The sequence below is a fragment of the Rhineura floridana genome, chromosome 4 (genome assembly GCF_030035675.1).
Source record: "Rhineura floridana isolate rRhiFlo1 chromosome 4, rRhiFlo1.hap2, whole genome shotgun sequence".
Classification (NCBI taxonomy): Eukaryota; Metazoa; Chordata; class Lepidosauria; order Squamata; family Rhineuridae; genus Rhineura; species Rhineura floridana.
Window position 1 is genome coordinate 166,059,740 of NC_084483.1, and position 267,550 is coordinate 166,327,289.

General features: G+C 41.6%; 1 protein-coding gene across 18 annotated transcripts; it reads left to right on the forward strand.

Annotated features, from left to right (window-relative positions):
• The first annotated feature begins 14,395 nt into the window (after positions 1 to 14,395).
• Positions 14,396 to 205,672, forward strand: SUSD4 (sushi domain containing 4). 18 transcript variants are annotated; one of them, XM_061625092.1, is made up of 11 exons: positions 14,396 to 14,576; positions 16,221 to 16,387; positions 19,392 to 19,527; positions 40,229 to 40,306; positions 139,082 to 139,294; positions 164,373 to 164,552; positions 170,505 to 170,693; positions 200,737 to 200,928; positions 201,387 to 201,531; positions 203,500 to 203,882; positions 205,119 to 205,672. In XM_061625092.1, exons 3-11 carry the CDS (start codon positions 19,446 to 19,448, stop codon positions 205,145 to 205,147), a joined length of 1,491 nt encoding a protein of 496 aa, XP_061481076.1. In that variant the 5' UTR covers positions 14,396 to 14,576; positions 16,221 to 16,387; positions 19,392 to 19,445; the 3' UTR covers positions 205,148 to 205,672. The 18 variants fall into 18 exon arrangements, with proteins under 18 accessions (XP_061481076.1, XP_061481078.1, XP_061481077.1 ...); XM_061625094.1 differs by having other exon boundaries at positions 16,245 to 16,387; XM_061625093.1 differs by lacking the exon at positions 14,396 to 14,576 and adding an exon at positions 14,596 to 15,342.
• The last annotated feature ends 61,878 nt before the right edge of the window (positions 205,673 to 267,550 follow it).

Sequence of the window (267,550 nt, forward strand, 5' to 3'; positions counted from 1 at the left end):
CCCTGGTGTATTCACTATAGCTGCCCAATTTCCCTGCTTTTTAAAGTTTGATAGAAATAGCTGTCAGCTATAGGTACATTATTAAACCGCAAGGGTTTTTGCCTATTAGTGAATAAATGTAATAAGTGGATGCTCTTAGATTCACCTTTGACACTTGAAGATCAAGTACTGTCAGTTGCTCATAGTGCCTATTGGCTGGTCTGCCTGCTATGGCTGTTCTTGGACAGAGAGAGCCTGGCCACAGTGATCCGCTTTCTGATAACATTCAGATTAGATAATGTTCAGTGGTAATACACTCTATGTGAAGCTGTCCTTGAAAACAGTTCAGAAGTTACAGCTGGTGCAGAATGCTATGGCAAGAGTATTGATTGGCTTGTTTATATGCTACCAAAGCTGCTTCAAGGTTCTGACTTATAAGGCCCTAAATCACTGTTCTTCAACTTTAGGTCCCCAGATGTTCTTGGAATACAACTCCCATCATCCCTAGCCAGCTTAGCCAATGGTCAAGAGATCATGGGAGGTGTGGTCCAACCAAAAGTTGAAGAACACTGGCCTAAATGAGTTGGGACCCAGTTACTTGAAAGAAAGCCTTTCCCTGAATAATCTTACCTGGGCATTAAGATCTGCTGGGGATGTCCTACTTATTAGTCTACCTTTGAGGTTCATATCTCTACAAATTGTGAAGGGCCTTCTCAGTGCCAGCTCTGGAATGCATTCCCTCTTGAAATCCAGCTGGTACCAACAAAAAGCCTGCTTGTAGACACTTTGATACTAAATAGGAGTCATCGTTATACTGATTATATATGTGTGTGTGTGTGTGTGTGTGTGTGTATACATGTATATATATGTGTGTGTATACATGTGTGTATATATATGTTTGTGTGTGTGTATACATGTATATACAGTATACATGTATATATAACTGGAATTGTTGTATTGTTAGTTTGATTGTACCCTGCCCTGAATTACTTGTTTGATGAAGGTCAGGTTAAATTTAAAACAAAATCCCATTAGCCCCAGCCAGCACAGCTGAGTGTTGTTGCCAAGAATATCTGGAGGGCACCAGGTTGGGAACCAGGCTACATGAGGCAACGTTTTCTCCTTTGTGATGCTGCCCATCCGTTCAGATCTTTGGAGGAGGCCTGCTCTGTGCTGGTCCCACCACAACAGTGATATGGTGGGTGGGTGAGTTGTTCATCAGGGATTAAAGATATGGCAACAAGCTGTGCACATTCCCTTTTGCTGATTCCTCAACTTCTTCCTCTGAAAGGCCTGGATGGTTCATTCTTTGTTTTGTAGTTGGTTAAAAAGTATTATTTCATTATATTTTAGTTTGGGCAATTCTTTGGTCCCTATTATGTTTATCATAGGTTTTTACTATGCTGTCTGACAATAGAGTTTTTAGCTGGACGTTTTATAACATTGAAAACCAAGTGTCTTTAGCAATCTGTTGTTAGCTGTCTTGAAGGTTCCAGGGATGGGAGTTTCAAGGCATAAATTATTATTTTTTTCTTTAAGAAACTCTGGCTAACTTGTTGACTTGTCATTTGACTGTCAGCTGAATGTGTGAATTGTTTCCATTGTCTGAGATGAGGTGACAGATGTCACATTCCATGGTATACATTTAAAGCACTTTTATACCACTTTAACAGCTATGTCTTCCCTCAAAGAATCTTGGAACTTGTAGTTTGCCCCTCACAGTGGGCTGCATTTCCCAACATCCTTAAACTACATTTCCCAAGATTCTTTGGAGGGAAAAGTGGTATAACAGTGTTTGAAACGTACAGTGTGCATGTGACCACAAGGTCTGCACGTGGTGCTTGAACTGGGGTGGCTGTTTCACACATCCAAGTCATCACTTGACAGAAGTCAAGTCTTCACTATGAAAAGCCCTTTGTAGTTTAGAGCAGTGTTTCCCAAACTATTTTTATTTTTTTGTTGCTGGACTACAGTTCCCATAATTCCTGACCATTGGCCATGCTGGCTGGGGCTGATGGGAGTTGTAGTCCAGCAACAAAAAAAATAAAAAGGTTTGGGAAACATTGGTGTAGAGCAAGGATGGTAAATCTGTGACCCGCCCCTTTAAGAAATTGTTGGGCTACAACTTCCATAGTCCCTGACTATTGGCCACACTATGGGGGGGCTGATGAAAACTGTAGTAAACAACATCTGGAGGGTCACAAGATCCCAATCCCTGATGTAGAGGAAGTTGCAGTCATGTCTCACTACAGTGTGTTTATGCAGTGCACATATGGGAGGTAAATGTATCTACTTCCCACACTCTGGGGTACAAGTGCGGACCTGCTCAGTGTTTGTTGTCCACCTGTTAAAACTGTAAGTGTATGAAGCATCTCTGCACCTTAGATTTAGTCATCTTAATTTTTTTTTAAGTTGCAGTTACGACACATCAGCCAGAGGGCAGATCAACCACAAGAACCATCTGTCTCTTCACTCTGATTGCTTTATGTATTCTGTTTTCAAGAATTTATAACTTACCTGTGACATTTGGAGACCATAGGGTGGTACATTGGCAACGGACCTGTTCATCAGGGATTAAAGATATGGCAACAAGCTGTGCACAGTGCTGCTTGCAGCACATTCCCTTTTGGTTATTATTTAATTACACATAATTCTTGCATTCTACTTCTTTACAGCTCTTAATTTTCAGGGAAGCATAGCAAAAGTGATTAGAGTTAAAGCTTGAGGATTATTCATGCGAAAGCATTATGCTGTGTTTTTATTTAAATTTTCATAATTGTGCAGCAGGCCTGAACCCACTCATTGAATTTTTATTCATGCCCTCACTAGAGGGCAGTGGTAACAATTCAGTTCAACCAAAAGATCAGCTGTTAGGCTGTATGTCTTGGAGGGTGAATGCATGCAAGAGACCCATCAGGTATTGTGCTGTTCATTGGATGGCACATTTTATCTGCTCAGAGAGAAGTGAAGTGTCAACACAAATGGAGGAGACTGATGGGGATATATCTGTTTTAGAAGGAACTGGACTAGAGTAGATTAAGTCAAGAAAAAGAGATTAAAAGGAGAGAACTTGAGGAAATGATAAAGTACCAGCCTTTGCTTTAATTTATAAACACCATCCGTCAGAGAATCTTTGAGCGGGTGTCCCAGGGAGATGTACCCAAGGAACAGAACACCATTACAATTAATAGCATAAATACAGGAAGTCTGAATACTTAATTAAACAGTTACTTTTCCTAAAGAGTGAGTGTTGCACAATGGACCAAATGTTGGGTTGGAGTGTAGGAGGGCTTCATAAATATTTCTACTTGTTTACAAAGCATTGGGCAAAGTGCTCTCATTAACTCTTGCCTTCCTTACTAGATTTTTGGGAGAATATGGCTGCAATGTCTAGCAATATCTACTCAGAAGTTGTTTTATTGAATTAAGTTCCGCTTACTCCCAGGTAAGTAGGGTTAGGATTATAGCCTAAAATAAGATATGGATTCATGATATTCATCGTTAGGATAAAGCATTTTACTTTGCATTACCTCCCATTTTACATCAGTTAAACTAGTTTTATTCATATCTGCAGCTTGCTCCCAAGTATATCAGAAGTCCAGACATTGAGGATTTGCCTTTGTAGCTTGCATTTCATTAAGGTGCCGATTAACCCTCATATACCTGTTTTTGAATTCTGCTGATTTTGTTTGTATATTGTTGATGATTATTTTACTCTGTTATGCACACCACTTAGAAATGTTTTGATTAACTGATGTATAGAATGTCTTAAAATATCTCACTCCGAATCCAGATACACCTGCTGTCTTAGTTTTTATCCAGCCTCTTTCTGTCCTAGACTCTATTTTGCACTGGAGTAAAACTCATGGCCACTGAGCAGTGCATTTCTATGCATGTTAACTCAGAAGTAAACCTTGCCCCACTAAATTCAATGGGTGATATCCAAGTAAGTCATACTCAGAGAAGATTCATTGAAATTGATAGAATGAAATAATCTGTCCATTGATTTCAATGGGTTTTCTCTGACTTACTTGGGTATCACCTAATGGGTTTAGGGTTGCAGCCTTAGATTGCATCACTGTGCACACTTGTTTGAGAAAACGCTCCACTGATTACAGTGGTAATTACCTCTGAGTAAACACTGGCATATGTACTGTTGATTTGTGTTTGATATTTTTATGCTCATATCTTTCATAAATTGAAATGAGTTCACTGGTCTCCTGTTGATGTGTTTAAAATAAATCTGTCCAAACAGATTTTAGCCTCTTGAGCCTTGTCTGGTTACCACCCTCTCACCTGTTGGGGCAATTTAAGAACCTAATTTTCATTCCTGTGTGCCCTAACCAAGATTCTGGGTTGCCCTTGATAATCTAGTCTGGTTTAAGAAACAGATTGAGCCCTGCTGAATCAGATCAATGACCCATCTAGTCCAGCATCCTGTTCTCACAGTGGCTAGCCAGATGCCTATGGGAAACACACAAGCAGGACATGAGTGCAGCAACACACTTCCCACTCAGGATTCCTAGCAACTGCTATTCAGAGGAAGACTGTCTTTGATACTTAAGGTAATATAGTCATCATGGCTAGCAGGAACAGCTGGCAGGGTGGGGTGCTGGAGCAGACCCGGTCTCTTGGCAATCTGGTACTCCTTTCAGTGTGCCCACACTGTGCCAACCTCACCCCTGCACCATCCCAGTCAGCAGCAGGGACACTGGTGTTGAAAGAGCAAGTCCGCTGCAGCACCGCCTTTCCACTGGCTGCTCCTGGTGGTTGATAAAGGTATCTTCCAGGAATTTGTCTAAATCCTCTTTTAACATCATTCAAGTTGGTGGCCATCAGTGCATCTTATGGACTAAGGCTGCAGTCCTCTACACACATTCCTAGAAGAGCCTAAAGACATTGTACATATTTTTTCTTCTGAGTATACATTGGGTTTCTTGGGTATATACCTTGGCTATATACCTTTTCAGGACTTCACAGTTGTGGTCCAAACTCAGATGCATTCCTGCTACTTCATGTCCAACTAATGCTGCTATGAATAAATTGTGAGTTGGAAAATAATTCTCAACTGAGGCAAAGTGCATGTCTTGTATTCTTGAGTATCTGCTGCATCCAAGTGCAAAATGAGAAGAGGTAGTGGGGGTGGTGATGAAGGAGATGACATTGGGAGGACAGGGCTATCAATGGCTACTAGCCATGATGGCTGTGCTTTGCCACCCTAGTCAGAGGCAGCATGCTTCTGAAAACCAGTTGCCGGAAGCCTCAGGAGGGGAGAGTGTTCTTCCACTCGGGTCCTGCTTGCGGGCTTCCCCCAGGCACCTGGTTGGCCACTGTGAGAACAGGATGCTGGACTAGATGGGCCACTGGCCTGATCCAGCAGGCTCTTCTTATGTTCTTATATTCTTATGTTCTTGTTTATTTAAGAATTGATAAACCATTTCCTGATAAATATTTCCAAAGCAGTGTAGAATAAAAAATTCAGAAAACAAAGCGTATGGTAGAAATATAAATATATCCAGCCAGCCAGCCAGCCAGCAATTAAAAAGCATACATATCTTAAATTAAACACAAATTACACAATTCAGTATACATTATGAAATAGCTGAGGCCCTCTTAAATTTTCATTAACATCCTAAAATCATCCTAGGCATGTGTCTAATTTCAATCAGAAACTGATTTCAGAGAGTTGATTCTTCTTCCTATACAGGAATAGGGCTAGGATGTAACAGTGCAATCCTATATATGTTTACTCAGAAGAAGTTAATATAGGATTGTACCCTGAGTCACATATCCTGTTAATGAAGAATGTTTTATTGTCCTGGAACCTTGGCTATATACCTTTTCAGGACTTCACAGTTGTGGTCCAAACTCAGATGCATTCCTGCTACTTCATGTCCAACTAATGCTGCTATGAATAAATTGTGAGTTGGAAAATAATTCTCAACTGAGGCAAAGTGCATGTCTTGTATTCTTGAGTATCTGCTGCATCCAAGTGCAAAATGAGAAGAGGTAGTGGGGGTGGGGATGAAGGAGATGACAGACAAGATTGTGTTGTAGTATGATGTCAACATGCACTTCCTAAAATGTTGTTAATTGATTTCCTTAATTATACCATAATGCCCTTGCTAATTACAAGGAAAATTACTTTAGTCTATTATTTATTTATTACATTTATTAATCGCCTATCTGGCTGGCCATCAGCCACTCTAGGCGATGTACAAAGCAAAATGATACAGAAATTACACAGAAATGATACAGAATATAAAAAACTAAACAATAAAATAATATCTAACCAGCATTAAGAATAACATAATACAACCAAACAAAACAATAAGAACAAAAAATCTTCCATGATCTTCTTCTGATCTTCTTCTCCAGGTGACCTCAAGGCGACCCCAAGTGCGACGCTAAGGTCTTTATCTGCAATATGTATTACTATCAGGGCCAGTGCCAGAAGGCTTGGTCGAGGCCCCCTGCAGTCCAGAGGGGTCCCTAGGGGCCCCTCCTTAGGGTGGGAGGGTGGAGCTCCCATTCTGTGATCCGCGGCAGCACTGGGTTTTGCAACCAAACCCTGCTGCGGATCACAGAGAGGGAGCTCCCACACACACTCCAATACAGACTGTGCAGGCTTCAATAAGCCTGCCCACATGCCCCACCTACCTCTCCCATCAGTGTGAATGCCGTGCACGCTGTGTGTGCATGCCTGCCATAATCCAAGACAGTGCTAGGGGCTTCCCTAAGAGGCTGATGTTTCACAGCCATCTTGGTTGATGGCAGGCATCATTCACAGAACACAAGAGGTAGATGAGGCACACGGGTGGGTTTATTAGCCCTGTGCCACCGTGGGCCCAGGGCAGGCTGGTGCCCAAGTGTCCAGTCATGCCTGGTACAGGCCCTGATTATTATAGACCTTTTAGTAACAGATATTGCTGGCTCAAATATCATCCTGTCTGTAAAGATGCAAGGACAGAAAAGTTGATGCAAGCAGTGTTACTCTCAATAGTAGCAATGATCAGACTATTTTTCCTCATATGTCTGGAACTGGCCAAAGCCAGCCCAGGCTGATGTCTAGTCCAAGACATAGTCCATATTATATCTACTTCCATGAGCTTTCATAGGAAAGAGCCTAGTGAGCTGATAGTTAACACCAGAGTGATTTCTCACAGCAAATTCACTTGTAGGATACACAAAGCATTACCCTAAAGCTGTCCTGTTGGGTTGCCTTGGAAAAATGTTTGCTGTGTGAAGGTATCCTCTGTCAGACTGCTAGTTTTTCATAAACACATTGTTTAAATCAAGCTCTCTTTCAAAATGATTCTGCCTTGGCATCCATAGTAGGGTAGCCACTGCCTATTTAGAGATGCCCAGCTAGTCTCATCTGAGTTTCTGCTTTCCTGATTTCATTTTGAGCTTATCTGTGTATTGCATGGCCAATTAATCAGCAATTTAAAATTGTGACTATTTAAATGAATGAACATATACATGCTAGGAAGATCCAGGGGCAACTGGAGAGGACACATGTCTATACTTTGACAACGTAAAAAGTAAAATAATGGAATCAGCATGCAGAATTTGATGCTACAATCAGAACTAATTTTCTTAAATCCAAATATTCAAAATTAACTGAGCTGTAACTGGGCTGCATTAAGTATTTTGGATTCTGCTGTCTAGAGAAAACAGCCTAATTTCTGGTGAGAAGAATGTTAGAACCCAAACCACAGTCTGAGCATCAAAATGTACAAATTATGGTTTAGTGGTTCTATTCTGCTTTCATTTTCATCTGCTCAACATTCTGGTCTCTAAGTGCCAGGGTCTCTGGAGGCAGAGCAATAATCCTAACTACGTTTAGTCAGTTTGGGTATATCATGTCAAATCATTCAGCACAAAATGCGGTTTGCAAGCCCAGTTCAAAAGAGTTGCTTGTGATGTTAGGTTTTTGATCAATCATAAAATATGGCCTATCAATATAGACATCACACTAAACCATATTTTGTTAACCATATTTGTTTTGAACTGGAGCCTCTAGTTTGGTCATAATGACAAACCATAGTTCATCATGACGTCATGAACTATAGCGAACCTTAAGCTCCTGAGTTCTTTCCTTTCTATGCTAAGTCCAAACCCCAAACTGTGGTTAATCTTAAATATAGTTTATTGAAACAAGGTTGGCATATTTCAGTAAACCATAGTTAGGATTAATCACTATTTTAGTTTCATATTTAAACCCAGATGACTTAACTATAGTAAAGACCAAACTATGGATTATGAAGCTGGCTCATTTCAACAAACCATAGTAAAGATAAATTACAATTTGTTTGATTTTGAATAGAACACTAAACTTCAGTTAGTTAAAAACAGAAGCAAAAGCTTCCAATCTCCTCCTTGTGCCCATGCCAGAAGAGTGAGGAGAGCACACAAACCCAAAGCTTATTCACACAATGATAAAGCATAGTTTATCAATATGTAGTTCATAATTGGAATTACTGCATCATTGTGTTTATCATTACCCCAGAACATAGTCTTTGACTTGCCTTGAATTTCCTTCTGCTGAGGAAAGAGAGCATAGAACAATATTCCCAGTTTCCCACTGAATTTACCATGTCCCTTATATAGTATCGTATCAGTATGTCTACATTAACAAGGCTTTTATTTATTTCAATTCTGTTTATCCAGATACTTTGGCTATTATAAACTATTTTGATAAAGGATATGGGACTACAATATTGTCACAGATTAAGCATCTGTTGCTGTTCAGACTGCTCTGTAAAGTCTTCACCTCTGATACCACTTTTCTATCCAATAGAGTTTAATTGTTGGGGAAATGGCCTAAATCTGAACAGCTGATGCCAAGTCCTGATTCTGTTAGAATGTAGCTGGGATTACTAAAATATATTTTCTCATATTGTCAAGGGATCAGTTGGAGCCAATAAAGCAGCCTTCCTCATCCTGGTGCTCTCCAGATACTGTTAGACTACTCTCATTATCCTCAGCCAACATGGCCAGTGGCCAAGGATGATGAGCGTTGCGGTCCAACAACATCCAACCACACTGGATATTCCTGTCATAGAGGATGTCTAGTGAAAGAACAACACCTCAGTCACATAGCTAAGTAACAAGGAGCTCAGTGCTGCCTTTGACTTGTTAACATTTTATTTTAGTTACATTTATATTCCATCCTTCCTCAAAGGAAGACAGGATGTAGCCCTGTAGCCAGAATGGGGCAAATGGGTGTGTGTATCCGTCCTAGAGGTGTGCTTCCCCTGCAGGATTTTTTTGGGGGGAGGGAATGTCTTTGTAATTTGTCACATGACAGACAGTCTCCATTGAAAGAATGACAGCTTGTTTTCAGAACAGGAGCAATTTAAGAATAGGACTCTCTGAAAAAATCCAGTGAATAAGGCAGGGGAAGTACACAACAAAACCTCATTTGGAACAGCCCCCAAAGTCTGCTCACTCAAGACTTTCCCTGACTGGGGATAAGTTTTACATGATCACAATTACCCTATAAGTACTTAAGTGATCTTGAAGAAAGAAGCCTACATAGTAGCATGACCCTTGAAGAGTTAAATATTAGAATTTTGTATTATGGGCTAGAGGTAGATTCCACCCCTTGGACTTTCCTTTGCGCTGCTTCTCAGTTTCAGCTGTGTTCAGTTTCAGTTCAGTTTGTTTGTCTGCAGTAAAAAGTAAGAGTTTGTGTATTCTATAGTTATTAGATGAGTAGAGCAGTACTGGGTGCTTACTGCTAAAGGGTGAAATAAAGAGATAACTTAGAGTGATCTGAAAAAATTGCTACCCTAAGTTACCCTTTATTCTTTTAAAGCACTCACTGTACTTACATCATAGTGGCTATTTTAATTTCTTTTTCTTGAATACTTGATGGCAAAGAATGAAAACAGCCCTAGAAGAATAGAAACACTACTGTGTACTCTACAGTTGGCTGGCTGTCCTCCTATGCTGTAACTCAGGGAAATCTCTGATTTTCCCAATGTGTGCAACTCAGCATGAGGCCTTTCAGGGTTCAGTGATTCATAAGTGTTTAGCAAATTTTGTTTTTCTTGCATTTGGACAGCTAACTTTAATTCTAGAAAAACCAAACGCTACGACTATTCTAAAGTATTGTTTTTAGGTGCTATGCATTTTTTCTCTCTGAAAAGGTATACTGTCAATCTGCCATTCAGAAAGCTTTCATGCATGTTTATCAAACATTTTTATAAGTTTACAAAAGTAAGTCTATTATGCAATAAATATTTTACAAAGTTAAGGACTCCGTCTCATTGACTTCAACAAGAAAGTTATGCATATTGTTCTCAACACCACTCTTCCTAAATGCTTTACTATGGTTGCATTACTATGTTTTCTTACTCTGTTTCAAAGCCTGTTTCTTTGTATTAGTGTTGTACTGATACAAGATTAAAACAGAATTTTTGAGAAAACAAGCTCTGTGCTAGTTTTTACCTCTTAGTTACAGCATAAACTATTTTGTTTGTTTTTACAGCTTTTGGTAGCCCTTTGTTCACTGTAATCTTAACATCAATTTTTCTTATGAAACAAAAAAAAAACCCCAGTCATTTAATTCCGGGTGTTCATACTACATTTTCTAATTTGATCTTCACATAGCCCATTATGTAAGCTAACATGTTCTTTGCAAGGAGGAGTAGTGAGGGTGAACGTCATTGCCTTTGCCTTCCCCTGGCCTGGCCCTCACATCCTCTCCACCAGTTGGGGGGGGGATTGGCTGTCACTATGCCTCCCCACCAAAATGTCACCTAGAAATATAGCTGGCCCACCTTACAAGGAAGGCTGGCTACAGGGCCGACAGGATGGACGCAGAGTTCTCTTCTCTTTCTTTTCTAGCCCAGAGTTATCCAATTAACTTCATAACTGAATGCGGACTTGAACTCTAGTCTCCCTGGTCCTAGTCTGGCACGCTAACCATTATACCTCACTGGTTTTAATGTTAGATAGTTTCTTGGGTCTCTGTTAATAAACACATTTAGCAGTCCTCTTGTCTCCTCCCCTACTGCCTGGCCTAAATGAAATATTGTAACCAAAAAAAGAAAAGTTGAAATACATTAGTCTTCCAAACAAAAATGGATTTTTAGTGCAAGGTTTGGGAGCAGGAAAAGACACTAGCAATGTATTAAAATGTCTCACATAGTTTCTGCCTCTTCAAATGGTAAAGAGTCTTTTTCTAATCCTTTTCTTCAGATATGCCCTCAGAGAGTTGAGCTCAGCAAGGATCCCTTTTTGTAAGTGCAAAACCTCCTCCTGATGATAATGATGCCTAAAGCCTTCAGCTTGTTCAAACACTACCAAGTAATTTCTCTTTTACCTAGAGAGAAATTCCTTAAAATCTCTAAATAAAGAGAGAAAGAGAGAGAGAGAGTGCGTGCACTGTCTTTAACAAAAAAGGCCTCTGGAATTTGATCTTATACTACTTCTGAGTTATTCAGCGTGGAGGTAGAGATGGCTGCTGTCACAGAGCTTGGAAGATTACTTTTAAAAAGTAATTAATTACAGTTACCATTACATGGCCCAAAAAGTAGTAATTACCGTTACAATTGATCTGAAAGTAACCGATTACTTTTTCTCAAAAGTAATCACTACAATTACATTTCAGTTACTTTAAAAAAAGCCTACAGGGTGCTGGCCTTGGCTGCTGCACATTTAAGTAGCCGAAAACAACATTAAAAATAAATGCACATGTACAGAGGTAGTAGAATAATTCTTTTTATCCATAAGATAGCATTGGTGGTCTCTCTGCTGCTAAGGGAGGTGGGGAGAGAGACAGAAGCCACTACTCAGATGTTTGCATGTCAAACAAAGTGCAACCCCCCCCCCACTCAGCCAGCAAGCATAATCTGTCTCACTTAACCACCTCCCGGACCCTGCCCTGACACCAACTAAGGGACACTCACCCAAGCAAACATTTCCGCCTGAGATGCAAAAAAGTTAAAACACTGCAAATGCAGCACAGAGGCCAAAGAGGGTGGTGGAGGCCACTGTGTGTGCCAAGTGCAAATACAGTATTCGCACACACACACGTTGTGATCTTTCACCTCCACAGTTCTTTATCTCCATTCTGCTGCTGCCTCCATCTCCTTTATCCATGTTCTTGACCCCTGGTTCCTTTTTCTCTCCACCCCATTCTTCACCACCACCATCCATTTTTTTAAACAATTGTTTTCTCCACTCCACCCCTTCTTCTCGCTCTCTACCTCCTCCCTCATCACCTCCTACCCACCCATAGAGCATGAGGGAAGAGCGAAGCTGCACAGAAGCGCAGTTTGAGGCACATGATTTTCATCCACAAATCAGAGGAGCAGAAGACTGCTTCCCCCCCCCCCCAGTAATGCCCAAAAGTAATGCTGGAAACGTTACAATTATTCCACAAAAGTAATAAAATTACTCCTAGTTCGATTGCAATCAAAATGTAAAGGAATTACCCACTCGTTCCTCCAAAAAGTAGTGAATTACAAGTAATTTGTTACTTGTAGAGAATTACTTCCTAACTCTGTGCTGTGATCAACATGGCAGCTGTCATTTCCACCACCACCGCCCCACCAATACTCCAGAAACTGAGTAATCTTCTGTAGCATTGTTTAGAACAACAATGATGGCCAATTGGAGCCAACACAATTTTTTAAAGGGACTACTTGGAAGTTCACAGTGTTAAACACATCAGCAAGTTAGAAATCTGGGGTATGATTATCCCAATATAAATGGTGGTGTGTATTTTTTCTTGTTTGAAAAAGCAAATAATCCTTTCCTCTTTCCAGTGTGGCCCTTTCCATTGGACCAAATAGCTTTCTAAATATGACAGGGAAAATGTAGACCCTGTTTTAAAAGTTATACTGTTATGATGGCATTGTGTGGTTTTCTGTTTGTCCTAATAACTACTCTGTGACACCTGTATAATTTAACATGGTACTTTAAATAACTTGTTGTCAGATGACAGAAGAAACACTTGTAAAAAAAGAAAAAGAAAAAACTACTTGTTTTAAAAAATGCAAGAAAGAAGGCAGCTCGTCTTTTTTAGGGTGGGCTGCTTCTGTACATCTTTTTTTAAAAAAAATACAAGGCACAGGAATGTTGAGCAGATAACATCAAATAGCTGACTAAGGCTGCAATCCTAATCTGAGCCCCCCCAAAGTGGGTCTCTACTCATGATGGCAATGGTGGAAGGTGGGGGGAGCAGGATTATGGGCCAATCCCTGTGCCAGCTCCAAACTGGCACAGCAATCAAGTCCAAATTGGGCCTGATGCCATTGCCTGAGAGCAGCAGATCCTGGGGTGGCTCAGCCCCAACCCTTCCATGTTCCTGGAACAGCCTGTTTGGGGGCTTTCTGCTTGCGGATTCCACCAGCTGGCCTCCTGCTCGCCCACACATTTGATGGCCAGAAGGAGGTCAGCACCGACAAAGTGACACAAGCTTAAGCGGGGGAGCGTATTGCTCTTAATAAAAGCAACTAATAACTTTTTTAAAATTAGTTTTGTCTCATTATTATTATGCATCACTGCATAATAATATGACACCTGAGAAACATATTTTAGGACCCACCCTATTTTGTGGTTCTGGTTGTTTTTAAATTGCTTTTAACACTATATTTTAAGGTTGTTGTAGCCCCCCTTGGGATCCCTGGATGAAGGGCAGGCAATAAATGCTAATACACTACTACTACTACTAATATGTATTTTACAGAATCACATAAGTAGGAAGGATTCTACCACAGGCTAAAAGAAACATTTATGCCTGGGATCCCCTACATGGTGACTGTGGCATCTGACACTTAATTGGTGCCCATCAAGGCCCCTGTTCTGCTCATTTTTTAAAACAAACTACCGTATATTCCGGCGTATAAGACGACTGGACGTATAAGACGACCCCCAACTTTTGAGAAGATTTTCCTGGGTTAAAAAGTCATCTTATACGCCGGAATATATGGTACGTGCCTGGCAGGTGCCTGTATAGGGAGACAATGGATTGAATGTTCCTTCGTTCTAGGAAGGGGAGTGAAATGAGTAAAATAATGCCCTTTATTTGCAATCCATTGAGATGCCAGTTTGCATTTTAGTGAATGCATTTTAAATTGCATTTTGAAGACTGGGGTGGCTCAACACTAAAAACACACACACACCAAAGAAACCCACACTTTTTTGAAGACAGCCACTGCTCTATTTCTTTTTAAATAAAATAAAAAGAGAAAAAACTCAACAATGAATTTGCCTGGTTGGGAGAACAGCATTTGTTAAAAGCGTGTGCCTGTGTTATAAAAAGAGCAACTAACAGCACCACCCTAACCATATTTACTCAGAAGCAAGCCCTGTTGAATTGGGCTTACTCTCAGGTAAGGAGTTAGAATCCCAGTTTAAAAATAGCCAGAGAATAGAGAATGGTCATTCAGATGGCTGCCTAAGGTGATAAAACAATGGACGACCAAGTTGTGAGAAGAGAGTTGTGAGGAAAGAACAGCTCAGTGGGCCAGAGACAAAGTACAGGAGGTACTCAGAGGCAGAGAACCAGGAATTGATGAAAGTGGAATTCATGCTGGAGGATTCAGCCAAGTCAAAATGAGTCCCAGCCGCTATAGGAGGTAACGGGGGACATAGATAGGAGGCAGCTCCGAGTGATAAATTGTGGGGTGTAGGCATACAGTTGGCTGTAAGAGTGACATAGCAGAATTTAGTGGAATTAAAGAGTAGCGATTTATTGGTCGGCGAGATGAATTGACCACTAACGGGACGTCTGTGAGGCGAAAGTTGATGCAGGCAGCTCTCAAAAGGGGAGGGTGAAGGCAGCGTGCAGGGGCTCGGAGTGGGGAGGGGAAGACAGAAGAACTAGGCATGTAGAAAGGAGGCGGCCCTGAAGGACTGAAGGAGAACTTCCTAAAGAGTCGCCAGGGCGCGGTGGATGCGCCTTGGGCTGGTCGTCTTGAAGAGAGACAACTTTCGAATTTTTTGGGAAGCCACGGCAGGTGCACGGCGCGGGAGGCAATGAGCGCGTGACAGGAGTCGGGGGAGGGGAGAAACGTCACTGGACGCAGAGACTCACCTCTATCTTCCAGCTCTTCACTGAACTGCACCTCCTCCCCCAAGCGCAGCGGCTCCCCTTGCTGAGGGCCCCGGGAAGGGTAGGCTGGCGGAGGAGAAGTGGACCCGGAAGGCTGCACGATGGTAGGTTCGGGGGTGCTGCTCAGCTCATCTCCGGACGTCTCCATAGTTCGGCAAGGTGGCAGAAAGCGAAGCAGCAAAGGGGGAGGAGGAGGGCGAGACAGCAACAGAGAACGCTGTATATTACCAGCAGCTGGTAAACTGGACTGATTTATATCATGATTTAAATCAGCAAGAAAAAAAAAAACGGTGAGCCATTTTTTGGTGGTGCCCATGACAGTTTATCAGATTTCAAAATATGTCCACAGGTCCAAAAACGTTGGGGGCCCCTGAACATGTCATAGCAAGAGATAGGGTCTTGTGGTTGCACACTAGCAGTTTAATCTGGAAAGACCATCCTTTATTTACTCGCTTTTTATATTGGGTTGTATCTGCTGTCTCCTCATGCAATGGGATTTCTCCCCCTCCTCCTGCCACATGGCTCCAAAATCTGCTCTTATAGGGCAAAAACAATTGAAGAAACAAATAATAAATTCAATGGTACAAAATAAATTATCTAAAATGAAATGCACAACAAGAAAGCTAACAAGCAATAGAGCTGCACTGCAAGAAATATTAGCAGCCTGGCTTAACTACAATTCAAAAGTAGGAAGGGGTCCCCTCATCAGGGTAGATGACTTACTGCTGGCTGTCTCTTCACTTCAGGCAGCGGTCCTTGCACTGACAGAACTACTTAGTGCTACATTGAATACAACCCAATGTTTGATGTTTCCTTGTAGAACTTTCTTGAGAGTATAACATTTGCCTCAGTGAGGCAAGCCATGATAATCTCCAAGTTTTCCTTGGAATGTTCCCTTACAACTCACGTTATGAAGATGGTAGGGCAGTCTACTATCCAGTGAAAATAACACAAAAATGCATTACACTGGCGAGATTCCTTGCAATAAGGCAAACATTAGGCAAAATTGTATACAAAAATGGGAATATTAAGAGAAACGTGTGTAAAAATGTGTACAATTTTTATATGGACTTTTTTAAAAAAAGCGAATTGTTGTGGAAATGCAGTGAACTGAAGGTTGGGAAAGCAAGAAACCAAAATTGAGTTATTTATCCATTCCTACCCTCAGATACCCTTCTTACCCTTGTTGCAGGGTATGGTCTGAAGGCACATGAGGCTATCACATTACAGAAGCTAAGGAGGTCTGGGTCTGGTCAGTTCCTAGATGGGAGATCATCTGGGAATCATGCGTATGCTGCTTTGGTCTCTTTGATAAAAGAAAGGCAGAATATAAATGTAAGTAAGTAGGTAAATAAATAAATAAATAAATAAAATAGCATTGGAAAGGGACTTTGGGAGTACTATCCAGGCATCGTTCTAGTTTTTGAGAAACGGAATTAATTTATGACAGCCTTTTCTTCACCTTTTCGTGCTTGTCTTCTGCAAACTTAAAAGCAGCAAGAAGCAGGTTTCAGCTAGGCACAGCAAATTTCCAATGAAACCCCCTAAAGAAAAATGTTTCCTTCTCTTAAAGGAAAGTGAAACATGGAAGCTGAGCCCTTAAGGTGTTTTCCAGTGCAGTTTTAAAATGCTACAGGAAAACCATCAAGCAGCGACTTCAATAAAGCAGCGCTACTCTCCAGCTTTACATATTACATAGCTCTGAGGGCAAACAACCCCCAAAACACCCAATTCTGTTCAGCCTCTAAAGCGGCCTTCCCCAACCTGGCCCCCCAGGGCTGTTGGAATGCAGTTCCTATCAGACCCCAGCCAGCATGGCCAACAATCGGACGATGGAAGTTGTAGTCCAACTACAACTTCGCAAAATTGTTCACAGCAGAAAACAGTTGCAATGCTGTATATTGTCATGATGCTGGGAGGGAAGAGGCACAAGGACAGAAAAGATATAGGATTAAAATGGCAGCTTAACTAAGGTGAGTGTGGAGGGGAAAAAAACTATTTTCCTACTGACCTGCCTGAAAAACCTTGCATGGATTCTCCAGCCAGAGGAAGAAGGAAGAGTGTTGCTAGCTAATGCCATCACATTGCTTTCCAGACACATTTCAAGGTGCTGACCTTGACTTGTAAAGCCATAACAGCTCGGTCTCTAGTACCACAGAGACCACCTTTATTCCATCACAACAACATCTCAACAAAGAGTGCTGTCATGGTGATGCACAAAAGAAACATGAAAAGCCAACTTCAGTACTTGCCACACAAAAATGCCCTTCCTTGGCAAACATCTACAGAGGTGTGTGTGTGTTTTCCACCTCACAGTACAAAGGGAATAGATACAAACAAAGCCCTCTAATGCTTACCCATCAAGGCAGACACAACAAATTCTTTTCACCCCACCCTTGCACACACACAGACTCATATAAAATGTTATAAAATATATAATTATATTTGATTAATTCATTTAAAAAAATTATTCAGGCAAGCATATGTTTATGTTATCTGAAGACTTTTAGCTATTGTTTTAATCATTGGTAATTGTTAATAGAAGTGTTATCAGAGTGATCTTATTGTTATGTCACCTAGACTGTACAGAAATAGATAGGACAAAAATTTAGAAAACTGAATCTCCTGATGAAATATGGCTCACCCTGACATGATAATCCAAGTTAAAGAAAATCAACCAGAGCTAATCTTACTAGAAGGCTGTGTAATTAAATTTCCAAAATGGCTTATTTAGTGGAATTGTAAATGATCAGTGTTGTGTTATCTCGCAAGATGACAGGTCCATTAATTTTACGCTGCCTGAGGGTGTGATACAGAAAAGGGCTGTAGTTAAATTGCAAGCCTGTGTATGCCACACATAATATATTAATAGTCTCCACACAGGCTTCCACCCAGCTCTTTGGCTTACTTGATTTCAAGCCCGATGGGTGAAAAAATCCAAACCCTTCTAGTGATCAAAGGTTAGTGCAGAGTCACTCATTCCTAGCTGTGTACACTATTAGTCAAGGTTTAATTTCAGCAGCCACTGTTTAATACAGTTTAGTACACTGCATAAACAGTGTCTATACCATCCCCCAATCCAGCCACCTAAGCCTCATAACATTAATATTTGCCAAGACTCAAAGTGTCTTGGGAGAAACTCTTTAGTTTGTCATTAATTGATGATCTCTCGGTGGTGTTTTATACCATTGCCCATAGAATCTTGCTAGAATGGTTCTGTGGGATGGGCATTGGGGGCACTGTATTACAGTGGTTCTATTCCTACTTACAGGTAGTTCACAAGCTTCATTCAGGTGGTTCACGGTGTGTCTGTGAAGAATACTTATAATTTGAATTCTGTAGAATTCTATGGAATTCAAATTGTAAGACAGTAAATACAATAAGAAGCAATACAAATATAATTAAAAACCATACAGCATCTAGCACAGTACATTACAATTGCACAACAGGCAAACAAAATCATTAAGTGGTTCACCGAGACCCTCAGCAATTCAAGTGGTGCATGGGGGAAATATTTGGGAGGAACCACTGTGCTATGGTGTACCACAGGAACAATCTTGCTCCCAGTGCTGTTAAACATCTATATAATGCCATTGGGTATGATCGTTGTGAGCTTTGAGGGAAAGTACACACTTCTCAATACCAGAACCAGAGAGGTAGTGCATGATCCAGACCAACGTTTCCCAACCTTTGGGTCCCCAGATGATGTTGGACTGTAACTCCCATCAGCCAGCATGGCCAATGGTTAGGAATGATGGGAATTGTAGTCTAGAAACATCTGGGGACCCAAAGGTTGGGAAAGGCTTATAGACTATTGTTTGGGCACAGTGGTGGATTGGATGAGGGCCAATAAACTAACGTTGTACACCAGGAATACAGAGGCACTGTGGGTTGGTGGTTCCTTGGTCTGGGATATTGGCCAATGGCAAGTAGCCTGTTCTGGATGGGATTGCACTCTCTCTGAAAAAACAGTTTCAGAGTTTGGTGGTACTCCTGGATCCATCTTTATTACTTATATTGTATTTTATTGTATTGCAAGTTGAATTCCTTAGAATTCTATAGCATTCAAATTGTAAGTGTTCCTCACAGACATACTGCAGACCACCTGCATGAAGCTAGCAGGCACAGTTTGGGAACCCCAGTTCTAGTGACATTATGTATTCAGCAGTGCCCAAACCTGGCCATGAATAATACTTTTATAAAGTTTACTTCATGTCTGAAATGTCACAAATGCATTGCACCATGAGTAACAATTTTATAAGGCAAGGTCACAACTGTCTAGAGAATTTGGGTTTTTTCATGTCCATAAGAATGTTAAAATATAAATATTGTCTTGCAGGATGAGGCCAAGGTTGATCTAATCCAGCACTCTGTCCCAACAGGAGCCAGCTAGATGCCTCTCAGTGCTCCCAAGGGGGGCATGAAAGTTTCCTTCTCCTGTTTCTTGTCTTCACTGCAGCACCTGTTATTTAGAGGTATACTGCTTAAGACTATGGAGGCTTCATTTAGCTATCAGATACCAAGATGGCCTAGGGTCCAACTAGTCTGGTATTCTGTCTTGAATAATGGCCAAGCAAATGTCCTGGAAAGTTCTCAAGCAGATGGCCACTTCCTCCTCTGTGTCCCCCAGCATCTTGCAAATATGAAGAGAATATGTTTTTATATTGTGAACCCTATTCATGTTGAATCAGCTTACTGGGGATTATATCTGTAATGTTACGGTATTAACATAAGGAAAATATAAAGCCAAATAATTTGTCCTACTATTGACAATGATCTTTGCTGCTGGATAGTGTATAATCTTGGCATCACTGGACAGCAAGTTCTAGTCAGACAGGCCCTTTGCAACCTAAGGGCTTTGAGCTTAAAATAAAGGGCTGCAATGACAGAATGAAGACAGTTGTGCCTGGAAGGAAGGGACATCGTTGGAGTCTGGGAGTTACATAATGATCTCAGGAAATGTAGGGCATGTCAAAATGGTTCAGTGGATGGATTTAGCTTCACTTTCAGGGTCTAATCGACCTGGTCTACAAATGAATTTCTCCCCAGGGTTTTCTGCCCATATATTTTCTTTGTAGTGAGATTTGTAGGAAAATGTACTTATATTTGAACTCATATTCGTCATGGCAATATAGTACCTAACCAGGTTTTCAGATATTCCCAGCAGAGACAGAAGCCAAAGAAGTACAGATCAGCAATAAAGTCCTTGTCTCCTTTGGCTGCGCTTTGATTTTAGGTGTGTAGATATTAACTGACTAAGGCTGTAATCCTATATTAATACTCACACTAGAGTTATTTCTGAGTAGATACTACTACTACTGCTACTACTACTACTACTAATAATAATTTCATGTATCAGTCCCTTTATACAATAAAAGAACAACTTGACAAAATAAAACTTGACATGTATAGGATTGAACTGTAAAGATCCCAGATTGGAACTTCCATGGCAGGAAAAATATTCTCTCCTACTCTCCCTTGCATTGAAAATACATTCCCATGCATTCCTTCCTTCTGTTCTTTCAACCCCTCCTCAAAACTATGAGAAGGAATCAAACTATGGAATTTGCTCCCTTAAGATGTAGTGATGGCCACCAACTTGGATGGGTTTAAATAGGGATTAGACAAATTAATGGATAAGACTATCAATGGCTACTAGCTATTGAAAATGGATGAATAGCTAGTAATGGTTGTATACTATCTCCAAGACAGTATGTCTCTGTCTGAATATTAGTTGCTAAGAATCACAAGTGGGGACAGCGCAGTTGCACTGTGGTCATGTTTGTGGACTTCCTGTAAGCATCTGGTTGGCCGTTATGAGAACAGGTGGCTGAACTTGATGGGCCTTTGGTCTGATCCAACAGGGCTCTTTTTACGTTCTTAACTTCCTTCATATGCAAAGTCTCTGCGTGATCCACTACTTTTAACTAACTGAAGTTCTGACTGATGTACTCTAACAGCACATGCAAATCAATGAGACTTAAGATTGCTTAACTTTGGTTGGATTGTATTCTCATTCATGCTTTTTTGATCTCTCTCTCTTTGTTTGCTGAAGATCTGGGTGTTTGTATTTGCCTGTCATGTATGTTACAAGTGTCTCTTTCTCCCTTTAGCTCTACCATTAACAGATGGTACTGCATATACATGAATTAATTTACATGAATGAACCAAATTATTAGTAACACTGAAACATAGGGTTTGGTGTGTCCCCTGCCACTGCAAAACATATAGCCCCCAAGGATTCTGAACTATTTGTATGTTTCTAAGTACTTGGATAATTATGCTTTTCTGGCCCACTCATGAATAACCTTTATAATTGCATACTGCTGATTTATCAGCAATTGTTTTTCTGCTTCTATTCCAGTTCGTTTGGATCTTTCTGGTTGGAAATGTTGGGGTTGGAAATGTTGGAGTGTCTGTCCCCATCCCTTTTTCAATACCATAACAGTTGTGCTCTAGAAACAACTGGCTATCTTCAGACTGAGCAATCAGACCCCTGCTAGCTTTACTCTGAGCTAATTAACTATCATCTCCTGGAAGAATTCACAGCCCAGCTGATCACCTCCAGAGCATATTTAAATACTGTGCTTGTTGCTGTTGAGATGATGTGTGAAATCTCCATCTTGAGGCTTTCCGCTAAACAAATCTTGGAAAAAAAGCACATGCTAGTAAGACACTAGGTAAAATGATATGGGACATGATCCCTTATCCTCTCTCCTACACTCTGTATTTAAATTCTGACTCATTTCATTTGGAGGCAGATGCCTCCAGGTACATGCGGTAAAGAACTGAAAAAGTAGATCCCATTGAAATCAATTATTTTGCAGTAAACAATAGTAGGACTGGGCTGTAGAAGCTGTGAAGATGCAGGGCAATTATGTTTAAGTTACAATCCATAAGGAATTTCAGGCAAGAAGCACACAGTCTCTGGGCCCAATCCATTTATTTGTTTATTTTTAATAAAACAAAACAAAATAACTGAATATGTTTAGTCATTGCTCAAAATATTAGATTGCAAACTAAAACATAAAATACATCAAAACCAAATCAAGCAGGCAGCTAAAATCCAGCATAAAATAAACAATCAAGAGGTCTAAAAGTGTAAAATGTCTGAGCAAATAAAACTGTTTTCCTCTGGCACCTCAAAGAAAACAAAGATGCCAGATGGCGATATGTGAACCTCTCTGGGAAAGGTAGTTCCAAAGAGAGGGCACCACACCTGAAATGTCCTGTCTCCAGTCACCACCTGTCTTTCTTCAGGGGTGGGAGAAAGAGACTTGGAGCAGGGCCCCTGAGGTTGCTTTTAATATCCAGGCAGGTTCATTCCTCCCACTCCATCATTTTGGGGATGAGGGAGGATTCTCCATTCTCCTTGGCCCCAAAGTGACCATTGGCAGGAGGGAACTGAGCTCAGAGAAATATGTCAAAGGCTGTACTGTCTCAGTCTGACCTCAATACCCCTCTACCTCTGTTGTCACTTTTTGTAGGCAAAGAAAGAGGCTTGGCCTCTCACTCTCTTTACCTCAAAAGTAGCTGTTTTTGTGCAGCTCATTGTACAGGCTGAGTAACGGAAGCTGTGCTCATTACCACTCAGCTTAGACAACTGTCATCTAGAGATGGAAGGATCTGTCAATTTTGGTTCTCTCAGATTCTCTTTTTTCCAACCTTAAAATTGGTTCTCCAGACTTCTGCAACAATTTGCAATTTAAAAAAAATTCTCATGAAAATTCATCAGCATTTTAGTGTGAATTTATTCTACTAAACACATTTTTGTATGCTGTTTTGATTAACATAAATAGTGCAAGCAATCTCCCTTAACATAATGGGTTGTATTCAACTAAGTCCCATACAGAGTAGACCCAGTAAAATTAATGAACGTGAATTAACCATATCTACTCTGAGTAGGATTAACACTGAATATCACCCAATGCATTTTTGTCTGTTATTTTCACTAATATATACATATATGAGACATGTTGGGCTCTTAACACAGTTGCCTCTGAGCACCCTGTTTGGCACTGTGGAGCCTGGTTTGAACCTTGGTACACCACTGAACTATGGGCAATGAAACAGGCTGGATAATGGCTAGAGCACAAGTAGCAAAAGACGTGCCATACGGCTGATCAGGCACAAGTAAAAAACATCATAATCATGCCTACTGTGTGGCGGTAAGAGAGACGAAGAAGGCCTGCATCTCTGCCTCCATCGCATCCTCAAGTAACTGTCCCGTGGAGCTTTTCCGTATTGTCAGGGGTCTGTTGACATCACCTCCAGGAACTGGAGTTTTGGACCCTTTGGAGACCCACTGTGAATTGTTTGCAAGGCACTTTGAGGGTAAAGTTGATTGCCTCCATAGCAATCTTGATGCCAAATCCACATCTACTGTAATCCCCAGTGAGGTGTCCAGTGCAACATCTGCTGCAACTTATTTATTTTATTACATTTATATACCACCCAATAGCTGAAGAGAGGTTTACAGCAATAAAAACAATAAAAACAAATATACAAATTTTAAAACACAAAAAACAATTTAAAAACACAATTAATTTTTTTTTAATTAAAAATTGGGATCAGTTGATGCAGATTGATGATGTGGACAAGGTGCTTGTGACAATGCAACCAGCAATGTGTCCTCTTGACCCTTGCCCTTCTTGGCTTATTAAGTTTGCTGAGGATGTATGACAGAGTGGATCTGAGTAGACGTGGTCAATGTGTCTTTGTGGGAGGGAGTGGTCCCTATTGCCCTGAAAGAGGTGGTGATCTGACCGCTCCTGAAAAAGCCCACCCTGGACCCATTAGTTTGTGGCAACTACCACCCGGTCGCAAATACCCCCTTTTTAGGGAAGATTATTGAGAGGGTTGTGATGCAGCAATTGCAAGTACTGCTGGACGAAACAGATTATCTTGACCCATTCCAGTCTGGGTTCAGGCCTGGTTATGGGACTGAATCAGCCTTGGTTGCCCTAATGGATGACCTTTATTTGGAGAAGGACAAGGGGAGTGTTACCCTGTTATTCTTACTTATCTCTCAGCAGCTTTAATACTATTGACCATGGTGTCCTTCTGAGCTGACTTAGTGAGATGGGTATTGTTTTACAGTGGTTCCAATCCTATCTCCAGGGACAATTTCAGATGATAGCATTAGGTGGTTGTCTTTCGGCCCCCTGGCAGTTGTGCTGTGGAGTACCACAGGGTACCATCTTGTCCCCCATGCTGTTTAACATCTATATGAAGCCCTTGGGAGAGGTCATCAGGAGATGTGGTGAGATGTCAGCAGTATGCTGTATTTCTCTGTAACATCTGAATCGGGAAAGGCCATGCAAACCCTGGACCAGTGCCTGGACTTGGTGGTGGACTGGATGACAGCCAATAAACAGAGTCTGATTCCTAGCACGATGGAGGCGCTGTGGGATGGTGGTTCCTGAGTTTGGATAATTGGTCAGTTGCCTGCTTTGGATGGAGTTGTACTCCCTCTGAAAGAGTAGATCCATAGTCTGGGAGTGCTCCTGGATCCATCTTTGTTGCTAGAGGCTCAGGCAGAGCTTGGAAAAGTTACTTTTTTAAACTACAACTCCCATCAGCCCCAGCCAGCATAGCCACTGGATTGGGCTGGTAGGAGTTGTAGTTCAAAAAAGTAACTTTTCCAAGCTCTGGGCTCAGGTGACTTCAGGTGGCTAGGAGTGCCTTTTACCATCTTCGGCTGGTAAGACAGCTGAAGCCATTTCTGGGCCAGGATAGCCTAACCACTGTTGTCCATGCACTGGTAAACTCCAGGCTGGATTACTGTAATGCACTCTATGTTGGGCTGCCCTTGTGGTTTGTCCGGAGGCTGCAGCTGGTGCAAAATGTGGCAGCACGACTGCTCACTAGGGCAGGATAGCCAACATGTCACCCCACTGCTGAAAGAATTGCACTGGCTGTCCATTAGCTACCAGGCCAAGTTCAAGGTTTTAGTTTTGGCATGCAAAGCCCTATGTGTAATATTTGCAGGATTTGAAATGAACCACAAATGCTGGTTAGAAGGAACAAACTTTACTTCACAGTGTGTTGCTGCATAACCAAAAACTACTTTCGTTTTCCTACGGGTCCCACCCCCAGCTGATTCCCCCATACAATTACTTCTAATTCACTTGAGTTCCTACTCACATTACACTATGCAGCTTGCGACCAGGATACCTGAAAGATAGTATTACCCCTTATATACCCAGTCAATCACCACTCTGCAGGTGAGGGCCTCCTGCAGATACCATCTTATCAGGAGGTTTGTTTCACACAACATATGAAGCTGACCGTTAGTGTTGTGGCACCTATCCTTTGCAATTCCCTCCTCTTATATATTAGACAGGCACCATCTGTGTTATCTTTTCGGCACCTTCTGAAGACCTTCTTCTTTCAACAAGCCTTTTAAGTAGGGACCTTATCCCAGTCTGCGTCTTTGTTTGAATTGCTTTTTAATATGTTTTTAAAGCTTTTTAAAAAGATATTTAAAGATGTTTTGTTTGAATATGTTTTTAAAGATGTTTTGTTTTAATAGGTTTTAAAGTATGTTTTTAAAGATGTTTTGTTTTAATAGGTTTTAATGTCTTTCATTTTAGACTGTTTTTAGTGTTTCATTTGCTACCCTGGGTTCCTTCTGGGAGGAAGGGCAGGATATAAATTTAATAAATAAATAATAATAAATAATGTTATGCAGTTTCCCCTAATACTGTATATGCATTTTTGTAAACATTGTTTGGTTGTAGAACTGTATAGCAACATTTCGATAAGTGCAAATTCCAAAGAATAGCTGTATTTTGTTTTGTGTATTGTTTCAGTAAGTGTGAATTTGATAGATTCCTCTTTAAATATGAAGTTAATCAATTTTTTCCCCATATCCCTACTCCCATCCATCCTCTCCCAAGTTCTGGCCCAATGCCTGTACCATGGGTGTGCAACCTGTAACCCTCCAGGTATTGTTATCCAAGTCCCATCATTCCTGGCCACTGGCATACTGGCTGGAGCTGACGGGAGATGGAGTCCAACATCAGCTGAAGGGCCAGACTTTCCCCGTCCATGGCCCACATACTATTCCCTACTGTTGGAGATATTCCTCAAGAGGAAATTCCACAAGCACCATCCCACCATAGCACAATCATAGAGCACATGGGAAAGGACCATAGCTCAGTGGTAGAACAAATTATTTGCATGCAAAAGGTCCCAGGTTCAATCCCTGGCATCTTCCCTGTTGGGTTGGGAAAGAAACCCTGGCGAGCCACTGCCAGTCAGCAACAATACTGAGCCAGATAGACCAATGGTCTAATTTGTATAAGGCAGTTTCCTCTGCTCCTCCCAATACTGGTTTTGCGGGGGTTGGGCAGGAGCCAGGGCTTTAATACCTCCTATCTTTCCGCAAGAATATTTATTCTCTTTACTATTCATTTTGTTTCATGTGCGAATTACTACCCATGAAATATTCCAAAGCAATTAACAATAAACACATCCATAACACAATAAAAACATATATAAAAACAATTTCAAATCCAATTACAGTTACAGACTATTGCCTACAGAGTAGGCAGTCTTTACTGGCAGGAGAAACCCTTTTTTTCTATCCTGATCCAGCAAACACCCTGGGACATCTACATGTTGACACCCAATTTTACAAATACAGGAATCAATAATCCAGAAGCTACCTTTGGAAGCAAGTGACAGGAGAAGGCCCTATCTGCACTGTACATTTAAAGCAGTATTCTACCACTTTAAATAGTCATGGCTTCCCCCTCCAAAAAAATCCTGGGAACTAGTTTGTTAAAGGCACAGGGAATTGTTAGGAGACCTCTATTCTCCTCACAGACCTACAATTCTCTGGGAAAAGGGACTGATTGTTCATAACTAATACAATAAAAATAAAAAAATAATAAAAAAAATTGACCTCCGGTTTGTCATAGTTCAGCTATAAGTCTATAATATATAACAAGCCTGTATCTTATAGATTATAAAATCACCTTCCTCCAGCGGTTATCTTAATTGGTTACAAATCTCATTAACAGCATATCATTTTATTCTTCCACAAAAAGTCAAAGAGAAGTTTCCAATTCTTGAGATATATGTCCATCAATTTTTTTTCTAGATAAACATGTCAATTAATCCAACTCATCAAGTCTACTAAATCCAGTAATTTCAAATCGCTCTTCTTCCATTATCCGTATTGGTTCCATCTTCCATCTTTACGCGCCCAATAATCTTGCTGTCATAGTCATATAATAAGAGTCTGATAGGAATTTCCTTTTTCACAGATATTTTCTTGCCATCAGTTCCGAACATATCACTGAAGTATTGTTGCAAAGCCGCATCTCTGTTCCTCTTTTTTATATGATACACTAGCACATCTCTTGAAGATTTTTCCATTGACACAAAACAGGGATTAATTCTGTTAGCTTTCTCCATTTCAAGTTCCATCAAATCCTTCCAGTCCAGGAATTTTTTTGAACCGATAATATCTTTATCTCCAATCTCTTCAATTCCTTCAGTGACAGCGCTGAGTTCCAAACCGTAATATTTGTCTCCAGAATCCATCACAGCCAGGAAATCCAAATCTTTTTCCATATCCATATTTAATCCAATCTCCATAGTTTGAACCTTGCCTTTAATTTCTCTTTCATCCTTTTTTGGTTTTCCAGATCCATCTTTATTCTCCTTTCTCATAGAATCCTGAATTTCTTTCAGCTCCTGTCTCATTTCGTCAAATTCAATTCTCCACGCTTGACTATTATTTCTCAGTTCTTGTTTTATTGACTTAATCCCATTCATTATTTTCTGAAACATGTCTAAAGATAAAGTCCCTTCTTGTACATCCATGATCTTCTTAATTGTCATTCTTAAAGCCAAAGGAACAAAACTCCTTCAATTTTCAATGTCCCAAGCAAAGAGCAGTTTATTTCTTTATCCAGTTACAAAGGAGTTAATCTTTCCAACCAACTGGCGTCACACTCTAGACAGCCCTTATCTCTTATATGCCCAGAAATGCAAAAACAGCTTTAGTTCACAGCGTCCAAAAAACTAGTAGCAGAAAAAATGAGCAGATTCGTCAAAAAAAAAAAAGTAGATCAGAAAAAATAGTCCCAGACATATATTACACCAAAGTCTTATAAGTCAAAAAGAAAACCCTCATCCGTTGTAATCTTTATAATGATATTTTCCATGTCAGCTTTTTGCAATAAAAAAAGATCGGCTATTTTTATTTTCTTCCCCCTTAGTTCCATGAGTAAAAAAGAAGGAAAGGTTTGGCTCACCCAGGTTTTCTTAATTGCTGATTCTCTGACAAATCTCTTTAGCTGTGTAGATAAGAAAATGATAAGCGTAGACAGGAGGATGCTTGCCTGTTAAACAGTTTTCCTTTAAAAAAAAAAACGGGTCACTTTTTCAGCTGAGCTAGCTAGAAATCCTCGCTCCATCCGAGCTGCTGGAAGACCTTCTTTCACAGACAATTCTGACGAATTCCAGTCTCCAACAATCACAACAAAGCTGTGTGGGAAATCTCACGTTTCTTCCTTATCCGGAAGAAATTATCCCCAGTCAAAAAAGACCCTTCTGACTGGATTTAAAACTGAAAAAGTTTCATCCAAGACGGGAGCCGTCTCAGAGGCTGCGCAGGCGGAGGGATCCTCCTGGGAAGTCGGAAAAGGGACTGATTGTTAAACCATTCTTGTACATGTAGCTTTGTGCGGGGAGCAGAGGTTTCCTAACAACTCTCAGCACCCTTCACAAATTACACTTCCCAGGATTCTTTAAGGTGATATAATGCTGCTTTAAATGAATTCTACAGATAGGGCCTAAGTGAGCACTGCTGCATTACCATATTCTGCATCTAAAAGTAAATTCACAGCATACATCTTATTGATGACCTGCCCTGATAGATCAGAATTAGATGTGCTGTACTAACCCCTGCAAGCTATGTGTATCCTGAGCTGACCCATCATGCTAACCCACTTGTCTGCACACCCAAAGGAGATAAAAACAAGCATAGCACTGAATAGTCTATCTGCATGACTGTAAGTACAGTGTTAGCACAAGGCCCTTTAGCCCATCACATTTTCCTTTTTGGAAAATCATTCTTGAACTTCCAATCTGGGCTAAACCAGAGAAATTTCCATACAGATTTATTCTCAGTACATACTGCATTTTAAACCTCTTTCATGATCTCCCCATAGTTACCTTTTCCCAAAAAAACTTTAACACCGCAAATATTATAGTCTTTCTTGATAAGGAAAATGATTGAAGAAGCCAGACACATTGTACAGGAGGAGAAAGACTCTGCAGATGCCAGTTTTGAGGTGTGGCTGGCTCTGCGCCTTCTACTCTGCAAGTGAACAAATATTATTTAGTTAGTTTCTAACACCTGCTGCATGGTGCTAAGACCTGACAGGATCAGGCTGACAGTGAAGAGTAGAAGCTTAAAATTAGCCATCCTATTAGTTAAAAGTTTCCTGCAGAACTTAGGCTTGAGCTGCTCAGCTAATGCAATGTCCACCAAATTAGTTTTGCTTCTGTTTGTTGTGTAATTAGTAAAATGTCCACTCTGGTCCATTTATCTCCTCTCCTGGTGCCCATGATGTGTTAATGCTACTTGGATGCAAAAGATTTCTACATTCATTTTGTAATGCATGTCAGCGTTAGCCAGGGAGACCTGATCTATGGTGAAGGTCTGGGATAATGAAGTTCCTGCCTCTTGGAGTTTAGAATCGTTATGATTCAGCACCATCGGCTCAGTTTTATGGAGACTGAAAGCTACTTCATTACACAAGTGGGAAGTAAAAATGTGTGTCCGACTGATGTGGCTTCGTCCCATAATGGAAACAAATTAAAACATAATTGCATACTCCTCTGTTATACTCAGCTAGCTGCCAAGCTGGGAGATTTGGGGCTTTTGTAATAGGGGGTAGGAACAAATTCCTATTTCCTTCAATCAAGGAATGGCTCATTCGGTCAGTCCACCATGCTGTAGTGTTGGCACTAGGCCTCAGCAAGGGATAGGGATGGATCAGTCTGTGCTCAGTCTGTGTCAATTCTACATGTGTTCATTCATAAATCTGTGCTGTTTCATTTCCACATGAATCTGTGTTTTTTTTAAAAAAAATCTGTACCTTATATTACAAAATAATTATTTTGATCTTATTTTATTTCAATATATGCATTTCTAAATGTATTTTATTTTAAGATGTGAATTTTTACACATGATACATTTTTGAGCCAAATACTTTATTCAAAATTTGGAGATGTGAAATCTGAAGGATTTCGATCTATTAGTCCTGGAGGTACAAATTACGTTGTGGCACTTAAAAATGTGGATCAAATGACATGCTTCTCCATTGTTACCAAAACATTGCATTGGCAAAGGTCAACTAGACATTTGGATTTCCCCTCACATTGATTTGTTCCTCTGCAAGAAGACCAGGCCAGCATCGCATGTTTAGAACCACTGCATCATGTCACACAACAACCTGTATTTACATGAAGACTTGAGCAAAGATGAGAAACAGCACAGGGCAGTGGACTGCATAAGAACATAAGGAAAGCTTACTAGATCAAGCCAATGGCCCATCTAGTCCAGCATCTTGTTCTCACAGTGGCCACCCAGATGTCTGCAGGAAGCCCACAATCAAGACCTGAATGCAACTGGTATTCAGAAGCAACTGGTATTCAGAAGCAACTGGTATAGAAGCATGCTACCTCCGATAGTGGAGGCAGAGAGCAGAAAGCCTGAGTAACAGTCTAGTAGGGGAATATTAGAAGCTGTCTTCTATTGTGTCAGACCATTGGTCCTTCTAGTGCAGTATTGTCTATGCTGACTGGAACTGGCTATCCAGGATTTCAGACAGGATGTTCCTACTTGGAGATGGCAGGGAATTAACCTGGGACCTTCTGCATGCAAAGCAGATGCTGTACCCCTGAGCTACAGCCTTTTCCTGTATTTTGTGTGCCTGTGGAATTGGAAAACGTGGGTCAGTGTGGGTTAGGAAATAGAGTACCAAATTTTGATTGGAGAGATCTTAGTTCAAATTCCTGCTCATTCATTAAATCCACTTGATCAGACTATGCAATCTTACAGTGTTGTTGAGGATAAAACAGAACAGTATCTTGCCCTGAACTCTGAATTAGGTGTGGGACCTGTGCTGGAAAGCAAAGCCAACAGGATGAGTCTGGTGATGTATTTTCAAATACCATGTCTAGTTAATAATCTGGTTGCTGCAGTTTGAACAAGCTGAAGCTTCCAGGCACTTTTCAAAGGCAATCCCACATAGAGTGCATTGTAGCAGTCAAGCTGTGATGTAACTAAGGCATGTTTCACCATAACCAGATCCTCACAGCACAACTCTCCTATGGAGGGAATTAATATTGCGTTATCCCAGTCAGTGAATTAAGGGAGGGCTAGAAAATTGTGTTAGGCCAGCCCATAACTTCATGACTGAGCATGAGTTTGATCGCAGGACTCTTGGGTCCATGGCTACCATGCTAGGTCTGGGCCCATGCTAATGGGTGCATGCTGATTTTATGCTCCACCATGTAGAACAATCTCTGTTCCATCACTAGACAAAAAACAAGCTAATCAACAAGTCTACTCGAGCAGTTTGGACTGCATATTTCCTGTGTTTAAAACTGTTTTTTGTACATGGGACTATTGTAGAATTTGAATTTTTAAAAGCCTCTTTGACAATAGTTAAGAACCAAAAAAATAAAATGATTAATGGCCTAATTGCAGATGAAATTTAGAGCTGCCATTAATCAGATTCAGCCATCTGGCTTCTCACTGCCAGCACCAGGAAGTGGCAGATTCTTTAGCAACGTGAAGAGCTTCATATATTCTTCCCTGTCAAGAGACAGGTCTGCCAAAAGATAACAGTGTGGTTGAATCTGATTGGTTTTCTAGTACAAGTGAAGATGCCAGGAAAGGAGAATTTATGGGAAGAAATAAATATCCGTGATTGTCCTCCATGCTGTGGAGGCTGGTCCTTTAAGGCAAATGGTGCACTGCCCCATTAGCCTCAGTCTGTCCTCAGCCAGCCCCCCACCTGCCTGCCTTCTTACTAACAACCAGTCCAAGGGGTGGTATTGCCTGTCAGTTTCCTCCTCCTCAGTCTCAGTGTTGCCCTTGTAGAACTCTGCAGGGAGAAGGATGGCCAGAGGGAACAAAACTTGAATTAGCTGACTCTGTCTGTCATTGGTTCTGACTCCACATAGTGTTCGTTTCCCTGACTTCTGCCCCACCAGTCCCAATGGGCACCTGTCACCCAGAACAGCATGTTCTCTGGGGCAACATCAGGTCTCTGGAGGTGGCAATAACTCTCTCAAAAGGAATAATGGAGACTTCCAAAGAGGTAAGATGAGATGACATTGAGGCTCAGAAAAGAAGCAAGGCCCCTGGTGCATGAGGTTCTGCAGAAGCAACCTGCTGTGGTTCAAATGCCATTATTTGGAATGCATGAAGTGATAGGAATCAAAGCCTAATACAGTCAGCTGAAGTTTCTGGTTGATTCATCCCCGCCTAGTCCATAGTGTTCTCATTTGTAAGGAGATGGGTCTGATTTTTATTCATTGTTCTACCCCTTTTGGAGTCATTTGCAGAAAATAATAGCAGCAGTCACAACATGTCATTTTAGAACTGCAACTCTGGGGGCTGCAAACTACATCCTTGGGGCCAAACTACATGTAACATTGGAGATCCATGATTGGGCTGATTTTATTTTTACTTTAAACTAGTCCTGTATGAGAGAGATGAAAAGAGAAAGTGAGAGAGATTTTGAACAGAACAGTGCTGCTGGAGAAGGGGGATTGTACTTTGAGGTGTAATTTAGATTGGGAAAGTGACACAGGAGGAAAACATTAACCTTCTTTTCCCCACTGCCCTGCTAACAATTAAATTCTCACCATCACCACCCCTGCTGATGCTCTATAGTGAAAATACCAGTGTTGGTATTTTGTATGGCTCTCTAGCGTTGGCACAAGTAGCTTGGTACTTAAGCCTAACAAGTAATGCATTAATGGAGTCAGCAGTTTACTCCTTTCTTGTGAACCTAAAGGCAGCAACACCTATGGTGGCTTTCAAGATAGACCTTTTCTCTGGAATTGTCATATTTTGTTCAGTCACTTTGGAGAATCTAGGGGACATCATTGACTTCTGGTATTTTTTGTGTCGTACCTGTGTTTTGTCCAGAACTTGTTTGTGGAGATATTTTCCAGTAAAATACAAATGTAGCACCAGACTGTCTAAAGTGGATTGGCAAAGTGCTCTAGAAGCTTTTAAAAGGGCTACATTGCCTTTACTTAAAAGCTTTCTCCTTGCAGGTGTTGCCCTTTTCATTACTTTGTGAACAACACAGGTGAAGGATTAATTTATCCCTTCATTAGTCAGTTCTGTTCCTCATGGGGCACTTAAGGGGGAATTCATCATAATCATCCAGCTGTGCTGATCAGGAAACAATAAAAGAGACAGAACCTATAAGGAGGCAGCTACCCATTAATGTTGCTCGGGTCCTTTGCTGAATTGAACCTACTAGTTAGGAAGCATTATAAAAGGATTTTCATCATGCAGAAAGGTATTTTTGATAATATCCTAGCACCATATTAAGTTCTGCATGGAACAATCATTTACATTTTCTTCTGGCTGAGTATGGCAAGCAATACCATCACAATGCTAAAGGGGCCCAGTTTGGAAGCAACTACCCTGTGGCTTTTGACTTGGAGCTTCTATTCTTGCAGTCAGTCATTCCTGTATGTGAGGAGCAATAATAAGTACTGACAGAAATGTCCTGTATACACGCTCAAGGGCAGTTTAACTAATCAACATTTACACAGTTTTGAGATGAATTCTGACACTGAAATTGAGCACTGGTAATACCTATCAAACCCTCATGTAGTTGTCTAGACCTCTCCACACTAGGACCTACATCCTGACTCAGGTTTCTCATCTAGACTACAGCCTCTGCCCCTGCCAGTCTCCTCTACTTCCAGCCAACTGCAGCCTTACCAACCACTGTGACCTAATCAGTCAGTAATGATCACAACAGTAATTTCTTATTTCTGTCCCACTCTTCTACGTTTGTACCCAGAATGTGTTCCAACAAATGCTTGAAACCAAAACAGTTGTTTTTATTTATTTATTTATTTATTATCTGATTTCTATCCCGCCCTTCCTCCCAGCAGGAGCAATTATAAAATGCAATATAAAAAATCAGAATAAATAACAGCATTGAAAACATCAAATACAGTTGATATTAAAATAGGCATCCGTTGAAAAAAATACACATCAAAAGCCTGCAAAAATGGACAAGTGTTGTCCATTTCTAGCAGATGACACTCAAAGAGGTGCCTGACACATCTCAATTAGAAGGGTGTTCCAGAGTAGTTGCAACACTACAGAGAAGACTTTGTTTCTTGTGCTCACCCATCAGACATCTCAAGCTGGCACCAAGAACAGAGTCTCTGAAGCCAGTCTTAATGTCTAGACAGGGCTACATGAGGGTAAACAGTCCCTGAGTTAATAATATCCTAGATCACTGAGAACTGTAAATGCAAAAACCAACTAACTGAACTGAGCCCAAAAGGAAATGAGTAACACATGTAACTGACATTAAAATCAGTCTTACATGTTCTGATCTACTGTACAGTCTCCAGAAAATGTCAGCTCCCAACAGGTTCCTGGTCTGACTCTGCAACCTATGGGCAGTATGTATCACAGGGAGCCTGTAACCCTTGGCAACGTTCAAACTCCTTGAATGTAGTATCATGCTGGCCCAGCCTATTTCCTTCATGCCTAACCAGCCTCTAGTTGGAACCAATGCTTGGAGAAGAGCTTACACACATGCACATGCACACCACAGGAGCCAAATGCATGCAAACCCAGTTGGTGCAATGCTGTACAGAAAGCATGAATTGGGCATATTTGCTATGGGATCTAGCATATAGGACACAATGCAGATGTAAATGTCAATGAGTGAAGCATAGGTGAGGGCCCCAAGGGCGCAATTCTGATCCCTCACAGCATGGTGCATTTCAGTGTCTGCATATAGGGCTTGTAGCAGCGGCAGGGGAAAATATTATTAAACACATGGTGAAAATTCTTACTCCTGGCCACTATTGCAATGTATCTAAGAGCATCCTTTCAGTGGGAATAGAATTGGGCTTTGTGCCTGCTTACCATATGCAAAATTGAGAGCGGTACTGACTTAGCTAATGGCTGAATGATGTTTGTAAGATGCTTAGGAGCAAGCGGTTATGTAAATGCTAATGTCATGCTGCAGCAAAAATTGAAAGCTTCCCTGCTACAGGAAAGGGCACACAACGCATCCCTTTATGACCTTCACAGTTTCTGTCCCTCATAGAACAGATTCTTCAATGGGGGGAGCAAAGCCTTTGCTGATCCTCAGGGAGTCACATGCCTTCCCCTAAACATTTACAATGAGGCTTCTGCTAATCTCAAATGTGAAAATTAATCCATATGTCTCTTTAATAACATTTCTCAATGGGAAGAGAGGAGTTGGAGGACAGCTGCTGGTTCACATAATTCATAGTTATGTGTATTTTTTTTAATCTATGCTCTTCTATCTCACATTCATCTGAAGTACATTACTGCTGTAGTACATTTATGCTCTATCTGCATAGCAAGATCAGCCACTAGATTTATTGATAAAAAGAGCCTCCAATGACAAGCCTTAACTGGTTCATACTTGCCAGTGAGTTCTTCAGGTGTGTGGGACACCACACCAGCAAGCTCACAGCCACGAGGTGCAAAAGCAAAGCAAAAACACTGCATGCACAAACCTAGGAGCAGCATATGTGTCATGATGACCCTAGAGTCCAGCTCTCCATCTTTGGGTGATGACACTGGAAACATCAGAATGACAGGTGGATTTGTCCTCAGAACCAGCCTCAGACAGGCCTGGAAGCGCCAGTGCAGGGGGAGTCCTAAGGTACCTCTCTGGCCTAAGGAGCACCTCAGGGCGGTTCTTCTCTGAATTAGGATAACTGGTGTTACAGTGCTCAGACTCTAGTCCCAAAGCCCCAATAGAATTATGATGTCCTCTGTGCCATTGAAATCAATAACTATTGAAACAGGCTAGGCCCCTTTAACTGAAGAGGCTTTACTCATTGGGAGTGGAGCTAGTCACCTAGACAGCACTGCAGATCTCTTTAAGGCTCAGTTTGCTTGTTGCTGAGACAACATTTGAGCCACCTTGTATGATTTGCCACCCTGAGGTTCACGAGTGGCATTATCTGCTTTGCTTGACATTGCCTTATTGGAGCCTGACCTGACCTTTGCTTTACATTGTCTGATCCAAACTTGCCTGAACTTGCTTGACTCTGTCTTGTTATCCTTACCAGGTGCCTAGCAACCCCTTCCTCAGAGTAAACCTCTATCCATCTGAAACTATCTCTTGGATCAGAGCAATATAAAGCATCAGCCATTTCTACAGAACTTTAAGGCTTTAAGGCTCAGTTTGCTTGTTGTTGAGACAGCATTTGAGCCACCTTGTATGATTTGCCACCCTGAGGTTCACGAGTGGCATTTCTACAGAACGATAAGGAGATTGCAGAGAAGCTAAATGAATTCTTTGCATCTGTCTTCACAGTGGAAGATATAGGGCAGATCCCTGAACCTGAACTAACATTTGCAGGAAGGGATCCTGAGGAACTAAGACAAATAGTGGTAATGAGAGAGGAAGTTCTAAGCTTAATGGACAATATAAAAACTGACAAATCACCTGGCCCGGATGGCATCCACCCGAGAGTTCTCAAAGAACTCAAAGGTGAAATTGCTGATCTGCTAACTAAAATATGTAACTTGTCCCTCGGGTCCTCCTCCGTGCCTGAGGACTGGAAAGTGGCAAATGTAACGCCAATCTTCAAAAAGGGATCCAGAGGGGATCCCGGAAATTACAGGCCAGTTAGCTTAACTTCTGTCCCTGGAAAACTGGTAGAAAGTATTATTAAAGCTTGATTAACTAAGCACATAGAAGAACAAGCCTTGCTGAAGCAGAGCCAGCATGGCTTCTGCAAGGGAAAGTCCTGTCTCAGTAACCTATTAGAATTCTTTGAGAGTGTCAACAAGCATATAGATAGAGGTGATCCAGTGGACATAGTGTACTTAGACTTTCAAAAAGCGTTTGACAAGGTACCTCACCAAAGGCTTCTGAGGAAGCTTAGCAGTCATGGAATAAGAGGAGAGGTCCTCTTGTGGATAAGGAATTGGTTAAGAAGCAGAAAGCAGAGAGTAGGAATAAACGGACAGTTCTCCCAATGGAGGGCTGTAGAAAGTGGAGTCCCTCAAGGATCGGTATTGGGACCTGTACTTTTCAACTTGTTCATTAATGACCTAGAATTAGGAGTGAGCAGTGAAGTGGCCAAGTTTGCTGACGACACTAAATTGTTCAGGGTTGTTAAAACAAAAAGGGATTGCGAAGAGCTCCAAAAAGACCTCTCCAAACTGAGTGAATGGGCAGAAAAATGGCAAATGCAGTTCAATATAAACAAGTGTAAAATTATGCATATTGGAGCAAACAATCTGAATTTCACATATACGCTCATGGGGTCTGAACTGGCGGTGTTGTAGTGGACAGCACGATGAAAATGTCGACCCAGTGTGCGGCAGCTGTGAAAAAGGCAAATTCCATGCTAGCAATAATTAGGAAAGGTATTGAAAATAAAACAGCCGATATCATAATGCCGTTGTATAAATCTATGGTGCGGCCGCATTTGGAATACTGTGTACAGTTCTGGTCGCCTCATCTCAAAAAGGATATTCTAGAGTTGGAAAAGGTTCAGAAGAGGGCAACCAGAATGATCAAGGGGATGGAGCGACTCCCTTACGAGGAAAGGTTGCAGCATTTGGGGCTTTTTAGTTTAGAGAAAAGGCGGGTCAGAGGAGACATGATAGAAGTGTATAAAATTATGCATGGCATTGAGAAAGTGGATAGAGAAAAGTTCTTCTCCCTCTCTCATAATACTAGAACTCGTGGACATTCAAAGAAGCTGAATGTTGGAAGATTCAGGACAGACAAAAGGAAGTACTTCTTTACTCAGCGCATAGTTAAACTATGGAATTTGCTCCCACAAGATGCAGTAATGGCCACCAGCTTGGATGGCTTTAAAAGAAGATTAGACAAATTCATGGAGGACAGGGCTATCAATGGCTACTAGCCATGATGGCTGTGCTCTGCCACCCTAGTCAGAGGCAGCATGCTTCTGAAAACCAGTTGCCGGAAGCCTCAGGAGGGGAGAGTGCCCTTGCACTCGGGTCCTGCTTGCGGGCTTCCCCCAGGCACCTGGTTGACCACTGTGAGAACAGGATGCTGGACTAGATGGGCCACTGGCCTGATCCAGCAGGCTCTTCTTATGTTCTTACAATTCTTGATGTAGCAATATGGGGGATAGACCCATTCTTTCCCTCCATGGAAATTATAGGAACTTGGAACCTTAAAAGCCTGGAGCTTACAAAACTTGCTAACTCCTCTACTCTGAGATAGCAGGAAAATGTTGGCAGATTGCCTCCCTCAAATTTCTATTTCTGGTACCAAAATTTCCACTGGGCTCAGGACCTACAACTACCTGCGGCTGTACTTCTGTCTCCAGTTCATGTTTTCCCCATACATTTCCCTTGTAAAGGAATTCTCTTACGTTACGTGATACTGTGTTCAGGGTTTCCCTGTTTGCAGAGTTCTCTTAAGGTCATTAGAACGCATTTTATATTGTTGCATGCCTCCCCAATCTCCAAGTGGTGAGATCTCAGGGGTCCCTGCACTCATCCAGGGTTTGGTTTCCTTTGGGAAGAAGGTCAGCAGAGACTGTGATGTCTTTATGAAATATGGTTTATTTATTTACACACATTCTAACCTGAGCTTAGGATGGAGGGGTTCAAGGCATCCACAGTCCAATATCCAGCTTTCCCATTAGTGTTACAGGAGGCACCCCAAATGCCATGGTGTAGAGATCCAGTCTCTCTGCCTGCCTCCAGTTCCCAGAAATTCTTCCTCACAACTCAAAAACATGACTCAAAAAGCCTCTCCTAGCAGCCAGGAGGGGGAGGGGAAGGCTCTCCTGAAGAGTTTCAATGACAAAAAGGTCTTCCAGGCCCATCCACCAGTTGCTGGGCAACTGATAGACCCATTATCCTACCTGGCCACTTAGCTTAACAAAAGAGACGCATCTGACCAGCAGAGCGAGTTCCTCATTCCAAGGCACAGAATTCCAAATCAGAGGCTGGAAAGGGAACCCACAGGAATCATCAATTCCACCCCCCCAACTCACAACACTACCCCCTTCTCTGAAAAAGGTCTGTCCCAGACCTGCAAACAAATAACAGAATAACAGCTTTCCCTACAAAGAAATAACAGGTACAGGTTAGTAAGACATTGCCAGGCCCGGCCTCCAAGAGGTCTTCTGTATCTTTAAAAGTTGTGAAGGGGAAGGGACAATTCCACCTTGTGGTTTTTCCCATTACAGTGTTGGAAGAACACCTGCACTTGGCTAACTTTCTCTTCTCCTAAAGATACAGGATCAGTTTCAGGCCCTGAACCTGGCAACCCTAATATACAGCCATGTTGAACCCGGCAAAACCAAACTATTATTGGCAAGAAGCAGCTTTTGTGTTTGTTGCTTCCTAAAAAATCACTTTCTCTTTAAAGCAGATTATTTATTTCCTTCTGACAAAATTTGACTACATATGAGCGTATTCATTCAATCTATGAACACTTTGATGTGTTTCAAAACTGATCTTCATCTCTGCAGCTCTAAGAACTGCTTCCTTTGCTTTCTTCTAACAGGACTGACAATTAAGGTAAACTTTCCCATCACTGAACATGCTAAATCAAAGCAAAATTATGTTGGAAGTCAGCTCAGCCCCTGTACATGTTTGGCAGTGCAGTTTACATTTCTTGCATAGTTTGCAGATATCTAATCTGCAGATTACTGAAGGTGATTTAGCTAAAAACAAACAAACATGAATTGTTCAGCTTTGCAGCCTTAAAATGTGGCACTATTTAAGTCATTCATTTTATTTCATGTATTTGCATACCACTTAATACCAAAATAGTCTCTGGTTTTGAAGCATCATAGAGTCCCTTTGTTTGCATACAGTTACAAATGTGATCTGGATGAATTTAGACACCAAAATATTTATTTTTCTTTTCTTGGTATCACTTGCAGCCTCCTGTATGGACCTTCGCATATACTTACTTCATTTGAGGAAATCCTTCTCTGGGTGGTACAGCTTCCTGAGATTAGGTGCGTTTCCAGATTGTTGCTATTTTCAGGTGAATTCAATCACATACTGGCAAATTCAGATTGTGCAGTTAAAGTTGACTTGGCACTCTAGTGCAACAAATCCACTCCCCTCCCCCTGACTTTTTGTGATAAGGATATGATAGCAAAATGCATTGGAATGTATGGGATAACAACTGCTTGATTCAATATCATATAACCCACTGTTCTTCAACCTTGATTCCCCAGATGTTGTTGGACTAAAACTCCCATCATCCCTTGGCCATTGGCTAAGCTGGCTGGGGTGGATGGGAGTTGTAGTCCATCAACATCTGGGGAACCAAGGTTAAAGAATAGTGATATAACCTCTGCAAACAAATCAGAATGAATGCTCAATACAGAGCTGACATTGCCTAATTTCCTCACAAACTTTGTTCAAACAAACCTGGATTTATGCTCAATAAACAGGTCATCTGGAAACAAACTAAATTGATGGCTGCAAGGAGCAGGGCCTTTGTCATGGTGGCATCCTTTCTGTGGAATTCATTTTCGAGGGAAATCAGTCTAGCCTATTGTCTTTTTAGTTTTCAGAAATCAGTTAAGAACTTCCCACAACCCTAGAGACCAATAACCTCTCAAGATTTGGTGCTCAACTTAATACAGCCAGTACTAGAGGGATCTGGAGGAAAACTCTTCCTATCCTTCTCAATCTGGAAGGAATTTTAATCCAAAAGTTTTAGAAGCACACTTAAAATACAGGTTTTCAGGTGAAACCAGTTTTTTAAATTTTATTTTGCAAATAAATGGGTTTAAATTGTGTTAGCATGGATTACAATATTGTGTGTGCTGCATTGCACATAAAACCTTTAAGAATTGTCCTGGTAAAAAGATTATCAGATATTTTCATATGAATTGCGGGGGGGGTAGAGATAATACATGTGAATACATTTACATCACTCACCATTGTGTGCTATTTTTTCTGAAATCTTTTCAAATGCTAATCTGCGACTTTGTAAACCACACCTTTTGTTATAAAGGTAGTTCTTTGGTGTGTCTTACTGCTGCCAAGCTGATGTGGAAAGGATTTAATTATGGAGGTTCAGTGGTTGTTAAAAAAGAAAAAAATGATTTAATGAAGTTATTCCTTTGATTTGCATTCATGGGTACTCTGTGTGCAGACAGTATAAGATACAGTAAATTAAAATGAAGTGTGGTACAATAATTACCAATGTTGCCATTCTGCCTGAGAAGTTTGTACTGAAGTACTTTAGTTTCTCAGATAAATCAGACTGCAGAAGATAGATTCATCTACATGAGAATTTATATAGCTTTTGAAGACTGATAATTCTTCTTTTACTGAAGGACTCCACCATGATCTAAACTCTGTAGACTACTTCAGCCTTCCCCAACCTGAAGTCCTCCAGTGTTTGACTACAGTCTTAAAACAGCTGATAGGAGTTGTATTTGAAAATATCTGAACAGTAACCAGGTTGGAGAAGGTTGATCTAGATCATGGCGAAGACCTTCAATACAGTCTAGATTCTAGGCCTATATTTTCTACAGTCTAGATTCTGGGCCTATCTTTTCATTTTAAAAATTTGTAGTATAGATCAGGGGTAGCTAATGAGGTTTCCTTCAGATGTTGGACTACTTTTCCCATAATCCTCGGTCTTTGGCTATGCTGAGCTGAGGTTCTGGGTGTTGGATGATGGTCTAGATCTTGCCACCTATCATCCAAATATCTCAATCATGGTATTTTGTTTGAGATTTAAGTTTCTAGAAATATAGCATTTGGGACATTAAAGCTTTGGTGATAGCAAACCAATTGTTGGAAAAAGCAGCTTTGAGAAATGAAAATTTTTAGATATTAAAATCAAATATGTGGCAGCTTTATGGAAGGAAGAGTAAAAATCTACAGCATTGACCAAAAATACATCCCAAAGTTTGTTGTTTCATATTCCACAATTTGCCAATTATACGGTTTGAACAAGTTGTCACAGCCCTAGTCTTAGGCCCATCTCCTCCAAGAAAACAATTTGCTTTGTGTTCCAAACACACACAGTCTTATGCAGAGACATATAAAAGGGAAAAGAAAAATTGACTTAATTTTGTTTCCTTCTCCTGGGACTGAATTCTTTCATTTAAAATAATATTCCATTTTCAGTGCAATATAAATATTTCAGTCCTGACCACTAATTGCAAAGGGGAAGAAAGGGCCTTTAATAAAAAGGAATAATTAACAGCATAGCAAGAGACACTTCTTGGCAGTAATATGGAACATTTCAGCTAGGATTGGAATTGACTTTTATACTGGAAAGTCCAGGAAACTTGTGAATTCTTTATTTTTTATGACACTTCTTTTAAAAGGAATACTGTTTGAGAAACATTAGAAAGATTGATTTAATGTAATGGATGATAATTCAAGAGGCTTTGCGGTGGGGCACAGTTTTCAAAGAATCTTGTTACCCCTAGTTGCTGAGCTGCCAGTTTAGCTTTATTTTTATATATCAAATTTGTAGTTCTACTATCCTGGAATGTAACCATTGCTCTAGCCGTGATGTAATCATAAAAGATATATTGCACCTCTATTATTGAACTTTTGCTAATAAGTCCAGGGACTGTTCTCTCCAGTATTTCCCATAAATGATGTTTTCGATCCTTTTGAGTAAGCCAGCCCCTAGGTTTGGGAAAGTTTAGAAATACCAGTTTTCTTTGATTCAAAGTCAGTTCCCAGTGGTGTCTTTTTGAATGCGAAACTGTCGCCTCATTGTCACTTCTGTCTTTCGGTTGGGGCTGGTTAGTCACAATATACGTTGGCTTTTCTGTCATTTGAGGTGTTGACGTCTCTTGGAATATATGTTGCACTGATATGATAGTGTCGTCCTTCTGAGGGGACTCAGATGGTTGTAAGTTCTTATGCTCCTTTTTTTTTTTTGGCTCTCCTTTTCTTTTTCTTTTTCTTTGTTTTTGTTTTTGTGACACAGCACGGGGGATCTAGGATCTTATATAAATTCCCAAAGTTCATATATGACTTCCTGGTAAATTTAGGATTCTTTATATTTATATTACACCGAAAGCAACACATACATCAAAAATCAATAAAGGAGACCAAAAGTCAATTGAAGGAAAACAACAACTCTGCTATAGTCCCAAACGAGCAACAACTAAAGACAAAAAGTACCAATGAAGAATTGACAAATATCCACAATAAAATCGAGATGCAGAATGTATTACCTGAAGAACTCCTGCTCCTGGACCTATACCCTAACTTTAATTCAGAACAACAATTGGAGACTATTGGCAGATTAAAAAATCTACTTCAGACCTTGGAAAGTGCAAGGAAAACACCCAATTTACCGGATTTGCACGAAACATCAAATATGCCTAATTCTTGGGACAACATAGAACTCCCACATGAGTCCTCTACAATTCAATCGCTCTCCACCAGGCCTTTAAATACACTTTTAACAAGCATTGCTTCTACTTCTCCTATTGCTCTCGCAGATGACAATGTGAATCTCAAACGCCATATATCTAGGGAAAGTGAAAGCAGAGAAGCGCCTTATCAACGCTGCACAAATATGTACTACCCAGCACATTGACTGCAAACAAACTCAAATAGGGACAGTCTAAATATATTATCATGGAACATTGCCGGATGGAACAGTAAATCTAACAGTCAGGAGACAAAAGAATTCTTGAATGCCTATGACATAATATCCCTTCAAGAAACTTGGTCCTTAAATGAACCAACTCTTGTTGGCTACTTAGCTTTTCACCTTCAAGCAACACCTAGTGTAAGGAGAGGTTGCCCAAAAGGTGGAGTTTGCATATTCATCTCAACCTCGCTAAAGGCCAAAATCACATCCTTCGAGAAATCACAAGACTTGGCTATTGCCCTTACTCTGAACTTCACCCAATTTACAATAATAATTGTCAACGTATACCTACCCCCGGCACGAAGCAACAAAATAACCATCAAAAATATCTCTTTACTTGAGGCTTTTATTACAAAGCTGATGTATGAAAACCCAGATAAAAAATTGATTTTACTTGGCGATTTCAATGCTAGGATCGGTGTATCAGATACAGCACTATATTGAAAATATCATCAACGACCTCTTCTACCAGTGGAGATTGCAAACATACCTCCTCGATATTCTAAAGATAGCGGCATAAACTACGCGGGTCTATTGTTAATGAAGATGTGCTCTAAGGCAAACCTCATTTTATTAAATGGTCGAACTCCAGGTGATAACAACGGTGAGCTTACATACCACTCAACCAACGGGTCATCTCTCATTGATTTAGTTTTTATTCCAAGTGAACTCTTTTTTTTAACAAATAAATTTTATATTACAAATTGGTCGGAAAGTGACCACCTGCCACTTACTATCGAATTTAATTTTAACCCATCGCTCATTCATCTACCAGGTAGAACGTTTATCAATAACGAAATAGAAATAGGCCCATCCAAAGTCAAATGGATCCCTAAACTTGATGCCGAGATCAATAATTTGCTGAACTCCTCGCCTATTATGAAAATTAAAGAGGAACTATTAGAACCTTCCTCTGACACTGATTTGATTTCTACATTTCAACAACTTATGTTAGGCTTACAAGCGATCATTGCAAAAAACACACGCTCAGGCACCATTCCTCATCACATTAAATCTAAGACATGGTTTGATAATGAATGTGTTGAGACCAAAAAACATATGAAGGATACTTATCATAGAGCCATTACCACGGGGTCATCAGATGATCTACAAAAATACTGTGAAGCAAAGAAAAAATATAAGTTGCTAATAAAAAACAAAAAACAGCATGAAAGAAATCTCACCTGGCAAAAACTACTCAATGCTGCAAAATTAAAAAACTCAAATACCTTTTGGTGCTTGGTAACATACCACTGGCCAAAAACACAATTTCAAAATGCTGCAAACGTCCCAGCCCATGTATGGGAAAAATATTTTGCGAATCTTTTTTTTTATCAAAATGGCCCAACTGTAGATCTATATCCTTTAAAAGAGAGTTTCCAAGACTGGCCTCCAGTTAACAAACAGGAAATTATGTATTTAATTTCCAAATTGAAACCCAACAAAGCTCCGGGACCGGATAATATCCCCCCAGAAGTCTTTAAAGCCAATGCCAACTGGTGGGCTCCTGTTCTCGCCTCACTCTTCACACACATTGACTCATCTCTAGAAATTCCAAAAAATTGGGGAATGGCTACAATTGTCCCTATTTATAAAAAAGGTCCCGCTAACGATCCTATGAATTATAGACCGATCAGCCTAATAAATATAATCAGTAAACTTTACGCAGCCCATCTTCATATAAAATTAACTGATTGGCTTGATCAAAATAACATACTAGCGATCGAGCAAGCGGGCTTCCGACCAAATAGATCGATATTCAATCATATATTAGTCCTCCACCATCTAATTGACAAATATGCGGGCAGAAAAGGAGGAACTTTTTACACGGCTTTTATAGATTTACAAGCTGCGTTTGACTCTATATCTCGCCCCCGTCTCTGGTCGAAGCTTAATAACCTAGGTGTGGATAGGTGTCTTATAGCCTTAATACAAGGTCTATACAATAACACCTTGTTACAAATAAGATGCAACACAAAAGGCCATTTGTCCAACCCAGTCTTAACAACAAGAGGAGTCAAACAAGGATGCATACTCGCCCCTATACTATTTAACATTTATATCAACGACTTAGTGCAAAATTTAGCTCCAGTTTCCGCTCACCCTCCTATTTTAGATAAGAAACCGAGAAACATTTTACTATATGCTGATGATATAGCCTTGTTATCTAGAACTCCTATTGACTTGAAATGCCTTTTAGCTAAACTTGCAACTTTTTGTTCCATGGAATTACTGACAATAAACTATCAGAAAACCAACGTAATAGTTTTCTCCCGTAATAAAACCAAACATCATTGGCAATTACATAGACATAAAATAGAGCAAGTTAAGTCACTAAAATATCTGGGATATGTATTTCAAGCCTCAGGTAGTCACCACCTACACAATAAATTGATGATTCTCAACGCACGGAGAACAACGAAAATGCTATTATCATTCTATTATTCCAAAGGAGGGCAAGCTTTTCTTCCAGTTATTAAAATCTTTAATGCCAAAATAATCCCGCAGCTAACTTTTGGCGCTCAAGCAAATAAGAATTTAAAATTTGCCAAGTTTGAAGCAGTTCAAACCATTTTTCTAAGAGCCATTATGGCAATTCCAACATGCATATCTAATAATATTCTTAGATTGGAAGCAGGAGTCCAATCAATTGAAACTAAGATTTGGCTCTTAAGAATCAATACCTGGCTAAAACTTACTTACAATCCCATTGGCCTGGCCCCGGACATCTTAAACGACAATTTTCATTCAGATTGGGCTGAATTAGTGACAGATAAACTCTCAGAGATAGGCCTTTCTCCTCAATTTATCACTACGATAGGACCTGAAGCAGCTTTAGCGAACATACGCCAACGCCTGAAAGACATAGACCACCAACAGCAGCTATCGACAATCAAAAATCAAAGGCACAACTCTAAATTCTTTATTCCGATGACATATCTATTGAATTTAGGAATTCCGAAACAGCGTAAAGCCTTTGCACAAATTCGATTGGACGTTCTTCCTTCTGCTGTTATGGAAGGCAGATTTACCAAAACACCCTATAAAGATCATGTGTGTCTATGTGGAGGAGAGGAAATCGAGAATAATGCACATGTACTGCTGTATTGTCCTCTCTACAAGTCCCCAAGGCAACAACTAATTATTCCTCTATTGACTCCCTTTCCACATAAACCCGAACATTTTTGGATGGAATATCTTCTAGGTGATACATCTGCGAAAACAACCACACAAGTAGCAAAATTCAGTGTGGCTGCTCAACATAGAAGGAGTAACATTTTAAAAAGTTCTCTTATCTGAAATGTAACTTAAAAATTTAAATTATATAATTGATGCCATCTTAGTCTACGAAATGAATGGTACTATGTACTAAAAATATGTGCCCAAGTTGCAATGATCCTTTCAAAAATTTTAACTTTGAATTTTTATATCTATTTTAAAGTTTAACTTAGTAACCACGTTAAAAATATTATTTTTATTAATCTACCATGTATTAAATGATTTGTTTTATTATGTTTTATCCTGACCTCATGGTCGAATAAATGATGAAAGATAAAGAAATAAAGATTTAATGCCCATGGAAATTCAGGTGAAGGGTGTAGTTGACCTTTGCTCCTTATTTGGTATGACATGATGAAATAGTGCTATTTTCATGTTGTGTCTCGGATCCAAGCACCAAAATCTGCTACCAAAACAAATCCAGAGGTTCACTGCTGCTCCCTCCTGAATTGCCTTCTGTACTTCTTTGCCATCTCTAGAGTCCATTTTATTTTATTTAGAAAATGTCTATTCCACATTTCAGTTCTCAACATGGTTTCCAGATTCTGAGATCAGTGCTGTATATTGCTATCACCTTTGTTAATACTGTGCACTCATTTGCTTCTGCAAGTAAACAAAATGTGGGGAAGCTCTCTGCACCTGCATAGTTCAGTTTCAAACATGGTGGTGGCAGAAGCTCCTGAAAGGCATTGAGAACAAATCAGGGATGGCTGATAAAGGCATCAGTACAAAGGGCTGGATTCCTAATTCCTGAATTTGAACTGGGTCCCTGAATATACAAGAAGTTGTCATTAGAGATCCAAATACAAAAAGTTGCCCTTGTGCACTGCCCTAACAATTAACACTAGCTCACTTATAAGATATAAAAACCAGGCACTCAATTGTATCTAAACTGTTCTAGACTGAAAGACTGGCATTTCTCTGCACCCCAAAATATTTGATATACATACAATTGCTTGATGCCATCTTCTGATATTACCTCTCTGTTGTCTTGCTCCGTGGGGGCTGCACCATACATAAAATATGATTCATTATAACTATGGATCAATTTTCACACTGCTTACCAGTGCCACATGTAGAGGCACTCATGTGCAGATTGAATTTTTTTGTAGCAGTATTTTGCATGCAGATGACCCTCTACCAAGCCCACTGGTTTGGTAGCAGGGTACATGAAGGGCCACTTGTCTCCCAATGTGCCTGCCATACACTGAGATTTTCCACAGAGACACATCTCCAGAGGCTACCACATCCGAGGATCAGTGGGTAGCTACTAGGGAAAGGGCTTTGTCACTGGTGACTACCTGACTGTGAAATGCTCTCCCCAGGGAGGTTCTCCTGGCGCCTATTTTCATGTTATTTTGGTGCTAGGCAAACACCTCTTTATTTTCCAAGGCTATTAAATCTGCCTTATCTCTGTTTTTCTGTTTTGGTTCTGTCAATGGCTTTTGTTCTGCTTTTTAAAAATGATGTCATTTTTATTATTTATTTACTTAAAATATTTCTATCCCGCCCTTCTACCCTATAATAGGGCACTCAGGGCGGCTTACAAAAATAAAATCAAACATGTACATAATAAAATTGTAAATAATAAAATCACAAAAACATTAAAATAAAATATATAAAATACTATTGTTAGGTCCAAACCCAGCACGCAAGCTGTCACTGTCTACTCAGCTCACAAACACCCGGGAAGGTGCGGAGTTGAGAGCAAGAACCTATTGCCAGAGGCCAGGAAATAACACACAATATTACCTTTGCAAAGGGGTCCCAAGACCTGCGAGCGAATTGCCTTTCAGAAGTGGGAACCCCGTTTATTGATACACACAAGATTTATATAGTTTCTCCAATGGTTACAAAATGGGGAGCAGACGTCATAAAGAATAGAAAAACATTGCTAGACATAGTAACATCTTAGATATGGAAAAAGGGGTGCTTAGGATAACAAAAGCCAGGAACATCTTGCCTTCTTTCAGACATAGGCTTGCATAGTTTATACGACCTTGAGATAAGCACTCAGAGTCAGAGGAACAAAGGATAGATAGGAGCAGGGGAGGTTCGGTTACAAGTAGGATCATTAAACTAAGAATACACTCAGGTTACATTTTCTACATTTGTAAGAGTATGCGTGTCAAGGTCTACAACCATGTAAATGAAGCATAGGCATTCTTTTGTGATACAGTTGGCAACATCATATAGGACATTGAGTATAGATATGCACAAGGAAATGGGAGGGAAGAACATTTCCAGTTCAAACAGGCTTTTATTCACGTAGCCACTGGAATGTCTAGGGTCAGGTCATCGGGAAATAAACCGATATCTACTTTATATCAAGTCAGTAATATTTCCATACCCAACACTATCTATCTATATCTATATCTATATATAACATTTTGTATGCTCCCCTGGGAATTCATTGAAAGGTGGGGTATAAATCCATATAATAAAATTAATCAATCATCAAATGCCCGTGCAAACAAAAAAGCTTTGCATTTCTCCCTTAAAATCTTCAGAGAAGAGTGCTAGTGGGCAGTATATTTTCTTATGTTTTGTACATTGTTTTTTCTTTCTTTCTAAGCCACTTTGAGACACATGTGAAAAGTGGGGTATACTTTTGAAAATAAATAAACAAATATATATTCCATGACCTTGGGGCCACTGGGACCAGGCATCATGGTAGCTCTTTGCTACATTGATTCTTCTTTAAAAAAACCAACAATAACAAACCTTAACAGAAGGAACTCTAAGTAGGGCCTCCCCTGTCAAGAGTGGTTTTGTATTACAAGAGTCATTGAAATAGGCTGGGTATACCTTGTGAAGAGATTATAGGTCGGCACCAGAACCTAGAAATCTGGGAAGAAGCTAAGAGGTAGCCAGTGGAATTGCTGCAACACTGTTTATACTTATTCAGGCACATTCCCAGAGTGCAAACCTGATCAGATGAGGCACTAAGATCCTGTCTATCAGAGGAAAATGCATATATTCACAAGCCCCTGCAATGATCAATGTTGTGGCTTAGTCCTCGAGGATTAGGAAACCTCCCCCTTCCCCTGGGTCTTAAGCAGTGGGCAGGGGCAGGGCCAACAGTGGATGGACCCAAGGTTGTGACTCTTATTTTCATTCAGTATGTTTGTATGCTGTGTCAGCTGGGTGCAGCCATCTCCTATCCTTTCATTAGACCTGGCTTTCTTGTGTGATGATTGAGCTTGCTTTTCCTTGATGAAGCTTGTTGTATTTGCTGGCACTGGTGCTGCTGCTGTTACCCTTTCTGTTAGGTGTGGCAAAATCCACTTAATCCAGACTTCCTCAAACTAGTGCCCTCAAGATGTTGTTGGACTCCAACTCCTATAATCCTTGACCATTGGCTATGCCACCTTGGGTTGATGGGAGTTGGAGTCAGGGAAGGTGGTTAATCTCTACTCATGCTCAGTCTTGTCTGGATTTCGTTTCAGTCTATTATCTTAATTCACTTGAATGAATCTGATCATAGCAAGTGCCGTAACACAACTGACCATTAAAAATAACAACCCACGCTACTGTTAAGAATATGCATATTTGAAACCCAGTTCAGGGAGGGGTCAATTTGAAGCAAAAAAAGAAGTGTGTTTGGGAATGGAAATCTGTCCAGTCCCACTCCTCTCTTGCCACTTCTCTGCTTTCAGTTGCCCCCTCTGTAAAGTGGTTTAAAATAAAACAAAGGCTGCCTGGATACCCCCAGGGCTGCTATGAAGCTGAAACACTGCTTTGAGCAACTTGGAGACATGAGAGGGTACAAATGGAACAAATAAAGAAAATTTTTCTTCAAAGACAACCTGCAGCTTGGATCAGGCATGCATGATCCCCCACTCAATACATCTTTGATAGAAGTCTCCAAGTAGAGTCCAGTTTTGAGGTTGTAGCTCCAGAGTGAGCAAAAAGAGGTGAAAGAGTCAGAGGGGTGCAGGAAGAGACTAGGACTGGAGTTTCTCACCCCATACAAAAGTTTCGGAGCCAACCTCCCCTTCCCCCAAGAATATTGAGGATTCCAAATTGATCAACTTGTAGCACTCAGATGAAAGCAACTTGACAAAAGAAAGCTAAAGCTGTCATTGTCCTGGCAGAACGGGAAATTGACCAAGCTAGCCTAATAGATTCCCCAGGAAAAAATCCTCATGTGGAAGAGGCTTAAATATATAAAATTAAAATGCTTGCAAGAAATGCATGTCTATTGTTTATGTTCCAGTGATAATTAGGAGCTAGTGACTGAAGAAAAGATCTAGCCTAGTCCTGTGCAGGGTTAAGTGCATTCGATCCCACTAAAATAGATAGTAATTATATTTATTAGTTGCTTTTTTCACAAAATGTGACCCAAAGCGATTGGGTTTTACTATACTTCTGGCTTACAAGCTCAAGAAACAAGATCTGTAGGAGGATCCTACAGAAACACCTACCCTAGTGTTTTTAGCCACCCACCATTTCAATATCGAAGCATCCCAAGCACCACAAAGCAAGAGCAATTGTATTGGAACTTACCATGCAGCTGTCATCTAGCTAGATTGGATTAAAATGAAAGTGGGCTTTAGGATGAAACCAAGGAAAAATGGCTCCCCTGCTACTTCTGCAATATTTAAAAGAGCAGCTTTCTTTGGTCATCTTAAGGCCACTGTGTTTCTCTGTGCAACTATGAACAGGAAACGCAAGCATGTTCACACATTTAGGTCCAAACCACTTGATTATTCTTGTAATAGTGTAGCACAGGGGTGAGGAATCTCAGTCCCAAGGAGCGAATGGCCACTCTGTCTGGCCAGTGGAGCTCTCCCCAGGCCACACCCCTTAGCAGCCTTGCTTCACACCCTCCTTGAATGTTTTTGCTTGTTTTGAACTCTGATAATTCTTCTTGCTTGCCTAAATAGAGGACAGAGGGATGTGAGAGTGTGTGTATAAACAAGCCTACTGTGCAAAGGTAAAAAATATATTTGTTGCTCTACCCACTTTTTGCTTCTGTCCTTATTCACCACTGTCATGTGGCCCCCAGAAGACTGTCCTGAAGGGAATGTGGCCCTCAAGGTAAAAATCCCACTCCTGGTGTACTGCAGGGGTGTCTAGCCAGTGACCCTTCCAGATGTTGTTGTCCTACAACTTCCATCAACCCCAGCCAGCATAGCAAATGATCAGGGATGATGGGAGTTGTAGCTTCTGGAGGGCCACAGTTTAGCTACCCCTAGCTGCCCTATTCCTTTTTCACAATGGCTGAAGCGTTTGCATCAGGATGTAACTGAATATCAGCTGACATATCAGGAACTTTTGACACCATCAACTTGAGACATACAGCTGGTGCTGGTAGTGGTAATTGTATTATCCTTTTGCAGCTTGGCAGACTTGTTGTGGATGAATGATCTGTTATGGGAGCATATTGATCTAAGTTGGACAATTTAGTTTGGATGCTGCACAAATGAAATGCCCATTCCATGGAAAGAGTCTTTGGCAGTTGTGGTCAATGTTTTCTGCCAAAGTTGTGAGAACATGTGGGATAAACTACACACATTCTTGGACGTGTGGGATAAACTGCATTTTGTGTTGGCTGTGTTCACAAATGGCATTAACATCATCTGTTGATATTGTGAGCAAGCGCTCACAGAAAATATACAAGGTGATATATTATCAGTTCATGTTTTCTGCATTTGATGTGCTTTTTCATGGCCAGATACACTGTCCCTCTAGAGCCACTTGAGTTCTACTGCAACGAACAACCTTGGCTACTACATTGTCATACTTTTTCACCTTCGCACAGTAGAATAATAGAAGTTGTGAAAAGGTGAGTGTTAAATGATATCAAGCGGTATCTTGTACTGTGTGTGTGCGTTGCAAAAATCATACTTATGAGGACTTTGAGAGAATGTGGCATGGAACTTGTTTTATAGTTTGGAAACAAATAAAAGGAGCTTTGATCATGTTGCACGTGTATACTTTCCCGATTCTCTTAAAACATTTTCAAACTCCAAGAGAATATCTCATCCTTGAGATCTGGTCCTGAGACTGGCAATGACTGCAATCTCAAATATTTGGGTGCCAACAATGTTAGGTAATTAAATATAATTTGCTAATGTTGTTGACACCTAGCTATTTGAGACAAGCTCTGTACAATTTATTGAAGGAAGAGGGAACTTAAAAACAGAAGATGTGTCACAGCTTGTAGATCAGCAGGTCCCAGGTTCAGTCCCTGTCATCTCTAGAGAGGGACTGGGAAGACTCCTGCCTGGAACCCTCAGCCACATAATTGCATTTTGATTGTACTGAGCTTTGAAGTTTTGTTGTATTTTTTAACAACTCACCCATTCAGTCCACATAACTGGAATGCTATTGTCTGTATGGCTAATCTGTTACATGATCAACAAGCTTGATTTTCATTTCTACAGATGCCACCTTGATTTGTGAATGACATTTACTTACTCATCAAAGCCACACATTTTAATTACAAACTTCAAATTGTAAAGAAATTAAAAAACTTAACAAACATACACTGGAAACCAAGACCTCCAGAATGAATTGTGTATGCTTGTTATTATGTGCCTTGAAGTCGATTTTTGCTTATGGCGACCCAATGAACCAGTGGCCTCCAATAGCATGTCATGAACCACCCTGTTCAGATCTTGTAAGTTCAGGTCTGTGGCTTTTTTTATGGAGTCAATCCATCCCTTGTTTGGCCTTCCTCTTTTTCTACTCCCTTCTGTTTTTCCTAGAGGAGGTGTGTATGATTAATATGCAATAAATGTCAAAGCTGCTGTCAGTGAGTAGTGGCATAACAATAGTTCTCAGGAGCCAAAACACTACATTTCAGCCAAATTCCCGTAAACTCTTATTTGTCACATATTATCCTCCACCTGCCAGATCACAGAAATGGTGTGTTCAGTCCCTAAATTAGATAGGTGCTCTGGCCCTGCTTAGCTCTACAAAGACCATGATTAGGCTAAAACTTGAGGAAGTCAGGAGGTGGACTTGTGGATTTCATTAACCCCCCCCCCATGCCAATTGAACACTGGAAATCAGTTTTGCTTATGAAGTTGCACTTTTCCCCCACTCAGCCATGCCAGTATTTTATTACGTTTAACCGATTTTCCCCCCCAAAATGTGCGTGCACAAGGACAGCCCGAAAGCTTTGGACTTCCAACAGTATGTGGAAGCCTAGATGTTGGGGAAGGGTTGCAAACAGCGCTCCTAGTGGCCTGTTCCTGTATATTGAAAATGGAGGTTAAATTGCAACCGGTTTACAATTTTAAAGCAAGTTGTTAAATGCCAAACACCTTCTTCGATTTCCCTCTCCATCTCCTGAGTGGCAGTTTTGGAAAATGGCCGCCACTTCCAAAAAGAGACCAAATTCGAATTGGCTCAGTACCGTTATTGTGATCATCATAATCAACAGCAGCAGCAGCGATCACGACAACCGTGACATTTGCCCAAATTACGCTCCTTTTCCAAAGTTCATGTTTTCCTCCCTTCAAGGGGACGGGGGGCGGGGAGTCAAGGCACCTCCTCCTCCTCCTCGCTTGCCGCTCTTGCAGCAGTCCCAGAGAAGGCTTTTGTGACATCCCCTTTTCTACCAGGAGCTACCGTGGCAGGGAGGATGGCTTTTCCAGCTGCTGCCGCCTCTGCTCTCGCTCCTGCCGCCCATCGTTCGTCATAGGGAAAACGCAGCGAGGGCTGCTGGCTCTACACGCAAGCCGGAGGGGCTCCCTCCCGGGAACGACGTGGCGGGAGACTCGTGCACTAAGCAGGTGCACACGCTCAGCCTTCTCATTGGCAACGCCGGCAGCTGCAGCAGCCGGCGCCGGAGCCTCGCGGATGTTCTGCTCTTTCCTCCTTCAATCTCTCTGTTACTCCCCCCCCCTCCTCCTCCCATCCTCCCGCCCAGCAGACAGGTAGGATGAGCGCGAGCAACGGCGCGCACTGTATGTGTCTCTCAGTCCTCCTCCGCTGGTAGCTGAGGGGAGCACGGCGGCGGTGGCAGCAGCGGCAGCAGCGGCAGCGGCGGGTAGCTTGCCCAGCGGAGAGCTCGGCTAGGGAAAAGGAAGGAAAGAGGCTCCCCATGCAGGCTGGCAGCTTTCAGGTAAGGGCACAGTGCGCAGCTCACGGGGAAATGGGAGGAGGCGGGAAAGCCGAACAAACGCGAGGGTTTAGGGAGGGCTGCGGCGCGGGAAGGAGAGACCGGAGGGGAAAGAACTTCATAGTTTTCTCCCCCCCCTTTTGGGCCCCCCAAAGCAAATATCTCTGAAACAGTGTGAAATATTCATACACACACACCTCCCAAGTGACCGAGGGCTCCAGAGGGACGGCGGAGGTGGGGAGTGTCAGTCAGAGAAGACCCTGAGTGGGACTTTATCATGGAGAAAGAAGGAAACTGGGAGCCTTGGTGCCCCAGAACTCGTCGGCTAGAGCGCCAGAGACGGGATCGGAGGGGGAGGGGAAAGAGTTCCCATTAGCGCAGGGCTTCTCTGAGGTGGGAAAGGCTTTGGTTTTTGGGGGGAGGAGGGTCGGTTGTCCATCTGGGGATCAGAAAACAGGCAAGCCTGGGAGGACAGGCCGGTTATGCATATATGTATTTAAAAAAAAACACAGACCCCACTATTCTCATCCTGTCGCTAGGGGACGCAAAACTGAGGAATAGGCAACCGGGGGCAGTGTGGGATAGGTTTTATTTGCATGCAGATGGCCAGAAAGTGCTGCTTGCCCCTATCTAGATCTGATTGTGTGCTATCTCTTAAAGGGAGGGAGGAGCAGGAAGGTGTATGGAGGAAACTGCGTGCTGTTAAAGCAGGCTGCCTGTTCTTTTGCAGACCGTTGCAATCCAGATGCCCTTTGCGGATGAAAGATGTATCATGGAATGAACCCGAACAGCGGGGATCTGTTCCTGGAGAAACGGCGGCAGCAGCAGCAGCAGCAGCAGCCACCACTACTTCAGCGTTCCCAGTCAAGACTCTCCCTGGTGGTGTTGTGGTTCCAGCTGGCTCTGTGCTTTGGCCCGGCTCAGATCACAGGCGGTGAGTGAGTGAGGAACCCATATGACAGGCGATAGCAGAGGTGGGAGGGAAAGGGAGACTGACAGGCTGCTGACGGGCAAGTCAGGTAGGAGGAGACAGCTTCTGGCTATTGATCTCCTTTGCACAAGTGCTAAAGGGGGAAAATATCCTCCCACAGTTTTGCCTGACTGCCTCTCAAATCAGCCGATGCAAAAAAGGAAAACCCAGCCATATCCTTTTGAAGCTGAAGGCAAACAGCCTTTCCCCTCTATTGTAAATGCTAAGAGGAATGACCTCTTAAATTACTGCTTTCTATCCAAGCACATATACTGAAAGGGAGGATTCCTCCGAAAGAGCAGAAAAATCTGATCCTTCCTCTCCCTTACAAATGATGCTTCATGTAGATACATGGAAGATTCTTCTGTCTCTTCTCCCTCCCCCCCCCCGCATATGTTCTTTAGGAAAGCACATAATCATCTATCTATCTAATGAACTCTAAGGGGAGAATGACTATGTTCCTCATTACTTTGCAAGAAAAAGAAAGCCCACACATGGATATTAATAAGAGGGAAGTCCTAGCACCCTTACACTCCCAGATGTGCACATTAAAAGGCTGCATGTAGATGCAGAGTGGGGGAAAAGTCTTCCTCACAGCCACACTGGAGAAGGATTTCTTATCAGCGATATGAGGCATCCACCCAAACTGTTTAGAAATCCCTCTGGGATACAGCAATCATGTGTGTGTGTGTATATATATATAGATCTGAACAGTTCAAGCTTCTCCTCCCCGTTCCAGAGGAATAGGCTGACATGGAGGAATCTATTATTGTGTCTTACTTTAGTAGAGGTAAAATACTAGCTTTTAGGGATCAGCACCTGGAAGGCTCGGGGTCTACGGTCAGCATTCCACCTACCCCCAGTGACCAACCCCAAAGCACGAGAGACAGTGAGTGGTAGGTGTAGCAGTGGGACTTCATATGCATATAAGTAAGTTGTGGCACCAACACTTTGGAATTCCCTCCCCTTTAATATTAGACAGGCACCGTCTCTGTTATCTTTTCAGCACCTGCTGAAGACCTTCCTCTTTCAACAAGCCTTTTAAGTAAAGACCATATCCCAGTCTGTTGGAATTTCTTTTCAAGATGTTTTAAAAGTTCTTTAAAAATATTTTTGAAGATGTTTTGCTTTAATATGTTGTAAAGCCTTTTGTTCTTAAGATGTTTTAAAGTGTTTTAGTTCAAGCAAGTGTTCTTGTTTGCTGCTACGGGCTCCTTCTGGGAGAAAGAATGGGATATAATCTTAATAATAAATAAATAAGTACACACATACGTACGTACCTAGAAAGGGCCTGTACTGAGAGGTGAAGGGTAGACCTTAGTGCACCACCCTCAATTCACTTGTTGAAAGTGGCTGTACCATGAAACTAGTTGCTGTCCACAGCACTAGCAGAACCAAATAGTGAGGCACATTGTGCTCTCCCACTACCAAAACTTCTAAAGAGAAAATCCTTGTCTGTGAGATGTTTTCCAGCTTTTGGAACTGGTATCAGAAGAAAGTCCTTGCTGTGCTTTTGGATGAATTCTATTCCATTTGGGGATAAAGCTGGAAACTTCAGTTCCGTGTTAAATTCCATCAATTTTGAGAACTCCTTATTGTAGGTTTTAGATTTTGGTTATTGTTTGTGAACCATTTTGTTTAAAAAAATTGTGACTGAACAGTATTTTTAAACTACATTTCTCTGAATACACTTGCTGGGAAATAGTAGCAGGAGAGGGCTATTATTCTTTGGGTTTCTGAAGAGACAATTGGTTGACTTCTGTGAAAGTGGGATGCTGGATTAGATGGAAAATTTATCTTATTTTGGGCATAATATGATTCATTTCAAAATGAAATCAAAACTGATTTCTTAATTTGAATAAGGCTGCAGGAAAAATCTTCAAATAGCCATTTTTTCTTTAAAAAGATGCTTGTTAGAGCAATGGTAGCTCTTCCTATACCCTACAGAAAGCCATTTCCTAATTAGATCACATTCTCCACATGTGTTTGCAGTTATAAGTCATAAACCAATATGCTGGGAAAGTGCTGCTGCACTCATGTCCTGTCTATGGGCTTCCCATAGGCATCTTGCTGGCTACAGGAAGAGCAGAATGCTGGACTAGATAGGCTCTTGATTTGATCCCGTGGGCCTTTTCTTATGTTCATAAACTATGGTTAAGCAAAGTAGTCTGTGCCCAAGCTGTATTTGCACGTGTAACTTGAGCTGTTTTGCTCCTTCCTTCTTCTGGTGGGGAAACAAACCACAGAGTCGCTGGCTTAACATTGCATCGAAAATAGCACTTGTGGCTTATTTGTCACAAACAAACTATGAGTGAAAAGCCAAGAGCAAACCTTGACTTTAGATCATGATGCGTTTGGAGCAAAACAAACACAAGCACTGGTTTAAGCAGGGGTGGTAGGCCCTCCAGTTATTGCTGGACTACAACTCCCACCATCCCTGACCATTGCCATGTTGGCTGGGGCTGATGGGAGTTGAAGTCCAGCAACATCTGAAAGGCCACAGGTTCCCCATCCTCAATTTATAGCTTAGTGTTGTGTCCAGATGTGCCCACTGAATCCCTCACATTTACTGAGGCAAACCATATATGCAAAATAATAGTTTGGATTTCTCCTGTGGTGATGGTTAGGTGGTGGAGGTGCCAGATTGGGAATTAAATAGCCTTCGGTGTCTCTTGGTTTTAACTGCAGCCTGAAAATTTTTGATAGTCATAAAAGTTTGTGGTAGTAATGAAGACTAGCCATCAGTAGGCACTCAGCTTAAATTTGTGTCTGTGGTACTGCTTAACAGAGGAGATCCCAAGGAAATTACCAAGCTGCAGTTCAGCATCATAGAGCTAAAATGATGCTGGATTACACAGCCCAAACATTCACAGGAAGCTGTATGGGTATTTTGGCAGGAGAACCAAGGACATGAAGAGGTTGACATAAAAAAAATGCAAGGATGTCTCAAACCTTGAGGAATCCTCCAGTGGATTCCAGTGCTGCGGGAGAGATGACAGTGTAACTCTGTTCTCTGTGGGCCAACCAATGGCAGACAAATGGTGTGTATGCCATAGAGCGATTGTGTGTGTGCTCTTGTTGCACATAAGGCTTTCTGCAAAGACTTGGAAGTACAGGTTTCTGTGCACAATTCCAATATTTCCCCATCTCTCTGGTTTATTACCTGACCTGTGGTGTAATGATAAATGTCTGCTGTGCCAGATGACCAAGATTTAAAAAACTTTGTAACCACTGTTGTCTTTGTATATTGCTGTGGGCATTGCTTAAGTGCAGTAAAGCATTGGTACTGCTGCCATGTTGCATTGTTTCTTTGGATTTTTTTGAGGGTGCAAATCTAGAAGTAAGTTCTACTAAAATTGAGAGGAACTTAAGTCCAAGTAGGCAATAATTTTCCAAAATGGAGTGTCCAAAGATGGCTGCTTCAACAAATGATATATCACTGCAACTTTGAGCACAGTGCTTGAGTGGAGTATTCATTTTTTTATAATAAGTATTTATGGAAGATGTGGGGGAAATCCAGTTTTCTTGGAGGGATCTGGGGCTGGTCTGAGGCAAAGTGGGATCTTTACAAAGCAGCATGAGTCAAAGTGGGGACTCTTGTAGTGCCTTGGCAATACAGGCATACCATATAAAGAAACTACCAGGGGGCACAGGAAGAGAGAGCAGCTTTGTAAAATCGAAACTTATGTCTCTAGGGAAAATGGCAGGATCAGGAGGGCAGAGCAGGACCTCCTTTGTGACTGACAGGTCTAGTTTGTAATTGGTCAGTTTTACTAATGGTCTCCAATCCCAGTGCTTTGGGGGAGAGAACACATTTGCATGTGCAAAACTTATGTCTCTAAGCTTAAGGAATATGCCAGGATGGGGAAAAGACTGGGACCCGTGGAGAGACAGCTCCATCATGGCTCACACCCACACCATACATTTAAAGCACATGGCTTCCTCCAAAGAATCATGGGAACTATGGTTTAAGGGTGTCAGGCATTGTAGGTCTGCCAGGAATAAACTACAGTGCCCAGGATTCTTTGGGGGAAGTCATGTGCTTTAAAGATATGGTAGCAGTATTCAGCTACTGCATCCCATCATTGCAAGGATTTCAGCTTGCGCAATGGAATTTCTCCACTCTCCTCCCAGTGTGTACAATTGCACCTTCCCCAATCTTCTCCAGGGCGTTAGGGGGATGGGGGTGGGGGGAAGAGAATGTTCTGTTGCGCAAGGAGAAATCCTTGTGCTTACAGAACAAGAGGCATAGTGCTGTGTTGAATTCTGACCATGGTGTGGGTGCTTGTAATTGGAGGGAATGATTTTACCCAGAAAACAATCCTTTATAGTTCTTCCTACTCCAATATCACCTTGGAAATTGAAAATCTCCAGAATCTATTTGACTACAAATTGTTAGGTTTCTCATCCAGGGCATCTCTCTCATGTCTACAATTTTCAGAACAATTTCCTACAAAAACAGCAGAAGAGGTTTCTTTTTTAACCCACCCCAAAACTGTAGTGGTTGTCCTTGCAGATAAACCACAAGAGCTATCTTTCTGATATTCAACAGGATTCATGCCCCTCGGATATAATCTAATTTTGCCCCAAAATAAGTTATAGATACTTACTTCCCTATATATGCGAAGATAGCATGCAAATTTCATCAACTTCTCTCAAAAGGAAAAAAAAAGTTAAAGCTATTTAAAAATTTCCTAATAGTGAATACAAAGTAAATAGTGATAAACAAAAGGAACTCAGATGGGTCAGAATAAGGCAGTCCATGAAGGCTGAGGTGGGTTGTTTTCTGAAGTGTCAGTTTGGGATCTGAACTTAATCTTGTGATTAGTACGTATCCCTAACATTTATAATAATTGAAGCATTCTCTGTGTGTAGTAAGTGTAGACAATACAACTAAATGTGAAGAATTGAGCATTTATTGAAATAGGCTTAGTTCAATTCAGTTTTATTGTTGTCAGCCACAGTAAAAATTAGGGGTAAAGTACATAATTAAGTCAATACAATGCAAACATTTGTAGCAGCTCATTTAACAAGACACAAAACTGTTTTTCTGTGCCAAAGAGCAAAATAAAATATCCTTAAAACAAATATGATCTGCAAAAGAGATTATAGCTACAGAGAACAGAAATAGGTTCATTAAAAAAATATCAAGGAATTGTGTTGAAATCTGACCTCTCTACTCTGAAATGTTGAAAAGAAATAACCAAGCAATCCAACTCAGGGCTAGCCAACAGGAGGGGGTCCAGAGCAGAGCCGGAGCCGGTAGGAAGCTCTGTGGCATCCACCTGCTGCTCAGGAGCGGCTGGCCCAACTTAATGCAGATTCTGTTGGGAGCTGTGTGCAGGAGCCGTAAGGGAAGAGCTGGCTCCCACAAGCAGGTCTACTGGGGAGACAGTGCTCCCTGTAGACCACATTGGAATAATTTTACTGTGCTGGCCTTTTTGCTGGCAGAACTTCGGGACGGTGTAAGTCCCCCGTGGCTCCTCCCCTGCCACCCCCCTGTAATGGCCCATTTTTAGTGGTACTGACAGCTTCTGACAGCTCTCAGTCTGCCGGGCTGGCTGTCCCTGGTGGATCTCTAGCAGCACTGGCAGGCTCCTTGCGCCACCACGGCTCACCCAGAATAGGGGGCTTCTGCTGGCAGAGCCTGGTGGCACTGGGAGCCTGCCAACTCAGCCTGGGGTCTGCCACATCCAACTCCCCCCAGCCTGGCATAAACTCAAGTTGGATTGCTCCCTAAGGTAAACTATTCCATGTAGTAATGAAGTGCCTGACTATTTTAATGTTTGGTTCTGCAATGAATTCCATGAATGCTTGCCTGGGGACAGAATTTAGACTTTTAAACTTTTATTTTATATCTTCCTGCTCTGAAGGCTATATAGATGGCAACTTTCTGCTACTTCACCCCAAACCAATGTAACACACAAAACTTTTATTTTTCTTATCACTAACTCTGTAATAAATAATTCTGCTTGTGTTTTATTTTTTACTCTCAAAGACACAATCCTGAAGAGATGCAAAATAAAATCTGTCCAGAAGTGCATTTAAATAAAAAACACATATGAACTCATAGACTCCTTCCAGATCTTTATGTTCAACCAGAAGGGCACCATTAAGTGTAACACGTTTGCCTTCCTTCTACAAGAAATAGGCACAGACACACTAAATGTTGTGGACCTCCTTGCCTTTTAATTTTATTTAATTTTTATTATTTATTTATTAAATTTACATCCCACCCTTCCTCCTAGAAGGAACCCAGGGTGGCAAATGAAAACGCTAAATACTCTCTAAAACATCTTAAAAACAAAACATCTTTAAAAACATATTAAAACAAAGCATTTTTAAAAACATATTAAAACAAAACATCTTTGTAAACATCTAAAAATAATTCCAACACAGACACAAGCATCATCAGTACTTCATTTCAAACACTTTCTTAAGGTGTATACAGACCTTTTCTGATTTATAGCTCAGCCATTTGTTGTGTATCACTGCCTAGATGTTGACTAATAATTTTTATGCTGCTTTATGGTTGTATTATGTTCACCACCTAGATACATTTAGTGTGCAGTATATAAGCCTATATATCTGGCCCCATTTCAAGGTGCTTACACTTGTGTTTAAAGCCCCAAATGCCTGGAGCCCAAATATCGGAGGGAATGCCTGCTGCCATACATACCTGTCTGTACCTTGAGATCTGCAGACAAAGCTTATCTGGTGCAGTACATAGTGCAGGAACTCAGGGAAGGGCCTTTTTGGTGGTTCTGCAACTGTGGAATTCTCTCCCCACTGAGATGCATCTTCATTATGCTATTTTAGAAAATGGGTCAAGACACACCTCTTTAATGTGCTTTCTGGAGTAGAGGTGGGGTGAAGAATTTTTTTACAGTCAATTTTAATAGAATAAATCAATGATGTCTTTTTTCTTTTCTTCTCTGTGCTGGGAGTTATGAAATCATTTTAAATATTTGATTTCTATTTTTTTAATGTAAACTGCTCTGGGGCCTACTGGTAAAGGGCAGTATATAAAACTCTTAAATAAATATGTGGAACAATGAAGATAGTTATAAAACTTGCTGCCTATCTCCGATAGGAAAATAATTAATAGAATGTTTATATGAAGATGTGGTGAAGAATATATTTATTATCTTTGGCTTCATATATTTCAAAAGCACAACATATTTTGTTCTGTTTACGTATCATTGGAGTGACTGCACTTTCCAGCTGATGTGAGAAAGTTCAGTGTTGAAGAAGCTACACAGGCCATTTTTTCTATTAATCTTGCCAAGCTGAAATTATCTGCAATATTACATTTCAATGTGTTTAGAGAGCCCGTTACCTAATTTGTCTGTTAAAGATTCACTGCCACACACCTACACTCATAATGAAAACCACACTCTGGGATTGCCTGTTACTTCACACATGCTCTGCCTGTGCACCCCATTGTAACAGTTCAGGTTGTTTTTGGGTTACCAAAGATGAGATGCAGACAAGAGATTTGCTTACAAAGAGTTAAAATTTATTGAGTAACTTACAAGCATACAGCCAAGTATCCCAATAAAAGTGGAACAGTCCCACAGCTCTGCAGTAGCTGGGTGAGACTGAACACCCCATTGAGCACAAGACACACTTTTATAGCATAAAAGTTGGCATACAACTATTAGGATTACATACAATATTGGCATGATTAATGAGCATATAGACATCAAAATCACATTATCATGGCACCTGTTGCCTATAAGTGGCTATTCTGACCTTATCACAGGACACCTTCAAAAGCAGACTAATTGCTAGAAAACTATATTATCTTTACTGGAAATACCCTGGCACTCTTCCTTGGCAAACTATATGCTTACCATATCTTCTCTATCTTCGCTAACAAGCAGCTGCTGCACTATCGGGCCATTGACCGTCCCTTGACTCGTCCACCTGTGGCTGAGCAGCTACTGCCCTATCATTGACCGTCCCTTGACTCATCCACCTGTTTATGCCAAGCAATACCCTTGACTCTATGCCTATCAGCTTCCTTTAATGTCTTGAGTTAACAAGGTACCTTCCCCTAATGATGCTTCTTTCATGTCTCAAGGTAACGAGGTGCTTTCCCAGCATCATACTGGGCAAGCCATCATATCCTCATTAGAACACCTAGATAAGATGCCAGGTGGTCATGAGGTGATCTGACATACCCAAGGATGCTGGGGCTCTAAAGGGAAAATTCAATCCTTCAGGCTAACTAACAAATACACACTGGATATATGCTTAACATAAGGCTATAATATCTTGCTATAGGCCTCTACTTGCTTGCTGGGATAATAGACTGGTACAGGGTATACACCCATGAAGCAGGGCACTCCTCCCAGTTTTGTTTCTGAACTCAATTCAAGTGCTGATTTTAACCATTAGCCTATGGTGCTTAAGATCCAGATAGCTATTGAACTGCCTGCTTCCATATCAATCTGTCCACCCACAAGGGTGTTACATGGGACCTTTCTCCAAGCGTCCTCTTCATCTGAAGTTCAGTAGGTGACAACTGAAGGGAGCCTTTCAGCTTCTAACTGTTCCTAGGGAGGTTCACACATTGACATCTTTTTGATGCCACAGATTTTCTCAGGCTTTAAAAGAAGGGTTGTTTTTTAAAATTTTGTAGTAGTTTTATTTTCTCTTTCTTGGATTGTTGCTGCTTCTAGTCTCATGGCTTTTATTTTGTATTTAAAGTATAATAATATTATATTTTTATGTTATCTGAATTTTTATTAATCCTGTTTTTTTTAGCTGCCCTCTTAACTTTTTAATTTTGTGTTAAAGGTTCTGGTTTTAGTGTACAAAGTCCTATACAGCTTTGAACCAGGGTACCTGAAAGATTGTCTTACTCCTTATATACCCAGTCAATCATTATACTCTGCAGGTGAGGGCCTCCTGCAGACACCATCTTATCAGGGGGTCCTTTCCACACAACATAGGAAGTGGACCTTTACTGTAGTGGCTCCTATCCTTTAGAATTCTGTCCCCTTAAATATTAGACAGGCGCCATCTCCGTTATCTTTTTGGCGCACACTGAAGAATTTCCTCTTTCAACAAGCCTTTTAAGTAGAGACTATATCCCAGTCTGCGTCTGTGCTGGAATTGCTTTAAAATATATTTTTAAAGCTTTAAAAAATATATATTTTAATTATGTTTTGTTTTAATATGTTTTTAATTTTTTTTGTTTTAATATATTTTAAAGTCTGTTTTTATGATGTTTTAGAGTGTTTTTAGTGTTTCTGTTTGCCACCCTGGACTCCTGCTGAGAGGAAGGAATGGAATATAAGTTTAATAAATAAGTAATAACAATAAAATGGCTGTTGAAGGTGCAAGTTTGAAATCATATACAGTAGAAACTCATTATAATGCAGGGGCTGGGTGGGACAAAGAATGCACCCATGATAGAGGCGTTCTGCATTATAATGAAAACTGCACTGAAAGGCACTTGGAATCTTTTTTTAAAAAATAAAACAGAGGAGAGGATTGGGACAGAAGCAGCAGCCAAACCTAACAAAAACAGTACTCAGGAGCAGAAAAAAGAAACAGGGAAAAGATATAAGGTTGTACAGGAAAAAAGAGAAAAACGCATGAAAAAGGCAAATTGCCACTGCTATACTGAGGGACAGAATGGGAAGGGAAAAGCAGAAAGGGTAATGCTGAGGGAAGAATAAGTTAACAAATTAAACTCCACAGACATTAACAAAAGGGCTTGAAAAGTACCAAAGGTGAGGAGAAGTGATAAATGACCCCTAGAAAAAAGCTGCTAAGAAGGAAAAAGGGCAGGAAATGGGGTGGGGACAATGCTGACAGGGAAAAATGGCTCAAAAATACACCTAGGGAAGCAAACTGAAGTACTCACCATGGAAAGGAACACTGAATATGAACAAGGTAGAACATACAGAAAAAATAAAAGTAGAGAGTGAGGCTGATATAAGGGTGAATGAGAAACCTTCCCCTCTTGCACTTTAGCTCAAACTCACCTTTAAGGGTTAAAGCCAACAAGTACAGTACTGGTTCCTAGAAAGGCACTGAAGTGATGAAAGTTGTTTGGAAGTTTTCAAGCCAGGCATTAAAGTGAGGAAAATTATTTGGAAGGTCAGGAATATCATTGTTTTTTGATCATATGATTTAAAGGTTGTGTGAACTGCTATATGTAGTGGCAAAGTAAGGAGTGCAGGGTTACACCATGCTCCCTCACAGTCATACCCCCTCATTTACTTGTTTGTTCTCCATCATCATCTCCCTACTCAGTCCTTCTTGAGCAAGCTTTCTCCCAAAGCAAGACACATCTCTAGGAGCCAATCAGCATGAAAAGGCAGAGGCTGAGAAGAGTCTTCTCAATGGCTGACTCACCTCTTTTCACTCTGATCGGTTGCAATTAGCAGGAAAAGACAAGGAAGCATGTCAGAAGATTCTTCTCAGTGGCTAACAAACTCTTCTTTCATTCTGATTGGCTTATAGGATGCTGGAGACATAGGGACCCAGCTTTGACCCTGCTCCTAGAAAAGGAGGGGTCTAAGACCTCCCCCCGAGACTCCGGATGACTACACATTTGCTTGGGGGACACGATCATACCCATAGTATATCCAATTCTGTGGCACACTGAGACGCATTATAACAAGCTATTTCAGTATGATACATTTAAGTGCTTAACTTTGGCTGGATTGTGCCCCTTTTCAGTTTACATTTGTAACTAGGTGGTCAACAACAAATTTATTTAAACCCAACTATTCAGATTGGAACATGGCAAGTATTACATGGCACTAGGGGGACTGAAGAAGACCGGCCCTGAGAGTGAATATCTGAGCATCTGGGTGCTTGCTGCTTGCTCCTTTGGGCTGCTGTCTTTTGAGACAGCTGAAGTCCCTGGTAAGTGCTGCAAGGACTGGGACCTCCTGCCTGACCCTGGCTCCAGAGAGAGGCTGCAGTTAATTGTCGCCTCTTGCATCAGCTCCTGGCTGGGTCAGGAGGCATAAAAGCCCAGCTGCCCTTGGGTGGCGGGCCCCTTAGGGAGTCCCAAGGGCAAGGGCGCTGCTCTCTTCTATTTCTTTCTTTTGTTTTTCTAATCAATCTGGAGGAGATTGGGTAGTGGGGAGGGTATGTGGCTCATGTGTAGTTCCTGCACAAGGTGAGAGCCTGTGCAGTGAACTGAATGATAGGAGACAGTCACCAGATGCCTTCATAGTGAGAGTCTGTAACTGGCAGAAGGCTGGCCCTCCCTGGGTGTGAGACAGAGGGGGAGTAGATGTGCCCTGTGTGAAAAATATTGAGTGGGTCTTACTGTTCCTAATTCTTGCAGATAATTGGCTTTGTTGGATAATTGGTTTTGTTGGTGGGTTCTTGTTGGGTCCATATCAGGTGTTTAGGAGGAGTCTTAGTAAGGAGGGACATGGGTGATGCCACCCTAGTTTTGGTGTCATGGGCCTAGTCATGGGCCTGGTGTCGGGCCAAGGAGACAGGAAACTAGGGTTGCAGCTGGTGTACCTTTCATCCTGCTGCCCGGCAGCTTCTCTGACTGAGGTGGCAGAGGCCATCTTGGCTGTGGCATTGGAGGAGGCCAGAACGATAGTCCAGGGTGATTTCAATGTCCATGCTGAGGCTGCCTCTAGTGTTCCAGCTCGGGGCTTCATGACTTCCATAAAAACCATGGGGCTGTCTCAAGTTGTCACCGGCTCGACACATAGGGCAGGGCACACCCTCGACTTGGTTTTTTGCTCCTGATGGAGGAAGGGATGGTCTGGAGATGGGGGGGTGGATGTCACCCCATTATCATGATCAGACCTCATCCTGGTGAAGTTTAGACTTATGGCTCCTATCCTTCCCTGCAGGGGTGGTGGACAGATTAAGATGGTCTGTCCCCAGAGACTAATGGAATCCACAGGATTGCTGAATGCCCTGGGGGAGTTCCCAGTAGATAGAGCAGGTGACCCTGTTGAAGCCCTTGTCACGCTGTGGAACCGCGAGGCGCGTTGGGCTCTTGACATGGTTGCCCCTGAGCGCCCTCTCCGGCACTGTGGAGCCTGGTTTGACTTTGCACCTTGGTACACCAGTGAGTTAAGGTCAATGAAACAGCTGGATGATGGCTAGAGCGCAAGTGGCGAAAGACGTGCTGTGAGGCTGATCGGGCATGAGTAAAACATCATAACCATACTGTGTGGTGGTGAGGGAGGCGAAGAAGGCCCACTTCTCTGCCTCCATCGCATCCTCAAGTAGCCATCCAGTGGAGCTTTTCTGTATTGTCAAGGGTCTGTTGACATCAGGAAATGGAGCTTTAGACCCTTCGGAGACCCACTATGAATTGTTTGCAAGGCACTTTGAGGGTAAGGTTTCTCGCCTCCGTAGCAGTCTTGATGCCCCATGCACATCTGTTGTAGTCCCCAGTGAGGTGTCCAGTGCAGCATCTGCTGCAACGTCTTGAGAACAGTTTCACTTGATGCGGCCTGATGACGTAGAAAAGGTGCTTGCAATGATGCGGGCAGCAACGTGTCCTCTAGGCCCTTGCCCTTCTTGGCTTATTAAAGCTTGTTGAGGGGGGTTGACTGAGTGGATCCAGGGCGTAGTCAACGCATCATCGTGGGAGGGAGTGGTTCCAGCCACCCTGAAAGAGGTGGTGATCCAACCGCTTCTGAAAAAGCCCACCCTGGACCCATTGGTCTGTGATAATTACTGACTGGTTGCACATATCCCCTTCTTAGGGAAGGTGATTGAGAGGGTTGTGGCATAGCAATTGCAAGTACTCTTGGATGAAACAGATTATCTTCACTCATTCCAGTCTGGGTTCAGGCCTGGTTATGGGACTAAATTGGTCTTGGTCGCCCTGATGGATGACCTTTATTGGGAGGACAGGGGGAGTGCAACCCTGTTACTTTTACTTGATCTCTCAGCGGCTTTTGATACCATTAACCATGGTATCCTTCTGAGCCGACTTGTTCAGATGGGTATTGGAGGCACTGTTTTACAGTGGTTCCGATCCTATCTCCAAGGTCGTTTTCAGAGAATAGCATTGGGTGAATGTCTTTCGGCTCCCTGGCAGTTGTGCTGTAGGGTGCTGCAGGGTCCCATCTTGTCCCCCATGCTGTTTAGCATCTATATGAAGCCCTTGGGAGAGGTCATCAGGAGATTTGCGGTGAGGTGCCAGCAGTAAGCTGATGATACCCAGCTCTATTTCTCTTTAACATCTGAATTGTGAGAGGCCGTGCAAGCCCTGGACTGCTGCCTGCACTCAGTAGTGGGCTGGATGAGGGCCAATAAACTGAGTCTGAATCCTAGCAAGATGGAGGCACTGGGGTTGGTGGTTCCCGAGTTCAGATAATTGGTCAGTTGCCTGCTTGAGATGGGGTTGTACTCCCTCTGAAATAGCAGGTCCGTAGTCTGGGGGTGCTCTTAGATCCATCTTTGTTGCTAGATGCCCAGGTGACCTCAGTGGCTAGGAGTGCCTTTTACCAGCTTCGGCTGGTGAGACAGCTGTGGCCGTTTCTGGACTGGGATAGCCTGGCCATTGTTGTCCACGAACTGGTAACTTCTAGGCTCGATTACTGTAATGCGCTCTATGTTGGGCTGCCCTTGAGGTTGGTCTGGAAGCTGCAGCTGTTGCAAAATGTGGTGGTGAGACTGCTCACTGGGACAGGGTATCGCCAACATGTCACTCTGCTGCTGAAAGAATTGCACTGGCTGCACATTTGCTACTGGGCCAAGTTCAAGGAGGCATTCAAGAGGTAGCTGGACAGCCATCTATTGGGAATGCTTTGATTTGGATTCCTGCATTGAGCAGGTGGTTGGACTTGATGGCCTTATAGGCCCCTTCCAACCCTACTATTCTATGATTCTAAGTCTAGTCTTGGTATACAAAGCCCTATAAACTTGGGGCCAGGATACCTGAAAGACCATCTTATCCCTTATATATCCAGACGATTACTGTGCTCTGTAGGTGAGGGCTGTCAGGACCCTTCCTGTGGTCACCGCCTTGTCACGGTCCCACCTCAGGGTCCTGCTCTCAAAACAGTTCTCTCACCGGCTCTAGCAAAGATCTTTCAAGATCCCCCTGCTAGGCAGCACCACCAGACACTCCCCTAAACAATATTGCCTTGAGACTGTGCCTTTGTCTCCTCCTGGCTTATTGCTACTTTGTGTCTGGGTGCACTTACAGACCTCAACCTCCCTGTATCTTTGTGCCTATAAAGATTACAGCCCTGGGTTGCTCTGGATACCTGATGATGTTACACTATCTTTTCACCGCTGCCACCATTGATACTGTTTCCCAACCTTGGTATATGACCTGCCCACCCTTCTGGTCTGTGTAAACCCAGCCAAGGATCAGGCATTTTGGTAAACCAATAAATATTTATTTATATGCACAAGGAATAACAAGATTACTTAAAGGTATAGTCAACAAGCATGTGGTTTCAGAAGATGCATTACTCTTTATGTTTCTTAGTCATCGATAACCTGCCTCACTACCCGCCTAATCCAATCCACCCTATCCAAAACCAACCCACAGAACCAACCAACCCAACTCCAACCACAAAAACTGAACCCCTTCTCAACTGTCATCCTCTCATTTATACCTTCACACTCAAACGCTCAGCCAATCAACATACAACATTCTTCAACATTCCAGCCCATGTACTCCCCCCTCTCACTCAGTCTACTTACCACATATACTCTAATATACCCGCACTTACCATATTTACAGTATTATATATACAGCGACATCACAAGGGCCTCCTGCAGATACCATCTTATCAGGAGGTCCATTTCGCACAACATAGGAAATGGACCTTGCACCTACCCTGTGGAATTCCCTCCCCCTAAATATTAGACAGACACCATCTGTGTTATCTTTTCGGCACCTATTGAAGACCTTCCTCTTTCAACAAGCCTTTTAAGTTGTGAAGTTAGCCCAGTCTGCCTCTGTGTTGGAACTGGTTTTTAATATGTTTTTAAACTTTTTTAAAACACAATATCTTTTTAACCTTTTGTCTTGAAAGCTTTTAAAAAAGGTTTTTAAAGATGCTTTGTTTTAATGTATTTTAAAGTCTGTTCTCATGATGTTTTAAAGTGTTTTTAGTGCATTTGTTTGCTGCCCTGTGCTCCTGCTGGGAGGAGGGGTGAGATATAAATAATAAACAAACAAACAAACAAATAAATAAGTATTAAAATCTAAGCAGATCAATTATTGACATAATCCTGACCAAAGCAGCTCAAATAATGTCATGACAACTTCTGTGATCTTACAGCTTTTTGCCCAGCAGCCAGCAATGAAACAAAGGGTGGGTTGTGCTCTGTCTAGGTCAGGGGTAGTTGTGACGCCCTTCCCTGGCTCTCCCTGTCAGGTTCCTACCTGCTTGTGGTTACTGCCTGTCTCTAGGCACCACCAGGGACTCCACCAGTCCGGACTGTCCTTTTATATGGTTTCACTCCCCGCTCTAGCACAGATCTCAACAGATCCCCCTGCTAGGCAACCACCAGTCACGTCCTAATACTAGTATTCCCAGAGACTCTGAATACTGGTATTGTTATTCTCTTCACCGCTGCCACCATTTGTTACAGTTTCCCTTCAGCCTTGGTCATTACCTTACCCTCTCTTCTGGTCTGTGAAACCCCAGCCAAGGATCAGGCCTTTGGTAAACCAAATTAAGTATTTATTAAAGATAACAAAGCTAACAAGATTAACAAGATTTCTTCTTAAGGCACATAAGCATATGGTTTTGCTCAATACTAATCCGAACTCCACCCCCCTCCTTCTCCACTCTCTCCTGGCAAACCACTCTCTCAAACCCACCAAACAACCCACTCTTTCTCTTCTCCCCCCAGATTCCACTCTCACTCTTCCTTTTATACGTTCAGCCATTTTAAACACTCAGCCAATCATCTAGCATTCTACTGCCCATTCACTCCCCCTCCTCTTTCACTCCACTTACCATATATCTTCTAAACAACAACACTTACCATATATACATTAATATAGGAACATCACATTCCCTCCCCCCCTTAAAACAACGGCAGAGTATTATTCCTGTTCCAGGATTTATATGTCGCGTTAACAAATAAAAGTCTCTATGGGGAAAATGTCTTTCTTTGTTCCTCCGTCTGGTCACGTCACTGCAGTGCCAGCCACTTGCCTGGAAAGTCCATCGGCCAGTACATTGTCCTCGCCTTTTATGAACTGGAAGTCCACTTGATAGTCCTGTAGGGCCCAGAACCACCTCTGCAGCATAGTGTTATGGTTTTTCATAGTCTGCAACCATAACAAGGCCCGATGATCCATAGTCACTGTGAATCTTCATCCCCACACGTATGGGCGCAACTTGTTCAGTCCCCACACGACCGCTAGGCACTCCTTTTGGACCGACGAATAGTTTTTCTCCCTCAGCATCAGCTTGCGACTCAGATACGCCACTGGATGTCTGGTGCCTTCTCTCTCCTGCAGCAAGACGACTCCCAGCGCCAGGTCCGACGCATCTGTAGCCACGATGAATGGTTTCTCATAGTCTGGTGCTATTAATATGGGTCCTTGGCACAAGGCTTGCTTCAGTAGATCAAAAGCCTTCTGACATTCATCTGTCCATACCACACGCTCAGAACACTTCTTCTTTGTTAATTCATGCAAGGGGGTTGCTATTTCCCCAAAATTTCTCACAAACTTCCTATAAAATCCAGCCACACCCAGAAATGCCCTTACTTGTTTTTTGGTTAAGGGGATCGGCCACGCTTGTATTGCCTCCACCTTGCTCCATAAGGGGGTGATTTTCCCACTCCCCACCTTATGTCCTAAATAGATTACTTCCTTTAGTCCAAACTGGCATTTCTTAGCTTTTATTGTGAGGCCTGCTTTTCTTAAGGCCTCCAATACTGTTGTCAGGTGTTGGACATGCTCAGGCACCGACTTGCTAAAAATGGCCACGTCATCGATATAGGCTACTGAAAAATCTGACATGCCTCGCAACACAGTATTGATTAGCCTCTGAAACGAACTTGGTGAGTTCCTTAGTCCCATGGGTAAGGTCACAAACTCATATAACCCATCTGGTGTACTGAAGGCAGTTTTGGCTCTGGATTGCTCGTCTAGTTCCATTTGCCAAAATCCTTTACAGAGATCTAGTGTAGAGATAATGGTTGCTGCCCCCAATAACTCTAACATTGCGTCTACCCTAGGCATAGGATACGCATCTGGGACAGTAATTTTATTGATTAGCCGATAATCAATGCAAAACCTTGTCGTTCCATCTTTTTTCGGAACCAGGACAATACTTGAGGCCCAGGGACTGATGGATTCCCTGATCACTCCTAATTCCAGCATATCTTCCACCTCCTTTTTGATCTCATTCAAAACTTTCCCATTCACACGGTACGGAACAGATCTGATTGGGGCATGATCTCCAGTATCAATGGAATGTATAACTATACTGGTTCGGCCAGGTTTGTTGCTAAAGAGATTCCTATAGGTTTTCAAAACTCTCAGAATCTCTTCTTTTACTTCCTCCTTCACCTCCTCTGACCATTCCACTTGATCTACCCCTCCTTTGTCTTTGCTTTCCTGTACCAAATCTGGAAGTTCAGGCCCACTTCCCTCAGGGAATAAGGTAACTTGCAACACCTTTGCATCCCTGGTATGGTAAGGCTTTAACATATTTACATGAACCACTTTGCTTTTGTTTAATTGGTCTGTGGTGATTACATACGTCACTGTGTCAAGCCTTTCTCTGATGGTATATGGTCCTTCCCAGTTAGCCTGTAATTTGTCATGTTTCCTGGGTATGAACGCCATAACCATATCTCCCACATCATACACACGTTCCCTGGCTGTTCTGTCATACCAGTAACGTTGCTTCTCCTGTGCTTGACTCAAATTCTTTTTCACCACCTCCATCATTGATGTTAATTTATTGTGGAATTCCAATACAAAATCTACTACAGATGTTTTGTACTCTCCCAGGGTTCCTTCCCATGAATTTTTTAATAGTTCCAAAGGTCCCCTCACTTTCCTAGTGAACATGAGTTCAAAGGGTGAGAAGCCTGTTGACTCCTGAGGGACTTCTCTGTATGCAAATAAGAAGCATCCCAACCGTTCATCCCAGTCTTGTGGGTGATCTTGAACATAGCTTCTGATCATGCCCTTCAAAACGCCATTGAATCTCTCTGTTAACCCATTAGTGGTGGGATGGTAAGTAGTGGTCTTTAGATGTTTTAGACCACAACATCTCCACATACATTGCATCACTTCTCCCATGAATACACTGCCTTGATCCGTCAGCACTTCATGAGGGAAACCCAGCCTCATAAAGATTTTTAATAAAGCCTCTGCCACTACAGGGGCTTCTACAGATCTTAGTGCTTCTCCATCTGGGTACCTGGTGGCAAAATCCACCACCACCACTAGATATTTCTTGCCATGCCTTGTGGGTTTGGAAAAAGGGCCCACCAAATCTATTCCCACTCTATAAAAGGGTTGTCCAATTATAGGAAGGGGCTTTAAGGGTGCCTTAGTCTTTACTCCACTTTTTCCCACCTTTTGGCATATTCAACAAGATAGACAATGTTGTTTTACATCTTTGGAGATGTTTGGCCAATAATAGTGTGCCGCCAATCTCCTCTTGGTCTTTTTTATTCCCAGATGTCCTGCACATGGGACATCGTGGGCTACCTCTAGCAATCTGGTTCTGTATTTGCTAGGTACTATCAATTGCTTCACTGGTTCACATTCATCCTTTCTCTCAGCGGGCATCCACAGTCTATATAAAATCCCATTCTCACACACAACTTGATTCCTCAGTTTGTCAGTGAAAGGAATCTGTTGGGTCAGAGCTTGTTCCTTTATCTGCTTCAAACTTATATCTTTATGCAGCTCTTCCCTGAATTGCTCTGCTTCTTTCTTATCAGAGATCACTTGATACAGTTTGTCTCCTTCAGCAGGCCTGCTAGTGGTTGCTATGGTGACCTGAGGCTGGTTAACAGATTCCACCCTGTTTGTTTCAGCCCCCCTTAATATGGCTTCTTTTTCTCTGCCAATTTGCTGTCTGGTCACTACATATATCTTTCCTTGGGTTCCCATTACATCTCTTCCCAGTATTACTGGTTCTTGTTGCTGGGCATTAATGCCTACTTTATATCGGCCCTCTCGGCCTCTCCAAGTCATTTCCACCAGGGCCACAGGCAAACTTTCTGGTTGACCCCTCACTCCTTGGATAGTCACAGTTTCCTGAGGTAATATTACCTCAGATTTTATTAAATCTGGCCTCAGTAATGTCTGAGCGGCACCAGTATCAAGCAATGCCCAATAATTTGCCCCTTGTACACTCACTTCCTCTCTCAGACTTGAATCAAGGTCTGTTACTTCTGTCCAGTTTATCTGGCAGAACTGAACCTTTTTCGCTGTTTCTAAAGCCTTGGGCTCTGTTTTCACTGCCCTTGTCTGAGCAGGATTACTACTGGGGTTGGCAACCTCACATTGAAAACGTAGGTGCCCCGGTCTACCACATTTGTAGCATAATTTCTCCTCACTTTTAGGGTACACAGATCCACTCTGGGGTGTCCTGTGCCCTTCAGGTTTTACTGGAGGACTCACTTGCTGTGGTACCACATCCCTTCTGCCAGCGTTATATGGTCTGGGTTTAAAATCTCTTGATGTTTTCCCCACCCAGCCAGTTCTGTTGGAGGCGAAGTGATCCGCCATCTCTGCGGCCTCCTGCACCGATGTAGGGGAACGGTCTTTGACCAGGAGCCTTATTTGTGGTGGTAACTGATGGTATAATTGATCCAATATCATGAGGTTTTTCACCTCCCCCACAGACTGAGCTTTTGCACTTGTCAGCCATTTCCCAAATATGTCCATCAGTTTTGCCCCCAGCTCCACGAAAGACCTCCCTGTCTGTATCTGGCAATTTCTGAAAAGCTTTCTAAAATAATCAGGCCCCAGTCTGAATCTTTTAAACACTGCTTCTTTGAATTCGGCATAGGTGACGGGCCTGTCTGAGGGGAAATATTGGTATACCTCAGCCAATTCCCCTTTAATCAGGTTTGATAAATACTGCATGTATTTGTCTTCAGGTAGCCCCCACAACTGAGCTGCTTTTTCAAAGGTGCTGAGGTAAATTTGAGGATCTTGACCAGGCTCATAGACAGCAAAGTCCTTTGGAGTAATTTTTATTTTTGCTCCATCTCTGTCTTTCCTTGTCTCATCAGAATGAAACTTCTCTCTTTCAAATTTTAACTTTTCTGCCTGTAATTCCGCATCCACTCTCATTCTTTCAGTTTCCATCCGCAATCTTTCAGTTTCCAACTCTCTCTGCTTGTCTTTCCCATCAGCTTCTATCCTCAATCTCTCAGCTTCCAACTCCCTCTACTTGTCTTTTTCCTCAGCCTCCCATCTTAACTTCTCTCTCAAGTACTCTATATAAGCGGGATTGCTTAAATATCCTTCTGGGGTCTCTTCCCTGACAGGTTGTTTTTGCTGGGCAGTTGCAAATCCTATAAGTGCTACCCTCAATTCATCTACCCCTTTACCCTCGTGAGGTAAATTGAATGTTATGCACTTCTCCACCAGCTCCTCTCTTTTCATTTTTATGTATTCAGCCATGGTGTTTGAGTTCACTCACTCTTTGCCACACACTCTTTGCCAGTCACTCTCACAAGAAATCTTGTTTTGTTATTTCTGTTTGCCACACCACTGTTAAGGATTCTCTAGTATTCGTACCACTGCTACCTGAGAGCTATTTCGCTAAGGGTGGTATATAAATTGAAATAATAAATAAATAAATAAACACCTGTGACGTAGTCTCCTTTGTTCGTATCTGGATTCTCTGTTGTTCGTATCCCACCGCTACTGCCACCACATGTGATGCCCTTCCCTGGCTCTCCCTGTCAGGTTCCTACCTGCTCATGGTTACTGCCTGTCTCTAGGCACCACCAGGGACTCCACCAGTCTGGACTGTCCTTTTATATGGTTTCTCTCCCCGCTCTAGCACAGATCTCAACAGATCCCCCTGCTAGGCAACCACCAGTCACGTCCTAATACTAGTATTCCCAGAGACTCTGAATACTGGTATTGTTATTCTCTTCACCGCTGCCACCATTTGTTACAGTTTCCCTTCAGCCTTGGTCATTACCTTACCCTCTCTTCTGGTCTGTGAAACCCCAGCCAAGGATCAGGCCTTTGGTAAACCAAATTAAGTATTTATTAAAGATAACAAAGCTAACAAGATTAACAAGATTTCTTCTTAAGGTACATAAGCATATGGTTTTACTCAATACTAATCCGAACTCCACCCCCCTCCTTCTCCACTCTCTCCTGGCAAACCACTCTCTCAAACCCACCAAACAACCCACTCTTTCTCTTCTCCCCCCAGATTCCACTCTCACTCTTCCTTTTATACGTTCAGCCATTTTAAACACTCAGCCAATCATCTAGCATTCTACTGCCCATTCACTCCCCCTCCTCTTTCACTCCACTTATCATGTATCTTCTAAACAACAACACTTACCATATATACATTAATATAGGAACATCACAGTAGTCAACATGGTGCCCTCCTTATGACGCTGGACTGCAAATCCCATTAGCTTTAGCCAGCATTGCCAAGGGTATTAGTAATGTAAGAAACCTGCTTTCCTCCTGGATACCATACTGCTAAAAATGTTCGTGCCTCTGCCTGGTAGGTGTGAGGTGGGCGGGATAGGAGCTAGTAAAGAAATTCATTGCTTGCCAGTTCACAAGTTCAGGGGCATGGAAATAGATTGTGAATAGATTGTATACACCTCCATTGGTTTGTGGTAGTGGAGGGCAGAACTATTTTTAGGCATATTTTCTGTTTTAGTGGGCATAGTAAGAGAAACTGTGCCTTCTTTAAAAGCCTTATCTCAGTTGATCTGGAAGTGACTTGGCAATACAGGGATATTTCTCAGAAGTAGGCATATATATAAACCTTTCCCACCTAAACACAGCAATGACATGTGGATTTAAATGTATATATATTAAATATATATCAGTTGAAAAACTGATTTAAGTTTGCACACCAGAAAGAAGATGCAAACATACTAATATGTTAGGTTTCTTCTCCTCTTCCTGTGCCCACCATTATGTCCAATAATTACAATTGCTGAAAAAGCAGCAAGTGAGTTGAGGTTATCTGTTTCTGGCAGCAGAATATTGTGGTTTGGGTGTTGACAACATGTGATTTTCCTGCAACAAAAGTACTAGCTTGAGAAAAGGCACCTGCATCTCCTGCAACAAGTGCACTGGCTTCAGAAGATGTTTGAACATAGCACAGTTAAGGTGTCCCCATGTGTCCCCATGTACATGTGTAGTAATGCATCATATGTCCAAATATATGTATTAGGATATTTAACATAGAGTCACATTATGTTAAGACAGACTGGCAATGAACAATCAGACATACTCAGATATGCAGTTTGCTGCAAAAATAGACAGGGTAAGTACACAGATAGTATTCAGATAGTACCAGCAATTATTTCGTTATATCTACAGAGGAGGTAGAAGATTAGGAATATAAGAACAAACGAATCTGCTTTATAATGAGTCACTGGTCCATCTAGTTCAGTATTGTCTACACTGACTGGCAGTGGCTCGCTAGAATTTCAAGTAGGGAGTTTTTCCCAGGCCTACCTGAAGATGTTGGGGACTCAGTGTGGGACCTTCTAAGAGCAGCATAGGAAGGCTGAGGAGAAGCTTATGCCAAATAAGATGGGAATGTGATAGGCACCACCAGACAGACACACATATAAAGTAAGTTAGAGATAATAACCAAAATGAAAATCTCAGCATGCTTAAATTGTGTGGGATTACTGGTTGAAGAGTTAGAGATGCAAAAAAGGAAACAGAGTTAGGGAGAGGGAGGGGATCAGTGTATGAAAAAATATCTATCCCCAAAAGAATGGGATAGAACGGAAAACTTCCTTAAGCTTCTGCTGAGACTCTGATCATCTTTTTGCACCAGGGACCAGGGTTACATTGGTGGTTGTTTATTATTTATGATCAGGGGTGAAGTGGTCTAGGGTCTCAGGGGGTTTTAGACCCCTTACTTTTTTGAGGGCAGGGTCCCAGTAAGGTCTCTGTCTCCAGCAGCCCATGAGCCAATCACCATGAAAGAGGAATGTGTTAACCACTGAGAAGAGTCTTCTAGCATACTTTCTTGCCCTTTGCTGCTGATTGGAACCAATCAGAGTGAAAGGAGAAGACTCTTCTTAGTAGCTAACAATCTCCCCTTTCGTGCTTCTTGGCTCCTAGGGATTTTTGTTGTGGGAGAAGGCATTAACAAGCAGCTCATTCTCAACCCCTCAGCAAAAAAAGGGGGTGACTGTGACTATCATGAAGGGATCCTTCACTTCTTAATTTGGCACTGCGCTTCTGTTTATGATAGCTATTCAGTGTGTGCTTGCTGGTCTCTTTGTGACTAGATGTGTGGTAGCTCACCTTTTCAGACAAAATGGAGGCTTTCTGAGTAAAGGTGGCAGAAAACTTACAATAGCAGAGGAATGTGCTTCCTTAGCAACAATGTTCGTTTTCTCTTTTTTTGTGCCAAAATGGTGGTCTGGAAAGGCAATCAGTGAGTGACATTTGGCCAATGCAGCCAAGCAGCCTATTGTATATGTGTTCACTTTAAATTTCATTGCACAGCAAATCCCTGCTGGTGCTCTCAGTATTGAACTGTTTGCATGCCGGTATACATCTGCATTCAGAGGTGGCATGCCTTGTCCAGTTTGCTGGACACAAATTGATAGGAACCACTGGATGACACAATTTAGGACAACAGTATGCACCATAGTGTTTGACCTAGATGATGTTGACAGTGTGAGGGCTGGGTTTGTAGTAGACATAAATCACCAGTTACTTAATTGAAGCGTTAACTCAGAATAATAAAAAAGTAAGATCACACTCTTTCTGCCTACATATTGGCATGCAGTGTACAAAGCAATGGGTTAGATGCCAATATAAAACATTCTTGTAACACTAATAATTAGTATTCAAGCAATATAAGTACTTATGAAAGAAACAGACATTTTTCTCTGCATCACATCACACAAACAATAATGCAATATTTTAAGACACTGTATGCACAATGTTCAACTGAATAGAATCAACCCACTCCAAAATACAAATAAATAATGTAGTAATTAGTTATTTGCTAGCATAGCTTGAAATTCTAAGTGTCCTTTACAAACAACATAATTGAGAGTAATTGGTTTATTAACCTTACCACAACATTCTGGGAACAAAATGACAAGCAAGGTAAAAAGAATGGCTATCATTATAGGTGAAACATACATGTATGGTATACATAGTTGCTTTCCCTCTTATTGAGGGCACCCTGTGGGTGGTATTGTACCATCTAAGGAGATTAAGTGGAAAAAAATTGTATACAGACAACTAAAAACAATTATTTGCAGGGTTTGCGGGGGTAGGGAGCGGCATGCCCAGTGGCACTTACTTCTAGGTCTAGGTCTGGCTGAAAAGAAACTCCCAGGGGATGGAAGCTGTTTGTTAAGAGACACCAGGCTCTGTGCTAGGGTTGAAGCAACTTAGAAAAATGGTTGGATCTGAAGCCCATTACAGTCTAGTGCTGGGATCCCCTGTGTAGTGCCTCCTACCCTACCCAAATTTTATTTTTTAAATTGAGGTTTGGACTTTTAAAAATTATTTGGGGAGGCTACTTTGAGGGGGAGTATTTCTCCTCCTTTGTATTTGTTTGGGATATTTGTATGTATTTTGTCTGTCTGTAGGAAGTTCTGAACATCACCGTTTTTTTCTTATGTATAATGGGTATTTTTTGGTGTTCACAACAGTCCTTAGATTTCTGTATGTGCCCCCAGGCCCAAAAAGGTTTGGGTACCCCAGATCAAGTGGAACACAACCTGTGGATGGGGCAAAAAAGTTCACTGAAAGGAGAAGAAAGTGAATACTTGATGGCACAAGGAGACTTGCGGGTAAGGTAGGTAGATCTGAGCTGGAACTGGAAGCACAGAAAGCAATAGGGAACTGATAACACAGGAATAATTACTGATACTCTCCACTGCTCTGTTTTGCCTTGTATTAGGACTCCATTGTGGGATCTCTCCTATCTTGTGGCAGAAAAGAGAGAAGGGACTGATGGGAATTGGAGTCCAACAACATTGGGGGGGACACGTCAGCTTTCCCTGTGTTATTTTATCAGGGGTGGCCCAGTTATGGATTCAGGGATGGGGCTAATTTGTTCTTCCTTGGCTTGTTTCAGCCTCTGATTTGAAGCAGTTAATCTGTGAACATGAGACTGTAATGGAACATGTTTCTCAATGGCTGCTAGTTGCAATGGTTATATAAAATCTCCAGGTTTAGAAGCAGCATGCCCCTGAATAGTGGTTGACGAGGAACAAGAGTAGGGAGGGCTATTGTTTCCCATGCTCTGCTTGTGAGTTTCCCACAGACATCTAGTTAGTAAGAGAAAGAAACAGGAAGCTGGACTAGGTGACCTAGCAGGGCTGTAGTTATGCTGTTAATGAATTAACCACTTCTTAAAGGATAGCTAGTAACGTAAATGGGCTTTAAATTGGTGTTTTGAGTGTAAATGGATTTGAAGAGCAAACTTCTGCTTTTTTTTTTAAAGTGGCACACTTAAGTCTTGTTGAAATTCTACTGTTTGCTTGCAATTCCTATGTAATAGTTCAGGACTTACCTGTGAATAGGTGAAATGCCATGGTTACTGTGCTGACAGAAGTGTGTATCATTTGAAATCATATGCAAGCTAGAGAAGCTCAGACTTTCATTATTGGCAGCCCAGCTGGGTTCTTTCTCCACCCACCCCCCATTGTAGGGGTGCATTTGAATATTCTAATTCATTATCACGTCAAGATTCCACCAACGCTGCCTCCAGAAAATTCTGCAAATTACTTGGGAAGACAGATGGACTAATGTTAGCGTTTTGGAAGAAGCAAAGACTGCCAGTGTTGAAACAGTGATCCTTCGACGTCAACTTTGCTGGACCGGCCATGTTGTTCGAATGCCTAATCACCATCTTCGAAAGCAGCTATTTTACCCCTTTTTTTATTATTATTAATTTTTATTCAAATTTTCAAAGACAAAAAAAAAACACAAAACAAAAATAATTAAACAATAAAATAAAATGTTGACTTCCGATTTGTCGCAGATCAGTTATAAGTCTACAATATATAACAATCCTGTCTCCTAAATTATATTATAAAATCACTTTCCTCCAGTAGTTATCTTAATTAATCATCAAATCTCATAAACATTACTTTATTCTTCCCACAAAAAGTCAAAGAGAGGTTTCAGTTCCTTGAGAGATATATCTTTCAATTTTTCTCCAAATAAACATGTCGATTAATCCATCTCATTCAAATCTGTTAGGTCCAATAATTTCAATAGCCATTCTCATTATCAATGTTAATTCCATCTTCTATCTTCAATAATCCTATTAAGTCCAATAATTTCAGTAACCATTCTTCCATTATCAATAATCCTATTGAATCCAATAATTTCAGTAGCCATTCTTCCATTATCAGTATCCCATAATAATCTTGTTGTCATAGTCATAATCCAAATAAATATATAGATTAATCTGCCTCGCCAAACCTGTTTGAGCCAATAATTTCAATAGCCATTCTTCCATTGTCAATATTAATTCCATCTTCCGTCTTCAATAGTCCTGTTCAGTCCAGTAATCTCAGTATCCATTCTTCCATTATCAGTATCCCATATTAATCTTGCTGTCATAGCCATAGTCATATAGTAAGAGTCTGATGGGAATTTCCTTTATCACAAATATTTTCTTGCCATCAATTCTGAATATGTTGCTAAAATATTGTTGTAAAGTCATATCTCTGTTCTTCTTTTTTACAAAATGCACTGGCTCATCTCTTAAGAATTTTTCCATTGTCACATATCTGTAGTCCATTCCATAGATTTTTTCTATGTCAAGCTCCATCACATCATTCCAGTCCAAAAAATTATTCAAGACATTAATAACTTTATCTCTATTATCTTCATTAATTTCTACAGAGACAACGTTGATTTCCAAACAGTAAACTTTATTTCTAGTATCCATAAACTCCAGATCTTTTTCCAATTTCACATTTGTTCCAATCTCCAGAGCTTGCATCTTCCCTTTAGTTTTTCTTTTTTCATCTCTAATCTCATCAACTATTTCTTTAAACTCCTGCGTCATTTTACTAAATTCATTTTTCATCTCCTGTCTACCCTGTCTCAGAGTTTGTTTCGTTATCTCAATCTCATCCCTTATTTTCTGAAACATAATTTCTTCCATGGTCTCAGCCACTTTCCTGATTGCCATTCTTAAAACCACAAAAACAAAAATTATTTCAGTCACAATTGGGTTAATATTCCAGGCTTGATGAAGTCACAGTGTAGACAGTACAGCCTGACTTATCTCTTATATTCAGGAATACAAAACAAATTTAGTTCCCAGCTTCAAAAGAGTTAGTAGCGTCGTGAACAAGCAGATTCGTCAAAATGAAATAGACAAAAAAAAAATAGTCCCAGATGTATAATGCTCCAAAGTTCATAAATCAAATTTATTTATTTCTTTTCCCTCCTTGAAATAGAAATCCCTCTTCCGTTTATATCTTTAGAATGCACTTCCCGGCCAGCTTTTTGCAATAAAAACTAAGATAGGCTTTTTCAGTTTCTTTCCTCCTTAGTTTCGTGAATAACAGAGAAAATTTTTAACTCACCCAGCAGTTCTTATATAGCCGATTCATTGACAAATCTCTTTTTTGCTGCAACGATTTAAACCAAATGAAAAAAAAAATATAGAAAGAAGGATGCTTGCTTGTTTAAGTTCGTTTTCTTTGAAGAAAAGATAAACGTGTCACTTAGTCAGTTAGAGCTTGATGGACGTCCTCCGGCATTGCTGGCTGAACCTTCTCTCATAAATTAATGAGATCCAGTCCTCCCAAACAAAAACAGGCTTTAATGGTTAATCTCTACGTTTTTCCCTGCCCGGGAAAAAATCATCACCAGTCAAAAAAGAACGTTCTGACTGATTTATACTGAAAAAGTTTCTTCTGAGATGAGAGCTTGTCTCAAAACACAGGCACAAGCGAAGTCATCCTTCCTGGAAGTCCTCCAAAGCAGCGATTTTACTCCTAACTTTTTTTCCATCCTTAAGTTAGGAGTAAAATAGCTGCTTTGAACTTAAGGATGGAAAATGGAACATCGGTGAACAGCAAAAGAGGTTTAAAGATGTTCTTAAAGTGAATCTAAAAAAGTGTAACATGAACATCGAGAACTGGGAAGTCTTGGCCCATGAATGTCCCAAATGGAGGTCGGCTATTATCAAAGGTGCTGTGGACTTTGAAGACGCATGAATACAGGGCGAAAGGGACAAACGACCTAAGCGGAAGGCATGTCAAGCAAATCCTCATTGTGACCATGTTCCATCTGGAAACCTATGTCCTCACTGTGGGAGGCTGTGTGGATCCAGAATTGGCCTCCACAGTCACTTATGGACCCACGGTTAAAGATCTTATCTTGGAAGACAATCTTACTCGGCCACGAGTGGTCACCAATGAAAGAATGATACTAGTATACAGCCTTCTAGGGAAAATATTTTATATAAAGTGGAGGGTTTTTTTTTAATTAAATTTTAGTAATTTTAAAAATATAACTACATACCTTAGATAAGTAGACCCTCCCCTCTTCTTGTTATCCTGTCTGCCTATTCAACAAGCTTTCAATACTCTTCAATCAACACATATGGCAAAAGATAAAAAGGGGGGAAAGTTGAGATGACTCTGACCAAACATTTGTTAAACCTAGCACTAATATGTCATCTATTAAATGCCACCCACTCCTTGGCAGCCAGGTTAATATAAGAATCAATCTTGGCATGAGGAATATTTTCATTCTTTCATAAACTAATCCAAAATGAGGACTATCCCCACAATAGTCATGCAAAGTAAAGAATAAACTCTGTTCTAAAGCTGCAAAAGCAGTACTAAGATCAAGAAGTTTGCCTTTTGGATGTGAATTTAAAGTAGTATGCCAAGAGAGGCTAGGGAAGGTGGTGGTGAGGGGAGAAGTTCTGTTACGAAGAAGTCTGCTTAAAGTATCCACAGTTTTCTTTTCCTTTTGGCAATGAGAGATTTTTCAGTGTCATCATTTTCTAAAGGCTTTATTTGTATTTCAAACAGGACCAAAATTGTAATACTTATGCAGGAAAGATTTTATGTTGTATTGCAACTAAATTTATTATGCTTTTCACAAACCTAGGACAGATTAAATGATGCATTACAGTCATCTGGTACCTGTTCTTTCTCACTGTTTATATTCCACAGAGCAGGGGTGGTGATGTCCCACACTAAAATTCTAATAAAATCTTTAACCAGTGGTTTCAACAACATTAATCTGGGTTTGAAATGCCCTTGGTCATTGCATGACAAGCCACATGCTTAATGAACTTGCAGACTTAATGATAAAAACATGACAGAATAATAGTAAAAGATAGCATTTCTTTTGTATTTTTTTAATCAGTTAGGGATTATACATATGTTCTTCGCCTAAATGTCAAAAACAAAAGAGTTTTGGAACGCCATAAAGGCTAATAAATTTCATAAGCTTTTAAAGGAAGAGCCACATTGTTATAAACAAAACGCCCTAGCCCTTTTTTGAGGTCTAGTGGCTTGGGTTCGCTTCAAAATACTTACTCAATAGAGCTCAAGAACGAACGAAACAAGATGGAGAATGGAGAATATTTATTTCTAACACGTGCACGTGGAGAAGTAGCAAGCTAGTTCTGACTCAGCTAGGCACAACCAAGTCTTTTATCAACTTTGTTTTACTAATTATTCATGCATCAATATAATCATAATTACATCACTTTAATCCCTGCCCATCTTCTTCTGGTAACGTCCCCTCGCTTCCATATCCATATATGGAACTTGTTTTTCACACTATTCCACCTTGAATGTTGCAACAATATTTGATACTTTTCTTCAATGCAGGTGGACATTGCAACTAAAGCCTGAGACCTTATTTTTGCAAACGCAGCTTTAAACAAACAATGAAAATGCAAGTTAGCAAATTAGCATTTCTTCTAACACACACACAAGTAAATTAACTGTCAGCATTTTAGCACACAAGCAAGTCATACTGTGCTACAGTTTCAAACAGGCCCAACACTTTTTACTTTAAGCAAACAAATAAGCAAAATACATTTGTTTAATTCAAACAAATAAAGTCCATTGTCACAATTCCCCCCTCAAGAAGCCCTTGAAAGTTTACTTTCATATGGCTTCTTCCTTTTGTGGAGAGCTTTGCTACAACTAAATGGTTGAACTACCTTTTTGCTTAAATAGCTAACACAGGAAAGTTACTTCTAAATTGTATCACTGTCTTGAATGCTTTTTCCATTAATTCAGGCCAGAAAACTTCATCTTTGTGCTTGGCTGATCCTTAACATTTTATTTTTGAAATTTCAGTTCTTTTCCATTCAGGCCTGTGGAGTATATCTGCATGTATGCTTTTAATTGGTACTAAAAACAACTAAAACTCTTTCTAACGACCACTGGGATTCACTGTATGTAGGGAGTATACACGCCAAGGAATAACATTTATGCAACAACGTTTAACTTTGCCCTTGCTTTTCCTGCGCACAAACCTCTAGAACGCATTACCAGCCATACCAACAGTTGGGGTATGTGAGAATGGGGTGCGAGCTATAGCTCTTGGCCTTACACCTCCTGGGTTCCACTTCAACCAAAATGGGGTTAGCCAAGCCTCTTTGAAATGTAGACGTATAGTCCTTTCACAGTTCTGCCCCTAGGCTCCAATGCTGACTTCCAGGGTATAACTGTGTCATAAGATAGATCCATATTACAAGGGCCAGATACCAAAATCACCACAATGGGGTGCATTATAAGGGTTAGACCTCTTTTGGCGCCTTCTCCCCAACCAAACAGGGAATTCAAAGTCATCCATATGCCTATATCTGTGAATGCTTATCTATAATGTGACTGTATGGCAATCATGTGCTATCTAGAGTGTAACTTGCTCTCCCATTTTTAATTGCTTCCAATTGTTTCTGTACATGGAATGAAAAAGTAACTTCTGAAAATTAGCTAATGAGTTTGAGGTGTTGAAACAGGTCTATTCTCTGGATGGTTCATACAGGGACTTTGAATGAAAAATCACATATTACTCATCAATAACAATATAATCACAAAATGCACGCACCCATATACTTGATTCAATAGTTAGTGTAAAAGAGCAATAAAATACAACAATCATTTTAAGAGAAAAGCAATTTTGATGGGATTCCAAACTATCATCTTCCTAGATTCTTATGGTGTTGACATCCATAGCCAAATTCTGTAGACCCTGTCACAAGGGAGGGATCTAAAAGGCCAAAAACATCCCAAAAGCAAAACATTCTTAACACTTAAGCTATGTAAAGAAAACAGCCAATGGTTAAATCATCACATAAAACACAATGCATAAATAGTTACATTCAACATTATAATTGAAGTAAAACAAATATAGTCTTGAAACACACTGCAGGTTTGTACAAAGTTCATCTTCAAAAGATCAAATAGTTAATCGATCAGTCTGTGGGTTGCTGATGCTAATCAAAAATTCAAATAATATAAAAAAAACCAGTTCATTGCAGTAGCTTTCTTTCTGGAAGGAAAAAGTATGAAGACTGTGTTTCTCAGAACCACCTCCCCCCGTGTGACTTATTAGAAACGCCTTTTCTCCCACTGACATGGGCAGAGGCAATAACAGCCTTTAGTTACTCCTGGAAAAATCCAAATCCATCAGGTCCTTTAAAAACAATCCTTTTGAGGAAAACAAAGCATCAGGGTTCCATAGTTGAGAGGGCATCTGTGTTTCTTTGCTTTAACTGCTTACAATGCTATTCATAAAATTCATGAAATATAATGTAATGCATAATATAAATAATCGTGATATCTTTTCCTCAGGAGCTTTTTCTTTAGCCTCAAAGATTTACATATCCATTTGATCATAATTAAAGACAAACCCTAATTCAAACACTCTTCTATATGGCATCTATAACATTCTCTCACATTATAAGACCCAATATGGAATCACTCATTTGAATGAGGTATGAAAACATGTGTATAATTCATACATGTCCTCACATAGATAACCAAACACTAAATTATAATGTTGTTATTCCACATCATTAATCTTCTACATGCATCTGTACATATCATACAACTTAACCTTCATCATTTAAAAACAAATCTCTACTAAAAGAAAAGGAGGGGTGAAACTCTCATACACCCTTATTTTTGCACCTTTGCAACCTTATACACAGACCATTGGTAATAGTTCCATTAAGCAGGCCTCTATGCTGTTAACACATGCTAAAGAATAGCACATTTGTTGCATAGCTATATAAAGGCCCAATACGTTGGTACCAACTTCATATGAGGCTCCAATCAAAATACCTGCAATAAATCTCCTGTGTCTCACACACACACAAAAAGTTTCTTTGGGGGTTAATGCTTCCTTAGCAAATCATTCAGCACAGGAAGGAAAATATAAAAATAATACCTTCATGGCTACAAATGAGACTTCTCAAAAGTGCACAAAAAACTAAAATACTGTGTTGCAACAGACAGACACACAACATAACTACACATTCTAAAGGCCTTCAAGTTTCTCTAGCCTCTGATCATATACAGAGGTTGCTAAAGAAACACAAAAATACTGAAAGAAACAAAGAAAAGGGGCCCCAGAAAGAAAAATTAAGTTTCTCTTTACAAATACAATTCTATCTGTAACAGATATAAGGAAAGAGAAATAAAAGCCGGCATTGGTTATAAAAAGAAAACATTTTGTATCTTCAAAATAAAATTCTTCCAGCTGTTCATAACTCGGCTGTAAAGAATTAGCATGATTAAAACAAAACATATTACACCCTTTAAACTGGGCTCATTAAAGAATACCATATTACTGTACCTCCTAGGCAATAAAGTCCTGAATTCAGGATGCACGCACACAACTAAGACTGGAGGGAGAAAACATATCAGGTGGTTTGTCCTTCCACTGCTTAACTACAAAACTTATACCTTCAATGAAACTCAAAGAAAATACTTATACTTTAAATCAGACAATAAAAAAACTTCTTACAATTTCTTAACACTATATCAAAATGACTTAAAGAGAGATCCAGGCGATTCTCTGCTATACCTATATAAAATCAAAACAACCATCATAGCATATGCTTCCGCTCCATCCTATAATTAAAAAAAACAAATTAAATAAAAAGAATTAGACTTTTTAATCATATACTAATGCATAAAAAAATAACAAAATTATATCAGGCTGCATGGAGCTTCCTTGCTCACTTGGCTACTTGCCCACCAAATGGAGGAAGAAGGAGGGGTTATAAACATACACATGCAAGAGAACAAGTTTCACTGTGAAAACTAAGCCAATAACCACTGACTCTTGAACCTGTTCACTGTCTTTCTATGTGTTTCAAAACCTACTATTCACATCCTGTATGCCCCAATCTTACAACTGGCCCTATTACACTAAAATTTCAGGTTCGTTTCCTGTTGGATGAGAGCCCCAATCACTACAGCAGATATACACTTTGAGCACAAGAAGTTGGCAGTAAACACAAATTCCAAAGGTGGGGGTTAGTCATGCTCTGTACTTTTACACTGATATAGATAAGCAAACTCTGACTTATTCATTGTATTACTCAGTTTTGCTGACTTCTAGCATATAGTCAATGGCCTCATGTTGCCAACTTACCAAAAATCATTGTCATCATTTGTCAATTTATATACCCTTGTTAAAAAGGACTAGAGAAAGGAGGGGTTAAACTGTCAGATTCATTCGTTTGCTGTCAATAAAACCTTTCAAGCCTTTGCTTCACCTTTTCCCTCAACTCCTTTGCAACATACTTTGCACCTTTTCTTCGTAACTCTATCCACCTTGCATATATTCTTGCCTTCAAACTATCTTACTTAAATCACCTTTGGCAAACCTATGCCCATGCATCAGACAACAAACATCAACACAAAACAATTTTAAACTGCTGTAGAATAAAAAAATTAGTCCACTATATACACAAACTGGAGAATAATTACATAACAGACAACACAATAATTAATGAGGCCCTTCCTCTTTCTCCTTGGGATTGGGCCTGACTGAAATCAATCGACATAATTAAAAAAACACAGTCAATCAATCTTAGTATAAAAAAAATAAAGCATAATCATCAATTAAAACACCTATTATAAAAGCATAAGAGCTGTTTTAACTTTTAATCTGAAGTGTTAACATTCCTTAAACCTCTCAATATCTTTAACTCTACAACTGGGTGGCAACAAGAGTTTCAAAAAGCTTTTACATAAAAATACTTCAGAACTATGCCTCCTTGTCAAAGTGCCAAAAGGAGGAAATTCCCTTAGGAAGTAATAAAAGAGTTAGCAATAGACTTTTAACCTTATACAAAAATACATAATTTCCCCTTGCAGGTACCAGCAAAAACATCTTGGGTCAGACAGGAACTGATTCCTGTAATTTAATCATGATCTATGTGCACAGAAACATTTATCAAGCATTGAAAGATAAATATACCGGGCTGAAAGTACGCCATTCCTCTAGCTGTTTAGAGGCAAGTGGGGGGGAAAGAAGGAGGAGCTGTAATTTTTAAACACGCATTTACACAAAAGGCAAACTGCAACCCAATAAATTAAACAAAGTAAAGGAAACTTAGACATTATAGACCAGAAATTATTCTCTTTTCACTATAACTCAAACCTCCCGTTTATCAAGCACTGAAAGATACTTCCCTCAGCTCTCTTAATCACTTGCTTAAACAAACAGAGCAAGTTCTTTCACACTTGACTTCAAAGACCACTAAAGGAACAGAGGTTCTTTAAACAGCAATATACATTTCAAGCAACCTTCACACATTCACACATGAGTACTCGATTCATACACCTCTTTTTCGCAACATACTATATTTTATCATACTTAATTCTAAACCATTATAGAACAAAAAATCAGTTCACTGTACACACAGACTGGAGATTCCAACTCTAAGAAATTCAATAGAGAAGGAAGCCCCCAAGGAAATAAAACATTAGGTGAAAACGTTCTTCTCACCATGACCCACCATGGATAAATATAATCAAATCTTACACAAAAAAAAATACAAGAAAGAGAGACAATTAAAGTTGCATTCATAAATACCACAACATACTTACTCTAAATTTCTTAACGCTATACCAGAATAATGAAAAGGAGCTCCAAAAGAAAAACCAAAATACTGTTTTTACCACAGACAGACAAAACACACAACAGTACAACAATCCGAACTCCCTTTCTTCTTACTACCTAGCACCCTGCCCCCATGTTGCTACAACCTCTCTGTTTGCCGGAGATGTCTGAAACTAAACCTAGGAACACAGACAAGTGACATACACCTTAACATCTTGATTAACCACTATCATTCTTTCCTCTCCTAACCCATTCATAACTTTAAACTTAAAAAAAATCAAAGGATCCTGTTACCTCTCCTATGCCCAGAGCAGGCAGTTGAATACAGCTGAAGCCATGCGGGCTCTGATCCAAAACCAGGAAGGAATCTGGTCTCAAGGTTTTACACCCAGTGTCCCTGCAGCCTTTCAGGCGTTATGCTATGTGTGGGAGCTCTGATGTTCCTCAAAAACCTCCCTTCCTCTATCTCTCCTGCCAAGGAGGGCATGAAAGTCTGGTGATGTTATGCATATGTGTGTGTTCTGGAAACTAAGGCTGCTCCTGACAAATAGGGCAAATCACAAGTTTGCTAAAGCTACTAAAGAGACAGATTAAATACTTCATGAGAAGGCACAGTCTGTATTTAGATTTTACACAGACAAAGTTCCAAAACATTGGGGGCTGAATTTGAGGTGACGGAGTTTAAACTAGTGGCTTTGCCTGAAAGACTAGGGCTTAATTTCCAATTTCTTCCCCTCATTAATTTTACATTGAACCCGCGCCTTTATCAGCGCATATTCTTGTGGGGGGGTCTGGGCAGATGGCTCTTTCTAACCCTATGCATGCCACCACAAAGTTGTTTCGCCTGGCAGCATCTTAAAGAGGGTAGCTTCCAACTGCCGAGCCTTAGAGAAGTTAAACGTTCCTCCCAGTGGCCAATCAATACCCAGCTCCACCCATGCTTCATTACAAAACATTGACAACTGCTCTTTATTCGGGACCGGCCCTCCAGAAGAGACAACACTTTTCTTAAACTCAGAGAAATTTTGCAAAATACATTCAAGGGGGGTCATTTTCCAATCGCCCTTTTTCTTCTGACTCTTTCCAAACCCTTTCTTCTCTTCCTTCTGCCCTATCTTGTCTGTCTTTCTCTGTTTTGAAGCACTCGGCCCCATCTCTCCTGTGTCCAGTCCTCTCTGCCCCTTGCAGATGACTTTCGACTCCGGGGGTAGCCTCCTGTCTACCAGGGGAAGTGTCTGAGACAAAACAATAGACAGATAACGTTCCGATGCACCCTTCCCCTCTCCCGTGTTCAGACGGCACTTGGGTAGCCTCTCTGTCTAGCCTCTGTCTACCAGGGAGATGCCTGATACGGAACAACGGACAAATGACGTACAACACTCGCTTCCCGGTTTTCGCGGCCCTTCTCCTCGCGGAGGTAGGGAAACGCGCTACTCACGGTCCTCACTCGCTTCAGGGTAAACTGCTGCAGATAAGCCCTGTCTCATGCACACACTTTCACACACCACTCTCTTCACAGTTAGGCCCAATGGGCTCCTTACCCCTGCCAAACAAAGACGTTGGAACGTTCAAACCCCTGCTCCACTCCAATCTTGTTTCAATTTAAAAAGGGAATCATCCCAGCAATACCTCGTCGCCCTGATCCGCTCTCACAGGCTTGGGCAGGCTGAAAATAGCCTGGTGTGCACTTTCCCAACCCCTTGTGGACCACGTCCAAGGCAAAGAGGAACGCTAAAGAAATGATGTCCCATCTGGGGTGCCAATTTGTTATAAACAAAACGCCCTAGCCCCCTTTTGAGGTCTAGTGGCTTGGGTTCGCTTCAAAATACTTACTCAATAGAGCTCAAGAACGAACGAAACAAGATGGAGAATGGAGAATATTTATTTCTAACACGTGCACATGGAGAAGTAGCAAGCTAGTTCTGACTCAGCTAGGCACAACCAAGTCTTTTATCAACTTTGTTTTACTAATTATTCATGCATCAATATAATCATAATTACATCACTTTAATCCCTGCCCATCTTCTTCTGGTAACGTCCCCTCGCTTCCATATCCATATATGGAACTTGTTTTTCACACTATTCCACCTTGAATGTTGCAACAATATTTGATACTTTTCTTCAATGCAGGTGGACATTGCAACTAAAGCCTGAGACCTTATTTTTGCAAACGCAGCTTTAAACAAACAATGAAAATGCAAGTTAGCAAATTAGCATTTCTTCTAACACACACACAAGTAAATTAACTGTCAGCATTTTAGCACACAAGCAAGTCATGCTGTGCTACAGTTTCAAACAGGCCCAACACTTTTTACTTTAAGCAAACAAATAAGCAAAATACATTTGTTTAATTCAAACAAATAAAGTCCATTGTCACAAAATCTTGTTTCTCCGAAGCTTGGCTTGTTTTCCAGCTGACCTTGTCCTTTTGTGTTGGGTGGGGTGGTCAAACAAGTCATCGTTAAGCAAGGCTGCTGGGTACAGATGTAATCCAAACCATAGTTAAGACAAGATTCATAAGCTAACAAACATGGCTTCATATAATGGTTTGTTGTTGGAAACCAAACCATGATTAGTCTTCAGGGCTGGGTTTACCTATTCAAACAAGCCATACTTTGTCTAACAAATAATGGTTTGGTGTTAAGTATGAACCAGGGCAATGTTTTGGAAGATTGAAACACTCCCCTGTTGGTTTATATTAACAATTTTTAATGTTTCCTGTTTGTTCGTTTATCCTCGTGTAGAGACTAGACTGTTATGACATATTGGGAACCACCCCAGGATTCCTATGATGTGATCAAGGGCAGCCCATAGATTTGGTAAATAAATAAATCTGGCTAATGGAAATGGTTTTATGGCATTGTTGACAGACTGTGGCATGTATCACATTAGATGTGCACAAAGCCTCTGATGGTGTTGCTCCACTCAATATGGGGACCAGAAGTGGCTTGCCCAGTGGGGCAGAACTGCAGTGTTAGCTTTCTGGTGGGTGTGTTGCTGTGCTTACTGGGAGGGACAATGTGATGGGAAGGCTGGCACAGTGTGGGCACAGAATCAGTGTGAGCGCCAGCGAGCTGTCATTGCTAGAACCTGGAAGGACTTGTAAGGTCTCAGTTTGGAAGTTTGGTACTCTAAGATCTGGCAGACAGTGCTTTTAGATAAATTGATGGACAGGAGGAAATTAGCAGCAGGGCAAAAAAAGAATGACTAATTTGTTCTCATTTGGTGTGATTTGATTAGATATACGACTGAACATCATAAGCCTCCTCTTTCACAGTATACTCTTCTCTGGCTTGTGTAACTATACCTTTCATTCCTGTGGAAGGGAAGGAATATAGAATATGAAATGTGGCGGGTCTTTAGATTGCTATACTTTTCCTGCTGTTTGGTCCCCTCACTGTACAATACTTTGCTTTAATATATCCATGAACAGGCTGGTTGCTTGAGAATTATGCTGACTTGAGCTTGAATTCTGGGGAGATTTGCTTTGTTTTATTTTGTCTATGATGATTTGTGAGCAAAGTCATTGTATCAGTTTTATTAAGATAAAAGAAAAGTTGAGGGGAAAAAATATTGGCTCAGCTACTTCACCCACACCCTGCCAACCACTCTGAGGTCTCACCTCTCTCTTTCCCAGTAAGCACAGTGACATACCTGCCAGGAAGTTAGCATTGCTTCTCTGCCCAAGTGGGCAAGCCACTTCTGATGGGGACAAATTTGGCAAACTAATTTGTTTGTAGTAGCTTTTTATTGGGTCTGCATTCTGATCAAAGAAAGTCCATATACATTTTTTCAGTAATACTTACAAAAGTCATGGGGGAAAGGCCAATATTGTTATCCCAGAATCACAGGTGCAGGCTGAGGCTAAAGAGATGATTTGTGTAAGACCGTGCACAGGATGAACTGAAAATTTAAATGAAACCTTTAGCTTAGAGGTCCTGCTTTTAACCATTACACCATATCAGCCATGCATATATTGGTTTTTAATTGTTTTAATCTATAGACTGGTTCTGTTTTTATTAGTATGTGTGTGCGGCTAACAGTTCTATTCTTACTGTTGCTCCCTATCCATTCTGTGTGATCCTGCACACAGATAAGGGAATATAGAAACTTTTTAAATGGAAAGGAAATAATTTTTTCATTAGGTATTGTAAGATTCCATTCATTTGAATTAAACTGGTCCTGTAAAAGGCTGTCATGAACTTCTTAGTACAAAGGTCACCATCCTTTTTGGGACAAGCTGTGGGCACATTTGGAATTTTGAGAAAGTGACAAGAGTGCCAGCTACAAAATGGCTCCTGTGGGGACATGTAGCATAACATAAATGGCTGCCATGAGGCATGTGGCATATCATAAAATGGCTGTCACATATAAAAGAGCAGAAAAATAAACAAGAGCACAAAATGGTATGAGCTTGTCCCCTCCATGAGGGAAAAAGGCACCTACATCAGTCACCACTGCACTCGCTCACAGAGAGAAGCTCTTTTTTGCACCTCTGTTTTCTTCAGAATGGAAGATGGGATGAGTGCCCAGTCCTGGCATCCAATGAAATGTGTGCATATTTAAGGTGACCTGTTCCATGTAGGAGAGACTGATCCCTTATAAACAGGAACTAGGCAGGAAGAGCAGTCTCTTGTGGATTTGGGGGGGGGATATTAATGATACTTTTCACGAGTGCCATAGAAGGTTCTGGTGGGCACATTGGCATTTGAGGGTGTCAGGTTAGTAACCCCTTTCTTAGGAAGTAGTGGGCAAAACAATAAATAAGAGAACTTGCAGAGAAGAATGACTGGGGAAACTGCTAAGTGTGAACAGGAAACATGTTTAAGAGAGCAGATGCTAGCTAAGAAATCATGTGTGTACATTGAAAGCTTTCTTCCTGTCTGTTTCAGTCTAATTCACCCTTGAAATGGCTAATAACTCAAATCGCTGCTGACCTTGGCAGTTGAAGAAGAGGACAACAACCTATTTGTGAACAGTTTCTCCTGCAGAAACTGTTTGGCATTCTTTCACCATTGACTTTTGCAGTCTCTTTTGTTTCCAAGCAAACACAGTGATTACAAACAATGGATGGGTAATTTAGAGTTTGTGCTTGAGTTTTGTTGCTTAGAACCCCAGTGCACTTTGCATTAGGCCACCTCATCTTTCTTTCTGTTTTAAAAAAGAGATATTAGTATAACATTTTGCTTTGTATATAAATGATAGTCTGTCTTTTGGACCGTACATAAATGTGCTCCTTGTCCTGAAGCATAAATCAATGTGGATACACAGCTGCCTCATCTTTTACATGAGCAGTTTTCAAGAATTGGAAGTGGCAGCTTCAAGTGCATCAGTACTAGGAAGCAAAGCCTCCTCTGCATGGAATAACCCTTTCTATTAGTGAGTTACAGTGAATCAGCAGCTAAATATGCTAGGGTCTGTGGGTGTACCTTATTGCCTCCTTGCTGTCTCAATGTAGTAGGTCTTGTTATTGTTGTTTATAATTAACTGAAGTAACATTGAGGGAGCAGAACTTGCATGAATTCTCTGCAGAAGTATCACAATATAATCTAATTGCACAAAAGCTCAGGTGTGGCATTTCAGACCATAATTCACATTGATTCACTACATCCCACAGTAATGTAAACTATAGATTACTTACAGGATAGAATAATAATATTAAAATTTGTGGAGAGATGGTAGATTCCTTTAGGTGTATTGATGTTACTTAAATTTAGTTCTTCCGCTATATATCTAATGTATAGGACACATAGGATGCTGGGTTAGATATGGTCTTGGCATGCATGCATGCCGGTTTGTCCATCTGTTTCATTCCCACAGTGCAAAACTAACATGGCATTTGCTCTTAATCTCTTCTGTTTTAGTTCCTTATTTTCTGACCTGCCATTGTACAAAATACCTACATAGTAGTAGCTGGGGGAAGAGGTGTGGGAAACCATTCCCATCTTCCAGCTCTGTTTGAAATCCATTTGAAGAGTTGCAATTGTAAGATTCTTGAGTATTTTCTCTTATAAATAAACTGTAATGTTGGCAGGAGGAGGAAGAGTGTGTTATCTGTCTTGGAGAAGCCCATCCCTCTCTCCAGCCAGATGGCTAGGGACATAGGGAGCTACCTAATACCAGGTCAGACTGTTTGTCCATCTACCCCAGTTTTTCTACTCAGTCTGGCAGCAGTTCTCCAGTGTCTCAAGCAGAGGTCTTGCACATAACCTGCTGCCTGATCCTTTTAATTGGAGATTGAACCTTGGACCTTGTAAATGTGAAGTATGTGCGCTGCCACTTAACTGCAGCTCTTCTACTGTTATTACTCTGACTCTGAGCAACAGCCAGGACTGTTATATAGAGGTGGAAGAACCAGCTGGATTAGGAATATCATTGGTGCAAACCATGAAGGTGCTCAACCCAGGCCCCAACATTGAGCTAGAGCTTGTCAGCGAAAGCGTCTTGAGTCACAGCCACAGCTAGACTCAAGCCACAGCTAGAACCCCCATAGAAAGCACCCTGAGCTATATTCCTCTGAGGAAATGGTCCCCTTCATGCTCAATCCTGTCTACTCACCAATTTAACAAGGCAGTAGTTGACTTAAGTGATAGAGTGCTAACCTCCAAGCCAGAAGACCGCTCCTTTAAGACTTTGTGCAAGAAGTGGAGAGTCTATGTTCTGTGGAGCTCAAGAGCTTGTCCCAGCAAGTTCTCTGCTTGGAGCTATTCAAGGTCCTGCAACTGTAGCCTGTCCTTATCTGCCTGTCTAATTCACCCTTTGGCATCTGTTGTCCCTCAGAGGCTCTTCCTGCTCATGGGAAGGACAGGTTATCCCTAGCTGTTAATAGCCTTTAAAAATGATTTCTGAATTCTTTTTACTGAATTTGCCTGCTCTTCTCACATGCCTACTGATCATAATACAGTTGAAACATTTTGTACAGTCACATTTTATAGTGATACTATAGAACTGCAAACAGTAGCAGTGTTTCAGGATTTAAGGCAAAAATTAAATATTGATGTCTATAATAGGTTAGTGGCATTTAGGCAGTTGAACTGAATTAAAATCTTGTGAAACAGAATTTCTTTTCTGTAATTATCTATTTGGTGGATGATCAAAGAGTTAATGTAAAGAAATGGAAGAAGTGGATAGGCGATTATGCTGTACCACTCAATATACTGCTTATTTATTGTGTTGATTGTTAATTTACTCTATAATAAGAAAACCAGGGGGATATCACTGTGATGGCCATATGTTCTGATGAATACATTGGATAAGGTGTTTACACTGACTGAGCATAGATAAGCTACTCTGTACTCTTCATAATTCTCCAGAGCTGCATTTACACTGACAAAAGATGCATTATTGAACTATTATATCATCATTAATAATTTATAAAGCACTTTCAGGGTTGCAATGTGCATTACAATATTTCATCCTTGCAACAACCCTGTGAGGCAACAGAGTTCCTCTTCTACAGATGGGAATCTGAAGTTGATGCTAGGTTGTTCAAGGCCATCTAGTATGATCAGGACTTGCCTAGGGTTGCCTGGTCTTGGTGGTTGGATCTTAAGTCCCAGGCTGCTAGCTTTCTTATGGTGCCCTGGAGAACAGTGAAGAATCCAGCTGTGTGTGGGGTGGCAGTATCACACAGGCAGACTATTTTCTGATTATGTTGAGAGCTTTCGCTGTTTTCTCATGTCCATCAGACAACCCCCCCACCGAGGAGCAGTGCATTGCCATGATCTTACCTAACTTGCCATGTACAGTTCTTGTCCCCCAACAGTTGCTACTAAGCTCCACTTCCTGATGAACAAGCTCATTACCCTTTAGCTCCCAGGTTTTGCTCCCTCTCATGGCTGGAATGCTGGAACCCCATAGCTTAGCAGAATTTGGAGCCCAGGTTTCTCAAATCCACCTACAACACTTTTAAAATTAGGTCATGTTTTATCATGTTTAGACCAGGGAGTTTCATGTTTTGTCATGACTGCAATGATTAGACGTTTTTGTCATTAAGATTACATTGGGAGTGGGGGCAGATGAATCCTTAATTCCCAAGGGTTTTACATCTCAAGGACTACTCAAACTTGAAATCATAGAGTTAAAGAAGTCAAAACATTGCCAAGTTCTGTCATGAAGCAAGGCCATCTGTATAGCAGGCCGCACAGGTAAACAGCAGTTATATTAAAGAAAGTGCCTGCAGAGGAAATAGTTTAAGAAGCTAGGCTAGGTATGCTTGCTCTGCCTGCAAAGGATAGAGAGCTCAACTGCTCTTTGTATTTGCAGCAAAGGTCTGTGGTGACTGCCAGTTTCTTCTCTCCACCAGAAATGAGTGTGTGTCTCTGTGAGAGTGAGAGAGAGTGCACATGCACAGGGCTGGTTCTAAAGGGCGGCCAGGTGGGACACTGGCTTGAGGGCCCCTGGGCTACAGGGGCCCCTGAGGGGCCCCTCCGCTCCCCTTCCACGATCCGCAGCAGCAGCCGCGGATCGCAGGTGGAACTTCCGAGCCGCCCGCCATCCCCTCACTTCACCTACTTTTCTCTGCTGTTTTTTGCAGCTGCACACACTGTGCGCGCAGGGTTGCCATCAATCAAGATGGCAGCCAAGGTTTCCCTAAAGGACTGAAGCCTCTGCTGCCATCTTGGCTGATGGCAGCAATGCATGATAGAGCCTTAAGAAAAATAGTCCCCATTGGTGCCAGTGGAGACTCTTTTTTCCCTATGGCTTCCAGCCTTACATTGGGGAGGGGGGCAATCTCCTTTAGAATCTTGATGGGGGACAAAGCAGCTTTTGTTGGGACTTTAAGGTCTTTCCACAATTAGGACAATAGAAAAGGAGTAAAATATTTGGCAAAACGAAAATAAGGCAAACTAAGAAAAATTGTTAAATGTATAATTTTTTTATGCATAATACAGCCAAAATCATCCTACAACTCAGTTTGAAAACGGGGACTTGACAGCAATATTCATGATCCCAATTATACTTTGTTCACACTGAAAAACTCACAAGAATCTCTTCCGCATCACTGTAGCTGTACCAATGGCTAGATCATGTAACCTATGACTTTCACATAACTCAGAGAGAAGACCATAGCTTAGTGGTAGAGCATCTGCTTTGCATGAAGAAAGTCCCAGGTTCAATTCCTGGCCATGTCCACGTAGGGCTGGCAATGTTCCCTGTCTGAAACCCTGGAGAGCTGCACTATTGTCAGTGTAGACAATACTGAGCTAGATGAACCAATGGTCTGACTCTGTATGATACAGCTTCCCATGTTTCTCCGCATAAATGGGTCTCCAGTTATTATGTATCTGGGAACTTGCCCCACAGAAAAACCCATCATGTCCGTTCAGTAATTAATATGTTGTCTAATATTTTTAGATAATAAGGATTCTGTTTGTTTATTAAAGTATTTATAAGCCACACAATAAAATTTTAAAACCAATAAAAAAGCATCAATAAATACTGCATTGGTTGGGGGGGGGAATCATTTTAAAAGGCTTGTCTAAAAAGATCAGTTTTCAAAAGATGCCTGAAAGAAAGGAGGGATGGTTCCTGCCAACCTCTGTTGGTAGGGAGTTCCACAGGGAAGGCCTGTCACACTAAAGGTTTGGTCCCTGGTGGAGGCCAACTGAACCTCAGGGCCATGGAGAACCACCAAAAGTGCCCCATCAGAAGATTTCAGTGATCAAGATGGAACTTCATTGATAAGATGGAAAAAAACAAAACAAAACAAAAACATAGGGAATCAGGCAGTGCTTAAGGTCCTTTGGGTCCAAGCTATTTAGAACTTTGTGATTAACACAAGTACCTTGAACCTGGCTCAGTAGCAAATTGGCAACCAGTGCAGCTCTTTCAGCAGTGGGGTAACATTGCCAGTAATCTGCTCCTGTAAGCTATCTGACCGCTGCATTCTGCACTAGTTACAGCTTTTGGACCCACATAAAGTGTGTTACAGGAATCAAGCCTTGTTTGTCCTGTAATGTTTTTGTAAGTGACATCAAGAGCCTCTTGAGTATATAAAGCAGGATATAAATCCCTTAAATAAATACATGTTATATATAAGTCCAAGGTCATTTGGCAACAGATAAGATGCTGACATGTTTCAGTGCAAGAGATGGGGCCCATTCTCCCTGAATAAATATAGGACTCATGACCATAGAGTTTCTAATTCTCTTGTCTTTGCACTTGGGATGTGACCTTGAATGGCAAGTTTCAGCTCCTAGCACATGTCCAACAGTAGAGTTAAAACATCCTGAAAATAAGAATGGACCCTCTTCTCCCTTGAGAGTGGTTCAAGCAGCCATTTGATCACACAAGCTAGCAACTGAAATACAACCATAAGGAGACTTAAAGGCTTATCTCCTTATGTTTTGATGTTACAGTGCCGGATGTTGTAAGTTTGCATGCAGTGATTTCAGATGGCAAAGATTTTGGCTTATTACTACACAACGAACATTCAGTCGAAAAGCATACTTTTGTAAATGTCTGTCTACAATAAATTAAAAGCAGACCAAGATATCAAGTTAAATGTTTCCTAATGTCATGTCTCTCAAAGTAATTACATCCAATTCTGATGTAATTACTCTGGAGGAATTCTGATGTAATTACTTTGACATCTTATCTGTGGCAACGTCAGTGTTTACTACTTTATGTTCATTTTGTACATGCCTGTCTTGGGCCAAGAGTGATGCAATGAACAAGGTAGCAGCAAGAAAGGGAGAAAGTGCATGCTTTACCATTCAACTGTTTGTCTCTAGGGACATATGAAGAGAGTTGCTTTATGCAGCAGAGTTCATTGGAGATATAAAGGAATATCGTAGAGAGTAATGTTTATCTTAAACAAAATAAACTCATTTTATTAAGAAAGTACACATGGATAGGAGAGCCTAATTATCTACACTAGCCGAATTCAAAAGGGAGAGAGAGAGAGAAGGAACTGGAAGTGATGATAGCCCTGAGAATATCAGTCTAACCAATCAGAAGCATGCTTAAACTTGAGAAAAGTAACAAGGAGAGAATTCAAGCAGGGGTCCTTTCAACTGACTGACTATATCTATTGGCCTTAATGGTCAGTAGATTCAGAGCACACAGCTAGAGAATGCATTGATTGAAGTGAAACTTCCAACACTATATGCTTTATATTCTCCCATACCCTAGATGAACAGGCAAGGGGCCAACTGAATATCTAAATTATGGATACCTGATGGAACTATTTGCAACATTGCAATGCCAAAATGGAATTGAGGAAACTGATGTCTTATGCTAAAAATGACAGAAAAGGGGCAGAAAAGCCCTTTCCTCTGATACCTAGCACTCAGAACTGATACAGTAAACTATTTATTTATTTATTCTTGGATTTATTAGTCGCCCATCTGGCTGGTTACCCAGCCACTCTGGGCGACGTACAAAACAGAATAATACATTAGACATTAAGCATACCATAAGCATTAAAATATTAAAATCAGAGCTTGGAAAAGTTACTTTTTTGAACTACAACTCCCATCAGCCGCAGCCAGTGCAATGCTGGCTGGGGCTGATGGGAGTTGTAGTTCAAAAAAAGTAACTTTTCCAAGCTCTGAAACATACAGTAAAAGTATCAACCCATCCCAAAAGCCTGCCTGAAGAGCCAGGCCTTTAAAGTCCAGCGGAAGCTCATCATAGAAGGGGCATGTCTAGAAACAGATTTACTACCTCTTTTGCTTTTTGAGTCTGGATCAGGGGGAGATCAGCTAGGTCACCTCTAAGACTGACAGATTGCTTTTGCAAGCTACAGACCTTAACTGAACCCCAGTTCTATTCTCAGTGAAATGGGCTTAAAGGTGCTATGTCTCTGGAGCGTTTTGCTCCTGTAGTACACTTACACTTCTCAGGTAGATTGATGCCTACAGCAAGAATTTACAGAAAATGTGGGCCTTTGGTAATTGGTACGTAGATCCTCTGGAAGGCTTGAGCTGCTCACTCAAGGGTAGGGATGGGGAAGAAATTAGTTTGGTTTACATTTTAATGTGAATCTACCTAATTCACACTTCCTAAACCAGTATGTGAACCAAAACACAGCTGTCCTTTCAAATTCATACTTCTCCAAACTTTGCAGAGAACTGGGGAGGAAATGGAGAGGACTGAATTTAAGTTTGGAAAAATAAGAAAATGCGAGAAAATGAAACGGACAGATTTTTCCATCCCTACTCAAGTGGTCTGCATTACTGATTTCAGGATCTGGGTTTGATAGCAGATTGTCTTCCATAATCTTGTTCTTTTGTATTGGAATGATGCATTTTCCTTGAGAAATGCGAGTTCCTACATTGTCTGGGTCATGGGGCAGAAAATAATCTCTTTATAAAATTATATAGCACCATCAATGGGAAGTGTAGGCAGAGAATGAATATGCTACTGTTTCAATTACTTGTACTTAGGCTTGGTTATGGCCTTAATTACAATACAGCAGCATTTGCCAACCTGGCTCCCTCCAGATGTTTTAAACTACAACTCCCATTGTATCAGCATAGCATGGCTTTGTTGGCTGGGTCTTATGGAAGTTGTGTAGTCTATAACACCTGGAGAGCTCCAGGTTGGCAAAGGCTGCAGAACAGGCACAGACATAATAAATAAATGTTCATATTGCAACAAGGGTGTCCACATAACTTTATGAGTTGTGCCAGTATTACCAACCTTGTTCTTGTGAACAAGAACTCAGTTAAGTGTTGTGAATGGTATACAAAATTTGGTAGATATATTTAATTAACATTTGGGCTTTTTTAAAATGGTGTGCTGTTACTGAGATGTCATTAGAAATGGTTCTTCAACTTGTTGCCCACGTTACTCAGGAATGTTAACTGACAGCAAAAGGAGGAGGGAAGAAAAATGGCTGCTTCAGATTTTGTAGAATTCAGTATTTGAATATCCTGATGACAGCAACTTACACAGTTATCTATGTAATATCCTCCAGCAGCAGTACATGGTTTCAGTATTAGCATTTCATTCTGCATTGTGACTTTCCAACAGGACCATATTTATCTAGGCGCAAATAGGACTACATTGAAGGATATAGCTCATACCCTTACACTATTCTCATGTTTTCTGTTACTAAAACAGATGGTGTAGTTGGACTATTTGGAGCTTAGTTTAGTTTTTTTGAAATGAAATGTAAGTTTGCTTCTTATTTTGGTTAGCTGTTTAATGATCAGTCCTCAAGAATACTACTTTGTTAGGCGCATGCAATGCATGCTTTTATGCAGTGATTAAAATTAAAGTTCTGAGATTGTTTGAAGGTACGAAAACAAATCGAATGCTTCTAAGCTAGTAGTGAGTGCAAAATGCATGTAATTTCTATTGCTTTTGTGAGCATTTTGAAACAATTATTGCTGAACTAGATTATGCATATGTATAAAAGTGGCTTTTGCTTCTTCAGTACACATAACTGTTCATGCATTGATACTATTGAATTAGATTTGCCTGTTTTTTTGTTTAAGGCTGGGTTAATGGATAATAAAATTGTGGATCTTCTTATTTCTGCCCAGTGGTCATTTGATGATCTAATGTTGAGAAAAGAGAATGCTCTAACTTAAGTACTAATTAAAAGGATGCCTGCATAGTAACAATCATGCTTTGACAGTCTAGAAATCTCAGTAAGGACAAGTTTCCTTAAAGAGTGGAATCTTAAAGGTATGGTTTTATACTGGATTTTTGCAGGTTACTTTTTTCCCACTGGAAAACCTTGGGGCGTGGGTAGTTCTACATTGTTGTCACCAGGCTTTTAGTCAAGGCTGTATGTTACAGTTCCATGAGCTTAATTATCTTGCCTCACATGCACATCCATGTCTTAGTGTTGGTATTAACTTGTGGATGTATTTGTATTTAAATTAAATATATTCAGAACATGAACTGATTCCTGAAGCTGAAGTATTAATTTGGAAGTGTCCTAAGGTTCAAGGGCAAACTATTTGGTTCTCAGGTATGTTGCAATACCCATTGATGGCCATGTCCAAAACTAAACGTCTGAGGAGTTGTAACCATGCTTCATCAAGGTAGCCCTTTGATAATCACCATTTTGCTATGGTTTGATGATATTGTATTGTACAGAACGAGAAGGTTCTTCAAAAGCATGGATCCTCTGCGCTGCTTGTGTAGACTGTTAGGCTTTCACTTTGTGACAGGTCCAGTGTGCATTGCATATACCATTGACTATCTCCCTCAGAAAATCTGATGTTGCATGGACAAAGTGCCTAAAACCTGGTGAACACAAAATGGCTTACATGTGGGGATAGCTGCCATAGGGAGCAATGGAAAATAACCTCAGTACCATGTGCATCCTTACTTGCATTTGGCCTTAAAAGTGTTTAGCTATTTCACACCTTATTCACGAATATACGAAGTAATTAATTGCATGTGTGAAACAGCCACATAAGATCAGAAACACAAGACAAAAATTTCACTTCATGCATCTCCTCAAAACAAAATGCTTTTCCAGTAAAATAATATTGTTTACATCAGTGATTTGAATCACTATGTCATATATATGCATGTGTGAATTGTCCTCTTGCTAATAGGAGGCTCACCCTAACAGTAGTTGATAATTATGATAATAAATAAAGTTTTTTAAGGTCTGTTGTCTGTAACCTGAAATTGCAAATATTGGAATGTTGTTGTTGTTGTCATATGCCTTCAAGTTGATTACAATTTATGGCACCCCTATGATTCAGCGACCTCCAGTAGCATCTGTTATGAACTACCCTTTTCAGATCTTGTAAGTTCAGGTCTGTGACTTCCTTCATGAAATCAGTCCATCTCTCGTTTGGCCTTCCTCTTTTTCTACTCTCTTCTGTTTTCCCCAGCATTATTGTCTTTTCTAGTGAATCATGTCTTATCATTATGTGTCCAAATATGATAACCTCAGTCTCATCATTTTAGCTTCTAGTGATAGTTCTGGTTTAATTTGTTCTGACACTCAATTGTTTGCCTTTTTCACAGTTCATGGTATGCGCAAAGCTCTCCTCCAACACCACATTTCAAATGAGGTTTTTTTCGTATCCACTTTTTTCACTGTTCAACCTTCACATCAATGCATAGAGATCGGGAATACCATGGTCTGAATGATCCTGACTTTACTGTTCAATGATACATCTTTGCATTTGAGGACCTTTTCTAGTTCTCTCATAGCTGCCCTCCCCAGTCCTAGCCTTCTTCTGATTTCTTGACTATTGTCTCCATTTGGGTTAATGACTGTGCCAAAGTATTGATAATCCTTGACAAGTTCAATGTCCTCATTGTCAACTTTAAAGTTACATAAATCTTCTGTTGTCATTACTTCAGTCTTCTTGACATTCAGCTGTACTCCTGCTTTTGTGCTTTCCTCTTTAACTTTCATCAGCATTTGTTTCAAATCATTATTGGTTTCGCTAGTAGTTTGGTATTGTCTGCATATCTTAAATTACTGATATTTCTCCCTCCAATTTTCACACCTCTTTCATCTTGGTCCAATCCTGCTTTCCGTATGGTATGTTCTGCATATAGATTAAACAAATAGGGTGATAAAATACACACCCTTTCCGACTAGGAACCAATTGGTTTCTCCATATTTATTTATTATTTGATTTATTGTTTGATTTATATCCTGTCCTTACAGTAGCCTCTTGTCCAGAGTATAGGTTGTGCATCAGGACAATCAGATGCTGTGGCAGCCCCATTCCATAGTTTATCTTGATTTACACAGTCAAAGACTTTGCTGTAATCTATAAAGCACAGGGTGATTTCCTTCTGAAATTCCTTGGTCTGTTCCATTATCAAAAGCATGTTTGCGATATGATCTCTGGTACCTCTTCCCTTTCTAAATCCAGTTTGGATATCTGGCACTTCTTGCTCTATATATGGTAAGAGCCTTTGTGGTAGTATCTTGGGCATTACTTTACTTTCATGGGATATTAAGGCAATAGTTTGATAATTACTGCATTCCCTGGGATCCCCTTTCGTTGGAATTGGGATGTATATTGAATGCTTCCAGTCTGTGGGCCATTGTTTACTTTTCCATATTTCTTGACAATTTTTTGTCAAAATTTGGACAGATTCAGTCTCAGTACTTATAGCAATTCTACTACAGGTGGTATGCCATCTGTTCCTGTTGATTTGTTTCTTCCAAGTATTTTAAGAGCAGCTTTCACCTCATATTCTAAAATTTCTGGTTCTTCATCATACAGTTCCTCCATGAATGAATCTGTCATCCTTGCATCTCTTTTATAGAGTTCTTCAGTGTATTGCTTCCATCTTCCTTTTATTTCATCTTGGTCAGTCAGTGTGTTCCCCTGTTGATTTTTCAACATCCCTATTCTTGGCTTAAATTTCCCTTTAATTTCTCTAATCTTTTGAAATAGGGCTCTTGTTCTTCCTTTTTTGTTGTCCTCTTCTATTTCTATACAATAACTGTTGTAATAGTTCTCTTTGTCCCTACGTACTAGTCGCTGTATTGTTGCATTTAGGGTTCTAACCGTGTTTCTATCTCCTTTTGCTTTTGCTTTCCTTCTCTCTTTAACCATTTTAAGAGTTTCTTCAGACATCCACTGAGGTCTTTCTCTCTTTTTAACTAGAGGTATTTTTTTTGCATTCTTCCCTGATAATGTGTCAGATTTCAATCTATAGTTCTTCTGGTTCTCTGTCAACTAAGTTTGAAGCCTCAAATCTGTTCCTTATTTGATCTTTATATTCTTCTGCGATGTTTTTTAAATTGTATTTTGGCATTATGATTGCTTTGTTCTTCTTCTTTAGCTTTACTCTGAAAACCTCTGAAGCTTTACTCTGAAAACCCCCTCTGGGATGTACACCTTAATGTGGTGAGGGGGTTTGAGAGTGTCAGAGAAGTTGAGAGCAATTAGCAAGGTCACTCAAGGTGGAATGGTCAAAGCCGAGACACCAGACTAAGATGCATCCAGACTCAGAGGAAGGCAACCTCTGAATACCTCTTACCATGAAAACCGTATGAATAGACTATCCAAAATATTGGAATAGTCTGTGCTAATACATGTAAATAAACATATAACGTGTACATTCTTAAATTAGATCTGTTGTTGTAAGTTTATGTTGTCTAACAGAATGTAACTATTAGAAGTCTTGATCATTGCCATGTCAGTGACATTAGAGTTTTAAGCAGCCTTCTTCAGTAATTGTGGAGTGCAACTTGTATGTTTATCTCAATTTCATTTTATAAATTATTTTCATGTGCCTGTTATATTCATATTCTTTCACATGCACACACACACACACACACAACACACACACACACGAGATAATGTTTATGAAGTTCTGCTAAAGCCTTTGGTTGATAAAGGCAGAAGAATTTAAGGTGTCAGAAGGTAGCAGGGAAGCAAAATTCAAGTACCTTATACTCTGCATCACTGAGTCATCAGACTGGTTGGCCTGACCCTTTCTGCTCCATGACACCCCTTGATAATGGTAGGAGGGGAGATTGCAGCCTGTCAGCCCAGAGGAATCTGGAGACTTGGGAAGTTAATAGGGGCCTTGTTTGCTTTATATAAGATCTGTCCTAGACCATGCTTCCCAATCTGAACAACTCACCTGAGAGAAAAGGTGCTTAACAGGCTCTTGCCTTGTCTCCTTCTCTGGCTGCTTCAGAACATGACCACCAGCCCTTCTTTCACAATGTCATCTTCTTCTAGATCTCTTGGATCCTTGACTGAACGGCCCACCACCCTGTTTGGATCATGTTGCTTGCCAGAGACCTTGCTGGGTCCTGGCAAAGAGTAAGAAACCCTGTATCTACACAGACTTTGTAGCCCCTTTCCTTGCAAAAGCATACAAACGAAATTGAATGTAGCAATGAGAGAGAGAGATCTTTCTCTTTGTGGCTTGATTTTCAGTGAGAACCTGTTGTGTGTGTTGACCATAGCTATGTAGAGATTTGGGCAACTGAAGAAGAAAAATTCTTATACTCCTTTTCTTGTTTGAATCATTGACTTGAGCAAATGGCACGGTATGCTTCTCTTTTCCAAAAACCTCTGTTAAAGTACAACGTGCTCTGAATTAACAAGTGTTTTCATGTGGAACACTGTTAGTTTGGCTATAATCCTTATTTTCTCCTTGTCGCTTTAATGATTTATCCTTCTATTAGATTTCATAGGCTAGTGTGCTTCCACTGATCACTAGCGCCTTAGTGCCTAATGCAAACAGAATCTTTTTTTAAAAAAACACCATGCTTGGAAAGGATAGTTTTGGAGTTGATGGAGGTAATCTGTAATGGATGAAAGCTCAAAATTAGAGGACTAGAACAATTTCATATGCTGAAAATTCTGATGGCATCCAGGGATCTGTAGAATGCTCAAAAGATCTCAAAGTTATTTTCAGTGGATTTTGCTTTCTTTTGTATCATGAGTTATGAGTTATGGAGAGAGCTTGGAATATTACTTTTAAAAAGTAATAAATTACAGTTACAATTATGTGGCCCAAAAAAGTAGTAATTACAATTACAGTTGCTCTGAAAGTAACTGATTACTTTACTTTTTTCTCAAAAGTAATCACTATAATTACATTTCAGATGCTTCACATCTAAGTAGCCTAAAACAACATGAAAAAATAAACACATACTGAGGTAGTAGAATAATTCTTTTTATCCATAATATAGCAATGGTGGTCTCTCCGTTGGTAAGGGATGTGGGGAGGGAGGCAGAGGCCTCAACTCAGATCTTTGTACATCAAACCAAGTGCAACCCCCCCACTCAGCCAGCAAGCATAATCTCTCTCACTTAACCACCTCCTGGACCCTGCCCTGCCCCCAGCTAAGGGACAGTCACCCAAGCAAACATTTTCCCCTGAGATGCAAAAAAGTTAAAACACTGCAAATGCAGCACAGGAGCCAAAGAGGGTGGTGGAGGCTACTCTGTGTGCCAAGTGCGCGCGCACACACACACAGTCATCTTTCACCTCCAGTTCTTTATCTCCACTCTGCTGCTGCCTCCTCCTCCTTTACCCATGTTCTTGCCCTCCAGCTCATTTTTCTCTCCACTCCATTCTTCACCAGCACCATCCATTTTTTAAACAATTGTTTTCTCCACTCCACCCCTTCTCACTCTCCACCTCTTCCCTCGTCGCCTCCTACCCACCCACAGAGCATGAGGGAAGAGCACCGCTGCACGGAAGCCCAGTTTGAGGCACATGGTTTTCATCCACGAATCAGATGAGCAGAAGACTTCCCCTGCTCCCCCCCCCAGTAATGCCCTAAAGTAATGCTGGAAACATTAGTTACTCCTCAAAAGTAATAAAATTACTCCTAGTGCTATTACAATCAAAATATAAAGGAATTACCCACTAGTTCCTCAAAAAGTAATGAATTACAAGTAATTTGTTACTTATAACTAATTACTTCCAAGCTCTGGTTATGGATCCTATATTTGTGTGGCTTTTTTTAAACCATTTTTTTGCTCTCTTTCTCCTACCTGCAACCCTCTATGCACACTGAAAATCTTCCCTAGAGAGCCAGTAGATTCTCCAGAACAGTGTAGGAGATGGCATTACAGACTGCAAGAGACAGGGAATTAGTGAAAATTTCCTTCCCATGGGTTCCTGGAGGGCATTCAGATTCTCGGGATAGTGCCTCGCCCGGCGTGACAGGCAGGGTCCTATCTTTTAATTGCCTCACCCAGGGGGAGGAGCCATCCCATCCTCCAGACCGGCCCTGCCTTTTGCGGTGGACGGTCAGAGTCTGGTTGAGCTCCTTAAGAGCCAGCCTGTCTTCTTTTGTTAGATTCCTCACCTTTCTTTCCTCTTCTTTGTCTGGCTAATCCTCTTATCCTTTCTCTTAGACTTTTTTTCCTCCCTCCCCCTTTCCTCACCAAACTCTAGAAAAGGACGGGAAGTGTGAGAACAATTAAAGGGCATAGGAGCTCCACACGAGGGAGTTAGCCGGTAGCTTGGTTTGCACCTTCTCGCCTAAAAGAAGAGGCATGGAGGAGGCGGCAACTAGTCTTTGGCAATTCGCGGTCTCTCCTTAAATCCAAGGGAGGTGCAACTGTGCGTAGGAGGGCAGCAGTGAGAGGATGGGTGCTCTGGCTTCACCGCAAAGAGTAGCAGGAAAGGTGGGAAAATAGAAAGGTGGGAAAAGCCGTGTTACGCCCCTACATCAGTTCAGGCCTCTCCTACCCCCACCATAGGATCGAAGGGCCTAGTAAAGTTCACCCGTGATGGCTAGCAGCCCCCTGGAAGGGCGTGAACACATGCAAACTAGCGAGATGGAGGAAGAGCAGTCACCATCTCTCTCCCAGCACTCGGAGCAAGCCTTGAGAGTGCGGGAGTGCCGGAGGGAGGGGGTAAGTAGCACTTGCCCCCCCTCCATTCCAAGGCAGGAAGATTACCCAAATTTTCTCAGTTGGGTCAGAGGGGTGGTGGCAGAAGAGGTTAGGCGAATTGGGACTTGTTGGTCAGGAATCAGCCCCAGGCCTTGCACTTCCTAGTTGCCCGCTCCTCAAAAGAGAAGGCATCACCCCCACAAGGGGCACAAAAAGAGGAGGCAGACAAAGTCACCCTCCCCCACACCTTCCGCCTCATCTCTCTCCTCCATATCCATTTCATCTGCCTCTTCTTCCTCACCAGTTTATAGGAGGAACCAGAAGGGCAGGCATAGGCGTAAGAGGGCCCATTCTTCCCATAGTCAGGAGGGGAGACATGGGGCCAAAAGGTGATTTAGTAATAAGGCTGCCACTGCCTTGGGGCTTCTGTCAGATTTGGGGCACTCCTCATCCTCATCAGACAGAGAGGAAGGGGAACTATCTGAGGAGGAATTGGAAGCCCCTCCCCCAAGAGCGAGACTCTTCCCAACAGAGGTTTTTCCTGTAATTCTTGCCAAAACTAGGCGGATCCTGGAATTACCTGAAGAGCAACCTAAGGAAGCTGATCCAGCTGCTTCTACTTCCTCCAAGGAGTCTAAATCAGCCTTCCCAGAAGGCTACCCCAGAATAGCTACTCTCCCTTTCCCGGTCTCTTTCCAGGAGCTGTGGTCAGCAGAGTGGGTGACTCCAGGTAAACATAAACCACTGCACAAGCTGGTTAGCAAGCATTACTCCTTTGCCCCCATGGTGATGGAACAGGTTCGAACACCAGCAGTGGACCAGCCAGTGGTTGCTCTGTCTTCCTCTGCAGTTCTTCCAACAGAGGGGGAAGGGGGGCCTAAGGATGCTTGTGATAAGAGGGTTGAGGTGGCACTGCGCAGAGACTTCGAGGTGCAAGGCTCCACTTTCAGAGCCTCAGTGGCTGCGTCAGTGTTTGCCAGAGCAAACATGATGTGGGTGGATGAGCTGGCCAGCAGAGAGGATGTTCCCAAGAGCATCAAAGATGGTCTGAAGAAGATTTCTCTGGCAGCAGCCTTCCAAGCAGATGCCACACGGGACTCCATGATGTTTAATGCCAGGGCAATGGTCTCTAGCACAGTGGCAAGATATAACATGTGGCTTCGTCATTGGGATGTGGACCCAGGATCCCAGGGGTGTCTGGCCAACTCTCCCTTCAGGGGAAAAAAAAGCTTTTTGGGGAACCACTGGAAAAGGTCCTTGTTGAAACTAGGGACAAGCAGAAGGCACTGCCAGGGGCAAAGAAGGATGAACGTAAGTCTAAACAGATTCAGTCCTTTTGGAGCTCAAAGCCTTTCTATCACCAAAACACATCATCAGGATACAAGGCTCGGTGGGGGAGACAAGATAGATACACAAGTTCCAACCAGTCAAGATCCCATCCACCTCCTCATCCCTCCTAATCTAAGTTCCAGAAGGGAATGAAGAAGAGACAGTCATCCTGACGCCAAGTTGTTGGCGCTCCAAGGAGCCATAGGGGTACGCCTGCTCAACTTCAATACAGTCTGGACCGCGACAACATCCAGTCATTGTGTCCTGGTAACAGTTCCTCAGGGTACTCCTTGGAATTTTCAGGGCGCCCCAGAGAGAGATTCATCAGGACCCTGAAGTTGACCAAGTCGGACAAACACAAGGCCTTCCTCATGGCCATACAACATCTCCTGGACATCAGCGCAGTGGAACCAGTACCAGCTCGGGAAAGGAACAGGGGAGTCTACTCAATTTTCTTTCTTGTCTTGAAAAAGAATGGACAGACAAGGGCTATTTTAGACCTCAAATGGATCAACCGGAGAATGGCCTTACAAGAAATTCAAAATGGAAACCTTGAAATCCATCTCAGAGGCCATCAACCAAAGTGATTGGATGGCTTCCATAGACCTGTCAGAGGCATACTTCTATGTCCCAAGACAACAGGAGCACAGAAAATTCCTTCATTTCTGTTATGCCAACAAGCATTACTAATACAGGGCTCTTCCATTCAGGCTGATGTCCACCCCCAGGGTTTTCACCAAGGTCCTGCTGGCACTGATGGCTCATCTGAGGACCCTGAGGGTATGGGTTCACCCATATCTCGACGATATTCTTGTCAGGGCCCCATCAAGGGACCAGTGCAGGAGGGATGTTCAGACCACTCTGTCCTGCCTTACCAGCCATGGCTTTGTGGTGAACTTTGAAAAGATCGCTCTGGAGCCCATGCAGAATATTACCCATCTGCGGATGTAAATAGACTCAGTCCAATACCACATGAGGCTCACTCAGGAGCAGGTGGCCAAGGTCCAGGAGCTCACGTTAAAGGTGACCTCATCCAGGGCGGTAGAGCTGATGGAACTGGCAAAACAAGGGGATGGTAGTAGTCTGCCAGGATCTAGTGAGCTGGGCCCATTTTCATTCTTGACCCCTGCTGCAAGCACTCATACCCTTCCAGGACCAAATTGCTCAATCCCGCGGGATGCAGGTTCCAATCAGCTCGTCTCTGCACCAAGAACTGAGGTGGTGGCAGTCTCCTCAGGGGAGTAAGCCTGGAGACACCGGAAGGAAGGTACTCATGACAGATGCCAGCTTTTACAGGCACACTTGGAGTCACACGTGGCACAGGGTGTGTGGAAGGCCAGGGAACTGGACCCAGAGCATCAACTGGCTGGAGCTCCGAGCAGTGAGACTGGCGCTACTGAAGTTTGCTCCACACATCATAGGAGCCCATGTCCTGGTGTGGACCAACAACATGGCAATGAAGGCATACATCAACCATCAAGGAGGAACGAAGTTGAGGGCCCTGGCAAAGGAAGCTTGCCTTCTGTTCCAGTGGGCAGAGTCTCACCTTGGGTCACTGAAGGCGGAACATGTAGCTGGAATACAAAACGTGATAGCAGACTGGCTGAGCAGGACATCGCTCCTGGAGGCAGAGTTGCAACTTCACCCCCAAATATTCCACCAGATCATCAGACGTTTAGGGGTCCCACAAGTGGATATTTTTGCAACATACCAGAACTCCCAACTCACAAAGTTCTTCTCATGTTTTCAGAATCCGGAGGCGCAGGGATGGGATGCTCTGACAACAGTTTGGCTGAGGGAGTTACTTTATGCCTTTCCTCCCTTTCCTCTACTGTTACAGACTGTCAGACGCATCCGATAGTTGCAGGCCGAGGTGATCTTAGTAGCACCATATTGGCTGAGGAGACCCGGGTTTCTGGAGCTTCTCCACCTGTCTGTTCAGGAACCATGGCGTCTTCCTATCAGACCAGACCTGCTGAGGCAGGGACCAGTTCTTTGTCTGCATCCACAGCTCTTTTGCTTGACTGCGTGGAGGCTGAGCTGGGTTGGCTGGAGGAGTTGGGGCTTTCGGGGGCAGTTCTAGATAATCTTCTGGCCTCTAGGAAGGCTTCCACATATAAAACCTATGGCTCCATGTGGAAAAAGTTTGTGGAGTGGTGTGGAGCCAATGTGAGGGACTCAGCCTCTAGAAAAGTGGTGGATGTACTGGGTTTCTTATAGGCAGGTTTGGACAAAGGGCTCAACTCCAATACTTTCAAACTGCAAGCGGCTGCCATTAGCAGTATCTTGGGTTGCAAAGGGGATCTTCCCTTATCCACACATCTCTTGTGTTGGCGTTTCCTTAGAGGTGTGGGGCAGAGGAATCCTCCAGTGATTCATACGTTTCCTACATGGAACCTGAACTGGGTACTCTCCGCCTTGATGGGACACCCTTTTGAGCCACTGGCTACGTGCGAGGAGACGTTCCTGACACTCAAGACAGTTTTTCTAGTGGCTATCACATCAGCGCGCAGGGTCTCAGAACTGGGGGCCCTGTCACCCGATCCACAGCTATGTATTTTTCATCAGGACAAGGTGGGCTTGGCATTCTCTGGATGTGTGCAGAGCTCTCTGTTTTTACTTAGATAGGACTTCTGGGTTCAGGAAAACAGAAGCTCTGTTCATTTCCTTTGGCTGGGTTATTAGGGGAAGGAAGGTTTCATCTTCTTCCATCTCCAGGTAGCTCAAGGAGGCAACTGTTCAGGCCTACCAGACTCTGGGGAAATCGCCACCGGGGGGACTCACAGCCCATTCACTGAGGGGGGCTTCCACTTCTACTGCCTTTAAGGAGAGTTTCCCAATTGAGGACATATGTAGAGCAGCCACATGGGCCTCACTGCATACGTTCTCCAAACACTATTAAATCGATTCCTGGGCTTCGGTGAACACAGCCTTCAGGAGGAGGGTGTTGCAAAGGATAGTTCGCGCATGACTTGCTGGCACCCGGAATCCTGCCCAGGAGGTCATTGAGCTCTGGTACATCCCGAGAATCTGAATGCCCTCCAGGAACCACTGGGGAATAAATGGAAATTCTTACCGTGAATTTCTCTTCCTAGGGGTTCCTGGAGGGCATTTCCCCACCTCTTCATTCCGCTGCCATTAGTCTACTCATGCTAGTTCCTAGTGGCTTCTGCCAGCACCCCACATGTGGGGGAGGTAGTTAGGACCTTCCTGGGGATTTCATGGCATTATCTAATCTATCTTTTTACTAATATTCTGTCATTTTTCTCTGCCTAATTCCATGGTGTTTTTGGTTTTTATGAGGGTTGAGGGGCTGTCCTTGCTCTTCCAGTCGGTCTGGAGGACGGGATGGCTCCTTCCTCTGGGTGAAGTAATTAGAAGATAGGACCCTGCCTGTTGCGCCAGGGGAGGCGCCATCCCGAGAATCTGAATGCCCTCCAGGAACCCCTGGGAAGAGAAATTCGTGGTAAGATTTTCCATTTATTCCCTTACAACTGTGTGAGCATCCAGTTCACAGAGTTTCAGCCTCCACTGGATCTGGCTCATTTCTGCAAATTGAAGGGGTCTTTCTGAACATGGAACTGCAAGCGTGAATCCAACCCACAGATTTTAACTTTTTCAGTCACCATGTGTAGAAGTTGTATTGAAGAGAGTCACCTAAGGGGATGCAGTGCATAGGACTGGCAGCTTCAGAATATACTTTTGCAGGCTGCTTAGAAAATTAGATTGCTGAAAACATGGTGTCTAGCAGAATTCATGCATTTGCCCTTTTCAGATTGTACAATTCCATTGCTGTTTTGCTGTGGTGGTTGGGTTGCATAAATTAATTCACAATAGGGGAAATGTGGTCATCTGAATCCACTTAACTGGAGGCAAATTGACATTTCAAAAGTCTGCTGTTCTCTTGTGTTTTTTTGCTTTGTAATTATCTCTAGGGCTGGAGAACTGTGTCTGTGTCCCCATGTTCTATAGCTTCTATCCTATTACCTCATAACTGTTTTTGTTTTTATTTTTGCAGGTCTGTGTGGGGCTATCACACACATTTTGGTTTACAATAATTTGTTGTGGATGCCTGGGAATTGCAAAGAGTTTTCCAATGTACATTAATTAGCAATAAAAAGTATTGCTCTTAAAACACTTATTGTATACCCTATTATTATGTCTATTCTTTGTTACAGAGTCCTTTAACTTGTGCCATGGATATTTTATTTATTAAAAATTATGCCACCTTTACCAGATTTCAGAATGACGTACAGTGTAAAACAAATACAAAAACCACACAAAATTAAGAGAACAACAGATAAAGACTTACAAATATAGTCCTATGCATACACAGAAGTATACCCCATTGAATTAAGTGGGATTTATTCTCAGGTAAGTGTGTATAGGATTGCAGCCTAAATTTTGTTTGATTAAATCATTACAATACCAATTCCTGGTAAACAAAAATATGCTGGCTTGATAACTAAATGATAACCAGGATGCTGCTGCAGAGAAAGCTGTCTCCCTTGTAGGTGATCTTCATACTTCATATGGAGGAAATATGTAGAGAAGGGTTTCAGCAGAAGCTCTTAAAGGACAGGCAGGTTATTATGGATGGTCCTTTCGGTATTGGGGTCCTAAGTCTTTTTGGGTTTTCATAGTAAGAACCATCATCTGAAATTGTGCTTGAAAGTGAACAGGAGGCCAATGTAACTCTTTTAATATAAAAAACCATATATGAATGAACCAGGTCTCTCCTGTCAAAATTCTAGCAACCATATTCTGTACTAACTGAAACTTCCAAACTGTCTTCAAGAGCAGCCCCATGTATAATACATTGTAGTAATCTTATCAGGTGTTTACCAGAGCATGGATAATGACTATGTCAGTCTAGAAGCCGCTGAAGCTGTGAACTAGTTGTAGCTGGTAAAAGGCATTAGGTATTCTGCACCAAAGAAGTACTTGGTCCACTAGTGACACCAATGGATCTGACAGTATTCCTAAGCTGTGAACCTGCACTCTTCTTGTCAGGATTCAATTTCAGGGTTTTTTTAACTTTTATCCAGTACTTTCAGGGACCACTTCATCATTTCCACAGCCTTGCCTGACTTGGACTATGCAGAGAAATAGAACTGAATGTCATAAGCATACTTCAAATCCCCATATGACCTTACTCAATGGTTTCATATAGATGCCAAAAAGCATGGGAGATAGGATGGAACCCCCTAGTACAAGTGCCAAGTGTTTGACCAGGTCGTCCAATACTGTTGTGTGGATAGTGCCATTATATGGTTAAGTCACTAGATGGTACTAGACTTAGTTGTGTATGAAAAGAATCAGGCATTTCCTGTTTCTGTTCTCTTGTTGGAGATATAGAATATCAACTTTGTCTAGTGTCTTCTAAGCCTTCCTTGACAATTATCTTCTGGAACGGACTCTGTGTGTAGGAGCAGAACCCTGCACTTAGGTGCCTCCCACTCCAAAGTAGACAGAGCTAGTCTGTAAGGATACCATGGCTGATAGTGTCAAAAGCTGCCAAGAGGTCAAGGATAGTCTGGTTTGGACCCACATGACACCCTCAGGAGATGAGCTTTAAACATTTATGTATACGACTATTGATTAGACTTGTTGGTTGCTGCCACTCTCTCTGTATCTCCCCATTTATTTGTTTATACATTGATGGGTAGGGGAGTCTTTGAGCCAGATTGATACAGATATGTGCACACTTTCCACCTTCACCCTCTTTCTATACAGAGCTAGCTTTCCAACCCATTGTTGACCTCCTCTGCATTATGAACTAACTATACTGTTTTCTCAGCATTTAGATAAAGCATTGTGAATGGCAAGAGATTTGAATTAGCCTGGAGTAAAACAACAAGTCAAGAAAATATCTGCCCTCCATTATTCTAGTGAAGCTATCATTTTAAGCATAACCATTATATCTATTGCACTACTTGCAGATTTGCCTATAGTGAATTAAATCATCTTGAGGCAACTTGAGGGGTGGAAATGGAGTTCAGGGCCACTTTAACCTATTTGCCATCAGTACCATGTGTGGTTTCAGATGTTAGAAGCATCAAAAAGGTGTACAATGCACATATGAATCATGTGTCTTCTTGCCACATGTAATCTAATCTAAATGATAACTCCTGTATCTCTCCTGTAGGGACATTACTTGTACATGCACCCTCAGATAAATACAGAGGCTCTGCTTCAGACATAGTCCAGAACTGGGGAAAGGTGGCGCACAAGTCATTCACATACCCTTTTCTCAGGTCTTCAGAGTAAAAATCCAAAGCACCGGTGTCCTTTTGGCAATAAGCCCAGTGGACAAAACCTTGTGGGGAGTGAGACAACACATGACTATTTACTGCAAAAAGTGATGCACAGACTTGGAACCCAAGTGTGGCAAAAATTGGCCATCCTAGAATAGCTTCTTCCTTATAACTTGCACAGTTAATTTGTATAAATACCAGTCCCCATAATCTCAAGACCCAGCTCATCAGAAAGGGGGCATTTTGGAATGGCTATGACAGAAGCCTGACTGGTCTGCTAAGCTCATAAGTGAGATCTGCCCTGATGCTGCATTTGGGCTTAGACCCGCTTTAATTATAATGAATGTTCTTATATGGAAAGCATTTCCATGTAGAAAAATAATGAAAAGTCTGCATCTTTGTGCATAAACTTGCAGTAGGAAGCAATGACTAACTATGGCTTTCTAGTGTGTGCTAGTGCATTACACTTTCTAGTGTAGCTTTTGTGACTGGCCAGATATTTTAATACTTGTTTTGTACTGTTTTTAATTATGTTTTATTGCTGATATTGCAGATTATAAATGGCAGTATATAAATATGTTTATAAATAAATATTTTGTGTAAGCACAGCAAAAAAGGGAGTGTGTGTGCATATGACTGATAGATTGATTTATATGTGGTTCTGTTTCTTACACAAAAATGTGTGTAGGGAACATGTAACATTTTATGCTCCTGGGTCTTAGGGTACTACCAGTATCAATCCTTCTGGCACCCTTACCTTTAGAGAACTTAACACTGAAGCTCCTCCTTTATCATCCAGTTCTTATGGGCTAGATTTAGGTATAACTACCACCAGGGCTTGACCCCATAAGACTACAATTCATTGTGATACGTTCTCATTATGTGGTCCTCTGTCTTCCATGTCAGACAGAGGAAGGCTTCTAACTGGGATTCAAAAAGTGCACCTCCATTCTGTCTTACTTCTCAATTTTTTTCAGTCTGTTCACCACAGACTGGATGATTAATTGAATAGCAGAGAATTGATAATGTAATGGTCATTTCATTGTGACAAGAAGAGTTCATTATCTTCAAATAGAACTTGGATTCCTTTGTGTTCAGCTTTTTGTTTTGTCAGTCACAGAGGCAAGCAAATCATACCTCTAGTTAGACTAACTGTACCTGTTCTTTTTGCCACAGAAGGAAGGCTGTGGTAGGGTGTGCCCTATATCTTTGGTAGCACATTTCTTTTGTGCATTTCTTAATGACGAAAAGGTATTACAGACAGTGTATGTGAATTGTATGAAGAGTATAAAATTATGTATGTTGAGGTGTTTTTTTAAAATAAAATTCAATTTGCATTTATAAGCTAGGTAAAGGATATGTGGGAAGACACAGTATGAAGTACTCTTACATTAATTTCTTACTAAATGAAAATTGCTCAAGAATAAAGATCTCTCAGTCATTCTAAATAATGAAAGCATTGCTTTGGTGTATTGTTTTGCAGGGAGCTTGCATAACTATATAGAGAGAGAGTGGGTGGGGTAGGACAAGAAAAGTTTCCTTCCTTCCTCTTATTTATCTCCCAGTTAGGTCTGCTTATGTATTTCAGGCTGTAAACACACTAGTCTCCAGATCAAAGTGTTTCCATTAGCCACACCTGGAGGGGGAACAGGTTGATCTGCTGATCAGCTGCGAAATCTCTTCAAATCTGAATTTTTTTAAAAAAATGCACTCAAGCTGCTCCCACCAGGTTTTAGAGTAAAAGTGGTGGGATTTGACTAGCGTTGTGTGCCCCCATTTTCAGAAGAGAATGGTGGAGACACACTGGAACCGGTAGAACAGTGAGTGTGTTTCTACCCTTACTCCCAGGTACAGTAGTATTGTTCCAGTGAATCTCTTCTGTCCATCTGTTAATGAAGAGGTTAAAAAACAGAAAAGTCCTATAACAGTTGCCTTGCATTCTGCCTTTTTCCATGGAGAAGATGGGCAATATGGAGGAGAAGAAAGAGGTGGAACTTCCCAGAGAGGTTCCCTTGGCACCCACTTTGTCATGTTGGTGCCAGGCAAAGATGTTTTTATTTGCTCAGGCTTTTCAGCATGTGATGTTAAGTTACCTTGATTATGGGTTCTGTTGAAATTTATGATTTTCTTTAAATGCTGCTTCTATTTTTATTCTTGCAGGTTTTTTTAATATTTTCCTGAGCCCTCTCTTGATGCTCAGAAAGCTGGCAGGGGAGAGCAAAAGTTGCTTGGCAGCAAGATAGGCCAAAACTGGAAGGCGGTGGTCTTAATATTGCAAAATGGTATGATAAATTATGGGCAATATTGTTAATAGAAAAATTAATGCACCATCTAAATGTTTTAAGAGGGACAGATAATCCAGATTCTTTCCCCCCTTTTTTTTCAGTCTGGCACAAATTTATATACTTTGTCAATAATGAGAATGGTCAAATCAAAATACCAGGTCAACATACAGCCTCACAAGACCTTCTCTCGGTCCCACCGGTCAAAACAGCTAGGCTGGTGCGGACCAGAGAGAGGACATTTTCGATTGTGGCCCCCACCCTCTGGAACTCGCTTCCATTGGACCTTCGACATGCCTCCTCCCTGACGGGTTTTCGCCAAGCCTTAAAGACCTGGCTATTCAGGCAGGCCTATGGGATTTCTGGGGTGGACTAGTTTTTATGGTGTATTAATTGAAGGATGGTTTTAGATGAATTGATGTTATGGTTTGTTGATTGTATATTGATTTATATATTGTATTTTGTATTGCTGTAAGTCGCCTAGAGTGTCCGTTAGCTCGGACAGATAGGCGACTAACAAATAAAATTTTATTATTATTATTATTATTTGAAATTTGTAAAAATATGAATGGCCACCAGTTATCTGGATTGCTTAGACTTGAGACATTGCATAGACTTCTTCGCATCAGAATAGAACTGTGGGCTCCCATAGACCCTGCAACCATTTCCTTAATTATTATATTTACTGTACGTACTCCAACTCAAGACTCATGTTTTACTATACATATGCACAATACCCATCAGTGCATCTTTAGCGTTGGGTGTTGTATTATTTCTATTTATTATATTGTTTGAATTTATTGTATTGCATGCTGTAAATTGCTATATGAGAAAACATAATAAAATATACTTTAAAAAAATCCAAAAGAAAAGGTGTTTGGACACAGGCTTTATGCCCTTAGTTGAAATGCTTGGTTTAATTTTGGTCATTACATCTCAGAGAAGCGTTAGCTTAAAAGCAAAACTCTAGCACTGAAATTCTTACTGACATGCAAACATCTCCAGAGAGCAACTATAAAGGTTGAGGCAAGATTTTTCAGGGGACTTGATGGAAGTATAGAAAATAAGTAGTAGCGTATAGTTGAACAAATGAATATACTTGTAATATAAAGCCAGATAACAACCTATAGGAGTTTAAATGACAACAAAGATATATTTGATGGAAAGTATTAATTTTGCACAAATTTAAATGGGAGTGGTATACAAGAGTCATGCAAGCACCCATGGCAGTGCCATTCATCTGAGGATACAAGTTCTCCCCAAAGCTGAAGTAGTTGTGGTCAGTACAAAGTGGCAGAATGGTATTCTTGATGGTGTGCAGCTCATTTTTTATTTTTATTTTTGGTGTAAAAGGCCACAGTATAAGAGGCCAGCATCCGTGGTAGCTAGGATGGTATTCTTTGGGAGACTGACAATGGGAAATCAGCACTATCCCACAAATAACTGGAGTACTGGTGGCATATGGTCCAAGAATTGAGTTAATATAACCAGATGGTGGTAGTACCAATATTCAACACTACCGAACGCACAGGATTACCTGGCTTCTGTGTTTTGGGTAGTAGACCCCCTGTTCAAGGCTCTTGGGGTGTGTCAGTACAGATTTGTTCCTGTGTATCTGTATGAAATTCCTTCATAAGGATATATGGTTCCTTCTGATAGTCTTCACCAGGGTCTGTGGATAGGGGCCCATAAGATACTATTATGCTCTGGTCTGCTGCCAGATCCCATGGATAAGGCATCAAAGCAGGCCAGGAGTTGCAGGACCACTGATAGCTCCAAGTGAGCAACTTGCTCCAGCAGAGGTTGAGAGCAGATTCTAGGCTCCACCCTCTTGTGGAAAACTTCAGATTCTTAAAGGGCCAACCCTCTGGTCTGAAATGGGCACTCCTCCATACCATAGCCTCCCACCTGTCACTGTAGACCAGTGAAGTATTGTGGGAGGCACTGGGTTCCTCAGGGGCAGGCGCCTATGAGGGTCCTGGTTCTGGCCCTATAGGCCTCTTGGTATGAGAAGTTCTTCTGGGGGCTCCTGTCTGACAGCCTTGGGCAGAGAGGTCTCCTCATCTCCAGCAGCTGGCTCAAAGCCCTCAACTGGGTTCAGCTCCTTAGCTGATGCCTCTGCACTCTTCGACTTCATATCTGGAGTGCTGCTGGACAAATACGGTGCTGGAGAACTCTCTCTCAGCTTTTTATATGTAGTTCTTATTTTTCATGATGACAACTGCTCCTCCTTTGCCAACCTCTTTAATTATGATGTCTGGATTGTTTTTGAGGCTGTAGATGGCATTGTGTTCTGCTCTGCCGAGATTGTCTGATAAATGATGCAGTTTGTTGATTGCCTTAGCTTGTGCTGAGTCAGAGTGATTGGCTCAAGGTCATCCTGTGAGTTTCACAGCTAATGCAGGGAACTGAGCCCAGGTCCTGTTTGACATTTGATCACTGCACCTCACTGGGGCTCATGTTTTCTCACTGTGAGGTGAACATTTGCTAAGGGAGATGTGAGCTCCTCCCCTAACACTTCTAGCCTGTATGTGTATAAAATACAAAGAAGCCACAGGTATACTATATAATGGCTCTTGCCTGCATTTCTCTAATAGTAACTGACACCAAGCTTTGCTTCCTTTTTATTCCTTTGTTTCTCCTTGCCATGCTTATTCTTGGAGACATTCCCAACAGGCTTTAAATTGTAATCCTTCCCAGTCTTGTCAGCTGGTTCATCCCATATCTCTCGTGTCTGTCATTGTTTTCCTTACTGTAATGTTATCAAAATGTGTGTTACAGGCAATCTTCATTGTACCCACTAATGCACTCAAATCCCAGCAAGCCCCCTTACAAAGAGATAAGCAAACTGCATCTTAAGCAGGGGTGATGTATGTTTGGGGGTAACTGAAGTCCATAGGTTTTTGTGTGTGTTGTGGATGTGCACAGAAGTTGCTTCTCTGATGAAATAAATGTGGCATTTGATACCTAAGGTAAAGCTTGTTAATCTGGGCACGTCTGTCCCTTTTCTTGTCACAGCAGTAAGTGGACACTTCAGCTAATGTCCCTAATGAGGGAGAAAACTAGCCAGAGGCAGAGAGTTCTGCATCTGCATGCTTCAAAGCAGGGGCTCTTGGTGTTTGCAATTGTTCAGGAGTCTCTAATGGCTCCTTTTTTTAGTGTGGCGCACTCGGCATATTTGTGCCCCTTCTGCTCTACTCTCTCTGCAGTATTTTGTTACAAGTTGATCTGAGGTAACCCTGCAGCTGCAGTGTACACTGAGTTGATATGAGTAGCATAAGCAGAAGATCATGTCCTGCCATTAGCAGCAGAGTCTATGCTTCCTGACGCAGGAAAACAACAAAGAAGACAAAAAGGCCAGCCAGATTCAAAAGTCCAAGAAATACAGTTGCATTGGATTAAAAGAAACTTGTTTCTGAAATTGGGTTTAACCAAGGAGAGATGGACGATGCTCAGAATACATGGTTTATCTTTAAGGACCACAGCATTGCCTTGAATTCATGCTTTGATTTTTCCACCTTTTTAAAATGAGAATTGTCTCCTGGGGCTCAGGTTATGACATAATAGCTGTCTCACAATTTCTCCACAGCCAGTCTTTAAAGACATAGGGTTGTATTCAATGTAGTGTTAGGTCAAATGTTCTGTTGGTGCAAGGAGTCCTCCTTGCAGAATGTGACATTCTCCCCCTCTCTCTGCACCCCCTAAATCTGTTCTGGGGATTCCCCCAACCCTCCAGAGCAGATTTCAGGACAAAATAGGCACTTGTGGTGGGCGTCCCATTATGCAAGTGGAAGTTGTTCCGCTCATGCAATTATTTAATTGCATAGTGCCCTCAGGGCTAATATTATACAACCCTTTAGGCATGAGGCAAGTTTCCCTTCTCTGTTTGGACTGTCAAAAAATGAGTTGAGTGGCATTTGCACTCTTGGTGAAGCATTCATAAATACCTTTTCCTCAAACACACTTGAATATAGTCAACTTGTGACTGTATCTCATACATTGATATAAATATTTAAATATGTGCATTTTACTTTTTAAAAATATGTATTTTTAAAAAAAATCAGAGATGAATATGGAAATGGAATGGAATAGATTTGTGAATGAAATTGATTATGGATTTACAACATGTCAAACTGACGCAGACTGGAAATAGAATGAGCGATTCATTGTTAGTCATAGGGATAAAATGAAAACCCTTTGAGAGAGTTAGTAGTGTGCACTTAACCACCTGGCTTTGTCCAACTTTCAGTCACTGTTTTCCATTCTTGCATTATATGGAAGGCATGCCAAGATGGTAGGTCATTTTGCACAGTCAGTGAGTTCATAGTCTTTGTTGTATGTGTGAAATATATTCATTCCTCTCATGTTGGTCTTCCACAAAGCTGCATTGTCAATGGGGAAATCATGGGATCAGTGCAGCAGTCTGCATGTAGCCCCACTCCTCCTCACTATGGTGAGATGTATTGCATAATTATAGCAATTATTTTTAATTTGCATTTAGACATATAGAATGGCATATGCAAAGAATATGTAAATCTGTGCCCTCTTTCGTCCTTTTTTTTTGGTTATACATTTCCTCAGTGTGGTGATACATAAGCAGTTGCCCTATTCTTTAGCCTACAAGTAAGCGTATCTGTGATTGGTTTCTAGAAGGACAGGGCTTGGAAGTAATTAGTTAGGAAAATGAATTACTTGTAATTTATTTATTTATTTATTATTTATTTATTTATTAAATTTATATACCGCCCGACTAGCAATAGCTCTCTGGGCGGTGAACATAAAATAGCATAAAAATACAATGAATAACAAAATAATGCTAAAATACAATCATCAATCCAATCCAATAAACATTTAAAAAAGTAAATCAGTGTAACTTAAAATGCTTCAGAGAATAGGAAGGTTTTGACCTGGCGCCGGAAGGAGAGCAGAGTCGGCGCCAGGCGTACTTCCTTGGGGAGACTGTTCCATAGTTTATTACTTTTCTGAGGAATGAATGGGTAATTTCTTTATGTTTTGATTGTAATGGGAGTAATTCGATTACTTTTGAGGTGTAATTGTAGCGTTTCTAGCATTACTTTGGGGCATTACTGGGGGAAGGAGCAGGGAAGGGTTTTTCCGTCTCTGATTCATGGATGAAAATCACATGCCTCAAACTGCGCTTCTGCGCAGTGTCACTCTTCTTTCGTGCTCTGTGGTGTTTAGGAGCTGACAAGGGAGGAGGTGGAGAGAGACAGGGATGAAGTGGAGAAAAAAATGGTTGAAACAGACAGTGGCAGTGAAGAATGGAGTAGAGGGAGAAAGGAGCCGGAGGGGCAAGGATGTTGATGAAGGAGACAGCTGCAGCATGGAGATGAAGAACTGTGGAGGTGACGACGTGTGTGTTAATGCTGTGTTTGTACTTGGTGCACCAAGTGGCCCCCACCGCCCTCCCTGGCTACTTTGCTGCATTTGCATTATTAACTTTTTTGGACACTAGGGGAAGTTTGTTTGGGCGGGTGTGCCTTAGTTGGTGGCAGGGCAGGGTCCAGGAGATGGTTGAGTGTGAGAGAGGACTCTTGGTAGCTGAGAGTATGTGTGTGTGGGAGTACGCACTTGGTTTGGCATGCAAATCTCTGAGTGGTGACCTGCCTCTTTTACAAGCGGAGAGACCACAATTGTTATCTTATGGATTTAAAAAGTATTCTGCTACACCCCCCCCTCCGGTTATTTTTAATGTTGTTTTAGGCTACTTACATGTGCAGCAGCCAAGGCCAGCACCTTGTAGGCATTCTAGTTTTTTCTTAAGTAACTTAACTGTAATTGTAGTGATTACTTTTGAGTAACAATAAAGTAATCAATTCCTTTCAGAACAATTGCAGTGGTAATCTATTCCTTTTTGGGGCCATGTAACAGTAATTGTAATTTATTCCTTTTTAAAAATAATATTCCAAGCTCTGAGTAAGGGCCTCAGCAATATACTGTATTTTACTGGCAACCAATATAGCAGTGACCAAGAGATGAATATCTTTCCTTTCCCTTATTCTCACCAGCACGTTCCTAGCTGACCAAGGCTGAAAACTCCATAGTCATATACTGCTTCTCCTGGAAAGGGAAGAGCTAAACATGCCTGCTGCCTCAAGTTTCCTTTTATATTCTTGACATGTTAATCGAATGCTTATAAACAACTTCATAAACTATATTATCCTTTACATGGTTGTAGAAAAGGTGAAGGTCATTGTTTAATTGTTGCTTTTTATGGCTATAAGTGGAAGAAAGCTACTGCTCTTATTTAATTTTGCTGAATTAATATTTATTGTTATCTTTAATAGTTTTTGGTGCGGTTTTTAATCTCTGTAGAATGCTGCTGTTGTAGCAGTAGATAAAATCACAACCCAGTTTTAAGTTGACATTATTGCAAGGGCTTTTACAGCTGACATTGTGGGCTTTTATTCTTCTTATAGCTCAGGGACTGTTCAATATAGCAACAAGAAAGGTTCCAGAAAATAGAATAAAGATTTGTATTATTTCTTTATCAGTTTATACAGAAAGGTTCCAGAAAATAGAATAAAGATTTGTGTTATTTCTTTATCAGTTTATAGAGAAATGGATTCAGAACTGGTTCTAAAGCAATTCTTGCCTAGCAGGATATATCCTTTCCTGCAAGATAAGGCTTTTCAGCTGAAACCAGCTCAATTAGTTTTCATACTTACAACATTTTCATGGTTCTTTTCAAAGGCTTATCTCTTTCCATACCTTGAAAATTCTCTTCGTTGGTTGAAAAATGTTCTGAAGTGACCAGAGCAACAGATGTCAAGGCCTTTATATGAACACTGGGGTGAATTTAATATTTTTAATGTGAAAGAGCTGCTTGAACTTTAACTCTTCTGAATTTGCTGATGAGCAACAGTAGAAGGCTTCTGAATCAGAAAAAAGTATTAAATGTCATAACATTATGATATCGGCAAGGCTGGCCCTCTTCTTGTGAATGCACAGGGTCAAAGGTTGTTGCTTTTTCCCTTTTCCATATCTCCTTATATGTTGAACGTTAGTTCACCTAAGCTCACAGGTTTCTAACAGCAGACATCAAAAAGTAGGCAGATTAATAGAAAGACCCCACCCAAGGATTCTTGCATTGTGGGAGGTACCAGAAATTTTCTAATAGGGATTCAGACTTCAGACAGCAGAATATTGTTCTAATATATGCTATTTATTCATATCTTGCTCACTACAGGTATTAAAATGCATTTTAAGTGCCCTTAGCCATCATAGGAGAAAAAGAAAATAAGAATATAAATCAGCAAGAAAGAGGTTGCTGTATATATTCATTTAAAATCAAAGTATAAGACCTGAACGTATAACAGATTACAATAGGTTACAAGAGATGAAAGAACTGAATTAAACTCAAAGTCATGTTACAGAGCCAAAGTTATAAAGTATATGGAAATACATGTCAAAATACATCTTGCCCATCAGATGACATAGATGGAATCATTATTCCTGCAGACCTTCTTCAACCTCCAGCCAGAGATGGGTGCTGAGCCTGAAATGGCTTGGCTTTTCTTTCTTATCAGAGAGGGGGTCTTTTCCCATGGCCGTATCAGCTGCCTTCTCTATGTGCCATCTGCTAGAGGCATCAAGTGGGACCAGCTAGCACCTTGGTCAACAACTGGTTTTCTTAACCAGTCACCTTAACCAGATATGCTCCCCTGGCGATTCTGGTTGGACTGCCTCTCTCAGACCGAACTACAAACAGAATGCCATAAATGGTTCCAGCAGGAGCTATCAATGTTTATTATTCTTTCTGAGCATTTGGCTGTCTTCCCAGACACCTTATCTGCCTGCACTCTGTTACTAAACTCTCATAGAGACTCGCTGCTTTACACAGGAAGGGGGGCAGAGAAGAACAAGAACTTTTTGCAATCTAGCAACGTGCATAGTATAAAATAAGCAGACTATGTAAGCGATTACAGCAATATTAGGCACATTTTAAGCCTATATAGGGCTGGGCCCATTATAATATATACTGATCATAGGGAGCACATTTTTATCTGTTATGATTGGGTAGAATGAAGGATAGTTGAGATAGTAATTAATTAAAATGGAAGACTAATGTTCTTGATACTATCATGATTGTAGGATATTTTTAGTAATAGGATGCTTGATATATTGAAATATTCTACCCATTATTACACAGAATACTTAGCTTCACCAGGTAAATACAGCAAGCAGTATGGGGGTGGAAGAGCCAGTTTCTGTTCCCCTGATTCACATCTAAGGCTTTCACGTTATTTTTTCCCTGTGTAGAGGTACACTGTTCTGTGTACAGTTCAGAGTATTTTAGAGCATCCCATGTAATCTGAAGTGCATTATTATTGTTATTTTCACCAGAGTCAGTCCTGTACTTGGGCAGAGTGAGGAAGGGGAATGGCCTGTGCTATGTGCACTCCCCCAGATGCCCCACCTAGAAATCTGACTGTTTCACCTAGGGAGACTGGCTTACAGGGTTGACTAGAAGGGAGTTCCATAAAACTGGGCCCACAATACTGAGTGCATGGCTGCTGGTAGATACGAGCTGTGCATCTGAGTCATGAGGCACCACTAACAATGACTCCCGAAAGATCTCATTGACTGGGCAGGTTTATAAGAGATGTATCACCTGCCTGATCAGCATATTCAACAGTGTTGTAAAATGGCTCTCAGGGTACAGTAGATACTGGAATGAAAACTGTATCTGTGGTGAAACTTTGAGAAACTATATTTCTTTGGAATTTTTTGACCTTGTCCCAGACAGATTTCATTTTAATCAGTCTTATATTTAACAGCTTGCCAGGAATTCATGTAGGTGAGTGAGTATTTTATTTATTTATTATTTGGTTTATATCTCACCCTTTTTCCCAGTAGCAGCCCTGGGTGGCAAACAAAAGCACTACAAACACTTTAAAAATAATAAAACAGACTTTAAAATATATTAAAACAAAACATCTTTAAAAACATTAAAAAATGTAGGGTGGTAGAGGAAGAATAGATCTCTCCATCCCACCCTGCCAGTCCATTTGGTCTCAGTGCTGGCTGCAAAGGAAGGAAACATTCCTCAGCTCTTCCTTCTTCCACCAGCTTGTTTGATAGATTTAAAAACTCTCAGCTTTCCCCCCCAAAATCTTGAAGGAAGGAATAGGAGAAACACAGGAGTATGGAGTGACTGAGCATTCAGTCTTTAAAATTTTTTTTTTTGGAAAAAACAAACTTGAAAAGTGGTTAACGTAAAATGCCCTGGAGCTACCTACTTGAAATTTGACGGGTTAATCTCCTCTACAGGAGCTACCAGGTCTCCAAATTTCATGTCTCTATGTGCATATTACCTCCATGGTGCTGTCAACATGCCTGCCTAAATGCCGCCTACTCACAACTAGTATTGCAAACCTAATTTTGACTAAATAAATAAATAAACAACACATTTTTTCAACATTTTGAAGATAGGATCAGGGGAAACACAGGAGCATGAGAACTGGCATGACTGAGCACTCAGTCTTTTTAAATTGGTTTTTAGAAAAAGCAAACTTTAAAGGTGGCTGGCATGAAAAACCCTGGAGTTACTCACCTGAAATTTGGCAGGGCAAATTCCCTCTATAGGGGCTATAGTGTCACCAAATTTCATATGTTGTGAAAAAAACAAAACTTATGTCTGTTTTAATTTAGAACACTTTAAACTATTAAGGTAGTAGGGTTGCCAGGTCAGAAGCATCCCAAAACCTGAGATCTTAGGGGCGGGCCCAAGTGATGTCACGGGGCGGGCCCAAGTGATGTCATTAAGCATGATACATTAAGCATCAATCACAGTTGCTTGGAGCATACAATTAAAAAAAATATCTGACTGGAAATTAAGCTAGATGTCTTAGCTAAAAGATGGAGCCTGGGTAGGGAACATTTAATCTAGCCTACTTGCTTTTGGCAAGAAGGGTTTAAGTGCCTTTAGGGCAGGCCAGTCACCAGAAGGTCACTGTAGGAAGAAAGGAGCCTAGTGTCGTGGAGATGTTAGATGGGAGCATTCGGGAGTAAAGATGGATGCCCCTGAAGGCTGCAATTCTAAACACATGTACTAAGGGACTAAGCCCCCATAGAACTCAACAGGACTTACTTCTGAGTAGATATAGTTTGGATTGTGCTGTTGGTAAAGCTTGACTAGGGATCCTCTGTAAAGACATCCATCTCCAAGCAGGGTTGGCAACCCCCTGCCTGGAATGCCCTGCCCTTATCTTTTAATGTGGCTGCTCCAAACTTCTTTACAGATTTGACCCTTCACGTCGTCAGAAAGAGGTCTGAGAAATGAGTAAGAGTAAGAAGATTCTCTACCCTTTCAGTCTGCATAGATGCCCTCATCCTTCCCCTGCGCCCAGCAGAAGCTCTGGGCCAGGTGGGACGCAGTGGCATCTCACAGAGGACACCCTCCCCTTTCATGGGGTGTATGATTTGTTCTGGCCCAGAGTAGAGTTTTGGGTGGGCACCCCCAATTACTTACTTTTCCTGTATGTCTTTTTCTGCTTTGATTTTGTATAGATGCCCTCTTCTGTGCCCTGCGCCCAGCAGAAGCTCTGGGCCAGGTGGGATGTAGTGGCATCTCATAGAGGACACCCTTCCTTTTCCTGGGGTGTATGATTTGTGCTGTCCCAGAGCAGATTTTGGGGTGGGCACCCCCAGTTACTTATTTTTTTCTACGTGCTTTTGTCCATTTTGATTTTGCATTGATGCACCCATGCGTGCCCGGTGCCCAGCAGAAGCTCTGGGCCGGACAGGATGCACTGGCATCTCGTAGAGGACACCCTCCCCTTTCCTGGGGTATATGATTTGTCCTGCCCCAGAGCAGATTTTGGGGTGGGCACCCCCAGTTCCTTATTTTTTCCTGTATGTTTTGGTCTGCTTTGATTTTGCATAGATGCCCTCCTCCGTGCCCTGCGCCCAGCAGAAGCTCTGGGCCAGGTGGGACACAGTGGCATCTCATAGAGGACACCTTCTCCTTTCCTGGGGTATATGATTTGTCCTGTCCCAGAGCAGAGTTTGGGATGGGCACCCCCAGTTACTTATTTTTTATGATTTTATGACATCATTATGTATTTATGATAATATCAGAAGCCTGGTGGTTTTGATTGCATAAATGTATTGTTATTCATGATGGGGAGAGTCCCCTGATCACAGTGATATATCATACAGGGTACCCCAACATATATTGTGGGGTTCAGAGACATGTTAAGTTTGGTTTGAAGTTGCTGTAGTTGTCAACTCTTCTTTTTTAGTGTTTTGAACTTTCAAGCAAATAAGGAACTGGGAACTAGGAACCAACTTCACCGTTGTATCAGTTAAATAGATTAAACAGTTGCGGGGGGGCGGCTGATGTTTTGGTGTATATGTCGGGAACCAGACCACCTAGAAACTTAATTTTTTAAAAAAATTGAAGCTGAGAGTCTGGAGATTAAGGGGTGCTAGCCGGAGAGCCGGAGGGCCCCCCAAAAACCAGAGACTCCACCCAAAAACCAGAGACCTGGTAACTCTAGAAGGAAGCTAGCATGAAAACCCCTGGAACTATCCACCTGCAACTTGCAAGACTCTCCTTATGTTTTTAATAAACTGTGACCTTGGATTATGCATTTACAAACAAGTTCTATCCTGTAGTGTAGAACTTATGGCCCTCAAGAAGTTGTTGGACTCCAACTTCCATCAGCCCCAGCCAGCATGGCTGATGGTGAGAGATGGAGAGAGTTGTAGTCTAGCAACAACTGGAGGGCCACAGGTTCCCCCTTTTGCTCTATCTCATTCTTCAAATCAGAATTCATATGATCACAAATAAGTGTAGGTATATAGAAACTGTGTGTGTGTGTGTGTTACAAGAAAGTAAATACTGTACCAATTTTCCTACTCTGGAATCTTGTTAGTACATTATATCTAGACACAGTGCAATAGTGCAATATCCTGGAAGAAACCATTGCTTGCAAATTAATTTTTAATATGCTGATTAACGAATTGGAATCTTTTAAAGTCATGGCTCAGGATGCTATTGTATCAGTTAAATGTAAGATATTCATCCATTTGATTGCTGGTTACAGGTAATTTACCATTTCAAAAGTACCTCTATCATCAAAAAATTGCCAACTGTCTCTTTCATCAATATCCTTATTAGCTCAAAATGGGGAGAAATTGCTTATGTAGGATTATATACCCAAGCATTTACCTTTATACTAATGGATGTTGGAGAACTGACCAGATTCCACAGAGATGTCTTTGTGACTTTCTGACTCATATTTTCTTTTATGCTTTTTATACTTTTTATACTGAACTAGTACAACTACAGAGTGAACAAGTGGTTTTCAAGAGCTGAGTCATCAATATTTGATGGGCTCCTACTGGAAGGAAGGGCGGGATATAAATATAATAATAATAAATAAAAATATTTCTGTTGGCCACAATTATTATAGCTCTTTGATTGTACATAAGAACATAAAAAGAGACTTACTGGATCATACCAGAGTAGGGTGTGTGTATCGTTATCTCTATCAGTCCAGTCTTGAGTGGGTGAATGTCGCATGGCTATGCCCAACGCTGACATTTGGCCAATACTTAATCCAGCCCTCAGCAAAACAAAAGTAGCCACCCCTGTCTTAAAGCAACAGAACTTCTTGCAGCAGGTCTGGATCGTACAACTGTCATCAGCTTTCCACTATTATCCATCTACTAGATACAATAGAAATTTTGCTCTATGCTCCAAATGAATTTATGTGTTGGTGGCTAGGAAGCATAATACCTCCCCCTTAGAATTAAATGGCTCCACATGATTTTCACTTGGGGACATTGGGGGACTTAAGTTCCTCTCTAAAAGGTTCTCAGTCTGGGTGATGGTGGGTTTTGTTTTTGTTATTGTGTTTATCTGTGTTGTGCCACTGTGATATTTTCTTGCCTAGTATTCCTCCAGTGGAAGAGCTTGATGCTTAGTGTACAGAAAATAGTAAGCCCCTAAGATGCATCTCATTCAGAATCAAAAGATTGAAAGTAAGAAGTTGATAGTTTTCAAATATTCCAGGCCTTTCCCCCACTGGCATTAATTGCCCTCCTACTGTGCAAATTGGGAATCATAGAATCATAGAGTTGGAAGGGGCCTTGTAGGCCATCGAGTTCAACCCCCTGCTCACAGCAGGAAATCCACAGCTAGAGCATCTCCCGCAGATAGCTGTCCAGCCTCTGCTTGAAGACATCCAGCGAAGGGGATCCCACCACCTTCCTAGGCAGTTGGTTCCATTGCCGAACTGCCCTTACTGTCAAGAAGTTCCTTCTAATGTCCAATCTGAATCTACGCTCCTGCAACTTAAAACCATTAGACCTAGTCTTACCCTCTGGGGCAGCAGTGAACAAATCTGTACCCTCCTCTATGTGACAGCCCTTCAGGTACTTAACGAGTGCAATCATGTCGCCCCTCAGCCTTCTCTTCACCAGACTGAACATGCCAAGTTCCTTCAACCTTTCCTCATAAGACTTGTTCTCCATACCGGCTATCATCCTCGTCGCCCTCTTCTGAACCCGCTCTAACTTGTCTATATCTTTCTTAAAATGAGGTGCCCAGAGCTGAATGCAGTATTCCAGATGAGGCCTGACTAATGCAGAATATAGTGGGACTATTACTTCCCTTGACCTGGAAACTATAGCTCTGTTTATGCAGCCCAAAACCGCGTTTGCCTTTTTTGCCACAGCATCACACTGCTGGGTCATGTTCAACTTGCGATCCACTACAATTCCAAGGTCCTTCTCACACGCACTACTGCTAAGCCGGGTATTTCCCATCCTGTACCCGTGCATTTTGTTTTTGTGGCCTAAATGCAGAATCTTGCATTTGTCTTTATTGAATGTCATTTTATTAATTTCAGCCCAATTTTCTAGTCTATCCAGGTCCCTTTGGATTTTATTCCTGTCTTCCATTGTGTTAGCTATCCCTCCCAGTTTCGTATCATCCGCAAACTTCATAAGGCTTCCCTCCACCCCGTCATCTAAGTCACTGATAAAAATGTTGAAGAGTATCGGCCCCAGGACAGAACCCTGTGGCACTCCACTCGAAACCTCCTTCCAGTCCGAAGCAGAGCCACCGACGACCACTCTTTGAGTACGGTTTTCCAACCAGGGAAGCTGTTTTGCTGTCTTAACATTCATCATCTGTTTAGTTTGACTTTCTCAGTTTCAGGGGTTTTGTTCACTTCCTGCAAAGTTTCTTTGTAAATTGCACTAAGTTGAAATGAGCTTTATAAAGCCGTTACTATCTTATACTTTACAAAGGTTGTGTCTGGATAATTCATTTTACAAATGTAAATGGAAAATGAAGCCTGAAGCTGAAACATGCTGTTGACCTTCTCACAGTTAAGATGTTTCTCCTCTGATTTTCCTTTCCTTCCCACCTGGTGCAGCTGTCTCTGTTCTAAGGCCATTTGATGTCTGTACATTGGTATGACATTTGAACGGGATATACATGCATGACGTCCAGCATGTAAACCTGAACACTCACTCTTCCAGCTTAAATTTGAGAATTTGCTATATGATCTGCGGTTTTTGTGTACTTACATTATTGAAATGTTCTGCCTACTTGTCTGGATGCCTGTGCTGCTAATTCAAAGGCTGCTAATTTAGAGAGACTGTTGCAGAGATATGCAGTTTGAGTCATTGCTGGGCCAGCCCCTTTGCCTTAACTTGGGGACAAAGTACATGTTGCTCGTGATATGCTCAGAAGTCCATTCACTCCTTTTTGAAATGGAAGAATCACAGGGATTTAGTCATACATGTGTATAGCCTTTGTGATATGATCGTTCATATATGTCGTAGAGGCTCATGTGTAGGTCTCCTAATGTTTCTAGTTTAACAAGTGAATTTAACTGGCAGGTTGGTAGATATGTAAATTGGACCTATCTGTAGCTATAACTGAGGCTTCTTCCTGAAAAATGTTTTTCCTTGCTCTGGGAGGCAATAAGAAAGAGATCTGCTTTGGAAAAGGGCTTTTGTTTTCTCTGGTTGAGTGTAGCAATGGCCTCCCTCCCTCCCTCTCTCCCTCCCTCTCTCTCTCTCTCTCTCTAGCTCTCTGGGCTGAAAAAGGACATAGACAGCCCTTGTGTCCTGTGAGCTTTACAGTGGTGGCTGATACCCACTGGGTGAAAGACAGGCATAATATTAAGGGAATCTTGTCAATGTGTTCCAGTTCACTAGAATCTGGAGTAGTGCCAGTTACACAAAGCTCAGGAGCTCTAGAGACAAGGCAGCAAGGGGGAGAGGTTTCTGGTGGGCTTTTCTCATGCCTAATGTGTGTTTGAGTTTCTTCTAAATAAAGTGGTTTGGTCACCATCCAGTGAAGAGTACATTTTACAACAGGGAGGCCAACAGTGGGTGGATCCAGATCCAATGAAAGGTGGAGCCAAGCCAACTAGTTGTTTTGTCCCCATCCTCCTCTCTGTTGAATTCTACAAAGGCAACACTGATGAGACAAAGGAGGAAGCCGACAACCAATGCCACTCCCTAGATTATCTGTAAGATAGGCAGATGGGGGCTGGCCGAAGGCAGTGCCCCATTTGTCCAAATGTACCACCTTTCACTGCAGCTTTATAGAAGCTAGGCAGAAATCTTTTGTTGTCAGGAAACAAAAACTTATTGCAGAGCAAAACATTTAGTTGAGATCAGGATGGGTAGACAGGTTATGGTGTCTCCAAGAACCCATTTGAAGATCCAGGGTACTAGTAAAAGGTACACAGTTGCTAGCTCAGGATACACATGAGCAGTGCACAAACATTGCCTCTGTTGCTTTAGAGTCAAAAAAGGTATAGAACAGAATGTATCATAGACAACTTCCTGAGCTGGTGATGAGATAATGGTGTGTCATTGCACATTGGTACTACTTGTGCATGTATTCTGCTCTCAAGTGTCCTAAGGCAACAGCTCTGGGAAGCATTCAAAAAAGGTTGTTTCTGGCTGGCTGGGCAGACCTTATTGCCCTAATCTAGGGTTAGCCAATGAGGTGCCTTCCAGATCTTGTTGGGCTACAGTTCTCATCTGTAACCATTGACCATGCTGGCTAGGGCTAATGAGAATTGGGTTGCAACAACATCTGGAGAGCTACGTATTTCCTATCTTGGCTTAGAGTCAAGTGAAGAAACCTGCTCCAACCACAGCATATAAAATACCTTCCATTCCCCTTACTGTGAGGAACACCTGATCCTAGATAGCAATCCTCTTGGAGGTTCAGTCTTGGAGGCATCAGTGCCACAACCTCACGTGTGTTGACAGTTGGTAGATTAGAATATGATATATATTGGCTCTTCTTAAAATGATTTAGGGGTTGTCAAACTATGAACAACTATCCAAAATCTGCTATACTAGGGGTTGTCAATAAGTGACCAGCTGCAGGTGGTAGGATATGTGTGCAGAGATTATCCAGCAAAAACTGTGCACCTCCTACTCTGAAATATTCCCTCTAATAGCAAAGTCAGTGGCCCTGTGCCAATTGTTCTGGAAGCAAAAAAGGGATTTAGATAAACAAGGGGATTGTTGAATAGAAAAGGGAACTCTTAAGTTATGCAGAAGCACATTTCTTCCATTAAAATCTCCCAAAAGGGTCAGTCAGCTGTTCCAAGGATTACTGTACATGTTTGTGTCTGTCTCACTGCCATCCTTCACAGTTTGTGTTATCTGGGGTTTGGCATAGGGGTGCAAACGCATCAGAGTTTTTTCCTCTCAAGTGACCAGACACAGCTTGATATGCTAGGAGGGATCTGCCATTCACCCATTTCCTGACATGGACGGGCATTTGCCTTCCAGGCTCTGGGAGTTTGGGAAGTAGTAGAGACAACAGTACCCCTGCTGTATTGTGGTGTGTGTGCATGTGAGTGAAGACGGGGGAACTTCTGAGATGTAACTTTGGTGTTGAAAGTGCTGTGGTAGAAGAAACAAGGCTAGATCAGAACGGGTGTGTGTGTGGGGTAGAAGCATGGAGCTGGAGCTTAAGAGATTATATATAAGAGAGGGTTCAAAGGAGGGGCTATTGAGAGTAGGGGCTCAATGTCTGTGGATGAAAAAAGGCCTTTGAAGGGGGTCACAAGCAGGAGAAATCTGCTAAGTACTTTTCCCTATGAACCTGCTCAGGTCTTAAGTTCTTTGGGAGATAGCCCTCTTTTTGTTCCACCAACATCTAAAGTGCATTTTTGGGAAACTTGAGAGAGAAGCCTTTTTGGTAGCTGTGCAAACAGGCAACCTTTCTCTTATGACCTTTCACCAGCAAGCAAAGATGGTCTTATTCAAATAAGATCCCACTTGTCACTTTATGAAACTAGTATGACAGTAACATTGTCTTGGAATCTGAGTTTGACAGATTTTAGATATGGGAAGAATGCTATCAACATGTTTCACCAACCATAAATATTTTACCTCTTTGCTGACATAGGTTTTGATGAACTCCATGCCTGTGCTGATCCTGGATTCCCTGAATATGGATATAAGATGCCTGGTGCAGGTGTATTCTTTGAAAGTTCAGTAGTCCGGTTCCATTGCCAGGAAGGATACAGGCTTAAGGGTCCATCCAAAAAGCTTTGTGAGAGACATTTTAACGGCTCCCTAAGCTGGAAGCCAAGTGATAAACCTGTGTGCCTACAAGAAGGTAAGTCTTTTAATTGTTAACAAATTTTGCTTGTGAAAACTCCAGATTTGTATCATATCTGTGCTTCCATTTCATGGGATCATTTTCAATCCTGCGCCCCCTGCCTGAGAAGATTTTTTTTTTTACAACAAATGGATACATGGGGATGTGTCAATAAATGGAATATAATTTTAATTCTGATCCATAGTATTCAGAGTTATTTTACATTCCCAGGCAAAATTCCTCCTGAGCCAGTTATCATTAAAATTAAAATATTTATGAAGAGCATTGTGCGCCGACAAACTTGGTACATGTTTATCCCCGTGTGTGGATTGGGCTGTGAATTGGGAGATTAGGAGACTGTGATACATGTTAATGAACAGATGAAAAGTTCACCTGATAATATTGGTTGTACTTAATTACTATTCTGACATCCGAATGCTCTTTGTAGAACTTCAGTGTTCTATTTTACTGGGCAGCATGGGCAAATGGATAATGATGATAAGAGTATGTATTAAACAGAGTATTAAATCATTTATATATTGTGGGGGATGTTGTATTATTCATTTGGGGATGAAAAAGAATGGCAACCAAATTATAAAATGCAGTAATAATTAATTTTACTTCTATATTTAGGAGCACATCTGTGGGCATAAAAACTTGTTTTCTTTTAATTTAATTATTTTAATTAGTTCAATTTGTTAATGTGTGTTATCTACATCAGGGATATTTGATTATTTGTTTGTTTAACACTGGCTCTTTTCAGCATCAGTTCTGAAAAAATCTATGTCCAAGCAAAATGTTTACCATTTATTTTAGAAAATGCACTAAAGCTCCAGCTCTTTATTGATTTCCTGGCTGTCAGTGATGTTGTTGTAATTGAGAAACTTAAAAATGGGGTCTATGTTTAGAGTGCATGTACACACACATTTTGCATGGAGAGCTGGCTTGCTATGCATTTCAATAGTGTGGAAAGTCCCTTGCCACATGCATTTGTGGCAAATTATATTAATTGAGCTTTGGGAGGGGCAGAGAAGGGAGAAACCTGATTTTCTCCACTGTGACACTTCCTGTCCAGTTGTGTTTTATTGCTAGAGCCTTCTTGTGTTGCAGCTGGCAAACAAGCTGGTATTGGCTAAATTTGAGGTATGGAATATTTAGTAAGTTATCTTCATTTAACAACACAAAATTTGCCCATACATTTAGGATTGTGATGTTCAAAATAAGTGAATGATAAGTTACCATCATCAGTGACCTTTAATCCAAAGAGTAATGCTTGCAAAACAGTAGTGTGTATTGTTATGAGCAGGAGTTCTTCAAAGAAGTAATTCAGAAACCTTTTTTGTTTCTCTTAGTTGAATAAGGTATAGAATGGAATGGTTTGGCTATTTCAAATGGTTACATTTTCTTTAGGCCAATGATTATTAGCTGCATGGCAGTGACACTATGAAATTCTTTTCCACGTTGTAAACTATCTTTCTTGCTTCAGGTATTAAGCTTTGTGTGCATACTAGGCTTGTTTTTGCAATCTATTGGCAAAACAAAAAGGCATACATTTGAAGCTTCTAGGACAACAGAATCTAATTTTCTTATATCTAGAAGACATTTTTCTTTAGTATGATGGTTGTGCATTTTATACTGTAGTAATCTTGTGAAAAGTATTTTTTTGCTTTGCACTTCTGTACTTTTTCTCACCCACATGCAAACGCTTGTGTCTGACATTGGCACATTGTCATATAATATCAAGTAAAAGGATGGAGCAATACTACACAAACCCTTAAATGAAATAGACATATGTTGAGCTTGGCAGGGGGATTGAGTATTCAAATATCGGATAGATTTGCAGCCTAATTGTGCTCTCTCCCTGTCATCTATAACAATTTACAAATTGCTTCCAGCCTTTCAGGTGACTAGATGTGGCCCCACTTATTCTCTCTTCGAGCATGTGTTTCCCACTTCTGGCCTCCCAGCAATGCTCTGATGTGTTTCCCATACTGGAATTGCTGTCACAGATGAAGCTTATATGTTTATATGCAGTGCTAAAACCACTGAAATTCCAACTCACCCACCCAGATATGACAAATTAGTGACAAAACCAATAACAATGATAACACAGCATCTCATATAGGTCACAATGTTACACTCAATTCCGAGGTTCGTACCGCTGGATGAGATCCCAATACTCAAACAACGTGAGACTCAAGGTTTCAAACCAAAGCTTTATTACGTTTGCAAACGGAGACTCACCGGCAGCTCTTGCCAGTCCAGTGAGGACTAAAGTTACAGTTCTCACAAGCATAGATATATTCTTCTATCACTAGGCAGATTGCACAAAGCACGCAGGTGGGAGTCTTAGGAGTCTTGTCTTGGCCTGGCATAGTCTGGTATGATAAACCTCCCTCTTGAAGGGTAGAATACCATGAACCATAAAAAGGTCTATATGAGATACTATTTTGGGAAGTGTGATTACATATTAAGAAGGCAGAATTTCTATTGGTGCCTGCCTTACATGATAAGGAGTGTTTTCCATACCATGAATCTCAGTGGGCCAGTGAGCTATTCCACACTTGTACATGACCTGATTGATTTACCCATCGTACCCTTCGTGTAACATCTTTGTAAGTACCACTGAAATTTAAATGTCGGCATATCCAGGATGAAAAGAACGAATCTGGATGGGTCTTACACTGGTGGCACTGGCAACCTGAATTTGATTGGTTGTAACACTCTTAAGGAATCCCAAGAGTTACATGTACACTCATGGCCCTTGATGTGCGTATCATTATGAGCTGAACTATTACACACAATCCCATTGGGCCAAACAGGTACTGTGGTCCATTTGCGAGTGTTCACACAGGAAGAATGTCCTACAAATGGACCTGTACCTTCGTAATTTTCCCAGCACCAAAGGCCTTTCCTAGGTGTAACTTGTACAGTATCCTCCTTTTCCCAGGTTTGATTGTTTCTATAATCCACTGCTAATTCCAAAGCTGTTAGAGGGAGTGGGTATAAAGGTATTTGTCCCTGCTGTATTACTAGTGGAGTACATATCCAGCAATTGGTCAGGTTAAACGTTTTAGAAATATTTCTGGTTAATTCCACGATACCTCCCTCTGCTCCTGTAGAGGATATCAACAGTAAAATGGTTAAAAACATATTCTTATCTAAACAACTTATACCTAAGATGTAATATAAAGGCGCTTAAAACAATAACCAAATAATTTTACAGATGCCCACTAGATGGTGCTGGAAGATATCAAAAGTCACTGCATTCTCCGCAATTTAATTTTCAGGCCGAAACCGGGCACTGTTTCCGAGAGCCAATTTTTCTTCAGGACCCTTCTCCTGTCCCTCAGCTGGTGGGAGGTCCTTGGCTACCTCCTTGCCTGGTTCCACTGCTTGGGAAGAAGATTTGACCCAATCTGTATGGATCCACTCGGGTTCCCGCTGACTTTGATTGCAGCGTGGGTTGTCAACAAGACTTGTTGTGGTGGTCCCCAGTTGTCAGTTAGGGAATCTTTCTGCCAGTTCTTAACACGGACCCAGTAACCTGGCTGGAACTGGTGGATTGGACCTTCCAATGGCAACCTCTGGAATTCTCTGGTGTACCTATGGAGATCATGTAAAACAGACTGCAGGGCAATTACATATTCTCGTAACTGTGTTTCCCCTATTATCAAAGATACTCCTTGCCCCTTCCTTATACCCAGATCAGGAGGTCTGCCATACAACATCTCATAAGGTGTTAATTTAGTCTCACCCCTTGACGTAGATCGTAGTCGAGTCAAAGCTAATGGCAAAGCCTCAGGCCATTTTAACTTAGTTTCTCTACAGATCTTTACCACAGTCAATTTCAGAGAATGATTACATCTCTCAATCTGGCCAGAGGATTGGGGCCTCCATGGAACGTGTAACTTCCATTGTATTCCCAAAGCGGTTGCAACACCCTGTACAATCTTTGAGACGAAATGTGGTCCTTGATCAGATTCAATTACTTCTGGTAGCATAAAACGTGGAATGATTTCTTTCAACAATACTTTAGCTACCGTTGCAGCTGTGTTATTTCTGCAAGGATATGCTTCTGGCCATCCTGTAAGCTGATCAATGATTACTAGCAAATATCTATACCCATTTATTCTGGGCAATTCTGCAAAGTCAATCTGAAGACGTTGAAATGGATAAAATGCCCAAGGTCTGCCTCCCATTGGGTGTGGAGGTTTAATGCCGGCTGGGTTCTGTGCTGCACATATGGGGCATTGAGTTGCCGCCTTTGAGTTTCTACATATAGTCCTGGTGCAATTAATTGTCGCATTAGCAAATCCCCCAAAGCGCTTCCTCCCAAGTGTGTAGCTTTGTGTACTGCAATCACCAAATGTCTTAATAATGGCCTGGGTATTATATGTCCACTGGGTACTTGCCACCATCCGTCAGCCCTTTTCTTTGCTTTTGCCTCTAGTGCTCTTTCCTCTTCTTTAGGAGAATAAATGGGTTTCAACTCAGCTAAGGGCAAACTAGGTAGCAGAGCCCCTTCCAGGGGAGGATCCGTCTCTCCTCCTAGGGCTGCTTCTTTAGAAGCCTCATCGGCCAACTTATTACCCTGTCTCAAGATAGGGTCCTTGCAGCGCCCATGGGCTGGTACATGCATCACTGATACTTCTTTTGGCAATAATAGGGACATTAAAAAGTTCCGAATCTGCTCTCCATTTTGAATGGGCTTACCATCACTCCCTAAAAAGCCACGTTCTTTCCACAAAACTCCAAACGCATGGGCTGTCCCAAACACATATTTAGAGTCAGTGTATAAATTTATTCTCCTCCCTCTCCATAATTTCAAGGCTTTCGTTGCTGCAAATAGTTCTGCTTGCTGGGCAGACCAGTTTCCAGGAAGTTTTCCTGTCCAAACTACCGAATTTGCTTTTACTACTGCCGCTCCTGTAAGGCGTTTTCCAGCATAGATGCGGCTTGACCCATCTACAAACACTTGGTCAGCTTCTAATAGTGGAACATCTGACAGCCCTGGTCTAATGGAAATATCCTGCTCCAAGACTTCTAAACAGTCATGTAGGAGATCACCAGGCTCTGGCATGAGCGTAGCTGGATTCAAAGTGTTACAAACCGAAAGTGTCAAGCCTCGCCTTCCTGTCAAGGTTTGCTCGTATGCTGTTTGCCTGGAAGGATTCAATACTTTATCTGCCTTTGATCCCAGGATTTTTGCAACATCGTGGGGTCCCTGAATGTTTAAGGGGGCTCCCAAAACAATTTTCTCAGCCTTTTTCAGCAATGCCGCTGCTGCTGCTACTGCACGTAAACAAGACGGCCACCCTTTAGCTACTGGGTCCAGAATCTTCGAGTAAAATCCCAAGGGTCTCCACCCGTTGCCCCACTGTTGAGCCAACACCCCTGAAGCCACTCCGTTCTTTTCAGTGACATAGAGTCTATAGGGCTTCTGGTCGTTAGGCAAGGCAAGCACTGGGGGTTGACTCAGTGCTGATTTTAATTCTCTAAATGCTTTTTCCATATTGCCCCTCCATTTCCAGTCTTTCAAACCTTCCTTTGTTAATGACTCATAAAGGGCTTTAGCCTTGTTTCCGTACTCGGGGATCTATTGTCGGCAAAATCCTGTTAGCCCTAAGAAGGCTCTTAGCTCTTTTGGTGTTTTTGGTTGGGGCACTCTCATAATAGCCTCCCTTCTTTTATTACTCAAGGCTCTTGATCCATACTGGATCTGATATCCTAAGAACGTCACTTCAGGTTGACACCATTGAACTTTGTCCTTAGAGACCCTGTATCCCCTTTCGCCTAATTCCCTGAGCAGTGAAATTGAAGCTATCTCACACGCTGCCCGTGTATCAGCGCACACGAGGATATCATCCACATAAACCAAAAGGGGGCTATTTCTGTGCCCATTTCTCCATTCCTCCAAATCTTTGAGAAGGGCTCTTGTAAATTCTGATGGGGACCCCAAATATCATTGTGGCAAAACTGTCCAAGTCATTTGACACACCCTTCCTGTTTGTGGGTTTTCCCACTGGAAGGCAAATAAGTCCTGGCTATTTGGGTGGAGAGGGATTGAAAAGAAGGCGTCTTTTAAATCCAAGACCATAAAGTATTTCGCAGTCGGGGGTATCTGTGTTAAGATAGTGTGGGGATTTGGCACCACTGGGTGGTCTCCTTGGACTACATTATTTACAATTCTCAAATTCTGCACCAAGCGATATTGGCCAGGTCTGTTAGCTTTAGGGACCCCCATTATTGGGGTATTAAAAGGGGACGTGGTTTCTCTTAGCCATCCGTCCTTTAAAAACTGACATATCAGGGGTTGCAATCCTTCTCTAACTTCTTTATTTATTTTATTTATTTATTTAATTACATTTCTAGACCGCCCTATAGCAGAAAGCTCTCAGGGCGGTGTACAACAAATAAAATCACAATTAAAATATGAGCAAGTGTGGAAAAAAAAAATATATAGTACAATTATAAAACATTAATAAAATTGCCATTGAGATTTAAATTAAGATCATATTAAGTTTAAAATGTTAAATTAAAATATTTAAAAATTTACAAAATTTAAAAAGCCTGGGCGAAAAGGTAAGTTTTTACCTGGCGCCGAAAAGATAACAGAGAAGGCGCCAGGCGTATCTCGTCTGGGAGGGCATTCCATAGTTCGGGGGCCACCACCGAGAAGGCCCTAGATCTAGTTGTTGATCTCCGGGCCTCTTTATGGGTTGGAACCCGGAGAAGGGCCTTCGACGTCGAGCGTAGTGAACGGGTAGGTACATAGCGAGAGAGGCGCTCCATCAGGTATTGCGGTCCGATGCCGTTTAGGGCTTTATAGGTAAGAACCAACACTTTGAATCTGGCCCAGAAACATATCGGTAGCCAGTGCAGCTGCGCCAGGACAGGTGTTATATGGTCAAATTTCTTTGTCCCAGTGAGAACTCTGGCCGCAGCATTTTGCACTAGCTGAAGTTTCCGAACCGTCTTCATAGGTAGCCCCACGTAGAGTGCATTACAGTAGTCCAATCTAGAGGTTACCATAGCATGGATAACTGAGGCAAGATGCTCCTTGCTCAAATAGGGTCGTAGTTGGGCTACCAGCCGGAGCTGGTAGAATGCATTCCGTGCCACCGAGGCTACCTGAGCCTCAAGTGACAGGAGCGGATCTAATAAGACCCCCAAACTACGTACCTGTTCCTTTAGGGGGAGTGTAACCCCATCTAGGACAGGTCGAACATCAACCATCTGGGCAGAGGGTCCTCCCACCAACAGCATCTCAGTCTTGTTAGGATTGAGTTTCAGTTTATTAGCTCTCATCCAGCCCATTATCGCGGCCAGGCAGCGGTCTAGTACATCAACAGCCTCACCTGAGGAAGATGAAAAGGAGTAGTAGAGCTGCGTATCATCAGCATATTGCTGGAAACGCACTCCAAAACTCCTGATGACCTCACCCAGCGGCTTCATATAGATATTAAAAAGCATGGGGGACAGAACTGAACCCTGCGGGACCCCATATTGGAGTACCCAGGGACTCGAGTAATGTTCCCCCAGCATCACCTTCTGGAGACGATTCCCGAGATAGGAGCAGAGCCACCGCCAAGCAGTGCCTCCCACTCCTAAATCCGTAAGTCGCTCCAGAAGGATACCATGGTCGATGGTATCAAACGCCGCTGAGAGATCAAGGAGAACCAACAGAGTTACACTCCCTCTGTCTTTCTCCCGACAGAGGTCATCATACAGGGCGACCAAGGCCGTTTCTGTACCAAACCCCGGCCGAAAGCCCGATTGAAATGGGTCTAGATAATCAGTTTCATCCAAGAGAGCCTGGAGTTGGCGAGCGACCACACGCTCTAGAACCTTGCCCAGGAATGGGACATTTGCTACTGGCCTATAGTTGTCCAAATTATCAGGGTCCAAGGAGGATTTTTTTAGGAGCGGTCTCACCACCGCCTGTTTCAGGCAGGGTGGGACCACTCCCTCTCGTAAAGAGGCATTAATCACCTCCTTGGCCCAGCCGGCTGTTCCATTCCTGCTAGCTTTTATTAGCCATGAGGGGCAAGGATCCAGAGCAGAAGTGGTCGCCCGCACCTGTCCAAGCACCTTGTCCACATCCTCGCAATGTATACTGTCGGGTAGATTGGGGCTGACTTCCTGGCTTCAATCTCACTTGCACAGGGTCGGCATATTTAGCTCGTGTTGGATTCCCTAAAGATGCCCATACTTTAGAGGATATTTCTTCTGGAAGTTGCCCCTTTTCTCGATTCTTTTCCCCTGGTTCCTTTAGCAACAACATTTGGTATGTGGAAGTATAGCACTTGGGGATTCTGACTCTCATTTGATCTCCTTCAAAGCTAATTTCGGCTTGCAGTTTTGTCAGAATGTCTCGTCCCAGAAGCACTATTGGGCACTGAGGGGACACGAGGAACTGGTCCTCAATTATTTCTTCCCCCACTTTTGTCAATTGTGGCCAAGTAAAATAGAGTCTCTGCTTAACGCCTCCTATCCCTTCAATCTGCGTCTTATGGGGGCTTATTATGTCAGGCTTTGCCCCCAGTAAAACAGAAAATGTAGCTCCTGTATCCACAAGAGCTTCATATCTTCGCCCCTTCACTTCAGTGGGGATGGTTGGTTCTTGACTTCCCCGGGGCGAGCCTGATCCTCTTCAATCTGAGTCCTCTAACTGTTCCCCTGCCCTTCCAAAAATCGTACATTCCTTCTTTTCTTCCTCAGACCTTCGGTTGCTCTTCCTTTGCCATCCCTTTTCGCTATCTACCTTCTGGGTACAATCCCGCACCCAGTGGCCTTGGCGGTGACATTTTGCACATTCATCTTTCTCTAATCTCCTCCGGGGTCTCTCTCCCTCCTTTGGTCCTGCTCCCATGGCTACAGCCAATACCGCGTATTCCTTTTTCCATCGTTTCTCCCCCTCCTTTCTGTCAACTTGGACCCGATTCACATACACCTTGTAAGCCACCTCCATCAGTTGAGCTATTGGCAGGGCCTGTGCCCCTGGTAATTTCTGAAGCTTCTTTTGTCTGGGGTGGCTTGCCCAATAAACATTGTGGCCACCAGTCGGGCATTATCGGGGGTCATTGGGTCCATCTCACTATACTGCCGGAAAGCAATATAAAGTCTATTTAGGAAGGACGGTGGGTCCTCTGTGGGTCCTTGCCGGACCTCATATAATTTATTTACATTCACAGACTTTGGGATAGCATTCCTTAGACCATGGAGGATTAGGCGCTTATAATTTTGCAGAGCTTGAGGTATTCCTGTCCTGCAATTCCATCCTGGGTCTTGGTCAGGGAAAGTTTGTCCCACAGGCAACCCTCCTTGTTGGCCAGCTTCCAACTCAGCCTGTCTCCTTGCTTGACTTAAAACCATGGACCTTTCCTCAGGTCGCAATAAGGTTTGCAACAAAGTTTGTATATCTCCCCATGTTGGGTTATGGCTCAGGAAAATGGACTGGAATAGGGTGGTCATTTTTGAAGAATCCTCCCTCAGAGTAGGGGTTTGATTCTTCCAATTGAACAAATCAGAGGTTGTGAAAGGAACGTATACATATGCTCTTGGGGCCCCAGCAAGCGCTGTGGAATCTGCTACCTCTCTCATGGGGCATTGGAGTTCTCCGAAACTATCTTCTTGCTCTCGGGCCCTGGACCTAGTTACTGGTCCGGTATATCTTCTTTCACTTGCCTCTTTCATATCTTGCTCAAACTGGTTCTGCATAATATCAATTTCCCTTTGTATATTCTGTAGCCTTCTCTTGCTCTGTTTACAAAGGTCCTTCATTATTTCCTCACTAGTCTGCCGCATCATCTGTGGGGGTGGAGGTATACCGGGGGCTGGCATTGCTGGGGGATGAACGAGTGCCAGCTGTGGGTTATAGGGTGTGGGTCGAACTATAGAGCTATCCAATAAAAAGTCCTCCTCAACGGGGAGGATAGGGCAGGGGTCCTTGGGCCTCTGACCTCCGGATCTAGCTACCAACATTATTTTACCAAGTTTTATACATTCATATTCAACAAGCCATTGTGGTCTAGCCTCCACCACGGCTTTCCACACTTCGGCATATGGTGCTGAATCTGCATACCCATCTGTCTTGGTTTGTTTACAAACAGCTTGAATAACATTTAAATCAAACGTTCCTCCCTCTGGCCAGCCTACTCCCCAGCTTGGCCACACCTTCTGGCAACACATTTTCATTCCCTTGTTAGACACTATCCCCTCCCCATATCTCCCCAAAAACCGGTTTTTATGTTTTAACACTAAACTAAGGGGTGTCCCTCCTTTTCGTTTGGGTGCCCCTACTCCCATTCTTGGGGTTTTCACCTGGTTGCTTCACAACCCTGACCCAGCTGGCACACACCACTTCTCTCGCTTCGTCTTTCTCCAGCCGCTTCCCTCGCGGGACAGACGGAACCGTGAATCCAGACTCCACACTCACTTCGCAAGCACTTTTGCGTCTCAGTCACACTCATGCACTGGGTGAGATGGGGATTCCACCTCCCACAGGATCCCTGGGATTTTCAGTAGGCTCTCATCCTCCCACCTTCCCTTTGATTCCCGCAGTGCTTACCGGGTTTCAACGGGAAGGGGAATCCGTGTCCGGATGGGCGTTGGTTTGCTCGAGTCTCTAAAAGGGAGTCCTCAATTGATACCGTCGTGCTACTTGCTTTCCGATCTGCCCGGCCCCAGGGCAGGCCAAAACGACCTGGAGCACTCTACCCCTGGCTCTCTGGCGCGGCCCAAGGAGCCGACGGGTCACCAGAGGAATCTCCTGGCTGGCTCACCAAGTTGTTACACTCAATTCCGAGGTTCGTACCGCTGGATGAGATCCCAATACTCAAACAACGTGAGACTCAAGGTTTCAAACCAAAGCTTTATTACGTTTGCAAACGGAGACTCACAGGCAGCTCTTGCCAGTCCAGTGAGGTCTAAAGTTACAGTTCTCACAAGCATAGACATATTCTTCTATCACTAGGCAGATTGCACAAAGCACGCAGGTGGGAGTTTTGGGAGTCTTGGCCTGGCATAGTCACGCACAGCACCACAAGATGATACAAAATATGTGAGTCTTACTTGTTGTTCTAGTGTCGGCCTTCATCCCTTAACCCTTGCATGTCAGACAACTTAACATTGGCTTTTACTAAAGATCTATTTCACATGGAACAAATTAATTCAAAATTTTCCATCCTAACAAGACCTTGACATTTGCTTTTAATATAAATCTTTGATTGGGTCATAAACCATATGCAGGGTGTGTTGGTAGAAAAATACCTCAAAAACAATTGCAGTTGCATTGATGATATGTGAATAGATCCTAACTCTAATAATCAGTCAAGTAATCTGAGTCACATCAGCATTCAACACTTCTCAGATTAACTTCTCTTTTAAGAATAATGCACATTTCATTTTCTTCACATGCCGTTTATATGTTCCTCCTTTTAAGCAAAGCAGGGCATGAAATATTATTCATAAAATGGCTATCACAGTTAACAACTTCGTATTTATTTCCTTACTGTATCCTCCCACCTCTGGAGCCTAACTCAGTTTTATCTGTAGTCTGATAATGCTATACCACATCAGTATGGTAGTGTTGTTCAATTGTGTTAAGAGAGGGCACCTTCATTTTAAAGGGAAATATGCATTGCTACCTATTAACAAAGGAGGAAATATGAGCAAAATTGATAAAAGAAGCATTTCTTCATCCACTTTCTTTAATGGTTAGAGCTAGAAGCAGGAATTGTGCAGAATAACCCTAAGTGATGAGCCACCAGTGCTGTGATTCTGACTGTTTGCTGGACAACAAGGGATTGCAGAGCTCTGGAGTGACTCTGCCCATCCAAGCTAGTGATAGACTCCCTGTAGCCAGGATTCCTGTTTAAACTGGGACATTTCCTGGACAACACCTGCTGTGTCTGATTCCTGGCATGTGGTGGTTTCTGATTCCTAGTTTCCAGTTTCTGGCTCCTGGTCTGATAACAGTCTACATTGTTGTCTGCACCTGTAGATAGCATAATGCTACTTTAAAGAATATGATTAGTCAATTGATGCATTATAGCGACCTTGTCCCTCTCTATGATGTACACCTTAACGTGGTGAGGAGGTTTGAGAGTGTTGAAGAAGCTGAGAGCAATGCCGTCAGGAGTCTAGACCAAGACTCCTAGCAGGGGCACCCAAGGCGGAATGGTCAAAGCTGAAACACCAGACTAAGATGCATCCAAACTCAGAGGAAGGCAATGGTAAACACCTCTGAATACCTCTTACCATGAAAACCCTATGAACAGAGTATCCAAAATGCAACACGAGATAGTGCTGGAAGATGAGACCCCAGGTCAGAAGGCTTATAGTGGGAGAACAATGAGCAGGCAGTGCTAAAAGCATCAGTGTGGACAAGAGAATAGTTGTTTTCCAGATAAGCTCTGATGAGGAGATAGTAGCCTGAGAACCCCCTTCTCAGTCTGCTTGCTGCTGCCTCAGACTCTGCTCTGCCCCTTCCTCCACGTCTCGTTTTTTGCTTCTTTCCTATAAAATTATTTTACTGAGATGCCCTGGTGGGGTGGTGGCGGAGGATAACAGATCATTAATACTGGGTGAGCTGTGAAAACACAGCAACACCCTCTTGGGAACTATATGCATGTGGAATGAATTTAAGGGCTTGTCGAAACTGCAGAAGCTTCTAGGGCAGGGGTGAGGAACCTTTTTAAGGGCTGCATTCTCTTCTGAGCAACCTTATAGGAGCTGCTTGCCACGGGGGTGTCGGGCCAGAGGCAAAAGTGGGTAAAGCAGCTAGAATTGTAGAGTTGGAAGGGGCCCATATGGCCATTGAGTCCAACCCCCTGCTCAATGCAGGAATCCAAATTAAAGCATACCCAACAAGTGGCTGTCCAGTTGCCTCTTGAAAGCCTCCAGTGTTGGAGAGCCCACCGCCTCCCTAGGTAATTGGTTCTATTGTTGTACTGCTCTAACAGTTAGGAAGATTTTTCTGATGTTCAGCTGAAATCTGGCTTCCTGTAACTTTAGCCCATTATTATTCTGTGTCCTGTACTCTGGGATGATCTAGAGGAGATCCTGGCCCTCTATGTGACAATCAAGTACTTACAAAGAGCGCTAGCATCTCTTCCCTCAGTCTTCTCTTCTGAAGGTTAAATATGCCCAGTTCTTTCAGTCTCTCCTCATAGGGCTTTGTTTCCAGTCCCTTGAACATCCTCATTGTCCTTCTCTGCACCTGTACCAGTTTGTCTGCATCCTTCTTAAAGTGGTGGTGTCCAGAAGTGGACACAGTACTCAAGATGAGGCCTAACCAGTGTTGAATAGAGGCGGACTAGTACTTCAGACAATATGGAAAATTTATTTCTGTTAATGTAGCCTAAAATAGCATTTGCCTTTTTTGCAGCCACATCACACTGTTGGCTTATATATGAGTGCTAGCATATCTCCCCTCAGTCTTCCCTTCTTGTGGCTGAACATGCCCAGTTCTTTCAGTCTCTCCTCATAGAGCATTGTTTCCAGTCCCTTGAGCATCCTCATTGCCCTTCTTTGAACCTGTTTCAGTTTGTCTGCATCTTTCTTAAGGTGCAGTATCTAGAACTGGACGCAGTACTCCAGATGAGGCCTAACCAGTGCCGAATAGAGGGGAATTAGTACTTCACACAATTTGGAAACTATACTTCTGTTAATGCAGCCTGAAATAGCATTTGCCTTTTCTGCAGCCACATCATACTGTTGGCTCATATTCAGCTTGTGATCAACAACAATTCCAAGAGCCTTCTCACATATATATTGCTGAACCAAGTATCTCCCATTTTACAACTGTACATATGTTTTGTTTTTCCTAGGTGTAGAACTTTGCACTTAACCCTCTTAAATTTCATTCTGTTGTTTTCAGCCCAATGGTCCAGCCTATCAAGATCACCTTGAATTTTGTTTCTGTCCTCCAGGGTATTCGCTATCCCTCCCAATTTTGTATAATCTGCAAATTTGATAAACATTCCCTGCACCTCCTCATCCAAGTCATTAATAAAAAAAAACTGGGCCCAGGACTGAGCCCTGTGGGTACCCTGCTTGTTACCTCCCCCAAGTTTGAGATGGAGCCTTTGATAAGCACTCTTTTACGATTGTTGCCAACTGTGGATCCACCTGAAAGTTGTTCCATCCAGCCCACGTTTAGCTAGCTTGTTAATCAGAATATCATGGGGGACTTTGTCAAAAGCTACAGGCATACCCCGCATTAATGTACGCAATGGATCCAGAGCGAGTACGTAAACCGAAAATGTACTTAAAGTGAAGCATTACTATTTATAAGTTTGTAGTTGGGCAGTGGCGTTGATCGGGCGGTGGCGTCATGCTGTTAAGTGTCCGTTCTTGCAAAGCGAGCGTACGTAAATAGGGGAATGGTTTACAGAAAATATGTCCGTACTTGCGAGTGTCTGTAAAGTGAAGGTCTGTATAGCGGGGTACGCCTGTATTCTGTCCACAGCATTCCCACAGTCTACCAGGGAGGTTACCTGATCAGATAGTGAAATTAATTTGAATTTTATCTTTGTGTAGTAGCCTTGTTTCTACACACACTTATATACTCCCTCTAGCATCCATCCAGGCAAGTAAGAATAATGATCAGAAGGACGCGTTCTAGCCAGCCACAAACACTCAAGTTAAAAGCAAACTAAGGCTGGTAAAGCCCATAGTTGGGGAAATGAGTATGGCCTGGAAGGGTCTCAGGGGCCAAATTATCCAAACGGTCCCTGGAATGAGGTTCCCATTCCTGTTCTAGGGGACTCTGCTCTATAGCCCAAGAAGAGAGAGTGAAACATGCTTTCCATCCATTCATCATCTTGATACACAAAGGTTAAAAGAGTTCTGCTCTTGTTGGAATCAAATTGCTTTATTTGCAATCTCTCATTTCTGAGTTTCTGTGGGTTGTATTCAACATAGCACTTGGCCGAAAGTTCCATCAGTGCAAGTCTTTCTCTTGTGTTCCATCAGTGCAAGGCTTTCTCTTTGCACAACAGAATGCTCTTTCCTTCTCCTCCTCCTGCACACCCCCTAAATGTATTCTGGGGTTTTCCCCAACCCTCCGGAGCAGTTTGAAGATGGCACAGGGGGAGGAGGGAGGAAGTCCTTTTGTGCAGGCGGAAGTTCTGCTCATGCAATTATTTAGTTGGATACCACCTTATCTATACATCTCTCTGTATAATACGAGAGAGAGAGAGAGAGAGAGAGAACCATGCTGCCTTTCTAAAATATTTCCCTCTGTACTTTGTCGTGCACGCTCCCTTGAACAACCCCCCCATTCATCCCACCTCCGTTGAACAACCGGTGCTAAGCTGGAGAGGAGGTACTGGTCACTAGATAATAGTGTAGGAAATGATGACAAGTTCATCTGCCCCATGCAACACCTTTGAGGGTGAAATCATGCCTTTAGGAAAAGATGAAAGAGTACCCTTGCAGGACTGGCCATTAGGCAGAGTGAGACAGCAACCTCAGGCTGTGAGTGCTTGGGGGCCGGGTTTACTCTGCCATTTCCATTATCCTGAGACCTCACCCCAGCAGCAGCAATGATTGCTTATTGCTGACACATTGTTGGTCTGGGGAGTCTGGCTGTCTCACCAAATTGCTTTCTTTCAGTGCATCACAGTGACATTGGAAAAGCAAGCTGGTAGAGAGGCAGGCAACCTAGGCCATGCAATCCAGCAGAAATCATGTATCCTGTGTGATGCACGCTGTGCTGATAATACACTGTAGCATTTGTTTAAGTGGGCATGGACAGGCGCTAGGCAAGTGTTAGTGAGATGGTGGTGGATGGAGCTGTGTGTGTGCCATGTGGTCAGCACTGTGCAGCCTAAGCTACCCTCAGCTGTGCTGGAAGATGCTGCCTCCAAACCAGTGTTGAATTAAGGTCCAGCTGCTAGTCAGGTTAGTTCTACATGGAATGTAAGTGCCAAACTGTCCTTTGCTCCAGGCCAGCCCTGGCTAATTCATCCTTGGAATGATTGTGCTATTGTTCCATTATTCTTTTAAAAGCTGGATTTTCCTCTGTCTGAAAAAGAGGATGGAATGAGCATGAGAAAAACATCAGTACTTCATATGAATGCCCCATAAAAAATGAGTGAGCAAATGTCTATTGTGGAAACACCTCTGGGCCTTGGCATTTCAGGACTGAGTGGGATAAAATTAACTTTGCTGCAATCCTTTCAGCATACAATGCACCCATTCTGGAATGCAGTTACACTGCACGCACTTGCTGATCTGCACAAGCTCAGAAGCTTTTTTATATTCTGAGCTAGAGAAGAATTCTCCCAGAACAGGCACACAATTTGTCATGCAAATAGATATTACAAGCTAAATTGGATAAATATGAAATCTAGCGACATTGCTATGACAAACATTGCAAACTGACATTGATTCTGTTAGTGTCGCTGGTTTTCAGGACACAAACCTGGCTGTGCTCCTGTTTAAAAGCTGTTTAAAAGATGGTGGAACTCTATTCACTGACAAAAAAAACATCTTTTTGAGCAGCTTTAAACATGACACAAATGTAGGGGGAACAAGAGGCACAAGCATCTGTGTTGCATCTTAAATCAAGTGTGATAAATTTATATAGGAACATGATGCACAAGATACTTGAACTCTCAGCATTCATGTCTTGGCTCAACTTCTTGGAAGAAGCAGAATTAGAATGTTTTGCTTTGCTTATCCCTCGCTGTGTTCCTCTCTTTACTGTTTGCTGCCCTGGGCTCCTATTAGGAGAAAGGTTGGGATATAAATCTAATCAATAAATAATAAAATAAATACTGTTGCTTACTGCCCCTTCTTTGGTTTGTATGTGTATGCATGAGGCAGCAGAGGATGGCTCAGTGGTAGGGTTGCCAGGTCTCCGGTTTTCTGCCGGAGTCTCAGGGAAAAGGGGGCCGTCTCTGGCCTCCGGCTATACTTTATTTAAACAGGTGGATCTCCGGCTTTTGATTGGCCCCCTCAGCCACGCATGCGTGATTGACACACGCATGCGTGAAGGCTGTGGCTGGCCGCCTTCCCGCCTGCGTCTGCGACGACATGGGCGCCTTGGTTGAGTCGGCGCTCCTGCAGGGCTCCCCCCAACCGTGATGGGACTGAGGAATCGGTTCAGGGGTAAGAAGGCCTCTCGGTTAGAGGCAGGCTCGGGTCGTTGATAGGAAGGTCCTCGCTCGGTGGTCGTTGCGCAGAGGGCAGTCGTTGCTGGGGTAAACAGGGCCTTGTGCACAGAGAGAGAGAGAGAGAGAGAGAGGAGAGAAGGAGAGAGAGAGGAGAGAGGGGGGGCGTTGGGCAGATGTTGCATATTTAGAGTTTACACAGTTAGCTAAGAACTGCCCAAGGGATGCTCTTGTAGTCAAGTCTTGTGACTATTAAGAACTTTATGAGTTTCAAGAAACTATAAAAAGTAAAAAAAAAAACCCAAATCTCCAGCAAACATATTACAAAAACAGTTACAGTCTCTGCCAAGTATAAGGCAGGAACTCTGCAGAGCTGTTGAATATTACTCTGACATCCTCCACCAGCAAAGAAATAAGGATTAGAACATGATGCAGGCAGGAGCTGGAAACAAACAGGATGGATCTCTACTGTGGAAGAGCCCAAAAAGTTTTGTCCTCCAAACCAGGGCTGAGTTGTGCAAACTGTCATATGAAATGGACTTGAAAAAGATTCAGGAGCTGGCACAAACCGCTTAACAAGTCGTTTTTATATATAGTACTAGAGAGAGTAGTATCAAAAGTGCAGGATGCTATCATGCTACTCTAGTCTTAGGAATACAGAAAAATCAGGCTCCCCTTGTGCCTCATACATTTTCCTATAAGTCTCATACAATGAACCACACACACATCCCTTGTATAACCAACAGCTATATTAGTTTGTTTGTTTGTTTATTAAATTTATTAGTCGCCCATCTGGCTGGCAATCCAGCCACTCTGGGCGACGTACAAAATTAAAACATATAGTTACATTAAAATATTAAAATCTCAACCAATAATAATAAGACCTAATCCACCACAAAAGCCTGTTTGAAGTGTTCTGTACTGCAAGCACAAAATAGCATCTGTCATGAACCACCCTGTTCAGATCTTGTAAGTTCAGGTCTGTGGCTTCCTTTATGGAATCAATCCATCTCTTGTTTGGCCTTCCTCTTTTTCTACTTCCTTCTGTTTTTCCCAGCTTTATTGTCTTTTCAAGTGAATCATGTCTTCTCATGATGTGTCCAAAGTATGATAACTTCAGTTTCATCATTTTAGCTTCTAATGACAGTTCAGGTTTAATTTGTTCTCACACCCAATTATTTGTCTTTTTTGCAGTCCATGGTATCTACGAAGCTCTTCTTTAACACCACATTTCAAATGAGTTGATTTTTCTCTTACTCACTTTTTTTACTGTCCAACTTTCACATCCATATGTAGAGATCAGGAATACCATGGTCTGAATGATCCCGACTTTAGTGTTCAGTGGTACATCTTTGCATTTGAGGACCTTTTCTAGTTCTCTCATAGCCCAAAAAAGTAAGGGGTCTATGACCCCCCACAACCCTGGATGACTACATCTCTGGTTAGAAGTAGAAAGAAAATAAAGTGTCTTTTTGTACAACATGCAATCAAGTTAAGGAATTCAGGGCTGGATGGCCACTAATTTGGATGGCTTAAAAAAAAAAGATGCATCTATGAAGGATTATGTGTATCAAGCACATGATAGCTAAATGGAATCTACATTCAGAGGCTGTATACCTCTGGTTGGCACATCCTGCTTTGCTTATGGGCATTGGAAGTAATTTGTTTGGCTGCTGTTGAAGACAGAGTAGTTATGTTCAGATGTAATGCTAAACCATGGTGGCATATTGTGTGAATGAACAGCTATAGGTCACATACTCTCTTGTCCCATGCAATCAGAAGCAAGGGACATGTTTGGGAGATATTTGGGAGCTATTTGTTGTTGTTATGTGCCTTCAAGTCGATTATGACTTATGGTGACCCTACGAATCAGTGACCTCCAAGAGCATCTGTCATGAACCATCCTGTTCAGATCTTGTAAGTTCAGGTCTGTGGCTTCCTTTATGGAATCAATCCATCTCTTGTTTGGCCTTCCTCTATTTCTACTTCCTTCTGTTTTTCCCAGCATTATTATCTTTTCTAGTGAATCCTGTCTTCTCATTATGTGTCCAAAGTATGATAACTTCAGTTTCATCATTTTAGCTTCTAGTGATCATTCTGGTTTAATTTGTTCTGACACCCAATTATTTGTCTGTTTTGCAGACCATGGTATCCGCAAAGCTCTCCTCCAACACCACATTTCAAATGAGTTGATTTTTCTCAGGGGGGGGGAGGGCAGAGAGGTGCCGGGGCTGAAGCGGCCCAGAGATCACCAAGGTTGCCTGGCCCAGAAGGCCCTGGCGTCGAGGCTGGGTGGGGCGGCTTCGGGGGGGAACGGAGGCAGGCGCTTTGCACAGTGCACATGCTTATTGCTTAGGAGGAGGCGCTCTCTTCCTTTATTTTTTTTTCTTTTTCTGGTCCTCCCCTCCCTCCTGCTGCCTGTCGGTCCTATATAAGGCCTCGTAAAGTAGAAAGGCAATTGCTGCCTACACTCACCCTGCTTGTATGGCCATAAATATTAGGGGACACCCACTGCAGTAGCCAGCCAACACATAAAGTTGCATTGCCTTATGGATAACTTTGTGGATGATCCCCAGTCAAGTCTTAGCAACAGCACAATGCTGACAGGCAGTTGCCAACTGCTTGCCTAGAATGCCCTCCCTTGTCCTTAACATGGCTGCAACCATATCTACTCAGAAGTAAGTCCTATTGAGTTCTATGGGGCTTAGTTCCTTAATAAGCATGTTTACAGTTGCTGCCTTCAGGGGCATCCATCTGTGCTCCCATCTAACATCTCTGCAACACTAGGCTCCTTTCTTCCAATAATGGCCTGGCCTGAGGGCACGTAAACCCTTCTTGCCAGAAGCAAGTAAGCGAGATTAAATGTTCCCTAAAGGCATTGAACTGTGACCTGGCAGACCAGGGTTCGAATCCTCACACAGCCATGAAGCTCCCTGGGTGACCTTGGGCCAGTCACTGCCTCTCAGACTCAGAGGAAGGCAATAGTAAACCACCTCTGTCTGAATACTGCTTACCATGAAGACCCTATCTGGGATCAACTTGAAGGCAGTCCATTTCCATTTTGCATCACCCTAAGCTTGTGAGAAAGAATGACCTTGTCACTTCAGATGGACCTAGGAACACCCTATTTTAGGTAAGATTTCTATTTTAATCTCTGATCAGAGAATTTTTTTTTGAATGGTATGCTCCAAGCAACTGTGGTTGATACAATGTATCACGTTTAATGACATCACTAGGGCCCACCCCGTGACATCACTAGGGCCCACCCCGTGACGTCACTAGGGCCCGCCCCGTGACGTCACTAGGGCCCGCCCCATGACGTCACTAGGGCCTGCCCCCATTTTCTCAGGTTTTTGGATGGTTCCGACCTGGCAACCCTACTCAGTGGGCATATGGAAGGTATACACCAGCCTTTCCCAACTAGTGGGCCACCAGATGTTGTTGGACCACAATTCCCATCTTTCCTGACCATTGGCAATGCTGGCTGAGGCTGGTGGGAGTTGTGGTCCAACAACATCTGGTGGCCCACTAGTTGGGAAAGGCTGCCCTAGTCCCTTCTCTGTTCCTTACATTCATATTCAACACTGTACCTCACATTTAGAGACTTTCTGGACTTACTTCTGTCCATGTTCTGACCAATTATCTGTGGATAGCACAGACAATTACGATCATTGCAATGATCCCACCCCTGTCTCCAGGGGTACAAATCTCATAGGAGTGACTTAGGGAGAGCAGAGGACACATCAGCGCTTCTGGGACCTCCATTTTGATTTTATTTCTTATAGAATAAGCTCTAACCACTCTGGAGGAGTCCCTCAGGAAGTGCATTAGAAGTTCCATAGCATTAGGGCAGGGCTATGAAGAGCCTCCCTATTTGCATTTCAATCTGAGCCAATCAGATGCATGCATTTACAATCAGCTTTGGCTCCTGTCTCAGTTTGCATTGCTTTTGCAAGCAGCATGCTAAAGCAGCAGGAAGCACAATTCTTTCTCTGCAGGCAGCCTATGAAAGCAGCAGTAAAATTTCTGTGTGAGTTCAGTTTAGTATTTGATTGTGCAGAGTAGGTGGGTGGGTGTATGTTGCTGCATGGGGAGCAAGGGGGGAAAACGAAGAGTGGCATGGGGGTATGCTTTGGTCCTGATGGGCCTTTTGCTGACAGTTGGAGAGGAGGAGGGCGACAGTAGGGGGTTAGGCCCTGGCTCTGATGGGCCTTTTGCTGACTATAGGAGGGGGAGGGAAAAGCAGGACCCAAATGGATCATTTTGTGTGTGTGGTGGTGATTGATGCTTTGCATCTAACCAGATGGATGTAGGTTGAAAGAAAAGAGTGACCACTAGGTTGTCTCTGTGTGTGTAGGCAGTAGGGTTGCCAGGTCTCCGGTTTTTGCCCAGAGACTCTGGATTTTTTGGGACCTCTCTGGGTCTCAGGGTAAGTCACCCCAATTTCTGGACTCTCAGCTTTCATTTAAAAAAATATGTTCCTAGGTGGTATGGATCAAGAAATATACACCAAAGTCAGCCACCACCACCCCTGCAACTTCTGTTAAATGAGCTTGTAGCTGGCTGCTCTACCCTGCCCTTTCAGGTTTGTAGTCGATATCATGATCAAATAATTTACAGAATGAGATGCTTCTCAATAGATTTTAAAAATGGGATTTCCGCTGATTCTGAGAGCAGAAACCCCTGGGTTTAGGGTAATTGCAGAAAGCCAGCTTCTTTCGATTCAAAACTAAATTCCACTTGTGATGTTCGTGGGGATTCTTCCTAACAGGCATATTTCTAAGGGAGGAGTCCCGGCTAGGGGCTGAGTTGTTTGCATTGTCCGCAGAAGATCAAGGAAGACCCATTGAAGAAGGGAGTACATCAGTCCAATTTAGAGCCTTTAGAATCACCGGTTCCTTTGGTACATCCTTTTTTGAGGAAGCAATCTTTTCTCGAGGCGTTGCCACTAGAGTAGTGTCTGCTTCCAGGTGTCTGAACAATTTGCCATACTGTAACTTCTTATATTTAAGTGCCTTTGGATTTTTTATGTTTTTGCTCTTCTTAAGTTTGTTAGCCACTTGTTTGTTGGTATTACTTTTGGAGCTCCTATTTGTACTCCTATTTGTGCGGGCCTTAAGATTTTGGACACAAAACTTGGATTGAGTCCTTGAGCATGCTTTGGGTAAATCACAGAAGGCTCCTCATGCAATATCAGCAACGGTCGTTAAAAGAGTATTACTCTTATCCAGGAAAATTTTAATAAGATCAATTTCCCGCATAATGGTGCGAAACCAACTCCCAGTTGACAAACCGTCAAGAGAAGGCGACGCCGGTTGGTTTACAGAATCTTGAGTGTTTACTTCTAAGGGATTCTGGCACTCTAGAGTTCGCTGGGGCAATGAGGAGGAAAAAAACAAACTGGAGTGCCTACAAGGTGGCGGCCTTGGCTGCTGCACACCTAAGTAGTCTAAAACAATATTAAAAATAAGCACACACAGATGTAGTATAATAATTCTTTTTATCCATAAGATAGCAGTGGTGGTCTCTGCTGGTAAGGAAGGCAGGGAGGGAAGCAGATGCCACCACTCAGATCTTTGCACGTCAAACCAAGTGCAACTCCCCCCACACACACTCTCAGACAGCAAGCATCATCTCTCTCACTCAGCCACCTCCCAGACCCTGTCCTACCACCAATTAAGGCACACCCACCCAAGCAAACATTTTCCCTAGGGGTGCAAAAAAGTTAAAACACTGCAAATGTAGCAAAGTAGCCAGGAAGGGCGGCAGAGGCCGCTTTGTGCACCAAGTGCAAACACAGTATTAACACACATACACGTTATCATCTCTCATCTCCACAGTTTTCATCCTGCTGGTGCCTCCTTGTCCTCGTCCTCTGGCTCCTTTCTCCCTCCACTCCATTCTTCACCACCACTGTCCATTTTTTAAACAATTGTTTTCTCCACTCCACCCCCATCTTGCTCTCCACCTCCTCCCTCGTCGCTTCCTAAACACCCACAGAGCACGAAGGAAGACAAACGCTGCACAGAAGCCCAGTTTGAGGCACATGATTTTCATCCACGAATCAGAGGAGTGGAATACTTCCCCTGCTTCCCCCCCCACAGTAGTGCCCAAAAGTAATGCTGGAAACATTACAATTACTCTTCAAAAGTAATAAAATTACTCCTCATTCTGTTACAATCAAAATGTAAAGAAATTACCCACTCATTCCTCAAAAAAGTAATAAATTACAAGTAATTCATTTTTTGTAACTAATTACTTCCAAGCTCTGCTTTAAAGTCAACCCTTCATAAGTATGCTGAGAGTAATATGAAAAGGGATTGCATGCCCATACCTGTGCCCTCTGGGAACCAACCAGTGCCCTAATGTCATAGGCTACAATCCAAAATGGTGAGCATCTATGGTCTGTATGTGAATAACATTCATATAACTGCACTATTTTACCATTTCCTGGATCTCGCCCTGCCACAACCCTTTTCGTTGAAATCCCCCATGTTCCAAACATCACTGGATAAGTAGATGTGCAAACTTTTCAAAGGAAGGTGCTTGCTGATTATTTTCCCAAAGCAGATGTGGGGAGCTCCCCCCCCATTTTGCTGAACTACAACTCCCATCAGCCCCAGCAAGCATGGCTAATGGCCAGGGTTGATGGGAGTTGTATCTCAGCAACATCTGGAGGACCAAAAGCTTCCCCACACCTGCCTTCTTGCACGTTGCACCTAAGTGCTGATCTGTAGCAATAGTGCATGGGAGGGAAAGAAGAGTGAGAAAGGTTCCACCTTTGTTGGGATGGGAATGGCGTTGGTTGAATCAGCGACACAGTTGGGAAAGCTCCAGGTTTGTGGCATGGGCATTCTGCGGGCATGCATTCACCTGTGTACACTAACACCACTCCCCTAGAGCTCTCCCAACCTCACTAATACCTCGCCCCATGTCAGCGAACATACTAACACTAATGCTACTCTATGCTCCCTCACACATTACTACTCAATCTGCTTTTTCAACTAGGAGAAGTTTGAAGAATGATTTGGGTCACCTCCAGACATCCCTTTTATTGTGCATTCATGATGATTTGCGCTCATGCTCTTGATGGTATCAGGGCAGTTGTATGTAATTCTGCTTTCAATACTGTCTGCCCTTGCAGAAGTATTGGGGAGGACATACTGCTTCATTTCTAATATGTGCATTTCCTATAACTTCCGCTGAAATCCTATAACTTTTCCTACCACAAATGTTCCCTGGTTGTGCTATTGCTCTGCTTTTATTTATAACGCAAGAGTGCCCCTTCTGATGGGGAAGCATTGCAGAACAACTACTAAAGCAGAATGATATGTGAACTGTCCGGTATAAATCCACTATTAATGCACTATTATTGTGTCAATGCCATGTTGCAAAATATACCCATGAAAAACACCCCTCTAGAGGGCTCCTTCAAGGTGTTTGGGTTGGGCAACTTATGTTGTCAGCTCAGTAGGATAATCAGGTACTTGGGGGACACGGGTGGTGGTATGTGAATGTTCACTGCTTTTGTTCCTTGCATATAGAATAGAAGTTATGTTTATAGGATGAAAAGGTCTGTATTCGTTGGATGAAAAGGACTGTGTAAATTATGTAAAACTGCAATGAGTAGAAACATTGCTGGTGTAATTCTCCTTAGGTATTCAACTTCTCTTTTATACTATATCTCCAGTTTTATTTGTTTTTTCCTTGTAGTGATATCATTGATGAAATGGTTGCTTAACTACACATACAGCATCAGAGATTGTTGAGACGTTGCCTGTCATGCACCAGAATGTAGTATCCTGTAATTTTTCTCCGTGCTGATGACTAGGAAATTGTGATGTTAGATCAATTTACTCCTAAAAGTTCACAGATTTTTCTCAGAATAATTGATATTATGGGTTGACTTTTTTCACTAAGCTGGTCAACTTTTAAAATGTAAGTTGTTAATATATGATTTCTTTATGAAGCCACAGATTGCCTTGCACCAGTTGTTGAAGATGCAGAGGTTCATAACAAGACATACAGGACTGGAGATAAGTTAATAATCAGCTGTCATGAAGGATTCCAGATTCGTTACCCTGATTTAGACAACATGGTTTCAGTATGTCAAGACGATGGAACATGGGACAATCTGCCCATTTGCCAAGGTTTAGTACACCAGAACATCCTATTTTATAGATCTTACAGTTTATGTTAGTGTAACATGCCTGGTTTTTTTAAAATACTACTGAAAGAGATAATGGTTACTTATAATTCTTACTACAGTAGTACCTTTAGACAAAGGTCTTTTTTCAATTAATATGGGCAAAATGCATATCTGTAGCTAAGATTAGCTCAGAAACCAATACAGTCTACATACCACTTGATTTAGGACAAAGGTGGTGAACCTCAGACTAGGGGCCAAATGGGGTCCTCAGGACTCTGCCTAGGCTATGCCCCCTCCCTAGGCCACACTCCTCTCACTTGGCCCTGATTGGACCTTCCTCAGGTGCTTTTGCCTGGCTGCAATGTGTCCTTGAACTGTGATAGTAGCTCTCGCTTGTCTGGATAGTAGATGGAGAGATGTGTGTAGGAGTGTGTGTATAGAAATTGTGACTTGAGTGGCTGGAATGTAGCCTACTATACAGAATTAACAGTAAGTTTCAAATTTTCTCTGCTTTTTAAAATTTAATTCAGACTTCCAGAACCTAACGGTCAAGTTTATTCTAGTTCTCCTTCAATCAAAATAATCATTCCTTATTTCAGAACTAGTTCTATGCATCCAAGTGTACTTTCAAATCTCTAGCAAGGAAGGCTTACCTGGCTACCTCCTTACTTTCATCTAGTGTTGGGTGAAAAACGTTTCATACCAAAAGGCTTTTTCAGGAGGCTAGGAATTTTGCTGGTGTCTATGGGCTTAACCAGATTTTTTATGGAAGATGCAGGGTTGATAAAAATGTATTTTTAAATTTTAAATCTGATTTTTTAAATTTAAAACAAATTTCAAAAGTTTCTTTAAAAATTTGTAAAAAAAAGTGAATATATACCATATATATATTATTTTAAAAGACTGGGAGAGCAAATCAGGGAAAAATAAGTCTATGACATGTTCTCATTCTCTCCTTCAGTGCAGGGGAGCAACCTCTTAATCTTGCTCTTTCCCCAGGAGAGGGAGAGAGAGAGTTTGTTTATAAAACTTATTTATTTATTTAGTTTATTTATTTTAAAAAATTCTATCCCGCTCTCTTTCCAAAGAAATTCAGAGCGGCATAACAGAATAGTTATAAACAGTTAATATCAGATAACAAAGTAAAACAGTATCTCACAATTTAAAAGCTAAAGAGAATAAAAAGGTTTTAAGCTGCCGACGAAAAATTAAGAGGGAAGAAGACAAGTGTATTTCTTGCGGTAGATTGTTCCATAAAGTAGGGGCAATTACAGAAAATGTCTTATTTCTAACATTGGACAAGTGAATTCGGGAAAAAGGAGAAATAATAAGGGCCTGATCTAAGGCAGATCTCAAGAGCCGAGGTGGTACATACAAAGAGATCCGGTTGGATAAATAAGAGGGGCCCAAACCATGTAGCGCTTTAAAAGTTAAAGTTAATATTTTAAAATGTATTCGATAGAAAACAGGCAGCCAGTGAAGTTGTTGAAGGAGCGGAGTGGTATGTGCTTGCCAGTTTGCTCCTGTTATCATTAGCACCGCTGCTCTTTGCACCAATTTAAGTTGTTGCAGTATTCTTTGGGGGAGCCCAGTATAAAGAGAATTACAATAATCAAGTCAAGAAGTGACCAATGCATGGGTCACTTTAGCTAGATCAGCAGTCTCCAGAAATGGACGGAGTTGACGAACTCCTTTTTAGGAATAGCCTACACAAAGCAGTTTGCATATCATAAGAACACAATATAATTTAAAACAAAGTTAGACAATTTAAATGGTAGCAGTACAAAATTATTTAAAACATGAAAAGGAAATGGACTGCCTTCAAGTTGATCCCGATTTATGGCAACCCTACAAATAGGGTTTTCATGGTAAATGGTATTCAGAGGTGGTCTTACCATTTCCTTCCTCTGAGGCTGAGAGGCAGTGACTGACCCAAGGCCACCCAGTGAGATTCATGGCTGTGTGGGGATTCGAACCCTGGTCTCCCAGGTTGTAGTCCAGCACCTTAACCACTACACCACACTGGCTTTCTAAAATGTACTGCCTTCAAGTCGATTCTGACTTATGGCAACCCTATGAATAGGGTTTTCATGGTAAGCGGTATTCACAGGTGGTTTACCATTGCCTTCCTCTGAGGCTGAGAGGCAGTGACTGGCCCAAGGTCACCCAGTGAGCTTCATGGCTATGTGGGGATTCGAAGCCTGGTCTCCCAGATTGTAGTCCAACACCTTAACCACTACACCACACTTAAGCCAGTTAAAAATAAATCAAATAGTGCAGATTCCAGTAGCTAAAAAGTTATATTTCTTAAATTAGCTTTCTAATTAAAGCTCATAAAATAAAGACTTAAATAAGGAAAAAGCTGTCCAAAATAAACCCACTTATAAATCTGAGACGTTGAGGCTGTGTGCACTTCCATGGGGAGGGAATTCCATAAGCTGGGGCAACCACAAAAATAGCCTTTCTTCCATTCCAATGAACAAATCAGCAAAGGCAAATCTGTGAGCAGGGCCACTGAAGCAAGTCTTATTACTTGGGCAGGCTCACTTGGGTGTAGGCAGTCCTTCAAATAACATGGTCTCAAATTGTTTAGGTCAAAACAAAACAGAAACACACAACGGGTGCAGGATAAGTTTCACATGCTCTGATAACCTTCCCCAAGTAACGTCAAGATGGCAGCATTATGTACCAGTTGAAGTTTCCAGAGTTCAAAGGCAGCCCCACATAGAGTGCAGTACATTAGTCTAACCTGGATGTGGCTAGGGCCTGAATTACTGTGAAAGATCTGATCTCTCTAGATAGGCTGCTACACCAACTGCGATCCTAAGCTCATAAAAAAGCATTCTTAGCCACAGACACTACTTGTCTTTCCATATACTGCATCCAGAAGACCCCCCCAAGTTATTGATCCTTCAGGAGAAATGCAGCCCTATCTAAAACTGATTGCACACCTCTGTTCATATTAATAAACTTCCCCAGTATCTCCATCTTGTCTGAATTAAGTTTCAGTTTATTCACTTTCATCCATGCCAAAAGTGCCTTCAGACACCTGTCAGGAGTTTCACAGTCTCTCTGAAACTTGTAGGTGGAAATGAGAGGTAGAGCTGGGTGTCATCTTCGTATTGGTGATACCAAAGCAAAGCCCAACAACCTTATGACTGCTCCTAGCGGTTTCATGTGGATATTAAAGAGCTTTAGGGACAGAATGGAAACTTAATGGTCCCCATAAGCCGAAGGCCATGTTATGGAACAGGAAGTTCCACAGCACCACCTTTTGAGACCCCACAATGGAGCCAACACAATGCCATGTTTCCTACATCCAGCCAAGCAAGACAGCCCAGGAGGATCCTATGGTTAATGATATCAAAAATCCACTGACAGGTCCAGAAAAAAAATGGGGTTGCACTCCCCCTTATCCAGTTCCCAGTGTAAGTCCTCCATCAGGGTGATCGAAGCTGTATCTGTCCCAAACCCATGCCAAAATCCAGATTGGAACAGATCCAAATCTCCCATGGACCACCTGATAAAAGGCAAAATATGGAGCTGACTTGGAGTTTGTCAAGTGAAGGCTTTCTTCTGAAGGTAGAATGACATCACAAACCTTCACAGGAGAAACTGTATTTGTACCTTCCCAGGAAATAGGAAATTACACTGGAAAGTTTCAATAGATTGGAATTGACCGTTCGTATTTTCCTCACCAGAGAGATGCTCACATTATCCCTCTTTTGGGAGCTTGTGCATCTCCCAATTGGGAAAGAAACGAAAAATATAATTTTGTTGTGTTGTACTCAAAGAGCCGTACTCTCAAAGACAAGAAACTGAGATGGCTTTCAATTACTTTAGCTAATCTGGGTTTGAAAAGCAGAGTGATTGCCTTTTTTTGAGCCATTTATAACCTGGCCCACAAGAAAAGCTAGTGATGATAGTAACATAAATTATCATTAAATAAATATAAAACACTGGTTCAAAATTCCAAATAAAATTAAGCTGAATAACCTAAAAAATAAAACACAGCTAACTGGCTTTTTCCTACCAAATGATAGTCCAGACCAAAAAGTCTTAAGATCTTTTCAAAAATTTCTTACAAGCTTTGTTCAATTATTTATTATTGTTGTTAATATACCACTCAATCAATAAAGTCATGTGGGCAGTTCACAGTTTTAAAACAATAAAACACAATCACTGTCCAAATCCAAAACAATTAATACAAAACCAACATAAAACCATCATAGGGCAGCATAATAAAAACAGCGATATAACTCAGCCAAGGAGAAAAACAAAATTGTGCAACAACTAAGAAACAGTTATTAATTAACAGTATAGTTATTATTTAAATGTCCTGTGAGAATGAAAAGCTCTTCACCTGGCACCAAAAATTTCCTAATGTAGATTCCAGAGAAGACTTTCTGAGGAGACTATATCATAACTGGAGTGCTAGCACCAAGAACGTTCTTTCCTTGATTCCTCCCACTCTGCATGCTAGGCAGTGAATCTGGAGAAAGGGCCTTTGATGAAGATCTTAAGATCCAGACAGATGTATGTGGGATAATGTGATTCTTCAAGTATTCTAGCTTCAAGTTATTTAGGGCTTTAAAAGTTGATAGCAGCACTTTGAATTGGGCCTGGAAATGGACTGGAAGCCAGTGGTGATAATGAAACACTAGCATAATATGCTCATAACTGCCATTCCTAATCCATAATTTTGTGGCCCTTTTGGGCCCATGAATGGTATCTGTCCTTAGCACATGTCCAGAAAGAGCAAATTGCATATTTGTGAAGTAGCCAGTAAGAATACCTCTGTATGTCTCTCATGTCGGATTCTAAGTATCTGCACAGTAAGGGTAGTGGTGAAAGGGCATTCTTGATCTTGGGGGTCATTAATGTGGCATTAGGAAGGGAGGTGGTTCCTGAGGTGCATTGGCCCAATGTCCTTCAAAGTTTTTATAGGGCAAAATATGGAGCTTGTGTCATGCCCATGAGATAATGGGGTTGATGCCAGTGCAAAAGGCTGACATTCCCATTCATCCATGTCAAATGGGGAGCTGCAATATTCTGTTAGCTGATGTTGTGAACAGTCAGGATAAATGACAGGAGGCTGAGGCTGCACAAGTAGACAGGGCCACAGTGACAGTTAATGCTGTCATTGCTGCCTGCAAACTTAAACTGAGTACCCCTCAAAATCCTCTTTTTAGAGGTAACTGGTATTGTCATCTAAAAATATGTCAGTGTATAGCCATAAGGGTTCATGTTTATTTCTTTTATATATTAAATTAATATTTTGTAAATTATATACATCAGTTTAGGAAGTCCACAAAATGCATGTGGTGCTCATTTAGAGCATTTTATGAATATTTTGGCCTGATGAGGAAGACAATAAAACTTCCTTGTCCACTAAGAAGCTCTCCTCACAAGCAATATTCATTTGCTTGCCCCAAAAACCATTGCCTTGCTTTTTGCAATTAGTGAATAACTGTGGAAACTCCTTAGTTTAGAACCACTGCAACTGTTGGAAATGGCCAATATCACTTTAATATCTGTATGTACCGAGTATAATATATAAGATATTGAATATCTCACATTTGAAGATAAATAATTGCTTGGATAAGTCAGTCTACCACTCTAACAATTAAGGATTCTATGTGAAAAAGAATAATTATTAAACTAGAAACTAAAGGTGAAGGGCAGAATATAGAAAACACTGCAGTTTTTAAGTAATTCTCTTCTGAATTTACAGTCAGTATTTTGTAATTCCTAAACTGTATGCTGAGCAATTAGGAGCAGTGATCTGGCACAGTGGGGGGGAAATGAATATGAAAGCGAGTCAGATGAGGAGGAATGGCATTTGCGGTGGGGAGAGAAGGGAGTATATATTTTTTCCTGATAGGTAAAATTGGGATATTTTAAAAATAAGCGTCTCATTAATAAAAGATGCTTCCTTCTTCTTAATTTGCAGGTTGCCTGAGGCCATTGGTTCTTCCTCATAGTTACATTAACATATCTGAGTTCGAGTCCTCCTTCCCAGTAGGAACAATGATATATTTTCAGTGCTTTCCTGGATATAAACTAGAGGGGACAGAGTTCCTTGAGTGCATGTATGACCTTATTTGGTCAGATAGCCCACCTAGGTGCCTTGATGTGGAAGGTAAAACATCTATCTTTTAAAAAAAAATATTTTTTGTCAGCTAACATTTGGTATATTTTTACTTCGTTTAATGACTTCCCACTTGACCTATCCTTACAGCCAAATGTACAAGTAGTGCTATTCATGCAGTTAACCGTTAGATGGAAGGCTTTTAAAAAACAGATTACAAGTATTAGGATGGATGCAGATTGTGACCCTGGCATGGTGTGTGGACAGAAGGACCTTAATCCTTTACCTCCTGCTTTGGTCCCAGTCCCAGTTAAATCCCCACACCTGCTATTTGCATTGGGTAAAAAGCTTCCATTGACATGAATGAGAGTGTTTTTCCCCAATGCAAATAGCCTGTGCAGAGTCCCCAATCCGGATCAGAACAACATTGAAAGGCAAAGGGTTGAAACTCTCTACCACCCTGCACCAGGATCCAGATTGGGCATTTCATGCCTGCAGTTTGCTACAAAAAAGCCACCTGCATAATTGTTTATTTGTGAATGGCATTTTGTCTAGTTTGGCCCTCTAGGGCTGTGCACATGCTCCTGTTTACTCTGCATCCAGTGTGCTCCCATTGCTGGTTTGCAAAGTGGTGTACACATGACATTAGTTGCAATCCATATGATCCTGTTGTTTCTTAGGAAATACTGCATTTTGATATGTTTCTCCTAAACGAACTTCAATCTGAATTGGAGAAAAAAATGACGTAACTGAGTTATAAGCTGGTAATATGTACACAGCCCATCTCTCCTCAAAAAAATGTAATCAGTATTGGTTGTCTTAGTCAATAGTTTGCATATGATGCATACCTTGTGTTAAAATTGCTTCCAAGCTATCTCTTTGGTATAGCCGCTTGTTAACAAGGTGTGCATGTATTTTTAACTTTGTGTTTTCATATCTGAGGTGCCCAGACCACAAGCAGCAATTCCTCCCATCCCTATGGTTTTGTCTTGAGGTGGATCAAAGCCCGCTAGACACTTTACAACTTGATCTTGTTTGTTGGTTAAAACATATTTATCCCATCTTTCAGTATGAAGACCCTCAAGGCAACTAACAATATCAACTATAAAAATAAAATATAGCTCACAGTAAAGCACACACACACACACACACACACACACACACACACCAATACTCCTAACATGCATTTTTGTAAACATTGTTTGGTGAACTGCATCGCAAAATTTGATTAAGTGCATATTTTGAAGGATGGCTGTGTTTCAGTTCTCATATAGTTTCGGAAAGTGCAAATTTGATAGATTTGGCTTGAAATGCGAACTGGATTGGATTTCTCCCCCATCCCTAGTGCATTCCACACCAAAGTTGACTAGCTCATTCTGAAAACCATTCCTGCAATTCATGGTCTCCTGTCTTCATTCTGAAGTGGTGCAGTTCCAGAGGGACTGGACACCACTTGATTCTTCTGAATATGAACATTTCTTCTCAACTATCTTGAATGCATTAGTATCTGTACATTTTTTTCAATTGTTCTCTCACCCGTTTGTTTGTTATGGTCAAAAAATGTTACAGCATTTGACCTCACAATCTTTGGGGTACCTCACTGAAAATTTCTTTCCCCTGTGAGAACTGTTTCTGCTTTTCCTCTATCTCCTATCTTTTCAGCCAGTTGCCATTCCATGACAGGTCTGACATGGAACTGTCTGAAGAGTAATGATAACATGAATGTAGTTTTATTATGAGGTACAAGCAAATGCCCTTAAAGTATGCTGCTTTTCTGCAATTTAATTTTCAACATTTATTTTATTTTATTTATTTAATTTAATTTATATACCGCCCTAAGCCCAAGGGCTCTCTGGGCGGTGTACATAACAATAAAACAATCAGAAAATATATAAATACAATAATACAATGGAATCAAACCAAACAGACGTAAACAAAAATCAAAACAGCAGCAAAATACATCAATAAATATTAATAGTACACATTAAAATGCCTGGGAATATAAAAAGGTTTTCACCTGGCACCGAAAAGATAGCAGCGTCGGTGCCAGGCGCACCTCATCAGGGAGACCATTCCACAGTTCGGGGGCCACAACCGAAAAGGCCCTATTTCTAGTCACCACCCTCCGAGCTTCTCGATGGGATGGTACTCGGAGGAGGACCTTAGATGTTGAGCGCAGTGTACGGGTAGTTTCATATTGGGAGAGGCGCTCCACCAGGTATTGCGGTCCCATGCTGTGTAAGGCTTTATAGGTCAAAACCAGCACTTTGAATTTAGCCCGGAAACAAATAGGAAGCCAGTGCAGACGGGCCAGAACAGGTGTTATATGAGCGCACCTTCTGGTCCGCATCAACAATCTGGCCGCTGCATTCTGGACTAACTGTAGTTTCCGAACTGTCTTCAAGGGCAGCCCAACGTAGAGCGCATTGCAGTAGTCCAATCTAGAAGTTACCAGAGCATGAACGACTGAGGTGAGGTCGTCACTGTCCAGATAGGGACATAGCTGGGCTACCAATCGAAGATGGTAGAAAGCATTCCGTGCCACTGAGGCTACCTGAGCCTCAAGAGACAGGGAAGGGTCGAAAAGAACTCCCAAGCTACGAACCTGTTCTTTCAAGGGGAGTGTAACCCCATCCAGAACAGGGTGAACATCCACCATCTGGGCAGAGAAGGCACTCACTAACAGCATCTCGGTCTTGTCTGGATTAAGCTTCAGTCTGTTAACTCCCATCCAATCCATTATCACGGCCAGGCAATGGTTTAGTACATTAACAGCCTCACCTGAGGAAGATGAAAAGGAGAAATAAAGTTGCGTGTCACCAGCGTACTGGTGACAACGCACTCCAAAACTCCTGATGACCGCACCCAGCGGCTTCATATAGATGTTAAAAAGCATGGGGGACAGTACCGATCCCTGTGGGACTCCACAATGGAGAGTCCAGGGTGTCGAGCAGTGTTCCCCAAGCACTATCTTCTGTTGACGACCCACCAAGTAGGAGCGGAGCCAGTGCCAAGCATTACCCCCAACTCCGTGAGCCTTCCCAGAAGGATACCATGGTCGATGGTATCAAAAGCAGCTGAGAGATCAAGGAGAATCAACAGGGTCACACTCCCCCTGTCCCTCTTCCTACAAAGGTCATCATACAGGGCGACCAAGGCTGTTTCGGTACCAAACCCAGGCCTAAAACCGGATTGAAACGGATCGAGATAATCAGTGTCATCCAAGAGCCCCTGGAGCTGGCCGGCCACCACCCGTTCCAGAACCTTGCTCAGGAACGGAACGTTCGCCACAGGTCTATAGTTGTTCAAGTTATCTGGGTCCAATGAGGGTTTCTTCAGGAGCGGTCTCACTACCGCTGCTTTTAGGCAGTCAGGGACCACTCCCTCTCGCAAAGAGGCATTAATTACCTCCTTGGCCCAGCCGGCGGTTCCGGTCCTGCCAGCTTTCACCAGCCAAGAGGGGCAAGGATCCAGCACAGACGTGGTCGCCCGCACCAGTCCAAGGATCTTGTCAACATCCTCAAGCTGCACCAACTGAAACTCATCCAATAAATGAGGACAAGACCGTGATCTGGATGCTTCATTGAATCCAACTGCTATAATATTGGAGTCTAAGTTCCGACGAATGCAAGTGATCTTATCTTGGAAGTGTCCAGCGAACTCTTCACAGCGGGCTACAGATGAATCTATAGTATCCCGAGGGCCAAGATGTAAAAGCCCTCGTACAGTTTTAAAAAGCTCCGCTGGGCGGGAAAGTGATGCCTTAATACTGACAGCAAAATATCTCTTTTTTGCTGCCCTCACCGCTGCTATATATCGCTTAGAGCAGGCACTTACCAAGGCATAATTGCATTCGTCGGGAGTCCGCCTCCATCTGCACTCAAGCCTCCTCCTCTCTTGCTTCATCGCTCTCAGCTCCGAGGTATACCATGGAGCTGTATGAGCTCTACATAGGAGGGGGCGCATGGGAGCGATCATGTCAACCGCCCGGGTCATCTCCGTATTCCACAGTTCAACCAGGGCTTCAACAGGAGCGCCAGTCTTCTCAGTCGGAAAATCCCCCAGAGCCTTTTGGAAACCCTCAGGATCCATTAATCTCCGAGGGCGGACCAATTTAATAGGTCCCCCACCCTTGAAGAGGGAAAGGGTCGCCGTAAGCCTAAACCTTAGCAAGCGGTGATCTGTCCATGACAATGGGGTAGATGAAAAACCCCCAACCTCCAGATCACCATCTCCCTGTCCAGTGGAGAAGATCAAATCAAGGGTATGTCCCGACACATGCGTTGGGCCAGTAACAAACTGAGACAGCCCCATGGTTGTCATGGACGCCATAAAGTCCTGAGCTGCCCCAGATAATGCAGTCTCGGCATGGACGTTGAAGTCCCCCAGTACCAACAGTCTAGGGGACTGCAACAATACCTCCGAGACTACTTCTGTCAGCTCAGTTAGGGAATTTGTTGAGCAGCAGGGCGGGCGGTACACCAACAAAATTCCCAGCCTGTCTCTCTGGCCCAGCGCAAGGTGGAGACACTCCAAACCAGTCGTCACCTGTACAGGGTGCTCGGTGAGTGAGAAAGAACTCCTATAGACCACAGCAACCCCGCCTCCCTGACCTTCGGCTCTACCATGATGCTGAACCGTATACCCAGGTGGGCAAAGCTGGGTAAGAGCAACTCCTCCCATATCACCCACCCAGGTCTCGGTTATGCATATCAAACAGGAAGCCTCCAAGAGGTGGCATTTAAATTTTTCTGAGACTATCTCCTCTTCAACCAAGGTATCTGGGCTGCCAGGATCATCTCTCAAGCCTGTTCAAAAAATTTGTAATGCTTCCTAACTTTCCAGTACAGTGGCCAATTTTAAGGATAAATTGCATGCCACTTTCAATCATTCAACAATTTCATATATCTGCATTTCTTCAAAACACTGGGTAAATTGTATCTGATCCTGGTAAATTATTACTGTTGAACCTATTGATTTGCTCTGAAATCTTTTCTTGTAGGTATTCCTATTAGTGATAGTGTTCAGCACAACTAACCAGCTGAAAGAGTTACTCCATAGAAGTGTTTTCTTTAATATTCACTTTTGTGTGAAGATGAAGGGATTCTACTGATTGGCACCATCTTGAAGTCCTTGGATGGTCTTCAGTACTGTAGAGCACCATGATCTTACAATATAGTATTTTAGAAATATCTCTTGAGTGTTTCTTGTCCATAGTATCTTATCCTTCAGTAGTCCAAAGCCCCCATAGGTTCTCCAGCCTTTTCCCTTGTTTCTAACATAATAAGTCACTCCTTATAGTATGCTGTGGCTATGCTGTGTGGTTCATATGCTATGCAGCAAAACCAGTGTAAGTAAAGCACAGGATTGCATCCGAATGTTCAGTGCTGACCCTATAGTTCTGCGGGATTTTCTTTTAAATAAAGCAATGCTTTTCTAATGCAAGGGTTGCCAACTTGTCACCCTCAGGCACCATGGCACCTGTGAAGGCCTTCAGTGGTGCCCCCAAGCAGGTAGCCTAGAATCTGAGCCTTCATTTTAAAAAAAGTAAGCATCTAGCCCCCCTAGAAGGAAAGTTATGGAGTAAAACATACAGTCAGAGCCAGAGCTTGGAAGTAACTCGTTAGAATTAACAAGTTACTTGTAATTCACTATTTTTTTGAGTAATGAGTGGGTAACTTGGTTACATTTTGCTGGTAATAGAACGAGGAGTAACTTCATTACTTTTGAGCTGTAACTTTAACATTTCCAGCAATGTGGTGAAAGAGAAATCAATGGAAATTAAGGAGGACATAGAAGGCCACCCCTCACACCACATCCTTGGCAATTCTTGATGGTCCCACAACACTCTGAAGTGATTTTTCAAGGGGAACAGGGAGTTGCAGGGGAAAGGAAGTAGCAAGAAAGGCCTCTAGCTTAAGTGGCCTTACTGCTACACACAGGGCTAGTGCCAGGGGGTGCCCAGGTTGGGCCCTGGCTAAGGGTCCCTCCAGCTCTGAGGGGCTCCTCCTTAGGGTTGGAGGGTAGCGCTCCTGTTCTGCGATCCACAGCAGCAGCAGCTCCCAACCCTGCCACGGATCATGGAGTGGGAGCTCCCAGGCACCTCCCTCCAGTATAGTTAGTGCGGGCCATGCATGCCCCACTTACCTCTATTGCTCCTGTAAAGGCACTACGCGCTGTATGCGCATGCCTGCCATCAACCCTAAGGGGCTCATATATAAGAGCCAGTGTGGTGTAGTGGTTAAGGTGCTGCACTATGACCTGGGAGACCAGGGTTCAAATCCCCACACAGTCAAGAAGCTCACTAGATGACCTTGGGCCAATCACTGCCTCTCAGCCTCAGGGAAAGGCAATGGTAAACCTCCTCTGAATACTGCTTACTATGAAAACCCTATTCATAGGGTCGCCATAAGTCAGGATCGACTTGAAGACAGTCCATATATATATCCTTGTCACTCCAAACTCTGTATCGCCTGTATGTACCTCCGGGAGACAGCTACTTTTACAAGCACTAGGACAGGCAGGACATATTACATCAAACAGAACATCACCTGCAGGTCCTGCAATATAATTTATGTCATCAAATGCAAAATACCAGGATGTCATATCCAATACGTAGGAAAAACCACAACTGACCTACACACACGCTTCAGAAACCACAAATCGGCAATCTTAACAAAAAAAGAGGAGCAACCAGTTGCAAAACATTTCAATATTGAGGGTCACAGCCTGTTGGACTTTTCTATAACACCTATAGAGATGCCAACAGATCCAGCAGCATTGACTAAAAGGGAGAACGTTTGGATGTACTGTCTGGACACATTGGCACCACATGGCCTGAACCTGGAGGACAGTACCACCACTACTTAGCTTCTGCAAATGAAGCGCCTCTGAGCATTCCATCCTCAAAGCTCTATAATTGCCACCTTGGTAACAGCATTTGTATGTTTTGGTATTACAATAAAAACTTCTGTTTTGTTAATCACAATTATGTGCATATATTTTTAGGTGATTAACGGGACCCTTATTGGGATCCAGAGCAAGCTTGGGTGAATTTCTCTCTCTCTCTCTCTCTCTCTCTCTCTCCCCCCCCCCTCTCGTCGTAGAAAGGAACCATACTAAAAGGGCTGAACTACAGAAGCTCAAGTCATACACATTTTAGTTTGAAGTTATTTTAATTCCATTGCTTTTTTTAAAAAAGTCTACTGCAATAGAGCTAAAAATATAATCAAAAACAACTGGATATTTTTCAACAAGCAAAAAATAAATAGCCAAAGTGTCATATTTTAAAATAAAAAGCAATGATGTGTTCAGTTAATCATTTAAAATAAAAGTTTGATTCTGTAAAATAAACATAAGGGATAGTATCCAAGATTGTTTGTCCATAGATGGAAGAAATCCATAAGCAGGATAGGGGAAGGAAGCAATTTTCATGTTGCCCCCAATTCTGCTCTGGATGGTCCTCCAACCCTTCAGAACAGATTTAGAGGAAGGGAGCTGTGGGAGGAAGGAGAATGACTGAAAATTGCCTCTTTTCCTTGTTGAATATCACCCAAGGAAAAGATTCAGAAATAATAATATAGAAAGAAAAGATAGATGTAATGTATAGACGTGTGTAAAAATATTAAATAGGTAGAAAATGTACATAATAAAGAGCAATATTTATAATGAAAATAATAATTTATTCCATAATTAAAAAGTAGTGGGAGGATTTTGTAAAATTTTAATAGACAGTGATGACTGTCTATTGACAAATTCGAATCTGTAAGCAGAACGGAGAGGGAGGCAATTTTTGGTGATAACCCCTTCCCATTGCAGCATTCTGTGCTTCTCATCTACATTACAGCAGATTTAGAGGGTGTATAGGGCACTGTGGGGGGGGTGAGAGGGACAGCTGAAAATTGCATCCCCCCTCATTCTGCTAACAGATTCCCTTCCATCAGCAAACAGTTATTATGGGATATCACCCTATGAGTTCACCACACACACTGGCTGTTTTAGCATGACATGCATTAGCAAGAACAAGTTGCTGTGAGCTTTAGGTTTGTACACTCCTCCTGCGCAGCTAAGAGGAAAGTTTTTACTTTGGCTTTGTAAAATGATGGTTTGACAGGTTATGTCTACATAAATACTGTGGTTAATATTAATTATGGTTAGTTTCAGACAAACCACCTTCAGACCATAGTTACTTCTGGCTTGCTTAAACTAACCGTAGTTAAGATTAGCCACAATTATTTTATTTATTTAGCTGTTCGTTTGTTTATATCCTGCCCTTCCTCCCAGCAAACAAAACAAAAACACTAAAAACTCTAAAATATCATAAAAACAGACCTTAAAATACACTACAACAAAACATCCTTAAAAACATTTTTAAAAAAAGAGTTGTTAAGAGTGCTGACAGTTCTAGCCAGATTGTCTCCCTCTCAAAGAATTCTCCCCTCAGATTCTAGGTTCAGATGGCATAGAAAGATAAAGATGTAGTTAATCAAAAGTGTAAGTTTCTATACCAGTTTCGCACCAGTGTAGCTTATACATGCTTGTGCACATCATACTAAGCTGCAATTTAGTGTGATGTACAAACATTGACACTGTAAAATTTATTCAGTGGAGTCCTGCTTGGCTTTTAAAACTGAATAGCACATCTGTGTGCGGGGTTATTTTTCCCCTCTAGCCTATGGTTCCGGAAATTACATTTGGATTTCCTTATTGGGTTTCTAATTACAGACAGGTGGGGAAAAGTTATATTCTGTGGTCAATGGTGAGGAGGGAGAGTAAGAGACAACAGGTTTACATTGAAAGATGGATCAATTTAGGTTTAATAACCAGAAAGAATTGTCTATCAAAGAGGATGGTTTGGCAGTGGAACACATACATATTCATGTGAACGTGTAGATTCCAAGCACCGGATGCTTTTAAAACATGGTAATTAGATGATATGTCAGGAATGATTTAGATGTAATTGGCCCTGCTGAAGGACAGGAAAATTAGTTTAGTTGACCTTTTTAGTGTTATTTTTTCTAGATCTGTGCAATACCACTGGTGCAAATATCAATGGAAGATACTAGTGTATGTTGTTGTTTTTTAAAAGTGTCCTTTTGTATCCACATACACAAATATGCAAATATTCAATATTGCAGATAAATGCAAAATATATATTGAGAAAAGGCACTGGAATGTAGGGTTCTTTTTTACTATATAATAACATGATCACAGGGTTTGAATGTCTCTTTCTGAGAGAGGCAGACAGTTTTCCATATTTCAGCTGGCAATAAATCTTAACAACAAAATACCGAGCTATCTTCACATGCATAAAATGAAATTATATTATCAATTTCTGAGGGCTCTCATATCCTGATATGATTTAGTCTTTTTTTCTTTTCTTTTCAACATGGCAGCTTGGTAAGCATATTACTGCTAAAATAATAGAAGTGTTTTAAATATGCCAGCACAGTTTACTGTCAGTGGACAAGATGGGCTTGTATAGTCAAAGGGCAGAAGTTGCAAAATGATGCACTGTGGCACATCCAAGAAGCAGTTTCTCTCCCTTCCCCCTGAAATCTTTATAATCAGTAGTGTAGTGGCACATTTGGAAGTGTAGGGTCCTTTGATAATAGTCACAGCCACACTCCCTTCTAAGATTATACAACCTTCTAAAATGATAGCATAATCTGGCCAGGCTTGAATACTGCTTTCTGCTTCTCTATCACTGTCACCATTTGACTGTCCTTTCTCACCATCAGAGATATTGCTTGAATTACTGAATTCAGTCTCTACATCTTTATTTCCTGGTGCTGCCAAACTACTTGATGATGTAGATGGGATGCTATCAGGAGGATTCAGTATCTCTTCTTTTGCAATTACAGAATTCCCCTTGCCTTTTGTAGCAGGCACTAATAGGAACTAGTTTCACTCTGATTGGCTGCAATCAGCAGGAAAGGACAAGGAAGCAAGTTAGAAGACTCTTTTCAGTGGCTCACATACTTTCATGCTGATTAGCTAGTAGGATATTGGAGACATAGGGAATCTGCTGGGACCCAGCTCCCAAAAAATAAGGTGTCTAAGACCCCCCGAGACCCTGGAAGACTACACCCCTGTTTACAGTTCTTGAAACTGATGCAATCACTACACTGCTAAGACAGCAAGAGATTGACTTGTAGTCTGTGTCACTTTTTTATGCCTTTTGTTCCAGCTTGATAATAGGGTTGTCAAACTAAATCACCACTATATTCCTACTGTCATCTGCATGTTCCTGGAAGGCAACCTTTTAGTACAGTTCTAGTTAAACAAATCTCTACGCTCCTATTTTTGAGCCACCTTTTCTTCCCCAAAGTGTTGCATTTTTCAAAAGATACATATTACATTTCCCCTCCTCCCTAGACTATCAAATTGTGCTAAAGGGTTAGACAAGAAGAGAGAAAACCCAGTTTATCCCTGAGGCCTGCCTTATAATATTAAACTAAAATTTTACCTGACAATGTACCTCTAAAGGACGTATGCTCGCTCCTGTCATAGGATTTTGTATATCTTGGACCAAATTGATTCAGCACCAGGTCAGTGGAGCAATCTTCTTTGCTTTATACCCACTAAAGACTTTTGTAAGAAGCTATACTCTCAGTCATGTTAGTTTCAGACTCAGCTAATATAGATATTTGAAAGTTGGTATTATGTTATTTATTGTTAATTTCAAATGATACTCAAATTAATTCATTTTCTAGACATCTGCCACTGTTGCTATTGTTGTTACTACTTTATTTATTGCCTTATGTCACAGGACCTCAAGGTGATTTAAATCATAGAACAGAAATATAAAAATAGGTACAATTAAATAAAATCAAAACTAAAAAGTGATTATATATACATTCAAAATAATTTAAAAATTCCAGTTGCCACCACAAGAGCTGTATAATCACAGTTAAAACAGCCATTAAGTGAGCCATCATACCAAAGGTGGATTATGTCTGAATTCACTCAGTGTGGGAGTTAGGACAGGGAATGTGACAAAATCACCCATTTGAATGAAAAATTGTACCCAGGGTCCTTTAATTTGACAGTCTCTTCTACCAATCCCAGACTTGTGTGGTGTGGTTTCTTATTGTACTACATGTTATACGTTCCTTAGCAATGAATAAGTCACAAAATCTAGTTGAATTAGCCATCTCCCAGTCAGAGGTTTGAGACTAATCTTTCTGCTTTCAAATATTTATCATATAGCCACAACAGTGGCTGTATACTATAGCCAGGATGGATTTTTCACATTCTCCAATGTTAAATTGAAAATAACTCCCATGCCATTCTGCTGCTTCCCGTAAGCTCGTTTCAAAACAAAACTATACAGAACTTTGTCCTAAACTCAGAAATGCTTGCTTAACAACCCTCTTAAGTTTTCATGGCAATACAAAAACAGTCAGAGAGAACTGAGAGTTCAGAGTGTAAAACAAGAGAAAAGAAATTCAGACCCCTGTTGGATTTTTTTCTGTCAGTAGTCTCATAAGGCCTTGGCCGCCTTGGTGGATGATATGAGGAGGGCGTTGGATAGGGGCAAATGCACCTTCCTCGTCCTCCTGGATCTCTCAGCGGCTTTTGATACGGTTGACCACAGTATCCTCCTGGACCGCCTGGAGAGGCTGGGCATAGGGGGCACTGTAATGCAGTGGTTCCATTCCTTCCTGTCTGATAGGTACCAGAGGGTGGCACTGGGGGACAAGGTCTCGGACCCATGGCCTCTCACTTGGGGGGTACCACAGGGTTCTATCCTCTGCCCGATGCTGTTTAACATCCATATAAAGCCGCTGGGAGCTACAATCAGGAGATGTGGGCTGCAATGTCATCATTATGCGGATGACACGCAGCTCTATGGTTCAAGTCTTCACCAGGGTTGGCTGTGGAAACCCTGTCCAAGTGCCTGGAGTCGGTGAGTGGCTGGATGGGAAGGAATAAGCTGAAGCTGAACCCTGACAAAACCGAGGTACTGTTCTTGGGAGACAAGAGAAGGTTGGGGGATGTTAACTTGGTGCTTAATGGGGTACAACTGTCCCTGAAAGACCAAGTCCGCAGCCTGGGGGTCATTATTGACTCCCAGCTGTCCATGGAGGCTCAGGTCTCGGCTGTGAGCCTGGCGGCATTGTATCAACTCCATTTGATACGAAGGCTGCGCCCCTACCTTTCAAACCATCTGCTCCCATTGGTGGTACATGCCCTGGTCTCCTCTCGCCTAGACTACTGTAATGTGCTCTATGTGGGGTTACCCTTGAAAACGGTCTGGAAACTGCAACTGGTACAGAATGCGGCGGCTTGCCTGATTAAGGGTAGCCACCAGTGAGATCACATTACTCCAGTGCTGAAGGAGTTGCACTGGTTACCAGTAGCTTTCCGAGCTCAATTCAAGGTGTTGGTTTTGACCTTTAAAACCCTGTATGGTTTCGGCCCAGTCTATCTGAAAGAGCGCCTCCAGCATCATCAGTGTTGCCGCCCAACAAGATCAGCCTCAAAAGACCTTCTCTCCGTCCCACCAGTTAAAACAGCTAGACTGGTGAGAACTAGGGAGAGGGCTTTTTCAATCGTTGCACCCACCATCATTTCCAGAATAAAAAAAAAAGTCTGCCTCTTCAAGACAGGAAAATGTGTTGAATTGAATTTTAAGATATGCACTGACAAGGAAACATGACATGGATTGAAATTGTTATTATCATAATTTATCAAACTTTTTAGCAACTTCTTACACAAAAGGTCTTCAAGCAACTTACAACGTATTTAAAACATAAAAATACATCATAATATAAACACATTCCTCCCAAAACACATGCTGTTCATAAAAAATACACAAAGCAAGTACCACAGCAACAGCAGAAAGCAGCATGCAAACAACAGACAGCAATATTGTAGTTCATCAAAAGCCTGGGGAAAAATGTATGTTTCTACAGGGGGCTGAAAAGATGTCAACAAAGGTGCCAGGCAGGCCTTACTAGGGAGGGGGTTTGACAAATGAGGAGTAACAACTGAAAAGGCTCTTCCCTTATACTCTTTCCCATGATGAATCTACAGCAAACTGTTCATGCGCATGTGTGCACACATGTATTTGTATTTTATATTTTGTGATTGCTGATTTATTGTATTATTTTATGTTGTACACCGCCCAGGGAGCCTTTGGCTAAGGGCGGTTTATAAATAAAATAAAATAAATAAAAATAAATAAATAAATAAATTCCCTCCCAAATGACATCCGCCATGCTCCCTCCATGATGAGCTTCTGCCGGACCCTGAAAACCTGGCTCTTCAGGCAGGCCTTTTGGGTGGGTTAGATTTTAGTGTTATTGTTGGAATTTTAAGGTTCTAATGCAGCCTTTCCCAACCAGTGTGCCTCCAGATGTTGTTGGACCACAACTCCCATCAGCCTCAGCCAGCATTGCCAATGGTCAGGAAAGACGGGAGTTGTGGTCCAACAACATCTGGAGGCACACTGGTTGGGAAAGGCTGCTCTAATGTGAACTATAAGTTTTTATGTTGTGCGTCGCCCAGAGTGGCTGGACAACCAGCCAGATGGGCGACTAATAAATTTAATAAATAAATAAATAAAATAATTTGTTGAAATTAATTAAAAATCAGCCATGTTCACAGAGTACCTGTAGTCCTATTACTGACCTTGCTGCATAGTCTGACCTTCGTCTTCTGCAGTTTAAAAGTGAAAAAAAAATGCATGGCTGATTTTTAATTAATTTAAGAAATATAACATTGAAGTCTATTATAGCATCAGGCATTCTCAGTAAGAAGCAACTGTCAAGTGTTCTAAAAGCCAGACTCACAGCTGTTTGGCTTGGCTAATCAGGTGGCCACACCCACATAAGACTTTTATTCCACTTTAGACAGTCATGGCTTTTCCCAAAGAATCTTGGTAAGTGTAGTTTGTTAAGGGTACTGAGAGTTGTTAGGAGTCTCCTATTCCCCTGACGAGAGTTCCAGTGGCCAGAGTGGTTTAACAGTCAGCGCCTCTTCTGGGGATTGTAGCTCTATGAGGATATAGATAGATAGATAGATAGATAGATAGATAGATAGATAGATAGATAGATAGATAGATAGATAGATAGATAGATAGATAGATAGTTTATTACGACCATATGGTCAGCAAATATGAGGATATAGGGCATCTCCTGGCAACTCTCAGCACCTTCAGAAACTATCATTCCCATGAGCTGATGCACACCCCAGATAAAAATCCATGCCTCTGATCAGGTGATTGGTACTTCCTCAGCTAACAGAAATTACCATGTTAGTTTAGATCTTTCTACTGTTAGTATGCTTGTGTGAGACGCCACAGAAGATGGCAGTGCAGTCATCTCGATTCTTTAGTTAGGGATGAATAAATAAAAATGTTGCAGTTCTGGGACAGTCTGTAGAATATTATCTTTCTCCCAGTCACAACTTTAGTTCCACACACAAGGATGTATCAGCTTACCTTGGCATACCTGCATATTAGACGGAAGTATAGAATGAGTGTTCAGATGCAAATTGACACCCAGATTGCCTAGATTATAAAATTCCAGTTTCATGGCTCCGGTAGCACTTTTTAGTACAGAGATGTACAAGTAAAAAAATTGTTCTGCTGATTTGTATTTCATGATGAATAACAGCTTACATGAATAACATCCTGCACTACTTAGAATTATAGAAAAGTCTTATTAGAACATACTGTGATTTTACATACTGAATGAATCTTCATGTTTCATTTTAGAGATGAATATATTTTAATCTTATTATAAAGCTCTGCCACATATAGGGTGGTGTCCAATTAATGCTTCCCCTCTCCTCCTCAGTGCACACCCTGCCCCCTCCCTAAATCTGCTTTGTAGGATTGGGGGAACCCCTAGAACAGATTTAGGGAGCGTGCAGACAGAGGAGAGGGGGAAAGTTCCATTGAACAAGCAGAAATCCTTGTTCCTTGCGCTGATGGAACAATTTCCTTAGCTCTACTTTGGATACAACCCATAATTTCTACGCTACTGGATAATTACCAGGTCATATACAATCAGAGTTTTTAATGAAACGTTCTGGATAAGTTCTGTTTCTACTATGTCACCCCAATACGTCAGATTCCTTATGTGCCATATCTGAATAATTTGTTCGGCATTTCTGTGTTGCAAAATGCTCCCCACTGTTTCATTTTTAAAACACATCCTTAAAGTATGTTATGACACTGGGGATGTTGGAGGAATCCATCAGAAACAGACTATCAATCAGATTTCCTTCCACCCACCCATTCAACCACCATTGCGACTGTTGCTGTGAAAGCTATTTGCCTCAGTTCTCTGTGATGAACATTTTTTTAATATTGTTCTGCTGGAGTCCCAGATTAACAGCTGGTGGGTTGGAGAAGTGTCCATCCCTGCATTGCACTGTACCTCTCACTCGGGACTCCAGCAGAACATTGACATTCATTTACCTTAACCCTTTTCTGAGCATATGAACCTGAACACTACATAGCACACCAAACTGAACATCAGGAAAAAGGAGGAGGGCATGAGGCCAGAGAGAGGTAGGGGAGCTGGGGTCGGTGAGTGGGGAGGGAATAAGGGACTGTACAGTTTTGTTGTAACAATGTCAACTCATCTAAAAAAGAATATTGTAGAGTTGGGAAAGGTTCAGAAACGGGCAACCAAATGATCAAGAGGATGGAGTGACCCCCTTATAAGGAAAGGTTGCAGGATTTGGAGCTTTTTAATTTAGGGAAAAGGTGAGTAAGAGGTGTATTGATAGAAGTGTATAAAATTATGAAAGGCAGAGACAAAGTAGATAGAGAAAAGTTCTTCTTCCTCTCTCATAGTACTTGTGGACATTCAATGAAGCTGAATGTTGGAAGATTCAGGACAGACAAAAGAAAGTCCTTCACACAGCACGTAGTTAAACTATGGAATTTGCTTCCACAAGAGGCAGTGATGGCCACCAACTTGGATAGCTTTAGAAGAGGATTAGACAAATTCATACAGCATAAGGCTATCAGTGACTACTAGCCACAATGGCTATGCTGTGCCTCCATAGTCAGAGGCAGTGTTCTTCCAAATACCAGTAACTGGAAACCACAGGCAAGGAGAGTACTCTTACACTCAGGTCCTGCTTGTGGGCTTCCTGGTGGTATCTGGTTGGCCGCTGTGAGAAAAGGATGCTGGACTAAGTAGTCACTAGCCTGATACTGCAGGCTCTTCTTATCTTCTCACAATTTCTAGAATATTTTGAATAGTATTTTTTCAGTGCATTGTAATACAGCAGCTAATCTGGATTTAAGAGGAATGTAATGCCTTTTTATTCAAAGTTTTTAAACCCTTTTTTGAAGGATGAGCCTTAAGAAAGGAAGCAAGATTTTAAGAAGCAAGGGCTCCTGTGCACTTTCTCCATTAATAAAATAGATTACCTGGTTGGTTATAAAGCAATACAAATGGATCTCTTGCTGAAGTTGATTGTTTTTTCCATTACCATCTGCTTCCTTTGTATTATAGCAGGAAGATGCTTTTGGATCACATTGCCTGGTAAAATCAGAATGAAGAATAAAAGTAGACCATTAGCTCCTAGAAACTTCTCTCAGGAAGGCAAAAATCCTTTTTTCAAGAGTATTAGGTAACTCTTACTGAGTAGCATGCTACAATCTATGGTAAATTTAATATTAGCGGTGGGTGGTTTATGAGAGCAAAAGGGCCAGCAACCCATCAACAGCAACCAATCCCACCCTTAACTCCCAGTCACACACACCACAGGAGCATGAGTCCACTTTTCCTTACCGTTCTCCCATGATATAATCACTCTCTGCATGTCTTCCTAGGTGGAGTTTGCATTGCTTGGCCTGGCACTGCCCCACAACTCCCCAGGAAAATATGGGGGGACAGCTTTATTCAAACCATTTCCTATAGAAAAAATGTTCTTCAGGCTTGGTGACAAGATCCACTGATACTCCAAATAGCCTTCTTTCCTTAAGATTGGAAGCACTTAGCCCAAGGGTCGCCAACCCATTGACTACGGGCACCATAGTGGTGCCCCCACTAGATAGCCCAGAATCTGAGCTTTCGCTTTTTTTTAAAAAGGAGCCCTACTAGAAAACAAGTTGTGGAGCAAATTGTGCAGCCAATGAGTGAAGTCAGAGCTAATTGATAAATGAGTTGTTTGGACACCAGACAATATGAATCCCTGGGGTCCTAAAGAGCTGCTTTGCCATCTCTTTTAGTGCACTTTTCCTGCTTCTCTCCCCCCCCCCGTACTTGGAATCTCCATAGTTTGTCATTCCTATTTCCTTAGCAACCAGGATGCATCTTTCTTGTGCTGGGCTTGCCTGAGATCAGGTAGTGCCTAGAAATTATTTTCTGTCAATACCACTCCACAGTAAGTGTGGGTGAATGTTAAAGAACCTCCCTCCCTCCAAAAGGCAAATTTGGAAACTTTGCAAAGAGGCTTAAACATGTCTCCTGCTTTGCAGCAGCTAAAGACCAAGGACTCTAATATTAAGAATTCGCTGTATATTACCTTACAGTACAATGGTATACATGTCTACTCAGAAGTAAGTATCTTTATGTTTAACGGGGCTCATTTCCAGATAAGTGAGTAGAGGATGGCAGCTTAGGCTTTGATTTAGGGTTGGCAGTGGGGAAAAACAGGGTACTTGTACCTTTAACAGTTGCATAGCAGGCAAAAATTCAACATGTAAAACTTTCTCTATTATGGAAATACAATTATGAGAAAAGCTGCACCATGACTACTCTATAAACTTGTGTTATTCTATGTCCCCATAGCAGCCCTTTTGTAACTGATGCCCCCAGCACTCTCTCAAAATTATGCCCTCTGGTCCAAAAGGTTTGGTGACTCCTGATCTAGCTAATCTGGACCCAGTTATTTGCTGCAATTTGCATAAAGGGATCCTCTGGAAGTACTTCAAAATATTCGTACCAGTTTTACTCTGATTGTGTCCCTGGCCCAATCAGAATTCATTCAGGATGCTTCAACCAATTGCTTTGCTGCTGCTGTTTAGTTCTGAGATGGCATAACACACCACTTTAGAGACTGGCTGATAATCAGCAGAGGGAGCAGGCACAGAATCATAGAATAGTAGAGTTGGTGTTGGAAGTAGGGCAAGAGCAACTCCTGTTTGGGTTCTTTTATTTGTATTCCAGAACAAAGATAGAGTTAGGGTCCTCCAGCTGGCTAGGCTTGCCTACCTTTACCTGTGCTCTTCTCTACTTGACTTTCTTCTGTTGTAAGCTGATATGCTCAGGGAAGCTGACCTGCCCCTCCTTCCTTTGTCTTCTTCTTTGACTGTCCGAGGGGAGAGGAGACATCTTTATCTTTGCTCTCTTTCCTGAGCCATGAGGGCAATACCCAAGTCTGGGCATTGCACCTCCAACTTAATTAGTTAGAACCAGGTATGCCTTACCTATCTACTGTGTGTTTCTAGAAATAAAGTAGCTTTTCTTATTTTACTAAATCTTAAGGCTCAGTGATCTAAATGCAGGGTAAAAGCCTGCTACTTAAGTAATACACATACTTGCACACACGCAGCTCAGGCAGCTGAGGATCTCTGCATATATATACAACTTTCCGTAACAGTTGGAAGGGGCCTATAAGGCCATCAAGTCCAACCCTCTGCTCAATGCAAGAGTCCAAGTTAAAGCATACCCGACAGGTGAGTCCAGCTGCCTCTTGAATGCCTCCAGTGTTGGAGAGCCCACCCCCTCCCTAGGTAATTGGTTCCACTGTCATACCACTCATAACAGTTAGGAAGTTTTTTTCCCTGATGTTCAATTGAAATCTGGCTTCCTGTGACTTGAACCCTTTATCCTATGTCCTACACGCAGGGATGATCTAGAAGAGATTCTGGCCCTCCTCTGTGTGACAACCTTTCAAGTACTTTAAAAGTGCTAGCATATCTCCCCTCAGTCTTCTCTTCTTGTGGCTGAACATGCCCAGTTCTTTCAGTCTCCCCTCATACAGCTTTGTTTCCAGTCCCTTGATCATCCTCATTGCCCTTCTTTGAACCTGTTTCAGTTTGTCTGCATCTTTCTTAAGGTGCAGTATCTAGAACTGGATGCAGTACTCCAGATGAGGTACCCTGCTTGTTATTTCCCCCCCCCAGTTTGAGAAAGAACCATTGATAAGCTCTCTTTGAATACAATCCTGTAGTCACCTGTGGATCCACTTGATAGTTGTTCCATCCAGCCCACATTTAGCTAGCTTGCTTATCAGAATATCATGGGACACTTTGTCAAAAGCTTTGCTGAATTCAAGATATATTATGTCCACAGCATTCCCACAGTCCACCAGGGAGATTATCCAATCAAACAATGGGATAAGATTAGTCTGGCAGGATTTGTTCTTGATAAATCCATGTTGGCTTCTAGTAATCACTGCATAGATTTCAAGGTGCTTACAGACTGACCGCTTTATAATGTGCTCCAGAATTTTCCCAGGGATTGAAGTAAGCTGACTGGTCTGTAGTTCCCAGGTTCCTCCTTTCCCCCCTTTTTGAAGATAGGGACAACATTAGCCCTCCTCCTGTCATCCGGCATTCCATCCTCCCCAATTTTGCAAAGATAATAGACAGTGGTTCTGAGAGTCTTTCAGCCAGTGCCTTCAATATTCTAGGATGCAGTTCATCAGGCCCTGGAGATTTGAACTCGTTCAAAGTGACTGGGTATTCCTTAACCATTTGTCTATCAACCTCAAGCTGCGAACCTGCCCCTTCAACTTCATGTTTGCCAGGAGGACCATAGATCTTGTTTTGGGAGAAGACTGAGCCAAAGTAGGAATTCTACCACTTCTGCCTTTTCTTTGTCATCTGTTACCATTTTGCCATCCTCATTGAGTAGCTGTACCACCATTTATTTTTTCTGTCTTTTACTATGGATGTACCTGAAGAAAGCTTTTTTGTTGCTTTTAGCTTTAGCCTTCCTGATGCCATCCCTCCAATTCTGTACTACCCGTCTGTTCTCTTCTTTTGTGGCCTGGTCTTCCTTCCACTTCCTGTATGTATCCTTTTTTGTTTTCAGATCATCTTTAAGCTTTTCCTGAAGCCACAGTGGCTTCTTCTGCTCTCTTCCCCCTTTTTTCCTTGATGGAATTGTTTGCCATTGTGCCTTTAGAATTCCCTTTTTTTAGAAACTCCTATCTATCTTAGACTCCTTTTCTCATTAGGGTCACTTGCCATGGGACCATTCTTATCATTGTTCTGAGTTTTTAAAATGGACTTTCCTGAAGTCCAGGGTACACGTATAGCTACTCTCACCTTTTGCTTCCTTTAAAAAGCACTCAAGTATAGCATGGTCACTTTCCCCCAGAGATCTCATTTTATCCACTAAGTCATCTCTATTGGTTAGAATCAAGTCAAGGATAGCTAATCCTCTAGTTCCTTCCTCCACTTTCTGTAGGAGAAAGTTATCTCCAACACAAGTCAGGAATTCCGTGGAGGGACTGTGTTTGGTAGAATTTGTCTCCCAACAGATATTGGGGTAATTGAAATTCCCCATTACTACTACATCATACCTCCTTGAAACATTTGCAGTTTGCTTTTGAAAAGTTTAGTCTTCATCTTTTCCTTGATTGGGTGGTCAATAGTAGACTCCAGCCACCGTGTTGCTTTTATTCCTTGCCCCGTTTATTTTAATCCAGAAACTCTCTGTGGGGCTATCAAGTGCAATGCCCCTGTATTCCTGTGAAGGCATATATATAGTTAACATATAGCGCGACTCCATTGCCCTTTCTGTTCCGTCTGTTCTTTTTGATCAAGTTCGTATCCTTTAATCGCTGTATTCTAGTCATAGGAGTCATCCAATCAAGTTTCAGTTATATCTGTCGTCATATTTACTCTCCTGTATTAAGAGTTCAAGTTTGTCCTGTTTGTTTCCCATACTCTGGGCATTAGCATACAGACATCCAAGACCATGTGATTTACAGCCAGGCTTCCTTCCTACATTTTTATGAAGACTGTTACTGGGCCCCATTGGAGTTGTTCTCTCTTTTCCTGTGCATAAACCTTTGCCAGCTGTTCCTCCAAGTCTACATCTCCCTCCCCTGTAGGATTCAGTTTAAAGCCCTCCTGATGAAGTTCTCCATGCTGTGCCAAAACACATTCTTCCCAGTCCTTCTGACGTGCAACCCATCACTTGCCAGCAGTCCATCTTCCAGGTTATGTTGAATTCATTTAAAGGAGTGGGAGAGAACCATGGCAATATTGTTTTAGTTTCTGTGTAGCACTACAGCACGGAAATGTTTATCCTATTTCTGCCACCTGCCACCTCCTTGCCTTGCTCTTTCTTCCCCCTCCCACCCCTTAACATTTCTATTTCTTTTCCTTTGGTTCCTTAACTTCTCTTTCTCTCCACTATCCCCACTTAAACTCTCTCTCTCTCTCTCTCTCTCTCTCTGTGTGTGTGTGTGTGTGTGCGCGCCTATCAAGTGTGCTCTCCTACCCCAGCTCTATCTGCAGTTAGCTCCCTGTCCTCTGCCCCATCTTTCACCCCACCAGCCCCAGTAGGCAGCAGCTGACACTGTATAATAATTATTATTCCCAACTTCTTGGAAACGGTTTCAGTTGATGCGGCCTGATGACATAGACAAGGTAATTGCGATGATGCGGGCAGCAATGTGTCCTCTCGACCCTTGCCCTTCTTGGCTGATTAAAGCTTGCTGAAGGGGTTTGACCAGGGTGTGGTCAACACCTCATTGTGGGAGGGAGTAGTTCCAGCTGCTCCTGAAAAAGCCCACCCTGGACCCATTGGTCTGCAACAATTACCAACCAGTCGCACATACCCCCTTTTTAGGGAAGGTGGTTGAGAGGGTTGTGATGCAACAATTGCAAGTACTCTTGGATGAAACAGATTATCTTGACCCATTCCAGTCTGGGTTCGGGCCTGGTTATGGGACTGAATCAACCTTGGTTGCCCGAATGTATGACCTTTATTGGGAGAAGGACAGGGGGAGTGAGACACTTGAGCTCTCAGTGGCTTTTGATACCATTGACCATGATATGCTTCAGGGCCGACTTGGTGAGATGGGTATCGGAGGCACTGTTTTAGAGTGGTTCCGATCCTATCTCCAAGGCCGTTTTCAGAGAATAACATTGGGTGATTATCTTTCGGTCCCCTGGCAGTTGTGCTGTGGGGTGCTGCAGGGTACCATCTTGTTCCCCCATGCTATTTAACATCTATATGAAGCCCTTGGGAGCGGTCATCAGGAGATTTGGGGCAAGGTGTCAGCAGTACGCTGATGATTCCCAGCTCTATTTCTCTATAACATCTGAATCGGGAGAGGCCGTGCAAGCCCTGGACCGGTGCCTGGACTCTGTGGTGGGCTGGATGAGGCCAATAAACTAACTCTCAATCCTAGATGGATGTGCTGTGGGTTGGTGGTTCCCGAGTTCAGATAATTGGTCAGTTGTCTGCTTTGGATGGGGTCATACTCCCTCTGAAAGAGCAGGTCCATAGTCTAGGGGTGCTCCTGGATCCATCTTTGTTGGTAGAGGCCCAGGTAACCTCAGTGGCTAGGAGTGCCTTTTACCAGCTTCGGCTGATAAGACAGCTGCGACCGTTTCTGGACCAGGATAACCTGACCACTGTTGTCCATGTTCTGGTAACCTCTAGGCTTGATTATTGTAATGCGCTCTATGTTGGGCTGCCCTTGAGATTGGTCCAGAAACTGCAGCTGGTGCAAAATGAAGCAGTGAGACTGCTCACTGGGACAGGGTATTGCCAACATGTCACTCTGCTGCTGAAAGAATTACACTGGCTGCACATTTGCTATCGGGCCAAGTTCAAGGTTCTAGTCTTGGTGTACAAAGCACTATACAGCTTGGGACCAGGATACCTGAATTACCATCTTATCCCTTACATACCCAGTTGATGCCTGCGCTCTGCAGGTGAGGGCCTCCTGCAGATACCATCTTATCAGGAGGTCTGTTCTGCACAACATAGGAAATGGACCTTTAGTGTGGCGGCATCTACCCTATGGAATTCCCTCCCCTTAAATATTAGACAGGCGCCATCTCTGTTATCTTTTCAGCTCCTATTGAAGACCTTCCTCTTTCAGCAAGGCTTTTAAGTAGAGACCTTATTCCAGTCTGTGTCTGTGTTGGATTTGCTTTTTAATATGTTTTTAAATCTTTTTTTTAACAATACATTTTAACCTTTTTTTAAAGATGTCTTGAAAGCTTTTTTAAAAAATGTTTTTAAAGATGTTTTGTTTTAATGTATTTTAAAGTCTGTTTTTATCATGTTTTAAAGTGTTTGTGCTTTTGTTTGCTATCCTGGGCTCCTTATTATAAATAAATAAATCACACTATTAGTGAGCTCACGGTCATGAAGGGTATGTAGCCAAAGCAAGACGACTGAGAACCCCAAGGTTTGCAGAAGTACAAAACATATTTAAGAAAAAAACGTAAGGGGCAGCTACCTAAAAAAAAAAACTCCTAATGGAGGACTGAGTATGCTTAGTGCGTACAGAATGAATGTTAAGAGTCAGGAAGAACCAGAAAATTGGGAGGGGAATAGAGTATTCTGGGGAAAAAAGCATGGTTGGCTAGAACCCTGAACAGACACACTTCACACAGCAGGTCCCACTTATTTAACATCATTTTAATTAGCTAGAAGTTTTGGAATGCACAAGATTATATCACAGTCATCTTTTTGGTGGCTCTGATAAATGAAGGCTCAGATTTCTATTGCTATTGATGTATAGCACATTGAGAAAGAATTTGGAATATGACAAGGCTGTTTTCTGTCCAGCACTGGCTTGATTTTAAAAGATTTAATTATAACGTCGCTTGCTTGACTGACTGATTTTGAAAAGGCCTTTGTGAGCCTGAAGGTTATCAATTAAAATATCAATATCTCAGTTTGTGAGCTTAAATAACAATGTGTGCTCTTAGTCCATGCAGATTCTGGGGAGCAGAGGCTGCATTTGCCTGTATTAGCATAACAATCATTACTGAGCCATGCCTGGAGCGTAGGGAAAGCCCTTATTCCCATGGGTGGAGCTACAATAAGGAGGACAATTTGAATCGAGGATAATTTGATTATTTTCAAACCTGCTCCATTATTCTTCCATTTGTTTTTCGTTTAAGGACTTAATGGGGGTGGAGGGTGTTAGCAGGCAAAAGTTGTGTTTTTTTTAATAATAATAAAGAACTAGCTTTTGTTTTACTTATTTTAACATGTACATATTGGATCTAGCATCAGTTATAATAAAAATATTCAGTTCTAAATGCATTCCAGCTCCAAAATACACATATATCCTCTCCCCCCCTCCAAAATGATAATATTCTAACAAACATAAAAGTTGTTTTGTTACCATGGATAGAAGGGGAGTATGGCTCTTTCCACTGGAGTGTGCGCCTTGACATGCCTCTTGTGGTCTTCTGGAGCCATTTACCTTGCTAGCTGATCTGTGCTTGTAGCATATCAGTAGGAACTGGTTGTGAGAGCTCACTTGTGCACATTGCACATATTAAGATGCCTGGAAACAGCAATTTCTTATAGGTACAGGAGCTGTGGTATATAAGGGGCCATTTCATTTCAAGGGAAGAATCAGTTTAATGTGCACATCCCTTTTACATATTCAGTGTGCTCATTACACTGAAATGAAGAATGCAGCATAGGCAATAATTCCTTGTGTTCATTAGCCCTTTATCATCTCTGAATCAGGGCAAGGGCTTTTAAAGAAGGGAAAGCCAGGGACTCACAAGATATTGATTTTCCCCACAGTGAAAGTATTGGTAACATTTCAATGCTGTCTTTACCAATTTCTTTTATAAGTCCACAGGTTTTATAAATAATACTGCATTGATCTTGAAGCCTTTTACTTTCACATATATGCTACTTATTTGTGCTCCCTATGTCTCTTTTTTATGTTCATCTGACTCGCTCTTTACAGTGTAGATTTTCATCTGTTTAAACCATTCTGTTTTGGGGGGAGGTTGCCTAGTGTTGTGCAACAGAAACAGAATTTGGAATGTTGTGTTTGTGGTGATACTCCCTAATACTGTCCCGTCCAGAGCCGGAACTATGAGGCTGAGATGCAGGTGCAATTAAATCTCGTTTTATTAAAGTAATGGATACATCAAAGGCATTGAGTTTCATAGAAAAGCCTGCACTAACTCACTAAAATCCCTAACTACACTCTAGACATGCTCTGTGGCGTATGAAGGAAGTTGACACAGCAGCTCCCTACTGTAAGTGGCAAGCTTAAGTAGGGAACGTTTTCGATCGTAATCTGTGACTCCTTCATAAGTCCTGTCTCTGCCCTGTCCGTTTCTCGCTGCGGCGGGAGCAAGGTGACGGAGGGCGTGTCTCTAATGGCTCATCGGAAGACACCTGAGTAACGGGCTCGAGGTCAGGGGGCTGTGTCACGCTGGTGGCATCCTGGGAACTGCTTGGTAAGGAAGGGGTTGGCACTTTCGCTGGAGCTTCCCCCAACAGGTCCTCAGTAGCAACTGGGGGCGGCGTGCTCTCCTCCTCGGAGATCGCTCCATCCATGGGAACTGGCTGGAGTTCAGGATCGCTTCCCCTCCCCCCAAGGTCCCGCTCAGACTCAACAACTCCCAAGTCTTCTGTGTCTTCTGGCAGCGGAGGCGCCTGAAACTCATGCCTCCCCCTTCCTGTCCCTTCTGGGAGAGCTGAGGCTCAACAAATACTAGGCACATTTCATTTGTGAAATTGTTATTTGTGTTACCAGGTTTGGGTTTTCCATGGGTTTATAGTGGCATGACAGCGTCTTCGGTGAGGCTTTAATTGTGCTATACAGCTTTTGTCCCTGTCCCCATTACTTTCAATGGCCCACAACTCTCTCTATATCTTAATTATTTTTGTACTTGGGTTTGTTTGTTTATAGAGATATTTGTACACTGCTATTTCATTTTTTAAAAAATCAAAGTGGTTTACAACAAATAAAAAAACCCTGTACAGTAAAAACCATTAAAAATACAGTAAAAACAAAGGTCAACTATTGTAAAAAATACATCATCTTAATTGCCTGCATAAGGCTGGCGGAAATGTGTTGTGCGTAATTGCAGAATCCTTAGCCTTAGGATAAATCTGTTTTTAACATTAATATGCAAAAAATAACACCATTTGAATAGTTATCAAAATTGGCGACTCTATTCCAAATATGCAACACTCAAAATATTTGAACTGCATAAGCAAATTCATGCACATATGTGCAATTTGCCTAATTCTCTGTGTAGTATTTAAATTCTTTATTAAAGTTATCTAATTTTTTTTGGTCAAAATTGATGTTTTGGTGTGCTGAATGCCTATCCCTGCTTTCATAAGCTGCACCAACTTAAATCTCTTTAAATAAAGTTATCATTTACAATGGATGGAGTATTAGTTATTTTTTTACTATGAGAAAGCACTCTCCTTGTTAGTGTCCTATCAGATCTTTCTCCATTGAGTATTGTTTTGGTTTGCTACAGGGAAAGCCAATTTCTGGAAGCCTGTGTGGCATTGGTCCTCTTTTTTCCATTCTATTGTTTTTGGTTCCTTATACTGTTAATACATTGAACCTTTCTGAATGTCAGAAGAGGCAGCAGGTGGCATTATTATAGGCTTGGAATCTTGCATCTTTAAAGTAGTTTATATCTCTGGATGGAAAACCTTTTCATGTTGCTTGCTGTTGAATCAGTGCTCTGTATTGACACTGTTATCGATGCTTGGGCCCTGCAATCAACACTATTGCAAAGATGTTTAGATAGAGGAGGAGAGAAATGGCTAGAGACAGCAGGTAATAAAGTGTCCCCTAATCAGCTAAGATTATTCTTGACAGAGAGGTTTGCTCATTGAGAGAGCTTATCGGCAGAGAGCTTTCTTTCCCTTGGTTCCTTCCCATTTAGTGATGTTGTTTTAAGCCAAACAAGGAAAGCATTTTAGATCTTTTGCTGACTTACTAATGAATCATCTTGCATTCCCTTGGGTTGAGTCCAGCTTGGAAAAGATGTAGAATGTTGTTTTCTGTGTGCATTACGTGCTCTAGTTTCAAGATATTATAATTTATAAAACCTTGCCTAGTGAAAATGCAAACAAAGTCATATCTCTAGGGCATGCAGAATGGAAAGTGTTGCACATTACAATCAGCCTCTTCTGAAGGTTCGTTTAATGTCTTGTTGTGCTCTTTTGGGAGGTTGGCTGGGAATTACTTTTGAAATACATTATTCATATAAGTAGAGGCATAGGGAGAAGTTACTGAATTGTGATTTCTGTGGGAAATCTACTGTTGTGAATTGATGCGTGCATTATTTATATCTCTGCAGTAGGTCTTTACTGCATAATAGAGACATGAAATAAACACGGCAGCCTGTAGAGGGGAGCAGTGAACAATTTGCTCTTCCTGGGAAGTGAATAGTGCCTGACTCCTTTAGATAACCCAAATCGTTATATGTCCAGTGCATTCAGGCACCTGGTGGTATTTAATAATAACTTCATATTCTGCAAGTTCAGCTATTGAAATAAAAATGCTAACAGCAGAAATTCAACATGCAAGACTCACGCTGCAATCATATACACCCTTACCTGAGAGTTAAGTCCTATTTACAGAAACTGGTTGAACTTGTTTCTGAATACATGTGTATAGGATTGCTCTGTTAATTAGGCTTGAGATGGCAGATGTTTCAATTTGTTTTAGCTTCAAAAGATCACTTGTACAACTGATACCAAGACCACTTTTTGTCTCTCTTGAATCTGTGAATATGGTTAATGCAGCATTTTATATCCCGTCCTTTCTCCTGAAGGAGCACAGGGTGGCATTGATGACAGATGGAACTTAATTTTATAAGAGGAAAGGTGACAGGGCTGAATTCAGCCTATTACTTTCATCCTCTTTCCTGGAAACCCTAATCTAAGAGATGGTGGTTATGATTACCATATTTCAGCACTGCTTTATTATTTCACAGGTTTGAGTTCCGGCAATGAAATATAGATTCCAGTGCTACGTCCTGGTTAGCCACAGGGCCAAATCAGACAGTCAAGCCAGGTAAAAGCACGAGACTCATTGAGGGTCATGTGCTTTACACATTACCTATTTGGGGGAGGGACCATTATTCAATGGTGAGAGCACATTTTTGCATGTAAAAGATCTGAGGTTGCTTCAGTCCTTGACATCTCCAGTTAGAAGTAGTATGTAGCAGATGGGGGAAAGGGCTTTATGTTCGAGACCCTAGAGAGCTGCTTTCAGTCAGAGCACACAATATTAGGCTGGCTATACAAGTTGCTTGACCTGGTATAAGGGAGGTTCCTGTTTCTAAGGTTCTGTCTTATCTTTGTTGTAACCATTCAATAACTTCAATGTTATTGGAAAGGGAAAAGACTCATTTCTTCTCTGCTGGGTGCTCTATTAGGTCCTTGTACTCTGAGTAGGCATAAAGAGTTCTTCATAGTCCACACTCCCAAGGCTATTGTGGGATCCCTTCTTCTCCAGCCAGACTTCTGGGAACACAGTATCTAGATTGAATTTAATTATGTGACCTTCCTGAGTTGCCAGAATGCGCTGATTACACTCAATAACAATAAAAATAATCTGTGAACTCTATTGCAAATTGCCTGGAACATTCAGGTTGACAGTATGCAAAACAAGGATTTGTACCTCAGTGATAGAGGACATGCTTTGCATGCAGAAGGTCCCAGATTCAGTCCCTGATATTTACAGGTGGGGTCAGGAAAGTCTACTCTCTGTTGTCATGGAGAACTGCTGTGAGTCTGTGTGGACAATATGGAGCTAGATAGTCCAATGGTCTGACTCCGTATAAGGCAGGTTTCTAAACAGCTGCAGACCTGCTGTTAATGTTGAATATATGAATACAACAAAATGCTATGAATTCAAATAACTGAATCTGTAAAATAGGAGTGCTAGCTACCTACCTTACTTGATTGTTGTGTTAGTGGATCATTATATAATACTTTGCACATTAAAATGTTATTAACAAAAATTAAGTCTCCTGTTGCTTGCTTACTTTTCTTTAAAAAACAGCCATTATTGAAGTCATGAAATCCTCATGGGTTAGAGCAATGTATGGATTCATATCTGTCACTTCACATGTAGTTGTGGTAAAATTATTGATAAAACTATTCTTGTTCCTTTTCATATGACTCTGCTGTGTGTACCTTTTTGGCCAGCTCACTCCTTTGTTACAGATATATAGTACAATCCACTGAAAACTAGATTTTTAACAAATTTGAAATCAATGGGATGAGTATTTTGCTGTGCTCTTCAATTATATAGATTTCAGTAGGGTTTACATATGTCTTACCTTGTGCTGGATTGCACTCACAATTCATTCACTCCTGCTGGTGATAGGAAGGTCGGTTGTATTCTGAACTTTTCTTTTTTATAAGATTTCTGAGGAAGCATTTAAAGCTTAGTGTGTGCATATATCTAAATAATAGACAATAGCAAGTTCCAGTAGGCATAGAAATATTTATTGAAGCAAATAAACTGCTACTCCCCCAATAAATCTTTGTGTAGTTGTTGTAACTTCCAATAGTCTAAGAGCTTGGAGGTGATATTGGTCTGTTTGTTGGACTACATTGAAGAGGTCAAGGCTGAATTTTGCATGCCTTGGTAGCCTTCTATTATAAAAACCCTCATTTTTATTTATTTATTTATTTATTAACATAGTTATAGATTGCCCCATCATATAAAATATCAAGATGGTGTACAGTAATATACATAGGTAAAATACAATGTAAGATGTCAGAAAAACAATACAAAATAATAATAAAAATGACTTGTAGGATAGAGGTAGATATTGGAAATATAGTCTGCCTGCTATTCTGACCTTTTATGGGTCATTTATAATAAAATCATTAACTTGCCTTGACACAATAGCATTGGAACAGGAGGGGAAGTTGGTTGTGTTGTGTTAGTTGTATTGCCTTTGTGTGAAAATTATAATTACCATTGCACAGGGCCCACTTTTGTTGTTTGCTAGTATATTGGTTTCTAACAGCATAAATACTGTGATATACCCAAGCTTGTTTGGTATTGAGATTATGAATGGAGCTATGTGCAATGTTATATTCAGTTTATATCTGTTGATGTCATGCATTATTGTACCTCACTCATCCTCATTTATTTTTTGCCGAAGTTTGTCCACTACCTCCTGTGGTGACTCATGGAGATTATATTTGCCATCCGCGGCCTTGCGAGCATTACAACCATGGAACTGTGGTTGAGTTCTATTGTGATCCTGGCTACACTCTCACCAATGATTACAAATATATCACCTGCCAGTATGGAGAATGGTTTCCATCATATCAAGTATACTGTGTCAAAACAGGTAATAAACAACAATATTTGAGAATCCAATACAGACGTGAGAGTTAGACAGTAAACATTCAGGCGAATAGGAATGGAAAGATGGGGTCCCCATTGAATTGCAAAATATCTTATCAATGTAACATTAAGTGTGCCGTCAGTTGTGGTTATTTTATGTATATTTAGTTTGCAAATAATTTGGAAAGGAGATATATATATATATAAATAATGTGTGTGTGTGTAAAATGAATGTAGGTATCATATATGAGCATCATATCTGTGGATGAATCTTTTTTATGAATTTTTTATTTGAGATTTTTCAGCAATTACAAAATTAATAAAGAACTACGGATGGTATACCCCTCTAAGCAAAACACGCTCCACCTTGTTAACTCCTGTGGATGTTTCTGCCTCTAATACAAAGTAAGTACTAAAGTTATAACCTAACACAACACTTTTTCATTGCCCTTTGTGCCACAGAACAAACCTGGCCAAATACACAGGAAACTCTTCTGACAACATGGAAGATTGTGGCATTCACTGCTACCAGTGTTCTTCTGGTGCTTCTGCTAGTTATTCTTGCCAGAATGTTCCAGACCAAATTTAAGGCACGCTTTCTTCCAAGGTTAGTAGTGCTTTTCTCTCTCTCTCTCTCCCCCCCCCTCTCTCTCTCAGCAGTGTAGTACTTGATCCTGCATCTGGGAGCTTGATTTGGGATGGATATCATTTATAGGTAGCATATAAAACAATCTGCCTCATTGCTGGACAACAGTATGCTTCAGTGGGCGAATGCAGAGTGTTTTACAAATAAGGCAGAAATTCTTCATGTGTGTGTAGGAAAGCTGCACCTGTTGATATTCTACCTGGACACACCCACCCCAGCCCAATGTCAAGCTGACAAATCAAGGCAAAATGTGGGTGCATAGAACTTAATTTTTAATCAAGAGTGTACAAAATCTTAACTGCTTACAAGGCACAGGAGTTAAGGCATTTGTCTTGAAAGTGTCTTTAACTCTCATCTTCAGCCAAAGCTGAATTTCCTTTATTTTTAAGAAGAAAAACTACAGAATTCTATTATTATTGTTATATTAAAAGGATGGAATAGGATCTTAAGAACATAGCTCTTCGACATTTATATTGTAAATGATGAAAAGCAGCTGAAGGCTCCAATCCTATGTGTATGAGGCGTAAAGTTATTGAACACAGTGAACCTTACTACCAAACTACCATGCATACCACTGGGCTGAAGCACAGATACAGGAAGTCTGAATTCATGACCTAGTCTGTCTTTAGCTGTTTCTTCAAATAAAGTAGTTTCTTACTCTAATTTCTCTCTCTCTGTCTGTCTCTTAATTATACGGTCAATTCCACATTTTTTCCACTTTTATGAAATTAATGTTCTTTTATGTCTTTACTTTCCTATTACATAGTCTAATACAGTATGTAAAAGATGGGGAAATCACTCAAGAATTTGTTTTTGAACATAAAGGTACAGAAAAGGGTACACTGTAATGTGATATACTTTACATGGAGTAGCCCTTGAAGACAGTTTTGAAACTCCAGCTGGTTCAAAAAGCAGCAGCTAGGATCTTAACTAGGATAGCCCACTTAGAACATATTTTACAGTTCTGACAAGCTACCAGCTCATATCTCAGCTCAAATCAAAGTGCTGTTTGACCTTTCTGAGTCCTACATCCTTCTGGGAGGAAGGGTGGGATATAAATTTAATAAACAAATAAATAATATATTGTTTGGGACCCAGGTACCTAAAGGAACACCTTCAACTTGTCTAGAAGTTGAGATCTTCTAAAAAGGCCCTTTTCCAGATACCCTTACCATCAGAGAAAAAGATGCTGGCGATCAGGGAGACGGCTTTTTCAGCTGTGGCACCTTGGTTATGAAACTTCCTCCCCAATGAAGCACACTTGGTGACTACATTGTTATCATGTAAGCCCTCGACCAAAACTTCTCTCTTCCTCCAGGCTTTTTATTTACTATTTATTATGTAGCTTATATATATATATATATATATATATATATATTGCAGACCCCTCTTGGATATATATTGTGAAGGGTGGTCAACAAAGCAATAAATAAATAAATAATGTATTTTCACCCCTCTTATTTCAAACTAGGGGTGGCTGCAGGCTTTATAACTTGGCTTCGGTGCTCAGTGACCTGGTGCTAATGACCAAGACAGATAAATATACAGTGAAAATAACTTGAGATTCCCTGACTGTCCAGCCTAGGATTTCCCATCCTAACGTGTAGCCATGATTCTGGGAATCTCAATGTAAGCTGATACTCCGAATGCAAAGTGAGGAATACAGAGAGTTCCTTATCTGTGCCACCCGGCTGCTTGCTTTCCATCTCTCACGTTTTCCTTGGTTTGCTAGAGTTATTTACTTGATTGTGACAAAGTGCACACGACTATCGGTCTGAATAGATGCATAGGCAAATTTGAAGCAAATATTAATGATGCACTAGCTTGATTTCAGGTTATTAAAAACTTTATAGTTGGGGAACCATATCTGTTGCTAGAGGATGATACTCTGTTGTCCTGACTCTCTCTCTCTCTCCTCTGCCAATATAGAAGTGCTCAGGAGAATTGCAGCAGTGGCCCTGACTTTGTGGTGGTGGATGGTGTTCCTGTTATGCTACCTTCCTATGACGAAGCTGTGAGCAGCGGATTGAATGCCTTGGCACCAGGATGTGTGTCCCCTGCAGGACAGGGGTATATTTTGCAGGATGATGATCAGAACCCTCCAGCTTATCCTGGGCCAGATGATTTGGACAGGTTGCCCGCAGAATTTGATACCTGTGACAGCATTTCAGGCTCTTCTGAACTTCTTCAAAGTTTGTACACATCTTCTGTGTGTCAAATGGGAGCACATCCTGTCTCAGAGAGAACTGATGCTATCAACAGCACCACTGGGGAAGTAGCATCAACCAGCCCAAGCATTGACATTGCAGATGGTAATTTTGATTTTTGAACATTATGTGAGTGCACTTTAGTGTCAGGTGTTTTTTTATATGAAGAAGCCATGAAATTGTGCTTTGGAGAAGGAACCTAAACTCGTATTGGTCTCACTTCCTGTTCCGGCCTTTCTCTGTTTTGCTCCTGACTTTAAAAAACCCCCAACAAATTCTTTACAACTCAAAGTTTCACCACCACCTTGCATCAGGTTCTACCAAGGATTTGTGTCTAAAAATTCCTTGATGGCAGGAATGGGTTAATGCATTCCCCACTGCAAACTACTGAACTTTCACTGGAGGTCAGTTTAGCTAGTTTTCTTGGATACATCAGAGCGTGGCAAATCTTTAAAAAACTGTGGAGAAACTGAGTCTGGGCCTGAAGTACGAGGTAGCTGTTTAACCATTTCATCAGCCTATGCACCAATTCTTTTTAAAATAATAATAAGGAACACACACACTGAATCACAATAAAATTCAACATAGTATCTGCCTAGTATTCTTATCAAATACTATCAAAAAGAACAATCCAATTACCTTGTTATAATATTGACTTTTCTCAACATGCAGTGGTGTATTTCAATGATCTATGCAAAGCTGACTGTGGTTTGTGTAATGCTCAGAGTTTCAGAGTCAGCCAATAGCCAACTGGTGTCAGCTATCTATTATGGGTAGGGGCAGATTTGCAACACTTATTCTAATTAGGACATATCCTGGACCATTTAGGATCCAACATTTAATAGGCTCTGCAGCCAATTTTTTTATGATGATGTGATTTTTGGCACCTTAAAATTTGGCTTGCTGAAGGTTTGGTGGCCTTTTAACCCATTGGACTGCTTTACACAACATACGAATTAAATGACCTGGAATTAGTTGTGAATGTATGGCAAGCTTCAAGCACATTAGTTGAGTGGGGAAAATTCAAATCTTACAGTTAAATTTCATTTTTAAACTAATCTGGTGTAAGAAAGAATAATCAGAGGATGGCTTCACTGCACAGTCACCTGCAAAGTGCTTTGAACGATTAGGCTGATCTGTATGAAGCCACCTACTGTACATGTCACTATGTGATAAAGTAAAAGAAAAAATGGGTTGCCTGAATCCATGCATAATCAAGTGCCTTAATCTCTTAGCAGCAATGGCTCTGTTGGTGGCATGTTGTAGCAAAGTAACATTTCAGGTTCTCCTTTCAGAGAGTTCACTATTAAAACCCAATTAACTCTTTCTTTTATTTTCTAGAAATTCCATTGATGGATGAAGACCCTTAATCTGCACAAAACTTGCTCATTACTTGCTCACACCTTTGTGGGGGGAGGGTAAAAGAATCATGCACATATGTATACAAACATACCTATATATCTATATAAATATCTATATAAAGACTGATTCAATATTGTGGGGAGGGCATTTTCTGTTTTTATACATTTCCACATTGTGATGTCACCAGATTTTTGTGCACATATCTTAATCAACTTTGGGGTTGAGAGCATCAGCTATTCAACGACAGCTTTACAAAATGAATCCTGAGGATTTGATGAGACTAGACACTGCAAAAGAACTATAGATTTATGGAATAGTGATGAGTGTATCTGCATCGCAGGAAGTCTTAACAGCTCTATAGAAACACCAATGAGAGTGGTTTGTGGCACAAGTACAAACTGCCTTAAGAAAGCATGTCAAATGATGTAAATTTGCTTTATTGAAGTTGCTACATATTTATGATTGACCACAATTTACAAAGGAATCCTAATTTATGGGGGAGAAATAAACAGCATTGAAATTAAAATCGGAAAGGGTCGTTCCTGAACGGTCTGTTTTAACCAAGCTTGCAGAAATAAACTCTTGTTTAGCGTATCTCGATGTCATTTAAAGAGGTGCAGCAGGAAAGAACTTTATTATTCTGGGAAAACAAGTAATAAAAGGAAAGAAGAGGCTCCAGTCATGATTCTAAAGGGTTTTTCAAAAACAAAGGAGATAAAATAGAAGCATTTATGAAACATCATAGTTACATTGCATTTGACCTTTTTTTTTTTCTTATTGGGTGTTCCAAGTTATAAACAAAATAATCAAGGCCACAGTTAGGCAAATGTTGAAATGATACTATCTCACACTCTGTTTAATGAACTCAGGTGGGTGAGCGCCAACAGGATTGAAGTCCAAACAGGGCCAATGAGAAACAAGAGAAAGGTACTGACATGCTCAGGTGAACCCACGGTATACAGAAGTACAAATTCCATGCCCCACTGAGGAATGAGCATGCTCAATGTGGCATCCAAGAATTATGGAATGTTGAATGTCAGCTGGAAAAGGAAAACATAAAACTGGGGGGCGTGGAGAGAGTGAATTGGCCTTTTTGCACTCTTTACATTCTGGAGGAAGACATGGCTGGCTGGAGCTCTGAACAGGAGCACTCCTACTAGGAGACGATTCATTGTAAAATTCTGTTGCAGGTTTCACTTGTGGTGTATATATCCATTCAGAAGATATTATAATCTACCACACTCACTTAGAACATGTAAGGATTAGTTATTTGGAGCAGTGTAATGGAATCAAAGTATTGTTGAATTTTAGTGTGTCACCAATAGTTGAACTTGGTAAATCCTCTGTTGCCATCTTCCTGTTCAGTCCTATAGTCTGATTCACACAAGTATCAACTTAGAAGGGTGGCTATTATGGCATGCAAGTGATACAGAAGTCAATAAATAATTATCTTTTTAATGAATTTAAAAGCCCAAAGTATTTTGCATATCCTATCTCAGTCATCCTTACAATACCCCTGGAGTAGGAATCAATAGTAGCATGCCTACAGAGGAAGTTCTGTTGGGAGATAACAGTATTACCAGGCTACTAGAGTATTTGTGGCGAAGCTGGGATTTGTATAAAGAACTTCATAAATAAGAGCCATGCTACACATGACATGATCAGAAAAGGCTGTAGTTCAATGACAGAGCTCATACTTTTAATGTAAAAGGGAAGGTTGGGAAAGACTGAAACCTTGGACAAGCACAGTGTAAGCTGAGCTAGATGGATCAATGGTCTGACAATTTGGATAGCTTTCTATTTTCCTTCCTATTTATTTATTTTTATGTTACATACTGTATATAGCCTGGCATTTTGTGTTTCTGTCTTCAAATTCCTCCCTACTCCCAGTCCAGACTAGAACTATGCAGGGGGGGGGATTAACCTTTTTATCCTGTTCCATGGTTGCCATTATTGTTATTTTTTACTTGGCACAAGAGGGAAGCATTGGTGCAATTTCTGGGAGGAAAAGGACAGGTGTCTCCTCGCTACATATAAGCTGTTGCTTCAGCTAATGCTATAAATCCAACTCAATTAGACTTTGTGGTTCTGCACTGAAGTATTTACAAAGAAGCACAAAAATTGTTTCCCACAGTACAATGACATTTATTTAAAATATGTCTTATCTGTCCATCCTTCATCAAAAGTTTAAGACAGTTTTGGATACTTCCCAAGTATGTGCATTTTACCACTTGTATTTCTGTGTTATAAAGTGTATGTAATTTCTAAACAGACTTTCCTGATAGCTTGAACTGTGCAAACATTACAGATGACAAATGCTGTTTATGTATTAACATCTTGCCATTAGCATCTTATTTAACCTCACAACAGCCTTGCTAGATAGGTGACAGTTGTTGTAATCATCATGATCATTATTATTACTATTATTATTACCATTATTGAATTTATGTCCTGCCTTTCCTCCTGAAAGAGCCCAGGGAAGCAAACATCAACAAAACAAGTGACTCATGAGCTTCATAATACCCACAATTCAAGCTGCTGTGCTATACATTTGCAATATTTTGAGCAACATTTGCAATGTATTATGTCATCCAACCCCAAACTGGTCTCCAGATGTCTTGGGTTACAGCTGTGCTGGTTGGGGCTGATGGGAGTTGTAGTCTAAAACATCTTGAGGGCACCAGGTTGAGGAAAGTTGCCTTATGAAATAAGCCACTATCACTACTATTGATGCATACAATAAAATATTCAGAGAAAATGTAACTAGATTCTTAGGTTTTAAAGAATGACTTTAGAAAGTACACCAAAGGTTGCTACCAATTTAGTAATACATGATTTTGCAGTAGTACTGTTGTTGCAAAAGCTCTTAGACCTTAACCCTATTTTTATTCTCAGTCTAAGTGGATAAATTCTCTGAAGAGCCCACTGTGTAAGTACACAGTGATGCAACAGATGAATACAATAGACACGTGGGAAAGAGGTTGACAGTGGAGCAATTGTTCCTTACACTTTCATTTTATGACTCATAAGACTGAAAATAAGTAATGCTAAAAATAAGCACCCAAATACTATGGAAATGTCTTCACAATGCAGGACTATTTGGGTCAGTTAAAGTTATCTGAAAGCAATGGCCGCTTAATAACCATGCACCAAAGAGTGTGGACAGCCATCTTTGGAAAACTGTTATGTCCTTAAGTGGTAACAGCATGTCTTTCTGTCAATATTCTAAGACCACTGAGTAGAATCCATATATTCTCAAAGTTTGTTGTAGGATTAAGCTAAAAATGCTGTCTTAATGTATCCAAATGTTCCATTTATTTTTACTTCATGTCTTGAGTTTGCGGAATGTTGGAGAAAAAAGACCTCACTTGAGTCCATTTCATAAGCATTGCTCCCAATAAATTGGGCCATCCATCTCTTGCTGTTTCATGGAAGTAAGCTATATCCACCCCCACTTGGTCCTCTATTAGGTTCAACACGTAAGCCGTCCAAATTGTAACTAGAAAAATCCCTTTTTTAATATAAATCCATTCAAATGTATTGTACTTTATTGGCATAGCATGTATAGGGATTAAGTGCTTCATTTTTTGGTTTATTATGGGTGCTTGAGCTTGTTGAGCTAAGTTGACTGCGCCACATGATTATTCTGAACATGTATATCAGGTCTTCACCCTGGATATGTCAGGATGTATGGTTGGGATTCTGATGTTTCTGAGGATGAGGTAGGAGGGGGGGCAGTTGGGCTGAGTCGTCTGGAGGGGAGGAGGAGGCTTCCCAGATAGAGGGGGAAAACCTTGAACAGGCAACAGACTCGTTTCCCACGCGCTCCCCCCCTAGGAATGTGAAGCAGTTACGGACAGAGGGGGAGGAGGAGGGAGACCAAGGCCCTTTGTCTGCAGAGAAGGGTAGAGAGAAATCGCCTGAAGAGCTGGGCCAACCCCCCCCACTCCTTACCATCCTTTCCAAATCAGAAGGGGAGGAGGTAGCCGCCCCCCCATTGCCCCGCACCTGAAGACAGTTAAAAAGGCGCCAAAGAAAAGAGGAGGGAAGGGGCGTAGATGTGGGCAGTTTGAGGCGGAGTGAGAGGATCTGTGCCCGAAAGCCCCCTTGATAAGGGACAGGGAATGTTTGATACTCTGTTCTATCAACTCTCTTCCATGCCGCGGGTTTTGGTTCATGTTAAGAGTTCATGAGGCGGAGAAGCCTATGTCTGGAAATTACTCTAATAAAAACTGATTTGCTTTCATCAAGTGATTCTGTTCTTGAGTCCCAACCGGGGCACGACAGTTTGATAGAACCAACTACTCAACCCTCCTTACTCCCGCCACTTGAACGTGACAAGATGGAAAAGGGAGCTGCTGGGGGGATAAACCCCACTTCTGAGACGGAAGAAGTGAAGCTACTGAGGTCAAGCGTGGCAGACCTACAGTCGGATGTTCAAAGCCTGTTAGCAACTGTGAGAACCTTGAAATTGGACAACCAGAGCCTGAAATCCACAATAGATCGAATGCGGGCAGCCCCTGCAGCTGCCGTGGCCAAGATCCCATTTGGACTACCACCCAAGTATGCGGGACAGAGCGACCAGCTCTCCACTTTTGTGGCCCAATGTGAGATGTACCTGGACATTAAGGATGCAGAATTCCCCAATGATGCTGCCAAAGTGGCATTTGTGATCAGTCTATTGGAAGGGGAAGCTGCCAAGTGGGTCACCCCCTATCTGATCAGAAAGGATGCCATCCTGGGCAGGTATGGAGCATTTATACAAGCCCTGATCGAAATGTTTCAGGATCCCCAAAGAGCCGAGACGGTGGCTAGGCAATTGAGTGCCCTGAAGCAGGGAAAAGGAGCTGTGCTGGAATACACCAATGCCTTTAAGATCTTATCCCAAGAGACTGGATACAATGACTCAGCACTGATGTTTATGTACCGAAGCGGACTGAATGCTGAGATATTGGATGAGCTGGCCAGAGTCGCACCTCCAATTGATTTGTCTGGACTAATCCAGCTGTGCCTACAAATTGATCACTGACTGGAAGGAAGACGTTTAGAGAGAAAACAAGAGGTGCAAAAATATTCAGCCTCAGTATCCCGCAGTAAAATCCCTTCGACCCCCGGGACGTCAGGCAACGCGGGGGACGGCTCGGGAGGGGCACGGACGAAGCTGTCGGAGGAGGAAAGAGACAGACATCGCAGAGAACGTCTCTGCTTTATTTGTTCCAAGGCAGGCCATCTAGCCAGGGACTGTGAACTGAAAGGAGACCGAACAGGGTCGTCGGAAAACAGAAGCACCCAGTCCTAGTGCAGGCCGGAGGCTGGGGGCAGCGCTGTGCAAAGGGCCTCCGTTAACCCATCCCCCCCAAAAAGGGGTTCTGGTATTACCCATTAGGATTACAACTTCCACAGGAGTGCAGTTCAACTCAACAGCGTTGATCGACAGTGGAGCCTCTACAAATTTCATCGATACCGCCCTAGTCAAACGCCATCATATCCCGCATCGGAAACTAGAAGCCCCCTTATCAGTGGAGACGATAGATGGCAGACCACTAAAGTCCGGGGGGGTCACTAGAGCCACTGAGGATTTGAAGCTAGAAATCCCGGGGCACGAAGAGTTCATTTCCTTGTGTGTATCAGACCTGTCTAACTTTGAGGTGATTCTGGGAATGCCATGGTTGATAAAGCATGACCCAAAAATAGCCTGGAGGGAAGCAGTCGTGTGGTTTACGTCCCAGTATTGCCACGAAAATTGTCAGCCAGAGAAAGCAATAAAAGCCCTAGCAGGAGCTGTGCAGGAGGTCAAGGAGGTGACCCTACCCTCGAAAATACCTGGACTTTGAGGATGTGTTTAGTGAAACTGAAGCTGAGACTTTACCCCCCCATTGGCCGTATGACTGCGCTATCGATTTGGTGCCAGGAGCGAGCATTCCAGCAGGCAAAATCTACTCCCTCACAGAACAAGAGAGAGTAGCTCTGAAAGAATTTTTGGAAAAGAACTTGAAGCGGGGATTTATTCGTCCCTCGCAGTCGCCTGCAGGAGCCCCCCTACTCTTCGTGAAAAAGAAGGGGGTGAATTACAGCCTTGCAATGATTATCGCGCCCTCAACCAAATTACCATCCCGAACAGCTACCCCCTGCCCCTAATTCCAGAGTTATTAGATCGACTGCGTTCTGCCATGATTTTCACAAAGTTGGATCTGCGGGGGGCATATAATTTGGTCCGAATGAAGGAGGGACATGAATGGAAGACGAGTTTCAACACCTCTTATGGTCAATTTGAGTACCTGGTCATGCCGTTCGAGTTAAGTAACAGTCCAGGAGTGTTCCAGAAGTTCATGAACGAAGTGTTTAGGGACCTCTTGGACCAGTACGTGGTTTGTTATCTGGATGACATCCTGATATTTTCAAGGAGCTAGTCAGAGCATGACCAACACGTGAGAACTGTGCTGGGAAGGCTGAGAGAGAATCACCTATATGCCAAGCTGGAAAAGTGTGGCTTTGACCTGTCTTCCCTGGACTTCCTTGGATACCGAATTTCAACAGGGGGAGTGGAGATGGATCCCGGAAAGGTGAGCTGTGTATTGGATTGGGGACAACCGACCACCAAGAAAGACGTGCAACGTTTCTTGGGCTTTGCCAACTACTACAGAAAATTGATCCCGGGCTTCTCCAAACTAACCGCCTCCCTCACAGACTGTTTAAGGGGAAAAGGGAAATTTCAATGGACAGATCAGGCAACAAGAGCGTTTGAAGACCTGAAAGAGAAATTCGCCTCCGAACCTATCCTACGCTTTGCTGACCTGACCCGGCCTTTCGTTGTGGAAGCTGATGCCTCGGACCGGGCGATCGGGGGGGGTTCTCTTGCAGCCTGACAGGGGTGGGAAGGAACTACACCCGTGTGCATACTACTCTCGAAAGCTCAAGGATGCTGAGAAAAACTACACTGTGTGGGAAAAGGAACTTTTAGCTATCAAAGACGCATTCGAAAACTGGAGGCAATATTTAGAGGGGGCTCAACATCAGATAGAAGTACGATCCGATCATAAGAACCTTGAGAGCCTACAGACAGCTCGGAAATTGAACCAGAGACAGATACGCTGGTCGCAGTTTTTCGCCAGGTTTAACTTCAAAATAAAGTACCACTCCCATACAAAAAATCAGAGGGCGGATGCCCTATCCAGACAACCCCAATACAAAGACGAAAAGGCTGACACCCCCCTCCAACACATCATCCCACCGGAAAAACTCACATTAGGAGCCTGTCAGCTGTCCTGGGAAGAAGAGCTCGAGGGCCCAGCAGGGGGATCCAGACATACAACATTACATCCAGGAAATGGAGCAGAGCACGGACTCAGAATTAAGTTTCCACTGGAGGAATGGGTTGTTGTGGTTTAAAACTGCCAGATATGTGCCAAAAGGGGACTTCAGACTCAGAGTATTGCGTCAATGCCATGACAATGTCACAGCTGGGCACTTTGGCATTTTTAAAACCATTCAAAATGTAGCTAAGGATTTTTGGTGGCCTCAAATGCGCAGAGATGTTGAGAACTATGTAAAATCCTGCGCCGTGTGTTTAAGGGCGAAGACAAGCACAGGAAGACCTGCAGGGTTGTTGGAACCTTTAGCCACTCCAAAGGGGCCCTGGCAGGACCTCTCCATGGATTTTATAACCAATCTACCAAGGTCACAAGGAATGACTGGTATTCTGGTGATCGTGGATTCATTGACTAAAATGGCCCACTTCCTCCCTTGCTCTGGGGCCCTGGATGCAAAAGAAACGGCAAAGCTGTTCATCAAAGAGATTTACAGATTGCATGGGTTGCCAGACAGCCTCGTCTCGGATCGAGGCACCCAGTTCACAGCTAAGTTTTGGAAGGCTGTTTGGAAGCAGTTGAAAACGGAGCTAAGGCTCTCCTCCTCTCACCACCCTCAGACTGATGGACAACCTGAGAAACTTAACGCAGTTTTAGAGAGGTACCTGCATTGCTACATATCTTACCAGCAAAATGACTGGATTTCCTATTTACATGTTGCAGAATTCGCCTACAATAACTCCGTGCACACCAGCACTGGGCAAACACCCTTCTTTGCTAATTATGGATTTCATCCCAAAGCTTTTCCCAGCCGCTCAGGCGGTGGACCTGTGCCAGCGGCAGAGGACTTCCTCCAGGAATTACAGGCAGCACAGCAAGTGTTAAAACAACAATTAGACGAAGCCAAAAGGGAATACAAAAGAGTTGCTGATCAACGTCGGTGTGAGGGGGTCCCCCTCCAGGTGGGCGATCAAGTATGGCTGTCAACCCGCTTTTTTAACATGCCGGGTAAGTGCAGGAAGTTGCAGGATAGGAGAGTGGGACCCTTCGAGATCCAGGGTCAGATAAATCCAGTGGCTTTTCGTTTAAAGTTGCCAGAGACTTTTAAAATGCACCCAGTATTCCATCGTTCCTTGCTGACGAAGGCCGCCCCCCCCCCCAGTGAGTTGAGGCCGATAGAATCTCCAGGGGCACCGATATTGGTGGGGGAACAAACAGAGTTTGAAGTGGAACAGATCCTGGACTCCAGGAGAAGGAGAAATCAGCTGCAATATCTAATTCATTGGAAGAATTATGGGCCAGCTGACAGATCCTGGGAAAAAGCAGAAGACGTTCACGCCCCCATTTTAGTAAGAGACTTTCATGAGAAATTTCCTCATCGCCCCAAACCAACAGGGTGGGAGGGAGCACAGCATGGAGAAGGGGATGATGTCAGGATGTATGGTTGGGATTCTGATGTTTCTGAGGATGAGGTAGGGGGGGGGCAGTTGGGCTGAGTCGTCTGGAGGGGAGGAGGAGGCTTCCCAGATAGAGGGGGGAAACCTTGAACAGGCAACAGACTTGTTTCCCACGCACTCCCCCCCCTAGGAATGTGAAGCAGTTACGGACAGAGGGGGAGGAGGAGGGAGACCAAGGCCCTTCGTCTGCAGAGAAGGGTAGAGAGAAATCGCCTGAAGAGCTGCCCAACCCCCCCACTCCCTACCATCCTTTCCGAATCAGAAGGGGAGGAGGTAGCCGCCCCCCCATCGCCCCGCACCCGAAGACAGTTAAAAAGGCGCCAAAGAAAAGAGGAGGGAAGGGGCGTAGATGTGGGCAGTTTGAGGCGGAGTGAGAGGATCCGTGCCCGAAAGCCCCCTTGATAAGGGACAGGGAATGTTTGATACTCTGTTCTATCAACTCTCTTCCATGCCGCGGGTTTTGGTTCATGTTAAGAGTTCATGAGGCAGATGTCTGCAAATTACTCTAATAAAAACTGATTTGCTTTCATCAAGTGATTCTGTTCTTGAGTCCCAACCCGGGCACGACAGGATATGAGGTTACAAAGTGTGCAATGTCATTGCAGCCATGAAGGTTTCATCCAGCTCACAATCTTACCGAGCTTAATGGGAATTAATTTACAGTAAGAGTGTATACAAGTCTGATATAAATAATTTTACAGAAAATATTACTAGATTCTTAGATTTGTCAACAATGGTTTGTAGAAAGTTCATCTAAACCTGTCTCATGAAACTGTCTCAGATTGATGGCTAAGAGAACCCTGAGGAGGGAGAAATCTCAGGTAAGAGTTGTTTTTGTTTAATAAAATTTCTCAAGTCACTAATCCATCACCATTTATAGGCAACTAGAGTCTCCAGAAGTAGATTCCTTAGGGTTGTATCCAGCTAGGTCTTACTCAGAGTAGACCCTTTGGAATTAAATCTACAGCTGAACGTCAAAAAGACTAATGACGACAGAAGATTTATGTAACTTTACAGTCGACAATGAGGACATTGAACTTGTCAATACCTCGGCACAGTCATTAACCAAAATGGAGACAATAGTCCAGAAATCAGAACAAGGCTAGGACTGGGTAGGGCAGCTGTGAGAGAACTAGAAAAGGTCCTCAAATGCAAAGATGTATCACTGAACATCAAAGTCAGGATCATTCAGGCCGTGGTATTCCCAATCTCTATGTATGGATGTGAAAGTTGGACAGTGAAAAAGGCGGATAAGAGAAAAATCAACTCATTTGAAATGTGCTGGAGGAGAGCTTTGTGCATACCATGGACTGGGAAAAAGACAAATAATTGGGTGTTAGAACAAATTAAACCAGAACTATCACTAGAAGCTAAAATGATGAAACTGAGGTTATCATACTTTGGACACATAATGAGAAGACATGATTCACCAGAAAAGACAATAATGCTGGGAAAAACAGCAGGGAGTAGAAAAAGAGGAAGGCCAAACAAGAGATGGATTGATTCCATAAAGGAAGCCACAGACCTGAACTTACAAGATCTGAACAGGGTGGTTCATGACAGATGCTCTTGGAGGTCGCTGATTCATAGGGTCGCCATAAGTCATAATCGACTTGAAGGCACATAGCAACAACAACAACAAAAATTAAACATCAACTTCAATGGATCCATTCTTAGTAGAACTAGTGTTGAATACCACCCTTAATGTCTTCAATGGCCACATATGTTCCCCTTTTCAACTTATTCTGCTGAATCATTTTGTAGTTACTTAATCTTCAGGTATTGCATTATAGCAATGAAGCAATGACTATGATGTTTAAACAACTGATCTCTTAAAAATGTAACTTGGTAGACTACTGCAGGAAGAGGGAAATTAAGGGAACAAAGGCTTTGGCAGCATGTTTATTAGACAGTTATTTATAACGAAGAACTCACAAAACCTGTTGTAGAAAATATTTTAAAGAGATTTGCAGAGCAATCCTAGACTTACATTATGCTGGGAATTGAGTGATATTACTAGTGGAACAATCACCATGTCCAATGCATGCTGAATCCAGGAGGGGAAAAACACACAACTAGGAAATATAAAACACTGCTATAGCCCACCATTCAGGGACTGCTGGTGACAATGGCCACACTTTCCCCACACAGAGGCAGCCATGGACATGTCCACAGTACACTCCTGCAACACAACCACTGCACTGTCCTCCAATAAGCTCCAGTGGCACAGTCAGCAATGGCCCTGCTTCTGCAAGTCCCCAGGCATAGCTACAGGCAGGGGTGTGCTGAAGTCCCCCTTATGCTCAAACAACCACTGTTTTATTAGCAGAATCTGCACAAAGAGAAAGATAGCCACACAATATAGTGTCGACATAGCTTCTTGGCAGGAAGGCTGCAGAGAACACATGGCCATCCTGAGGCAAAGTTCAAGACCCAATCAGACCAGTGGCGTCACTAGGGGGCTGCAGACCGCACCAGGTGACACCATCAGAGGGGGGGTGACGCTCAGCTTTAATTTAAAAAAAATTAAGTTTCTAGGTGGTCCGGTTCTCGAGATATACATAAAAACGTCAGCCGCCCCCGTTAAATCTTTTTTTAAACTACTGTATAGCACTTTGTAGCTTTAACCCCGCCCGTTCAAGTTTGCAGCCAATCAGTGAAGTGTTTGTTTGACCTGTGGCAGTGTCTAGTAAACCTCATTGCAAGGCCAGAAAATGGTGGTTTCTCCCCCGTTTATCTGAAAATCTCATAAATTGGGTAAGTATATATATTTCAGTTTTTTCCCCTCTTGTCTGTAGGAGTCAGATCCTGGGCAGTGTTTTCAAAACCTTCCCAATACTTGTTTTTGTGGAGGTAAAAGCATTGCTAATCTCATATCTCCAGAGTAAATCCCATTGAATTCAATAGGATTTTCTTTTGAGTAGACATGGTTATGAATGTGCTGAAAATCAATGGGACTATGGAGTGAATGTAAAAAAGAATTGTCTTTGTGTTCTCTTTCTGTCTCCCCCTCCTCCAGTCCTATTTTAAAGCAAGTAGGCAGGGCTTACTTAGGTATTACAGTTTTTATTCCGTAGGAAACTAATACTGATTTTTTTAAAACTAATACTGATTTTTCTGCAATGACCAACTGGTTTGACAATAAACTATTATATGGGCTGTATGTATTTATACATCTGCAGTGTGTGTGTGTAGTCTTTCCAACGACCCTGTGAGGTAGGGTTGGAAACCAGGGCAGCTCACAACAAGAAATAAAGCCATTTAAAATCCAATTACCATAAAGCAAGAATAAACAGTTGGAAAACAGCCTAAAGAGGCATGATTCTGAATTTTGGGTTGGGTGAATGAAGTTTATTTATTTATTATTTGATTTATATCCCGCCCTTCCCAGTAGGAGCCCAGGTCGGCAAACAAAAGCACTAAAAGCACTTTAAAACATCATAAAAACAGACTTTAAAATATATTAAAACATCTTTGAAAATATTTTTTAAAAGCTTTAAAAGAACATTTTTTTTAAAAAAAGAAAAGGCTTAAAAACATATTAAAAAGCAATTCCAACACAGACTCAGACTGGGATAAGGTCTCAACTTAAAAGAACAAGTTGAAAGAACAAGTTCCTTATCACTTGAGGCTGTAGTTCTCTGCACACTTCCCAGTTTGCGTAAGCCCCATTGAATACATTGGGACTTGCTTATGAGTAAACTAAACATCGGATTGCACTATAAATATATTTACAGATTGTGTAATTCATAAACATATTTGAGAGTCATGTTTATATAAATATTTCTTCATACTGTGTCCCAATAAGTATTTGATTTCACACTGTGGTTGTAGATGATTTTTTCCTCTACATTTTAAGTGTGCCCTTCTTCCTGGGGGTGGTCATGGTTCTCTGTTGTTTTCATCCTGAGGGGAGAATAGGCTGAGAGATGGTGAGTAGCACATTTAAGGTCTCTTCACCTCCCCCCTTTTTTATTTGTATTTATTTTATATTTCTCCAATATCTTCCCCTGGCTGTCTTTATGTATTTTAAATATTTTTAGATTAAATAAATAGGAAATCATAATTGTGAACCTCCCTAAACGCAATTTACCTATCCTTATGTTTTGGCAAAGTGATGGTGTGAAGGCATGCTGGTAGAACAAGAGACCATGTTTGAGGCATGTTATAAGGTGTTTGAGGACTTTGTCACACATTACTTTTTGAGACCTGTAGATTCATGTCAGAAAGAACACGTGCACGTATTGAATGGTGGCTTGGGTGCTGTTTTTTCAGTCTATGCTGCATGTGTAGCGAAGGTGATACATCATCTGGCAGCTAGCTTCATAACGTGAGAATGAAAAACATTTGGATCACCATTCACTTGTTTACTTTTCTCATTATTGAGACCACTTCATATATTACTTTTTCATACACAGAAATTTAATCTTTGTATAGGAAAAAGTATTTTGTAAAATGTGAAGGACAGTGGCTGCCCAGTCAGTATAGCCACTGTACAAGATCTACTCAGCCACTGTAATTACCTTTTTGTTTTGAGTGCCCTTTTGTCTGGGTCTTGGTTCAGGTGTGTATCCAACTTTGATGTGCTTATGGAAGGGGTGTGCAAGTAGTGCCCCCCCAAGTGTGGAGGCTTGGACAAACATTGTGTTATGGAAAACCAAAGTCTGTGTGAAAGAAAGTACATATTTGGGAATGCCATCAGTGTAATCCTAAACACACTTAATAAATAATATCGAACTTACACGTCACAAAATATATTACGGTCATGTCCATAAGCACCAGGAGGGTAGTCGCCCGGGGGATCTTAGTCCCTCTGCTTTTTTAGGAGCAGGGTCCCTATGTCTCCAAGCATCCTACAGTCAGCATGAAAAGGGAGTGTGTTAGTCACTGAAAGGAGTCTTCTAATATGCTTCCTTGCCTTTTCTGCAGATTGGAGCCAATCAGAGTGAAAGGAGGTGAGTCAGCCACTGAGAAGACTCAGTTGCTAATGCTCTCCGCTTTCATGCTGATTGGCTCCTAGAGATGTTTGTTGTTGTGAGAGAATGCATTAACAAAGATCTCATTCTTAATCCAGGAGCAAAAAAGGGTGTACGTGGCTGTAACTATCATGAAGAGACCCTGCAGCTCTGAATTTTCTACTAAACAACTGATAAATACCTACATAACTTTGTGTCTGGAGACTTACTATTAAGAATCACTTTCCATAATTGTAATTATCCCAGGCCCCTAAATGAGGGGAGAGAGCAGCATAGGGACATAAGCAGGTGTCTTATTCCAGGGGTTCCCAAACCTTTCTTCTACATAGACCACTTGAAAATTGCTGAGGGTCTGAAAGTATCTGAAAATTTACTATGGGCATATGCAAGATAATTAACTCCCATTAGTAATAAGAGCAAGAATTTGAGCTGTGCGTATGATATTGTAATTTAAAGGTGTAATTTTAATTTTGCTAGTTGTTTATGTCACTACTATTGCCATTATTATTATTATTATTTATTTATTTATTTATTTATTTATTTATTGCACTTTTAGACCACCCTTTAGCGACAAGCTCTCAGGGCGGTGTACAATATTACATTCAGTGATATATGGGAATTACGATTTACGAGTGACATTCGTACAAAAAACATTACTAAGGATTCTGTATGGTCTGATACGGGAGGAGGTCCATGGGGATGACACCAGGAGTTACCGCACCAGGTGACACCAACCCTAGTGACGCCACTGAATCAGAGAGGGACATATGACCAAGGAGAGGGGCCAGGGCATGCAACAAGTGCAGTCACAGACACACAGTGACAGCAGTATCCCCTAGTGGTTCACTGTATAGGGAATGAGAGTGGGACGCCCTGCCAGAAAGCAGGGAAATGCCCCTTTTATGTGCCTAGCTAAAAAAAAAAAATCATGTTGCAGGCAAGAGAGAGGAAGCTCCTGGGACTAGAACCCATGCTGCAAACAGCCAGAGCAGTTTCTTAACAACTCAGTTCCAGCAGAAGACAAGAATTGGACACATCATGGGACAAGACCTAGTCACAGATGCCAGGAGCACAAGGGCTGCAGGAGGATCTCTAGCCAGGTGATGCAGCTTATGTTTTTCATTCTATAAAGTTACTTGGTTCAAATCCAGGGTACAAGCCATACTAGAAAAGGGTCCTCTCCATTCAGCAACAGCTGAGCAGGAGTTCTGCATAGACCATTAGTCTGGTCCTTACATGTGCCAACCAGGCCTTTTGGCCAACCACCTCCCTGCCTTGTGACCCAATCTAGCACCATCTTGCTATTCTGCCTGATCACTATAAGAACAAATATTCTTAGTTCATCTGTGTGTGGTACATAATATTTGTGGTGGTGAATCTATCTAGGGGGGAAATGGGTTGAGGGATACAGTGTCGTTGAATGAATATCTGCAATAGCGACTCATATATTAAGGCAGAAGTGCATTTGCTATATTGTATATGTTTCCCACAGCAGTTGTTTGTTATTTCTTTCATTTCCACTCCCAAGCAAAGTTGTCTTCAGGGAGTTGGCTGGATTATTGACATTGCTAGCTGGAAGGAGTGAATGGATTTTACATGTGTACTTACATGCATATACATACATGCAACAAATGATTTCTACAGCACTTTTAGTAAGCAAATTGCTTTACAATTTTGATTAATTTTGCAACAGCCCTGTGGGGTTAGCTAATAACTGCAACAGTAAGTAACTTTCACAATGCTATCAATGACTTAGCAGTCCAAACATTCTCTGTACTAGACCAAGGATGCCCAATATCTATACTATTTGGGGCCACTATATTTTTCCAAATACAGTGCCGTGCAAAAGTAATCGGACCCCTGACCAATGCTCTCATATTACTGAATTACAAATGGTACATTGTAATTTTGTTCTGCATGATATTTTATTTTGGAACCCTGAAACTCAAAACCAATTACTGTAAGGTGACATTGGTTTTATGTTGGGAAATGTTTATAAGAAACATAAAGAACTGAAACATGTTGCTTGCATAAGTATTCTACCCCTGTGCTGTGGAAGCTCCCAGTTTACACAGATGAAAGAAATTGCCCTATTGAGGACACAGTTACCTTACCATTGGCCTCCACCTGTGAACCATTAAAGTTGCTGTCACATTGTCAGGATAAAAACCCCACTGTTGAAAGATCATTGGCCAGGCTGTGGTGAAGGAAAATGAACACCAAAGAGCGTTCTACAGAAATGAGAGGTAATGTAATACAAATGCATAGATTAGGAAAAGGGTACAAACAAATATCCAAGTGTTTGGATATCCCAGTGAGCACAGCTGGATCAATAATCAGGAAGTGGAAGCTACATCACACCATCCAGGCATTGCCAAGAAAACTCAGCACTCGAACAACGAGACTTGTAAGAGAAGCCACAGAGAGGCCAACAATCACTTTGAAGGAGCTACAGAATTCAGTGGCTGGGAGTGGAGTAATAGTGTACCAGTCAACCATATCAAGAGCTCTACATAACACTGGCCTGTATGGGAGGGTGGCAAGAAAGAAGTCGTTACTCTGAAAGCACCATCTGAAAGTCTGGAGTTTGCCAGAAAGCATGAGGGTGCCCCAGCTGTGATGTGGGAAAAGGTTTTATGGTCAGATGAGAACAAGATACAGCTTTTTCGCCAAAAAGAGCACTATGTGTGGCGCAAACAACACTGCCCATGTTTCAAGACACACCATCCCTACAGTGAAGTATGGTGGTGGCAGCATCATGCTGTGGGGATGCTTCTCATCAACCGGGACTGGGCATCTTGTTAAAATCAAAGGAAGAATGGATGGAGCAAAATACAGGGAAATACTGCAAGAGAAACTGCTTCAGTCCACTAAAAAACTGAAGCTTGAGAGGAAATTCACTTTTCAGCAGGACAGTGATCCCAAACACAAGGCCAAACCAACATTGGAGTGACTCAAGAACAAAAAGGTGAATGTCCTATAGTGGCTCAGTCAAAGTCCTGATCTCAATCCCATTCTGTGGCTCTCTTTGAAAATTGCAGTCCACAACTGACGTCCAACCAACCTGAATGACCTGGAGCAAATTTGCCAAGAAGAATGGGCCAAAATCCTCCAACGCTGTGAGCAAAGCTGGTACATACCTACCCCAAAAGACTTCAAGCTGTTATTGCAGCGAAAGGTGGCTCTACCAAATATTAATGTGGGGGGGTTGAATACTTATGCAAGCAACATGCTTCAGTTTTTTATGTTTCTTACATTTCCCAACATAAAACTGTCATCTTACAATAATTGATTTTGAGTTTCACTGTTTCAAAATAAAATAACATATAGAATGAAATTACAATGTACTATTTGTAATTCAGTAATATGAGAGCATTGGTCAGGGGTCTGATTACTTTTGCAAGACACTGTAGCAATCCAGAAATGAAACTCCTGCACTGATAGGCTCTACAATAAATTTGGCACCATTAAGGCCGCCAGTGAGGGTTACCAAGCACATAGGAGACTAATGGAATCCACAGGATTCCTGAATGCCCTGGGGGAGTTCCCAGTAGATAGAGCAGGTGACCATGTTGAAGCCCTTGTCATGCTGTGGAACAGCGAGGCGTGTCGGGCTCTTGACACGGTTGCCCCTGAGCTCCCTCTCCAGCATTGTGGAGCCTGGTTTTTCACTTTGGTACAGGGTTAAGGGCAATAAAACAGGCTGTATGACAGCTAGAGCGCAAGTGGTGAAAGACAAGCTGTGAGGCTGATCGGGCATGAGTAAAACTTCATAACCATGCCTACTGTGTGGTGGTGAAGGTGGGAAGAAGCCCCACTTCTCTGCCTCCATCGCATCCGCAGGGTACCATCTTGTTCCCCATGCTGTTTAACATCTATATGAAGCTCTTGGAAGCGGTCATCAGGAGATTTGGGGCAAGGTGTCAACAGTACGCTGATGATACCTAGCTCTATGTCTCTGTAACATCTGAATTGGAAGAGACCGCGAAAGTCCATGACCGCTGTCTGGACTCGGTGGTGGGCTGCATGAGGACCAATAAACTGAGTCTGAATCATAGCAAGATGGAGGTGCTGTGGGTTGGTGGTTCCAGAGTTCAGATAATTGGTCAGTTGCCTGCTTTGGATGGAGTCGTGCTCTCTCTGAAAGAGCAGTCCATAGTCTGTGGGTGCTCCTGGATCCATCTTTGTCACTAGAGGCCCAGGTGACCTTAGTGGCTAGGAGTGCCTTTTATGAGCTTTGGCTGGTAAGATGCTGCAGCCGTTTCTGGCCAGGATAGCCTGACCACTGTTGTCCACACACTGGTAACCTCTAGCCTCAATTATTGTAATGCGCTCTATATTGGGCTGCCATCTTCCATCTGGAAACCTATGTCCTCACTGTGGGAGGTTGTGTGTATCCAGAACTGGTCTCCACAGTCACTTACAGACCCACTGTTAAAGACCTTATCTTGGAAGACAATCTTACTCGGCCACAAGTGATCAACAATGAATGAATGAATGAATGATTGGGCTGCCCTTGAGGTTGGCCCGGAAGCTGCAGCTGTTGCAAAATGCAGCAGCAAGACTGTTCACTGGGGCAGGATATCGCCAAAGTTCCCCCCCCCCGCTGAAAGAATTGCCCTGGCTGCCCATTTGCTACTGGGCCAAGTTCAAATTTCTAGTCTGGGTGTACAAAGTCCTATACAGCTTGGGACCAGGATACCTGAGTGACTCTCTTATCCCTTATATTCATTCATTGGCAATCACTCATGGCCGAGTAAGATTGTCTTCCAAGATAAGGTCTTTAACAGTGACTGTTATAAAGTGACTGTGGAGGCCAATTCTGGATCCACACAGACTCCCACAGTGAGGACATAGGTTTCCAGATGGAAGATGGTCATGATGAGGATTTGCTTGATGTGCCTTCCGCTTAGCTCGTTTGTCCCTTTCGCCCTGTATTCATGCTTCTTCAAAGTCCACAGCACCTTTGATAATAGCTGACCTCCATTTGGGACGTTCATGGGTCAAGACTTCCCAGTTGTCAATGTTCATGTTACATTTTTTTAGATACACTTTAAGAAGATCTTTAAACCTGTTTTGCTGTCCACCAATGTTCCGTTTTCCATCCTTAAGTTGAGAGTAAAGTAGCTGCTTTGGAAGACAGTGATTAGGCATTCGAACAACATGGCTGGTCCAGTGAAGTTGATGTTGAAGGATCATTGTTTCAACACTGGTAGTCTTTGCTTCTTCCAAAACGCTAACATTAGTCTGTCTGTCTTCCCAAGTAATTTGCAGAATTTTCTGGAGGCAGCATTGGTGGAATCTTTCAAGCAGTTGGGAGTGGCTTTTATAAATGGTCCATGTTTCACCGGCATACAGTAAGGTCGGTAGTACAATGGCTTTGTAAATAAGCATTTTGGTCTCCCTGCAAATATCCCTATCCTTGAATACACTACGCTTCATTCGGGAGAATGCAGCACTCACAGAGCTCAGATGATGTTGACTTTCAGCATCAATGTCAGCTTTTACAGAGAGATGGCTGCCGAGATAGAGGAAGTGATCAACATTCTCCAGCACCACACCATTAAGCTGGATTGATGGTGCTACAGAGGGACTAGTTTGCACCTGTTGATGAAGCACTTTGGTTTTTTTAATATTAAGTGAGAGCCCAAGCTCTCCATATGCTTCTGCAAAGACATTTAGGATAGTTTGAAGATCTTTCTCTGAATGTGCAGAGACTACATTATCATCGGCATATTGAAGTTCTGCAACAGAGGTTGACATTACCTTACTTTTTGCTTTCAGCCTACAGAGATTAAAAAGCTTTCCATCTGTTTGATATATGATTTCCACACCAGTAGGAAGTTTCCCCTCAATAAGGTGTAGAATCATAGCTATGAAGATAGCAAATAAGGTAGGAGCAATGACGCATCCCTGTTTTACGCCTGATCCGACTATGAATTGATAGCTCTGAAAGCCATTGTTGTCCAAAATTGTTGTTGTCATGACGGAATCGCCAAATATTCACAAATTTATCAGGGCATCCAGTTTTCAGAAGGATGGTCCAGAGAGCGGTTCGTTTCACAGTATCAAAGACCTTAGTCAGATCAATAAATGCCATATATAAAGGTCGATTCTGCTCCCGGCATTTTTCTTGAAGCTGTCGTGCAGTGAAGATCATGTCCACTGTCCCCCTAGAAGGGCAGAAACAGTTTTGAGATTCAGGGAGGACATCCTCTGAGATTGGCAGGAGCAATTTGCAAGGATCCCTGCAAGGATTTTACCTGCGGTAGCAAAAAGAGAGATACCTTGATAGTTCCCGCAATCTCTGGATTTCTTGAGCTTTCTTTATCCACCAGGTGTTCCTAAGTTCTCCAGTTCTTCTTTGGACCTCAGCCTTTGCACTGGCATAGATTTTTTTATTAGCAGCACAGTTAATATCTTTTTGCCATATCTGGAAAGCTTTCTTTTTCTTTCTTTTTTTTTTTTTTTTTACAATAATTTTTATTCAAATTTTCATAAAACATACAAAACAAAATCATAAAACATTCAAAGACAAAAAACAAAACAAAACAAAAACAATTAAACAAAAAAATAAAATATTGACTTCCCATTTGTCACAGATCAAATCAGTTATAGGTCTACAATATATAACAATCCTGTCTCTTAAATCATATTATAAAATCACTTTCCTCCAGTAGTTATCTTAATTAATCATCAAATCTCATAAACATTACTTTATTCTTTCCACAAAAAGTCAAAGAGAGGTTTCAATTCTTTAAGAAATATATCTATCAATTTTTCTCCAAATAAACATGTCAATTAATCCATCTCATTAATAATTATAATAATCTTATTGTCATAACCATAGTCCAAATAAACATTTCGATTAATCCATCTCATCAAAATCTGTTAGGTTCAATAATTTCAATAGCCATTATTCCATTATCCCTATTAGTTCCATCTTCCATCTTCAATAGTCCTGTTAAGTCCAGTAATTTCAGTGTCCAATCTTCCATTATCAGTATTCCATAATAATCTTGCTGTCGTAGCCATAGTCATATAATAAGAGTCTGATGGGAATTTCCTCTATCCCAAATATTTTCTTGCCATCCATTCTGAATAAGTTGCTGAAATACTGTTGTAAAGTCATATCTCTGTTCTTCTTTTTTACAAAATGCACTGGCTCATCTCTTGAGAGTTTTTCCATTGTCACATGGCTGCAGTTAATTCCATAGATTTTCTCTATATCAAACTCCATCACGTCATTCCAGTCCAAAAGATTATCCAAGCCATTGATAACTTTATCTCTAATATCTTCATTAATTTCTTCAGAGATAACGTTAAATTCCAAACAGTAGATTTTATTTCTAAAATCCATAAACTCCAGATCTTTTTCCAATTCCACATTTGTTCCAATCTCCAGGGCTTGTATCTTCCCTTTATTTTTTCTTTTCTCATCTCTGATCTCATTCTCCTCTCTCACAGGATCCCCTATTTCTTTAAGCTCCTGCGTCATTTTGCTCAGTTCAATTTTCAGCTCCTTACTACCCTGTCGCAGGGTTTGTTTCGTTATCTCAATCTCATCCATTATTTTCTGAAACATAGTTACTTCCAGATTCTCAGCCACTTTCTTGATTGCCATTTTTAAAACCACGAAAACAAAGCAAAACAAAAATAAAGAAGAACCACTTCTTATTTCAGCAACAATTGGGTTAATATTCCAGGCTTGATGACATCACAGTATAAACAGAGCAGCCTGCCTTATCTCTCTATGTTCAAGAATGCAAAACAAATTTAGTTCCCAGCATCAAAACAGCTAGTGGCGTCGTGAAGAAGCAGATTCGTCAAAATAAAATAGACCAAAAAGAGAACAGTCCCAGACAATATAATATTCCTCGGAATAGAAATCAGGAATAGAAATCCCTCTTCTGTTTATATCTTTAGAATGCACTTCCAGGACAGCTTTTTGCGACAGAAACAGAGATAAGCTGTTAATTTCGTGAATAACAGAGAAGAGTTATAGCTCACCCAGAAGTTGTCCAAAGCCGATCAATCTGACAAATCTCCTTTGGCTGCAACAATTTAAACCAAGTAAAAAAAATAATAGAAAGAAGGGTGCTTGCCTGTTAGTCCGTTCTCTCTTTAAAGAAAAGATAAACGTATCGCTTAAACAGATAGAGCTTGTTCGGAAGTCCGTCCGGCATTGTTGGCTGGACCTTATCTCATAAATTAATGAAATCCAGTCCTCCCAACAAAAACAGGCTTTTGAGGTTGATCTCTACGTTTCTCCCTGCCCGGGAGAAATTTCATCAGTCAAAAAAAAAAAAGTTCTGACTGATTTATATCTGAATAAGCTTCTTTTGAGGCGGGAGCCCGTCCCAAAAGCAGGCACAAGCGAAGTCACCCTTCCCGGAAGTCCGAAAGCTTTCTTTTTCTTGTTGATGTTATGTTCAATCTCACTATCATTCTCATCAAACCAATCCTGATGTTCCTTAGTTTGGTATCCAATAGTTTGTTCACATGCTGCATAATGGATGTCTTCAATTTAATCCAGTGTTTCTCGACATTTTCAGGGAGTTCTATCAGTAGATGTTTCTTGAGAGTTGTTTGAAAGCAGGCTCGATTAATAGGATCTCGAAGGGCATGGATGTTCATTTTATGCCTTGGTTTTCTTCCTTGGAGCCTACCCTTATATCCCCAGTCGATCACTGTGCTCTGCAGGTGAGGGCCTCCTGCAGATACCATCTTATCAGGAGGTCCGTTCTGCACAACATAGGAAATGGACCTTTTGTGTGGCGGCACCTACCCTGTGGAATTCCCTCCCCTTATATATTAGACAGGTGCCATCTATGTTATCTTTTCGGCACCTATTGAAGACCTTCCTCTTTCAACAAGGCTTTTAAGTAGAGACCTTATTCCAGTCTGCGTCTGTGTTGGATTTGCTTTTTAATATGTTTTTAAATCTTTTTTTTTAACAATACATTTTAAACCTTTTTTTAAGACGTCTTGAAAGCTTTTTTAAAAAAAATGTTTTTAAAGATGTTTTGTTTTAATGTATTTTAAAGTCTGTTTTTATGATGTTTTAAAGTGTTAGTGCTTTTGTATGCCACCCTGGGTTCCTGCTGGGAGGAAGGGCGGGATATAAATCAAATAATAAATAAATAAGCAAGCAAGCAAGCTGCTTGAGCATGGCCAAGGCATTTAAACATCTCTCACATTATTTAAATCTTTTCTTATTAAAGAGTCAAACCTGCAGGAAATTTTTTTACAACAGCCGCATTAAAACTTTGTACAAAAAAGTTCTGTTCACATTCTGCTTTCTGCAACTCCATGAACATTTTGGTTAATTGGTTGGCCTTTTTTGTACTTTTCTCATCTCTCATATTCTTTTGAAGACAGAGTAATTGGAACTGTACATATTACAATGGGGCTGTATCAAAACCATAGGCACTTCAATATGATTTTTCAGTATCTGCAGCACAGAATACGCTGCCTACTTTCACCTCCAGTATACACTGAGTTATCCTTTGCAACAGCATCCTTTTTCCAGATTAGTCACTGCCAGTTTAGATCATACCACTGTAAGAACTGTAAATAAGTTGTTTGTTGCATTGTTTTATATTTGCTTACTTTGAACCCCATTTGACAGTTTGTTGCCTATTAATCCAGTTCAGAGAGATCCTTTTGGAGCTCTTTGCAATCTCCTGGAGGTTTTGCCAATGTGAAAAATTTGGTGCACTCTGCAAATCAGCTACTTCTCTGCTCACCTCTGACCAGAGCTTGGAAGATTACTTTTAAAAAGTAATAAATTGCAGTTACTGTGGCGCTTGAAGGCATGCCTGTGTTGTGCTGCAAAAAACACCGCAGCACACGTGGAAAGCCATGGAGTGATGACACTTCCCTGCTGGGAGACCTCAGGTACCTCACCAGTTCCTCCTCAGCAGTGTCCACTGCTGACTTCTTGCCCTGGGGCAGAAAGTTAAAGAAGTCATCTTCTAAGTCATCTCCTTCCTGGTCTTTATCTGAAGACTGATCACTGTCCTCATTAAGTACACCCATCTTTATTTCAGCTTTCAACAAGGCTTCCATTGTGTATCTAAGAAAGAGAGAGGATATGTTAACACATATATGTTAGGAAACCATCATCTGCTCTTCATTTCCTGATGCTTGTCATGTCCCCTGGTTCAGGGTCCAGCCTGAGCCTGTGGATGATGACATGGAAGGTAGGAAGGTGACCAAGTCACCACACTCATGGGGCAGCACAGCAGACCCTTAAGGATTACCTGCAGCAACCCAAGGTTGTGATGAGGAGCCCCAGGAAGAAAAGGCCCAGCCCCTGCCTACCACCTTAAGCCCTCTGATGCCTCCCTTGAGACAACATTTCCCTTGGAGTAATCCACCCAAAGGGCTTCCCTAATGTTCTTACTTGTTGGTATGGGTGGTGGCCTGACACGATTCCAGCCAATCTAGTTTGAAGCGAGGGTGTAGGCAGGCTGCCAGAAGAAGCCTCTTGTCCTCCCAGATAGCTGCAAACCACTTTCTTAGGGCTTCGCGTACACCTCTCAGCAGCTGAAAACAGTATGTGTACCTCTCAGGTTTGTTTTCCAGTCCTTCTAACTTGTGGTCCAGATTGCAGAGCGTTGGTAGCAAATACCCCATGAACATGCCGTTCTCCCGTTGCAGGATATCTAGGGACTGGGCTAGTGGCTCCATAATCTCTGTGTATTCCTGTACCACTTCAATCTCAGCAGCTGAGTAGTTGGGTTGATCCAGTGGGCTGTTACCCCAAAGTAACTCTTCTTGCCATTGGTCCAACAATCTGCAGTGGTTGCTATATATGCAGAGCTTGGAAAAGTTACTTTTTTGAACTACAACTCCCATCAGCCCAATCCAATGGCCATGCTGGCTGGGGCTGATGGGAGTTGTAGTTCAAAAAAGTAACTTTTCCAAGCTCTGTATATATGCCACAGCACCCATTCGGTTTGCAAGAGTTTCTCTCATGTGGCATGCTCTCTTCTCAATTCTGTCTCTCAGAGTCTTGGCACATATGATGGTGAGATCTTTGGGGAGTCCAATGCGAACCAGATTAATGAATGATGGTTTGTCCACAGTCTGAAGTGGTAATGTCTCCTCTACAATGAAATCAATGATTCTCCTGTCGAGATTGCTCTGGGTGACAGGCTCCCTGCCAGATCCCCACCTCTCAAGGGTTGTCTGCTGCTGCTTCAGCATTTTGGGAGGAGGGGTGTCATGCATTGGTTCAGGAAGGCCACGTTGTGATGTTCCTATATTAATGTATATATGGTAAGTGTTGTTGTTTTAGAAGATACATGGTAAGTGGAGTGAAAGAGGAGGGGGAGTGAATGGGCAGTAGAATGCGAGATGATTGGCTGAGTGTTTAAAATGGCTGAATGTATAAAAGGAAGAGTGAGAGTGGAATCTGGGGGGGAGAAGAGAAAGAGTGGATTGCTTGGTGGGGTTTAGAGAGTTGTTTACCAGGAGGGAGGTGGAGTTCAGATTAGTATTGAGTAAAACCATATGCTTATGTGCCTTAAGAAGAAATCTTGTTAATCTTGTTAGCTTTGTTATCTTTAATAAATACTTAATTTGGTTTACCAAAGGCCTGATCCTTGGCTGGGGTTTCACAGACCAGAAGGGAGGGTAAGGTAATGACCAAGGCTGAAGGGGAACTGTAACAAATGGTGGCAGCGGTGAAGAGAATAACAATACCAGTATTCAGAGTCTCTGGGAATACTAGTATTGGGACGTTACTGGTGGTTGCCTAGCAGGGGGATCTGTTGAGATCTGTGCTAGAGCGGGGAGAGAAACCATAAGAGAGTGCGGTCCGGACTGGTGGAGTCTCTGGTGGTGCCTAGAGACAGGCAGTAGCCACGCGCAGGTAGGAACCTGACAGGGAGAGCCAGGGAAGGACGCATCACACACGTCTCCTTGCCTTTATTGCTTCTTCAATTGCTCTCAGCTTCTCAGGGTGTGCCCTCTGAGGAAGAAGAACAAAGCATGAATCCAAGAAAAAATGGAAGAGGAACTTCACAATTTAAACATAAATAGACAATGGACACTCTTTGAGGACCAGCATGACAAAGGCTTACCTCAAAATGTTTCTTCACATTGGATGAGGAGGAAACAGCTGATCTCAGATTTTTGATCCTTGGAAGGCAGTAATTGCATCGTACAACAACATTTTTCCCACTCTGGCTCACAAATGTACAAGCTTTCTCAAAGCCAAACCATGGTACTTGCTGTTCTGCAGATGTGGCTGTGGGCAACTGGCACTGCTTCATGCCCTCCTCCTCCTCATGCACAGGGCCTCCTTTCTGAACCTCACTTTTTAGTTTTGCCTCCTCAGGATCAACAAGCTGTGACTCAAGTGGCCGCACTAACTGACTGCTGCTCTCAGCAGCAAAACCTGCAACAGGCGTCTCTGTAATAAACAAGAGATAATGCTCCTATATGGGTGAACTTCAGCTGTGATGTGCCCCCATCTCTTCCCCATGCTGCAAGATGCCCCAGTCAGAGTGGAAGTAAGCAGGTCAATAGCACAATTAAAAGAGATCCTATTTGCATCATTTTTGCTCACTGAATAACCCTGCCTGGGCCAGTCTAACCTACTATCTCACAGGGTTGTTGTGAGAACAAAATGAGACTAGGGTTCAAATCCCCACATAGCCATGAAGCTCACTGGGTGACCTTGGGCCAGTCACTGCCTCTCAGCCTCATGAAAACCCTATTCATAGGGTCACCATAAGTTGGAATCAACGTGAAGGCAGTACATTTATTTTTTATTTTGAAGATGATGATTATGATAATAAATATGCAGCATTTCAAATTAATTCTGTATGAGAAGCATTCCATGCCAAGCTTGGAAAACCAAGGATGAGGTATAAAATGTAGACAAAAATACTTTTGACAAAATGCCGTTTATCTTTTATATCTATATCTATATCTATAATTAGCAATACAGCTGAATGATGTATGTAAAGTATTTTTTCTTTCCCTTTTCTTTTTTATTAATATTTTAGTACTACTGCTAAAGTTCTGATGAAAGAATAAAGCATTCATTAGCCAAATTCAAATGATTAGAACACATCACATAAATTCCACTGAAGTTGGAGTTTTTGCCATAGAAAATGAAAAAAACATATAACCTATGATAGCCCAATAGACAATCAGAACTAATATAAAACCCTATTGCTTCTCATTTGCAAATCTTGCAAGATCTAAGGTAACTCTAGATCATGTGAGTTCAGGTGATGCATGTTATGTACATTTGTATAGATCTTAGCAGAGATTGTCAACAGTCTATCTCTCTCTGGGACTGGGAATCTCTCTCTCACAGAACATGAGTTTGAGAGCTGGGGGACTGAGAGGAGGAGCTGCAAGGACCCTACTTCTCACCTCATCTCTGCCAAGAACAAAAAAATCAGCCTTAAGCCATTTATTATACGCCTAATGATTTTTTATTTTTTATTATTATTATTATTATTATTACTGAGACAGTTTTTGTCCCACATACAATTCAGTCTTGTGATTAAACAGGACAAAAATATAAATAAAAAGAAAGATGGAGTTCAAATAAATATACAATAAAAAGCTAGCCGGCATTTTAAAAGGCAGGAGTGCTCTGTCTGGATAAATACAGCACACAGGTATGCATAGGAACAAGGGGGAGAGTTCAAAAAGGGGGGGAAGGAAGAGAAGTAGGCCAGAGCTTGGAAAAGTTACTTTTTTGAACTACAGCTCCCATCAGCCTAATCCAGTGGCCATGTTGCCTAGGGCTGATGGGAGTTGTAGTTCAAAAAAGTAACTTTTCCAAGCTCTGAGTAGGCCGAAGTTTCAGAAGTGCCTTGTGATTGATGGGGGGGGCGGCAGCAAGGCAAGGAGAGGCAGTGGGAGGGGCAGAAGGGGCCGTGGGGGGTGGGGGGGAAATGCCATGGGGGGGTGGAAGGGGCCACGGGGGGCACACACACACACACAAATCATCGTCACTCACCTCCACAGCTCTTCGCCATTCTGCTGCTGCCTTCTCCGTTGTCCTTGCCCTGGCTTTTTCCTCCGGCATCCATTTTTTCCTCTCAGACGCTAGCAGGCCCTGCCTATTCACCTCTTCCCTCGTGCCTCCTAACACAGATCACGAGGGAAGAGAGAGTCTGCACAGAGGTCCAATCAGTGTGAGGCACATGTCTTGTGTTAACCAATCACAGCCAGGAGCTGACTTCCCCTTGTTCCCGCCCCCAAGTAACGTCCAACCTAACGTGGAAACATTAAAGTTGCAGCTGAAAAGTAGGGAAATTACTAGTCGTTCCGTTACTTGCCAAATGTAATGGAATTACCCACTCGTTATTTAAAATTGTAACTAATTACAAGTAACTCGTTAAAAATAACGAGTTACTTCCAAGCTCTGCCTCTGACTCTACATCATTTTATGAATAAATTCAGATCTTTGTTTACCTTTCTCTGCTGTGAAAACTGTCAATTTACTGCATCTAATATACAGCTTTCAAAGAAGTAATTATCTATTATTTGGTGCACCTGCATGAATATTTTGTTTAGTAATGCGCAAAAATATTGCTAAGCTGCCAGCTCAACAACAATCAAGTGCATTAATCTCCATCAAAATATGTCAGAACTAATTTTGCAGTGGTCTCTGCCATCCATCGGGAGCGGGGGGGTGTTGCCTTTATGCTGCAGTATTGTTGTCTTTGACTTATCCAATCATATAATCCTCCCTCTGCAATGTTTTCTGTTCGCTCTGTCTCTCTCTGACACAGACACACACACACCCCTCTCCCTCATTATTGTCTTTGGGATGTTTCCAGAATTACCTGTTTCTTGCCCTCTCTAATGTGACAGTATTGTGACCATCTTCCCATGATCTGTCTTGTGTTTTTCCAAACCAATTACCTTTTCTCTAACCATCATTGTCTAGGGGTGTCAAACAAAAGAGACTTGTATCTTGCCTGGGCTTCCACGAACATGCTGTCATTCAACAATTTACATAGCTTGTGCGCACAGCCTGTATGTAGGACATTAAAGTGGTTGGAAAATGTGATCCCTTTAGAGCTCAAATGCTTTTTCAAATGCTTTATACTCTGAAGAGAGACCTGTGCATTCTGTAACAGAAATGGCTGATGTTATATTTTCTGCAGTATTGAGTCAATTAATGTGATTAGCTTTCTTTGGCTCTTCTATCCCCTGTGCTTCATAGTCTGCATTTCATGGAAAGTAGCTAGGAATGCATTAATGATAGCTGTAGACTGATTTGATGCATTTGTCTCCAGCTGGTGCTGAATAGATGAAACCTCACAGCATATGCCAGGAGCAATTCCTTTGTCAGCAACTGACTGATAATCCTTTGGATATGCTGATCTCTGTAGGCTATTCCCCATCTGAGACATCTCAGTTAGAGGTAGGCTTCCATAAATCACCCCCATATTGAAATCATGTTGTGGAAAGTGTTCAGATTTGAGTCTTTCACCTTTGCATTGTCCAGCTACATGTGAATGCTATTATAAGCATGAGCTAATGTGAGTAAGCATTTAACTGTTCAAATCACACTTGACCAGACGAAGGTGTCATCAGCAAAACATGCACACACATTAGATTGGTGAATGGAGATTTTAGCAATCTCATGGCCACAGTTCGTTTGGTCCTCAACTTGATCTCAAGTAAATCTCCCCTAAGAAAGAATATTGATAGGGTGAAGGATTTCCTCCTTCTGTATGTGCTCGTCTAATAGGTCAAAATACATTTGGTGCATATGTAGTGCACTTTTTTTTGTTAAAAAAAGAGGTGCCAGTACTCATATCTTGATAAAGGTGCCATGGGTGCCAGCACAAAATAGCTGCTATGGATAACAAAAAAGGTGAGCACCATCACACACACACAAAAACATTGCCCATGTGTATTAAGAAGACCTTGGGGAGGGGGACACTTTTCTGTCCATTCTGCTAAAATTTGAGTAGCAGTTGGCTTGAGTGTGAGAGAGTCTTCTGTAGCCATCTGAAGGCCAAATTAACTCCCACCTCTTATTGGCCTTCCACTGCTACATGAAGACCTTTCCGGTTTGGCAGGCATTTGGCCTGCTGAATTTTTAGCTTCAGTATCCCCACTGTGTGAACTTAAATTAGCAGACTAAAAGTGACATCTTTTATTTGTCTATATTTATTTGAGGCCAGTCAATAACAATTCTTTGGGTGGCTCACAAACATAAAATGATAAAATACAACTAAAGTAACTATTACTTTATTTGCTAGGCCCCCCCATCCCTCTGTAAAGTTTTTTGGGGGGATGCAGGGACTGTAGAGGGGCAAGAGGGAAATAGATTACTTGCATGAGCTGCCTCCTACTCAAACGGCCCTTGGATGCTCTTCAAATGGGTGAATCATCAGGGGTATGCCGATGCTATGCAAAGTGGGTGAGAATGTTTTAGGAACGAATAATTGGCAGGCTCTACTTGGATCTTACATTGGGTCAACATGCTTTGCTCATAATGCCAACCTAATCATATTTGGTTTGGGCATGACCACTTCTCTTCATTAGAACCTTTGAATGAGCATGCTGTTTTCTTCTTCCACTCACAGACCTGCTCTGAGGAAATGGACATTCACACTGTTAACAGCAGCTTGTAGGAAGGCGTGGCAAGCAGCCCTTCTGAGGGCCGCCCGTTTCTCACTGCTGGAACAGTAAACTGAACACATTGTGTTGACAGTGACACAGACTGATAGGGTCATCAATTTATCTTTAAACCAAGCTGCACAAAAAGATTCAGCACTTATATGTGAGTTTTAGCTGTCTCTCTTGGATAAGATTTTAGTAAACCACACAGGCGCAAGCATGTGACCATACCTACAGCATTCAAAATCTGTTTCTTTCAATTTACAGTTTATACTTAACCTAACATGAGTCATAAGGTAGACACACACTTAATGTTATGCTAGTTTCAGTGCGTCTCCACCTCTGTTTTCTGAAAACGGGCACACAATACTAGTCAAACTCCATCCCTTTTTACTCTAAAACCTGGTCAGATCAGCTGGAGTGCAGATTTTTTTTTTAAAAAAAATGCAGCTTCAAATAGATTTTGCAACTGAAATGCTTTTCTGTCAGCTTGGGCAGAGACAGTGAGTAGAAACACACTCACTGTTCTGCGGCTCCAATGCAGCCCCCTTCTTTTCTGAAAGTGGGGCAAAGGACGCTAGTCAAACCCCGCTCTTTTTACTGTAAAACCTGGTGAGATCAGCTTGAGTGTTTTTTATTTGCTTCAAAGTGATTTTGCAACTGATTGGCAGATCAACCTGTTCCCCTCCAGGTGTGGCCAATGGAAACACTTTGCTGCAGGCAACTAGTGTGCTCACAACCAGTGACTGCCCCAATACTTTGCTGGGGATGATCCTGAAAGCTGAAGTCAGCGGTGGGGAAGGGCAGAGTCACTTCAAAAGGCAGCAAGAAAAACAATTCTCACTGTTTTTGAAGCAACTAGCGTGCCCATAACCTTAGTGTAGACTCTGGTCATTTTGCACATTCCAGTATATTCACTAATGTACCAGTAGCCATGCAGCTTACTTTCAGTAGCTTAGGTGGTATTTTATCTTGTCACATGTGCCAGGGAGAAGATTAGTCTATTGCAATATGTCATCTTTGCTTAATTAAGCATGTTCATATCTAGAAATACAAATGATATAAACAGTCTAATGGCCTTCCATTAAATACCTGCCTTCTGTTAAATACATTGCATAAGGATTTTATGAAATATTAAATTAATTACTTTAATTAAATATTTTTCATAAGGATTTTAGGTTGCAGTCCTGAATGCTCTTTGGCTCATGGTGCAAATGAAAACGTCCACCTGGCACATTCCATACCAGAAGTCATTAGGAAAGGGATCAAAATAAAACTGCCAATATTGTAATGCTGTCATACAAATCTGTGGTGTGACCACACTTGGAATACTGTGTGTACTTCTGGTTGCTACATATCAAAAAGGACATTGTAGAGCTGGAAAAGGTGCAGAAAAGGGCAACGGAAATGCTCAAGGGGCTGGAGCAACTCCCTTAAGAGGGATGGCTACAACATCTGGGACTTTTTAGTTTAGGAAAAAAGTGAGTAAGGGGGGGATAAATGATAGAGGCATATAGAATTATGTGTGATGTGGAGAAAGTGGATAGAGAGATGTTTCTCTCTTTCTGTCTCTTGTAATACTAGAAGTGGGGGTCATCCAATGAAACTGGATGTTGGGAGAATTCAAGACAGACAAAAACAAGTCTTTCACCCAGCGCATAAACTATGCAATTTACTGCCACAAGATATGGTGAAGAGTGCTATCAACTTAAATGGCTTGAAAAATGGGGTTACACAAATTTTTGGAGGATAAATCTATCAATGTCTATTGGTCATGATGGCAATATCCTACCAGCAGGATTAGGGGCACCATGCCCTTGAATACCAGTTGGTTGAGAACATGAGTGCGAGAATGTTATTGCCCTCATGTCCTGTTTTTGTGACCTTCCCAGTGCTATCTGGTTGGGTACTGTGGGAATCGGGATGCTGGATGTGGTGGGTTGTTGAGTTTGTTGATCCAGAGATCCATTAGAACTTCCCGGAAGTAGTGCTGGCTGGTGGTTGTCTCTGAGGGAGCTCTGCCTCAGAGGAAGCTTTTTTCAGGTTAAAAGCCAGCCAAGAGGAATCTTGGACTGGCTTAAATGTTCTCCAAGGTATAGGAGAACCGATCAGACTTTCCACAAGACTTCGTTGAGCTGTCGGCGGCTGGAATTGATCAGGAAATTCCTGAGATAAGAAGGCATGCCGATCGGCTGAAGACGGAGTCAGGATTTCCACGCAAGCTGTACTGGAAAAAAGCGAAGCGTTCTTTTTTCTTCTTAAAAAAAAACGTTCTTAACCAGCGAGCCTACTTCTGTCTAAATCTTATCATTCGGCTTAAATTACTGCAATAAAAGGGATTTGTTTACGAATCAGCAACTGAGAAACCTGGGTGAGTCATACTTTTTCTCTTTTAAATATAATTAAGGAAGAAAGAAAATGTAAACAACTTATATACCTTTTTAACGACAAAAAGCTGGCCTGAATTTGGAGTTTTAAAGTTTAAAAACGGATGAGAGGTAATTATTATATTTTGGACTATTTTTCTCTTTGGACTATTTCTCTTTGGACGAATCTGCTGCTCGTATATGTTACTAATTGTTTGGTGTTGGCAACCAGAATTGTTTTGCATTCTTGGATGTAGATAAGAACTGTGCTGTGCTGGCTGGACTTCAATAACAGGCCTGGAATATTAACTCTTTTGTTGGTGGAGGAAAAAAAAAGAAATAGACTGCCTCTAGGTTTTGAAACAGTGATTAATATCAGAAATTAAAGGCTTCTCTTGAAAATGACAACTAGAAAAGCAACTAAGGCCCAGGAGCGAAGAGGTTCTACTGATCCACAGGAAGGGGCTATACCCCCAGATATGTTTCAAAAAATAATGGAAGGGATTAATGATATAAAATAGGAAATGAAAACTGAACTGACAGATATAAAAGACTATATTAAAACACAAGTGGATGAGATCAAAGGGACAATTGGGCAAATAAAGGAGGATGCAAAAAACACTAAAGAAAAGGTACAAATCTTGGAGAATAGAACAGATATATTAAATCTGGAATTAGAAAAAAACCTGGATTATATGGCTGTGACTGAAATGAGAAATAAAGAACATTGTTTGAGATTCCGTGCAATTCCTGAGGAAACAGGTGAAGACATCAGAGATAAAATTGTTAATGCTCTAGTAAAATTTCTGGATTTGAATGAAGATCGGATGGAATTTGAAATAGACAAAGTGTATAGAATTAATTCCAGATATGCAACAATGAATAAAATTCCAAGAGATGTGCTTGTTCATTTTATAAAGAAGACGACCAGAGATATGGTATTACAGCAACACTTTAAAAATACCTTTAAAATTGATGGTAAGGAAATACTGGTGATGAAAGAAATTCCTATTAGACTTTTACGTAAGAGAAAAGAATATGCTTTCCTTACAGAGAAACTTAAGCAACGCAAAATTCAATTTAGATGGGATGTTCCAGAAGGAGTGATCTTTACATTCAGACAACAGAAATATAGATTGAATACTGTTCAAAAAGCAAGGGACTTCTTGAGAAAAGCTTCAAAAGACATGGATGAAGATAAACTCAAAGATATGGATATAATTCCTGGGAAACAAAGTCAACAAAGATATGCAGAGGAAGGGAAGGAAGATGATGGATTAAAAGGAGCATCAGGCACATTTTAAAATACACGCTTAAAGATGGATTACAAATATCTAACTTGGAATATAAATGGAGCCAATACGGCGCAGAAGAGAAAGAAAGTGTTTCATTATTTGAAAAAATTAAAATTGGATATAATTTGTTTACAAGAAACTCATATTAAGAAGAAAGATTCCAAATATTTGATTTGTAAAAATTTGGGTGAAGAATTTATTTCGGCTGGACCAAAAAAAAAAAAATGGAGTTGTTCTCTACATTAACCCACAATTGCTTCCTAAATTGGTATTACTGGATGATAGTGGTAGATTTGTGGGGGTTGAAATTACTCTACAGGGTACAAACATTTTGATAGTGGGTATCTATGCCCCCAATGAAGATAAAACAAGGTTTTACACAGGACTTATGGAAAAATTGTCAGAGTTTTCATATGACCATTGGTGCGTTATGGGTGATTGGAATGGGGTAATCTCACCAAAAATTGATAGGCTTTCTGAAAAAAATATCAAAGAGACACAGGGTAAATTACCGAAGATTTGCTTTGAACTGATGGAAAATTTAGAATTGGTGGATACCTGGAGATATATAAATGATAATGCAAAGGAATTTACTTATTTCTCAGAAAGACACAAAACATTCTCGAGGATTGATATGATTTGGATGTCTAAAATTTTAGCGAAGGATACTTTTAAAATGGATGTATTACCAAAAACTTTTTCGGATCATAACCCTGTGATATTAACTTTAAAAAAGAAAAATCTTGGATTTAGATGGAGACTAAATGAATCTTTATTACAGAATGACAAAGTAGTACAAGAATGTAAGAAGAAACTAAAAGAGTTTTTTGAACATAATTTACATAAAGGAACAAGTGAAAATATCGTTTGGGATACAAGTAAGGCATTTATGAGGGGATATTTTATTAAATGTAACTCTGAATTAAAAAAAAAGAAACAACAGAAAATGCAATTAATTTTGGAAGAAATAAAACAAAAAGAGGAAGAATTGAAAAAGAATCCAACTAAAGTTTCTATTGTAAATCAAATTAAAATGTTACAGAAGCAAGTATCAATGCTGACAGTTAGAGAAATTGAAAGAAAACTAAATTTTGCTAAACAAAGGACTTTTGAATTTGCAAATAAACCTGGGAAATGGTTAGCATATAAATTAAGAAAAGAACATCAAAAATATTATTTTAAAGATACAAGAAGGAGATGAGACGTTGACAGATAATGTAAAAATTAAAAAGATTTTTCATCAATATTATTCAACATTGTACAAATGTCAGGAAATTCCATCTGAAAAAATAGAAGAGTATATATCTAAACAGAATTTGCCTAAAATTACAGACTTTCAGAGACAAGCTATTAATGGCCCTATTACGTCAAGAGAGATATCTGAAGCTATAAACAAAATTAAATTAGGAAAGGCACCAGGACCAGATGGGTTATCTGCAATGTATTATAAATGTTTGGAGGAAGAACTCTTACTACCTTTACAGTCTACAATGAATCTTATTCTGCAAGAGGGAAAGATACCGGATAGTTGGAAAAATGCTAATATAACATTAATACCTAAAGAGGAGCAAGATTTAACTAAAACAAAAAATTATCGACCAATATCTCTATTGAATAATGACTATAAAATTTTTACAATGATCTTGGCAGAAAGATTGAAAATAATATTGCAACAATTTATTCAGGAAGATCAATCAGGGTTTTTACCTAAAAGACAATTACGTGACAACGTCAGGAATGTCTTGAATGTTTTGGAATATTTAGAACAACGAAATGATAAACAAGCAGCTTTGATTTTTTTAGATGCTGAAAAAGCATTTGATAATTTGAATTGGAAATTTATGTTTCAGGTTTTGGAGCAAATGGATTTTGGAGACAATTTTATAAAATGGATTAGATCGATTTATACATCTCAGAAGGCTCAGATAATTGTTAACGGAGATTTAACGGATTCATGTGAAATACAAAAGGGTACAAGACAGGGATGTCCTTTATCTCCCCTTTTATTTATTCTGGTCTTAGAAGTGCTGCTTAGAGATATAAGGCAAGATAAAAGAATTTCGGGATTAAAGATAAAAAAAGAAGAATATAAATTGAGAGCATTTGCTGATGATTTGATAATTGTACTAGAAAATCCTTTGGAAGGAATTAATGTATTGATGGACAAATTAAAAGAATTTGGACCGTTAGCAGGATTTAAGATTAACAATCAAAAAACAAAGATGTTGGTGAAAAATTTAACTTCAAGGGAACAGAAAGTGTTAATGGACAAGACAGATTTTACAATAGAGAAAAAGTTGAAATATTTAGGTATCATTATGACAAATAAAAATTCAAAGTTGTTTCATAATAATTATGAAAAATTATGGACAGAGATTAAGAAAGACTTGCTAAGATGGGATAAACTACAACTGTCATTAATGGGTAGAATATCTGTGATAAAAATGAATGTATTACCGAGAATGATGTTTTTGTTTCAAACAATACCTGTAATATCCTCTGATTTACCTTTTAAACAATGGCAAAAAGATATCTCTAAATTTGTATGGCAAGGAAAAAAACCAAGAGTTAAATTTAAACTACTACAAGATGCCAAAGAAAGAGGAGGACTGGGATTACCAAATCTGAGACTTTATTTTGCTGCCTGCTGTCTAGTCTGGATAAAGGAATGGATCTTATTGAGGAATAAAAGACTATTGGATTTGGAGGGTCATAATTTGAAGTGGGGATGGCATGGATATCTATGGTATGACAAAGTAAAAGTAAATGTAGACTTTAACAATCATTTTATAAGACGTCCTCTGTTGAAAATATGGAATAGATATAAACCAAGGTTTTATTCGAAAATACCATTATGTGTCTCAAGCCAAGAAGCGTTTTATAGAAGAGAAATGGCTGGAAAAGAGAAATGGTTAACTTATCAAGAACTATTAGAAAATGTACATGGAGAATATATAATGAAAGAGAGAGAACAACTGACAAAGGAAGGATATAGTTTTCAATGGTTCGCCTATTTACAATTGTTAGAAAGATATAAAATGGACAAGAAAATGTATGGGTTTGAAATAAGTAAATCTGATTTTGAAATAGGATTGTGTACAAATGATGAAAATATAATTGCGAAAATGTATAAACTCTTATTGAAAATGGATATGGAGGAAGAACAAGTAAAAGAGTGTATGGTAAAGTGGGCAAAAAATTTTGGTTATAACATACAAATGGATCAATGGGAAAATATGTGGAAAAAAGGTTTGAAATTTACACTATGTTATAATCTTAAAGAAAATTTTTATAAAATGATGTACCGTTGGTACATGACTCCAGAAAAGTTGTCAAAAATGTATAGTAATGTTTCTAATGTTTGTTGGAAATGTAAACAACAAGAAGGATCATTTTATCATATGTGGTGGTTGTGTAAAAAGGCAAAATCATTTTGGGCACAGATAGGTAGGAAGATGCAAAAAATTCTAAAGATAAATATTCAGTCAAAACCAGAATTTTTTTTATTGGGTTTTATGGATAAACAAATAGAAAAGAAATATGGAAGAATAATATTGTATATGATTACGGCAGCAAGATTATTATATGCACAAAAGTGGAAAATGGAATCAACACCAACAATGGAAGAATGGCTATTGAAATTAATGGACTTAGTAGAAATGGATAAATTGACATGTTTACTTAGAGAAAAATCGACAGATACATTTCTTAAGGAATGGAAGCCTCTCTTAGACTTTTTGTTGAAAGATCAAAATAAAATGATGATACTGGGATTTGACGATTAATTAAGACAGCTTATGGAGAAAAGGGATTCTGTATGTATACATTAAGGGACAGGTTTGATGTATATTATATACTTATAGCTGATCTGCGACAAACCGGAAGTCAACTATTTTATTTTTATTTTTTGTTGTTGTATTGTTATGTCTTTTTGACTTTGTTTTGTTTGTTTTTGGAAAAATTTGAATAGAAATTATGAAAAAAAAAAAAAGATCCAGAGATCCATTAGGCAAGCAATGGGAAACCGGTGGGATCCAGATGTTATTGGACTCCAACACCATCAGCCCCAGCCAGCATTGCCAATGGTCAGGGATTAGGGGAGTTGCAATCCAACAACATTTGGAGGGCTAAATGTTCCCTATCCCTCCATTACTTTTATTTAAATATTTCTATATCACCTTCCATCAATAGCACGGTTCACAACAATAATGCTGGGGTGGTAAGAAAACTTTATTCGATTGCATTTCTTTCCATGATAGGTAAAGAACCACTTTGGGGGGCTAACTCCTAAAAATATAAATGTGTGCATTTCCTTTAAAAAATAAAGCATTATAAGCTCTTCAAAGTTGTAGATTGTCAGAAATTGACTGCTAATGTCAGAATAACACTTGAGTCTATAGCTTATGGTCTGTAGCTTATGAACTATGTTCTGAATGTTTAATTTAGCTGCCAGCCCAGCATAGTTGGCGACTCATCTGTTTCAGTCTGTTAGATTTGGGATGGTGCCTCAAAGAGTTCTTTTTCCCAGGCAAATAAATACTGCCTTAGAAATGTTGGTATGCAATATGATAGTACTTTATAATCTTAATAAGAGGCAGAGAGTCAGACTTCCCAAAATTGTTTGTGACATGTTTACACTGGTTAAATACATTATTTAACTCCATAAATTAAGAAAATCTGCTTTTCCCTTTTCTGTCACAAAGGACACAGGAGTGAACACTATTCTAGAATGGAACTAAGATACCAGCCAGAGAGTTTAAGTCATGGGGGATGGAGTGCTGGATGGGAGCTGCAATTGAGTCCTATACAATATATTTTGCATACATGAAGCCTTGAGTAAAAATCCCCCACATATCTAGTTAGAAAACTTTCTGTTGGATAGAAGACTGGGACCAGAGAGAAATCTTTGCTCCCAAGATCAAGGAAAGCCATTACAAATTACTGCTGATAGCCGATGAAACATTGATCTGACACAGTATAAGGCAGCTCCTTATATGATTAGCATCATGAGTGAAATCATCTCTCTGGCCTCTGAATGCCTGAACCTGTTGTGGTACTCCAGTGTTTTAGCTTATTTCCCTCTAGAAAACCTATTGTTACTAGTGCTGGCCCAGCTATGTGTGCGCGCGTAAAAGAGGGAGAGGGGCAAAGAGTTGACAGGATGGCTTTTAGAGGATTAGACAAATACAGGGAGAATAAGGCTATCAATAGCTATTAGTCTCATGATGATATGCTTCCACATGGCCACTGCGAGAACAGGATGCTGGACTAGATAGGCCGTTGGCCTGATCCAGCAGAGCTCTTATGTCCTTAAGGGTAGGGCATATTGTGATGCCTTTTTCTGCAGATCCGATTTGCTGCTTGTAGAAGAGCTATGCTGTTTGCCTTCACTGCTACTCTGCGTGTTTGTTGCAAACAAATAAAATATGGTTAATGTCTGTAAGTCTCCAGTGACCAAAAAGAAGCCAAATCCAGGTCAGCGTTCTTTGGGACTTTCACTCTTCAGGGTAGTGGGGAATGTGTAACAACGCAGAATAGGTTTCCTGCCATGAGGTTATGGGCCATTCGTCTGAGATTTTCTGGAGCAATTTCTTTGGTACAGCATCTAACACACAGCTGCTGCTGCTAAGGAAGTACTGATAGATGAGGTTACTATTAGAATATGTCAGTTTAAACAATGAAAATGATTAACAGAAACTTAAAACAGCCTGCCTCCTACTGAGGTGCATGTGTGTGACAATCAAGCAAAACCTCATTCTTTCTAAACTGAGTCATTGTGATGCCTGATGTAAGCATGGTTAAATTTAGAAACAAATTCTCATAACTGTGTGGTAGAATACATTGATATGCTTGCTACATGGCTGATCATTCGAAGAGGTATTAGTAGTAAAAAACCCTGCATGTAGAACTTAGTTCAGCTGAGTCCTATTGATATAAAAGCTGAGCTGTATGTTTAGATCCCTAAACAGTTTGCATTTGTTTTTAAGAGGAAGTTGAAGCTTAGAGAATCCCCATTTAGGTGGTATTCATGTAAATCTTCTAATGCAACTGGTATTACTCAAAGGTGACTTTTACTTTGGGCTTCTAATTTGATTCAGGACAAAAGCCCTCGTTTCTGTTTTTCTTTCACTAGTAATAATGTTTTAAAATCTGTTGCATGTACATGCAAATGAGGGCTGAAAAAACTCAAATCCCCCCCAACCCCTCTGTGATATACCTATTTCCAGTGGGAAGCGTATCTTGAGGTTCATTTCTAAGACAAAGATTTTTGTGCATGGCCACAGGTTGTAAACACATGGGGAAGGGCTGTAGCACCATTGCAGAGCAACCACTTTGCATGCAGAAGGCCTCAGGTTCAATCCTTGGCATCTCCAGGTAAGACTTGGAAAGACTGGTGTCTGAAACCCTGGCGAGCCACCGCCAATCCATGTAGACAATACTGAGCTAGATAGACCAATGGCCTGACTCAGTATAAGGCAGCTTCCGACATGGTTCTATACCTGCCAGACAGATGGTGGACACTGTCACATTTTACCCGACTGATCACCTTTTCGGAGTCAGAGGGGAGAAGGGAAATTGCTCTTTCTCTCTAGCAGTGTGACATCTGCATTTTGCTCTGATTTTTTAAAAGCAGAAAAATATGTGCTGCTTATACCTCACCTTGTCCTCATTAGCCATACTACCCTCAGTTCATCAATCCAATGGGATCTGATCCTGTGTTGGCTGGGCTGGAATGCTGCACTAAAGTGTGTGTGTGTGTGCGCGTGTGTGCGTGCGTGCGCTGGCCTCAAAAACTATTTACAGCTGAAGTGAAAAGTCAAATGACTCCTCTTCCTAGCTAATATTTAACTAGGACAAAAAGCTGGAGTTTGGATGTAGGAGAATGGTGTTTCCCCTGGAATCTGTAGACAAAAGTTACTGGTTCATGCTGTAACTGTATCAATGAAGTAAATCTAAAGAAAAAGAGGCAGAAATTGAGAAATTGGAAGTAAGGGTGGTTTATGAAAACAGCGATAAATTGGGGTTAAGTTAGAAAGGAAAACCCCATGTGCAAATGAATTTATGCTTTCAAAAGGATGTGAAGCAATCCTGTAATTCCTATCCTTACAGCTTCAGAATACTTCTATATCTAAAAGGTGTGCATGTATGCTTTCAACTTTGTGAATGACTCCGTAAATCTAATTGTTGATCAAGCCACTATGGTTTGATGGCATGGCTCCTCTGGGGGAAGGGGAAATTTTGTCATGAAAGTGTGTGTGAGAGAGGGGGGGGTTGAATTAAAATTACAGCAAATTATACAGCCATGAGAGTGGCTGTATACTATAGCCAGTGTGGATTTTTCACATTCTGCAATGTTAAATTGAAAATACCCTCATGCCATTCTGAGGCTTCCCATAAGCTCATTTCAAAACAAAACCTTACAAAACTTATAGTCCTGAACTCAGAAACGCTTGCTTAACAACCCTCTCAATTTTCATGGCGATACACAAAACAGTCAGAGAGAATTGAGAGTTCAAAGTCTAAAGAGAGAGAGAGAGAAACCCAGATGCCTTTTGGACTTTTTTCTCTCAGAGTTGTCATAATCTGTTGAAATTCATTCAAAATCAGCCATGTTCACAGAGTACCTGTAATCCTGTTACTGACATTGCCCCATACTCTGACCTTCATCTTCTGCAGTTTAAAAGTTTAAAGAATACCTGGCTGATTTTCAATTAATTTAAATTTTTTTGGCTTGAACCCTATGATAGTGTTGGGCATGGTCAGTAAGAACCAACTGTCAGTGTTCTAAAAGCCAGACTCCCAGCTGCTTGTCTTGGCTAATCAGGGGGCCACACCCACACCTGACCTTTAGTTCACTTTAGACAGTCATGGCTTCCCCCAAAGAATCCTGGGAAGTGTAGTTTGTGAAGGGTGCTCAGAGGAGACTCCTATTCCAGTGACAGAGCTCCAGTGGACAGATTGAAGGTCTGTGAGAGGAACAGGGCGTCTCCTAGCAACTCTCAGCACCCTTCACTAACTACACTTCCCAGGATTCTTTGAGAGAAGCCATGACTGTCCAAAGTGAAATAAAGCCCTGGTGTGGATGAGGCCAGGGACAGCTTTTGTTTAAATTTGAGTGGCAGGCTGCATGTGCCTGCTGTAGAAAGAAAAGGTGGATTGGACTGTGAAAGACCACCCCAAATTTATTTATTTATTTATTTATTTATATCCCGCCTTCCTCCCAGCAGGAGCCCAGGGCTGCAAACAAAAACACTAAAAACACTTTAAAACATCATAAAAAGACCTTAAAATACATTAAAACAAAACAATGTCAAAAACATTTAAAAAAACTTAAAAACATCTTTTAAAAAGGGTTACAGGTATTAAAAGACACATTAAAAGCAATTCTAACACAGACGCAGACAAAATTGTATTTGCATTTTGACAACTTTCTGGGGAAGTCCAATATCTCAGAGAGGAGGTTAGGTCTCCTGCTCCCCTGGTGTATTCACTATAGATGCCCAATTTCCCTGCTTTTTAAAGTTTGATAAAATATATGTGGGCTATAGGTACGTTCTTAAACCGCAAGGTTTTTTGCCTATTAGTGAATATAAACTACGTTCGCTAGGCATCATTATATGCACAGCTATTTGTGAAGTTCTTTCCATTCATAAACACACACACCTTGCGATTCTATTTCAGCTGGTGTTGAGAAAATTATTACTCAATTGCACATACCACAGATCTTGATTGCTTTATTCATGTGGCTTCTGTCATAAATATGCATTGTATGAAACAAATGCCTGGCTCAGTGCTAAAGTTTAAATTAGAACACCTGCATCATTTAAAAACCTGCAGCGTGCTTACGTTCTTTGTTAGTAGCAGATTCCCCACCAGAATCTAAATACCTAAGATTGCAGGATGCTGAAGGCAAGATCTTCATGCTTTGCTTGTGTTTCTTGAAGTCAGGGATTTCAGCACGTGGCTATCATCCAAAGCCCAATATTTAGAATCCTGTAGTGCTATGTCATTAAAGACCCATCTTAGCATTAAAACCGCCACCCATAATAACACAAGCTGAAGGCAAAAGTGAAATTTGAGTTAAAAAGTAGTTTTCCTGTGATGACCATGTATCTTTCACCTTATCCTTTTTTGCCATAGAGGGCATATATAAATTAAACGCAAAGAGTTTAATATTCCCAAACTGAAGTAACACTTTCAACACTAAATGTTTATAGGCTGGAAGGTCAGTTACAGATACCTCCAACGCTGATGAGATCAAACATGTCAGGCCAGCACTGGGTCTGCCTTTGGATTTGCTGGAAAAGGCACTCAGATTAACGGACTTAAACCCAGAAACCCAAATAGGTCCACAAGCCCAAGTTTCTGGTAATAAGACAATATCAAATGAGCTTATAAAGCAGATGAAGTCTGGATCCTTGGATTTATTTTTCCAATTTGCGAAGTTCCAGGATAAAATATGTAATATCCCAGGATAAGAGGGGCTCCTTAGTCAGTCTGCCTGTGAAATCTTATCTGATTCACTTTTAGGATCTTAAAAAATGCTGCAATTTGCTTTTTATCCCCTTGTCCGGATGCTAGGGGCCTCCATGGGTTGAATTGGTGGGGCTGGTTGTGATCCTAATTCATGAGGCTCGAGAAAGACACAAGCTCTCAAATCCTCTGCAGACTGTAGCCTAATCCCTGATTTACCACGATTGACAAAATTATACTCTGGGTGGTTTATCAACCGTGGGTTCTGGAACTGATCCCCTGGTTATTAGGTCAGATTGCGGTGAAACAAGTTTCACTGATTTTTTGGCCGAACTCATTACCACAATTGGTTTAAGCGGGCAGCATGGCTCTTTATCACAGATCAAATCTGAACTGAATAGAAGATAAGGAACCTGCTCTTGTGCTAATGTCTATTAATGTGTTCTTCAGAGTAGTCAATCTGTTAATTATCTCAGCCTGACTGGTTGGCAGCAAAGCTGAGTAAGAACATATTAGCTGGCCCTCCAAAGGATCCTCATTGAAGTCCATCAATGAAGGAACATTTCTAGCAGCTATATGTGGATGCTAGTGGGCATCAGAGGAAGATCCTTCCAACTGATAAGATTATTACAACTGATGGAAGGCCATCCCTAGCTGGTCCAGCAAGCGTTGGCCACTATCACATCCATGGATTCTTTTATTTAGTGGTTTTCTAAGCACATCCTGAAAGACCCTTGCAATTAAAATCTCTTGTGAGCCCAAATGATTCTTATCTTTCAATAGAAGTGATGGCACCTGTGGCCTATCAAAGATAAGAATATATATATATATATTTCATTTAAGGGCCTGCTGTATAAATGTTCAATTGTTGCAAGATCTATTATGGATGGATGTATATTCAAAAGGGATGTAAGAATATAAATCATAAACCTCTGAAAGGCTCGCATTTTCAAATACTTAGCTGTAAGAAAAACAATAGCAACCTTATTATGAGATAAAATGAAATTCCTCTGCAAAAACAAAGGTCTAGGAGCCAGATGAGAAAGTGGAACAACTGTAGCAGACTGTGATTCAGCTGACTTCACTCCCATATAAAAGACTATTGGCAGTAGATGGACAGGAAAACTGTAGATGGACAGGAAATCTAACTTCCCCTTCAAGTCTCCCAACTGGGAATGAGTTAAATCAACTGTTTTGGCAATGAGAAAACATTGTTCAGTGAGTAGTTTGGCTGGCCCACCTTCATAGTGAACAGAAGGTGCATCTGAAACCAACTTAGCCTTTGAGAAAAAAGAGGCCTCTTGAGCTGGAGGTTCCGCCTCCAGAGGGTTTAAGGCAGCGATTCCCAACGTGGGCGGTAGCACCCCCCTGGGGAAGGGGTTACAGCCTTTCAGGGGGGGGTTGGCATGACTACAAACTTTAGAGGGGCATTTGGTTCATTGGGGGGGCATCGACATTTGCCAGTCTGATGCAACAGTTGAAGCATTTAAGTTTAATTTTATTTAATACACAAATCATTAATTTTTAAACAGTTTTGTCCCCAGTTAGAATGTATTTAATAGTTTCAATTCATGGAAATAACACTATAAATAGTGTGTGCTCTTTAGCAAAGAAATTCTGAATAGCAGCCAGTGTCATATCAAGGAATGGGGATATTAGCCATGCCCCAGCACTAGGTAATGTTCCGATGCTGTCTTGAGGGATGTTGGAACCAATCACGAGAGAGTGTTTGATAAGTTGGGTGTATTGGTGGAGGGCGCATTCTTCCAACGGATGAGTGCTGTGTGCAAACAGGTGATGCAGACAAGTCAGTTATTCACTGGTTTTCTTCAGGAATGGGACACACTTGCTACCCGTTGTTTCTGTGATGTTTAAATGAACTTGTTTAACGAAACAATGCCGGTAAACTGAATGAATTTGTTGTTAAGTAACAGAGTGTTATTGGTTCATACTGTGTGGACTTAATTAGTTCTTTATATTGCCTTTCCATCTTCTTATCTCGTTGAATGAGGATTTAGTGCAGTGAATCACATACTAGTGAAGAATTGAAACCATTTGGATATTGTTAGTCATGGTGACTTAAGACTATTACTATCCAAGTATACTCCATGTCATAAGAATGACTTATGGTCCTTCCAGGTGCAGACAATAACCACTTGACACGGGTATATCGAGTCCAAGGCACTATGATTTATTGGAATAAATGGAACACCATGCGACACACAAGGGGTGAGGCAAGAAGGAGCGCCCCTAGCCCCTAAAACCAGAGATTTTTATACCCTTGGCAAAACAAGCTGGTTAATTTTACACCCATGTTTGTTATGCTCTACTTAATCAGTAGTCTAATTAATATTTTCCCAAGGATTCAACAGTTTAATCCTTACTTTTGCAAACGTAAGTTTAAACAGTGAGTCACAGTCTGCTGACCATGCCTTAAGCTTTTAAACAAACAAACAAATACAAGCAGTATCTGACCCTTTGTCATGTTGCTTATGCTGTTTGCACACATCTCGTGCTTACTCATCACCAACTTAAACAGGAGACAGATATTTAGCAAACATCTTAAGCAAAATTCCATAAATCATTAGGACTTTGCACAGTCTTAAGGCATCTAGGCTTTACTTTACAATCTTAAGGCATCTAGGCTTTACTCTAGCAAATAGCATTCCCAAACAGATACTTTGAACTACCAAGGGCTAAAATTTCCTTTAACATTCCCCCCTTTTCAACATATATTTTTTTTAATGTTGAACTACAGGAATCCTTGCATTAAGTCACGATGCCTTTGTTCTGCTCTTATTGATTCTTTTAAGTCAGCCAGTTCCATAAGAGTGGCAGGAGCATTCTGAGTTCTGCAAAAAATTTGTAGCAGATTTGGAATGCATTGGATACAACATCCAATTACTATGAGAATTATCATAAAGCCAATAATCCCACAAATTAATGATCAGAGCCACCCCATGTCAGGCAACCATGAAGTTAACCATGACCACAGGGAGCCTCCTTGGAGGTCTTCCTTATCCGTTTCCCATTCCTCTATAGCCTTTTGGGCGGAGGAAATGTGCTGATTGATATATTGGCTATTATCAGGAATAAAGGTACAACAGTCTTCCTTTATGACAGCACATGCACCATTTTGAGATGCTAAAATATAGTCAAGTGCTGCTCTATTTTGCAAGACAACAAGGCGCATTTGTCTTTGTTCTATACTTGTGGCATTTATGACTTTGAGTGTCTCATTGGCAAACTTTTCAACAAAAGTAGATAATTTATTATACAGGGTGGCCAATTTCCCTGTACCATAGTGGGGTAGGAGAATCATGCCAAATCTGTCACTTTCCGATATGACAGATGGTACTGCTCTGCGGGGCCTTCCAGAAGGCAAAGACTTCATAATTCGGTAAGGGGGAAGAAGGAATGCATAGTAGCAGGAGCCATACCAGCCTCCAGGAAGCCATTTATATGCAGATCGGCCACATACCCACCAGGAGTCATCCATTGCTATTGTGCTTGCAAGGCCTTGTGTCCACATTTTTACAAATTCCAAGGAAAGAGTAATCATCATGGGCTGTGTTGAGGTTGCCATAGTGCCATTTGGATAAACGAGTGGAACAGAAACGTTTTGAATGGGGGTCAAGTAATATTCACAAATACTTTCCCCAGCAAACCATTTGGCCTTATTTGTAGAATTCAACTTGAAACAAAGTAGGCCTTTCACTCCACCCCTAAGAAGAATTGGCTTGGGCTTTTCAGAGGGGAAATAAGGATTCCAGGTGGTGTTTTTTAAAACAGTTTTCTATTTCTCTAGAGCAATTTTTTTCCCATTCTGCGATGGAAAATTCTTGTTTTTGTTTAAACATCCAATAGTGGCACAAATCTGACCAATTCCATGACACCGGACGCCAGAGTAATCCACCGGCGTGGTGAGGGATTTGGGAACAGATCCAACAATTTGAAACTTTTAGGATATTAGCCAATGAAGCTTTCATGGCTTCATAGGAGTTAGTTAAGACTCCATGGTCCACTTCTGGGTCTTTCCATGTCCAGCTAGATGGTGCTTCCAGCATGGACATAAGAGGTATAGTCAATATAAGAAACATTCCAATAATCTTAAACACCATTTTGACTATATTGCAAGGTACTTTCCCAGGGGTCCAGCTTATTCTATAGGGGACACTGTCAATTGAAACACAGAAATACAAGTACAGAAAAATAATTCACAAGAGAAATAGCCCACTTTTTTCTTTTGGACAAATGCAGAGTTTCATTTAAGACGAATAAACCGTGTCTTCAGCCCAAGACCCAGAACTGTCTCTGAGAGCCACTTTTCTTCAGGGGTCTTCTCCTTCCCTTCTCCAGCTGCTAGGGCTTTGGCTGCCCCATCGTCAGCTGCTTCTCGTCCTAGTCCGTAGTCGGCTGCTTCTTGTCCTGGTCCACAGTCGGCTGCTTCTCATCCTGGTTTACATCTAGTATAGTGTATCCAGCTGTCCTTCCCTGCTAGCTTGATCGCAGTCAGGCTGGTCAAGAGGACCAGATAAGGACCCTCCCACCTTGGTTCTAGCGTCTTATGGTGATATTTCTTCACGTAGACACATTGTCCAGGCTTTATGGAGTGTGCATCTACATCCAAGGGCAAAGGTTGATTCGCAGCCGAATATCTGTGGAGAGATTTGAACTGCTTCTGATAATTTATAAGAAATTTAATAATTGTGGAATCCGATATAACATAAGGTGGTACGAAGGGAGTTACAGCGTTCCATCGCTGAGGTGGCCTTCCAAAAAGAAACTCAAATGGAGAAATTTTTAAAGTTCCCCTTGGCATAGTTCTAATATTGTGAAGTGCCAAGGGCAGAGTATCAGGCCATCTCAGTTTCGTTTCTAAAGTCAATTTTAAAAGGGCTAATTTCAAGGTAGAATTCATTCTCTCAACTTGGCCTGAACTCTGTGGGTGCCAAGGGGTGTGTAATTTCCATTCAATTCCCATTATCTTTGCAACAATTTGAGTTATTTCTGCAGTAAAATGAGTTCCTTGATCGGAATCTAAGGCTCTTGGAGTGCCATACCTGGGGATAATTTCCTTCAGCAAAATCCTAGCCACCTCTAAGGCAGTTGCATGACGCGTGGGAAAGGCTTCTACCCACCCAGTCAATTGATCAACTATGACAAGGAGATATCTAAATCCCTTACACTTTGGTAATTCAGCAAAGTCAATTTGAAGGCTCTCGAAGGGAGTGAAAGCCCAAGGTTTTCCCCCAGGAGGACCTTCCTTTAGTCCTCTTGGGTTTGTCTTCTGACAAATGCTACAATTAGAAACTATTTCTCGGGCTCTTTGGTGCACAGTAGGAGCAAACCATTGTCTTTGAACTGAGTCTACTAATTTTGAGGTTCCCCAGTGCGTTTGTTTATGCATTTGTTGCAACAATAAGCGGAGGGGTTCTGGGGGGATACCAGGTATTCGTTCCTGGGTACGATAAATACCCTGGTTATCAGACAACAGTCCACTCTGCTCCCAAAGAGACTTAACTGGCGGGGAAGGGTTGCATGCCACCGCTTCAATTCCATTACAGTGTTCTTTGGTTCTAACTGAACTTCCTCTAGGACTGCTTGAAAAGTCAGGGGTTCTAGTAATGATGCCCTTTGAGCAGCTCTATCTGCTCTATCATTTCCCTTCGCCACATTTGTAACATCCACAGAATGTCCCCTGCAGTGCATAATGGAGATAGCTAAGGGTAAATGTATACTTTCCAAAAGGTTGGAGACCAAACGGGCATTTGCTATTTTTGTTCCTGCCGCGGTTAAGAACCCTCTTTGTTTCCATAGCTGGCCTATAGCTTGAGTAATTCCAAAAGCATATTTGGAATCTGTGTAAATGTTAACGCTCTGAGCTTCTGCTAACTGACAGGCTCTTGTTAAGGCATACAGTTCAGCCGCCTGAGCACTGAAGGTAGAAGGTAAGGCCTGAGCCTCTATTGTTTCAAACATAGTCACTACTGCATATCCTGATTTTCTCTCTCCATTTATGATTTTTGAACTTCCATCACAAAAAAAACAAGGTCTGGGTTTCCTAATGGTATATCAGATAAATCTTCTCTGGGTTTTTCACATAGCTTTACTACTTCCACACAAGAATGAGGTATACCGTCCTCCTTGGTAGGTAAAAGAGTAGCTGGATTGAGTGTGGAGCACCTTTGAATAATGACATTCTCTGGGGTTAGGAGTTGTGCTTCATACTTATTCAGTCTTTTATTGCTGAAATGTTGTGTATTCTTTTGATTCAGTAACAAGCTTACTGCATGTGGTACGTACAAAGTGACATCATGTCCTAAAATTAGTTCCTGTGCCCTTTGCAAAATCAGGGCGGCAGCTGCCACTGCCCTCAAGCATCCTACAGCTCCTTTTGCTACTGGATCCAATTGAGCTGAAAAATAAGCCACTGGTCTATGGTAGGTGCCCAGGGTCTGAGTTAGGATCCCAGAAGCTACCCCCCTTTGCTCATGTATGTACAAAGAAAAGGGTTTTCTGTAATCTGGCAGTCCCAGAGCAGGTGCAGAGGCCAAGGCGGATTTAATTTGCACAAATTTAGTCTCTAACTCCTTGTTCCACCGTCCACTGTGCAAGGACTTATCAGGGAGTGCTATCCTCTATGTGGAACCTTTACCAACAAACAATCACACTTCTCGCACTTCCACGTCCCGCAGGTCTGGGAGCAGTTTGCCGCTGAGGGGCTATGCTACCCACATTTGCAAAGGACGGGCTCAATCAAGCCAGGCGTGCTTCACCGTGCAAGGGTTATAACAGGGTTTCCCCCTTGCCAGGCATGACAGTCGTCTTCCAGCCACAAACACAAATTCATCAGTCAAACACACAGGTTCCGTTTCCCAGACACATCCCAACCTATATCTATTTTCCTCCCAAGCGCTTTTCTCTATTTCTCAGTCCCGGGACATACTCACCAGCGCTGGAGCTTGGCGTTGGAAGTGGACCTACCTGTTTCTTCTGCAGGCTCCTTTATCGCCCGGGGAGCCACCAGTCTCGGTCCAGGATCCCGCCAAAACTGGGCGGTGAGCGCTCGTGATCACAGGGCAAGAGAAGGGGAAAGGAGCCCCCCAGAACAAACCTGGAGTTCCACGTTGGGCGCCATGTCTGTCATAAGAATGACTTATGGTCCTTCCAGGTGGAAACAATAACCACATGACACGGGTATATCGAGTCCAAGGCACTATGATTTATTGGAATAAATGGAACACCAGGCGACACACAAGGGGTGAGGCAAGAAGGAACGCCCCTAGCCCCTAAAACCAGAGATTTTTATACCCTTGGCAAAACAAGCTGGTTAATTTTACACCCATGTTTGTTATGCTCTACTTAATCAGTAGTCTAATTAATATTGTCCCAAGGGTTCAACAGTTTAATCCTTACTTTTGCAAACGTAAGTTTAAACAGTGAGTCACAGTCTGCTGACCATGCCTTAAGCTTTTAAACAAACAAACAAATACAAGCAGTACCTGACCCTTTGTCATGTTGCTTATGCTGTTTGCACACATCTCGTTCTTACTCATCACCAACTTAAACAGGAGACAGATATTTAGCAAACATCTTAAGCAAAATTCCGTAAATCATTAGGACTTTGCACAGTCTTAAGGCATCTAGGCTTTACTTTACAATCTTAAGGCATCTAGGCTTTACTCTAGCAAATAGCATTCCCAAACAGATACTTTGAACTACCAAGGGCTAAAATTTCCTTTAACACTCCAGATATTGTGAAGTTAGCCAAAACTCATCAAGCTCAAGGATCACACTAGTATTTTATAATAAACCTCATTTTATTTCCTTTTCTATAACTATGTATGTATATTAATAAATCATACTAAGAATTCAGTGTATAATCTAAGTGCAATAAAAAGACATGATAAAAACGATAAGTAATAATAATTGAAAATACCTTTTATGCATTACTCATATTTTAAGGGAAGAATAGGAAGCATTGGCATATACTTAATCTGAGGGGGGCGTTGGGCACAAAAAGATTTTGCAAAGGGGCATTGGGTTAAAAAAGTTTGGGTAACACTGGTTTAAGGCATCTGAGTTGTCTAAATCCAGAGCCTCAAATCGGTTTCTGAAACAGAAAAAGAGGTGAAAGGTTCTTTAGGAAGGCAAAACCTGACGATTATAGCCTTTTTGTTTTTAGGTAGTAATAAATTGTCCTCTGGGCTGGCCCCACACTTGGCTTTACCCATCTTGTTTGCATGGGTAGGCAAACTACCCTCAAGTAAAAGAAAGAAGAAGCAAAAGAGAAAGAGAGGGGGCATGGGATAGAGAAATAAAATGAATTAAGAAATACACAGGATACACTATAATAATACAATAAAACAACAGTACAATAGAAACAGTAAAGCTGAAAGCAGCTGCCCTGCCCTTTGAGCATAACCCCAGGGCAATGCCTGCAGCGGTTGTCTAAAACACCAGCAATATTTCCAGGATGTTAAAACCCCTGTAAGCCAATCTGGACGGAGTTCCCAATAGGAGCTGAACTGACCCCAAGAGTGTAGAGGTTATTCTTCTTAGCAATTGTTTCCCATCTTACTCCGAAACCAACCAGAGTGTCTTAAAAAAAAGTATCTCTATAATAACAATGCAGTTTTCATATCCATTTGGCTCGGTAGTCTCTTCAACATATCAGCACAAAAAATTCCTCCTCTTGAGCACCTCTTAACGGCAAGTTTGGATTAAGCATCTCTCTTATGCCCAAATTCTTTCACTGTAACTTTTGCAAAGGGATTATCCAAACAATTTTAAAAAACTTTCCCCAAAAGGGGGGGATATTGAAATATCCAGCAAATATTCCCAGAAAGTTCATAAACAGTGGAACACGGAAGGGAGCATAATAGTGCCAAGTTTCTAAAGTCTTTCCTGTATTACTGAAATAATTTGCTAGTCTGAGTCTTCAAGTTAGGAAAAGGAGCAAGAAACAGCATAGCTCCAGGCATCCATTAAGGTAGAAAAACACTCCTACTCTTCATCCTTTGTGCTTCACCTCCAGCAAAACCAAAGGTAAAATGGCAATCCTCACTATCAGAGCATAATGTATGAGTCCTCGCCTCAGAAAGGCATAGTAGGTTTTGAGAATCTTGTTTTAGCTCTCCAACAGGCGTTGAGTTCAAGCAGGGCCGGCTCCAGGAATGTGGGGGCCCTTGGGCATTAGCCTGCCCCGGGCCCCTCTGCTTCCCTTCCGCGATCCCGTGGATCGCAAGACGAGCGTCTGAACCGCCCGCCATCCCCCGCCATCCCCAGCGCTTCACCTACCTTTCTCTGCTGTTCGCGCAGGGTTGCCATCAATAAAGATGGCGGCCGAGGTTTCCATAAGGGACTGAAGCCTTTGCTGCCATCTTGGTTGATGGAATGCAGGGGCCCTCGGGCCAGTGCCCAACCTGGCCGCCTTTTGGAACCAGCCCTGAGTTCAAGGATAAAGGCACAGCAGTGTACAAAAAGGCATCTAGATAAACATTGGTCCAATGCTGACTGTTTCAATCTTTGCAAGCAATTAAAAAAATATTTATAATACTTATAGAATGAATAAGTCAATACTCCCCCTCATTTACTACCAGACTAAGAGAGAGTACAACGCCCTCAGAAAGCATAGGAAAAGGACGGCCAAAAGGGAAGCCTGACAGTTAATTAATGCTTCACTCCTTCACTCTAGCAGAGCCTCCTGGCAATTAGCGTCAGGAATCGTCTCCCAAACTGAGGAACAGCAGTGCTGCTGTATTCCAGCTAATGTTTGCACAAGGCATTTTCAGGCTATTTACGAGCCCCTGAACTTCCCCAGTATCTCTACTCCCTCAATAAAGATTCAAGGTTCTAGTTTTGCTGTACAAAGCCCTATAGAGCTCAGGACCAGGATACCTGAAAGACAGTCTTACCCCTTATATACCCAGTCGATCACTGTGCTCTGCAGGTGAGGGCCTCCTGCAGATACCATCTTATCAGGAGATTCGTTCTGCACAATATAGGAAACGGCAGAGCTTGGAAGTAACTCGTTAGAAATAACGAGTTACTTGTAATTTGTTACTATTTTGCATAACGAGTGGGTAACTTCGTTACATTTTGTATGTAACAGAACGAGTGGTAATTTCATTACTTTTGAGCTGCAAATGTAACTTTTTTGCATTACATTTGGACGTTACTGGGGGGGAAAGCAGGGGAAATCATCTGCTGCTGTGATTGGTGGAATGGTGAAGGAAAGATATGTCCCTCAAACTGGGCTTCTGCGCTGTTTAGGATTTCCTTCATGCTCTATGGAGGCACGAGGGAGGAAGTGGAGAGTCAGACAGCGCTGGAGGGCAAGGAGTAGAAGGCAGAAGTAGCAGAATGGAAGTGAAGAGCTGTGGAGGTGAGTGTATGTGTTACCCTTTCCAGCCTACTCTCCCTGCCCCCCCCGCTCATCCTGCCTCCCTCAGCCTGCTTGCCCGCCCCCTCTGCTCTTCCCCCCTGCTTGTCCTTGCACCCCCTCCGCTTGTCCTTGCACCCCCTCCGCTTGTCCTTGCACCCCCTCCGCTTGTCCTTGCACCCTCTTTGCAACCCCTCTGCTTGTCCTTGCACCCTCTTTGCAACCCCTCTGCTTGTCCTTGCACCCTCTTTGCAACCCCTCTGCTTGTCCTTGCACCCTCTCTGCACCCCCTCCGCTTGTCCTTGCACCCCCTCCACTTGTCCTTGCACCCTCTTTGCACCCCTCCGCTTGTCCTTGCACCCTCTTTGCACCCCTCCACTTGTCCTTGCACCCTCTTTGCACCCCTCCGCTTGTCCTTGCACCCTCTTTGCATCTCCTCCGCTTGTCCTTGCACCCTTTTTGCATCCCCTCCGCTTGTCCTTGCACCCTCTTTGCATCCCCTCCGCTTGTCCTTGCACCCTCTTTGCATCCCCTCCGCTTGTCCTTGCACCCTCTTTGCATCCCCTCCGCTTGTCCTTGCACCCTCTTTGCATCCCCTCCGCTTCTCCTTGCACCCTTTTTGCATCCCCTCCGCTTGTCCTTGCACCGTTTTTGCATCCCCTCCGCTTGTCCTTGCACCCTCTCTGCATCCCCTCCGCTTGTCCTTGCACCCTCTCTGCATCCCCTCCGCTTGTTCTTGCACCCTCTCTGCATCCCCTCCGCTTGTTCTTGCACCCTCTTTGCATCCCCTCCGCTTGTCCTTGCACCCTCTTTGCATCCCCTCCGCTTGTCCTTGCACCCTCTTTGCATCCCCTCCGCTTGTCCTTGCACCCTCTTTGCATCCCCTCCGCTTGTCCTTGCACTCTGTTTGCATCCCCTCCGCTTGTCCTTGCACTCTGTTTGCATCTCCTCCGCTTGTCCTTGCACTCTGTTTGCATCCCCTCCGCTTGTCCTTGAACTCTTTGCATCCCCTCCGCTTGTCCTTGCACCCTCTTTGCATCCCCTCCGCTTGTCCTTGCACCCCTCCAGAGAGGGTGAAAATTGGGAGCTGGCAAGAGACTAGGAGGTCGGTGCAGTCTCATACTTCTGTTTGTGTGTTTTGCTTCAGTTATGTGCCTCTCATAGAGCGACTCTCACTAGGCAGCAAGAGATGACTACCCCAAGCAACTAATTTGGGGCACCATGCAACAAATTATTAGCTATTTTAGTTTTTGGTTGTTGTATATTTACTGTCAGGAAGAGGTACTTGTGAGATTTTCTGCCTCAAATGCCAACATAACTTTTCAAGCTATGGTACTATGACCTTGACTTGGGGGCAGGGCACCATTTGCTCTTCTGCTTCAAGTAGCAAAATGTCTTGGGCTGCACCTGCTTGCAGTCATTTCACATACTGGACAACTAACATGGCTTTTTGGTGAAGGGCAAGAGAGAATAAGACTGTTATCTCAAAAACAGTTGTGCTTGAGGAAAAGATGGCAAACATATGTAGAATTGAACTTTTCTGCAATAATATAGACATTTGCATAGGGTATTTTTTTCTACTCATGGAATATTAAATCTTTAAGTCCTAAATCCTTTGTCATCCCCTCCCCCTTGTGCACACCCTTTACACTGTCTTTCTCCCTATGCATGTAGGTCAAAATGACAACTGGTGTAGTTTGGGAATTAACAGAATGAGAGCTGAATTACAACTCAAAAAAGAACTTCTCTGCTGGTGTCTGCTACTGATGTGGGGGGCATTTTGTTAGGGAGAAGTGATGAGAGGGGGTAATTTGCTGCTGAAACTTTTTATCTGCAACCCCTTCCCTGGCCACTTTCCCCTAGCTGATGGAGGTCAATAAGGAAAAATATGGGGCATTGCACTGGTAAAGTGGCAGGCATAGAAAACAGATCCTTCCATCTATCTCCTGCTTCACCTACCCAAATGCACCCCAGCAAATGCTTTGCACATTGACAGCACACATTTAGTTGGTTTTCTGGTATTTGCTGCTGAAAGTGTAGTTCCATGCTGGGTGCAGCTGGGACGTTCTGAGTTCATATCTTACCACAGCCATGAACTCGCTGGATGACCTTCTGGCCACACCCACGCCAGACATTTATGCCACTTTAAACAGTCATGACTTCCCCCAAAGAATCCTGGCAAGTGTAGTTTGTGACGGGTGCTGAGTGTTATTAGGAGACTCCTATTCTCCCTACAGAGCTCCAATGTCCAGAGTGGTTTAACAGTCAGCCCCTCTTCTCAGACAATTCTGTGATTGGAGTTCTGTGGGGGGAATTGGGGTCTCCTAACAACTCTCAGGACCCTTCACAAATTACACTTCCTAGGATTCTGAGATCATGACTGTTTAAAGTGGAATAAATGTCTGGTGTGGATGTAGCCTTAGTGAGTCATTTTTCTTTCCAGCCTGCCCATCAATCATATGGACATTAAAAAATTCTGGACTATTATAAAAGTTAGAATTTTATTTGAAACACCTTTCAACACTCAAAAAAGGACTGTCAGTCATTAGAGCAGTATGACAATGGAACCAATTACCTAGGGAAGTGGTGGGCTCTCCAACATTGGAAGCATTCAAGAGGCAGCTGGACAGCCACCTGTCAGGTGTGCTTTAACTTGGATTCCTGCATTGAGCAGGGGTGTGGACTCGATGACCTTAAAGGTTCCTTCCAACTCTACTGTTCTATAATTTTCTGTTAGCTGAGACATCTCTCTCTCTCTCTCTCTCTCTCTCTCTCTCTCTCTCTCTCTCTCTCTCTCTCTCTCTCTCTCTCACTCACTCACTCACTCACTCACTCACTCACTCACTCAGCATTCCATGACAGAGCATGCTCAGTACTCATTTGGGCTGTTTTGGGAGTCATCCCCTTTCTGTTTTCTCTCTCACTTTTTTGTATTCTGCAACACTTGGGGTTCCCTCTTGCCCACTAATACTCCTTATTATGTGTGATATGGATGGTGATACCATGGCTACATAAGCAACAACACTTCCAGCCTGAGCTTCAGAAATAGAGGGAATGACACTCTGACTAGTTTAAGTGGTTAGTATTTAAATCTGATTGGAAACTGTTCAATTTGATACAAGGTGGCTATTAAGCATGACCTAAAAGCTGCAATTCCAAGCATACTTACTTGGAAGTAATTCCCATAGCAGTAAATAGGATTTACTTCTGGGAGTATAGAATCAATCCGTAAGAGTCTCCCAGTAGACACCATACATGTAAGCACATGGCTTTCCCCCAAGAATCTTGGGGACTGTAGTTTACTCCTCACAGAGCTACAATTCCCAGCACTTGTAACAAACTACAGTTCCCAGGATTCTTTTTTGGGGTGGTGGTGGAAATGTGCTTTAAATCTGTCATGTGTATGCAACTTTGGTGAGATAATAGCTGAAGGTAATCAGCCCAAAATGATAACAAATAATCAGTAGGCATTCCCAAAAGACATTCAAATAGTGGGTAAAAAAAGTGAGAATTACAGAGGCAAACACAGAATGCAGTTAAGCAATAAAGTAATCCAAGAGAGAGGAGACACCTTTGTCTCTGCTCTCTCCCTCCTGAGCCATGAGGGCAACTCCCAAACCTGAGTGTTGCGCCTCCAAGTTAGTTAGAACTAGGTATGCCTTTCCTATCTACTATGTATTTCTATAAATAAAATAGCTTTTCTTATTTTACTAAGTCTTAAGTCTCAGTGATCTCAGTGCAGGGTAAAAGCCTGCCACTTAGGTAAACGCACACATTGGCACACACACATCTCAGACTGTTGACAATCTCTGCTAATATCTATACAAATTTACATAACATGCATCACCTGAACTCACATGATCTAGAGTTACCTTAGATCTTGCAACATTTGCAAATGAGAAGCAATAGGGTTTTATATTAGTTCTGATTGTCTATTGGGCTATCATAGGGTATGTATTTTTTGCCTTTTCTATGGCAAAAACTCCAACTTCAGTGGAATTTATGTGATGTGTTCTAATCATTTGAATTTGGCTAATGAATGCTTTATTCTTTCATCAGAACTTTAGCAGTAGTACTAAAATACTAATAAAAAAGGGAAAGAGAAAAAAATACTTTACATACATCATTCAGCTGTATTGTTAATTATAGATATAGATATAAAGGATAAACGGCGTTTTGTCAAAAGTATTTTTGTCTACATTTTATACCTCCTCCTTGGTTTTCCAAGCTTGGCATGGAATGCTTGTCATACAGAATTAATTTGAAATGCAGCAGCAGCAGCAGCAGCATCTTCAAAATAAAAAATAAATGTACTGCCTTCAAGTTGATTCCGACTTATGGTGACCCTATGAATAGGGTTTTCATGAGAGGCAGTGACTGGCCCAAGGTCACCCAGTGAGCTTCATGGCTATGTGGGGATTCGAACCCTTCTACTACCCCCTGTGTGTCTGTGTTTAGTTTTAATATTGTTTTAGGCTACTTAGATGTGAAGCAGCCAAGGCCAGCATCTTGTAGGCATTTTTTTAAAGAAGTAACTGAAATGTAATTGTAGTGATTACTTTTGAGAAAAAGTAAAGTAATCAGTTACTTTCAGAGCAATTGTAATTGTAACTGTAATTACTACTTTTTTTGGCCGAGTAATTGTAACTGTAATTTATTACTTTTTAAAAGTAATCTTCCAAGCTCTGGTGCAAAGACCGCTCTCCCCACCTGTGGCTTCCAGCAACTGGTATTTGGAAGCATACTACCTCTGAATATGGAGGCAAAACATAGCCATTATGGCTAGTAGCCATTAATAGCCTTATCCTCCATGAATTTGTCTAGTCCACTTTTAAAGTCCTCCAAGTTGGTGGCCATCACTGCCTCTTGTTGGAGCGAAATCCACAGTTTAACTATACGCTGTCTGAAGAAGCACTTTCTTTCATCTGTCCTGAATCTTCCAGCACTCAGCTTCGTTGGATGTCCATGAGTTCTAGTGTTATGAGGGAGAAAACCTTTCTCTGTCTACTCTCTCCATGCCATGCATAACTTTATACACTTCTATCATGTTGTCTCTGATTTGCCAACTGGCATTATCAAAAGCACTTAATAGAAAATGCTGGCATTTAAAAGAGAGAACCATATCCTCCTATAAATTAGCTGCCCTTCAAGTTCTTTCGCTTCCCGTATTTGTGCTTAGCTTTCCGTATTTGTTGGTCCTTTGGTCGGAGACTCAGAACCTTTATATAGGAACTGAAATATGCTTGATACAAAAGTCAGTGGTGGCATATACACAGACCTGATCTCTATAAATGTCAAATATGAATCTTTTTAAAGCATTTGTTTACTTTAAGATAAAATAAATCATACATATTTATCATTAGAATACTAATACCTATATATAATTTACATACGTCAAAAGAATTAAAAGGTTGCATATTAGCCTGAAACTTATTTCAGAATATAACAAATAGAACCCATTTCTTTCTAAATGTGTTGTTTTTCATTACTTGTTCTTACAAATCCTTTCTGTTAATTGTGTTTACTTTAAGTCTATAAAATTTGTCTCTTGTTAGTATACTATTCTTGGTACAGATTATGTATTTTTCTCCCCTTCAGCCTGTGATTTTGAATCTATAGTGATGCAGTTTGTATTAGAGGTACAGAAGCTGAACAAGTTACACCAATTCTGTTAACAAGTTAATTGTTTTGGCCAAACCACTCTCTTTGTGAGTTAATGGGACTGTTGAGTGGTCGATGTACATGTCTACAGATGTGGTTGACAGCGGTACTGTTGCTATATGGACTCTGACAGATGAGTGATCTCACCCTCCTGGAGGTAGATGTTTGTTTTAGTCTGAACTGTAGCTGGGAACTGGAGAGACACAAAGGCTTGCCCTGTTCTATATACTGAATCCCAAGGCAATGGCTTTGTGGGACTCCCCAAGACACCTAATGTGGTAGCAAGATATGTTGGGTTGTTAATGCTGTGAGTCTTTCAATTTTATGGTAAATAAAACCATATCTCCTAAAGACAACAGTCTCCACTGACCTTCATTCAAAGGAAAACAAACCCAGGGTAAGTGCAGAAACCCCTGGAAGTCTCTCACACCCCCAAAATTAAGGGTGTGCACAACACTATTGAGTTCTGTGCCTGTCAGTTAACATATGTTCAGATGTAAGTATGCTAATTCCCTCTTCATACAATTAAATGAACACTGGGTTTATCTTTGCTTTCCTGGCTAACTCTTGGGTGCCCAAATTCTGGAATGTATTCAAGTGACAATGACAAAAGGTTGTAAAAGGGGTGTCAAGGTTGCATGTTGGAACTGTACACATGGGTGCTTACTGAACATTTCATAACAAGGTGATTTATAGTGCCTGGTACCTTAGGTTTGCTCTCAAAGTTGGAGATGCCAAAATAAAGACTAATAGCATATTCTTCTATTTGTACATTGTTGTGCATTATTTTAGTATTAATTTGAACTTGTATATCCCCTTTAGCATCTTCAACTTGAAGGTTGGCAGGAAAGAATTGTAAGTCATAAAGTACACTTACCTAATGTCATTAACACTAATCTGTGCTGGAAAGTTACGAGGATCAAATTGTTCCTTATATGTTGGTTTTGACTTGATTGCCAATGTGATGAGCAGGAAGCATGTGTCTCTATTAATAAAAGTCCTCCTACTCAGGGTACGTGTTCCACTGCACTTTATCACTTTTACACTGCAAGTGATAAAAAATATTTTAGTTATAATGATCACAGAAAGCATTTTGTAAACATATTAATTTAATTCCAGAATAGGTAGAGATTTTTACCTTGTGGTTTGTTCAGATGTGGCAATACCATGCACTTTATAATCCTGATTTAATATTTCATCAGAACTGTAGTTTTGAAAATGTACGAAACACTGAGATGAAGATGGCTCCAGCCATGAATTCAGTGAAGCTTTCAGTGTATTGGCTGCATCCAAGCTGTTTTTAAGATGAAATAAGAGGGATACTAGATATAACAATGAAAGATGGTTTATAAATAGTATACAACTAAAACCCAGTTTCTGTCTTGCCTTTCTGATTTGCACTGTCATCCTTATTGTATGCATACAGTGTTAGCAATCTTTCTGTGAACACCCAGTGTGGTTTCTCTGGTTAATACTGCTTTCCCAGCTTATTGTGTAAACAGCACTTAGCACACAATCAAGATGGGGTATCATAACAGGGATTAATATCCTTGGAAGCGTGTTACTTCAAACCATTGCATATCTTGAAAACATTATGAAAAGATTTGTTCTTTAAAATTTGCCAATGAATACTGATCCAGTCAAGCTAGTGCAGCAATAAATAGCAATGAAACAGTATACCTACCATATACATATTGACATAGACTTCATTTCCCTTATTCTTTTTGGACATTCAAGATTGCTACAGATGGAGTACTGTCTGGAACTAAATAAAAAGGATAGGCAGGAGGTTATCATGTCTTCTTCAGACCCATAGCAACCCCACAGACTTTTTGCCACGTAATTCTGAAACTGTGTCAACCATTCGAGTTTCCCTGAACACCATTTATGACTCCTAAAGGCTCATTCCCTTGCAACAATCTTTGAATGGCTTCATCCTTGTTCTGCAGTCCTGATATTTCATTTTTCAATTTGGGATACAGTTCCATTATCATATGCACAATGTAGAGAAGATTGTCTATTGTGCAAGTGTTTATAAGCTTTATATTCCTTCCCTCCAGTTTCCCTTTTCCATTCCAAGGAGGACAAGATGAAACTGGCTTTTCTTTGTGTTGATGTTCAAGCGGTGCTTTATGGTACCTAGGTTGCTTTTTAGGTGTGGACTGTGGTCTTTTGGACCATTTTTCTATCTCAGTAAGAGGATCTGGTATGACATCACTTAAACTAGTTTCCTCTGTCTTAATCTTCTTGGTTTTCTTTCTTTGGTTACTGTCACTGAGAATACCAATTGCAGTTGCACGGAATCGACCCTGAATGGTGTCTTTCATAATGTCTGTAAACTGTGCAGGTCTGTGATACAGTTTGTCATTCAGAACTTCTTTTTTAATTGTTCTGAACCAATTTTCAACAGTGGCATTACAGTCTCTGGTTTGGTGGCATTTTTGGTCTTGGAGCATAATGCCACTCCACAATGGCAATGTAGCAACATACCTTGACACAATTTTTTGTAGTTCATTATTGTAGTAGATATTTTGTTTTTTAATCACATTCTGTATTCCAATGCTTTCCAGATTTTGGGTGTGAATAAGTTTGGAAAAAGGTGAGCTTTTACATATGAGCAAGATCCTCCATGGCACAGAGTGGTAAGTGGCGGTAACGTAGCTGAAGCTCTGCTCACGGCCAGAGTTCAATTCCAACGGAAGGAGGAAGTTGAATCTCCGGTAAAAGGGGTCGAGGTCCACTCAGCCTTCCATCCATCCGAGGTTGGTAAAATGAGTACCCGGCATACGCTGCAGGGTAAAGAAAGGCCGGGGAAGGAACTGGCAATCCCACCCCATATATACGGTCTGCCTAGTAAATGTCGCAAGACAT

Bases quoted from the DNA above. Each gene is read 5' to 3' on its own strand.
- SUSD4 (XM_061625086.1), top strand. From the start codon at position 56,063: ATGTATCATGGAATGAACCCGAACAGCGGGGATCTGTTCCTGGAGAAA. The intron at 170,694-200,736 runs GTAAAACATCTA...TTTTTGCCGAAG, and splicing joins TAGGTGCCTTGATGTGGAAG to TTTGTCCACTACCTCCTGTG. The intron at 201,532-203,499 runs GTTAGTAGTGCT...CTGCCAATATAG, and splicing joins AAGGCACGCTTTCTTCCAAG to AAGTGCTCAGGAGAATTGCA.